The following is a 288,358-nucleotide window of genomic DNA, read 5'->3' as shown; positions in this document are numbered from 1 at the left end:
GTTTCACTACTTTCCATCTGTAAGTGGAAGTTCATTTCTACACAGCTAAAAGGCCAGGGCCTTCTCACTGGCCACTGGTTCCTGGTGGTTGGGATTTAGCGCTCTTACCGCCATGGCCTGACTTCAATCTCTGGCCGGGAACTGAAGCCCTGCTTCAAGCCACCACAGGCCAAGGCCACCTGAGATTAGTTATAGGTGCTGACGTGTCAAAATATGGATGATTTTGGAAGAAGGAAAACATTAAAATTATATCACCAGTCATTCACATCTGATTATGTGTTTTGTTTTATGATATGGCTACACAAATAGTCTTGTTGAACTAAAGACCAGAAGCCAACTAAATGGCTCATCAGTCAAGGAAGGTTTGATGGAAAAGTTTCCAGTTATTTCCTGCTGCCTAACAAACTACACCAAAACTTAGTTTTGAAACAATTGTCTTATTATAGCATATAATTTTGTGTATCAGGAATTTAGAAAAAGCTCGCATGAGATGGATAATTCATCCTATTCATCTGGCATTGATGAAGGTCATTGGTGTTATTCAATTGGCAGAGTGTCTGAGGCCACATCCCTAAGAAATCTGATTTCTTGGCAAGGATGGCTGGAAGACTTTTTATTAGGGTATCATTAGAACTTTATGAATTAAAAAGGTTAAAATACAAATTATACTTGTATTTGTTTTTAGTCAAACATGAATGCTTGGGGCTCCAGCAGCAAGTGTTCTCTAAAACAATATGGGAAACCACTTAATTTTGTAATCTAACCTCAGAAGACACAAAAATTTCTTCTGCAACCACCTGTTGGTTGAACCCACCTAAATTTAAGGTGAGAGTATACAGACACCCTCTCTATTAGAAAAATATCAAGGAATTTTTGGCTGTTTTCAAATGGTAACATGGGAACTTAAAGAAATATCTAGCATATTTAGGACAACATAGGGCAGAATATAGGAGAAGGCAATGGCACCCCACTCCAGTACTCTTGCCTGGAAAATCCCATGGACAGAGGAGCCTGGTGAGCTACAGTCCATGGGGTTGCTAAGAGTTGGACATGACTGAGCGACTTCACTTTCACTTTCCACTTTCATGCATTGGCGAAGGAAATGGCAACCCACTCCAGTGTTCTTGCCTGGAGAATCCCAGGGACAGGGAAGCCTGGTGGGCTGCCGTCCATGGGGTCACACAGAGTTGCACATGACTGAAGCGACTTAGCAGCAGCAGCAGCAGGGCAGTATATATGAGTGGAGTGTCCCTTGCCAGGAAAGAAGAAACATAGGGAATGTTGTTTGCTAAGAAGATATGAATCTAGGAGATAAAAATGTATGATTGACAAATTGCCCAAACTTTGGCTAGGCAGAAAACTTACACCCAACAGAAATGTCTATGAATATTAACAAAACCAAAGCCAAATTCAGAACTACATAAATTGGTATGGAGTTTTTTTTTTTTAAGTGGTAAGAAAATGATTCAAATAACTGCATATTTTATTAACTTCCTCATCTTAAAAGGCAGATTAAAATGTGTTAAGCTGCTTATATTGAGATTTTTATAGTTACCTCTCCTCAAATTCATGTGCCTTATCAAATATAACTTAAACTGGAGCACCAAAGGTCTCTTAATGAATCTAGATGTTTGTAGATTAATGCAAGGCCTTTTGCAATCATTTGCTATTTTTCTACAATGAACACACTTTTATTTATGGTAATGACAATTGTTGAGTAGGCAAAGTATAACTTATGGCTTTTTATAAAGAGACCAAGACTATATTTTTAACATTGCAAGTGAGTTTCAAGAACAATGAAGGACAAGGACAGATCCCAAACCAGGAGGGATAATACCCTATGGAACTGTCAATTTATCCACAATTTAATTAAATAGTTTCAGTGATCCCACAGCTAATAAGACCCACAACAGTAATATAATTTGCAAACTCTCAAACATTTTTAAGTCTTTAATGTTAAGAAATAATAAAAACATAAAATGATTAGGGAAAAAAATCACATTGGAATTTTGAATACCCAGTTAATCCAAGTTAATTTACATTATGGATAATAACATAGATGTATATAAGCACATAATTATATACATATAAAATGGAATATTTGTAATATAATTTGATTGCATAAATTTGTAATTTATATTTGTATGATTCATATTTAACCTCACTAAAATCTAATGCTCATAAAAACTGGGATTTCTTCTTTTTCTACTGGATTCTGGTGATTAACACAGTATCTAGCATATGCTAGGACTTGATATGCATCTATTCAGTTAAATCTGATTCCCTCACTGTATCAAATTCAGGTCATTAACATTGTCCTGCCCTGTAGGAAATTCATCATTTTGATCGACGTGTGTTTGTGTGTACGTATCCACAAAACTGGGATTCCCTGTTGGCTCAAATGGTAAAGAATCTGCCTGCAATGCAGGAGACACAGGTTCAATCCTTGAGTCCCCTGGAGAAGGGAATGACTTCAGTATTCCTGCCCAGAAAATTCCACGGACATAAGAGTCTAGAGTCTCTGGGGTCACAAAACTCAGACATGACTGAGTGACTAACACATTCAAAAATGTTCATCCACAAAGCTCTAACTTTTCCCTAGCCACATACCTCCCTTTCATGTGCTGTTCTTTCTTCTTTTATTAGTTTCCAATAATATTAAATAAGATTAATTATCCTGCATTTTTATTTCAGCAGTACTTGAAGCTATACTCAACTGTTTTCAATTTTTATTTAGAAAATTGACCAAATCAATTAAATTTACCAGTTTATACTATTGTATAAATATGGAACATATGCACTTTTCTAGGTCAATAAAGAAGAACCAACTTCACTTTGCAAGACATTTTGGGGATGAGGATAGAGTTCCTCAGAGGAAGAAACAGGCTAAAAGGCTCTTACATCACCTAAAACCACTCAGTCATAAGCTTGAATATTCCAAGGCCATTTTATACATCTGACGAGGCAAGTCTTTGCTGCTCTATGTACCACTGCTTTAATCATTATGGCAAACAAAAACATATAGTACAACTTCAAAGATGACATTTTCACATACCTAATTATTAGAGAACATTGTAAGCCAATATATACAGATAAGACTGCAGGGAAGTGGGTCATATGATGCAGACTAGGAGAATCAGGAAAAATTTCAAGGAGGAACATTTGAGATCTCATCTGGGCAGAAAAGAGACAAGGAGATAATAAACTGATGCTTCATTTCAAACGTTATCACAATTATGATTCTGTTTAGCAGATTAGGATCTTACAGCTTTGATAGACGTTAAAGCAATTGTGTGTGTGTGTGTGTGTGTGCTTAGTCGCTCAGTTGTGTCCTACTCTTTGCAACCCCATGGACTGTAACCCACCAGGCTCCTCTGTCCACTGGATTTCCCAGGCAAGAATACTGGAGTGGGTTGCCATTTCCTTCTCCAGGGGATCTTCCTGACCCAGGAATCAAACCTGTGTTTCCTGCAGTGCAGACAGATTCTTTACCATCTGAGCCACCAGAGAAGCCCAAAGCAATTATATCTAAATGTTTTATTTTAAAATGATGTCGGGAAAATCCAGTTATGACCTTACGGTCACCATCCTCTGTGAACAAGCAAATGTCAAGCCTCTCTGGCTGCCCATCTTCAAACTCCTTCTAAGTGGCCTTTGGAGCCCTATTATGTTTCGTTCTACTGCTACTAATTTCTCCCAGATGGCTTCCACTGGGCCAACTGGTTGTCCATGTTTCTTGCTAAAAGACTCCCTAGCTTCCTTTACAGAACCTCCATTTACTTCTTATGCAGTCCTCAAACAGATGATTTCTAAATACCAGGCAGTCAGAGAAAATTGACCGCTACTACCCTCACTCTTACCGCCACTTACAGACCATGGAAATTTTGGAAAAAGCACCACATGGATGTTATCTAGATGTACCCCATGTACCTTCCCCCCACAATCTCATAGAGTCCACGAGAACCTTGGTCCTAAGTCTTTTTCTCTTCCAGAATTCACAATAGCATTCTATCTTTCATGCTAAAAAGATAAACTCAAAGCACCCCAACCTCCCGCTGATTTGCCTTTCATTTCTAGTTGATTGTCACTTATGTGACACACAACCACTTGCTACTGTTTTGAATCCCACATTTGATTTTCACACAGTTGCATTCCTTTATACCTAAACTTAATATATACATCTTAATAGAAATGCTTACTATGTTTCTCTTCTCCCTAAACTTGAATCAAGCTCCTATTCAAATATTAAGATAGTATGAACATTCACTGTTCTGCAAATTCTTGACTTGTCTAGAATTTGGAACTTTCTTCTCTGTAATCATATATAATTTATTATGTTGCAGAGAAACAAATTTCCTCTATCCTTCTAGATTCTACTGATTGGTCTGTTAATTAAATTGACATAAGGCAGATTAACAAGAGGGCAAAAACAAAACAAAACAAAACAAAACTCATGTTCATATAGGAGTCCTATGAACTCAACGAGAGGCTGCCAAACAGGCAATTGAAGCTTCTATGCCTTTCTGAGCCAGAAAGAAGAGGGTAGGGATCTGGGCTTCAAAGGAAAGGAAAATGATTCACAGGAAGATGGGAAGGGCGAACGTTTGGCAAACAAACTCTTTTCCTCCCAAGCAGAGACAATGGACATGAGAGGTCTCTGAACAAAGAGGCATACCAAGCCTCCCACCAGCTGACCACCCCTACCTAAATTCTTTATAGTTCTGTCCGGTGATGGCTCTCTTTCTGAACCAGGCTCTCTATCTAGATTCTTTTAGTCGGTTGAAGGAGAGGTAAAAAAGCTCCTCCTGAGTCTTTTGGTTTCCATTGTTTTTGGCTCCATGTAATCCTCATGCCAAACTGGCACATTGTAGGAAAGCTCAGCCTGAACACCTTCATGTATAATGATTTTAAATCATTTACATTTATAATCATTTTTATATGTATAATCATTTATTTACTTGAGCTGCTCCTTCTGTAGCAGGCGACCTTGACACACCACTTGGGCCTAATGTATCTTTCAATGTCTCTAATAAATAGTAGTAACTCAAAATGGTTCATAAAAGTTTGATTGTGTATTCCATATACTGAATTTTTTGTTTCTGTGTGATATTGTCACTGGTGAAGACACGGGGTTACATCAATTGCTTTTAGTTTCCAGATACTGAGTTGACATGACCTGATAATACTCATATTGTCTTGTAATGTCTGTAGATCCACTAGGTACCAATGTGGGTTTCCTTCAAAAATAAACAATGCATGAAATAAAATTCTATGCTCCCGGGTTTGATACCTTTTTAGGGAATATTGAAATAATCTCTTTCACTTAAAATACCCTACACTCCAGCTGTCAGAGGAATAGAGACCAAAAATTCCATCAATGTTATAATTAATGCATTTTGGTCTTTCTTTACTTTTCCCTTTCCACGGAGAGGAATATGCCCCTATATCCCAAACAGATGTTTTACTCAGGATCGTGGAACCATATTTCTGTAACTCCTCTCCTGGGTCCTTGTCCCTAATGTCTGAGACAAAATAGCTTTCCAGATTGCTAAGAAAAATATTAAAAGCTTGAAGATTAACAATAATTCTCATAATTATAATTTGTCTATATTTCCCCCTTCCATCACTTATCATGTTCCACTTCTAAAATTTCAAATTTTTAATAGAGGATATATAGCTAGAGATAGATACAGATATAGATATATACATACCACAGATAAAGGAACACCATAGTTTTTAATTGTAGCATGCTAAAAATTTCAAATTTCTGAATACTAGCATTTAATACTGCATAGAAAATGGGTTGAACGAATGAGCTAATGCATATTAGAACATTTTCTATCTAAGCAACTACGCAAACACTGCCTAACAATGGGATTTGACCATAGAATCTGTTGTGTCCCATTAAATCTGTGACTGTCTAAGCACCACATTTTCTCCTCCTACATCTAGTTTCTTTAATACAAAATACCAATCTATGGCTGAGATGTAATCTTTTTTCTAAACAAACAGTGAATATTTTATATTTCTTAATTTATATAACTGAAGAATCTGTATCCTGCCTACTTACTTTAATCTTATTGACTTGTCTTTATTCTGACACTTGGGGAAGTCAAGGAAATTAAATTGCCAGATTTTGTTTTTATTCCTGTTTGGTGACATTTAAACTTCCTCCAATGATACACTGTGTAGATTTTTCTATTCAGGTAGGAGTCAAGGCCTCTGCAATCAGTATTCTGTTTTATTTTTGCAGAGATCATCTGCTTATGAAGACTCATTAAAGCATGATGAGTCAGATATGTTCCAGGGTATATTTTAAGTTAATTATGTTCTGAACCCTTACCTTTGCTGCTTTGGGCATAAATTAAAAGCATCTAAAGCAGTTTTTTTTTTTTTAATTTTTTTCAAAAAATGTTTTAAAATTAATTTAAAAAGATATTTTCAGAGGAAAAATGCATCCACTTGGAGATCTGTATATAAAAGAGAAATACTACATCTTGCAAGCTCTCTATCACAACAAATAACCATGATTTTATTATGGCAAAGGGTACATTTCAAGTTCACTGCCTTGCTTTGCTTTTGAAGTTTGTTTAGCAAGTAGGAGAAAACACAAAAGATTCAAATTCTGGCTTCTTTTAAGTGACATTTGGCATAAAAGTATTTGATCAGAAAGAGAAGTACAGGCTCTACCAGGAAGACATGCAATCTGAATCTGTAATGCTTCACAACAAAACCTTCTACTGTAGTGTAAATAATATTATGTGTGCAGACTTTTCATTTTAATGTCAGAGACTATATTTTCTATTTAAGAAAGAATAAGCAGTTAAATGCCAAGTATACATTGAAATTCAAACTTATTTTTCTGTTTAGGTAACGCAAAGATTTGTTTTTCTTATAGTCTATTGAGTTCCTAACCCCAGATAGTGAAGTTCAGGAAATCTGGTGGTTTAATCTTAAATCTTATGGTTGGAAAGTCTTCTATCTCAATAATACTTTTAATTTTGTTGCACTCAGATATCATATCAAATTAAATAAATTCATTATCATTGAAATAGGGTATTTCAGCAATTCACCAACCCAAATGAGGACAGCATTCTAAACCCTTGGTAATGTCTCTCAGAAGGAGAAACTAATTAAATCAACATCATATCCTCTTCTGATACTCAGTGGCAAGAAGAGCTTTCTTTGTGGTGTGATTTTAAAAGACTACTTTAGTAAAGAATAACTTCCTTTTCTCCAACACTTGCCTCCAAACCATCATGATATTCAAACGTTCCATAGAAAACCCTTTAGGGTTTAGGAGTTTAAAGACCTCCCATGAGATGTAAATTTAGTTAATTGAATTGAGATCTGGGTTCTTGTCTGGCCACCAGGTAATCTTAGGAAAGACGCTCAGAGGCTCATTATCCCCCCTGTCTAGTATGTGGTTGGACTAATGGTACCTAAGAACATGTGAGCTGTTTAGTTTTAAAATTCTATGCTAAACCTAACAGTATCTGGGGATATTAGCTAATACATCAAGATTGCCTCAGTCATTAGCATCATGGACAAAACAGATTAGATTGGTTGAAGCTAGTTGCCTAGTGATGTAGCAAAGGAAAGCATTAATGACAGATGACATTACAGGAAATATTTAGCATCACAAAAGAAACACATGCCTGTCAGTTTGGGCTGCAAAATGATTTAGAAGACTTAGAACATTGTCATTTTATTGAGTTTTGTACCTTAGAATTCTCTCTAAATATATTTTGATGTGATAATGTGCATATTATTTATTCAGTTTTTCCTATAAGGCCTATAGATTGAACCAAAGTAAGTGTCATTTCAATGAATGTATGATGGGATCAGTCAATTAATAAGAAAACTTGGATGCACAGGGAGGCCTGAATTAGGAATCTAACAGACAAGGTTGCTGGACATTTAACTGCTCAGTCCTTGAAACCTTAAAACTTTCAAGCAAGAATCTTGTAGGAGTACAGGACAATTTCCCAAGAGATAAATAATTCAGGAAAACATCTAGTATTAGTTGTAAATTAGAGAGCAAGTAAACTTTATAATTCTCTAAAAGTGAGTGACAATAAATAATAAGAAATGAGGTAAGCCTGACAGCTAAACCAGCACTAATTAAAAGTGTGATAAACTAGGATTACACACCCACACACTCCTTTTTATACTGTCTCTTCTTTAACCTGGAATCCTCTATAATCTATAAGGTATTTCATTTCATATACACTAAAGGCCCAGCTGTCTATTAAAAAATTCATGATCTGTTTTTAATACATCTAGGGACCTGGGAACCTCTTGAAGACTTAGGAATCTTCAACCCTGGAATAGTAAGTCTCTAATTTTAGAGTCTCCAGAGAGCCCGTGGTGGAACTATTTGGCGCAATGATCTTGAAGACCACCATCATTGCACACTCGCTTGGGCTGTACTCTATTTGAGTGATGCCTGTGAATATTGGAGGCTCCTGAGTACAGCATAGCATGTATTTCTCAGTTAACACCAACAACACATAGCATATAGTAGCAACTCAACTTTCTGTTGATTCCTTTCAGCTTGCTTCTTTTCCCTGGTGGCTCAGATGGGAAAGAATCTTTCTGCAATACAGGAGAACCGGGTTCCACTCCTGGGTCAGGAAGATTCCCTGAAGAAGGAACTGTAAAGCCACTCCAGTATTTTTGCTTGGGAAATCTCATGACAGAGGAGTCTGGCAGGCTACAGTTAATGGGGTCACAGAGAGTCAGACACGACTGAGTGACTAACACACACATTTACTTCTCTAGTGCCCATGGAGCAGAGCGGCAGAGAGGTCAGTGGTTAGTGGCTGTTAAAGGACTATGTTCTTTTTCACATGTAGTTACTAACTTTGAGGCCTTATGCCATCACTTAACCTATTACTTTCTTTATTAATTATTATAAGATTCAAGTGTTTACTAACCAAGTAGTTTAAAGAAAAATAAAATGCATGTCAAAATTGTTTCACAAATATAAAGATATTATCACTGCATCTGTCTTGAGTTAAAATAAACCTTGATAATAATTACACTTTAGAAAAAAATTAAAGTCCAGAGTAGTATCATCATAGCATATTCTGTAATACTTCTTCATGGAGCTTAAACTGAAACAGAAACTGTATACTGATCACAGGAGATAAGAGACAAGACCAGGAGAATGCAAGGAAAATAAAAAGAGACAAAGTATGAGAAAAATAAAATACTGGATAAGACAGTAGGGAAAAAAAGGAAGAGAATGGATAAGGGGAAGCTGGAAATGAAGAGCATCTATATGGGCGATTGGAAGAATACTTGTCATAATAGACTTCTTCCACTAGGGATTTTAAACTTGCCTTGCATAGCCGAGGCTGGGGCCTCAGAAGATTAATAAACCATAAGGGTTAGGCAGAGGCTTCCATCATTAAACATACTGCTTAAAAGCAAAAGTCTTCTCCTTTCTTCTTTCAGAATGTAGAAATTCATTTATTTGAGTCCACAGCAACTTTACACAGAAATTGCTATAGCAATATATGGAAACAATCCAATCAGCAATTTTTTTAAGCATATATATGATTCTATAGAGAAATAGTTAAAATTTTTTTTTAAAGTTTCACCAGTTTGCCTTATAATGCTACGTAGTGTTAAAATATTTGATTAAAATGAAAATAGGAAACCAATATCAAAGATGTTTTCATTAGTATTTGTGTGCAAAAAACATCACTTGTAATATATTGAGAAATTATATTGTAGAGTGATTATAGCAAAATAGCATAGTGGTTGTAACACAATTTTGTAGCCAGATTACACAGGTTTTTGCCTGATTTGTTCACTGTGAAATTGTGGACAAATGCTAACCTCTTTTCCCCTCAGATTCTTTACTTTTAACATGAAGGTCATAAAAGCAGTATTATAAAATTTATATTAAGAGTCAATTCACACAAATTATATGTAGAACAAGTAAGTGTGAGTTTTTCTTTAAATTTATTTTTAAGTCAGACTATACAAGAGTGAGTTAGGTTGATTTTTATTTTCATACTTCAAATGTCTTTTATTTTTAAATGATGTCCTACTAAATAAAACTTAAAAGTCTAGAATATAAGCAACTAATTGGTTAGGCTGGAAGACACACCATAACAAAAAAAAAAAAAAAAAGGAAAAGCTATTTTTCCAGTACATCATAACTTCAGTAAAGAAAAATAGTAAAAGAAAAGATAATATTACTTCTTTCTTTCTTTACTAATATTTTATTCATGTGCATTTAAAGATTAAACATGTTTTTTAAGCCACATCTTTATCAGATTCATGTTTGCAGCTTCTTCCCTTACTAGTAACTTGAATTAGTACAAAGAACTATTAAACCTCTTGACTTCTTTAATTTACTTCTCATTTTGTGTTGAAGTGTAATTACCCAATTTTCTTTTTAAAATTTCAGTTTTAGTTAGCATGTCAAAGTCTTTGTCATCTCATCAGATTTCATTTTACACAGAATTTTAATATATAAATATCACACTTTAATAAAAACATACCATTAAAGAATATCTTCCAATACTCTTCTGGGTATACTAGTGGCTAAATAAATAAGAAAAATGTAAGTGCTCAGGATAAATCCTTCTGTAGACTATTTAAAAATAATCAACAGTACAAAAATTCAAAATAGGTAAAAAAAAATTTAAAACAAATGCAAAACTTTCTGTTAATGTTAGCAAAGACACAGCAAGCAAAGGAAGCTTGTTTACCATGTACATTTTCCCAATGATTAAATCACGAGGTAGCAATATTCTTATACTTTCATTAAAGATTACAAGTTAAAGAAATGGTGATTACAGATATATATGCAAAACATAATTAATTTCTGAGATGAGATTTCTTTACTGATGAAACAAAAGCTGCTGATTTCCTTCCCTTTTAAAGCATTCTTTTGATCTTGTTCTATGTAAAGGAAGAAAAATAATTTTCCCTCTATCCTTCTACATTCTAGACCAATCAATGGAAGAAAAACAAGTTTGATAACATACGTACCTACTGTCTACATGGAAGATTCCCAGGAAAACTGAATAACTCTCCCAAGTGGCTCAAGCTACCATGTTAAATACTATCTCCAGCTAAAAACAACAGAATATCTTGTGGTGGGAGGAGCCAGTCATGGAAAGTTATCAAGAAAAGCATAGTAAATGAAAGTAAGACTGTTAATGCAGATTTAAATCTTCTTCATTGACAAAGAATTTCTAGAGATTTAGAATTGCCAGGAGCCAGCGCGGGAGTTCCCACCCATGACAGGGTCATGCGGGAGAGCCCTGACGGGCAAGGCAAGTCAGGGCTCAAGGTCCCCCCAACCCCCGACTGGATCTACCTGAGCATCTACCCCAAAACCAGAATCTGTCTGTTTTACTATTTTATGACTTTTACCAACTCTTCTGACATAAACGGGGGCTATCACCGACCACCTTTCTCTGTAAGAAAATCAACTTAAAACTCTAGTTAATAAGTCTCCTGGACATAATAGGTGTGTTTCAATTCAAAGCCCTCTGATGACTTTCTAGCTTGCCTGACAGGTTTGTTTGGACTCCTGCAGCTACGCACGTGATTGTTCACAGCCTCCCAACCACGAGAGGCACGGGAAGCTTAAGATATTCTAACAATGCAGAGCTTCTCGGAGAGTTAAAATTGTTAGAATAGAACTAGTAGAGGATTTCTTTGTTGAGCTAATGCTTGCTGCCAAGTTTCCATATCCCTTACCTACTGTGTCCCTGGGAGTGTATTGATTAATATAGTTGGTGTTTAGAAACGTAAGTAGTAGCTTTAATGTTTGTAACCTTGGACCCTTGACTTAATTATTTTCTTGTTATAGCCCACCACAATTTTGCCCTATAGGAATGCAACTTTATCTAATGCTTTCGGAGGGTGGCACCTGACTTTAGAATAATCACCTTTAGAGAAAAGTAAGTTTTCTGAAGAAAGGGTCATAAAATGTTAACAGGCTTCCTGGCCAGAAGATGATGTAAATCACCTAAAGCTTTTGCATATGATAAGTTTGCAGAAAGAAAGCTTGGCCTCGATAAGGATCAAGGACTGCTGACCTTGTATGACTCTACCCACCCCCCGCCCCGCCCGCCATTATCCTCTATGCACAACTTAAGGTATAAAAACTACTTTGGAAAATAAAGTGTGGGCCATGCTCATCAAGCTTGGTCTCCCCACGTCGTTCTTTCTCTTTCCTTTTCAGGCTGATTCCCTGGAGCGCAGGGGCCCTCTGCCTTCACTTTCCTGCCTGGGCTTCTAAGACCCACTCGAGAAGGTGCCTAAGCGGGGGCACCTTCAGCTATTCGAGAGGGCTCCTGTGGCCTACGTGAACAGAGCAAGTCCCGTGCTGGGGTTTTATTGGCTTTCTGTGTAAACCAAGGATTATCAGCCTCTTTTCTCTCCTCTATTTTCTTAACTGCAAAATTCTTTCCTTATCTCTTTCTCTATTTCTCTCAGTCACTGACGCCGTCCTCCCAAGGGAATCCCTGGATCCAAGCGGGGCTGGACTCTGGCATAGAATCATGCTCTTTTCCTGGTGCAGAGACAGTCTTACAAATAGAGATTTCCCTTATAAATCTTTCTTACAAAAGAGTAACTTCTACTACCCATTTTCAGAGCTCTTCCTATGCCTGCTGTTTCTTTAAAAATAAACAATGCAAAATAGTCCTCATGCCCAAGAGGCATATTTGGAATAACATATTCTGCTCCTCGTCAGCTGCTACTGACTTTTCAATTATTCTATTGTATTGATACTACTAAATTTTAATCAAAATAAAGCTAAATAAAAGTACTTTTCAAATAAAGTCTTTAGAAAACATATCTGAAAAGTATGGAAGAGAAGCCAGGCAAAGCATTATTTAAAGGTGATTTTCTCTTTTACGCCTTCTTACTCCCTCAATGCCCAAATAAATTTGTCCAAATATCAAATTCAGATCCCACAGGATATAGCAGAAAAAGGAAAGGATACAGGGCTGTTGACCTGAAATAAATAGCCTGCCAGATATTTCTCCAGCAAAGATGGGTTTATTTGAGATCATTGGAGAATTGCTATTCAAGGTCTGCAACACTGAGCCACATCCAAGACCCACACAGCATGGGGAAGGAGAAGGCTTTTATAGAGGGAAGAGGGAGAGCTGTAGTCTATGGCTTTTCATTGGCTGAGTCTTGTGAGGAATGAAGTCTTTCTTCCTCTTGTTGGGCTCTGCTATGTTGCAGGGCATCTGAGTTCCCACTTCTGATCTCCAGACTCTCTTTAGTTAAGGTTTCTGTTATTAATTTTTACATACCTTAAAGTGAGTTTTGGGAAATATGCTTCCCTGGCAACCAGAATTAAATGCTTCAAACAGACACTGGGAATTCTCTTATCTGCTTGTGCAAAAATTAAAACTATACCAAAGTCATGAGAACACATATTCTACTGCTCTCATCCTGCTCTTGAACTTGAAACAGACTACCATAAGGATGCTTTGTTCCGTGATGGTCTCAACATAAAACAAATGTATTCTTCAGTTCAGTTCAGTCGCTCAGACATGTCCGACTCTTTGCAACCCCATGAATTGCAGCACATCAGGCTTCCATGTCCATCACCAACTCCCAGAGTTCACACAAACTCATGTCCATTGAGTCGGTGATGCCATCCAGCCATCTCATCCTCTGTCGTTCCCTTCTCCTTCTGCCCCCAATCCCTCCAAGCATCAGAGTCTTTTCCAATGAGTCAACTCTTCGCATGAGGTGGCCAAAGTATTGGAGTTTCAGCTTTAGCATCAGTCCTTCCAATGAACACCCAGGACTAATCTCCTTCAGAATGGACTGGTTGGATCTCCTTGCAGTCCAAGGGACTCTCAAGAGTCTTCTCCAACACCACAGTTAAAAGCATCAATTCTTCAGCGCCCAGCTTTCTTCACAGTCCAACACTCACATCCATACATGACTACTGGAAAAACCATAGTCTGACTAGACAGAACTTTGTTGGCAAAGTAATGTCTCTGCTTTTGAATATGCTGTCTAGGTTGGTCATAACTTTCCTTCCAAGGAGTAAGCGTCTTTTAATTTCATGGCTGCAATCACCATCTGCAGTGATTTTGGAGCCCCTGAAAATAAAGTCTGACACTGTTTCCATTGTTTCCCCATCTATTTCCCTTGAAGTGATGGGACCAAATGCCAGGATCTTAGTTTTCTGAATGTTGAGCTTTAAGCCAACATTTTCACTCTCCTCTTTCACTTTCATTAAGAAACTTTTGAGTTCTTCTTCACTTTCTGCCATAAGGGTGGTATCATCTGCATATCTGAGGTTATTGACATATCTCCCAGCAATCTTGATTCCAGCTTGTGCTACTTCAAGCCCAGCGTTTCTCATGATGTACTCTGCATATAAGTTATATAAGCAGGGTGACAATATACAGCCTTGAGGTACTCCTTTTCCTATTTGGAACCAGTCTGTTGTTCCATGTCCAGTTCTAACTGCTGCTTCCTGACCTGCATACAGGTTTTTCAAGAGGCAGGTCAGGTGGTCTGGTATTCCCATCTCTTTCAGAATTTTCCACAGTTTACTGTGATCCACACAGTCAAAGACTTTGGCATAGTCAATAAAGCAGAAATAGATGTTTTTCTGGAACTCTCTTGCTTTTTCCATGATCCAGTGGATGTTGGCAATTTGATCTCTGGTTCCTCTGCCTTTTCTAAAACCAGCTTGAACATCAGGAAGTTCACGGTTCACGTATTGCTGAAGCCTGGCTTGGAGAATTTTGGGCATTACTTCACTAGCATGTGAGATGAGTGCATATTGTTAAACATCAGAAAGTTGTCAGCTGAGCAATGATGGACAGTGTTTCTTCCATAGAACCTACAAATAAAAGTGAAAAGATTTTAAAGTTCCAAATATACAGGTTATTTCATAATCAGCTTCCAAGTGCTATACCAATACATTTTTTCAACTTTTATAAATAAAGTTACAGAGAAAATAAGAAAGCATATTGATTCAATCATATGCTTATATTTGCATCAATCTTTTCCAAGTTCTAACATTTATGAGTAAGGTTCAGGGAGTATCCTATCTAATGGTGTCTGGCTGATGGGACTGACAGCAAGAACTATAAAGTAGCTTTCATCTTCTTGGCCCAACAGGAATTCTGTGTGAACAGTGGGCTAGCTGTGCCCAGAAGGAAACCACCCTAATTTTTTTTTCCTTGATATACTCAAAAGGGGGGTGGTTTGCAGTCTCTTTAAAGGAAGGTTACTTTCCATTCTTTGTTTATCAGTACCAGGTGTGCTCTATGAGGCACTGCAAAATAGACACATAAAAAGAGTGAATTTTTCTTTTATGAGTAGTATTTAGCTTAGTGTCTAAAATACAGCTGTTAAAAGAGTAAAGAGATGATATGAATTCATTAATAAATGAAATGCCAATGACTTTATTTATTTTGGCTGTGCTGAGTCCTAGTTGCAGGATGCATGCAGGAATCTAGTTTCTCAACCAGGGGATCTGACCCAGGTGGCTTTCTGGGAGCTGCAGCTTGTGATGGTTCTTGACCCCAGCCAGGGCTGACCACCTGCATGAGAGGTCTCTTCTGTGATGGTGCCTACCCCTGCTCCCTGTAACACTAACTCTCTGTGCTTTGTGGACACCACCATCCTAACAGCAAGGGAACTTGCTCTGTGCCACCGACCTGACAGATGCTGACCCAGGGAGTTCTGCACGTGTGTGGTTCCCTCTCCCATGAGCACCCATGGGAGTCCCATGTGGATCCTGAGTGTGCCCTCATGGGCTCTCTACTTGAGCCAAGATCCCCAACTGGTGGTAAAGGAAGGGCGGGCTGCAACTGAGAAGGTTGTGACCAAGAAGGAATTAAAGGTTAATGGGCTGCCCCAGCTCCTGAATTTATTGCTGCTCCACCCACCTGAGGCGGCAGCCTGGTCTAAGGCTGCAGATACCCTCCTTGCAGGCTCACAGTCTCTGACTCAAAAAACAAAGGAATTGATAAATTATTCACCAAAAGCAGGAAGTGACATATATCTGTGAGAATCAGGACTCAAACCCTTATTCTTTTGATTCCACATGCTGTGATTTCTAATCCAATGCACCAATTTCCCCACACTTAAATAGCTATAAACTGAAAGTATGAGTACTATACTTACTGAAATAAATCTGCCTATAAATGGACCAGAAGAGTTCAAACCCTTGTTGTTCAAAACTCAACTGTATTACTGTTAATATCATGAGTAAATGAATCAAGGAATATTGAATAGAAATATTACCCTCCTATCCAGATTTCTTAACATCTGAACATTTAGCTCTGAACATCCTTGGCAGGATGATTTTTAACAGGATATAATAATTTACTCATTTTATTGAAATACTTTGTTTGGGTGTTTTTATAATTATTAAATTATTTGCAATAGTTACATAGACTGTAAATTTTTTACAGAATAATTAAGTTGTTTCTTTTTTGGCTACTAATAACTTTGCTGAAATAAACATATTTTATATATTTCTTAGTATATATGAGAAGAGGACATTCCTAACTATGAAACTGATAGCCCAGGACATACATAATATTTTATATTTCACATACTTTAATTATCCTGATAATTTTTAAAAAGTTTGCACTAGAGATTATTAATATTTTATATGTTTACACAATTATATAATGCTCTTTTGACTTGCATTAATTTAATTGCATGTGAATTTATGCATCATTATGTTAATTTGTGTGTAAACTGCTTATTCATTTCTATGCTTATTAGATTATTAATGTTTTTCAAATAAATGTATGTGTCCTTTCCCCTAATTTTGGAAATACTATAGAAAAAATAGGAAGTGTGTTGGAACTCAAAACTTTATGTAGCAACTAACAAAACAACCTGATCACTGAGATCCACCCATCTCTTTCTTCTAAGGGTTATGGACAGGACACAAGCACCCCATATACCATTTTTTAATAATTGTGTTTTTCTCTTTCCTATATGTGCTGGGAACCTCGCTCCTGGAACCCTCCTCATCTGAGCCAGGCAGCCAGCTCTCCAGGAGCCTCGACTCAGAGTGATTCCCAACCTCAGGGCTGTCCACCCGCATGAGAGGTATGTTCTGTGAACCTGCCTACCCCTGCCCCCTGTAACACACACTAGTCTCTGTGCTGTGTAGACACCGCCATCCTTACAACAGCAAAGTAGCTCACTTTGGGAGTCTGACGTGATAGACGCTGACCCGGGGAGTTCTGGGCATGCGTGGTTCCCTCTCCTGTGAGTCCTACGTGCATCTTGCACGCATCCCACACACTCTTTACCGGAGCCAAGATCCTCAACAGGTGGTATAGGAGGGGCAGGCTGCAGCTGAGAAGGCTGTGCACAAGGAGGAGTTTAGGGTGAACTGGCTGCCCCAGCTCCTGAAGTGACTGCTGCTCAACCCACCAGAGGTGCCAGCTTGGTCTCAAGGTGGCAGGTGCCCTCCGTGCTTGCCCAGCAGACCCCACTAAGGACAACAGACACCGGTGAGAATGCCACTGAAGATGGGCTATAACTCCCACAGCTCAGGCCACAGAGAGGGAGGCACAATCATTGCGTGGTCTTCAGCTGTTCTTCCGCAGACTCTAACCCAGAAAATGGAAATAAAACTGATGGGAAAAAAAACAAAAACCAGTCTCTAAAATAATTTATAAATTATACGGTGGATTCAACTACTTTAGACACAGACACCAGCTCGGGTCACCAGTTGCCAGTAAGTGTCCACTTTTCATTTGCAGATAATTCTTAAAGGCATTTGTGATAATGTCCATATCAACATTTATACAAATAATTTGCTAACTCTTATGATCTTAGCTACTTTTTAGTTTGTTTTTTTTCCCCACATTTAAATAAGGAGATATATCTCACTAGTATTTCAGATGTGATATCTTGCTGTTCTATTAAAAAAAAAAAAAAAAAAAAAAACTTTTTGTAATATAAAGACCTAAATAGCTGGAGGTATATCTCTTGTTAAGATATAAATTGTAAAAGATTTCTATTTGGGGTTTCTTTCCACGATATTTCATATAGAAATGGTAGCAAAAGAAGTTCTTTTTCCTGTGACTTTGCTTTTTCCCTTTAAAGAAATACTCTCTGAATTATTTCCTTTTTTTTTTTTCCTATTCACAGATTAATGAGGCTACCTTTTGAAGCATGGAGTCAAGGCTGTATTTTTCCTTGGGTTTTACATACTGAGCATATATCTTCTGGTAAGTTGCACCTTTTGTTCTTTTTTTATGGCTTGTATATATTGTTATTCCATTAGTACAAGGCTAGCTATTGCTACAAAGGTCCCACAGAGAGGATATTTTGGTGACTTTCTTGATGATGCTAAAAAGTCTTTGTTTAGCATTCAGTCTGCATTCAGTCTGCCTTCTAATTCTGTGCTCATGTCACTCTGTGTTCCAATTTAATTCAGGATGGGTTATTCTTATCTTTCAAACTCTAATCACTAGCTCTTCTATATTTTAATTACACAAATATGAGCACATCTTTGGTCTGGACTCACATGAGTTTGGTCTGTCACTTGAGTTTAGGTCCAAAGTAGTTTTTGATGTTCGCTACAACCATTACCTCATTGTCAGCCCTAGATAAAGTTGTCAGAAATTTGCTGCATGATTTGGTAGGGTTTTACTTAAAATGAATTTCATTTGGAATAGACTTATGTAAAAATATGCCACTAAAAATTAATTTGACAGAAAGTAGAAGTATTAAAATAAATCTGCATATAAATATAATTATATAAATGTAATGAGTATTCATTGACACACTAAGAAGAATTTTGTGAAAATATGTACTTCAAGACTTCTGTAATCCCCTAAGGTTAGTGATAATAAAAGAATATTGAACTAAACTTTCTCAAGACAAATGTGGTGCAAATAAAGATGATTTCTAAACAATTTTTCTGATTATTAATCAAACTTTGATATTGCTTTAGTCTTTTCTTGATATTACCATATTTATTTGAAATTTACCAAATGTGTTTTTTAAAAAATGCACTTTGTAAAGCCTAGAGCAATGGCAAAAAGAAAAAATATATAGTTACTAAGCTAATAGTAACAAAGAAAATACTATGCTTAAAAAATATTAAATGAATCCATGTAAAGGCAGAGAAAGAGGAAAAACTGAATTGAAGAACAAAGGTAAAAATAAGAAATAAAAATCAGATGGTATATTTAAACTCAGTCATGGTGATATTAGTATTATATATAAAAGGTTTAAACTCCATGAGCAAGGCAAACATTATCATAATGGGGGAAAAAAGGGCTGAGATGTAAATTTTCTACATAAAAAACACTTTTAAAATTAATACATTTAAATCTAAAAGGATCGAAAGATACATTTTATCACACTGATTCATAAAATGCATAAGAAGTAACACTAACACTAGACACGGTAGATTTTAGAATAAGAAAAATTACTGTGGATGAAGAGGAAAATGTTAAACAGAGGGGATGATTTATTAGGAAGATATAGCTATCTTAATTTTTATGCATATAATAGGTATTTTACATAAAGCAAAAATCAATAGAACTGATTGGGTAACTAGATAAGACTACAACAATAGATGAAGTTGTCATTACTGTTCTACACTACATTTTTATACTACTACCGGTTTTGCACTGCATTTCACCATCAAAACCTAGTATACCACTATTCATAATTTGTATAATCTTACAAGAATATACTTTAGTGATCTCCTTCTTGTCCTATGGATAATAATTATTATATAGTTTGTGTCTACTTAGGTTATACATTACACAATACTTTTAATGTAATTTTTAAATATATTTGGAAGTTCTGCATTATTCTGTGAGCTGATATTTCCTTAAATGACCAATGGAGGATGTTAGAAAACCACTCATCTGGAAAAGATCCATTCAAAATACAAGATAGACCAATGAATTTTAATGTAACAAATTACAAAAAGTACATGAATATGGTTTCAGGTTTCTTATTGAAATTAACATCTAAGAAGATACCACTTAGTAAGTTTTGACATTGTATCAAAGAAAAATATCTATAATTATCTAAAAAGGCTTTAGAAACTTCTATCTTTTCAAATTACTTGTCTGTGTTAAGATTCTCTTCATATGCTTGAGCTTAAAAAATACAATGGACTGAATATAGAAAGAAATACGAGAATCCAGTTATTTTGTATTCATAAATACAAACATTACAGAAACTTTCAAAACCTAAAATATTATTCCTATAATGATTTCATATATATAATTAACTTTAATTAAACTATTTGTTTGATTAAATATAACAATAGGCTAGATTTTATTGCTGTTTTCAAACAATTATATATGCATTAATTTTTTTTCATTTTTTATTTTGGTAAGATCACTACTTTGAGATCTAACATCTTAATGAAGTTTTATGTACACAACTCAGTGTTGTTAAGTGTTGTACAGCAGATATCTAGAACTTGTTCACGCTCGGTTCAGTTCAATCACTCAGTCGTGTCCAACTCTTTGCGACCCCATGAACCACAGCACGCCAGGCCTCCCTGCCCATCACCAACTCCTGGAGTCTGCCCAAACCCATGTCCATTGAGTTGGTGTTCATTTTATCTGGATGCAAATTTATACCTGTTGAACAACCTCTCATTTCTTCATCCTCAGTCCCTGGCAGCTACAATTCTACTGTCAGTTTCTATGAGTTTGACTATTTAACTACCTCTTATAAACCATGCCAGTGGAATTCTGTGTCTGGCTTATCTCACTTATAATGTCTTCCACTGTCGTTCACATTGTCATATAAGGCAGAGTTTCCTTCTGTTTAAAACTGTTGGGAAGATCCCATGTAGACGGGCATGGCAACCCACTCCAGTATTCTTGCCTGGAGAATCCCATGGACAGAGGAGCCTGGCCGGCTACAGTCCATGGGGTCACAAAGAGTCAGACACCACCGAGCGACTAACGCTACTACTACTACTAAAGCTGAGTAATATTTTCATTATATGTGTGCCTCACATTTTCTTTATTCATCTGTCAATGGGCATTTAAGCTGCAATGGACATGGGGCTGTGTTTCTCTCTCTGAGGTCCTGATTTCAATTCTTTTGGATATATAACCAGAAGCAGGATTGCTAGATCATACGATAGCTCTAGTTTTTAGTATTTTGAGAAACCTCTGTATTGTTTTCTGTAATGGCCGCACCAATTTACATTGCCACTATATCACTGGCTTTATCAATGGCTTAAAGTAACAAGCAGGCACCTTTCTCACATGGAACTGTTAGCCAGTTTCACCTCAGGTTACATGTTTTAGCTGCTTATAGCTTCAAATTTCTGTTGGGATTCAGATCTACTCCATATGACTCCATATTTTGTTCTTGGACATGTGACTGTCTGAGACATGCTATTTTCATAGCAGCAAGACATACTGTTTTCACAGCCAGGCATTTTAAATAAATACCTTCTCATCGTTGTTGTTCAGTCACTCAGCTGTGTCTGACTCTTTGCAACCCCATGGACTGCAGCAGACCAGTCTTCTCTGTCCTTCACCATTTCCTGGAGCTTGCTCAAACTCACGTGCACTGAGTCGGTGATGCCAGCCAACCATCTCATCTTCTGTCATCCCTTCTCCTCCTGCTTTCAATCTTTCACAGCCAGCATCAGGGTCTTTTCCAATGAGTTGGCTCTTTGTATCAGGTGACCAAAGTATTTCACTGGCTCAAACATTTAATGCTCAGTCACTCATTCATATTCAACTCTTTGTGAGCCCATGGACTGCAGCCCACCAGGCTCCTCTGTCCATGGAATTTTCCATGGACATTGGAGGATATTGGAGTGGATTGCCACTTCCTACTGCAGCAGATTTTCCCAACCCAGGATCAAACCAATGTCTTTTGCCTCTCCTGCATTGGCAGGTACATCTTTACCACTGTGCCACCTGTGCCCAAACATAAAACATGATGAATCCCAGAGTCAACTTGTAAAAAAGTACATTGTTCCTACCATGAAGTCATGGAAAAGACAGTAAAATATGATATTAAAAAAGTCTTGAGTGAAGAATTAGAGTTAATGTCTCCCAAGACATTAATGGGTCTCTGTACCATTTAGTAAAATTAAGACAGCCAGCAGGCATACAGTCTTGATATAGTATTTTTCTTCACTTAAATAATTTGCATTAGACAATTGGAAGGGGCTGGAAAGTGTTTTGCCAATGACTTCATTTGATAAATGGAGAAACTGATGTCCCAGAGTATTTAAGCACTTTTCTAAATTTGTACAGTAAGTCATTGATATCTGACAAGGAAATAACTTATCTGACATTGTACCTGAATTCACTGTTACATCGACTTTCTCTTACTATTCATGTGCACTTTCAATATCCCAATACATTTCTAGCAGACAGGATTCAGGCAGGAAACAGATGGCAATCTCAAAAGGGTTTAACAGAAAGTTAAACAAGATGAAAGAGATTTAACAAAGATCTCTTTAGCAGAGGTGATAGCAGCTGAAAAGAATCCAGAAGAAATGAAACAGAATCTGTATTTAACAACTGCAGGAGTCAGCACCACCAGGTGTGAAAAGGGGACAAGAGTTCTAGGACCTAAAAGAGATGAGATCAAGGGTGAGGAGCTTTAGCTTTACCTTTGGAAAGATGCAATCCCAGTAGAATCCCAGAATCCTTACTGTAAGAAAGGAAGTGAATAAGAAGAGTAATAGTCAGACATGATCGAAGCGACTTGGCATCACACAACAAATGTTTGTTGAAACTTTGCTGTATGTCAGATTTGTCTTCAGGCATTGACACTGCAGCATTGAACAAAACAGAAAAATTCCTTCTTGGACCTTATACTGTAGAGATGGATTCAGTTGTTAAGCAGGCAAAATCAAGTAAAATTATATTATGTTAATAGTGATAAATGTCAAGAAAAAATCAGGGAAGCAGAGTAGGAAGTTGATTCTGAGGGGCCTTGGGCAGAGTGTAAGATGATCTGACTTATATAAACAAGAAAACTCACTGCTGAGTTACAGATTAGCTTAAGATGGGCAAGGGCTGATGCAAGTGGAATTTTGTAGAACAGTAATTATATGATAGGTATACTGTAGAAATATGGCCATTTCTTATGCTTTAAAATATTTTTTATTTATTTTTTAAATTTTTATTGAAGTAGAGCTGATTTACAATGTTGCATTAATTTCTGGTATACAGCAAAGTGATTAAATTTTCCATATACATACATTATTTTTCATAACTTTTTCCATTATTGTTTAATGAAAGATATTGAATATAGTTCTCTGTGATATATAATAGAATCTTGTTGTTAATCCATTCTGTATATAATAGTTTATATCTGTTAGTCCAAAACTCTCAGTCTAACCCTCCTCTGTGCCCCTGCTGTCCTTGGCAACTGCAAGACTATGAGTCTGTTTCATAGATAAATTCATTTGTCTATGAATAAATGTCTATGAATGACCCTTTTTTTTAGGTCCCACAGATAAGTGATATCATAAAAACACTGTCTTTCTAACTTACTTTGTTTAGTATGATCATCTCTAGGTCCCTCGATTTGGCTGCAAATAGTATTATTTCATTCTTTGTTATGACTGAGTGATATTCCATTTTACATGTACCACATCTTTATCTATTTGTCTGTTGATAAATATTTAGGTTGTTTACCTGTCTTCACTATTATAAATAGCACCTCTATGAACATAGAGGTGCATGCATCCTTTTGAATTGTAATTTTATCTAGATATATACTCAGGAATAGGATTGCTGGATCATATGGAGGTTTTTTGAGGAACATTCATACTGTTTTCCATAATGGCTATACCAATTTACATTGACACCAGCAACATAGAAGGGTTCCTTTTCCTCCAGACCCCTTTTTATCCACACTTTCTCCAGATGATGGCTGGTATGAAGTGGTACCTCATTGTAGCTTTCATTTGCATTTCTCTAATCATTACTGATGTTGAGTATCTTTTCATGTCCCTACTGGTCATCTGTATGTCTTTTTTGGGGAAATATCTATTTAGAGTTTCTGTCTGTTTTTGATTAAGTTGTTTGTTTTTTTTTAACTGAGTCATATAAGCCATTTGTAATATTGGAAAATAAGCCTTTGTCAGTTACATAATTTACACATTTTTTTCTAGCGGTCCATAGGTTGTCTTTTTGTTTTGTTTATGGTATGCTTTGTTGTGCAAATCTTAAATGTTTGATTAGGTCCCATTTGTTTGTTTTTCCTTTTATTTTTTTTTTTTGACTTGTAAGACTGACCTAAGAAAATGGTGCAATTTATGTCAGAGACTGTTTGTACCTATGTTCTGAGTTTTATGGTGTCATGTCTTATATTTAAGTCTTTAGGCCATGAAACATAGTTATTTTTTGTCATCTATTTAAATAGCATGATAAAAGAGAAATAAAATGTGGCATTTTTAAAAAAATAAGTAAAATAATTATTTCATAATTTACTTATTAAGTAAGTCCAGATGTTTACATATAGATTTTCTTAAGTGTGAAGAGTTGTTGACTGACATGAGTGATGTAAGTTTATAGATAAGCCTGAGCTACTTGTGAATTTTCAAAAGAGATATTTTTAAAGCAAACTCTAGACTTGGGAAGAAAATTTTTAAATAAGAGACAGGAAGAAAAGACACATTATTTGTAACAGATGAAAGCTATAAATTATTTGGAAGATGAAATAGAGAAGTAGATGAGATTTAATAACAATATATACAGATATAGAAATAAACTTTTATCTTCCAAAGATGCTCATTTGTGTCTTAACCTATAAGCCAAAGAATTATGCAAATGCTCATAAAAATTACCTATCATTGATAATATAAAAAACATATTTATTTTATTTAGACATTTTTCCCATATGGTGACATTTCTAGCTATTAAATTTTCCAAGAAAGTTAATACGATATACTTTCTTTTAAGTATTTTACTATGTAATAAATATTTGAATATATTTCAGGAGCAAAACCAGAACTCAGTTGTTAAATATTTCACTGCAGTCTGATAAACTCCAATGTCAGGCTCTCTGGAATTATAACAAATGCAAATATTTGTTAGAAAAGAATTTACAATAGCCAATTCTATCTGTATAAGGAGAATATAACAGTGCCAACTCTAAAGGCGAGAGTTCCACTCAGTAAGCTGGCCCTATGAGACTGAATGCAGCCTTGTTTGTGCAGCAGGATGGGATGAGCTGTAGCAAATAACCACTGTGCTCAGGTTGCCTCCAGCTCCACCTGGTGCAGCCTTAATGACAATATTTCTTAGAAGCCAGAGAGAGGAATTTAACAACAGCTTCAAGCTGTATATGCTTTCAAGTTAGGGACCTCATAGTTTCACATTAAAAACTCTATCTTGAAACTCTATAAACACAGATAAGTTCTCAAAAAAACATAAGAATTTTGTGCAGCGCACTACCTGGTATAACCACTCACCTAGAGCCAGACATCCTGGAATGTGAAGTCAAGTGGGCCTTAGAAAGCATCACTATGAAAAAAGCTAGTGGAGGAGATGGAATTCCAGTTGAGCTCTTTCAAATCCTAAAAGATGATGCTGTGAAAGTGCTGCACTCAATATGCCAGCAAATCTGGAAAACTCAGCAGTGGCTGCAGGACTGAAAAAGGTCAGCTTTCATTTGAATCCCAAAGAAAGGCAATGCCAAAGAACATTCACTACTACTGCACAATTGCACTTGTCTCACATGCTAGTAAAGTAATACTCAGAATTCTCCAAGTCAGGCTCCAATAGTACGTTAACTGAGAACTTCCAGATGTTCAAGCTGGATTTAGAAAAGGCAGAGGAACCAGAGATCAAATTGCCAACATCCACTGGATCATCAAAAAAGCAAGAGAGTTCCAGAAAAACATCCACTTCTGCTTTATTGACTATGCCAAACTTTGACTGTGTGGATCACAGCAAACTGTGGAAAATTCTGAAAGAGATGGGAATACCAGTCCACCCTACCTGCCTCCTGAGAAATCTGTATGCAGGTCAAGAAGCAACAATTAGAACCAGAAATGAAACAATGGACTGGCTCAAAATTGGAAAAGGAGTATGTCAAGTTATGCTGTATATTGTCACACTTCTTATTTAACTTATATGCAGAGTACATCATGCAAAATGCCAGGCTGGATGAAGCAGAAACTGGAATCAAGATTTCTGAGAGAAATATCAATAACCTCAGATATGCAGATGACACCACCCTTATGGCAGAAAGTGAAGAGAAACTAAAGAATCTTTTGATGAAAGTGAAAGAGGAGAGTGAAAAAGTTGGCTTAAAGCTCAACATTCAAAAAGCTAAGATCGTGGCATCTGGTCCCATCACTTCATGATAATTAGATGGGGAAACAATGGAAACAGTGACAGACTTTATTTTCTTGGGTTCCAAAATCACTGCAAATGGTGACTGTGGCCATGAAATTAAAAGACACTTTCTCCTTGGAAGAAAAGCTAAGACCAACCTAGAAAGCATATTAAAAAGCAGAGACATTACTTTGCCAACAAAGGTCCATCTAGTCAAAGCTATGGTTTTTCCAGTAGCATGTAGGGATGTGAGTTTGACCATAAAGAAAGCTGAGCACCGAAGAATTGATGCTTTTGAACTGTGGTGTTGGAGAAGACTCTTGAGAGTATCTTGAACTGTAAGGAGATCAAACTGATCAATTCTAAAGGAAATCAGTTCTGAATATTCATTAGAAGGACTGAGGCTGAAGCTGAAGCTCCAATACTTTGACAACCTGATGCAAAGAACTGACTCATTAGAAAAGATCCTGGTGCTGGGAAAGTTTGAAGGCAGGAGGAGAAGTGGATAACAGAGGATGAGATGGTTGGATGGCATCACCAACTCAATGGACATAAATTTGTGTAAGCTCCAGGAGTTGGTGATGGGCAGGGAAGCTTGGCATGTTGCAGTCCATGGGGTTGAAAATATTAAAACATGACTGAGCGACTGAACTGAACTGAACCTGCTTGAGATGTCATCTTAGTCTGTTTGGACTACTATTGTTGTTTAGTTGCTAAAACCAGCTGGACTCTTTTGTGACCTCCATGGACTGTAGACTTTCAGGCTCCTCTGTCCATGGGATTTCCCAGTCAAGAATACAGGAGTGAGCTGTTGCACTACTATTACAAAGTACTATAGATTGGTCAGCTTATAAACAACACAAATTTATGTCTTACTGTTGTGGAGGCCAAAAGGTGGAGATAGGTTCACCAGCAAATTCAGGTTCTGGTGAGAGCCTTCTTCAAGTTTGCAGACTGCCAACTTCTCCCTGTATGTTTATGTGGCAGAAAAAAAGAGTTAACCAGCTCCCTGGCTTTTTAGAAAGGCACTAATCTCATTCATGAGCACTCCACTCTCATGACCTAATCACCTCCTAAAGTTCCACTTCCAAATATTATCATTGGGGTTAAGGGTTCAATAACTAAATTTTGGCAAGTGGTGAACACAAACAAATGCATTAAGTTGGATTCAGTTATATCCTTTTATGTAGTTTGTAGTAATAAAATCGCACCTTTTAAAATGTTTGAAGTTACAAAAATTCTGTATCTATGTTCATGTAGATAACTAAAATTGTATTCTATTACATTTATCTTCCCTTATTTCTTAAAATCCCTTCAAAATTTCATGTGATGACTGGAGTTCTTTGTATTTAATTTTTTAATATAACATTTCTCCAAGTGATTCACGTTATTAAAGAGAACAACTATCTTCACAAATGTGGTGCTCTTTCTTAAATTTCAAAATCTCTGGTGTAAAATATATATGGATACTTTTTGGTAATAGAGGTAAACTGTAAAGAGAAACTTACACTTCACCTGAAAGTAGTCTTTCTTGAACTTTAGGGTATCCATCTCGATCCGGGAAATATTTCACATATCAAGGATCCAGTTCAGTCTATAATAGTCATTTGGTTTCTTCACACAGTAAAGTCCATAAGGCACTCCACTGGCTTAAAAATATGGGGATAGTTCCTCCCTAAGGTTTAAGTCCTCTTTTTCCACTGACAGTGGAATACTGATTGCTTACAAATAAAATACCCCAAAAGATTTAATGCTATTCTAAAGCCCAGAGTTGGCATTTATAATAAGCAATGATATGTTACCAAACTCTGTTGGAATTAACAGTCGTTTGGGGGTTGGGAGTCTTTAGCTAAAGTTTTACCCAATTTATATTATTGAACAGAGCATATCTTTACTGGTCTGTGGCATCTAATTTAATTTTTTGTTGATATCACAGTTTTTATTTTAAAATTATTGAGTATCATTATTTACTTTATTATCAAGAGGAGATGATTCTACAAAAGCATCTATCATCATGCCTGTGGAAACCTAGAATTGCCAGGACAGGGACTGGGAAAAAAGTTCATTCAGGTTTTTCCATAAGCTCTTACAAAAAAATCAGAATGAACTTTTTGGCCAACCCAATACTAAGGATCAGGATTTCAAAAGAATAAAATGAAAATAAGTCATTCTTTATCTTGCACAGGAATCCAAGGGCACACAGATGTGTCTTGTGACATTTGAATCTCTGTGTGGCCTTATTTTCCCAAGCAGGCTAAAATTTTTCTAATTTATTCATTTCCACTGGTTCAGTAAGAGTTGTTTTTACCTACAACATAAAAGCATTCATGTTTAAGTTTCTACCAGACAAGGAAATCTCATAACTGATCAAGCCTCTGCCTGAAATTTAGACTCCTTCCCTGACAACACTCAGACTTAGTTGGCAAGGTTTTTTTGTCTATTTCTACAATACAATACCATGTGTATGATACAGTATAACTATAATATATAGAAAAAATGTAGAAAATGTTATATATAAATAACATATGGTATATATAATGTACATAGTCTTTATACATTTTTTCTATGTGTCTATATTCAGTATAAAGAAAGTATGTACTATATATATTTTTTCCTGTGTTCAAATTCACACTCCACATACATATGATTACTATATAAATAAAATATTCAATCCACAAAAGTAGAAGTTAAAAGTCCTTTAATTTTATAGATGAGAAGACTTTGCCCAGTCTCCCTACAGTAAGGAATCTGAACACCCCAAAGTAGAAATTATAGTTTAAAGTTAATACTGGGGGAAACCTAAACCTTAAGTCCAGGTTCTGGTTTAATGTTTTGACACCTCATTATTCTATTTCTTCCAAGAGATTCTGATAAGCCATTCCTGGAAATTCCAAACTTAGAAGCTTAAACTAAACAATTTTTCTATCAGCTATATTTTAAAAGCAGTCATTTGGTTGAGGTATCACTTAAAACAGATTTGTAGAAAATAATGCATGCTATAAACATTGTTTATAGGTTGTTATATTACACCAAATAAAGTATGTGTGAGAATATTAAGGTAGTTAATTGCTTTTGTGTTTTTAATCATCTTAGCTTGTTAAATATAAATGCATCACTTCAGCACCACTACAATTCTTTGCCAGGCTGTAAATATTAATATACAAATGAGTCAAAATCCTGATGATGAGAATGTACTTCAGAATACTTTCTTTTTGCAGTTAATTTTTGAATGCCTGCTCCTTTCCAGGCCCTCATAAAATGGCATAATATGACAAAATTAGTATTTCCAATATTCCCTTAAAGTTATCACTACCATAATGTTCAACTGCATTGCACTCATTCATTTGTAGAAAGTGACACTATAGCCTGCTGTTTTGCCCTCAGTGACCAGGGAGAACTAAATGTATTATCAAAAATAAGTTAAACCTTTTAAAATGCATAAAATTCTTAAGAAGTTTAAATCCAACTTTCTAAAATATGATGTATCAAAGACAATTCTGGTATTCATATATATATCATAATAATAACAAAACCATTATAAAACAGACAGCTTTTAGAAAAACACATATGAAACTCTTTTTTTAATCTTGTTTTTTAACATGGACATATTATTATATATTCATTTTACATAGAGGTAAATATCAAAATTAGAGGGAATGATATAGGAAAAAATCATATGCTTTGTAGCCTCTGTGGAGACTAGCAGAAAAATAGGCCCTTTGAAATTCTCAACAATTTTCACAGTATTGTTCATTGTAAGCCCTAAGTTTTTAATTCCTTTCTCTATAAACCTGATGTATATTTGTAGTTTTATTCCTTATAACAAACAAATCATATATTTTAGATCTCATTCAGCAATATTTGCTATTCACTAACAGAATATGATTAGCATTCTTAACATTTATTATATTCATATCTGTATAAATTAAACATTTATTCATGGGACCCTAAGTATTTTTTCACAAACTCTGACTTGATTGCTTTAAATGACTTCTAATCTAAGTCTCCTAACTTGTCATAAAAATTAGACTGATTCACTGTCCCTCTGAGAGTATGATATAAAAGCCCATCCATCACGGTGTATCTAATTAAGAAACTAAGTTAAGAGGTGTTTGAACAAGATATTTGAAAATCTCAGGGGACTAGACAATTGAATTGGTATTTCAGACATATCAAATTAGTTAATGATTTGGGAATCTTTATTCTGCAAGAGTATGTAAATTAAAAAAGAATAATGAAATTCATTAAAGCCTAGTATCAGGGAGAAGAAGGACCCTGTGCACCACTGCATGTAATTATAAGTACCTGCTCCTTTCAGATAGAAGGACAGGAGACCAGGGAAACAAAAAAAGCAATTTGAACGGATTAATTTTCATATTGGACATAGATAATTACAATTATTTTTCTTTATATATTTAGGGTATCTTTTTCATAATTGACAAATCCATATTTGGTAACCAGGCTTGCTTTCCATTTTCAATTCACCATATGAACTTGTAAGATAAATGTCTTGCCATTCAAAATGACAATAGATATTGAATTTTCTCTTGAAATTTAACAAAGTGTTTTATTTATCCTGACAGCCTATTTTTATACCAAAAGAGTCAGAAGACTAAAACTATACAGGTTTATCCAAACACTAAAAGAATGGAATATTAAATCTCATCCAACAGATGACTGGAATCTGTATTCTAAATGTAAGCACAATCTATTCTCATTCCAAAGCCACATCCTCGTGATTCTTTTAAAGCATCTAAAATAAGAATACAACCAGTGATAATATTTTATTAAACAAAATACAAAAACATCTCTTCCCTTTATATAACTTCTGGTTTGTCCATCAAAAAAAGCAGTCATTTCTGTACATATCATTTAAAAAAATTAAACTCTGATGAAATATAAAAAGTGTTTTTCAAAACTTGAACGCTTGTAGCATATCCCCTTTTTATAAAATAGTATACTTTTCCTAAAATTTTATGTATAAGAGAATTATAGGAATACAAATATCAAATGTTGGTTTGAACCTTGATATGCCATGAAACATTATACTATTCCAGGGATAGAATATCAATATATTCTTTCTCAGTGCCTCCCACCTCCACTCTCCTCACTTGCTATTCCCTCCAATTTGCTAGCCTCCATGGAACCTATTTGACTTTTATGAGATTTTTGCCTTTTTGAGTTTTCAACATCAGGGACACAGAAAATTGTAAACATTTGCAAAATGATATTTATTGTGCCCACATCATCAGATTGCTATATACCCAGTTGATATATATATATCAACATCAAAATAGGTGAGAATAGAGTGACTAAAGTATTGATTTTCCATAAAATAAATCTCATTAAGATGGAGCAACAGTAAAACAGGAAGCATATATTCCCAAAGTAGGAGCATAATTTACAAAGAAAACTCTAAAAGAAAAATAAAGAATGTGAGCAAGGTTTATGAGTAAGCTTATCCATTGCAATATTATTCTTGGTAGTGATGCAGTTGACAAAGCAATAGGGAAAATGCCTAAGTATACAGTGATGAATCCAGCCAGTGCAACATGAATTGATTAAGCAAACTTTGGAGGAATATTTAATGACAATATTAAATGCTAATAATTTAATACTATGAGTGAATAAAGCATATTTGAGATAAAATATATATCAGTTCAGTTCAGTTGGTCAGTCATGTCCGACTCTTTGCGACCCCATGAATTGCAGCACACCAGGCCTCCCTGTCCATCACCAACTCCTGGAGTTCACACAAACTCTTGTCCATCAAGTCGGTGATGCCATCCAGCCATCTCATCCTCTGTCATCCCCTTCTCCTTCTGCCCCCAATCCCTCCCAGCATCAGAGTCTTTTCCAATGAGTCAACACTTCGCATGAGGTGGCCAAAGTACTGGAGTTTCAGCTTTAGCATCAATCCTTCCAAAGAACACCCAGAACTGATCTCCTTTAGAATGGACTGGTTGGATCTCCTTGCAGTCCAAGAGACTCTCAAGAGTCTTCTCCAACACCACATTTCAAAAGCATCAATTCTTTTGCGCTCAGCTTTCTTTATTGTCCAACTCTTACATCCATACATGACCACTGGAAAAACCATAGCCTTAACTAGGGGGACCTTCGTTGGCAAAGTAATGTCTGCTTTGGAATATGCTATCTAGGTTGGTCATAACTTTCCTTCCAAGGAATAAAGTGAAAAGTGAAGTCGCTCAGTCGTGTGCGACTCTTAGCGACCCCATGGACTGTAGCCCACCAGGCTCACACATCCCTGGGGTTCTCCAGGCAAGAACATTGGAGTGGGTTGCCATTTCCCTCTCCAATGCATGAAAGTGAAAAGTGAAAGTGAAGTCGCTCAGTCATGTCTGACTCTTGGCGACCCCATGGACTACAACCAACCAGGCTCCTCTGTCCATGGGATTTTCCAGGCAAGAGTACTGGAGTGGGGTACCATTGCCTTCTCCAATGAGCGTCTTTTAATTTCCTGGCTGCAATCACAATCTGCTGTGATTTTGAAGCCCAAGAAAATAAAGTCTGACCCTGTTTCCACTATTTCCCCATCTATTTGCCATGAAGTGATGGGACCAGATGCCATGATCTTAGTTTTCTGAATGTTGAGCTTTAAGCCAACTTTTTCACTCTCCTTTTTAACTTTCATCAAGAGGCTTTTTAGTTCCTCTTCACTTTCTGCCATAAGGGTGGTGTCATCTGCATACCTGAGGTTATTGATATTTCTCCTTGCAATCTTGATTCCAGCTTGTGCTTCTTCCAGCCCAGCATTTCTCATGATGTACTCTGCATATAAGTTAAATAAGCAGGGTGACAATATGCAGCCTTAACGTACTTGTTTTCCTATTTGGAACAAGTCTGTTGTTCCATGTCCAGTTCTAACTGTTGCTTCCTGACATGCATATAGGTTTCTCAAGAGGCAGGTCAGGTGATCTGGTATTCCCATCTCTTTCAGAATTTTCCACAGTTTATTGTGATCCACACAGTCAAAGGCTTTGGCATAGTTCTGGAACTCTCTTCCTTTTTCGATGATCCAGCGGATGTTGGCAATTTGATTTCTGGTTCCTCTGCCTTTTCTAAAACCAGCTTGAAAATTTGGAAGTTCATAGTTCACATATTGCTGAAGCCTGGCTTGGAAAATTTTGAGTGTTACTTTAGTAGAGTGTGAGATGAGTGCAATTGTGCAGTAGTTCAAGCATTCTTTGGCATTGCCTTTCTTTGGGATTGGAATGAAAACTGACCTTTTCCAGTCCTGTGCCCACTGCTGAGTTTTCCAAATTTGCTGGCATATTGAGTGCAGCAATTTCACAGCATCATACTCCAGGATTTGAAATAGCTCAACTGGAATGCTGTCACCTCCACTAGCTTTGTTCGTAGTGATGCTTTCTAAGGCCCACTTGACTTCACATTCCAAGATGTCTGGCTCTAGGTGAGTGGTCACACCATTGTGATTATCTTGGTTGTGAAGATCTTTTTTTGTACCGTTCTTCTGTGTATTCTTGCCACCTCTTCTTAATATCTTCTGCTTCTGTTAGGTCCATACCATTTCTGTCCTTTATTGAGCCCATCTTAGCATGAAATGTTCCCTTGGTATCTCTGATTTTCTTGAAGAGGTGTCTAGTCTTCCCCATTCTGTTGTTTTCCTCTATTCCTTTGCATTGATTGCTGAGGAAGGCTTTCTTATCTCTCCTTACTGTTCTTTGGAACTCTACATTCAGATGTTTATATCTTTCCTTTTCTCCTTTGCTTTTCTCTTGTCTTCTTTTCACAGCTATTTGTAAGGCCTCCCCAGACAGCCATTTTGCTTTTTTTGCATTTCTTTTCCATGGGGATGGTCTTGATCCCTGTCTCCCGTACAATGTCACGAACCTCCATCCATAGTTCGTCACTCTGTCTATCAGATCTAGTCCCTTAAAAACCTTTAAATACAACCTATTTTTATTTTGCTTAAAAATGTAATTTCCTTGTAATGATATGTTCCTAATATAACTCAATGATGTGTAATATTGTTATATATTGAATTAAAATTCTCTTCATGCATAAAACCAAGTGAAGGTATATGTTTTGAATGGAATACCATGGACAGTGCCCATGCCTTTCATAGTTTCTGAAATGTAGTATGAAAGTTATTGCAATGAGTCTAACAGTGATATTAAATGTTCTTAATAAACATGTTTGCTTTTTTGAATGACTCTAACATCTTAATTCAAAATTTACTAAAATAAAACACAATTTCCAAAGAAGTATGCTATTTCAAACCTGATTATCTTACAAAGAAATCACATTAATTAAAATAGCAAAAAGAGTGTTATGATTTGAAAGATAGGACTAAATGTTATAATATAACAATGTTAAGCATTGGAGAAAATGAAGAAATAGAACAGCCATTAGGTAATTCCACCTGAGGGAAAATTCTTGGTGAAGTGGTATTGGGTGTGAGCAACTGAACTTATAAAACCCAAATGTGTGATTTTTCTTTATTTACCTGTTTAATGATAAAGTCACAGATCTGCCTAATGGATATAGTAAAATTTATTTTTAATTTTAATATGAAACTTTTTATAGTGGGAATTTCACATAAGTGTTGAATATGTCTAGGTTTTAATTTAGAAATAAATGATGTTTGCAAGATGAATAAACCAAGTAAGCATAGATTTTAGGACCTCAAATTTCTGCATAAGTTAATTATATTCCAGATAGTTTTCACTGGGGATGTGGTGATCTGAATAAGAAAGGTATAATACTGTGTAATAATTTTTAATTTATTCAAATATGTGGATTAGGGCCTGGAGGTAAGATCCAAAAGACATTAAGTGCAGCCTTGACATCTGGGAAAATGAACAGGGTTCCAACTTGCCACACCACCAGTTTCTCTCCTCACCCCCATGCCCTACCCCTGCCTGCACAGATTCTTCTGTGGGTCTAAATTCCCTGACAGCACACAGATTATTCAAATAAAACAGAATGATTGTTGACCAAGGGTCTCACCACCCTTTTTTTACTACAAAGCCTGCCTCTTGCAGTCTCTATTTCTTTACTCAGTTCTGAGTTGAAACCCGTATGTGGCCCTCCATAATGTGCAAGGTCCTACTCTCTGAGGCTGTGAGTACATGTGAAGAATAAACTGTCATCTGTCTCATCTCATCCATCGTTGACTATTTGGATTGATGATTCCTCCCACTCCCATGGGGTGAACAGTTGGCTTTCAGAACTAAAGATTCAGTCTCACAAAATATTAGCTCTCATTCAAACCATGAGGCTGCTTCCAAGACACTCTAAAAGCACCACTGCAAACACTGTTAATGTTTCTTAGAATGAATTTTATTGTCTGTGTAAATCATCACTTGGAATTTTCCAGTTTTCATGATCTTTATGCCTTCTCCCTGCATTCATACTCCACGCATTGCTAATTTAGAGTGCTGATGCTCTGATTATAAAGTTGGATAAAAAACTATGCCATTCAGTCTTAACGACAAATAAATATTCTGGTTCTGATTGGGTTGATTATTGTACACTTTACATTCAGGGAAGTGTATGCATTTGTATATTGTGTATGATAGTAGACTGATGGTATGCCAGTATCCGATGCCTGCTGCATTGCTCATGTGACCCTGCAAACATAAGAATATGTGTTTACCCTCCCAAGGTATTATTTTCTTTGCATTTCTCTGAACAGGTGATTTTTTTTTTTTTTCAAAGACAGCACTACCACCATAGGATGAGGTAATATGATAAAACTTTGTGAGGAGAATCTCTTTATTGGATAAGGTTAGCAAACTACTGCTGTCAGGGATTGTATTACACGGTCCCCTGTGTATGATTGTAGTGTGATTTTTCAGAAAAGATCATTTCAGAGAAGTAAAGAGTAAATTGCTGTATTCTCTCTCCAAAATCCTTTTCAAAATAGATTTGACAGTTGAGTGATTACATCTCTAATGGAGACCGTGATAGAATAGGGGAGATTAAAAACTCAGCAGTTTCATCCATGAGGCACTGAACAAAGGGGTCAACAGAAACACGGAACCCCCCAAATCAAACCCAGATAGCTAATCAACTTAACTCTGCCCTCAATACCTAGAGGTTAAGGTCTGTGCCTTCCACAGTCTTTGTTGTTCAGGTTTCAAAGCCCTATAGTTTTTCCTCCTACAAAGATCTTATCCATTTGTTCAAGAACTTTGAGTTTGAGATTAGTAACATCTGAATGTAGGAAGGGATATCTGTAGAAATGAAACTCTCTAATTCTCTTTAAACTTCCTAAAGAGCTGATGGAGAGACATGTGTGAAGAATATGTCTAGTTACTGTTTCATTTGGACTTTAGGATTTAAAATCTCAAAGCGGGTAAGTAAAAAGAGAAATGATGAAATATCCAATACTGATACTGTGTTCTACTGGAATTTGCACATGCATGGGCTCATTCCCACATTTAATTTATAGAATTATTTATGTTCAAAATTACAAGAAGCATATATCCCATACTGGTATCTCCTGCGTGGCAGGCAGATTCATTACTGCTTAAGTCATTAGAGAAGCCCAAAATAAGCCATAGTGGTAGTAGTGAAACTCACTCAGTCGTGTCCAACTCTTGCAACCCCATGGACTATAGCCTGCAAGGTTCCTCTGTCCATGATATTCTCCAGGGAAGAATACTGAAGTGGGTTGCCATTTCCTTCTCCAAAATAAGCCATACCATAAAGTAATTCTTCCTGGATGGCTCAGTGGGTAAAGAATTTGCCTGCAATGCAGGAGACACAGGACATGCAGGTTTGACCCCTGGGTCAGGAAGATCCCATGGAGTAGGAAATGACAACCCACTCCAGTATTCTTGTCTCAAAAATTCCATAGTCAGAGGAGACTGGCGGGCTACAGTGCATGGGATCACAGAGTCAGACACAACTGAACCCATGACACACACAATAAAGTAATTATATACTGAAAAGATAGTTCAAAGATTCAATTTCCTACCTAAAGTTTTATCTTTCAGCTAATTAGCTATCCCACAAAGAAATATTAACAAATTGAATTTAGGTAAAGAAACATAAATGTAAAACAAAACTATGTAACTCAGAATAATATAAAAAAATATTGCAATCTCTCTGTTGTAGTCAGAGTTCAGATATTTTTATGTTCATTTCGATATTTTGATTGCTACATTGAAGAAGTAGAGCTGTAATTCTTTCTATTGCTTTTATGCTCCCTCCCTACACCCAACTTCTAAACAAGGCCCCTTCTGAGGTTACAGATAGAGGCAGACACTCGTAATCTTGTCCTTCTTTGTAGTTATTAACCAAATACAGAATATCGGCTCTCTCACTCTTATTTCTACCAAAAAAAAGGTAATTTTTTTTCCTCCATGACAACAGAGCACACTTCAGAATCACATGAAATGTATATCTGTTTGTTTGTCTATAAATTAGAGCATCCAGGGCTACCCCAGACCCACCCCATCACTACCTCGGCTGGAGTGGGGCCCAGCAGGTGTATTTTTCAACAAGTCCTGGTGAAAAAATCATGCTCTAGGGAGCGGAGATAATTACATGCTCTTCTTGGCCGCTGGGGTTTTCCTGTAGCTGTCATCTCTGTTGCTTCTTGCTCTGCTGCCTGAGCATCTATTTCAATAACAGGTGTGTCAGGACCACAGCCAGCACAGGTAGAGACCAATGCCAGCATTCTGGAGCTGGGGCCTTTCCTGATGCTGTGACTCTCCTCACACCATTAATTCTGAATTGAGGCCAAAGAATCCTTCTTAAAGCTGGGTTCATTTTCTAAATCAAGGAGTATCCAACTCTCCATCATAATTTGGAGTCTTAAATCTCAGTGATTAAAACTCCACATCACACTTATTAATAACTACTTGCTTGTACTGGGTCATGAACCAGGTCTACTCAAGAGAATGGGAAAGGAGACAGACTTTCTGCAAGTGTGCAGTGAACAGTGAATGGTGAAGCCAGAGGTCATGAATGTAGTCAATACTGTGGCTTCTGTGACTCAAAGACCAAAATGGGTAAGAAGAAGTCTAATAGTAGTAGCTGGTTACTGTAATTAATACTAGTATTCATGATAGCCTCTTGAATCGTGTTTCCATAACCACAGAGATATCCATGAACCCTGTGTCTCACATATAGAAACAGGGATTTGAATTCTCAAACTCCATAGAAAATAGAAGGTGGATATGTGACTGGTATTTTGCCAATCAGACTCACACAGATTTCATTCATAACAAGTGACCAGTGGTGAGGATTTTGGGCACAACTCCAGTGTTGCTTATATAGTCTGTAACAAAGTATTGGAAGAACACTGGAAGTTGTGTGATTGATTGATTTGCTGAGGCAGAAGTGGAATTGGTACTGGGCAGTGGTTCATACAGGTGAACACCTTTCGTTTTATGCCTGACGATAGAAAGTGAAGCACCAGCACTTTGCTCAAGAGGTCAGTTCTCTTGAGACTTGAGGTTGTGTTTCTGGAGGAGGAGAATCAAGATAATTCCTGTGTATTTTCTATAATCAAGACTTTTCTTAATATTCTTTAATAAATCCAATTTTTGCCTGCATGAGTCAAAGTGAATTTTCTTGTTGCTGCTAAGTTCCTGAGCATACATAGGAGGACTATAAGTGGTTGCAGGAAACATACCTCCAACTCATGGAGAAATTGGATTTTGTTATCTGGCAGGGCAATCCCAAAGACAATAAGAATTCAGCTAGCATGAAACTTTATCACAGGGGTGTGTACTGACAAAATAAATACATGCATTTCTTGTAACTGCTTTGAATGCAGTGACTGTTGAAAGCAAACCTATGGGGGAATGAACAGATTATTCAGATACGTTGTATAAGAATAAGGGATTGGTTTCATGTTTTTAATTGTGCAGGAAGGTTTAGAGAAAAGAAATTATATACTCAAAATCCTAAATTCTCAGAACAAGGCATTGTCTAAGAACCATGGAATTTATATAACCATTCTAAAGAATAGTGGCATATGCCATCAAAACTTTAATGTAGCCAAAATGCAAACTCAACATTTGATACTCTCAAATGCTGAATTTTTACTTTTTAATTTTTTTAAAGTAAAAAAAGTATTTTATATTGGACTATAGTTGATTAATAATGTGTTAGTTTCAGATGTAGAGCAAAGTGATTCAATTATACAAATAAGTAATCTATTGTTTTTCAAAATATTTTCCCATTTAGGTTACTACAGAGTATCAAGTAGAGTTCCCTGTGCTATATAATAGGTCCTTGTTGATTATCTAGTTTATATATAGTATTGCATATATGAGAAACCTGAACTTCTATTTTATTCTCCCTTCCATGTTTTCCCTTTGGTAACCATAAGTATGTTTTCTAAGTCTATGAGTCTCTTTCTCTTTTGTAAATAAGTTCATTTGTATTGTTCTTTTATATTCCACATGCAAGTGGTAATCATATGATATTTGTCTTTGTCTGACTGACTTCATTTAGTTTTATAATCTTAAGATCCATTCATGTTGCTGCAAATGGCATTATTTTATTCCTTTTTTATGGTTTGTCTATGTGTAACACATCTTCATTCATTATCTGTTGATGGTGATTTAGCTTGCTTCCATGTCTTGGCTGTTGTAAATAATGCTGCTACAAACATTGGGGTGCATGTATCTTATTTATTTTGGTTTTCTTTGGATACATACCCTGAAGTGGAAGTGTTGGATTATATGCTATGTCTATTTTTAGTTTTTTAAGGAACCTCTATACTTTCATCTATAGTAAATATACCAATATACATTCCCACCAATAGTGTAGGATAGTTCCCTTTTCTCCCCATCTTCTCCAGCATTTATTGTTTATAGACTTACATGCTAGTAAAATAATGCTCAAAATTCTCCAAGCCAGGCTTCAGCAATATGTGAACTGTGAACTTCCTGATGTTCAAGCTGGTTTTAGAAAAGGCAGAGGAACCAGAGATCAAATTGTCAACATCCACTGGATCATGGAAAAAGCAAGAGAGTTCCAGAAAAACATCTATTTCTGCTTTATTGACTATGCCAAAGCCTTTGACTGTGTGAATCACAAGAAACTGTGGAAAGTTCTGAAAGAGATGGGAATACCAGACCACCTGATCTGCCTCTTGAGAAATATGTATGCAGGTCAGAAAGCAACAGTTAGAACTGGACATGGAACAACAGACTGGTTCCAAACAGGAAAAGGAGTGCGTCGAGGCTGTATATTGTCACCCTGCCTATTTAACTTATATGCAGAGTACATCATGAGAAATGCTGGACTGGAAGAAACACAAGCTGGAATCAAGATTGCCGGGAGAAATATCAATAACCTCAGATATGCAGATGACACCACCCTTATGGCAGAAAGTGAAGAGGAACTAAAAAGCCTCTTGATGAAAGTGAAAGTGGAGAGTGAAAAAGTTGGCTTAAAGCTCAACATTCAGAAAACGAAGATCATGGCATCCAGTCCCATCACTTCATGGGAAATAGATGGGGAAATAGTGGAAACAGTGTCAGACTTTATTTTTGGGGGCTCAAAAATCACTGCAGATGGTGACTGCAGCCATGAAATTAAAAGATGCTTACTCCTTGGAAGAAAAGTTATGACCAACCTAGATAGCATATTCAAAAGCAGAGACATTACTTTGCCAACAAAGGTTCGTCTAGTCAAGGCTATGGTTTTTCCTGTGGTCATGTATGGATGTGAGAGTTGACTGTGAGAAGGCTGAGTGCCAAAGAATTGATGCTTTTGAACTGTGGTGTTGGAGAAGACTCTTGAGAGTCCCTTAGACTGCAAGGAGATCCAACCAGTCCATTCTGAAGGAGGTCAGCCCTGGGATTTCTTTGGAGGGAATGATGCTAAAGCTGAAACTCCAGTACTTTGGCCACCTCATTTGAAGAGTTGACTCATTGGAAAATACTCTGATGCTGGGAGGGATTGGGGACAGGAGGAGGAGAAGGGGACGACAGAGGATGCGATGGTTGGATGGCATCACTGACTCCATGGACGTGAGTCTGGGTGAACTCTGGGAGTTGGTGATGGACAGGAAGGCCCGGCGAGCTGCGATTCATGGGGTTGCAAAGAGTCGGATATGACTGAGCGACTGAACTGAACTAAACTGATGCTGATTGGTGGGAGATGATACCTCGTTGTTTGCTATGCATTTTGCTAAAATTAGGGATATTGGTCTTATTTTTATGTACCTTTTGGCCATCTGTATGTCTTCTTTCGAGAAATGCCTATTTAAAAAAATGGAGCTGGAGTATTCAGGCTCTCTGACCTCAGACCATGCTATAAAGTTACAGTAATCAAAACAGTATGGTACTGGCACAAAACCAAGTATAGATCAATGGGCCAGGACAGAAAACCTAGAAATAAATTCATGCACCTACAGTTAAAAAATCTGTAACAAAGGAGGCAAGAACACATAATGGAAAAAAGATGGTCTCTTTAATAAGTGGTGCTGGGAAAACTGGACAGCTATGTGTAAAAGAAAGAAATTAAATTAGAATATCTTTAGCACCAACCCCAAAATAAACTCAAAGATGGATTAAAGATTTAAATGTAAGACTGGATATTATAAAACTCTTAGAGGAAAATATAGGCAGAACACTGTTTGACATAAATCATAGCAATATCTTTTTGGACCCACCTTCTAGAGTAATGGAAATAAAAGCAAAAATAAACAAATAGGACTTAATTAACTTAAAAGCTTTTGCACAGAAAAGAAAACAAAATGAATATAGAACCCGCTGATTTGGATGGAGAAAATATTTGTAAATGATCCAGCTGATGAGGGATTAAGATCCAAAATATACAAATAGCTCATGAAGCTTAATATCAGGAAAAAAAACCAACCAATCAAAAATGGGCAAAAGATCAATTGTTAATTAATTGTTAAGGTACAGTTTGTTTACAATATTGTGTTATTTTCAAGTGTACAGTAAAGTGATTGATATATAATACTGTGTGTGTGTGTATATATATATATATATATATATATATATATATATATACTTTATCAGATTCTTTTACATTATAGATTATTACAAAATATTGAGTGTAGTTCACTATGCTATACAGTGCTAAATAGTAGGTCCTTGTTGTTTACATATTTTATATATAGTATTATATATATTATATTTGTATATGATATATTAAATATTGTATACTGTATTTAGATATATTAAATATTCATTTTATATAAAAACAGTTATGTTTATTATATTAATAGATAGTATGGTATAATTCAATAATATATAAATGTTTATTAAATATAAAATAGTTTTATTATGAATAATTAAAATTTTATATTAAATAGCTAAATTTTATTTAAATATTTACTAAATTCCTTAAGGAAAAGTATTTTTGAGAAGAGCTATAACTCAAAGGTTTGGGGGGATGGAATAAGATATAGAGGAAGATTCAGGTGACTGGAATTTCCTTGAATCCACATGCTTCATTGGATATCCCATGCTAACCCTCCCCCACTGCATAATGAAAATATTATTGCCTTGTTTGAAGACTGAAAAAAAGCCTACTTGAGACAGTCACCTGGCAAGAGACATTCAATTCTTCTTATGTTCCACCTTCACCAACTTCCCTTCCTAGACTTATAAAGTCAAATCCCAGCATGAACTTGGTGTGACAGATGGAGCAGTTTAAACAAAATAAGAAAAGGTTTTCACAGTAATATACACAACTGAAAGATTCTTCTAACTGATTAGCTATAGATGTGTATGGCAGTAGATTCTGAGGATGCTAGACCCAAGAGGGAGAAAAACAGTTTAGGTATGATTGATCTTATCTAAATGGTTGCAACTACTGAAATTCTAGATTCAATGTATTAATACAAAGTTCAAGGTATAACTGATTGAACAGTTGCTTGGCTAAAAGCTGAATTCATTTGTGACCTTGCTAAATGAAACTAAAATGTCAGATAGTCCTTCATGTGATGTGGAGAATTAAAAGTAGAATTAGAATGAGTGCATTAAGTACAAACCTCTCTCAACAGAGAAAAGCACAGAAAACACTTTTATCCAAAACAAAAAAAAAAAATTAAAAATTAGAAATACATCAAAGAAAGAAATACCAGTTTCTCAAAATACTCTGGTGGATGTTATATTTAAGCAAGGAAGGTAGAGGAATGATGAGATTTCCACTGAAAAGATACCTTGAGAACAATTGCTAGATTTTAATTTCAGAGATAAAGTGTGGTTAGTCATAATAATAAGTAGTAGGGACCTTCAAAAGTGCCCACTTGATCAAGGGGTTTCTAGGATATAGATAAATGGTCAGATACTGAACTGTTAAGCCATCAGAAGAAAATAAATAATAAATAATGCACCTGCTCTCATAGGACTGGATTTAATCTCTGCATGTCACATAGAAAAATTGCACTGGCTATCTTATTTACATATGGTAATGTATATGTTCTAAAAGAGATGGGAATACCAGACCACCCTACCTGCCTCTTGAGAAATCTGTATGCAGGTTAGGAAGCAACAGTTAAAACTGGATATGGAGCAACAGACTAGTTCCAAATAGTAAAAGGAGTATGTCAAGGCTGTATATTGTCACCTTGCTTATTTAACTTATATGCAAAGGTACATCATGAGAAATGCTGGGCTGGATGAAGCACAAGCTGGAATCAAGATTGCTAGGAGAAATATCAATAACCTCAGATATGCAGATGACACCATCCTTATGGCAAAGTGAAGAAGAACTAAAGAGCCTCTTGATGAAAGTGGAAGAGGAGAGTGAAAAAGTTGGCTTAAAGCTCAACATTCATGAAACTAAGATCATGGCATCCAGTGCCATCACTTCATGGCAAATAGATGGGGAAACAGTGGAAACAGTGGCTGACTTTATTTTTCTGGGCTCCAAAATCACTGCAGATGGTGACTGCAGCCATGAAATTAAAAGACACTTACTGCTTGGAAGGAAAGTTATGACCAACCTAGACAGCATATTAAAAAGCAGAGACATTACTTTGCCAACAAAGGTCTGTCTAGTTAAGGCTATGGTTTTTCCAGTAGTCATGTATGGATGTGAGAGTTGGACTATAAAGAAAGCTGAGCGTGAAGGACTGATGCTTTTGAACTGTGGTGTTGGAGAAGACTCTTGAGGGTCCTTTGGACTGCAAGGAGATCCAACCAGTCCATCCTAAAGGAGATCAGTCCTGCGTGTTCATTGGAAGGACTGATGTTAAAGCTGAAACTCCAATACTTTGGCCACCTGATGTGAAGAGCTGACTCATTTGAAAAGACCCTGATACTGGGAAAGATTGAAGGTGGGAGGAGAAGGGGATGACAGAGGATGGATGGTTGGATGGCATCACCAACTCTATGGACATGAGTTTGGGTAAACTCTGAGAGTTGGTGATGGACAGGGAGGCCTGGTGTACTGCAGTCCATGGGGTCACAAAGAGTTGGACATGACTAAGCAAGTGAACTGAATGTATACGTTCAGTGCTACTCTTTGTTTGTTCTACCCTCTCCTTCTCCTGCTATGTCCACAAGTCTATTCTTTATGTCTGCATTTCCATTGCTGCCCTGCAAATAGGTTCATCAGTACCATCTTTCTAGATTCAATATATGTAAGTCAATAAGCGATATTTGTTTTTCTTTTTCTGACTAAGTTCACTCTGTATAAAAGGCTCTAGGGTCATCCACCTCATGAGAATTGACTCAAATGTATTCTTTCTTGTAGCTGAGTAATATTCCATTTTATATATGTACCACTGCTTCTTTATCTATTCTTCTGTTCATGGTTGCTTCCGTGTCTTAGCTACATAAATAGTCCTAGCTATGTAAATTGTAAATATTGCTGAGAGGTTTAAGAGGGAGAGGGCATATGTATACCTATGGATGATGTATATCAGGAACAGACACAATACTGTAAGGCAATTATCCTGATTAAAAGCCACAGATGTATAGAACAGTCTTTTGGACTCTGTTGGAGAAAGCAAGGGTGGGATGATTTGAGAGAATAGCATTGAAACAGGTATATTATCATATGTGAAACAGATTTCCAGTCCAGGCTTAATGCATGAGACAGGATGCTCAGGGCTGGCACACTGTGATGACCCAGAGGGATGGGATGGGGAGGGAAGAGGGAAGGGGGTTCAGGATGGGGAACACATGTACACCTGTGGCTGATTCATGTCAATGTATGGCAAAAACCACTAAAATATTGTAAAGTAATACTCCATTGTGTATATGTACCACAGCTTTCTTATCCATTCATCTGCTGATGGGCATCTAGGTTGCAATGGAGTATTACTCAGCCATTAAAAAGAATACATTTGAATCAGTTCTAATGAGGTGGATGAAACTGGAGCCTATTATACAGAGTGAAGTAAGCCAGAAAGAAAAACACCAATACAGTATACTAACACATATATATGGAATTTAGAAAGATGGTAACAATAACCCTGTGTACGAGACAGCAAAAGAGACACTGATGTATAGAACAGTCTTTTGGACTCTGTGGGAGAGGGAGAGGGTGGGGAGATTTGGGAGAATGGCATTGAAACATGTATAATATCATGTCTGAAATGAGTCGCCAGTCCAGGTTCGATGCACAATACTGGATGCTTGGGGCTGGTGCACTGGGACGACCTAGAGGGAGGGTATGGGGAGGGAGGAGGGAGGAGGGTTCAGGATGGGGGACACAGGTATACCTGTGGCAAATTCATTTCGATATTTGGCAAAACTAATACAATATTGTAAAGTTTAAAAATAAAATAAAAAAAAATATTGTAAAGTAATTAGCCTCCAATTAAAATAAATAAATTAAAAAATATTTTTTTAAAAAAAGAAAAAAATGAATTTAAAAACAAATTAAATGAAATCAAAAGTATGTTCCTTGAAAAACTAAGATTTATCATAATCTATCCAGGTGAAGAACAAAAAAAGAGAAGACATAAATTCCTAATATCATAAATGAAAGAAGAGGAATGATTATCACTTACCTCTTTGATATCAAAATTATAATAAAGTAAGTTTATGAGAATTCTATGCCCACAAACTTTATTTATAGGAAGCAGAGTAATTCTTTGATAGACATAAACAATCAAAATTCACAGAAAAGGAGAAATATATAATCTATATATGTCTATATTTATTAAAGAAATTGTGTCAAAAATTAATAACTTCCAAAAAATAAAACACCAGGTATAAATGGTTTTCCTAGTGAATTTTATCTAATTAAAAAAAAAAAAAAAGAGATGATAACAACGCTCTACAATTTTACCCAAAGAGTAGAAGCAAATAACCATTTCCTAACTTGTTCTATTAGGTCAGTATAGCCCTAATAATAAGATGAGATAAAAACATTTATAAGAAAGGAAAACTGTGAATACCATTCCTCAAAAAAATGTAGATACAAAAATCTTTAACAAAATCTTAATAAATCCAACTCATCAATGTATAAAAAGAATTATGTACTTTGATCAAGTGGGATTTATTCAAGGTATGCAATGCTGGTACAATATTTGAAGACCAATTAACATAATCCACCACACCATGAAGCTAAGAAAAGAAAAATAATATTATCATATAAATGGATGCCAAAAAGCCATTCTACAAAATTCAACACCCATCCATGATAAAAATTCTCAGCAAACTACACATAGAAAAAAAATCTTAATTTGATAAACGATGGCTACCAACCACCAAGGATGATGATAGCCAACATCATTCTTAATAATGAACAATTGGATGTTTCTCACTAAATTCCAGAACAAGGAAAAGATGTTTTCTCTCATCAGTCTTATTCACCATTATAAAGGGAATCTGAACTAATGCATAAGACAACAGAAAGAAAGAAGAGATATAAACATTTGGAAATGAGAAATAAAACTCTTATTTGTTCACATATGACATAATTGTCTAGGTTCAGAAATCACAAGGAACAGATAGAAAATTGAAACTTAATAAGCAAATTTAGCAAAGTCACAGAATATAACATTAATATATGAAAGTCCATTTCTTTGTCTACATATCAGAAATGAACAGTTGGAATTTGAATTTAAAGACACAATACTGTTTACATTAGCAGCAAAAAATGAAATACATTAGTATAAACTTAACAAAGGATGTTTAGGACCTACATGCAGTCAGTGGCAAAACTCTGATTAAAAAAAGAAAAAAAGAATATCTAAATAAGTAGATATTCCATGTTTATGAATTGAAAAACTAAAAAACATTGTCAAGGTATCAATTTTTCCCAAAGTTTTCAATGTATTTCATGAAGTCCAGATCAACATACCAGCACACTATTTTGAGAATTTTGACAAACTGATTCTGAAGTAAGTATGTAAAGCCAAAAGACCCAGAATACCAAGATTATATTGAAAAATAGGTTTGGAAGAACAACATTACCTCACTTTATCTGAAATCTGTTTTCATCAAGGCAGCATGTATTGATGAAATAATAGACATCAATCAATGGAATCAATCAATGGAACATTGTAGAGAGTTTGAGATAGACCAAGGCAAATCTAGTTAGCCAAATAGAGTTGCCAAGGAAGTTCAATGGATAAAGGATAGCCTTTTGAATAGATGGTAGTATAAAAGTTTGATGTGTGTATGCCAAAAACTAAAAATACAATAAGAATATAAAAATAGACCTTATACCTCTCAGAAAAGTTACTCAAAATTAATCACTGACATGAACATAAAATTCAGAACTATAAAATTTCTAGAAGACAGCATAGGCTGAAGTCTAGCGCTGCTTTGATTTGGCAATGAGATTTTAAATATACCTCTAAAACCATAATCCATGAAGAAAAACACATTGATATGTTGAATTTATTAAAATTAAAATGACTCTAGGAAAGACACTGCTGGAACCACTTTGGAAGGCAGTTTTGCCATTGTTTACAAAGCATATCATACTCTCAATATATGATCCAGTAATTGTGCTCCTTGATCTTATCCCAAATGAGTTGAAATTTTGCCAACAAACCCTATGGACAAATATTTATAGAAGCTTTACTCATAGTTGTAAAAAATGTTGGAAGTAAAATGCCTTCAGCATGTGAAGGGTTAAGCAAGCAGTATGCTGATACATTACAGTATTATTCAGAGCAGAAAAGAAATGAACTGTCTGGATGTGAAAACACATTGAAGGACCTTAAATGCATATAGACCAGCAGTAAAGAATCTGCCTTCTATGCAGGAGACATAGATTCGATACCTGGGTGGGGACGATCCCCTAGAGAAGGAAGTGACCACATACTCCAGTATTCTTGCCTGGAGAATTCCATGAACAGAGGAACCTGCGGGGTACAGTCAATGGGGTCACAAAGTGTCAGACACGACTAACACTACAATTGAAAGCACATGTTGTATGATCCCAACTATATATACTAATAACATGGTTTGAAAGGTAAAACTGCTGCTGCTGCTAAGTCGCTTCAGTCGTGTCTGACTCTGTGCGACCCCATAGACGGCAGCCCACCAGCCCCCGCCAGCCCTGGGATTCTCTAGGCAAGAACACTGGAGTGAGTTGCCATTTCCTCCTCCAATGCATGAAAGTGAAAAGTGAAAGTAAAGTCGCTCAGTCATATCCGACTCTTAGCGACCCCATAGACTGCAGCCTACCAGGCTCCTCCGTCCATGAGATTTTACTGGGGCGGTAAAAATATCAGTACTTGCCAAGGGTTTGGCATAGCAGGGGCAAGGGGAGAGGAGAAAAATAGATGAAGCACAGGGAATGTTTAGGCCAGTGAAACTATCCTGTGCAATATGGTGATGTTGGGCATTTTTGCATCTGTCAAAATCCATATAACTGATACAAAGAGAACACTAACTTTATGAAAGTGAAAGTGAAGTCGCTCAGTCATGTCCAACTCTTTGGGACCCCATGGACTGTAGCCTACCAGGCTCCTCTCTCTATGGGATTCTCCAGGCAAGAATACTGGAGTGGGTTGCCATTTCCTTCTCCAGGGGATCTTCCCAACCCAGGGATCAAACCCGAGTCTCCCACATTGCAGGTAGTCGCATTAACCTCTGAGCCACCAGGGAAGCCCTAACTTTAACTATGGACTTTGGTTAATAGCAATAGATCAATGTTGTTTCATTAATTGTAGCAATTGTACCATACTGTCTGTAAAAGTGGTATATGATAATTCTGTATTTTCTGTTCAATTTTTCTGTAAGCTTAAAACTGCTCTAAAAGTGCTCTATTAATTTAAAAACCTATCAAGCAGGAAAGGATATGGAGAAATCTTAAGTGTATGTTGATAAATATAAGACACCTATCTAAAAAGTCTACATAGTGTACGATTGTTGAAGGAGGTCATGGAGCAGATGAGACTGACAGTTGACCCTTTAGCTGGACCCAAGCAATTTGAGGTTCTCCACATACTCCGCTATCTTTGGAGAGTGTATTTAGTTCACCTTCCCTGTTCCCAGAAGTTATTTTGAGAATATAGCCTCCAGATGAAAATGTGGTTTTGAGACAATCTGGATGGCATAGGTGACTGAACTAGGTGAAGGCTTTTATATAAAGGTTTAAGATTTGGTGAGTAGGTGAGGGAATCAACTGAAGTCATGACCCCCACCCCCACCGCCCCCAGACAAGCCTTCTATGTAAGTCCCCTTCCTTATTAGATTTGCCATCTGCCAATCTGGAGTGGTCTCCCTCTTTCTTTGGTCTGCTTTGCCCTGCGTGTACAGGGTCCAGCTACAGATTATTCCCAGGAAGTTCCAAAGAGGTTGTGAAGCAACCAGTGCATTTTCTTGGCAAAACTCCATTAGTCTTTGCCCTGCTTCATTCCGTATTCCAAGGCCACATTTGCCTGTTACTCCAGGTGTTTCTTGACTTCCTACTTTTGCATTCCAGTCCCCTATAATGAAAAGGACATCTTTTTTGGGTGTGAGAGTAGGAAGTCAAGAAACACCTGGAGTAACAGGTGTCTCTTCCAACAACACAAGAGAAGACTCTATACATGGACATCAACAGATGGTAAACACCGAAATCAGATTGATTATATTCTTTGCAGCCAAAGATGGAGAAGCTGTATACAGTCAGCAAAAACAAGACCAGGAGCTGACTGTGGCTCAGACCATGAACTCCTTATTGCCAAATTCAGACTTAAATTGAAGGAAGTAGGGAAAACCACTAGACCATTCAGGTATGACCTAAATCAAATCCCTTATGATTATACAGTGGAAGTGAGAAATAGATTTAAGGGCCTAGATCTGATAGATAGAGTGCCTGATGAACTACGGAATGAGGTTCATGACATTGTAAAAGAGACAGGGATCAAGACCATTCCCATAGAAAAGAAATGCAAAAAAGCAAAATGGCTGTCTGGGGAGGCCTTATAAATAGCTGTGAAAAGAAGAAAAGCGAAAAGCAAAGGAGAAAAGGAAAGATATAAACATCTGAATGCAGAGTTCCAAAGAATAGCAAGAAGAGATAAGAAAGCCTTCTTCAGTGATCAATGCAAAGAAATAGAGGAAAACAACAGAATGGGAAAGAGTAGGGATCTCTTCAAGAAAATCAGAGATACCAAAGGACAGAAATGGTATGGACCTAACAGAAGCAGAAGATACTAAGAAGAGATGGCAAGAATACACAGAAGAACTGTACAAAAAAGATCTTCACGACCCAGATAATCACGATGGTGTGATCACTGACCTAGAGCTAGACATCCTGGAATGTGAAGTCAAGTGGGCCTTAGAAAGCATCACTACGAACAAAGCTAGTAGAGGTGATGGCATTCCAGTTGAGCTATTCCAAATCCTGAAAGATGATGCTGTGAAATTGCTGCACTCAATATGCCAGCAAGTTTGGAAAACTCACCAGTGGCCACAGGACTGGAAAATGTAGTTTCATTCCATTCCCAAAGAAAGGCAATGCCAAAGAATGCTCAAACTACCACACAATTGCACTCATCTCACACGCTAATAAAGTAATGCTCAAAATTCTCCAAGCCAGGCTTCAGCAATACATGAACCATGAACTTCCTGATGTTCAAGCTGGTTTTAGAAAAGGCAGAGGAACCAGAGATCAAATTGCCAACATCTGCTGGATCATAGAAAAAGCAAGAGAGTTCCAGAAAAGCATCTATTTCTGCTTTCTTGACTACGCTAAAGCCTTTGACTGTGTGGATCACAATCAACTGTGGAAAATTCTGAAAGAGACGGGAATACCAGACCACCTGACCTACCTCTTGAGAAGTTTGTATGCAGGTTAGGAAGCAACAGCTAGAACTGGACATGGAACAACACACTGGTTCCAAATAGGAAAAGGGGTACGTCAAGGCTGTATATTGTCACCCTGCTTACTGAACTTATATGCAGAGTACATCATAAGAAACGCTGGACTCGAAGAAACACAAGCTGGAATCAAGATTGCCAGGAGAAATATCAATAACCTCAGATATGCAGATGACACCACCCTTATGGCAGAAAGTGAAGAGGAACTCAAAAGCCTCTTGATGAAAGTGAAAGTGGAGAGTCAAAAAGTTGGCTTAAACTCAACATTCAGAAAATGAAGATCAATGCATCCGGTCCCACCACTTCATGGGAAATAGATGGGGAAACAGTGGAAACAGTGTCAGACTTTATTTTTCTGGGCTCCAAAATCACTACAGATGGTGACTGTAGCCATGAAATTCAAAGACGCTTACTCCTTGGAAGGAAAGTTATGTCCAACCTAGATAGCATATTCAAAAGCAGAGACATTTCTTTGCCAACAAAGGTTTGTCTAGTCACGGCTATGGTTTTTCCTGTGGTCATGTATAGATGTGAGAGTTGGACTGTGAAGAAGGCTGAACGCCAAAGAATTAATGTTTTTGAACTGTGGTGTTGGAGAAGACTCTTGAGAGTCCCTTGGCCTGCAAGGAGATCCAACCAGTCCATTCTGAAGGAGATCAGCCCTGGGATTTCTTTGGAAGGAATGATGCTAAAGCTGAAACTCCAGTACTTTGGCCACCTCATGCGAAGAGTTGACTCATTGGAAAAGACTCTGATGCTGGGAGGGATTGGGGGCAGGAGGAGAAGGGGACGACAGAGGATGAGATGGCTGGATGGCACTACCGACTCGATGGACATGAGTCTGAGTGAACTCCGGGAGTTGGTGATGGACAGGGAGGCCTGGTGTGTTGTGATTCATGGGGTCGCAAAGAGTTGGACACGACTGATTGACTGATCTTATCTGTCAAGCAACAGTGATTCTGGAATAATTGAAACTACAAAGATAGTAAAAAATATCAGTGGTTGCCAGGGCTTTAGAGAATGGTGGAAAAAATGAATAGTTGACACATTGGGGATTTTTAGGCCAGTGAAAGCATTCTTGCTGATATTGTAATGGTGAAATATGGCATTATGCATTTGTCAAACACAACTCTACTGCACAAAGAGTGAAACTTAATATATGCAAATTTAAAAGAATCATTTAGAAATTCAGGGACTCTCAGTGAAGAAAATAGACTTTGACAAGAGAATTTAACTTTATTACAAATGTATTAAACAACCTCACTGAAGGTGGTGGGAGAAAAGGTGCTGACCTCAGTAAGCTTAGAAATGAATTGAGTCTGTAAGTTAAAAGTAAAAGATACTGACCGTAAGCACTTTACTGTACCAGATAAAGTATTCTGAGGGCATATGGGTTAACAATTTTGATACTGCTTTGTACATATAGTTGATTTGAAAAAGTCAGGAAATTGATGACACACAATAGGAGCCTGATTTCTTACATTTAAAAAATAAAGTATTATTTGGCTCACTGGGTCTTAGTTACAGCATGTCAGGTCTACAATCTTATTTACAGCATGCAGGATCTTTAGTTGAGGCATGCGGGATCTTTAGTTGAGGTAGGCTAATTCTTACTTTTTGAATAAGGGTTAATGAATAATACTTTGGCCACCTGATGCAAAGAATAGACTCATTGGAAAAGACCCTGATCCTGGGAAAGATTGAAGGCAGGAGGAGAAGGGGACGACAGAGGATGAGATGGGGTGGATGGCATCACTGACTCAATGGACATGAGTTTGAGCAAGCTCTGGGTGTTGGTGATGGACAGGAAAGCCTGGCATGCTGCAGTCCACGGGGTCACAAAGAATCGGACACGACTGAGCGACTGAACTGAACTGAACTAATGAATAAGCAAGCGAAGGAGGCCAGAATAATCCAAAGGATAATGGGCTAAAAAGATGGAGACATCAGAATGAACTCATGTTTAGTTAATATTAACACAGACAGTTAGATTTAAATGTTTATAGATACATGCATACAGGTTAGTATACACAAATATTTTCTTGCTCAAGGAGCTGCGAAGGCCCAAAAGAATCAAAGTCAAACAGGACCCTGTGGAGCTCCAAGATACAAAGCATTTCTATCCCCATTAATGAGTTCTGGTTTTCTTGAGTACATGCCATCTGTTTTCCTTGCTTGGTCCTGCAATAAACCTTTCTCTGCTCCAAATTTTGATGTTTCATTTTGTTTGACCTCACTGTGTATTGGGCTCACAAACTTGTTTTCAGTAACAAAAAGACCCTGGTAGCAATGAGCACCCAGAGAAGGCGATGGCACCCCACTCCAGCACTCTTGCCTGGAAAATCCCGTGGACTGAGGAGCCTGGTAGGCTGCAGTCCATGGGGTCGCTGAGAGTCGGACATAACTGAGCAACTTACCTTTCACTTTTCACTTTCATCCATTGGAGAAGGAAATGGCAACCCACTCCAGTTTTCTTGCCTGAGAATCCCAGGGACGGGGAGCCTGGTGGGCTGCCATCTATGGGGTCACACAGAGTTGGACATGACTGAAGTGACTTAGCAGCAGCAATGAGCACCACTTATGATGACAATTGGCTAAACAATAGTCTTCATAAGATACTCTCTCATGTTTGTTTTTAGTTTATATTAAGATTTCAATGTTTACTGAAGTCAAATCTAGGAAATTACTCTGGAAGCTCAGCCTCTGTGCACTGGCTTAAAATCAAATCTCAGACACAGCGTTTTGGGTGAAGTAGAAAAGAGCCACTTTATTGCTTTACCAGGCAAAGATGGACACAGCAGGCTCATGCCCTGAAAAACAACGTGTCACAACCTGGAGGGATCTGGAGAGGAGTTTTATAGCAGTTGTCAAGAGTAGGGTTGTTAATAACAATCAGGATGTGTGCAGGGCCTGCACTCCTTTAAACTGGCATCACATGGTCTCTTGATGAGTTTCTCTGGTCAGCAAACTGTGACCTTCTCTGGAATGAAGAATGCTGACGTCTTCCATTTGCTGGGTGTTTTAGTTCTGTAAAAAGGCTTCCGTGCCTTGGAGCCCCACAGGGTCCTGCTTGGTTCCAGTGGTGCCTTCATCTTGGAACACCTATACACGGGTTACCCTGTGGCTTACGCTTCTCATAGCAAGATGATTGGCTATAAAGCCACACAGAGAATGATGATTCCAGGAAAGCCAGGTCAAAGTTGTAGTTATTGCCTTTTTGGGACCGATCACTCAGAGTGCTGAAACCACAAAACTCATGTATGACTGAAACCCAGCCAAAAACGGAGATTGGGACTTGATCCCACTGTCTTTTAATTGAGATCACACACTTGGTGTCAGGATTTAATGAAACTCAGGTTCTTTATGTCTCAGCACAGGAGGAATTCAGCGAGAGGTTAAGTGATCGGTAAGAAGTGGATTTATTTAGAGAGAGATATATTTTATTGATAGAATGCAGTCCATCATAGAAGGTAAGAGTGGCCCAGGGAGAAACATACTTCATGAACAGAGTCTGGGCCATCTCACGAGGCCAGAGGCTTTGAAATATGTTTTTTGTTTTTTTTTTAATGGACTGAGTAATTTCACAGGCTATTGAGTGAGGAGATTATTCCAACTAGTTTGGGAAAGGGGTGAGGATTTCCAGGAACTGGGCCACTACCCACTTTTTGGTCTAGGACAATCATGGAGCCTATAGGTGTGTTACCTAGCATGCTAAAGTATTACAGTGAGCATATAATGAGGCTCAAGGCCCACTGGAAATCCAGTCTTCTACCATTTTGGACCTCGTTGTTTAAACCAGTTCATGTCACATCCTCAACAAGTATGTCATTCTTTTAAAGAGTGTGCCCTGCCCCCTTTCTTCCTATTTCAGTCTCACTTTGTTGCATTCTTTTGGTTACAAGCAAGCCAGCTCAGACTCAAGGAGAGGGGCACAGACATCACCTCCAATTGTTGTTAGTGGTAATGTTTTCCACGATCAGCAGATAAATCAATAAAATTTCCTTTTAACCATCTTCAATTCAAATGTAAACATTTTGATACCTCTAATTAGAAAATATATCAATAAATTTATAGTAAAAACACCAATAGTTACTGTTTCTAAACTGCAGTATAAAGTAGAATTTAAGACTAGTGAAAAATGTTCCCTTTCTTTTTATGTTATTCTCTGGGAACTTTTTCAAGAGTGACCTTGCTTCATTCCTGCTCTTAAGCAACTCTCTAAACTTTGATCCAGTATTTTCTATTAACCCAAAATCTGTGGGGCCATCTCAACAGTAAGATGATCTCTGAACTGGCTTATGAATGGCCCCAATTCCTTGAACGTTAATAACCTCTCTACTTAGGATCTCCATTAATAGTCTTTCCACCAGAGACGTGCCTTTCCATTTACAGACTTGAAAAGCTCCAATAATGGCTTCAGGAGCTAAAAGTCAGGTGAGAAGAAATATATCACCAAGCAATTGCTGCCTTGAAATCGCCCAGTAGGATACAAGGTTTCTAAGAAACTGTCTGATGTTAATTGCACATTTTTATTCCTCTTACAAAGAGAGGTGGTAATACCTACAGTAAGTTAATACTTCCATTTGAGAGCTAAATAAAAGAAACATCTTTGAACTTTGCAAGACCTGGCAATTAATTTTTTCTGTGAAGATGTAAATTCACTGTACAGCTACTAGTTAGGCTTTAAAAGCAAAAAGCTAGTCATTCTTAAACCACAGTATGGTGCCTGTGAAACAACAGATAAAGTGGAATTTCTTCATTACCGGAGTTAAAATTCATGTTTATCTCCTAAATCTTATCAACACTTCAAAGTCCAATGTAGAATTTTACAATGCCTTCTGCATTAACTCCAGTTGGTTATGAATTAGCCTCTTTTACCCTCATTCTGTAATACATACATAGCATTGTCACACAATGAGATTGTGGGCATATATTGCATGTCCTCTTCAACACTTACACTATCTGTGTAGCTTTCCCAATTTTGTAAGTTTGAGTGGGAAAAATTACATATATGTTTTAAATGCATTGAAAAGGAATAGGTGTTACAGTTGGTGTAGTCTTTAAAAAAAGACAACAAGCTCAAAATAAATTAATTTACCCTCCACACCAGTAAACAAGACTTAATTGCAGTTTGACTCTTCAAAGAAATATGACATTTAAAACTATCAATCTGAAATTTCTTGATCACTGCTAGTGGGGTAAGGCTTCCCTGGTGACTCAGATGGTAAAGAATTTGTCTGCAGTGTGGGAGACATGAGTTGCATTCCTGGGTTGGGAAGATCCCCTGAAGAAGGGAATGGCATCTCGCTCCAGTATTCTTGCCTGGAGAATTCCATGGATAGAGGAGCCACAGAACTGGCTAGCCACAGTTCATAGGGTCACAAAGAGTAGGACACCACTGAGGGACAAACCCACACACACACACACGTGCACTCACGCACACACACACACATGGTGCTAGTGCTAATGAGGTAACCTGCTTGATAAAGATCCCTGCCATTCCTTTCCCTCAAGTGAAGTTGACCTGGCCTGAAATACCCCTTTCTTTTCTTTTGCTAATATACCTCCTTGATCCACACTTTTCTGCCAGTGAAGCCTTCCATTTTGAACAATCCTTTGAAATGCCTTTCTATTTACTATATGGGATGCTGGCCAATTCATGAATAATTTAATAAAGCCAATTAGGTCTTCAGATTTACTCAGTTGAATTTTAAGAACCGCAAATTAACTGTAGTTGTTAAATAATGTTGAAAGATTATAAAAAAATGTACGTAACATTATTTATTAAGTAATGTAATAAAAAATGTGGAAAACCTGTGTTTGTCCATCTCTCTCTCCCCTGCATATATCCTGGTACTTTTCATCCATACCCAATTTGCATCTACATTTTCTATGGCCTGAATGTCTGTCCCCTCCCTGAATTCATTTATTCAATCCTCAATCCCCAGTGTGATGTTATTTGGAGGTGGGGCCTTTTTAAGATATTTAGGTTATGAGAGTGGAGCCTGTCATGGTAGTCTGCGTGTGGGTTGGAAAAGAATTTCCAGATATGAAGCAGAATGAGAGGGGAATAAAGTTTCTTAGAGTGAGAGATGCTGTTGAATAGCAGGCTGGCTCAAGGGAGAGCTGAACCCTTTTGCAGGCTAGCAGCCAATTTTTATAGCCTCAAGATACAGAAAATTCCTGCTGGAATGGTGGCATTAGGTGTTTGGCTAGGATGCTGTAGCGTGGGTAATACCGTGGGTATTTTCCCTAACTTAGGGTTGGGGACTGACCAGTTTATATTGAGAGGCTCATGACCACAGTTGCTACGGGACTTGGTCAGTTCCAGAGATTTTTATCCTGGACCTTGAAACAGGACTCCATACCTGTGACCTTGGTACAAGGCTCTACAGAGCCCTCATGATAGAATTAATGACCTTCTGAAAAGAGAAGACATACGATCTCTCTCTGTGTTGTGTGAGCACACAGCAAGAAGGCAGCCATCTGCAAACAAGTGAGAGAGACCTCACTAGACATCACATCGGCCAGTGCCTTGATCTTGGTCTTTTTAGCCTCCAGAAGTGGGAGAATTAAATTGCTGTTGATAAATAAATACCATCCAGTTTATGGTATTCTATTAGAGGGGTCCACACTGACTCAGACAACATCTGTGTTGATAAACATGTATTTTACAGCTTTTCCACTTAATCTCTATAAAAATATAGAATATCATAGAAGGATTTCTATGGGCAAATAATTAAAAATGAAATTAGCTATGCCACTAATTGAGCTACTTTAAAAGATTTACATGTAATATAAATAAAGGATACCTTGTTTTGTAAGAAAGAGACTGAGGCAAAAATTTGAGGCTCTCAGAGCATTAGTGAGACATCCCAGTGAGTTCACTTAGAACATGTTGGTGATCAAGATGTGCCGGGAGCCGGTGAGGCATTCCGCTCGTGACAAAGGTCATGAGGAAGGAGGCTCGGCATACGCAAAGGCGGGATCGAGCCTCAGGAGTCCGCCCGGATATTCTCGAGCATTTTCCCCCCAAAAAACCAGAGTCTGCCTACTTTATTGCTTTGTGCTCTCACCTCTGACTTTACTGGGGGCTGTCCCCTACCACCATCTCGCTCTCTCTCTGTCAAAGAGTTAACTTACAGCTCCAATTAATAAAGTTCCTGGGCAATTAGGAGTGTTTAAATCCAAACCCCTCAGATGGCTCTCTAACTCGCCTGACAAGTTTACCCAGACTCCTGCAGCTACGTATACGATTGTTTACAGTCTCCTAGCCTCCAGAGGCACGGGAAGTTTAAGATATTCAAATAGCTTAGAGCCTCTCAGAGAGTTAGAAACTGTCAGAATAAACTAGTAAAGGATTTCATTGATGAGTCAATGCTTGTTGCCAAGTTTTCACATCCCCTGAATTGTATCCTTGAATGTGTATTAATTAATAGTTGGTATATAGAAAAAATAAGTAGTGGCCTTGGTGTTAGTAACTTTAGACCCTTAAGGTAATAAATTCTTTCCTTTGTTGTAAACCCATTACACATCCGCCCTATAGGAATGCAATTTTATCGTTGGAAGATGGCGCCAAACCTTAAAATAATTACTCTTAGAGAAAATAAGTCTTTGTTGATAAGTCCTTGTCAAGAGTCATAAAATGTTAGTAGGCCTTCTGGCCAGAAGATGATGTAAATCACCTAAACCATTTGTATACGATAAATTTGCAGGAAAGAAACCCTGGTTTTTGATAAGAATCAAAGACTGCTGACTTTGCATCCCCTATTATCCTCTATGTGTAACTTAGGGTATAAAAGCCCCTGTTAAAAATAAAGCTAGGGGTCTTGCTCACCAATGCTTGGTCTCCCCATGTCATTCTTTCCTTTAACTTCCGGCTGAAGTCTCCATCTGGAGCGAGGATATCCTCTGCGACCACTTATTTGCCTGGGCTTCTAAGACCCACTCGAGAAGGTGACTAAGGTGGGGCACCTTCCGCTATTCGAGAGGGCGCCTGTGGCCTCCGTGGTCAGAGCTAACCTGGTGTCACGGGTTATATTGATTTTCCGCGTAAACCAAGCTACTCAGCCTCTTTTCTCCACTGAATTTTCCTACTGAGCTATCCTCATTCTATTACTCTTTATATCTCTAATTACCATTTGAATAGGTCGCCGACGCCGTCTCCCCTTCGAATACCCTGGATCAGCCGGGGCTGGTCCTCGGCAAAGATGCTTCTTCCTTTTTCAGCTTGCTTTTCATATGGTAAAGCTTTACTGATATCCCCCTTAAAGATATTATGAAGCTAAGTAATTTTGAGAGAATTACTGTTCTTTTTTTTTTTTAACTTTGGAAATTCTCTGCCACCAGACTTCCTTGCAGTTTCCCAGTTTCATTTGTTGGTCTGCCCATCTTAACACTTCCTGCACTCTTATCATAGCTTCAAAGAAAAAGAAAATATCTCCCCAAATAGCTAAGTGACAATACCTTTGGTGAAAATTACTGTTGAATGTCATAGGCCCAGAGTAGGATTTCCTCAGAGGTTCTACACACATCAGATCAATGATAAAGTCTTGGAGAATTTGAAAATCCTATTTATTGATAAATGCTGTACACAATCTAAAGATCAGTAAATTCAATGCATGAAATGAACCACTACAAAATGTTGTAATATTTTGAACATGGTAAGTGATTGGAGATGGCTGGATGGCATCACTGAAGCAATAGACTTGGGAAAACTTTGGGAAATGGTAAGGGACAGGGAGGCCTGGTGTGCTGCAGTCCCTGGGGTCACAAAGAGTCAGACATGACTGGGCGACTGAACAACAACAGTAAGTAACTGGATTTATGATTAAAAATAGTTAATAATATTTTCCTATTACATGTTCATTAGCTAATCTATTCATCACATATTCTCCCATTTTTAGGATTTGGTATTAGAGAAGACAACAACCCTATGAGACAGTATATTTAAGCCTAAGTTTCCCCTTATGTATATTAGGGATAAAAATGTGTACATCAAATACTTCAAACTTATATGAATACATACAGGAATTATTTTTTAAAACTAAATGATATATGTATGTTATAAATATATCACAGTCTTACTCTTTCATTCAGTTTTTGTGTTTTAAAGAAAATATTTAAAATCATTTTTTTAATCAGTCAATTCCAACTCTAATATCAGCCCTCTAATTTGATACATTAGTTCATTGCTTAATATCTCTGACTTGGTTACTTGGTTAAAATATTAGGATAACAATATTTACCTAATTTACAATTATTCAGGTATACAATTAACGTTGGAGAAGGAAATGGCAAACCACTCAAGTGTTCCTGCATGGAGAATCCCATCGACAGAGAAGCCTGGTGGGCTACAGTCCATGGGATCGCAGAGTCAGACACGACTGAAGCAACTTAGCACACACACATGAACAGTTAATGCACACATGCACAATTAACTCACATACACACACGCACACACAACACAGATGTTCAAACATGTGTTCTCCCTCTCTCTCCAGGTCTTAAATATTAGATCATTTTCTCCTTCATCTCTCATACTAAATACAATGGATTCATGATCATTTCTGAGATACTTTAATATCCTTTACATCTTTCTTTTTGCTTATTTCTTAAGACAGTTAAGTGATCCCTCTGTTTTCCTCTCTCTCTCTATTTTTCACCTATTTAATTTTAAATTTATTTTTTCTAAAAACCCATACTATAACAGAACTCTTTATAAATCAGTTATGCCAGAGTATTTTCACTTTGTTTTTTGTATAAGGGCTTTCCAGGTGGCTCAGAGGTAAAGAATCCACCTACAGTGCAGAAGACCTGGGTTTGGTCCCTGGGTCAGGAAGATCCCCTGGAGAAGGAAATGGCAATTCACTCCAGTATTCTTGCCTAGAAAATCCCACGAACAGAGGAGCGTGGAGGGCTACAGTCCATGGGGTCACAAAGACTCCGACAAGACTTAGGGACTAAACCACCAACCACCACCACTACTTCAAGTAAATTCCATCTATAACCTTCCTTAATCTCTGTCTGTATCACATTGTTGCTTTAGTTCCTGTTTAGCTAAAGCATGAAGGAAAATAATCCTAAATTGACAAGAAAAAAGTGAGCCAGATTGAAGCATTTGTTTTCTGATTATGTATATGCTGTATGGTTTTCAATGATATGAACCAAGTCTTTCTTTTCTCTGCTTAAAACTAATTTGAGTTTCTGTGACTTGAAATTCAGTTGCTATATTTCAATTGTTGTCCCATTTATCACATTCTGAGGCTATCTTAGAGAAAAGGGGAAAAGTAGCATGAAAAATAATTCTTTCCATCCTGCTTAACTCTCAGAGTATGGTTTGTACTCTATATGGACTCACATAAAGTAGTTTTTTTTTTTTTTTTCAATTCTCTTTTTTCAGTGACTTCTATTTTAAGGACCCAAATCTATGTATCCAACGGCTAGATAGTTTATAATTCCTTATCTTTACTGACAAGGAAGTTTGGGAGCAGATTCAACATGGTATTTCATTCCTTCAGATGAGTTCACTCTTAAGTGCCCCTCACATGTACTGCAAATCTTGTTCTGTTGGGCTCTCCTCACAAATTTACACTAGATACTGAAGTATTTTTCTGGCAGACAACTCCTCAGCCTCTACACTTTGCTGCTGCTGCTAAGTCGCTTCAGTCATGTCCGACTCTGTGCGACCCCACAGATGGCAGCCCATGAGGCTCCCCCGGCCCTGGGATTCTCCAGGCAAGAACACTGGAGTGGGTTGCCATTTCCTTCTCCAATGCATGAAAGTGAAAAGTCAAAGTGAAGTTGCTCAGTCGTGTCTGACTCTTAGCGACCTCATGGACTGCAGCCTACCAGGCTCCTCTGTCCATGGGATTTTCCAGGCAAGAGTACTGGAGTGGGGTGCCATTGCCTTCTCCCTACACTTTGCTACACAGATTTAAATCTCTCTCACTCATCTAAGCTATTATTTCCATCTGTGTCCTTCCCAAAGTGTTTTCCTACATCTACAAACAGGTCTTCCATTTTCTGTACTGCTCTGTATAATAGTGATTTGAATATAAAGTACGTAAACATAAATAAAATTTAAAAGGCAGATAAAGGACAGATCCTCAGCTTTACTAGTCCCATTTCAAGTGCTGAATAACCAAATGGGTCTAGTAGCTACTCTTCTGGACAACACAGATATAAAACATTACTATCATTGTGGAAAAATCTTCCGAACAAAGACTGTGTTTCAGAACCTGGTTTTTAAAAAAGTCACATTTTAAAATGATTTAGTATAACCCATCCCACTTCAGATTCTTCCTCCTCTGAAAATAAACTGTCTGGCTGCTATTTGTTATTCAGTGATTTTTAGTGTCTCCAGGTCTCTTCTTCTAGTACTTAAGTTTGATACAATACAAAATTTAAAATCTAAAGATCATCAACTTATATTTTATTTGTCAACTCAGCCATTATTTTGTAATCTTGAGCAGATTTATATATACACACACACAAACACATGTCTGTGTGGACATGGAATGACAGACACATTCCAAATTGGAAAGGAGTACGTCAAGGCTGTATATTGTCACCCTGCTTATTTAACTTATAGGTAGAGTACATTATGTGTAATGCCGGGCTGGATGAAGCACAATCTGGAATCAAGATTGCCAGGAGAAATATCAATAACCTCAGATATGCAGATGACACCACACTTATGGCAGAAAGCAAAGAAGAACTAAAGAGCCTCTTAACGAAAGTGAAAGAGGAGAATGAAAAAGTCCGCTTAAAGCTCAACATTCAGAAAACTAAAATCATGGCCTTTGGTCCCATCACTTTATGGCAAATAGATGGGGAAACAATGGAAACAGTGAGAGACTTTATTTCCTTGGTCTCCCAGATCACTGGAGATGGTGACTGAGGTCATGAAATTAAAAGACATTTACTTCTTAGAAGAAAAGCTATGAGCAACCTAGCATATTACTTTGCCAACAAAGGTCCATCTTGTCAAAGCTATGGTTTTTCCAGTAGTCATGGATGGATGTGAGAGTTGGACTGTAAAGAGCTGAGCACTGAAGAATTGATGCTTTTGAACTGTGGTGTTGAAGAAAACTCTTGAGAGTCCCTTGGACTGCAAGGAGATCCAACCAGTCCATCCTAAAGGAAATTAGTCCTGAATATTCATTGGAAGGACTGTTGCTGAAACTGAAACTCCAGTACTTTGGCCACCTGATGCGAAGAACTGACTCATTGGAAAACATCCTGATGCTGGGAAAGACTGAAGGTGGGAGGAGATGGGGATGACAGAGGATGAGATGGTTGGCTGGCATCACTGACTCCATGGACATGAGTTTGAGCAAGCTCTGGGAGTTGGTGATGGACACGGAAGCCTGGCATGCTGCAGTCCATGGGGTTGCAAAGAGTCAGACATGACTGAGCAACTGAACTGACATATATATATATATATATATATATGTGTGTGTGTGTGTGTGTGTGTGTGTGTGTACCCACACACACAAGAGCTAGAGAGAGAGAGAGAAATTAATTTTACTCCAAAGTCTGCAAGGCAGACTGAAATGCTGGAGACCCAAGAAAGAGGGGCTATGAAAGCTCAAGTCCAAAGACAGTCAGGTGGTAGACTTCCTTCTTCTTCAGGGTACCTCAGCCTTTTCCTTTAAGATTTTCAACTGATTTGTTGAGGCCCACCCATGTTATGGAGGGTGATCTGATTTACTCAAACTCTAAGGCCATAGATTTTAATCACATCCAAAAGCTATCTCAGTCTATTCCATTTTTCTGGAGGACCCTGACTAATACAATATCCTTGGTAACTCCCTATTTATTTCATTAGCAGTGTGTGTGTGCTAAATTGCTTCAATCATTTCTGACTCTTATGTAGCCCTATGGACTGTAGCCCTCCAGGCTCCTCTGTTCATGGTATTTTCCAGTCAAGAATACCTGAGTGGATTGCCATTTCCTCCTCCAGGGGATCTCACTGACCTAGGTATTGACTCCTGTCTCCTGCATCTCCTGCATTGGCAGGCAGGTTCTTTACCACTAGCGCCACCTGGGAAGCCCTATTAGCAGTAAAATGCATAAATACTTGAAGGCAGGGATCAAATAAAACCTTAACAAATATAGAAAACAAATTCATGTAATGTGTAGCTAATGTTAGCTATCAGGCAATCACAAGAAAATTCATGACTTATTTAAACAGACCTTCACTTTTTTCTAGGAAGAATTTCTACTAGAAAAATAATCCACATACTCCTACTAAAATATGATATTTAATCTAAATGCAGCATGAATATGTCAGTAACAATGTGTATACAAAATGTATAAAGTTGGTGGAGAAAAAAAAAATCCTGTTCCTAAAAATGAAAAATGAATGCCATGAATTCATATATGTGCTACAAGCACAATTCTCCATCCTTGATCAGTTCCCTTGGATTATCTGAAGCACCTCATTGTCTGCCAGCTGTCAGACGTATTTTTAATTAGGCACTAATGAAGTAATATATGTATGTAAACCATTTAAATCTTGTTCCAGTTTGCAAGGACATCTGTGAGGTGGAAAGTGAGAAACCTTGATCTTTGCCAGACGTTACAAATTATCAAACTATAAAACATGAAGCTCAGGTACTCAGAATGACTCAATTTAAAACAGGGGAGAGTGCTATTAAGAAGGTTAAAAAGGACATTTTGCTTGACTTAGTGTAAAATAAGAGGTTTCTTCTCTTCCAGTTTTTCTCTATAGCTGTATTTTTGGGCTGCTTTATTGCTCTATATAATATACAACTAAGTGTTTCTGAGTGTCTTAATATGCCTGAAACTTAGACTTTGAATAGAATTTTCTGGAAAAAAATGATGTTTGGTTCAATTTATGTCAACAAATGTTATTATATAATTGTAAATAACATTAACACTTTGGCTCAGATAAGAAGGAAACTATCACACAAACTACTTTGCATGCAGCAGATTCCAAACAATGTCTTTTTGACTTAATTTTAACTAGATTACTCACCAGTCCTGACAAAAGCTAGCATATAGGTGTTAATTCATCCATGGTCTTTCCATCCCCTACCCCCACCCCCACCCAGGGAGTTTCAGTGTAAATGAGGTCATCGTTAAAGGTAGAAAATAAAGTGTTATTAATTTATTAATTTTTTAGAAATCACTGTCTTTTGTGACTCAATTCATGGTCCTTGACAGACACACAAATATGTGCAGCAAGTATTCGTTTATTTTTCTATTTTTATTTTAAGTAACTAATGGTAACCAATTCACTATTTCATTTCCTTTTCATTGTCTATAAAGTATCACATCCACACATGAGGCCATGTCACCAGTTGCCTGTGACTGAAGGAGACCAGCAACAGTGTGCATGGTCCATGTGATGTCAGAATATGCCAACCTCTGATGGGTTCATCTATGGGGTCCAGTCAGCCCAGGAGTCAGTTGATACTGCACCTTTAAAAAGAAGTGCAGGTTTAACTCATACTAAGCGTGAGTGAAGGTTTCCCATGTGGCACAGTGGTGAAGAATCCACTTGCCACTGCAGAGACACAAGAGACATGGGTTCAATCCCTGGGTCAGAAAGACCCTCTGGATAAGGAAATGGCAACACAATCCAGTATTCTTGCCAGGAAATTTCCATGGACAGAGGAGCCTGGAGGGCTACAGTCCATGGGGTCACTAAGAGAGTGAATGATCTTGCCAATTAAAAATCATCAATTAATGACTCAAAACTCAATGACGGTAACCTTGGCTGCACATTACAACCCCTTGGAAAGCTTTATATAGTCGAGGCTATGGTCTTTCCAGCGTCACGTACAGTTGTGAAAGCTGGACCATAAAAAAAGCAGAGCGACAAAAAATTGATGCCTTTGAACTGTAGTGCTGGAGAAGACTCTTGAGAGTCCCTTGGACAGCAAGGAGATCAACCCAGTCAATCTGAAATGAAATCAACCCTGAATATCCATTGTTGAAGCTGAAACTCCAATATTTTGGTCACCTGATGCAAATAGGCAACAACACTTTGGAAAAGTCCCTGATGCTGGGAAAGATTGAGGGCAGAAGGAGAAGAGGGTGTCAGAGGATGAGATGGCTAGATTGCATTACTGATACAATGGACATGAACTTAGGCAAACTCTGGAAGATGGGGAGGATCAGGGCATGCTGCAGTCCATGGGGTCTCAAAGAGTCAGACACAACTGGGCCACTAAACAACAACAAAGTAGCAATATCACACCCACCCCATATCACAGTGAAGATATTGAGTAATTTAGGTATTTTTCCTCAGATATCTATAATTATAGACAAGATAGAATAATATAGTGTATTTTAAGAGTTCAAGAAACAATAGAGAACAAAGGTAGGAATTAGAAATACTAAAAAGTTAAGAACAATGATTGCCATATAACATGCATTTATTGAGCACCACATACAAGGTGTCTAAGGAATACAAACATACTATGTTACACCTCTCCTTAGAGATCTGATAATTTAGCCAGGGAAACACACATGTGTGTAACTTACAATCCTAGGTCCATCTCCCCTACCTGCTATAGAAGCAGGGACAAAGATTGCTCTGGAAAAACAAGTAACATGATTGATTCCGTTTGGGGAAAACACTCCAAGTACATCTGCGTTAAGGCTCTTGATTCATCTTGTAGAGGTTGAAAACCATGGACGCAGAGATACAGGTGAGGACATTAGAGGTAAAGAGAGGTGTATGAATGAATAGTTAATGGTGATTGTGAAGTATGAAAGAGCCAGACAGGCTCACTGAAAGGCATGTGTTTTGGAGATTTGGGGATTTATGCTGGGAAAGGGACGCAGCTGAAAAAACAAATGAGTTTAGTGCTTGGTAGGTCCTGATTTTATTCTGAAATCATGGGCATGGCATGATTAGGTCTCTATTTTAGGCTGTGACTCAAAGACTGCAATATTGATATCATTTGCCTGACTGCTGCAATAGATACTACAAGATTTAATGGCCGCCTAATCCAGTGTGAGACAGACGAGAGCAATTTGTCTGGTATAATAGTCTTATATTTGGTATCATGTAAACATTTTGTAATTATTTTCTATGTTCTTATATTACATAAAAAAGATATAAAATAATTGCATTGCCTTTTAGAAACCTATGCAATATAATTAAGCCTGAAGCAAGTAGAATTTAACATTATATGTAATTACCATTTTTTCCCAGTGTAGTTAGGGGTTAACAATCTAATTCCCCACTTGGTACTCATTATGAGATAATTAGAAACATTTGGAGTTTTGATAGTAAAACATATGGTGTCAATCATGGTTGTCTAAAAATAATAGAAAAATAAATATCAAGTTAAAAACACTATAGGCCATAAGCATTGTATCTAGTTTGAGGTATGATTACTGTGTTCTGTCATTTAAGAAAAGAGCTATAGAAACTATTATTACTTGTTTTTCAAAGCAGCATCACAACATTTTGGCAAAAATAAACCATAGTACCCGTTTAATCTAAGTGACTAAAATAAGTTAACAGGCTGATACAAAAGCAAAACTAATTTGCTAATTTTCCCCATATAATTGTAGTATTCTACTAGGCTCAACATAAACTTTTGTCCTTTTTCATAAAAAAAAATGTAAGTGACAGGAATATATTCAATGCTAAATCTTACACTCTTATCAAAAGAGGTTAATTGCTTTCCACCCTCATTCCTTGTTTTTTGCCCTGATCTGATCTAAGAACCATGCTTCAGAATTTAGTAATAGGAAGAGAAGAGTACATGAGGAGATGCAAAGTGTTAAAGAGATAGGGAAGACAATCAGGTGATTGAATATTCATACATAATAAAATGTTTTATATTATGTTTGGGGCATAAAATAAGAATGGTTTATTATGTGTCATATAGATAAATATTATATCTTTCTATATATAAATTATAATAAAAACTTTTTTTAAGTTTAAGTAACATATGCATTCAGATTAAATAGAATCAATACAGTTGGGTAAAAAAATAAAAAAATTCAATAGTGAAACAGTGAAAACTTAGTATTTTCTCTGTTTTTCATTTATGTAAGGCATGTTCAAAACTAGAGTCAGTAGTGTTTGTGTGGAATTATATGATCGTATAAGAGAATCTAAAATATTCTATTGAAGAAAAAAAGAATATAAAAAATATTGTTGTTTTTTTTAATATTGCCAATTTTTCTTTTTTACCCATACCTATTATGAGAATGTTATTAATCTCCCCACACTGACTCTACTTTTCTTTACATAAATGAAGATGATTTTAAAGCAAAATAAGAATCTAATACATTGAAAGCCAACAAAGAAGCTTTTATTTAAGAAATTATTCCAAATATGTAGCTATATATTAGAACAAAAGGCAAAGTTATTTGCTTATTAAGACAGTCTTGTCTACACTGAAGAATTGCTTATGGAAGTATTTACTAAACTTTCTATTGACAAACTCATCACATTATTTAAATATCACTACAAGCAATTGTCATGTATATATACATACATACAGATTAGATAAACTACTGGCAACACCAAAGTAGTTAATTGTCTTGGTACTTGAATTAATACACAGCCAATCTGATGGACTTCAAAAGATGTAGTCCTTAAAACTCACAGTATCCCTCCCCACTGGGGTAGCTACTGCAAAGTCAATTCAGCAGTTCTATGTACACTCAGCCTGTGTCTGTTTACTTTCCATATAAAATATGACTTAATTAAAAAGCTGCATTTGAAAAAGTAATCTTCAGAGTATCTGGTGACATTTAAAGTAGAAGTTATGGCTCAAAATGGTGTTGGATGGCAGTTTCAATAATGCATGCAACATTCCTATGGTTTGTGATCATTTTTAATGCATTGTAATAGGAAAGTTCTACTTTGGTTAGCACTTATAAATAATTCTTGGGCCTGCAATTAACAAAGAGTGCAAGGCGTTTGGTGATATAATCTTAACAGTAGAATATATAATTCCAGGCAGACATTCAGATATATCTTGAAGCAAAAAAATTAAGGAAGTGACATATTTATTTATGGAAAGGAAATTTGTTACATACATGGCCCACCTTTCTCTATTCAGGTTTTATCAGACAGTTTGAGCTTAGGAAAACCTCCATCTGTCTTATTTATTTTTTACTGTTTCCATTCTTTGTACAAGGAATAAACATGTGCTAAGTGCTAAGTCACTTCAGTCGTGTCCGACTCTGTGCGACCCCATAGACAGCAGCCCACCAGGCTCCCCCGTCCCTGGGATTCTCCAGGCAGGAACACTGGACTGGGTTGCCATTTCCTTCTTCAATGCATGAAAGTGAAAAGTGAAAGTGAAGTCGTTCAGTCGTGTCCGACCCTCAGCGACCCCATGGACTGCAGCCTACCAGGCTCCTCCGTCCATGGGATTTTCCAGGCAAGAGTACTGGAGTGGGGTGCCATTGCCTTCTCCGAGGAATAAACATACTCCTAAAGTATACTGGAAAAAGGCTTACATAATGAGAAATGATTCTAGTTACTGCTTTCTTGTGAATTAGCATGAGACCTTGGGCAATCACTTCAGCTATTTATACTTTAGTTTTCGTAACTTTATTAACAAGAGATTATATTGCATAATCTATAAGGTTTTCTCAAGTTTTAATTGCTAGAAATGTAGTTTAACACTGAATTCTATGATTCTATTTGATACCCTAAACATTGGGCCAGAAAACAGATTATCAAAGACCTGTGAAGGGCAAATAGAAGAGATACTTCAAATTGAGCCTTATTTTACCTTCTAATGGAAAATTTACTGATCTGGGTTAATGGGTCCAATCATTAAAATATAGCATAACACTCTCAAATACTAATAGATAGAAGCATTTTCCATGAGTCCTTTATGATCTCAAATATCTATTGTCTAATGACCCCATCATAGCTGTGTAGCAAATACCTTAACCAACAGAGGTGGTAATTGGTGAATCAGGACTCCAGCGGAGAGGACTCAAAGGGTCTTCGATTCCTCCTGAATTTTACGGTTTAGTATTGCATTTGCCAATTGTGGGACATAAATACAGTGGATTCTGAATGGTCTTAGGCAGCACATGGGTAGGTCAGTAAAAAGACATAGGAGAAAGATACTCTTTTATCAATTCTATTAATTCTTTTCTGATGAACTCAAATATAAAAGTCTCATACAGAGCTCATGTTTTTAATATTTCTCCATGACTTGTTAATCTCCATTTTAACAGAGCTACTTGGGTTCAAAACATTTGTCAGCATTATTGTGTTGTCATTAAATTTATTTTTATTTTTATAATTACAGTTTATTTATATGAGGATATTTATTTTAGTTTATGAAAATAACATTTCATTTAAAAATAAATCCATTTAATTAAAATACTAAAATATGGTAGTAAATAGAACAAGTGTGTACAGAAATAAATGAGATAGTTCATAAGAAAAAAATTTTGGATGGGGTAATATGAAATATGTAAATTTATGAAGCACAAATTTTATGGGAAAATCACAGACTTTAAAATAAAAGTTACATCTTCCTTCTCCTTCTATTGCAGATTACAAGTTGTTGAAATTTTCTCAGCCTCAGTTTCCTCACTTATTTAAAGATAATATTATCAGTTTTTCAGAGTTGTTGTGAGGATGAAAGTAGATATAGGCAAAATATCAACTGTTTGAAGATACTGAAATACATCTACTTTCTCCCCCATATTAACCTTGCATGGATGTGCTTCCCTGTGGTTACCAAGATGACCAATACAGCATTAAACAGTTTAAATAGCAGGAGACATATATAAAGTCCAAAGAAATTCAATCATTCATTTATCCAACCTTTGACCTCTTGATTATTTAGTAGTAAATAAGAAAATGGATGGAAAAGAAAGGGTAGACATGAGAAAGAAATACATATTTAATAAGACTATATTAATAGACTTTTTGTAAACCATTTGAACAGCAGAGACAATCAAGAACATTTGTGCATAGAACTTAAATTTCACACTGACATCTTATTGTCAGGGACAAGTATAAGTGTACAGATGCCAGAGTAAAAATGAACATAACAAACACACTGCTGTAGTATAAAGTTAATATTGTAGCGAGAACCATGAAAATAATAGGTTATATAAGGCACTAGGGGATTAGGGAGTCTTGCCTGGTGGCTCAGATGGTAAAGAAACTGCCTGCAGTGCGGAAGACCTGGGTTTGATCCCTGTGTTGGGAAGATCCCCTGGAGGAGGGCATGGCAACCCACTCCAGTATTCTTGCTTGGAGAATCCCCATGGACAGAGAAGCCTGGTGGGCAACAGTACATGGGGTTACAAAGAGTCAGACATGACTGAGTGACTAAGCACAGCACAGGGCACTAGGGAAGAGAGGAAAGATTGGACATATATAGCAAAATATTAAATAAGAGAGTGTTGACTTTTGGTCAACAAATTTGAAATATTTACCAGGATTATCAAACACAGAAATCTTCCAACTTCTCAGTTTTAGGACAGTAGGTATAGATAATCTAAATTGTTCATCACCATTGACTATTACCTGCCACATTTTCCCACATACTAATATGTTAGTGGTTTCATTTGTCCTCATGGTTTCATTAAAGACAGACTAGAGAAAGTCAAGGGGACAACTTTCATGAAATTTGCAGATAACCTTTGAACTGATTTAATTCATCCCACTCAGATCAGATCAGATCAGATCAGTCGCTCAGTCATGTGTGACTCTTTGCGACCCCATGAATCGCAGCATGCCAGGCCTCCCTGTCCATCACCAACTCCTGGAGTTCACTGAGACTCACGTCCATTGAGTCAGTGATGCCATCCAACCATCTCATCCTCTGTCGTCCCCTTCTCCTCCTGCCCCCAATCCCTCCCAGCATCAGAGTCTTTTCCAATGAGTCAACTCTTCGCATGAGGTGGCCAAAGTACTGGAGTTTCAGCTTTAGCATCATTCCCTCCAAAGAAATCCCAGGGCTGATCTCCTTCAGAATGGACTGGTTGGATCTCCTTGCAGTCCAAGGGGCTCTCAAGAGTCTTCTCCAACACCACAGTTCAAAAGCATCAATTCTTCGGTGCTTAGCCTTCTTCACAGTCCAACTCTCACATCCATACATGACCACAGGAAAAACCATAGCCTTGACTAGACAAACCTTTGTTGGTAAGTAACGTCTCTGCTTTTGAATATGCTATCTAGGTTGGTCATAACTTTGTTTCCAAGGAGTAAGTGTCTTTTAATTTCATGGCTGCAGTCACCATCTGCAGTGATTTTGGAGCCCAGAAAAATAAAATCTGACACTGTTTCCACTGTTTCCCCATCTATTTCCCATGAAGTGGTAAGACCAGATGCCATGATCTTCGTTTTCTGAATGTTGAGCTTTAAGCCAACTTTTTCACTCTCCACTTTCACTTTCATCAAGAGGCTCTTTAGTTCCTCTTCACTTTCTGCCATAAGAGTGGTGTCATCTGCATATCTGAGGTTATTGATATTTCTCCCAGCAATCTTGATTCCAGCTTGTGTTTCTTCCAGTCCAGCGTTTCTCATGATGTACTCTGCATATAAGTTAAATAAACAAGGTGACAATATACAGCCTTGACATACTCCTTTTCCTATTTGGAACCAGTCTGTTGTTCCATGTCCAGTTCTAAATGTTGCTTCCTGACCTGCATACAAATTTCTCAAGAGGCAGATCTTAAACTGAAGAAAGTAAGGAAAACCACTAGACCATTCAGGTATGACCTAAATCAAATCCCTTATGATTATACAGTGGAAGTGAGAAATAGATTTAAGGGCCTAGATCTGATAGAGTACCTGATGAACTATGGAATGAGGTTCGTGACATTGTACAGGAGACAGGGATCAAGACCATCCCCATAGAAAAGAAATACAAAAAAGCAAAATGGCTGTCTGGGGAGGCCTTACAAATAGCTGTGAAAAGAAGAGAAGTGAAAAGCAAAGGAGAAAAGGAAAGATATAAACATCTGAATGCAGAGTTCCAAAGAATAGCAAAAAGAGATAAGAAAGCCTTCTTCAGTGATCAATGCAAAGAAATAGAGGAAAACAACAGAATGGGAAGGACTAGGGATCTCTTCAAGAAAATCAGAGATACCAAAGGAACATTTCATGTAAAGATGAGCTTGATAAAGGACAGAAATGGTATGGACCTAACAGAAGCAGAAGATATTAAGAAAAGATGGCAAGAATACACAGAAGAACTGTACAAAAAAGATCTTCACGACCCAGATAATCACAATGGTGTGATCACTGACCTAGAGCCAGACATTCTGGAATGTGAAGTCAAGTGGGCCTTAGAAAGCATCACTACGAACAAAGCTGGTGGAGGTGATGGAATTCCAGTTGAGCTATTCCAAATCCTGAAAGATAATGCTGTGAAAGTGCTGCACTCAATATGCCAGCAAATTTGGAAAACTCAGCAGTGGGCACAGGACTGGAAAAGGTCAGTTTTCATTCCAATCCCAAAGAAAGGCAATGCCAAAGAATGCTCAAACTGCCGCACAATTGCACTCATCTCACACGCTAGTAAAGTAATGCTCAAAATTCTCCAAGCCAGGCTTCAGCAATATGTGAACCGTGAACTTCCTGATGTTCAAGCTGGTTTTAGAAAAGGCAGAGAAACCAGAGATCAAATTTCCAACATCCGCTGGATCATAGAAAAAGCAAGAGAGTTCCAGAAAAGCATCTATTTCTGCTTTATTGACTATGCCAAAGCCTTTGACTATGTGGATCACAATAAACTGTGGAAAATTCTGAAAGAGATGGGAATACCAGAACACCTGATCTGCCTCTTGAGAAATTCATCCCACTAGCCACATGTTATTAGAGCTAACATGTTAAATATAACATGTGGGGTTGTTTTTGGGCTCTTTAGTTTGCTTCAGTGATCCTTATGTCTAGTTTTGGGGTCAATAACACACTGTTTAGATCACTGTAGCTTTGTAGTATTCTCTGTATTCTGGGAGGGTTATGCCTCCTTCTTTGTTCTTTATACTCATGATTGCTTTGAAAATTCTGAGTCCATATGAATTTTAGAGTTATTTGTCCTAGTTCTTTGAAAAATGTCATGGGTAATGTGATAGAGATCACATTAAATCTGTAATCGCTTTGGGTAATTTGAAAATGCAAAAAATAAAAATGTTAATCTCTTAGTCATGTCTGACTCTTTGTGATTCCATGTACTGTAGTCTACCAGGCTCCTCTGTCCATGGAATTCTCCAGGCTAGAATACTGGAGTGGGTAGCCATTTCCTTCTCCAGTGAAATCTTCTCTACCCAGAGATCAAACCCACATCTCTTATGTCATCTTCATTGCATGCAGTTTCTTTACCATCTGAATCACACGTATGGTCATTTAAAAATACCAATTCATCCAATCCAAGGGCATGAGGTATCTTTTCATTTCTTTGAATCAGCTTCAATTTCCTTTGTTAAAATTTTCTAGTTCTCAGCTTATAAATCTTTCATCTGCTTAGGGAGCTTTATTCCCAAGGATTTTATTTTTGTGGTTGTGATTTTCAAAGGCATTGTTTGTTTACATTCTCTTTCTGATATTTCATTGTTAGTATAAAGAAATGCAACCAATTTCTGCCTGTTAATCTTGTATCCTGTTATCATACTGAATTCATTTATTGTGGAACCAACAATTCTTGAAACCAGAGAAATAACCTACATGGAAACTACACAAACCTAAATATAACCTATACTTAATATATAATGTGCAGATGACTATTTCAAATTGATTTTTATTATTGTTTATTATTTAGAGTATATGTCTATTCAGTAAAATGATAAATGAGTAATACCATGTGAAACCTAAATCTCATTAAAATAATTAAAAAGCCTACAACATATTTCTGTGGTAGTAAAACCAAAATCCCTGTGCAATCATGTTACTTGAGTGCAATGATTTTTATTGTAAACAACTTTTCATAATGAGATTTGAATTTACCAATGTCTGGTCAGTTATAAACTAGTACTCCTATTGACAGAGAGTATCTGTGCAGATATTGGGTTATAACTTCCAAAATTCTAGTTACCTAATGAATACAATTGAAAGTTCAAATACTAGTTGTCCACAGGTAAATGAATGTTTCTGTTGTTCCATCTCCAATGCCTGTCTGTGACAGAGCCAGTTATGCATGTGGACTGGGGAAAGGAATCATGAGAGAGAGGGAGAGACAGGAGATTTTAAAAGTCTACGCCATAATTAGGAAGCCATATGTTTTCTTGCTGCCTTATTTTTTCCTGCACTTTAAAATATTCTCCTGAGTTCAATTATCTTAACCTAGGCTCACAGCAGGTTGAAATTGAAGAACATTTATAAAAAGAGAATGAACTTCATCCAAATTTCACAGCACTGAAAGGTGAAGAAATATTAGCCAAGAAATATTGATATAATTGGGGAAATATAAAACTAGAGATACAATTTTAATTAAAGAAACACATTATTTGTAAATTTTATTATTATGCAGACTCAAAGCATTATTTTTATAAGAATAAGCATGAATACATAGTCTTTCAGCACTAATTTATCCTTTAATGCTAATACCTTCATTGCATGTAAAATGTTAGAATTATGATAAATGCAGCTTGATCAAATGTGTAGGTTTTCTCCATACAAGGGAGATCATATAAAGTTAACACTATAGCAAAATCTCCAGAATACTGCTAGCAACAAAAATAACTTCACATGAAGAAAATATATTTAGAACCATTCCAAAATTGATTCCCTGGTAGCTCAGCTGGTAGAAAATCCACCTGAAATGCTGGAGACCTGGGTTCGATCCCTGGGTTGGGATGATCCCCTGGAGAAGGGAAAGGCTAATCACTCCAATATTCTGGCCTGGAGAATTCCATGGCCTGTATAGTTCATTTGGTTGCAGAGAGTCAGACAAGACCGAGTGACTTTCACTTTCAAAATTGATTTGTAATTTAAACAAACATAATAAATGCTATTCACTTTTAGAGATGATTCTTTATTTTCTCCAATACACATCTTTGCTAATTATTGTAAATTAATAACTCCAAATATCATCTTTCAGTAGAATTCCAATCCTGTGTTTCCAACTACCTAATTAATATTCCCACTCAAATGCTTGGTTGAGTCCTCAGACTTGAGACACTCAAAAGTAAAGTGATTCAGCATGTCCTTTTATCATGCAAAATGGTTATTTTCATTAATATCTGCAATTCCCAGCACTGGAAGTTTCTTCCCCTCATTCCACATATCTTGTCATGAAGTCTTATTAAATAAATATTCATTATGGCTCCTCAAAAACTCATATTTCTTCACATTTAATTACACTCATATAAACTATTATAGGGCTTCCCAGCCCTATAAAGGCGGTAAAGAATCCACCTGCCAATGCAGGAGACACAGGAGAAGTGGGTTTGATCCCTGGGTCAGGAAAATCCCCTGGAGGAGGAAATGGCAACCCACTCCAGTATCTTGCCTGGAGAATTCCATGGACAGAGGAGCCTGGCGGCTACAGTCCATGGCATGCAGAGTTGAATGCGACTGAGCACACACAAGCTATTATAATGTTTTACCTACAAGATCAGCTCCATAGTACCTTCCAGTTTCTTCAGTATTCCCCATGTTTGGGGGGATTTCTTTGTTTTCATAAATTAAAAACTGGGTTATAATTCAATTCTCTAACCCATCATTTGGTGGCGCAGAGGTTAAAGCATCTGCCTGCAATGTGGGAGACCTGGGTTCGATCCCTGGGTCGGGAAGATCCGCTGGAGAAGGAAATGGCAACCCGCTCCAGTATTCATGCCTGGAGAATCCCATGGACGGAGGAGCTTTGTGGGGTACAGTCCACGGGTCGCAAACAGTCGGACACGACTTTCACTTTCTTTCATAATGTACCTACATGCTAGCATAAAATATTTTTTCTCATTTTTTCATATGCATCTTATACCTGAGCAAGTACTTTTCTTCACCTTCCCTCTTCTCCCTCCCAGGCTTAAGAGCACCTTTGTCCCATTTCCTTCACCCTCCTTTCAGTCTACCCTTATCCCCATCATCATGAAAACTGTTGACCATGCTACCCCTCTCTCTTTTTTTTTACATTCTTCAGCTACAAAAACTGCATCCATTCTGCCAAGCCAGATCAAGAGTCCATTTCTTTTCAAAGAGTCTCCTATTTAATTCATTCACTCATGCATTCATTCATTTATGCAGTCAACACATACTAACTGAGCACCAAGTTCTGTTGACCCAGACTGACCTGCTGGTATCATGACCGTGCTGACCATTAAGGATTAAAATCTTCCCTTTGGGGACTTCCCTGATAGTTCACTGGCTAGGACTGCACACTCCCAGTGCAGGGGGCCCAGGTTCAATCCCTCGTCAGAGACCGAGATCCTGCATGCCACAACTAAAGAACCTATGTATACAACCAAGACCCAACACAGCCAAATAAAGAAATAAATATTTAGAAAGTCTTACCTTTCCAATGTCCTTTGCTGACACTTATTTTCTTCTGCTGCACACCATTGTACATATTCTATGGTGGTGATGGTTTAGTCACTAAGTCATACCCTACTCTTGTGACCCCATGGACTGTAGCCTGCCAACCTCCTCTGTCCATGGGATTCTCCAGGCAAAAATACTGGAGTGGGTTGCCATTTCTTTTTCCAGAAGATCTTCCTGATCCTGGAATCGAACCCAGGTCTGCATTGCAGGCAGATTCCTTACCGAATGAGCTAAATAGTAACCTATAGGAACATATTATATAGTTTAGGATTTGTATTTTGTTTCATTTTGTTACTGGTTTAAAGTTTTTCTATAAGCTTGGAATTTAGGTGCTGGAAGAGACCACGTGACTTACATCATTTGTGTGCACCAAATAGCCCAGAGCTCAATATACTTCTAATGTATTGCAGTGTTGCAAAGACTTCCTAATTAATTATGGGATTAGAGTGCAAAAAAATCCCACACCTTTGCCTTTATGTTTTAATGAATCATAAGGACAGCAGTCTAGTGAACATTTGATGTGTTAGTTCAAACATTAGAACCTCTACTTTTTATGAGTTTAATATATCAGAGAAAAACAATGACCATCATTTAAAAGAGCAATGCAATATAGTTATGACAGTAAAATTCCAACTCTGGCAAGGTAATTTTCTTCTCAAGTTTTTCTTAATGCCTGCTTCTTCCAGTTTTTAAATTCAAAAAGACAAAAACAGCATTAGAGTCAATTTCCTTAAGTATCAAGTAATCTGTATTTTGCAAAAATGATTATTGCAGACAAAGAAAGAAGAAAAAGAATATTTCAAGCATCAAAGCCTCTCCAGGGACAGGTTAGAGAAACTGAAGATCATAACAGATGTTTTCAGCTATCTAGTTAGCTAGGGCTATGATGCAAATAATTGTTACTGCCATTATCTTTGAAAACAGATGTCTGATGTCCCTATGAGAGACAACAAAATAATAATAATAATGGTATAGATAATTTTCAAGCTATTGCTGAGTTACAACTTAATACTGATTTTTGCCTGTATAACTGCTGACAGGCACATGAAAATGTTGAAACCAGAAACACTTTTTCTTCTAATTTTCACTAGAACATCATTTACAATTAAGATCTAATTTATTATTAGTGATGACTTCTACTGTCACAATATGCTAATCTGATTACCAAAACAGGAATAGAGAAACGAAGATCTCTCCAGAAATTCTGTCAACTCATTTGAGTTTGACAAACTCTTAATCGCATGGCAAGTTTATACAGAATTTCCTCTCTGGAGGCATCTTAGTGCCTGGCAGTATTTTGGTTACCTTGATTTTGTGGCAGGCTCAGAAAAAGAATAAGGCATTTTCACTGGGTTTCTTCCAGGACTCAGTTCATTTTGAACTTGGCATACTACAGTCTACCTAGCATGTTAACTGGACAGAATTGAACAGAGCAGTGTTACCTGCCAAAGGACAAAGGATTCCAATGGCATAACAGCGTTTGGAAATGCTTGACAGACAAAAGATTATCAAATGAAGTCAATTGGAAGATAAATCTGAATGTTAAAGTTTGCAAGCAATAGGTTGGTTTGCTCTGTATAACATACTTAATTATATCCTACATATGCTGATTAGCTCTTGTTTGTTTTAAAAGTTGATTCCATTTTAAATACAGTAACCTTTAAATGGAAAAAAATAAAGTGAAGTAATCACCAACCCCAAGAAATAAGACATTTCTGCATTGCTTTTGTTTGGTTTTACACATGCTTGTAAGCAGAGACAAATAACTTCCAAAATTATTTTTAAATTCATTAAGCATAAAGGATATATGAAAACAAAATTGTTACAATATCAAAAGTGGAATAGCAAAATGTGACTTCTGTAGGTTTTATTTGTTAAGGGAAAACTCAGATCTATATCAAGATAGAAATTTTGAATTTGAAGGAAATCTATGAATTATCTAATCATAAAATCAGATAATGTATGACTTTAAAAGGCAAAATATTGGCAAGCAATACTTCTGCCTCTACGTGAACGCATTCACTGATAGGAAACTCATTATCACCTTAGTGAAACCATTCTATCTTAGGACCACTCCAATTTTTGGAAACACTTTTTTCATATATATTATTTAATCACTTTTTTTCACATTTATGAGACATCTTCTCTACCTGAAAAATGGCAGCTGTTCTTATAGTCATTCTTTTGTACCAGTTTTCAGATTTCATTTAGCAAGTATTAAAAATAGCAGAATATGAGTATAGTAAGTCCCTGAAGGAATGCATAGATTTTAAAAAAGCTAATTAGTTTATGAAAAGTTTGAGTCTCATGCACAGCCTGGGATGGTTTAGCACGTTTTTCAGATAAGAATTGGTGCCATCAATGAGTTATTGTGCAAACAAGTAAACATCCTCCCCATGGTTACCAAGTAGTGGGAAAATCATCACCTTGGTGCTCAAGAAACTAGGCTTTTTAGTCCTATATCTGCCATTAATTCTAATGTTAGTTATTAGCTAATAATATGATTTTTGAAAAATAAGCTCATTTCTTTGAAACTTGGCTTTCTTAACTAAAAATTATTCACAACCAATAGAATTATTTTTATGGCAATGATATTACACTATTCAGAAAAAACAATGCCAAAATTTAAAGTGAGACTTTATACCAAGCTTCAGGAATACATTGGAGAAGGAAATGGCAACCCACTCCAGTATTCTTTTTTTTTTTTTTTCTTTTTTATTTTTTTAATTTTATTTTATTTTTAAACTTTACATAATTGTATTAGTTTTGCCAAATATCAAAATGAATCCGCCACAGGCATACATGTGTTCCCCATCCTGAACCTTCCTCCCTCCTCCCTCCCCACACCATCCCTCTGGGTCGTCCCAGTGCACCAGCCCCAAGCATCCAGTATCGTGCATCGAACCTGGACTGGCAACTCGTTTCTTACATGATATTCTACATGTTTCAATGTCACTCTCCCAAATCTTCCCACCCTCTCCCTCTCCCACAGAGTCCATAAGACTGTTCTATACATCAGTGTCTCTTTTGCTGTCTCGTACACCAGGTTATTGTTACCATCTTTCTAAATTCCATATATATGCGTTAGTATACTGTATTTCTGTTTTTCCTTCTGGCTTACTTCACTCTGTATAATAGGCTCCAGTTTCATCCACCTCATTAGAACTGATTCAAATGTATTCTTTTTAATGGCTGAGTAATACTCCATTGTGTATATGTACCACAGCTTTCTTATCCATTCATCTGCTGATGGACATCTAGGTTGCTTCCATGTCCTGGCTATTATAAACAGTGCTGCGATGAACATTGGGGTACACGTGTCTCTTTCCCTTCTGGTTTCCTCAGTGTGTATGCCCAGCAGTGGGATTGCTGGATCATAAGGCAGTTCTATTTCCAGTTTTTTAAGGAATCTCCACACTGTTCTCCATAGTGGCTGTACTAGTTTGCATTCCCACCAACAGTGTAAGAGGGTTCCCTTTTCTCCACACCCTCTCCAGCACTTATTATTTGTAGACTTTTGGATCGCCAGTATTCTTGCCTGGAGAATCCCATGGACGGAGGAGCCTGGCGGGCTACAGTCCACGGGGTCGCAAAGGGTCGGACACGACTGAGCGACTTCACTTTCACTTTCACGAATACATATTTTTAAAGGGGCTTCAGGCCAATATAATTAGGATGCAGTAAGAGAAGAATGTCCTCTAAATATTTTATACTTTGTTTCAGTAACTGCTTTCATAGTACAGATTCATTAAGATTGTACTTAGTCGCTTAGTCATGTCCAACACTTTTGACTGTAGGCCATCAGGCTCCTCTGTCCATGGGATTTTTCAGGCTATCATACTGGAGTGGGTTACCATTTCCTTCTCCATTACTAAGATTAAAAAGCAAATATACCTGAGTGTTAAGTACAGCTCAGTACAACTGAGCTGTCAAATGAATGAAAGTCAAAGTAAAATACATGAAAGAACACTTGGGTTCTTCCCTCAGTTCTGCTTGCTGCCAACAAAATACCTTGAGTCTATGAACGGAAGAATTAAAAATGTTGAAAGTGTTAATATTTAATTTATAACAAAGTGATACCTAACAGATTCTTCAAAGAACCCAAGGGAATTTCTTTTTATTAGATCTATCTGAGATAACCTTACTTTACGGTTTATAGTAGCAAGCACTCGATACCTGATTTTAATGTATATATAAAATATGTGTATCTGTATATATATGTATGTGCTGTGCTGAGCTGCTTCAGTTGTGTCCAACTCTTTGTGACTTTATGGACTGTAGCTCTCCAGGCTCCTCTGTCCATGGGATTCTCTAGCCAAGAATGTTGGAGTGGGTTGCCATGCCCTCCTCCAGGGGATCTTCCCAATCCAGGGATCAAACCCATGTCTCTTGTGTCTCCTGCATTGGTAGGCAGGTTCTTTACCACTAGCACCACCTGGGAACCCATTCCAGGTGCAAAATTACTCAAATGTGTGTATGTATCTCTCTCTACATATTATGTTGTTGTAATATATATGCATGTACCTTTCTCTTTCCATTATAATACATATATTCAAATCAAACTAAACAGTGACATACATAATAATGAAAATTTTACTTTACTAATACTATTTTAATGAAAATATGTGAATGATTATCATAGCTGATGAAAGTCAGGCTCGACCCAAGAAAGTCCTGGAAGGATGGTAAGTGTGAAGAATTGGTTATACACCTGGCTGGATGGTGAGGCGTCTATGTATCTAGAATGAGGTGTTAGTTGAAACTTTGTGCTCTTCTCTTGTGTTCAGTCACTCATTCATGTCCAACTCTTTGTGGCTCCATGAATTGTAGCCTGCTAGGCTCCTCTCTCCATGGGATTTCCCAGGCAAGAATACAGGAGAGGGTTGCCATTTCCTCCTCCAGGGGATCTTCCTGACTCTGGGATCAAACCAGTGTCTCCTGCATTGGCAGGTGGATTCCTCACCACTAGCACCAGCTGGGAAGCCCAGATGAGTCTGTATCTGATGCTTACTGCTCAGTCATGCTATCACTTCTCCAAAACATGAACACAATGCCTCAAGATACATAAAGTATTATGATTACCTTTCTTAAATGTATTTAAAACAAACAAAAAAAAATGTTGTGACAGATGTTGTCATGCTGATATGAAGTTTCTCAGGAGTCTTCAAGAAATTAAGTAGTTAATTCACTAAAAATCTGTTTGGAGGATATTTTAATATATTTATACATTCTAATTTAATTCCCAAACTATACACAATGAAACCCCAGTGCCTTTTCTCATAGGACATGAACATAAAAGATTTGAACAGATACAATAATGTGATAGCTTCTTCAATTAGGAAACATCTTGATTCCAATAAATGTTAGAAGAGACCAGCTTTGCCAGTTGGATATTTTCCAAACTCATTTATACTCAATTAAGAACTTTATTTTTAATCTATAGAACCATTCAAATCAGTAATTAGAAAGCATGGTTGAACAACAACAACAAAAGCCCACTTGCATATTGCTGGGAGAATAACAAGAAAAGAAGGATCCATTCCTTTTTTCCAGCTGATAGCATCTCTTTCTGCCTGCTTTAGAGCATGCTGAACAGAAATGTATCATCGGTATATGCTAATACCTATCCCATGAAAACATTTCCAACAAGAAAAAATGCTGTGGTTGTTTAGCACTTTGAAACAATAAGGAAAATGTACTATATAATGAAGGGCTTCCCAGGTGGCTCAGTGGTAAAGAACCTACCTGCCAATGCAGGAGACATAAGAGATGCAGTTTCGATCCCTCAGTTGGGAAGATACCCTGGAGGAGGGCATGGCAATCCACTTCAGTTTTCCTGGAGAATTCCATGGACAGAGGAGCCTGGCAGGCTACTGTCCATTGGGTTTCAAAGAGCCAGGCCCAAATGAGTAACAGCGTGTACACACACATCCACACACAATATACAAAGAATGTAAATTTTGCTTCTTACAAAGACTCTGTTCAAGCACGTTTTACTTCTATGGAAAAGAAACTAAATCTCATATTTAGTACCTATGTTCCTTCAAAAGAAGCCAAATCCTGCTTCCAGAGTAGGGTGAAACAATCTCTTTCAGTTTAGAATCCTCTGATTGTACACCAGAAGCTGACACAATATTGTAAAGCAACTGTACCCCAATTAAAAAAAAAAAAGTCTGACTGAATAACTCTGCTTTGTAGCAGAAATTAACACCATGTTGTCAATCAACTATACTTCGATAAAATTAAATATGTATATATATGTACACATATACATATATATAATCATCTGAAAGACATATACCAAGATAGAACTACCATAATTTTTAGAATTTTAGCTTTAATAGCATATTCTGAATTTTTATTTGAATTATCCACATTTTATTTTCCACAGGGCTCTCACTGTGAAACAGATGTGTTAGTAAGAACTTTTGGCATTTATTTTTTCAAAGCAATAAAAGAGAAGACTCAAATGATTGTAGCTGAGAATCCTCTTGTGCCAGCCCTCTGATACTTGACTTGATTTGCTAAGTTGTTAAATAGTGTCAAAAAAGAAAGTAGCGTCTTCTGCTAAACATTTATGTCCTTGTTTGGCGAAAAATCTTAAGAAAAAGAACCACACAGCAGTAGTGTGAAGATTTCATCTTCAGTTCTTATGACAACAGATTAACTTGAAGTAAAATAGACCACAAATACTCTGAAACCATGGATAGCATGATAAAGAAGTAGTTTGATCTGTATCTAGCAATGAGTTGTGAAGATAAGCCATAAGCAAAGTATTTCATTTTGCTTATGCAATGAAATAACTGATAAGAATTTTCTAGTTCAAGTCAACCTGTATTGACCAAATGCACTTCACGGTCTTAAGCTAAAAGCACAGTAAAAAATATTCAATGTGCTCTTGACTTTGGTACAAATATGCATAAATCTGTGATTGGCTAAAATACCAAAGATTAAGACTTCATTTTAAAAATAGGTGAAATCGATATGATTCTGGGTTCCTTCTGAGCACAAAAATTTTCAAATTTTCTATAGTATATAGTTCAGGTTTATCTTGCTTCTAAAACTTCATGTATAGCTCAGTACAACATAGTTAAACATTTTTAAATAGGATCACGTCCAAAGCAGATATGACCAGAAAGTCTGACTATTCTGATTTATATAATATTCTAGGCCCATCTAAACAAATCATCAAAACAAAATAAAACTTCAGAAGTTTCATCATTGTCCTATTGTCATCTCAATGTACTTCAATCTTTTGGATTAAAAATATTCTCACGTTTGACTCAAATGTGCTAATTAAATACAGTTCTTAAATATAGTTTTAAGACAGAGGGCACTGTAGTTCTAATCTTAAGGCTTTTATTTTTTTTCATATTCTCTTGATGTTTTTGAGTGTTGTATTGAAGTGATTAACTGAAGTGAACTACACATATAATTGTGTGCATTCTAATAAAAAGGATTTTGATTAAAATTTCCTGGTTCCTTCTAATACAGGGAGGGGTTATAATGACAAAAACCTTTTGAACTTGTAAAACCATTTAGCATTTAGTCAACTAAATTATTTTTAGGCTTTGTGCTCCATTACACATTCATAGAATGGATTTCTTTTTTTCCTAGCTGTCCTACATTGGTAATGACTAAAGAAACCGAGGAGTATTTTTGTTGTTGTTGTTGATTGTTTGTTTTTTACCTCTTTGATTTGGGATGATTCCATTTTCATACAGGTAAATCAAAAGTGTCATAATCTCATCTTGATAACCCAAAGGGTACTTCTTTTGGGTCTATGGAAATGATTTGTTTTCTTGTGTAAAAGTCAAATGACCTGCAAGTGGTCAGCAAATGTAAGAGTTCTATGTGGTGCCATGAATTTCCTGTTCTATAATTACAATTGTAAATATTTATCAAGTGCCCACAACGTTTAGGTACTAAGCCCTTTGGAAGTATTCTGTTGCTGAAACTCACAGCAATCCTGAGATATAAATCATAATCAAGTTTACTTTAAGAAATTTGAGCTTAGAGAGAATAAGGAAGTAGCCTCTGGTCACACAGCTAGGAGGCACAGATCAAACGTAAGCAGTCAAACCTCCGCAGCCACACTTTTAATCAACACACATGCTGCCTTCACACGGAATCTGACAGCATGTTCGGCTGAATTCGTATGTCCTCAGAGCTGAGTAAGTTAATAGTAACTGAAAAACTTAGGTTCTTTTAAATTAAAAAAAAAAAAAAAGAATAAGAATTGGACAGCAGCAAGATTACATTATGGGTGAACTGTGCATAGGTTTAGTGAATCATTAAAGCATATGTATCAGCAAACAAAACCCTGTCTTCCTTATTCTGTGTCTGCAGCATTAAAAATCTTGCGTTGGGAGAGTCCAAGTCTTGGTCTTGAATGAGGCCGTCCTTCTTTTCGGTTTCAGGCTTGTGTCATAGTGCTGTCTGCAGAAGTATTTGGCCTCCGGGGACTCCTTCCACATTTGCTTAAATTGAATCTCTGCCATGCACAACATTCTGTCCTCATCACAGATGCCAGGGTTATTCCGTTGCCTTTATATTCTCCTGTCTGTCTCTCTCTCTTTGAGTTTTCATTGTATGGATGAATTGTGAAGTCTGACTTCTGTTTAGGCAGAAACCATATGAATTTCTTTCTGTGCATTTGTATTTTACATAATGTATTGTGATCATTCGTTTGGACTCGATTTCTCTGAGTTCCCTGCCATGATATTTTTTTACTGTGCTTCCTTGAGGTATTAAATTTTATATTGGTTAGTCAAACTGGACTTAGTGGCTTCTGCTTTGCTAAGAAGAGTTCACAGATGTCTTTGATACAGTCTGTTCACATTCTGGTAGGAGGTTTGCTACAAATACTGACCCGGTATAGGGACAACATAGGGCCCTCATGCTCACCCCTGGAGTTCTGTCTTTGGGGTTCACTCAGCCTCACTGGGCTGCCTGGCTGAGACAGGCCCTGGGCTGGCATTGACCGCATCAGCCTGAGAAGGTCAGAAGGTAATACTTATGTCTTCTCTCTCACAAAGACTAAAGAGAACATACTGTTGATGTGCAATTCAATCTTTGGGGCAAGCTGGGTTTGTATTTTCACTTGCTTGAAGGTATCTAAGATTGCCTTTCTTTGATATTAGAGTAGAAAAATAAAAGCCTATAGATGGATTTAGAAGGGATAGAGTCCAAGCAGACTGTTTACTTTGCCCTGTTTAAATTTCTAAGTTTGGCTGCCCTTTCCTTGACAGAAAAATAGTCAAGTATAGCCTACTATACATCACTCACATTCTACTTTGACAATTGAGAAAAAAGTCTAATAATTAAATAATAGTGTTGTCTTTTGCTCTCCATATTCATTCCTGATATTTCTATGTTTTACCTGACCTTGCATTTTTGCCATGATTCCATATGTCATTTTATTGGTCATCTACTTGAAAACTCTTCAGCATCAAAAACTGCAACATGTATATGCTTGTTAATTTAAACTATATTAAAGTAATCAGTTGCTCTACTTAGAAATGCATCAGAAGTCTACATTCTGATCTTCCCTAAACCTCCGAATAACTGTATACTTTGGAAAATTATCATATTGAACGTCTGAAATGGGTTTCTACTGGTGAAATCTGTGTCTTCTGAACGTGATCACTATTAGACTTAAGATGTTGGTGGAACTGAGGATATTTAAATTGTAATTTGGCTAAAACACTTCACTGCATACCTGACCCTTAAGTGATCAAGGTAAGGACTGAGGAAACATTGAAACTTTTATTTTTAAAGATGTCAACTTAGCCCTCATTCCTAAGCAGTTCTGAGGCCAAGTGTATAAGATAGAATTTCTGGTTGTCAGATGCTAGCTATCAGTTCAGTTCAGTCGCTGAGTCGTGTCCGACTCTTTGTGACCCCATTAATCGCAGCACTCCAGGCCTCCCTGTCCATCACCAACTCCCGGAGTTCACTCAGACTCATGTCCATCGAGTCAGTGATGCCATTCAGCCATCTCATCCTCTGTCGTCCCCTTCTCCTCCTGCCCCCAATCCCTCCCAGCATCAGAGTCTTTTCCAATGAGTCAACTCTTCACATGAGGTGGCCAAAGTACTGGAGTTTCAGCTTCAGTATCATTCCTTCAAAAGAAATCCCAGGGCTGATCTCCTTCAGAATGGACTGGTTGGATCTCCTTGCAGTCCAAGGGACTTTCAAGAGTCTTCTCCAACACCACAGTTCAAAAGCATCAATTCTTCGGCGCTCAGCCTTCTTCACTTTTTCTGGAATACCACGGTGACAGTCTTCAGCAAACCTTACATGCAAGAAAGTGTCTAGATCATGGAAAAGGGCAGAAAGCTGAGACATCACCAAATTTATAGAACCAGCTGAATAATGTGTTTTAAATTTGCTAGGTGATATGTATTTATTTAATAAATGCTGTATGCATGGCAGAGTTTGGACTGAGACTTAGTTTCATGATAAGCTGGTAGTGAATCTGTGGAAAAATGGCTAAACCTCATTCTACTGTAAGATTTCAGAATCTATCATTATTACCAGAAAGAATCAGAGCTCTGTGTGATCAGATTGGCATGGGTCAGATAGCGGTTTTTGTGTATAGTCTCTTCTTATCCTAAGTTTGTAATCCACAAATTATTTCCCACCCTCTTATAACTTTCTACTTCTCCCTTCGCTATTTTTATTCTGATTATTTTAAAAGTATTTTCCTATGACATTAAAAGAGAATTATTTCTCCAGTTACTGAAAAGCCTGCCTTCCTTTCCTTCCCAGCAGCAATTTGTAAGATGTTTCACTTAATCTTTCCACTTCCTTATCTCCATTTCACTTTGCACCTTAAACTTCTCTGATACTTCCCGGATCAGATCGCCACATGCCTCTTTGTTAATTAAGCCAATGAGTACTTTTCACTCTTTCTCTCATTTGACCTCCCAGCAGCATTTGACACAATTGGCCTTGCTCTAGACTTCAAGGCACTCCTCTCTCCTAATTCAATCTTTTCATTCTGATGATAATTCTCAGTCTCTCATCTCAGGGCTCATTTTCTTGTGCCCAGCCCTTAAATATTTGTATCCCCGAATAAACAATAAACCAAACATTGTGTTTACTGTAACATGTTTACACTCTTGTCCAACCCTAATGAGATGCATGCCATGTGATGCTCGCCCATCTGCGGCCTTCTGTGGGCCGTGGTTCTGCAGGGGATCGTAAGGTCTATACATTTGGGGTTCTGTGACACTGCCACTTCCTCTCTGGTTCTCATTTCACTTGAAAACTGAATGGTGTTTTATTGCTCTGATTATTTCTGAAATGTTTAAAAAATAAGTACAGTGGAAGAGACGGTAGAATTCTTAGCAGTCACTGCAATCAAAGTCTATGATTCTGCTTTGAAGTTAAGGCTGAAGCTGACCTTTCTCATCAAAACAACAGCAAAATCATATAATGAAGGGCTAGGGCTAGAGAGATTGAGGGGCTTGCCTTTCGTAAAGCTGAGGGTCGCCCTGAGGAATGGGTGAAAAGAAATATGAAAGGGTTGAAAAATAGTGTAACTTCTAATCTGAAAGACCACCAAATGATTCCTGCAAACTGTGTGTCTTAGATGGAATAGTAATGACACTGAGAACGTGACTCTGAACAACAGGGACAGAGAAGGAGAAATTATAGTTTGCAAAAAATAATCAGCTGATTCTAATTTACAGGATTTCCACACTGTTTGCAAAACTGAGAAATCAAAGAGAGCATTTTGTCCAGTGACAAACTGATGATGTGTAGGTTGTGGTTTCATATTTAGAAAATGAAAACTGAGCTAACAGAGAGACAATAATAATGTTATTGGAAATTTTATAAGTTTTTTTAAATTTTTATTTATTTTTATATTTATTATTATTATTATTTTTTTACTTTACGATATTGTATTGGTTTTGCCATACATCAACATGCATGTTGAAATTTTATAACAGTTTGATCAGCAAAGGTAAAACATTTTGAGTGAGCTTTTTTCCCCTAATTATGTGATTATGTCTATATTTTGGGTAATGTGTGTAGAAGGTATTCCAAAGTATTAGATATACATTTAAATAACAACAATTTATATTGTATTAGATCTTGACTATTTAAACCAAATTTTGAAGTGTTTTATAATTTCCCATACCTATTTATATCACCATTGTTAATAGAAAAATTTCTGTACAGATACAGAAAACTCAAAAATACATCTTTCCAATCAAGTATCTCTGTACGTCAATCACCTACTAAAATTTTCCCCAAAGTTATCCTGCACAGTCATAAATCCCCATGAATGACATAAATTCATCCTTTTTCCTAACACACGGTTAAGTTGTCTGTATTCCACACTGAGGAAATGGCAACTTTCAGGGCTGAAAACTCAAGAGTCATTGGTTCTTCAGCTTCTATTTAGAAGGTTATTTTCTTAGTCTGTTCAGGCTTTCATGACACAATATCACAGACTGGGGGACTTAAGCAACAGATCAAAGTGATAGCCAATTTAGTTCCTGGTAGGAACTCTCTTCATGGTTTACACACGATGCCTTCTCGCTATATCCTCACATGGTAGAAAGAGAGCTCAGGCGTCTCTTCCTGTTCTGATAAAGGCACCAACCCTACTGGATTAAAACCCAATTTTTATGACCTCATTTAACCTTTATCATGTGTCTTCTCCTGTAGCTCAGTTGGTAAAGAATCTGCCTGCAATGCAGGAGACCCTGGTTTGATTCCTGGGTCCGGAAGATCCACTGGAGAAGGGATAGGCTACCCATTCCAGTATTCTCGGGCTTCGCTTGTGGCTCAGCTGGTAAAGAATCTGCCTGCAATGTGGAAGACTGGGTTTGATCCCTGGGTTGGGAAGATCCTCTGGAGAAGGGAAAGGCTATCCACTCTAGTATTCCTTCCTGGAGAATTCCAGGGACCATACAGTCCATGGGGTCACAAAGAGTCAGGCACAACGGGGCGACTTTCACTTTCACAGCCCCTATTTCCAACTATAGTCACACTGGGTTTAGGACGTCAACATCTGAATGTTGGCAGGGCACAAACATTCAGTCTATATCAGTTATGAGCTTTCTAAACTCTACTTATGCATTATCTCTTACATGGTCATTTCTCTATTTCAAGTTCTAATTGTTTCTTGCCTGCTTGATAACAAAAACCTACCAATTATCCTCATCTGATACATGATATCATGCCATGAATTTGTCCTTCATCAGTACATAATCTTTCTATACTGCCCTCAAATTGATGTTTCTAAAAGACAAATCTGATGTGTAATTTCCCCTTCTTGGGAAGCAGTTAATGGAATTAATAATGTGAGGTCTCTGGAATAAGAGTGTCTGATCTTGGTTCTACCGTTTATTAGCTCTGTGGCACTGATCAGTTAACTATTTAACCTATACAAGTCTTACTTCATTTGTTCATAAAATAAGAATCATCGTAGTACCTACCTCATAAAATTAATGTGAGAATTAAATCAGATAATGAATGAAAGACACTTAGTATGGTATCATTCCTATAGTAAGGTCTCAATAAGGATGGCTGTTATTATTATTACCCAATTAAAGTTCAACATTTAAGACAAACTACAATCTCATTTCTATGATATATGATTACAGTCTCAGATTATATCCTCAATTTTATTTATTTGCCTTTGTTTTTTGCCAGAAATTCTCTAAGTTTCCCTTGATACCAATCCGTTTGTGGTTCTTTACATGTCTCCATCTGACCTCTGGTGCTTCCATGATGGCTCAGTGGTAAAGAAGCTTTCTGCAATACAGGAGACACAGGGGATGTGGATTTGATCCCTGGATCAGGAACATGCCCTAGAGAAGGAAATGGCAACCCATTCCAATATTTTAGCCAGGATAATCCCAAGGACAGAGGAGCCTGGTGGACTACAATCCATGGGGTTGCAAACAGTCAGACACGACTGAGTAGGTATGCACAGCACATCTGACCTCTAGACCTCAGGACACACATAACCTTCCTCTGCATTAAGCACTCTTCCCTTCTCCATAGGTGACACCAGCCTAATCATCCTTCAAGGCTAAGGAACTTCAAGGCTGTGTCGTCCCCTTCTCACCTAGGATAGGTTATTTTCCCCTTCTGAGACTCTGATAGCAGCCATGCTTATCTCTTTCAGGACATAAATTATATTGTATGATAATTTCCTCTTCTGAAGTCTACCCTTTACCAAGATAGTGCCCATCCTACATGTTTTTTTTTTTTTTTCCTCCCTTTGGATTTCTTTTCTTAGTTTTGTCTTTAAACATTAGGACTTAGAAAAATAATAGGTACTAAGTAAATACTCCAAAAGGGTAAATTTGCCTCCCTCCTTTAAAAATATCTATATATTTTTTAATCTTCATAAACAAATAGCCACAATTGCCTATTTAGCCTCCTGTTAAATATGTGTGTGTGTATATATATGCTCAGTCATATACAACTCTTGGCAACCCCATGGTCTGTAGCCTGCCAGGCTCCTCTGCCATGGAATTTTCCAGTCAAGAATACTGGAGTGGGATGTCATGCCCTCCTCCAGGGGATCTTTCTGACACAGGGATCCAACCTGTGTCTCTCATGTCTCCTGTATTGGCAGGCAGATTCTTTACCAACTGTGCCACCACATAGCTAAACTTAATCTCTTTACCCTGCTGCTGCTGCTGCTAAGTCACTTCAGTTGTGTCTGACTCTACGTGACCCCATAGATGGCAGCCCACCGGCTCCCTCGTCCCTGGGATTCTCCAGGCAAGAACACTGGAGTGGGTTGCCATTTCCTTCTCCAATGCATGAAAGTGAAAAGTGAAAGTGAAGTTGCTCAGTAGTGTCCGACTCTTAGTGACCCAATGGACTGCAGCCTACCAGTCTCCTCCATCCATGGGACTTTCCAGGCAAGACTACTGGAGTGGGGTGCCATTGCCTTCTCCACTTTACCCTGCACTGGATCCCATAACTAATAACATTTTGAACATAAATTGGTTGTTGGTTTTGTTCCTTTCAATGCAAATCTAGGAATTGGAGGGTTTTTTTTTTTTTTTTTTTATTACTTTTAATGAGCTGATGTAGATATTCAGAATAATTCTGTTGGAGCATGAATATTCTTTCAGCCTTTCAAAATATTTTAACTCTATACTGCCTCTGCAAACTATGTTACATTTGTAATAAACTACAAATTTTAATTGGGTTTTCTGACTATTATTTTAGTATAAAGAAGACACGATTACACAAAAACAGATCTCCCATTTCTTCTACTTTTATAAGATGAGGTTCATAAAAATGATTTAAAGCTATGCAAATTTCATCAAAGAAATATGTTTCTTATGTCATCATGAACATATGGAGTTTTTACTTTCCTGTGTACTCATAGCTTTTATTCCATTGAATTGCTGACTGAGCTGCTGCTATATTTTGTTATTCAGAGGTAGATGTTAGATGAATTTATAGGTAAAATTTCTAGTCCCTGTAATGGCCAGTATAAAGTGAGTCAGCTAAAAATAACTGAGCATTCTTAGGAAGTTCAATACAGGATCAAACATACAGTGGAGAAAAGTGACCTCAAATCGAACACATCTTGCTCTGCTGTTTGTCAACAGTAAATTACATCTGATTTTAAACAAGAGAAGGAAAAACTGCTGGTGACCTGTGATTGTGTTTCATATAAGAATCAATACAAAGGAGAATAGCCTTTTTAGCTTTTTCCAAGTTCTCTGACTTCCTGGAGGAAATTGGCCGTACTTTTTGATCAGTCTCAATTAATAGCACTCTCTCTGTAAGCCTGGGAGTCTATAATACTGTGGGGTATCAGGGGGCTGGGGGCTTCCCAAATAATGAGAATGTTCCTGGCTGAAGATTGCTTTGAGTTAAAAAAAAAAAAAAGCAATTGATTTTTACCTTCTATAAATGGAATTAGGAACTCAGAACTATGTGCCAGGAAAAGGAGCCTAGGAGGATTTTATGTATTTTGTAAGTGTTATTTTGAAGTGTACAAGCCAGTGATTTCTGGAGCAATTTCATATCAAAAAGACACTAAACTTGAACTCATTTTATAAAATTGTTTAAGACATTTCATACAGATTTTTTTTTTTTTCTTTTCCATGATGGTGACAACAAACTATAATCCTACTCAATCCCTGAAAGCAGATGTTTCATTTTTATACATTTTTCAGCAAGTCTTTTGAATTACAAAGAAATACTGACACATGAATACCTTGAGCATGTCTCACCATTTGATTTAGAGAATGGCTTAAAATTAATCCTTTTCAGCTAATCCTAAAACCCTTGGCAAAACAGAACAAAAAAAAATGGATAATAGGTTCCAAATCACTCAAGTTATTACCATTCCTGCTACCAAAGCGAAACATAGATTATTGTGTTGAGAAGAGAGGAGAAGGGAAGAAGAAATCAGGAAAAAGGAAATGGGGTGGGGGCGGGAATAGAGCAGAAGAGAAAGGCAAAAAGAAAAAAAGAAAGAAATGCCTCTATTAAGAAGTAAGAATAAAGTGTGGTTAGGGAGGGTGGGCACTGGGACAGGTAGTCCTAAGTTCTGATCCAAATTATGATGACATTTATGTAAGTGATTTTAGTGTCAACTTTTGGGAATAATAATAAAGGACACAGTAGGCACTTGATAAATATTAGCTATTAATTGCAAAATATCCTTCAGAAGCCTAAATTCCAATACGTTCCTAAGCTTCTTTTTAGGTAACAGCAGTTATATCCTAGGGCTTCCATGGTAGCTCTGTAGTAAAAAGACTGCCTGCAATGAAGGAGCCACTGGGGATATGGATTGGATCCCTGAGTAGCGAAGATCCCCTGGAAAAGGGCATGGCAACCTACTCCAGTATTCTTGGTTGGAGAATGCCATGGACAGAGGAACCTGGAGGGCTACAGTCCATAGAGTTGCAAAGAGTCAGACACAACTGAAGCAACTTAGCACACATACACAAAGTTACATCCTACATACGTATACATTATGAATTTGCAAGGCGACCGTTCATAGAATAGTAACTGAGCATAATCAACTTGCAAGATTGTTGCAAACAAGTTGAGGTAGAATCGGACATAATGAATATTCCTTCTGAAGTTAGTTGTATCTTTGAATTATGATATTGTCTTCTTTAATACATTTAATGGAATTAATGTCTACACATAAACTGAACAAATATAGTGAAATAACATGCATCAAAGGAAAAAAAATGAGAAGATTTTGGAAATTCGTGCTTACATTAGTGATAGATCATTAAAGAAAACCTAGAAAATCCTAATAGAAAAGCAATATTTATTTACTTAAAAATATTAAGTCTCTGTCTCTGTTACAGGTTTTGTGTATGTCCCTATGAATAGACGGGTCTGTAAACAGACACCTTTACTATTCTCATTAACCTCATCACTTAGTGGGGGCTACAGTCAACAGTCAAGTAGATAAGCAAATATATAACTATAAAATGAATTAATACTATGTTTATAAACACACATGACAGAATAACAGGAAGCATTAGCTACTTACATGAAGCTGGTCAGGGAAGTCGCTTCTGAATTAGTAAAATATAAGCTGAAATTTGAAAGTCAAGACATAAGCAGTTATTAATAGAGGTGGGGAATAGGATGATGCAGACAGAAGACACCAAGTATAAGTGCTGAACAGCAGGGGAGAAGACACTGACTTGAGTGAGGAATTGCGATGACTGTGGCCAGAGTGTGAGAGGGAACACACAAGGAAGTTCAAAGTGGATAATGCTTGTGTTAGATTTATGTTACAAAAATAAAAAGGATTCTTAGTAGATGCCTCTCTGTTGGACTATAAGAAGTAGGAGGAAAATGGAAATTGGCTATGTCCTTTACTATCTGAAATATGTTATGTGAACCAGCAGGGTCAATGTTACCTGGCAGTCCATTAAAAATGCAGAATCCCAGAGCCCGCTCCAGGCACAGGGAAATGGACTCTGCATTGGAACAAAGTGGCCCATATATATATTATGATGGTTTGAGAATTTTCAGTCTAGGTGATTAGTGAAGGATGTGGTGAGAGATGCTTTGGATAGAAAGAATTGTTATTGATTCAAGATATATTTTGTATATTATTTAACGAGGTAAATTAATGAAGTACATTTTTTAACTCCTGTTTTAACATACGCCTGAATGACTGGGAGAAATCAATATGACCTGTGCTGCCAGGCTTGAGTTCCCTCATCCAAACTATAAAACTTAGTCTCTTGCTTTAGTAAACAAAAAAACAGCAACATGAAAGAAAATAACATGTCAATACTTTGCAGATTTTTATTTCATTACAAAATTATAGAATTAATTAAAACTATGACTAAAATGTGATATAATTAATATATAGCTTTATGTATTAATAATATTGACAATGCACCTGAATAAACAAAAAAGCACACAGATCACATCTAAAAAGTTAAAAAAGCATAGAATGTATTTAATACAATGACAAAGATTAAAAATTTGAAGGCATGGGATTTGGACATCTATTAAAAACAAATATGCCAATATCCCTTCAGTCAGCATTAAGTAAATGTTACTCCATGCTGATTGTGTGCCAGGCTATGCCCTACGAGAGGGTGAATAAGAAAAACTGTCATCTAGATGAAAAGGAAAGCTTGCTCTGGAATTGAACAATGGGATAAAAAGAAGGTAAAGGCTCTCATGTTTCCTAATTTTAATTGTCTACCTTTGAGGTGAATGCACATTCATTAAATATTTCCAAACAGATTAGTCATTCGGAATGTGATTAGCTCAAAAGCAACACTAATCTACTTGAAAATCCGGTTCTCTGGGAAATGAGGAAAGATGGAAAGGCCTTTGAAAATGGTGACATCTGACCTGTTACAAGCACAGGTGAAAAAAAGGAAATACTAAGACTGCTGCCACAAAACAAACCCATAAATGCGCAAAATGGGAGTGCACGCCATTTACCTTTACAACAGCTGCATGGTGCAGATGAATCAAACGCTGCCAGCAATAAACGGATCTGGTCAATGTCAATTTTCCCCAGGCATCTGGTATTGTCACTAGTGATTTTACCGAAGATTACCCATCAGTTAGCGCAGATTTGTTTTTTAATTGGCCCTCGCCACACCTGCCACATTTTTCTTGTTCTTGGTCCCAGAAGCTTTTGCAGAGAAGAAGAAGGTGGCTACCTGGAGAATAGATTCTTAAAGCACACTGTGAAGGGCATTCATGAGAACAATTAAGATTTTAATACCAGAGCGGGGGAAAAAGCACCCTAGTTTCATGTAAGAAAAAAAGGAATATAGGACAATCATTAGTGAATTAGGAAGAAGTAGCCAGAGTATCTGCATTATTATAATCTCCTCCTTGGAAGGTGATCATTTTCACAGTATTTTTTAAGCATTTCATAAAATTGTCAAGTATGACATGCTGGAAGTAAATTAGGAACAGGTGGGCAGGGTGTCTGGAGGGCAACACCACTCATCGGGTTGACAAAGCAGCAAGGCAGATCACAGAGTAATCAGCAGGTGGGTAGGAAACAGCAGGCAGGATGATTTGCTACATAATATTTGGCATTAATTACAATTGTTGAAATACTGGAGGCGGTTTTATTTTAAGGTAAAGAAAACAAATATGGTTTGCAATTTCATTTTACCTTAGTGATCTCTATACTTTGGAACAATTTCATATTACAATTCTATTATATCATGATCTACAGATACTGTATATCAGTATTATGTATTTCAGGCCATATTTACAAATCATTCACAAGCACCTTTTTTTACTTTCTCCTAGCTATGCATTATATGTTGCAGAAATGAATCTAGAGTTATAGGAATGAAGATATGAAAAATATCAGAATTGTTTTTACCATATTGGTTTATATGAGTAAATTAAAACCTATCACTAAGATGAAAACACTGTATAAATGCCATTGGAAGTTCAAACTTTGGGCCAACATACAATACTAAATAAGTATAATAATAATAGAAGTAGCAACAGATTCAAAGGTTAGTTTTTAGGGGAATCTGTTCACTACTGTAACAAAGAAATACATATTACTAATGAGATTAATCGGAGAAGGCGATGGCACCCCACTCCAGTACTCTTGCCTGGAAAATCCCATGGACGGAGGAGCCTGGTGGGCTGCAGTCCATGGGGTCGCTAAGAGTCAGAGACGACTGAGTGACTTCACTTTTCACTTCCATGCATTGGAGAAGGAAATGGCAACCCACTCCAGTGTTCTTGCCTGGAGAACCCCAGGGACGGGGAGCCTGGTGGGCTGCCATCTATGAGGTCGCACAGAGTGGGACACGACTGAAGCGATTTAGCAGCAGCAGCAATGAGATTAATGGAGAAGGCAATGGCACCCCACTCCAGTACTCTTGCCTGGAAAATCCCATGGATGGAGGAGACTGATAGGCTGCATGCAGTCCGTGAGGTAGCTAAGAGTCAGACACGACTGAGCGACTTGACTTTTCACTTTCATGCATTGGAGAAGGAAACGGCAACCCACTCCAGTATTCTTGCCTGGAGAACCCCAGGGACGGGGAGCCTGGTGGGCTGCCGTCTATGGGGTCGCACAGAGTCGGATACGACTGAAGAGACTTAGCAGCAGCATCAGCAATGAGATTAATCCATTTTAGGGCCTCAGTTCTTTTTCAGTTCAGTTCAGTTCATTTCAGTCACTCAGTCGTGTCTGATTCTTTGCGACTCCATGAATCGCAGCAGCCAGGCCTCCCTGTCCATCACCAACTCCCAGAGTTCACTCAAACTCACATCCATCGAGTCGGTGGTGCCATCCAGCCATCTCATCCTCTGTCGTCCCCTTCTCCTCCTGCCCCCAATCCCCCCCAGGATCAGAATCTTTTCCAATGAGTCAACTCTTCGCATGAGGTGGACAAAGTACTGGAGTTTCAGCTTCAGCATCATTCCCTCCAAAGAAATCCCAGGGCTGATCTCCTTCAGAATGGACTGATTGGAACTCCTTGCAGTCCAAGGGACTCTCAAGACTCTTCTCCAACACCACAGTTCACAAGCATCAAGTTCTTTTTAGGGTCTATTAAACTGAAAAAAAAAAAAAAAAGAACTATGAAGGAAGTTAGCTTTTAAAATTTTTATTTTTTTTAATTGGTGGAAAATTGCTTTACATTTTTCTGTTAGTTTCTTGCATGCAACAACTCAAATAAGTCATAATTATATATATCCCTTCCCTCTTGAGCCTCCTTTTGCTTTTCTTAGGGGAGAAATTCAGTCAGTAAATGATTAGGTAAGAATATTTTCCTGAAAAACATTGTAAAAGGGAAGGAAGAGAAGGATGAGAGAAATAAAATCTGAGTACTGGCTTCTATATGAATGTAGGAACAAGAGTGAGTAGAGAGACAATTTTGACAAACCTAAAAACTTTGCCCCAAAGGAATGTTGCTTTTGTTTTTTGGCTTGATAACTTAGGGAATATATTTATACATGGATACTAACTACTATCCATGTGTAGTAGTAGTAGTAGTAATAGTAGTAGTAGCCAAATATTATCTGGACTGAATGTGTCCTCCCAAAGTTCAGACTTTGAAATCTTAACTCACAGTATGATGTTAGTAGGATGCAGAGCTGTGGGGAAATAATTAGATCATGAGGGTGGAGCCCTCAAATTATGATTAGTACCAGAGATCAAAACCTGTCAATCCTGAAGGAAATCAGCTCTGAATATTCATTGGAAGGATTGATGGTGAAGCTGAAGATTCAGTACTTTGGCCCTCTGATGGGAAGAGCTGACTCATTGGCAAAGACTCTGATGCTGGGAAATATTAAGGAGAGGAGGAGAAGGGGCCAACCGAAGATGAGATGGTTGGATGGCATCACCAACTCAATGGACATGAATCTGAGCAAACTCTGGGAGATAGTGATGGACAGGGAAGCCTGGTGTGTTGCAGTCTATAAAGTCGCAAAGAGTTGGACACAACTTAACAAATGAAAAACAGCAACAACCCTTTTAAGAAGAGACATGAGATTCTCTTATCTCTCTGCTTTGCACATTTGAGGTTATCAAAATAATTTTCCATCTGCAAGCCAGGAGTCTGCTCTCATTAGACACTGGATCTGCTGCCAGCTTGATCTTGGATTTCTCAGCCTCCAGACTGTGGAAGATAAATGTTTGTTATTTAAGCTACTGTCTATGGTAGCTTGTTAAAGCAACCCAAACTTATTTTCTTTCTATATTTAAGAATTTATTTTTATGCTTTAGGCCTTATTTAAAGGAGTATCTATAACTTACACTCTTGAAAATGACTTCACTCTCCATATCCCAGGTTGCAGGTGTTTAGTGGAAGTGTCATTGTTGATGAATAAAAGAGATGAGCAACTATTTCTTTCTACAATGGCTACTTTTCAGTGCCCCAGAAGGGGCTTTTCCTATTGTACTTGAGAAGTAGATAGAATATATCCATGATTGAATGTAAGACCCCTATGTTTAGGGGACAATGGGCTTAGTTTAAAAGTTTGAGCAACTCTACTCTGATAGAGGGAAATTGACCCCATTCTCACATAGTGGTAGTTTGGAAAGTATATATCCTATATAATGATTCCATAAATGTTAAGCATTTAGAATGGAGCTAATTGTATTTCTTGTTATCACTGATTGATTTAGGCAGTAATTGAGCTTCGATGAACACCTTAAAGGTGACTAAGGTCAACAGGGATTTCTATTGTGATAGTACACAACTCTTTTTAGTAGAAAAGGTGGATTCTCACTAAATATTTACGTAGTACACTGAAAAAATACTTTCCCCAAATATATCTATGTTACTTTATATGGCCAAAAAAGAAAGGACGGGAGGAAGAGAGGGTGGGAGGGAGTAGGGAAGGAAGGAAGAAAAAAAAAGAAAAGAAAAAAGAAAAAGGTGATTATCCTGAATTAGCTAAATGCAATAACATGATAACATGTACCCTTATAAGAGAGAGACAAAGGGAGATTCTGATCACACACAGGAGATGATAAGAAACATGAGCAGAGTTGTTTGAAGAGGCTGGTCTTAATGACTGGAGTGATGTATCCTCAAGTCAAGGGAGGTTGCCAACTACCAAAATCTAGAAGAGGCAAGGAACAGACTCTCTTCTGAACACTCCAAAGGAGCCCTGCTGACACCTTGCTGTTGGCCCTGTGATACTAATTTCAGACTTTTAGCCTCAGAAAGAGTAAGGGAAGATACATCTGTCATCGTAAGCCACTAGTTCTGAGGAAATTTGCTACAGCAGCCACATTAACTAACATAATTAAGTTCAATTCATCCACCTAAAACCAAAGTTTGTACTGACCATAATATAAATCAGTATAAATCTTCCCTCCCCACAAGTTCCTGTTTTAAATCACTAGATATAGTTACTATCAGGAAAAGTGCAGGTCCTTTGAGATCCCTGGATTTGGAAGATTCCCTGGAGGAGGAGGACAAGGCAACCCACTCCAGGAGTCTTGCCTGGAGAATCTCATGGACAAAGGAGCCTGGTGAGCTGCAATCCATGGGGTCACAAAGAGTCGGACACAAATGAACACAGCACATGTGTACATACACGCACACGAATTCACTTGTGTGAGATGGCTGATATATCAGTTTAGAAATACTGGTGCATCTAAACACAGATTCTACTTTTAAGCTTGTACCCCGAGTGACTGGGATCTGCAAATTTGCAGCTGGCTTTCCCTTGAGTGGGAAATAGAAACTAATATGTATTGTTGCATCCCTACCATATTCTAGGCAGAGTCACAAATCTTCATAGGTACCATCCTCACTCTCCAGGTGACTCTTTCATATCACAGAAGATGAAGGTCTAAGTTCAAAGGCATGTTAGGAGATTTCAGTTCAGTTCAGTCGCTCAGTCGTGTCCTACTCTTTGCCAACCCATGGACTGCAGCATGCCAGGCTTCTCTGTCCATCACCAACTCCCAGAGTCTACTCAAACTCACGTCCATTGAGTTGGTGATGCCATCCAACCATTTCATCCTCTGTCACCCCCTTCTCCTCCTGCCTTCAAATTTTCCCAACATCAGGGTCTTTTCTAATGAGTCAGTTCTTTGCATCAGGAGGTTATCCATACCTATATCTACGCAGACTCCTGGTAGATTATATGGGAGATGTGTGTTGTCTTAATTTTAGGAATTAAGAGGAAAGAAGAGATTTACTGTAGAATAACTAAGATCATGGCATCTGTTCCCATCACTTCATGACAAATAGATGGAGAAACATTGGAAACAGTAACAGACTTTATTTTTGGGGCTTCAAAATCACTGCAGATGGAGCCTGCAGCCTTGATATTAAAAGACACTTGCTCCTTGGAAGAAAAGTTATAACCAAACTAGAGAGCATATTAAAAAGCAGAGACATTACTTTGCCAACAAAGGTCCATCTAGTCAAATCTATGGTTTTTCCAGTAGTCATGTATGTATGTGAGAGTTGGATTATAAAGAAATCTGAGTGCCGAAGAATTGATGCTTTTGAACTGCAGTGTTGGAGAAGACTCTTGAGAGTCACTTGGACTACAAGGAGATCCAACCAGTCCATCCAAAAGGAAATCAATCCTGAATATTCGTTGGAAGGACTGATGCTGAAGCTGAAACTACAATACTTTGGCCACCTGATGGGAAGAACTGACTCATTTGAAAAGACCCTGATGCTGGGAAAAGATTAAAAGCAGGAGGAGAAGGGAACAACAGAAGGTGAGGTGGTTGGATGGCATCACCGATTCAATGGACATGAGTTTGAGTAAGCTCCAGGTGTTGGTGACAGGGAAACCTGGTGTGCTGCAGTCCATGGGGTCACAAAAAGTTGGACATGACTGAGCGACTGAACTGAACTGAATCCCATGAGTTAAAACTCTTGTATTAATGTTAAACACCCTAATTGTGTTTGTTTTGAAAAGATTTATCATTCACCTAAACAGCTGAACTGAAACAGTATTAGAATATGTACATTTCCCAGTTATTTCTATGATCTCTGCATTTGGGGACTTGGCAAATGGACCAGAGGGAAATATAGCACAGGTCACAAGAGAGTGTGCACTTGTGAAAAAATATGAGGGGAACTTCCTTAAATGTCTGTATTCTGATGAAAGGCAACAATGAGATAGATCCTCATCTTGTAGAATAGACTTTTATTTGCTACTAGAAAAGTGCTACACGTGTGAAAAAGTGGAGAATGGAGAAAGTTTATTTTGTTCTAATTGCTTAGAATCCATTTTCAATGGAGATAGAATGACCTAACAGACATTGGGTGGAAAACACCAGCCTTACTTCTATGTCCAATCAGATATCACAGTTTCAAAAACTCTGTGATCCAGTCAAATTTCTAACTTTTTCTTTTGTTTTTCTGTTGATATCTTTTTTTCCTATTCTTCTATTGTTGTCCTAAGACTTAAAAGGTCATGGTGCCAGAAATGAGACCTAGGACATAATTCATTTCTGTAGAATAATAATGATAACTACAGTAATAATGTTAATAGTAATACTTCATCAGGAGTTTATTATGTGTTTTAAATACATTGAAGTGAAGCATTAGTTGTTTAGTTATTTCCAACTCTTTTCATCCCCATGGACTGTAGCCTGTCAGCCTCCTCTGTCCATGGGATTTCTTGGGCAAGAATACTGGAGTCGGGTGCTATTCCCTTCTCTAGGGGATCTTACCAGCTCAGGGGTCAAACTTGGGTCTTTTGCATTGCAGGTGGATTATTTACCATCTAAGCCACCGGAGAAGCCCTTAAATATATTATGAACACATTTTAATACACATTTGTAAAATGTGTATGAGATTAATATAGACATACACACACATGTGTGCATAAAATCACATGTGTGATACACATAGAAGCAGTGTATTGATGAGTGTTTAAGAGCCTTGGGTTTTGGAATCAGAATGCCTAGCCTGAAAAGCTGGTCTACAATTTATTAACTGTCATTTTGTTGAAGTCCCTCAACCTCTCAACAGCCCAGTGTCCTTACCTGTAATGTTGTGAGTTGAGAGCATCCTCCTCATAGCTTTGTTGGAAGAACTGATGAGTTGTACACACAAAGCATTTAGAACACTTCTTACTCATGTAAGTTTTTAATCAATTATAATTAACTCCTACCAATCTTCATTACAACCTTCCACAGTTCATCTTTTTTTTCCACTTTATATGACAGGAAACGATGGTAAGTGTTTCCATAATTTCAGTTCAGTTCAGTTGCTCAGTCGTGTCCGACTCTTTGTGACCCCGTGAACCGCAGCACACCAGGCCTCCCTGTCCATCACCAACTCCTGGTATTTACCCAAACCCATGTCCATTGAGTTGGTGATGCCATCTAACCATCTCATCCTCTGTTGTCCTCTTCTCCTCCTGCCCTCAATATTTCCCAGCATCAGGGTCTTTTCAAATTAGTCAGCTCTTCCCATCAGGTAGTCAAAGTATTAGAGTTTCAGCTTCAACACCAGTCCTTCCAATGAACCACCAGGACTGATCTCTTTTAAGATGGATTGGTTGGGTCTCCTTGCAGTCCAAGGGACTCTCAAGAGTCTTCTCCAACGCCACAGTTCAAAAGCATCAATTCTTTGGCACTCAGGTTTCTTTATAGTCCAACTCACACATCCATACATGACCACGGGAAAAACCATAGCCTTGACTAAATGGACCTTTGTTGGCAAAGTAATGTCTCTGCTTTTTAATATGCTGTCTAGGTTGGTCATAACTTTCCTTCCAAGGAGTAAATGTCTTTTAATTTCATGGCTGCAGTCACCATCTGCAATGATTTGGGAGCCCAAAAAAATAAAGTCAGCCACTCTTTCCCCATCTATTTTTCATAAAGTGATGGGACCCAATACCATGATCTTAGTTTTCTGAATGTTGAGCTTTAAGCCAAATTTTTCATTCTCCTGTTTCACTTTCTTCAAGAGGCTCTTTAGTTCTTCTTTACTTTCTGCCATAAGAATGGTGTCATCTGCATATCTGAGGGTACTGATATTTCTCCCAGCAACCTTGATTCCAGCTTGTTCTTCCTCCAGCCCAGTGTTTCTCATGATGTACTCTGCATATAAGTTAAATAAGCAGGGTGACAATATACAGCCTTGACTTACTCCTTTTCCTATTTGAAACCAGACTGTTGTTCCATGTCCACTTCTAACTGTTGCTTCCTGACATGCATACAGGTCCATAAAGTTGATAATTGGTAATTACTGACCTGCATCAGTTCAGTCAGTCAGTTCAGTTGCTCAGTCGTGTCCGACTCTTTGCAACCCATGAATCGCAGCACGCCAGGCCTCCCTATCCATGACCAACTCCTGGAGTTCACTCAGATTCATGTCCATCGAGTCAGTGATGCCATCCAGCCATCTCATCCTCTGTCGTCCCCTTCTCCTCCTGCCCCCAGTCCCTCCCAGCATCAGAGTCTTTTCCAATGAGTCAGCTCTTCTCATGAGGTGGCCAAAGTACTGGAGTTTCAGCTTCAGCATCATTCCCTCCAAAGAAATCCCAGGGCTGATCTCCTTCAGAATGGACTGGTTGGATCTCCTTGCAGTCCAAGAGACTCTCAAGAGTCTTCTCCAACACCACAGTTCAAAAGCATCAATTCTTCAGCGCTCAGCCCATAAAAAATGACCTGCTAACATTCCATAAATTTACCAAATTTATATAACTAGGTAGCACAAATGCTGGGGTGTGAGTCCAAATATCTCTGTCTCTCACTGTGTCTCTCTTTCTCTCTAGCTTGATATGCCATTACATTTCCTCACTAGTATTATATCTGGTAGTATTTATCAGATGTTACACATCTACTTCATATTTCTAATTTTAAAATATAAAATTATAACACCTCAAATTCAATAAACACTCAAGAAATATTCACTTATTATTAATTTTAGGATTGTTAAACTTATTTGCCCTCCACTGTTAAAGACCTTATCTTCCTATTCACTGTTTTCTCAGCATTGATTATCACAGTTAAATCACAAAGACCTTATATAGAATAGTTTTGAACAGAAAAACTTGTATATAGTTTATGGGGAAAATATATTCAGTTATTAAGTGGACTTTATAAACTTTTGGAACACAGTCTCCATATGGCTTGGAATGTGAATATCATTGTGTGCCTGTTTCCAAATTGCAGTAATTATCAATCGATTTTGGTTTTGAACTCTGGCCTTGGTCCCAGAACTTAATTACTATTGTTTTTTCAACCTACTCTGAATTTCTCTGTAGAGACACCTCTACTAGGTTTTGGGGACTGCTGCTATGCAGCGCAGGGGCCTTGGCATAAGAAGTATGTCTGTGTTATTTTCATGTTGTTCACAATTCTCATTTTCTTGTCTAAAAGCACTAGAGCAGTATTTTAAATTCTTTCCCACCTAACCCTCCTCCTTTTCCTTTCAGGTTACCTAATTTCTCTATGAACTTCGCCAATGGCTCAGTGGTAGAGTCTGCTGCAACGTAGGAGACACAGTTTCAACCCCTGGGTCAGGAAGATCCCCTGGAGAAGTAAATGGCAACCCACTCCAGTATTTTTGCCTAGAGAACCCCATGGACAGAGAAGCCTGGCAAGCTATCATCCATGGGGTCACAGAGTCGGACACAACTAAAGAGACTTAGCAGCAACAACTGTTTCTCTATCCTGAATAATTAACTCTTAAATTCTTCTCAATAATGAAGAATCAACTTCTCCTATACATTTCTGTTGTAGCTAATCATTTCTAGAACATCCTAAATTGCTTAAGCAACACAAGGATTTAGGAAGTTACTTAAGGAAGACTGCTCTTCAAGTCTGCTTAAAAAGAAGCCTGAGTATTTTAGACAACACTGATTTTTCTCTTAAAAACTCTGTCTTGTGTATATGTACCATAGCTTTCTTATCCATTCATCTGCTGATGGACATCTAGGTTGCTTCCGTGTCCTGGCTATTATAAACAGTGCTGCGATGAACATTACTCAGCCATTAAAAAGAATACATTTGAATCAGTCCTAATGAGGTGGATGAAACTAGAGCCTATTATACAGAGTGAAGTAAGCCAGAAGGAAAAACACCAATACAGTATACTAACACATATATATGGAATTTAGAAAGATGGTAACAATAACCCTGTGTACGAGACAGCAAAAGAGACACTGATGTATAGAACAGTCTTATGGACTCTGTGGGAGAGGAAGAGGGTGGGAAGATTTGGGAGAATGGCATTGAAACATGTAAAATATCATGTATGAAATGAGATGCCAGTCCAGGTTCGATGCACGATACTGGATGCTTGGGGCTGGTGCACTGGGACGACCCAGAGGGATGGTATGGGGAGGGAGGAGGGAGGAGGGTTCAGGATGGGGAACACATGTATACCTGTGGTGGATTCATTTTGATATTTGGCAAAACTAATACAATTATGTAAAGTTTAAAAATAAAATAAAATTTAAAAAAAAGAAAAAAATAAAAAACTCTGTCTTTACAAATCTTAACAGTCTTGTAAATATGCTCAGTTCAAGGTCAGGAACTCACACATTTGTAGCTAAAGATATAAGATAAGTACAGCTAACCCTTGAATGACCTGGTTTTAAACCACAGGTTTGCTTATATGTCAATTTTTTTTTTTTTCATTAAATAGGTATAACCACACTACAGGATCTACAGTTGGTTGAACCCATGGATGCAGCACCATGGGTAGGGATTCCTGACTATAAAGGTAAATGTAGATTTTTTACTTTGAGGAAGGTCAGTGCCCCTAAGTCCCAAGTTATTCAAGAGTCACCTGTATTCTAGCAAGCCTGGAAATCTGATGTTCGGATTGCTCTAAAATTTGTCAAAGTGTTGATGCCAATCATTTCAAGACTCATGTCAAACCTAGAAAACAATGAATTACTTTTCTGGAAATTAGATCTTTAACAACTAATACAACCATTAAAAATTATAATAACATTAATAATCATTAAAAATGTTAAGTACACAAGCTTCATATTTTGTTCTATTTTTATATAATAATTTATCTGTACAAAAAAGTATAATATGGGGCTTCCCAGTTGGCTCAGTAGTAAAGAATCCACCTCCCAGTGCAGGAAGCACAGAGGATGCAGGTTTGATGCGTGGGTCAGAAAATCCCCTGGAGGAGGGCATGGCACCTCACTCCAGTATTCTTGCCTGGAGAATCCCATGACAGAGGACCCTGGTGGGATATAGTCCATGGGGTCGCAAAAGAGTTGGACACAATTTACCAACTAAACAACAGCAAAAACAACAAAGTATAATCTGACTTTGAGAGTAGTATTAAAATGCACCATTTTGCACATACTACCGCTCATGCTGAAAAGTTAACTGTTTTGCCCAAGATTTGCATGAGCGGCATGGAGCACAGCTGAGGTTTCAACCCAGATCTGTTGCATTCCAAGATCTGTGCTTGTGAGTGTCCCTCTAGGTCCTGGGTCTCCTTGAGCTAGTGCTGCATCTTTTTCTTTCCTTTATAAGCAATCGTTTTGAAGGAATAAGACTTGCTGTCTCTACTCATCATCTGATAATCTTTCAGTGTCGTGACCAAATTCAGTCACAGCTCTCTTGGGTATGTAAAACCTGTTCAGGATACAACTCTGTCACTTGAAAGCATTTGGATAAATAAAATAGCTATAAATTCCTGTCTCACACCTCCTCCGTCTCCCCTCATGCCCACACATTCTGATCTGTGTCCATTGACTTCTTTCTTCTGGAGAACCTTTCAAGGTGTCTTTAAGAAATGGCTGACTGAAGTTGTGGTTTGGTCTGGGTCTTTAAAAATTTAATGAGCTTCTGAATAGGAAACCTATAAACTTGGCCTCATTTTGTGCCATCCATTACCGAAAAGCGTTTCTAGCCGAAATCTGACTCCAAGTATCTCACACTGTAAATAATGGAAAATGTCTAGTTCAAAAGTTCTTCCAGAAGGGTAATGGGTTGGCAGTCTCTTCTCAGATATTTAAAAGTCTGCACTTTCATATTCTGAGCAGAGTGCTAAACAAATCTGCAAAGCCCTTTTAATAATTTCTCCCTGCGGATTGCACACAGTGTTTGAATCAGGAGGTTTTGATTACATGAAACCACTGAGAATAGGATTGTTAATTCCTCAGACATATGAACAGAATGAAAAGGAAAATCTTCACTGAAAAGATGATTAAATACTTAAAGGGAAATGGATTAAAAAGTGAAAATTAAAGAAAGTAAAATGCCAAGAAGCATGTGTATTTGGATATGTTTTCATTTCCCCAAATATGCAAGTAAAATTAATATTCACTCAGTCTAATACAGCAATGGCTCAGTGACTCTGTCTAGCCAGGGAACAGGGTAATCTTGACAAACAAAGCACCTAATTAACTGATTGCCTTAGATATTATCTACTCACAGTTTTAAAAAATCCTTTAAAATATTTTGTACTTTATATTCCATTAATATGTATCACATATAAAACAGGCTTTTGTGTGTGATTCAAAATTAGTGTTTAAAAGAATGAATAATGTGCGTACAATATCCTTATATTTAAGTTATAGCCAATACATATTTCTATGTAGTATATAGTAGCGTTCTTAACACTGCCTTTTTTTTTTAATGACTAAATGAGATTTCTGAATATCAGCTTCCAAACAAGCATGTTGCTCCAAAGAATCCCTTTGATGCTCTCCAGATTGCAGCTGTATGGTTTATTCTCATCCCCACTCTCCCCAGCCCCTAGCAACCACCAATCTGTGTTTTTGTCTCTGTGGATTTAGTTATACGGAACGATTCACATAAATGGAATCATACAATAGTTGACCTTTTATGACTAGGTTCTTTAAGTTACAGTGGTTTCAAGATTGCTCTATATTGTAGCATGCGTCAGTACTTCATATATCTTTATAGCTAAATTATATTCCATTGCTTGCAGATACCACAATCTGCTTGTGCATTCGTTTGTCAATAAAATTTGGGGATATTTCTATCATGCAGATATTGTGAATAGTGTTGCTAAGAATTATATGTATTTGAGTAACAATTTTTAACTGGAGAAGGAAACGAAAACCCACTCCAGTATTCTTGCCTGGCGAATTCCAAGGATGGAGGAGCCTGGCACAAAGAGTGGGACACAATTGAGTGACTTCACGTTCACTCTTTTTCAACTATTTGGTATATACATCTAGGCATGACATTGCAGGATCATGTGATAATTCTATATTTAATGTTTTGAGCAGTCACTAAAATTGTTTTCTCCATCAGCTGAAACTTTTTGGAATCCTACTAGCAATGTACAAGGGTTCCAATTTCTCTATATCCTTGCCAACACTTAAAAAAGATGTATAGGAATCCCAGTGGGTGTGACCTGGTACTCAATATAGTGTTGATTTGTAGTTTTCTAATAATTAGTACTCCAGTACTTTGGCCACCTCATGCAAAGAGTTGACTCATTGGAAAAGACTCTGATGTTGGGAGGGATTGGGGGCAGGAGGAAAAGGGAACGACAGAGGATGAGATGGCTGGATGGCATCACTGACTCGACGGACGTGAGTTTGAGTGAACTCTGGGAGTTGGTGATGGACAGGGAGGCCTGGTGTGCTGCAATTCATGGGGTGGCAAAGAGTCAGACATGACTGAGCGACTGATCTGATCTGATCTGATCTGAATGATTAGTGATGCTAGGACTCTTTTCATGCTTATTAGTAATTTGTATACAGTATTTGAAGAAATGTCTATTCGAGTCCTTCAGTCATGTATTAACGAGATTGTTTGCCTTTGTTTTGTTGAATTGGAGAGTTTATTTTAATTGGATTATTTTTCTTTTGTTGTTAAGTTCTTTTTTGTTGTTGAGTTCTTTGTTTTTGTTTTGTAAGTCCATTATTCTATTTATTTATTTTTCTTTTTTTATTTATTAGCTTTACAATATTGTATTGGTTTTGCCATATATCAAAATGAATCCACCACAGGTGTTCCTCATCCTGAATCCTCCTCCCTCCTCCCACCCCATACCATCCCTCTGGGTTGTCCCAGTGCACCAGCCCCAAGCATCCAGTATCGTGCATCGAACCTGGACTGGCGACTGGTTTCATATATGATACTATACATGTTTCAATGCCATTCTCCCAAATCATCCCACCCTCTCCCTCTTGTTTTTGGTTTTAGTCTCTAAGTTGTGTCCAGCTCTTGTGACCCCACAGACTGTAGCCTACCAGGCTCCTCTGTCATTGGGATTTCCCAGGCAAGAATACTGGAGTGGGTTACCACTTCCTTCTCCAGGGTATCTTCCTGATCCAGGGATTTTGATCCTATTGCCTGCATTGCAGGCAGACTCTTTACAGTTGAGCCACCTGGGAAGCCCTAGTAAGAGTTCTTTACCAGTGCCTGATAAGTATCTGCCTAAATTTTTGATTCTGAATCTGAAACTATTCTAGATTCGTCTTTGCCTTTATTTTCTCTAAGATTTTAAATCAAACTTGCAACATGATTCCAGTATTTTGCCTCTTCTTTGACCCAGCTGTAACACTTTTGTGTATGTTTCTGATTTATACACTCAAGTACTGTAATATATTTCTTCAGGTTTGTGTATTTCTTCCCTAAGGCTACACTGCTCACCCTCAAAGTGGGAAGAAGATGTGCAACATTCTTATGGGTGAGACACAGTCACCCCCACCTTCAGCTATATAAAGTGAAATAAGTTATCCCTTTATCATAATCATTTTTATTATAATTTCCAAAATCACAAGAGATGCTATTTTATTTGTTTAATATATGTCAAACTCAATATTTTATTCCTGTACTTTACTTCTAGAAACAGAGAATTTTAAAAATAATTTCATATTTTCATTATTGAAAAAAAAGAAAAAAGTTGATGCCTTAAAAAAAGGTTTTCAGTTTCTGAGCTTCTCTTTATTATGTGCAGATTCATCATATATAACTATAAATGTTTCCCTATTAGAAGGTTTTCTTAGCCATACTCTTTCTGTTCCCAAATTCCCTATTTTGGAATATAATTATTACACTGACTAAGCAATATGAGATTGTGCTTTTATTAAAAGGGATCTAAGTACTTATCTTTCATGTCAACAAAATTATTTTTGCACACAGAGAAGAGCTGAAGAAACTATAGGAGCTGCTTTCAAAAATCTATCCCCTGAGAATGTGAGTGAATATTCTAATATTGGTTAATTAAATGCGAAGTGCCGGATTTTAGGAAGATGATTATTCTTCATTATTTTATTACAATGAAAGTGCGTATGATGACCACATACATTTTAATAAACTTGGCTCCTATGGATGATTCTTGGATGATTATACACAGTTTCTGCTTCCTTAATGAATAAACTTTTGAAACTGCTAGTATTTTTCCTGCTGAAGCCAAGCCTATTACCCGTGCCCATATGTCTTCACTAGGAGTGATTGGGAATATAGAAACCTTGCATCTGGAAGGAGTTAGCTTTGCTTCCTCTATAATGGTTTCCAATCATTCTTTCTAAAAAACCCAGTCTTACAGAAAAAGACTAGACTTCCATGCAAAACTCTGTTAAATTAACAGTTCATCATTTTCGAGTACACTGTAATAGAACTCTGTGTTCACTCATGTGCTCTTGTTCACACTCCTGAAATCTCATTACAAAGTCAGTCTCAGACCTATGGCTGAGTCTATAGCTACTTACTTCCTAAAAGAGGACTGAAGTTAGTCTCTCCTCACTTCATCTATCAAATATGCAAGCACAATGTGGTCTTATATGACAATTTCATTTCTCCTGTCTCCCTTTATTTCTCTCTCTCCCCATCCCTCCCTCCCTTCCTTTTTTTTTTCTTGGTAGATTTCATTTCTTCAATACACACCTGACTTCTTTCTTTCTTTATTGGACATTAGTTTTCATATCCAGGAGCTATAAAAATATAATACAACATGAAAATTTCAATAGAATTTATGTCTTTCTACTTATCTCCCAACACTCATATATATGTATTGTAAACATATAACAGCTTTGTGGAGTCTTTCAATAGTCTCATTTGTAAATGAAACAGGTTTGCTATAATACATCATATACAAATAAGATGAGGTAAACTGGATTTGAGATACTAACCCTATGAGTTTGTTTTTTATTTTTTTAAATTTAAATTTATTTATTTTAATTAGAGGCTAATTACTTTACAATATTGTATTGGTTTTGCCATACATCAACATGAATCCACCACGGGTGTACATGTGTTCCCCATCCTGAACCCGCCTCCCACCTCCCTTCCCATAACATCCCTCTGAGTCATCTCAGTGCACCAGCCCCAAGCATCCTGTATCCTGCATCGAACCTGGACTGAGTTTGTTTTTTAAACTAATATCTCCATGAAAAAAGAAATTATAACACCCACAGGCAATGATTCCATTTTACTTTTCTAGAAGATGCTGCTGAGTCATTTCAGTTGTATCTGACTCTTTGCGATCCAATGGACTGCAGCCCTCCAGGCTCCTGTGTCCTTGGGATTCTCCAGACAAGAATACTGGAGTGGGATCCTGTGCCCAGGGGGTCTTCCATACCCAGGGATGAAACCTGAGTCTTCTGTATCTCCTACACTGCAGGTGGATTCTTGACTCACTGAGCCACCAGGGAAGCCCTTCTAGAAGATAGAGTAGTTTTATTCAATTCAAAGAATTTTGATTCTAATCTGGTTTGCAATTTCAGGGAGTTTGAGGAATTTTGAGGCTGAGCAAGGAGAAAGATATGACCAAAACATGGCAGTGTATGCCCAGTCTTTACTTGGACGCCACTAGGACAAGTTTGTATCCAGGGTGGGGAGAAAGGGGAAGTCAACTGTTCTGAAATGGGATGTAGGAGATCAGGTTATTCAGCAGCAGGTTGAGAATTCTCTGGGTCAGAGAGTTCCAAAGGGCAGTAGCCACTTGAAGTCTTTATAGCTAGCAAATATTCACTTATCTTAAGGCTAGTTGATACCGGGTGCAGCTTTGCAGGTTATATGTAGTAGGCAAGTTCTGTTTGTTGTTGTTATTTGGTTGCTAAGTCATGTCCGACTTGTTGTGACCCCACTAACTGCCACACGCCAGGCTCCTCTATCCTCCACTACCTCCCAGAGTTTGCTCAAATGCATGTCCGTTGAGTCCATGACATTATCTAACTATCTCATCCTCTGCTGCCCCCTTCTCCTGTTGCCTTCAATCTTTCTCAGCATCAGAGTTTATATTCATTAAACAACTGGATATGTAAAAACATAAGTTTAACATCAGAGAGCTTTTGATCCAATGGGTGTCAGCCCATATAAAAGTAAGCAACCTAGAGGGCATTATACAAAGACCATCATCTGCTCATTTGTACTGAATATAACAATCCATCCCCTGGGGCCAAGTTGCATTAGTCTAAGTCGTATGTTGTCTCATAATGTCTTGGTTTGGATGCAAGAATAAAGCATTTTTAAGACCCAGAATCCCACAAAGGCACAAGCCAGTCTGTGCACTTGAAGGAAATAGGATGGGAGAAATTCAGGGAAATAGATCAAACAAGAAGTATATTTTTGTTTGATGTCTTTAATTAGTAGAATAATATTATATGGCCTTTGGGGCATGTCCCTGGCTATTTGTAACACTTTATTAGTACTACTCACCCACATGCAGCAAGACGTGTTAACAAGTGCACAGACTCCTCATTTCACAGTCAGAAAATAACTAGCAACATGAAATTCTCTAATACCATGACCTCTAAAGTATGGTGAGATATCAATCGTGTTATACATTGGGCTCATTTCTTTTCTGTGTATTGTTACACTGCTGTCTTGCAGAGGGATCACACTTACTCCACTACCTCTCTTCTAGGGGAAACTTTGCTAAAGTAGCCATTTGTGTTGCTTTAGCAGTCTCGGACTGGCTTCTTGGGAGGGTCCAGTGTGACTACACTAACACATTTACTCTCCCGTTGCCATTGCTACGGAAATTCTCATTATTGTTTCTATCTTCTGTAATGTGTTTTGTGTGCTTTTTATAAGGATCCCCTAGAAAAGTAACACTGGAAGGTAATTCCCCTCACATATTTCCCATACCCTTCTTAATGATGATCTTCATAGTCCTGGCCAATTTTTAATAGCCTTGGAAGATTCAATATTTATTTTATTTTATTTTATTTTTTTTTGATTTAAATATTTTAAGCATCTTTATTTAATAAATAACTTCACTAAAACAGCATTGTAAAAAGTGAACTGTTAAAATTAAAAGGCACTTAAAATAAGAAGGTGAATAGTATGAAACAAAACAGGAAACTCAAACAGTGAGAAGTTGTTAATTTGGGTGGAGATTGTCCCAATTAGATATCTCCATGGAATTTAATATTTTTCATAAGAACTAACTTTGCTGTGTTGTTTATGGTAGGCAGTCAACTTTGCAATTGTTGTAGAACTCACTTCTGCTAAGCTTTATGTAAAGTTGCCATTCGGTATTGTGAGGGAAGGGTAGGGAAGAATGCACACACTTATTGTAGTTGTGAAATTTTTCACACACCTTGGCTAAGCTAGTTACATGTTTTATACTTTGTCTTCCTTGCTTCTGTTGACTAGCAGCCAGGAAGGAAGTCCACAGCGCACCCAGATGGACAGAGTAAGAGCCAGTGTGGTAATTTTCCTCTCATCTCTTGACTCAAAATAGCTTTGCTTGAACTTTGTTTTCCAACCTAATTTTCCAAAGTTCTCAGTAGTTAGCACATTAGCCCCTGGCCAAGAGTCAGTAAGAATAAGACATCAAGAAAATGTTTTTAAAAGGACAGCCTCTATTTCCAGGAATAATTGCATGCCAATCAGCTGATTGGACACAGTCAATGCCAGTATGGAAAGTGGACTGTTTAAATCAGGGTAATAAGCACCAGCTGTGCCTTTTCTAGCTCCTGTATACCCTGTGCACACTCCCCAAGTAAAGAAATATTATCCCTTTTCTTGTTTTGAGAAGAGTGCTCTTCCTCCTTCTAGTCCCTGTTGAGCAAGAGATGCAAGCATTTCTGAAAGTTTTGTCTAGTTAACCTCGATGGCAGAGTGTGTGAGTATTTCATTTCCTCCAGTAGAGTCAAAATTAGTTCAATCATGTAGGTGCAATTTTCACTTTAATAAGGAGGCTTCTGTTGCTGATCCAATTTTAAAGGGAGCTTTTCCCATTACCCGGAGTGTAATAGAAACCTCAGTGCACAGAGCAATCAGCTCTGCCCCTGGAAATGCTTCAGTCATAAGTGTCAAGTGTGCTACCAGGAGTTGCCTCTTTTGTGTCAGTGCCTTTGGGCTGAATCTGGGGGCCGCTTATACCAAACTCTATGGGTTGGATTCCCTGTCCATCTGATCCAGGGGCTCCAGGAAAGAAGCTTGGGGGTGGCTCACACATATACTTCTAAGTCCTGCATTCCAGGCTCTGGTGGGAGAACCACAGTGAAAACCTTTTTTAGTTCATCTAGTACCTGTCTTCTCTCAGGGAGATATGGGAGACTTAGGGTGACTATAAATGGGGCCGACAAACAAGAGAGGAGGGGAATGTGTTTACACCAGGACCCAAACACGTCTACTAAATGTTATGTGTACTCAGCTGTTCAGTCATGTCCGATTCTTTGCAACCTCATGGACTGTAGCCCCCCAGGCTCCTCTGTCTGTGGAATTTTCCAGGCAAGAATACTAGAGAAGATTGCCATTTCCTCCACCAGGGGATCTTCCTGACCCAGGGATCGAACCCGCATCTCTTGTGTCGTCTGCATTGGCAGGTGGATTCTTTTACCATTGTGCCACCTGTGTCTCCTTTATTGACATAGGAGATTGGAGCTCTAAGAGATTACCTTTTGCCAGTTTGGGATGGGAGCTTTTCTGTGTCGATGGCACTCGCCACCTCCCTGTCATACTCTAAATATAAAGACAGACAGCCTCTTCATCTTTAGCTCCTGGACTGGTCCTTAAGGAGAGCCTGGGCCTTAAGACAAGACAGGGGACATAGTCCCTCCTCCCAAGGATAATCAACAGGCCTATCCTTCTTGACCATCCATCTGTATTCTCTGCCTTTATTAGTTTGTATGTGGATATTGGCAAAGCAGAATAAATTATCCTCAGTCCATGAAAAGGCACAGTCCTCTCCCCTAGGGTCCTCCCCTCTGTCTGGTCTTCCTCCAATAATTTGGGCACCTACTTCCTCACCATGCGGTGTTCTGATGGAAGCAGCTGTGAGCATCTCACGGTTTGAAGCACCTTGGCTGTTCAGTGTTCAGCCACTGAATACCCACCTTTGGACATGTTGGGTGTTCCATAGGACACCTACCATATTTGGAGTCCTGAGGAGGGCACAGATACGAATCTCCCTGCCTTTAGTCACTTGAAATGATATTCTAGCTGGCTCAGCCCAAGGCTTGGACTCTGAATATCACTCAGGAAAGGATCTAGAATGATACCAAGCACAACTTATCCCAGTGTGGCAGCTGCGGAGGTACTGCCAACTGTTTACAAAGGCATGTCCCCCAACTGCACTTAGGAGACAGGTCTTGAGGTGACATCTCCATTACTCAGTTTACTTACTTGTCATAGCGGTCCCCAAGTGCCTCTTGCAGCACAGCACCCCAAATCACTAGCCTGGCCCCAGGGACCTCCCCATGCTATAGCCAGTTCTGGGAAAATTGGGAGCCCAGCATTCGTACAGCAGCACACAGGATGTCCAACAGCTGCCTGGTCAGGGCACAGGCTTATGTGATGACTTATCTCCCTGGACAGATCAGCATCTCTGATCCCAAAAGTCAGTTCCAATGGTTCACGTGGGTACTAATACTGGTTAGCCAATTTGATGAGGCATAGGGAAGATGAGAGAAACATAGAATGTAATACAAAAGAGCAATGCAATAGCTAACTGACCATGGCTAAATGTTCCAAATTTTGAGCCCCAATCACTTAAGGCCATCCAGGATCATTTTAGCAACCAGATTGTCCCATTGATGAGATAAACCCCGTTATCTATGTCTTGATCAGCCCAAAGTCCTCTCTTTTTCCTCATTACGGCTTTTAAGAGGTTTGAGGGATTTTGAGGTTCATCAAGGAAAACGATATAGCCACAATGTGGAGTTGGAAAATATTTAAAGAGTTAATGACCATAGATTTCAAAAATTGTAGACAGACATCTAGGAGTCTACAGATTCAAGGAGTTCTACAAGTACTTAAACAAAATAAACACAGATAATCACCACACATAAACATGTGACAATGAAACTCCTGAAAACAAACAACAAAAACATTCCTAGGAGCAGCCAGAAGAGGAAGAATGACATATTACGCACATGGAAGAAAAACAAAACTAAGAAAAGGCCATTAGTTGATATCCTGTATTAGTTTCCTAGGATTGCTACAACAAAGTAATGCAACTTGATTGTTTAAGTATGAGAAATTAATTCCCTTTCAGCACATGAGGCAGGAGGTCCAAACTCAGGGTGCAGATAGGATGCTTCATAGTAGAATCCTTCCTTGCCCTTCCAGTTTCTGGTGGCTCCAGGTGTTCTTTGGCTTCAGTTCAGTTCAGTTGCTCAGTCTTATCTGACTCTTTGTGACCCCATGGAGGGAAGCATGCCAGACTTCCCTGTCCATCACTGACACCTAGAGCTTACTCAAACTCATGTCCATCAAATCGGTGGTGCCATCCAATCATCCTATCCTCTGTTGTCCCCTTCTCCTCCCGTCTTCAGTCTTTCCCAGCATCAGGATCTTTTCCAGTGAGTCAGTTCTTCATGTGAGGTAGCCAAAGTATTGGAGTTTCAGCTTCAGCATCAGTCCTTCCAATGAATATTCAGGACTGATTTCCTTTAGGATGGACTGGTTGACTCTGCTTGCAGTCCAAGGGACTCTCAAGAGTCTTCTCCAAAACCAGAGTTCAAAAGCATCAGTTCTTTGGTGCTCAGCTTTCTTTATAGTCCAACTCTCACATCCATCCATGACTACTGGAAAAACCATAGCTTTGACTAGATGGGTCTTTGTTAGCAAAGTAGTCTCTGCTTTTTAATATGCTGTCTAGGTTGGTCATAACTTTCCTTCCAAGGAGTAAGCATCTTGTAATTTCATGGCTGCAAGTCTCCATCTGGAGTGATTTTAAAGCCCCCCAAAATAAAGTCTATCACTCTTTCCATTGTTTCCCCATCTGTTTCCCATGAAGTGACAGGACCTGATGCCATGATCTTAGTTTTCTGAATGTTGAGCTTTAAGCCAACTTTTTCACTCTCCTACTTCACTTTCATCAAGAGGCTCTTCAGTTTTTCACTTTCTGCCATAAGGATGGTGTCGTCTGCATATCTGAGGTTATTGATATTTCTCCAGGCAATCTTGATTCCAGCTTGTCCTTCATCTAGCCTGGCATTTCAGATGATGTACTCTGCATATAAATTAAATAAGCAGGATGACAATATACAGCCTTGACATACTCCTTTCTGGATTTGGAACCAGTCTTTTCTTCCATGTCCAGTTCTAACTGTTGTTTCTTGAGCTGCATACAGATTTCTCAGGAGGCAGGTCAGGTGGTCTGGCATTCCCATCTCTTGAAGAATATTCCACAGTTTGTTGTGATCCACATAGTCAAAGTTTTTGGCATAGTCAATAAAGCAGAATCAGATGTTTTACTGGAATGTTCTTGCTTTTTGTTTGATCCAATAGATATTGGCAATTTGATCTTTTGTTTTCCTGCCTTTCTAAATCCAGCTTGAACATATGGACATCTGGAAGTTCATGGTTTATGTACTGTTAAAACCTGGTTTGGAGAATTTTGAGCATTACTTTGCTAGCATATGAGGTGAGTGTAATTGTGCAGTAGTTTGAACATTCTTTGGATCTGTCTTTCTTTGGAATTCGAATGAAAATTGACCTTTTCCAGTCCTGTGGCCACTGCTGAGTTTTCCAAATCTGCTGGTATATTGAGTGAAGCACTTTCCCAGCATCATCTTTTAGGATTTGAAATAGCTCAACTGGAATTCCATCACCTCCACTAGCTTTGTTCATAGTGATGCTTCCTAAGGCCCCCTTGACTTCGCATTCTAGGATGTCTGGCTCTAGGTGAGTGATCAGACCAATGTGGCTATCTGGGTCATGTAGATCTTTTTTTGTATTGTTCTTCTGTGTATTCTTGCTAGTTCTTCTTAATATTTTCTGCTTCTGTTAGGTCCATATGATTTCTATCCTTTATTGTTCCCATCTTTGGCTTATGTCAGCATAACTCCTGTGTCTGCCACCATCTTCATATGGCTGCCTTTTCCCTGTGTCTCTGTCCATTCCTCCTCTGTGAATAGATTAGATTTAGGATCATTCTTTAATCCAGGATAATTTCATTTGAGATCCTCAATTAGTTGTAACTATAAGACTCTATTTCCAAATGAAGTGACATTTTAAGATTCTAGGTAAATACGAACTTTCAGGAGACAATGTTCAATCTACTACGTTTACCTGAAGAAATGATTGGGACCATAATACAGTGGCTCTTTAAAGAATAAAAGTTCAAAAATGTAACCATTGAATTTTATAGCTAGCTAAAAGTACCTTACAATTACAAAATCAAGACAAAGATTCATCAGAATCTACGTACACTGAAGAATATAAGAAAATTAATTATGGAGGCAGAAGAAAACTGGTCTGAGATTGAAGTAAATAGACAAAAGAATGAAAAACAAGAAGGAGCACATATATGTGGGCAAATCTAAAGGAACATTACTAAACAGAATATCTCTGAGGATTTACTAAAAAGAACAATGAAGTGTTAACTTGCTTTAAAGTGTTTTTAAGTTTTTGCACATTCTCCTGAAAGTGGTAAACATAAATATTTTTATTCAAGTTAAGTAGGCTAAAATGCTTATGATAATATGAAGAGTAACTCCAAAATACTAAAACAATATGCTAACAAATGTGATAATAAAGGTAGAAATGAACTAAAGGAAACCTCTTAAGAGGAAGATACCAAAAAGAAAAAGGAGTGTAGTCTGGAAGAGACATATATAAATGTATATGTATTATAATATGCTCAGTTTAGTCTCCAATATATTGGCATTACATTATATGTATCAGTTCAGTTCAGTTGCTCAGTCGTGTCTGACTCTTTGCGACCCCATGAATTGCAGCATGCCAGGCCTCCCTGTCCATCACCAAATCTCGGAGTTCAACCAGACTCATATCCATCGAGTCGGTGATGCCATCCAGCCATCTCATCCTCTGTTATCCCCTTCTCCTCCTGCCCCCAGTCCCTCCCAGCATCAGAGTCTTTTCCAGTGAGTCAACTCTTCACATGAGGTGGCCAAAGTACTGGAGTTTCAGCTTTAGCATCATTCCTTTCAAAGAAATCCCAGGGCTGATCTCCTTCAGAATGGACTGGTTGGATCTCCTTGCAGTCCAAGGGACTCTCAAGAGTCTATTCCAACACCACAGTTGGAAAGCATGAATTATTCAGTGCTCAGCTTTCTTCACAGTCCAACTCTCATATCCATACATGACTACTGGAAAAACCATAGCCTTGACTAGACAGACTTTGGTGGCAAACTAATGTCTCTGCTTTTTAATATGCTGTCTAGGTTGGTCATAACTTTCCTTCCAAGGAGTAAGCATCTTTTAATTTCATAGCTGCAAGTCTCCATCTAGAATGATTTTAGAGCCCAAGAAAATAAAATCTATCACTCTTTCCATTGTTTCCCCATCTATTTCCCATGAAGTGATGGGACCAGATGCCATTATCTTCGTTTTCTGAATGTTGAGGTTTAGCCAACTTTTTCATTCTTCACTTTCACTTTCATCAAGAGGCTCTTCAGTTCTTCACTTTCTGCCGTAAGGGTGGTGTCATCTGCATATCTGAGCTTATTGATATTTTTCCTGGCAATCTTGGTTCCAGCTTGTGCTTCTTCCAGTCCAGAGTTTCTCATGATGTACTCTGCATATAAGTTAAATAAGCAGGGTGACAATATACAGCCTTAATGTACTCCTTTTCCTATTTGGAACCAGTCTGTTGTTCCATGTCCAGTTCTAACTGTTGCTTCCTGACCTGCATATAGGTTTCTCAAGAGGCAGGTCAGGTGGTCTGGTATTCCCATCTCTTTCAGATATTTCTACAGTTTATTGTGATCCACACAGTCAAAGGCTTTGGCATAGTCAATAAAGCAGAAATAGATGCTTTTCTGGAACTCTCTTGCTTTTTCCATGATCCAGCGGATGTTGGCAATTTGATCTCTGGTTCCTCTGCCTTTTCTAAAACCAGCTTGAACATCTGGAATTCACAGTTTGTGTATTGCTGAAGCCTGGCTTGGAGAATTTTGAGCATTACTTTACTAGCATGTGAGATGAGTGCAATTGTGTGGTAGTTTGAGCATTCTTTGGCATTGCCTTTCTTTGGGATTGGAATGAAAACTGACCTTTTCCAGTCCTGTGGCCACTGCTGAGTATTTCAAATTTGGTGGCACATTGAGTGCAGCACTTTCACAGCATCATCTTTCAGGATTTGAAATAGCTCAACTGGAATTCCATCACCTCCAGTAGCTTTGTTCATAGTGATGCTTTCTAAGGCCCACTTGACTTCACATTCCATATATTTACTGACCAAATATTCCAAATGAAAGTAAACAATTGTATTATAATAAAAGGGAAAGGACAAGTCTATACTATTTATGAGACAGAAAAGAAATGAGGGATTGCAAAGAGTTTGAAAGGAAAGAATGGGAAGATATATATAAAAATGTACTTAATAAAATAAATATTGGGTTCTATACTAATTTCAAAACACAGTGACCTTAAGAATGAAAGCTATACCAGAGTTAAAGGCAGCAATGTATCACCAAAAATTGCCTATTTCTATAGGAACAAAAAAGGAATTCTAAATTTTTATACGTGATAGTACAGCTGCACCTATATAAAGTGCAATTTGCTGACTTTATTTTTCTGGGCTCCAAAATCACTGCAGATGGTGATTGCAGCCATGAAATTAAAAGATGCTTACTCCTTGGAAGGAAAGTTATGACCAACCTAGACAGCATATTAAAAAGGAGAGACATTACTTTGCCAACAAAGGTTTGTCTAATCAAGGCTATGATTTTTCCAGTGGTCATGTATGGATGTGAGAGTTGGACTATAAAGAAAGCTGAGCACCAAAGAACTGATGCTTTTGAATTGTGGTGTTGGAGAAGACTCTTGTGAGTCCCTTGGACTGCAAGGAGATCCAACCAGTCCATCCTAAAGGAGATCAGTCCTGGGTGTTCATTGGAAGGACTGATGCCGAAGCTGAAACTCCAGTACTTTGGCCACCTGATGCAAAGAGCTGACTCATTTGAAAAGACCCTGATATTGGGTAAGATTGAGGGCAGGAGGATAATGGGACACTGACTCAAGGGACATGAGTTTAGGTAAACTCAGGGAGTTGGTAATGGACAGGGAGGCCTGGCCTGCTGCTGTTTGTGAGGTTGCAAAGAGTCGGACACAACTGAGTGAACTGAACTGATATACCTAAGTATAAAAGAGAAACCAAAAAGTCAAAACTTGTGCCTTTTGGTTGGGGGGGGGGGGTTGGTGTGTGGAAACCTAGTAAAATGTCAACACTCTGGCTAAAAGGACTACAAGAAAACATAGACAGATTTCTGTCATGAACATCAATTCAATAGTTCATGTTTCCGACTCTTTGCGATCCCATGGACTACAGCATGCCAGGCCTCCCTGTCCATCATCTTATCCTGGAACGTACTCAAACTCATGTCCATCGAGTTGGTGATGCCATCCAACCATCTCATCCTCTGTCATCCCCTTCTCCTCCTGCCTTCAATCTTTCCCAGCATCAGGGTCTTTTCCAGTGAGTCAGTTCTTCATATTTGTTGGCCAAAGTACTGGAGTTTCAGCTTCAGCGTCAGACCTTCCAATGAATATTCAGGACTGATTTCCTTTAGGATTGACTGGTTGGATCTCCTTGCAATCCAAGGAACTCTCAAGAGTCTTCTCCAAAACCACAGTTCAAAAGTGTCAATTCTTCAGCACTCAGCTTCCTTTTCAGTCTAACTCTCACATCCATATATGACTACTGGAAATACCATAGCTTTGACTAGACGTACCTTTGTTGACAAAGTAATGTCCTGAACATAGATGTATCCTAAACACAATATTATACAAACTAAATGCAGCAAGATATAAAAAGAATTCTATTTCAGAATCTAGATGGATTAATTTTAGGTATCCATCATTTGTGTAGTATTGAAAATGAATCCATGCAATTTACATGATAAGAAAGAGAAAACCCATGATTTTTTCAATATGTATAGAAAGAATATTTGATTAAGAATCAACAAAAGGGGATTTCTTAATCTGAAAGAGAGATATGAAATGCGATAACCCACTTGTATTAAAAAATATCCTCATCAAAGTAGTCAGCTCCGTAAGACAAGAAAAGGTGGGGAACGGATAAAATCTAGAAGAAAGAAAACCATTATTCACAGTTGATATGGCTGGTGCATGTTGAAAATTCAAACAAACTATTACAATTGCTAAACAAACCTATCAGGTTTAGTTGCAAAGATAACATGTATCTATTTTATATATATATATATATATATATATATATATATATATATATATATATGTATATATACCAGCACTGAAAAACATGGCTTTAACACATGTTAAAAATCCAAACATCTTGGCTTATATCTAACAGAGGATATATATAGGATCTTTACAAAATATTAAAGTAAATTATCAAAGTTCTAAATACTTGCAAGAATATATATGTATGTGAATATAAAGACATCATTATAAAAATGATAATTCTCAAATTCATCTATAATCAAAACAAGTTCAAAAATTTCAGTAGAGTTTTGTGTATACATGTATGGACATCTATGAATGTGTGTGCATATCAGTCTCTCTCTACATAGGTTGGATAGAAAGATAAATGGCTGACAAACAACTCAGAATGGAAATAGATGAAGAACTAACAGCTCAACAATGATCATGATTCATATATTTTTGTCTGTATACTATGCAATAAAATTATTTATTTAAAAAGGAAAGAAAAATATCACCACTATAAAGCAATATAGGAAAAAAAAAACGGTTTGTACTAGTATTGGGAAATATGGATCACTTTTTAAAGAAGCAGGGAATCCGAATTCTGCGTAACATCATATGTCGAGTATCACAGATGAATTAAAGGTAATCTTGAAATAAAAGATGAGAAAAGAAAGGGTATAAAACTGTTTGTGATAGAAATGCATAGAACTTTTAAACCATTTAAAGCACAAAACATAATATAAAATTAATCATTAATTCATATATTTTGGCAAACATATTTGCCAAAAGTGATGCATAAAGTTAATTGACATATGTTAAATTAAGACAATATAGTTACAATTTTCAAAGCAGACACTGATACCCATTTTTTAAAAAAAGTCTTTCAAATAGAAAAATATAGGGTCACCAATTCTTTAAATAGAATTAGAAATGCCACAAATACCCAATTTACAAAAATCTAGAAGAATAAGAAACATAAGAAGACATGGATGAATATATTAGAAATCACAATAATGGAAATTAACACAATATTTTCATTTCCTAGGGCTGTGAAACAAAGTGCCACAAACTGGGCGGCTTAACAAACAGTAATGTATTCTCTCACATTTGAGGAGAGTAGAAGTCCAAGTTCAAGTTGTGGGCACATTTGTTTCCTTTCCAAGGGCTCTGACATGACTGAGCGACTGAACTGAACTGAACTGAAGGGTTCTGAGCGAGAAAGTGTTCCCATCCCCCGTTCCCCTGGCTTCTGGTGATGGCCAGCAGCCCTTGCCTTGCAGGTCCATCACTCTGATCTCTGCCTCCACCTTCACATGACATTCTCCCAGTGACTCTGTCTTCACATGACTGTATTCCTATAAGGACATTAATCATTTTAGACTAGGGACCACATTATTCCAATATGACCTTATTGTTAAATAATTTCATGTATAACATGTCTGTTTCCAAGTAAGGTGACATTCTGAGGCACTGGAGGTTAGGACTTGAGCATACCTTTCTTGGGAACACGATTCTATCTGTCAAAGATAACAATGAGATGTCACTTTGCATCTATTTTGTTGATGAGTAGAAAATGTCAAATATTTCCATGCATATGGGTCTCTTGGAAGCCTCAGGACTGGCTCTGAAATTTTCATTTGGTATACCTATTGCAGAGGACAAGCTGGTGCTGTATAATGCAGAATTTATCATCTTGGGTATCTCTTCAAAAGACGTAAGTCCAAAAAGAACATATATGAAGATGCTGCATTATTTATAACATCTAGATATGGGACACAGTCCAATCCCAAAAGAAGTATGTGAAATGGTGTGAATAGTCAACATGGGACATCACAGAGCTCTTAGAAGAGAGTACCTGTGCAAATGGAAATATAAATATCTTTCAAAAATAATAGAGAAAAAAGTAAAATACAGGACAAAATTATTCTTAACTCATTATCTTTACATACATTACAATAAAGTCCAATAAAATTATAAAACAAGATTCATTCTAACACATACAGGCAGTAGTGTATGACTTAATATAGTAAACTGGAGATAAAAGGGCATGAGAATCAGAGATTAATTAGAAGAAATTGGGGGAGGCATTGAATGAGCAAACAATATGCCAAACTGTGTTACCCTAAGAAGTGTGCTTAATTAATTTTTTAATATAAAAAGATGTACTTTTATTTATTTTTATTTTCTTTTGGTCTCACCATGAGGCATGTGCCATCTTCGTTCTGTGACCAGGAATCGAATAAGTCCCCCTGCAGTGAAAGCAAGAATCTTAATCACTGGGCTGCCAGTGAAGTCCAAAAGCATGGTTAATTTAGTGCCTTACTCCTAGGGTGTGGTGGGCAGAATTCAAATGACCCTCAATGACCGATATTATATCATCTTGTCCCTTGAATGTAGGCAGGTTTTTAAAATATGACTAGAGGTCAGTCTTTTGATTATGCCCTGTTATATGACAAAAGGAATTTTGCAGATGCAATTAAAAGAAAATTAGGTTAGCCTCACCTTATCAGATAATCCCTCTTCAGAGGGACTGGGCCCTCCATGAAATCATGGAGATCATACCCTTGATCAAGTAAACTCTCCTGTTGTGAGAGGCTCTATGGAGGACATGACATGGAAAAAAACCTCAGTTCAGCCTCCAGGAGGTAAAGTAGTCGTCAGCTTATAGCTTTCAAGAAAACAGAACTTTAAACTTAACAACCACAGATAATTGGATTGTGCCAACTTCCATGGGAACCTGGAAGAGGATCCAGGGCTCCAGGAATGAACAAACACAGTCCAGCTGACATCACTCATTGCTGCCTTGTGAGACCCTGAGCAGAGAACTCACTGAGGCTGTACCCAGACACCTAACCTCTGGAAACTGAGCTGATAAATGCTGCTGTTTCTGGCCTCTGAATTTGTGACAGTTAGTTACATCTATAGATAACTAATACAGAAAAATACTTTTACTTTTGAGGTCAAAAGCAAAAATAAAAATGAAAGAGAGAAGGAAAGTAAAGCTCTCATGCTTTATTGGTGTTATGTATTTATTTATTTTAGCAGTCTGTTAAGCTTCCTCAAGCAGTAGATTAACTCGTTTTGCTTTCTTTTATGTCAAACCATCATCCTTTCTTGGTTTTTCACGCAGATTTTAACCAGCTGTTGCACTAGGTGCATTAGATACTAAAACAAATAAATGAACAAAACCCAAGGAGGGAAAATGATATGGTTACTACCCCGAAAACATTCAAACCTAGACAGTGTACTGAAAAGCAGAGACATCATTTTGCCAACAAAGATCCATGTAGTCAAAACTATGATTTTTCCAGTAGTCATATATGGATGTGAAGCTGTACATAAAGAAGGCTGAGCACCAAAGAACTGGTGCTTTCAAATTGTGGTGCTGGAGAAGACTCTTGAGAGTCCTTTGGACTGCAAAGAGATCAAACAAGTCACTCCTAAAGAAAATTCACCACCAATATCCATTGGAAGGACTGAAGCTGAAGCTCCAATAGTTTGTCCACTTGATGGGAAGAGGCAAGTCATTGGAAAAGGCCCTGATGCTGGGAAAGATTGAAGGCAAAAGGAGAAGCGGGCAGCAGAGGATGAGATGGTTGGATGGCAACATTGACCCAATGCACATGAATCTGAGCTAACTCCTGGAAATGGTGAAGGACAGGGAAGCCTGGGGCGCTGCAGTCCATGGAGTCACAGAGTCGGACATGACTGAGCGACTGAACAATACCCTGAAAAAGCATATCATATTGGGGAAAACAGGAAGTTACAACAAATCTTGATCTGTGTAATATAAGTGCCTGACATTGACTGCAGAGGTGATCATTTTAAAAGACACACACTTTGAATAAACTTATTGGCAGCTGAATGACAGTTACTACCAAAGCAGCCAGGTAAGGAATTGACTGCCTCCATGCAAGAAGGTCCCTCTCTTAGAAAGCCCTGCATAACTTAGATAACTCACAATTTGAGTGAGTGCTTCTCCCCTCCTATGTCCTAATTCCTGTTTTTATGCTTTAAATTAGCCGACAAAGAGTAAATACACAAAACTCTAGGCACCCAACCCTTAACCCTAATAAAGGCAGAGACCCAGATATACTTTCTTGTTTCCCCCTCCCCTGAACCCCTAACCTCACTGTATGGCTCCCAAGCTTGCTCTGTACCATCCAGGATTTATGTAAATCTTTTTCCTCAAAATTTCCTGATGGTGTTTACTGAAGGGCTTCTTGCAGTCATCGTAAGAACCACAAAGGCTGGTCCAGATACAGCACTGGCCCTACTGGGACAGTTCTGTGGGGGTTTGAAAAAAGTGAGGCAAGCCCAGGTGAGTGCCTCAGGCATCCCTGGCCCATAGCATCTCTCTGAGTAGGCTGGAACCAACACTGTCTCATGTTTATAGCAGGCAAAAGTTTAGTAGGATTAACAAGCTATGGTGTCCTTTGAATCCTGTGTTTATACTGGAATCACCTTCCTGATAGTACTTTCAGATCTCTCTCTCTTTTCTAACTATGTTAGTCTATTTTCATCTTTAAAAAGCTGAAAATTATCAACGCTTTAGCAAATGAATTTAATTTTTTAGATCTTCTGGAATGCAAAAAAGACTTACTTAAATCCTCTCCTCTGGTGAGATTGTACAGGGTGAATTTACAGCGCTGAGATCATCAACCTCATTAGGAACCAAAAGCTAAACCCTTTTAAAGATTAATTAGAACACATTTCCTAGAGGTTATGTTTCATAATGGAGGGTGAATCACAGTTCTTTATGACTACTTCTGAAAGGTTTCTTATATACCTTTTTTGTTTTGACAAATCCTGGGATAGTTTGTACTAAAGCATATGAAAAGCTAGGCTAATGAAATAATATAATTTATTAAATAAATGTATTTATTCTATAAATGCCAGAATAAAATATAATTCGATTTGTAATTAGTATTTGAATAATAACATGTATTAATTGCATTTTTGCTTTTCTAATTTATTGCTCATACATAATTACCAATTTTCTATTTATCAATTTTAAAGCATAATGTAGTCACTATTAAAAGGAAAATGTTTTGTTGAAACCTAATTTTGACAACAGCAAAGCTTTGTATAAGAATATATTTCATTATTTTTTTCTCTGGACTCTCAGGAAGAATTTTATTTCCTGAGACCCTTGCAATCGGGTTGTAGGACTGATTTTTGGCCGTAATATAGGTAAAAATGATACACATGCATTCCATACACAAGTATAAATCCATTGGGAAGAACTTCCACTTTATTTATTCTCCTTTTGAGATGACCAAAGAAGTTGTGTCTTGAAGCTGGTAGCATCAAAATATGGAAGAAGCTAGAATATTTAAATGAAGGCATTTAACAGAGCTCTCACTGAGCACATTAGAGAGTAGCACAAGAAGCAATAAAATGTTATTTCATTAAGCCACTGCTATTTGTTTTATGCAGCATAGCTTATCCCGCTCTAATACAATAATCAATGTAGTTTTATTTGCCTTCTAAAGTAGCATTTGCAAATTTGATGTGGGTTGTATTATGTTTGGTCAGCAGAATTTTTAAAAACAGACTCTCTATGCTTTTAGGTGCAGAATATACTATTCCATCACTATTGCCTGTTATTATATCCCTTCTTCACTAAGTTATTTACATGACAGGCCTTGGAATCCATTTGGGTTTGCAGACCAGGGCTATACATGGGTCTTATTTAATGGTATCAAGGCTGAGCAAACACTAACTTTCATGTACTTTTCTGTCTGTATGAGTTATTGGATGCTTCTCAAAGACATGAGTAACAGTAACAGTTGGATAAATTTTAAAATCTGACATTTTCAGAAGATACTGCACATGATTCAAGAAAAAAAATAAATAGATAACCTGAAATATGGGACTATTCCACCTATGATAAACAGATAAACCCACACCATCTTGCAATATTTATAACTATGAAATTAAGGCTTCTCAGAATCAAAACTATATGCCTAGGTATATAAATTTCATGGGGTTTAATTACAGTGGGCTATGGTTCCAGGTAGGAACATACTGCTAGATTCAAACTCTTTCTGAGGGTATGTAAATATTTCACTTGCTCAAGCAGTGCTAAAAGTTCACCACAAAACCATTTTAAAGTAGTCATAATTTTATTTTCCTATCAATATATAAATTTTATAAATTGGGAATAGATCAAAAACAGGATACTATATTCCACTAGCCCTAGCAGATAAATTCTAGATATCTTTTCTAAACAACAGATCAATATTCTTTCTCATTGACTTTCTAGAATTGCTTCAAAGAATATACTTTACATCACTTTACTGACTAGTCCTTTGCCAGGCATGACTGAAGCAACTTAGCAGCAGCAGCAGCCTTTTATTTTAAGGACTTCAATAGTAACTGTTGGTAGAGAGACAAGTTATCTAACATTAACACTGGATAAGTGAAAAAAAATCTTTCAGAATCATTGTCTCAGATCAATAATATTGACACTTTTTGTAAACAGTGCTAGAGAAACTAGTCCTAGGGAAACAGTCCTAGAGAAACATATTGTTGAGATCATATTAAATAAAATGTAAGCATACAATTTCCTAAAGGAAATCAGTCCTGAATATTCCTTGGAAGGACTGACACTGAAGCTGAAACTCCAATACTTTGACCACCTCATGAGAAGAACTGACTCATTGGAAAAGACCCTGATGCTGGGAAAGATTGAAAGCAAAAGGAGAAGGGGATGACGAAGGATAAGATGGTAGATGGCATCATCGACTCGATGGACATGAGTTTGAGTAAGCTCTGGGAGTTGGTGATGGACAGGGAAGCTTGGTGTGCTGCAGTCCATAGGGTTGCAAAGAGTCAGACACGACTGAGCAACTGATCTGAACTGAAGTATACAATGCTACCGGCTTCCCTGGTGGCTCAGTCAGTAAAGAATCTACCTGCAATGCAGAGAGACCTGGGTTCAGTCCCTGGGTTGGGAAGAGCCCCTGGAGAAGGGAATGGCAACTCACTCCAGTATTCTTGTCTGGGAAATCCCATGGACAGGGGAACATGGTGGGCTATAGTCCATGGGGTTGAAGACTTTGAGACTACGCCACCACAACCACATACAATGCTGCATTTCAATAGATTCAAATTCCCTAACATGCTTCCTTAGATATGTTTCACATGAACACAGTTTACACCACAAATTTTTTTGTCAGCCTGTCTGTCCTTCCCCTATCAAGAGCTTTCTTCTATATACAGTACAAATCATTCCCTGGAGTGCTTCTGGCTTTCCTACACTAATTGTTTGCATGGTTTATTACTCATTTTTAGTTTCTACCTCTTTTTTTTTTTTTTTTTTACATAGCATCAATGTAAGTAAGAGGTGAGAGCATAAGGTCTTCAAGTCTTTCTTGATCATACTCACAACAGTATGCAGGGGAGCAGCCCTCTAGCTTCCCAGAAAATGTTGGTGCTCTTCAAATCCCCTGTAGATACGTCATCCATCATCTTCTCTGATAAGCTCTTGGTTAGTCGATTATTTGCTTTATTCATTAACTCACACAGCTACAGTGCTGAAATATTGGCATAGAAATGTTTTCTAAAACTTTCTGTGGTTAGAGACTTTCAGCACAGAGTATAGGTCAAGCAAAGATAAGACACTTGAGTGGGGTCTTCCAGGGAACCACAAAACAGGTTGAATACTGACAATTTATTGGCCACAACAGTTTGAGAGAACTCCAGCTTCATTCTGCTCCTTTAGTCTGATCCCAGGAATGTGGACTATTGTTTTTCCAAGACTACTGCTTTAACTGAGGTATAGGAAAGTCATTAAGGCACATAAAGCTGCCACAAACACACTGTTCCTGCAGATATTCAACCATTTCTTGAGCACTCTCCAAATTGCTACAAGCCTTGGCTAATTTTCAGAGTTCTTAAAATGGTGATTCTTCCTATTTTTCCATTCTTTTCCATTGCTTTCACGGGCAGGTGAATGTTTGGAAGTATTTACTCTGTTGTGTGTGTGCTTAGTCGTTCAGCCGTGTCCGACTGTGACCCCATGCACTGTAGCCCACCAGGCTCCTCTGTCCATAGGGATTCTCCAGGCTAGAATACTGGAGTGGGTTGCCATGCCCTCCCCCAGGGGATCTTCCCAACCCAGGGATTGAACCCAGGTTTCCCACATTTCAGGCAGATTCTTTACCATCTGAGCCACCAGGGAAGCCCAAGAATACTGGAGTACACATGTAGCCTATTCCTTCTCCAGGGGAACTTCCCAACCCAGGAATCAAACTAGGGTCTCCTGCATTGCAGGCAGATTCTTTAGCAGCTGAGCCACCTGGGAAGCTCATTTACTCGGCTAATATCACTGCTTTCACCAAATTATACCTTAAAATGTTAGTTCTATGACAATATTTGCTTTTTTTCTTCAGGAATTCCTGTTACACATGTGTTCAATATTCTTTGAAAGTCTTCTATATTTATTCCCTTCTCTTATCTCTTCATTTAAAAAAAAATTATCTTATCCTCTCTTTACCTACTCATTTTTTACTTGTGTCTCTTCTTTCTTTTTTTTTTTTTATGGAGAACAGTTAACAGTTTTATTCAACTAAAAACAGAAGTACTGTATGATCCTGCAATCCCAGTTCTGGGCATTTACCCAGGCAAGACTATAATCCGAAAAGATACATGCACCCTGGTGCTCGCAGCAGCACTATTTACCACAGCCAAGACATGGAAGCAACCCAAACATCCATCGACAAGTGACTGGACAAAGAAAGTGTGGTGTATATTAATATATACAATGGAATATTACTCAGCTGTAAAAAATGAAATAATGCCATTTGCAGCAGTATGGGTGTACCTAGAGATCATACTAATTGAAGTAAGCCAGACAAATAGCATATATCGCTTATATGTGTAATCTAAGAGCTGACTCATTGGAGAAGACTCTGATGCTGGGAGGGATTGGGGGCAAGAGGAGAAGGGGACGACAGAGGATGAGATGGCTGGATGGCATCACTGACTCGACGGACGTGAGTCTCAGTGAACTCCGGGAGTTGGTGATGGACAGGGAGGCCCGGCGTGCTGCGATTCATGGGGTCGCAAAGAGTCGGACACGACTGAGCGACTGATCTGATCTGATCCAGTCCTCGAGTTGGTTATGGTGCCGGCAGGAGCTGAGATGAGATAGGACTACCCAATACAGCACCTCGGGATGCACTGCCTTTGGAACACAGACTGGTATTTGGGGTCAGCAATGTGCCTAGCTGGAGATGTAATTAATTTTTGCCTAGGTTCTATAGGAGAGTGCTCAGGAGAAAGTTCCAATTCTTCTTTCTTAAAATACAATTTGTTCTTTATTCTTTATACTTTTAAACTGATTTGAGATAATTTTAATTTTCTTTCTTTTTTTTTGGTTTTATAGATGAGTTTTATTTTTATTTTTTTAAATTTTATTTTATTTTTAAACTTTACATTAATTTTCTTCTTCAACTTCTTTCCTGAGTCTCTGAGTCCTCATTTCATATCTTCATGCTGTTTGTGCATTCTCATTCTGAATATGTGAATTGTAATTTATGAACTGAAAATATTTATTTCAGGTATTGTGTTATCAATGTCCTCAAATTTTTGTCTGTAGCATTTCAGCATGTTCTTGAATGTTGAAAGGTCTATATTAAGTTTTGTTATAATTTCTTTCTAGGGGTGCTTTTGCTTTTTCCTTATATTATTGTTTATATGCATTTTAGTTTTCCAGAAAAAGTGGTCTCAGGAGGTCATAAAAATTGTGATGAGCATAGGTACAAAAGATTTCAGGTAGCTTTTATGGTTTCTGTGTGTAAGCAGCCACCTCTCTACACATATCATCTCTTGTTATTCCCAGCCTTGCTCACTATGTTCTAGCCAGTTGAATATGCCAAATATGATCCTGTCTCAATAGCTTTCTCTCCAGATATATGCATTGCTTGCTCTCACATCTCTTTCATTTCTGTATGTCTCAGCTCATGTCAAGGTTTGTGCTCGACAACTTTCTGAATAGGTGAGTCCATAGGCCCCATTTTATAGAAGAGGAAACAAAGCCCAGGGTAGTGAGCTTACTTCCTCAGTTAGAGAGACCAGTTATAAGATTACTCAGGCAATCTGTAATCCAGAGATGATGATCCAGCCTACAATGCTTCTCTCTCATCAATCTGTGACACAGTATATCTCTCAGTCAGTATCAATGTATCACAAAACCAGTGCTATCAATTACTTCAGTGTCTATTTTTATAATTATTTTAGATATGTTAAAGTTAAACAGCTTCCAAAATAAATATTAGCAGTACCAGGCTAGTATATTTAAGCTAGAAAATTATCTATAGTCAATACTTAAGTTTAAGAGTTAGAATAAGGAACAGTCATTGAATATTTAACCGATAATATATCATTTCTTTACATACCTTACATAAACATTTATAATATAATAAAAGGAAAATGATTTAATATAAAGAGTAAATAGAGTAATGGCATATAATTCATAGACCAAACTGTCTACTAGGTGTATATATGATCTCTAAAAATTATCACTAACAAAGTGTCAAAATTAGGGTTGTGACAATCACATATAGGAACTGAAGCTAAATACTATCATTCAAAATGTGTTTTATTTTGTAGGCTAATTATTGATAAATATCATGACATACTTATTAGACCACCTTACCTGCCTCCTGAGTAACCTGTTTTCAGGTCAAGTAGCAACAGTTAGAACAAGATATGGAAAAACAGACTGGTTTAAAATTGGGAAAGGAGTGTCAAGGCTATATTTTGTCACCCTGATTATTTATCTTATATGCAGAGTACATCATACAAAATGCCATGCTGGATGAATCAAAAGCTGGAATCAAGATTTCAAGGAGAAATATCAAAATCCTCAGATATGCAGATGATAATACTCTAAAGGCAGAAAGCAAAGAGGAACTAAAGAGCCTCTTGATGAAGGTCAAAAAGGGAGAGTGAATAAGCTGGCTTAAAATTCAATATTCAAAAAACTAAGATCATGGCACCTGGTCCCATCACTTCATGGCAAATAGATAGGAGGAAAAAATTGAAAAACTGGCAGACTTTAATTTCTTGGGCTCCAAAATCACTGCAGATGGTGATTGCAGCCATGAAATTAAAAGGTGCTTACTCCTTGGGAAAAAAAGCTATGTCCAACCTAGATAGCATATTAAAAAGCAGAGATACTACTTTGCCAACAAAAGTTCACATAGTCAAAGCTGTGGTTTTTCCATCAGTCAAGAATAGATGCGGGAGTTGGACCATAAAGAAGGCTGAGTGCTGAAGAATTGATGCTTTGAACTGTGGTGCTGGAGAAGACTCTTGAGAGTTCCTTGGGCAACAAGAAGATTGATCAACCCAGTCAATCCTAAATGAAATCAATTCTGAATATTCACTGGAAGGACTGATGCTGAAGCTGAAGCTCTAATACTTTGGCCACCTGATGTGAAGAACTGACTCATTGGAAAAGACCTTGAGGCTGGGAAAGATTGTGGGCAGGAGAAGGGGTGACAGAGGATGAGATGGTTGGATGATATCACCAACTCAATGGACATGAATGTGAGTAAACTCTGGGGGATAGTGAAGGATAGGGAAGCTTGGTGTGCTGCAGTCCATGGGGTCTCAAAGAGTTGGACGTGACTTAGGGACTGAACAAAAATGACAACATCATATTTAAAAATATTGCTTGAACAATTTTGTGAGAGTGAAATTGTAAAGACATTAACACTCTATAGATATAAAAATAAATTATTAAAAATTGGGAAGAGAAAAGATCTAAGGAATTACTAGTCTAATTATATCATCTAATAATCAAAGACAAATAAGATTGATTGTTTAGCATATATAGTTTGGTATAACCAAATAAAACATGATCAATGGAGTTCATAAAAACAATGATGAACTATATTGAAAGGGGTGCTATATTTATAATTTTTAAGTAGGCTTAAATTTTGCTTCTTGTGGAAAAGAAGTGCCTCATAAAGCACCAAGAATGAAATTTTTTTGCGCCAGTGACCCACTGAACCTCCTTGTCCATATAACTTTTATCCATTCTTTATTCAATCCATCATCCATAATGCAGGCCAAGTGATTTTTAAAAAATGCCAATCCTTGATATCTCCCTCTGGCTTTCACAGCAATATCCAGACTGCCTGGCTCATGTGATGAGTACAACATTTCCTAACATATGTAATCTACAGGGCTCAGGTTTGTACATATCAGCTCTATTTTTATATACCAATCTGGTATTTTACTCTGAATTTCCTCTGGGGCTAATTCAGTCCATTCTACATTTTACTTGTTCATCTGACAGTCTTTCTGACCAACAAGGAATTGAAATCTCAGTCAGACCCAATTGCAGCTTTATTTTAGGCTCACCTTCCTCTACCTTCTATTTGACTGTTAGAATATCTTTTGTCCAGGCTCTCATGCCTATGGAATTTTCCTCTCGAATCTGTAAGGAAAACATAGACCTTTCTGGGAAGTTGGCTCTCTACTGGCCTTTGTTGTTTACTTTGTCTCACATCATTGTGTGCATGTGTGCGTGTGTGCGTATGTGCATGTGTGCATGTGTGTGTGTGTGTGTATAAAGGGAAGAGAGGAGTGACTTCCTCAATATCTGAACTGGTCCTCTCAGCACAATAAAGTCTGTTTCAGCTCAAATAGGAAAAGACTTTCAACCCTATTGGCAGAGATAAATGCCCCAAAGAACTCTTTTTATAGACAATTCTAGTCTTCTAAAGATTCAGTCAACCCTCAGCCTTAACTCCTATGTAGTCATCACTTGGAGTTGGTCTTGACCAACCATTTGGCCCCTTGGGGACAAACAGAGACTCACTTTCCTATTAAATTATGTGCTGTGCTCTGAGATTAAAGAATACTTAGGGATCTCAGTCATGCTATTTTCAGATCCACAGAACCTGGGCCCTTCCTTTGGGACACAAGGAATTTCTTATCTTTGTTCCTCTTATTTATTTATTTATTATCCTTACCTCCCATCTCCTCACAGACTGAAGACCTTCTAAAAGAGTACCCATGAAGCATGGAGAGAAACAATCCTGCCAGCCACATCTTCAAAATCTCCTCTGTAGGATCCTAGTCCTCCATGTCTCACCAGTGAAGTCCTAAAGCTGTCCAATTTTGTCACCACTGAACATTCCCTGCCCACTTTTTCTTTCTGGAAATGAATACTTCTTGTCTCACGTTCTCCATGTCAATAGTGTTTATTTGTCTAAAGGGAAGACTGAATGTAGTAAGCTGTTTGATGCCTAAAGTTCATAATCTGCCATAAATTAATATTTAATCTTAATATTGCATTTTTAAGAGATGGCTTCACCAGGAATCACAGATACTATTTTCAAATCCATAAGGCAATGCACAAAAAACAATGCAACTCGTCAAAGTTCCTCTCTGTTCTCTCGCTCATCCTCCCAATTTGTCCTTTGTGTGTGTGTTAAGTTGCTCAGTTATATCCTACTCTTTGCAACCCTACGGACCATGGCCTGTCAGGCTCCTCTGTCTGTGGGATTCTCCAGGCAAGAATACTGGAGTGGGATACCATGCCCTCCTGCAGGGGATCTTCCTGACCCAAGGATTGAACTCAAGTCTCTTACATCTCCTGCATTGGTTCAGTTCAGTTCAGTTGTTCAGTCGTGTTCAACTTTTTGTGACTCCATGAACCGCAGCACACCAGGCCTCCCTGTCCATCACCAGCTGTCAGAGTCTACCCCAACCCATGTCCATTGAGTTGGTGATGCCATCCAACCATCTCATCCTCTGTCGTTCCCTTCTCCTCCTGCCCTCAGTCTTTCCCAGCATTAAGGTCTTTTCCAATGAGTCAGCTCTTTGCATCAGATGGTCAAAGTATTGGAGTTTCAGCTTCAACATCAGTCCTTCCAGTGAACACCCAGGACTGATCTCCTTTAGAATGGACTGGTTAAATCTCCTTGCAGTCCAAGGGACTCTCAAGAGTCTTCTCCAACACCACAGTTCAAAAGCATCAATTCTTTGGCGCTCAGCTTTCTTTATAGTCCAACTCTCACATCCATACATGACTACTGGAAAAACCATAGCCTTGACTAGACTGACCTTTGTTGGCAAAGTAATGTCTCTGTTTTTTAATATGCTGTCTAGGTTGGTAATAACTTTCTCACAGGGAATAAGCATCTTTTCATTTCATGGCTGCAATCACTATCTACAGTGATTTTGGAGCCCCCCCCAAAATAAAATCAGACACTGTTTCCCAATCTATTTGCCATGAAGTGATGGGATTGGATGCCATGATCTTAGTTTTCTGAATGTTGAGATAGGAGGGCTCTTTATTAGCCGAGCCATCGGAGACGACCAATTTCCCCTTTAACCATGTCAAATACTCACGATTCCCTAAAGGACTGAGATACGGTCACTTTTTTTTTTTTTTTTTAACTTAGATATATTCCTCCCTTTGCCTGGAGTGTTCTTGTATTTCTTTAGTGCTAAGTTAATTTACTCTTCTTCAGATTCTGTCTAGACTCACTAGCCTAGAGAGGCTTTCCTAAACCTTATCTCTCCATCACTGGGTTACTTGCACTATATTTCAGCAGTCTGTTTGCTTGTCTGTCTCACTCATTAGGGCCATCATATAGTGATATTTTATGCTTCTTTATACCCCAAAGGCTGGCAGTTTCATAGGCAGTGTATATCCCTTGAGCAAGGTCCCAAAATGAATAAGATATGTAATGATCTTCAGTGGGCATGCTGAATGAATGAAAATAAAATCTTTGTTGTTAAAAGCTGTGTGTGTGTGTGTCTGCTAAGTTGTGTCAGTTGTGTCTGACTCTGCGACCCTATGGACCATAGCCCACCAGGCTCCTCTGTCTATGGGGTTCTCCAGGCAAGAACACTGGAGTGGGTTGCCATGCCCTCCTCCAAGGGATGTTTCCAACTCAAAGATCAAGCCTGTGTGTCCTGTGACTCTTGCAGTGCAGGTGGATTCTTTACTACTGAGCCACCAGCAAGCCCTGTTAAAAGCTATTTACATTTTAAAATTGGTTGTTGCTACAATGTATCTTAGCCTAGGATGACTGATGCAACAATAAAAACTCTGAATTATTTGACTCACTTGGAAAGAAATTTAAGAATGTATCTTTAGTTAGATAAAATTCTGTGTCATATCCAAATATGTTAAAATGATTATATAATGATTTTCCATGTTATCTAAAAATTATGTAACTCAAGCTCCATACTTTAGACTAAAGAGACAGAGACAGTAGAGAAACAGAGAGAGAGAGAAGAGGGAGAAAGAGAGAAACAGAGAGAGAGAGAAGAGGGAGAAAGAGAGAAACTGAGAGAGAGCAAACTGGAGAAGACTAAGGCAATTTCTAGGAAAAATGCACTAATTAAAACCAAAATTATAACCTGTGACAGCTAACAGGCACTAGAAAACAGAATGACTAACTGTAATAAAGGTTTTTGGAGGGTATACTGAAACAGAAAAGTAATATTAGGTAAAAATTATGGAAATATGAATAAATAAATTGGAATAAACTGTTGAACATAGATAATGTAATCATAGTTGTTCGTTAGTTGTGAAAAATATATGATGCTATTATAATATGTTAATAATAGGGGAAAATGGATGTCAGATACATGGAGACTATCTTCACAATTTTTCTGTAATTTTAAATCTGTTTTAAAATTTAAAATATGTTTTAAAAACTGAGGCACTAAGTAAAGACTAAGGATTATAGGAGAAGAGTTAAATATTTTATATAATTAATATTTTTATAAATTATATAATAATATAGTATAGCTAAACGTGTTTGGAAAATACTTTTTAATATGTAAATTTAATATTTTTAAAATCTATTCTTACAAAAGTTCTTTTCAGGCATTACCTAAAATATGAACTCATGGAAAAATATTTTCAAAGTGAAAATAACTCATGAAAATATCCTGTAGGAAAAGTAAGGGAGAATATTTAATGTTATATTTATATTTTTGAATAATTAATACATAAATTTTCTACTGGGAAAATATTTTACTAACTTTTCTTTAACAATTCCAATTAGTGTAATAGTCAGTATTTTTAAAACATGAGGGCACTAATCACTTTCATGTTTTGAAACTTTACATTTGCACTGATAATATTTTAGCACACAATATCCCCAAAAGACTAATTAAATGCAAAGTCTAAAAACATTTTCTCTAATATATTCAAAAAAATATATAAATATTTCAGGTAAAGAAAACCCTTTTATAACAACTTGAGCTTTCAAATGAGTTAATTATTCTTTTAAGTATAATTTTTATGCTTTATAATGATAATTGGTTATTTGAATTATCTTGAGTCTGGAATGTAAAACATATTACTATAGAATATATCTTCGTTAGTTGCTTTTTCTTTTTTTCCTTTGTTAATTGTATCCTTTTAGATGAATCAATATATTTCACTCTAAAAAGCTCTTTGTGATTCTGTGCTAAGTTGCCTTAGTCGCGTCTGATTCTTTGTCACCCAGTGGAACATAACTCACCAGGATCCTCTGTCCATGGGATTCTCCAAGCAAGAATACTGGAGTGGGTTGCCACACCTTCCTCCAGGGGATTTTCCTGATCCAGGATTCAAACTTGAATCTCTTTTGTCTCTTGCAATTGCAGGTGGGTTCTTTACCTCTAGTGCCACCTGAGATGCCCAATGGAGCCAAAATTTTTCCATATACAATGATTTATACATAGCCAAACACCATTTTCAAAAGTTCTTTATTTTAAATATTTAACTTTTCTATTTGCTTTTCTCTTTATACCACCACAGCATGTTGAAAATAGCTACAAATATATCAATCCATAAATACAGTTACATAATAAAATACGCAATGTCTTTGTAGGTACTTATGGTTTAAATGACTATTAAAGAACCTAACCTCTGCAGGGAAAACTACAGTATTTTAGGAAATGGAGTCACCTGATGCGGGTGTAGTAAAATGAAAGGCATGCAGCAAGCTTCTTAGTAAAACTGTTTTTACCACTTGAAAGTAAAAGGACCATATTATACTTTCTAAACTGAAATATATTTTTATTTTTGATAATATTTTTACATAACCCAGTATAAAGTAGAATTTGTGAGCTTTGTATGGAATAAAGTGAATATGGTTCTGAATATCAAGTATATGTCTACTCCTCACCCTAGTGCTATATTACCAACCATTACTAAGTTACATTTTCACAGCATCTTTTTCCACCATAAAATTAATATATGGACATATATATATAAATCATAAGTTATCTATAATGCTATGAAAATTAATATACCTTTTATTTTCCATTATCAACTCTGTTTAAATTATTTTCCATTAGAAATTATATTTTTATTACTAAGTAAATATTTTATGAAATATCAAAAAAGTTACTCATTTACTTTTTCAAGGATAACTTTTTGAATATTGGTTAGCATCTGTGCTTTGTTCTGGATCAGGGGATAACAACAACAAAAAAAAGAGATAAAAATCCCTGAACTGAAAATTTATCTCTGTTATTTGATATACACACCTATTAGTGTAGTTGTTTTGTATTATTTGACATTCACATGCACTTGTATTATTGTTAGTGTGCTTAGTCACTCAATCATGTCCAAGTCTCTTACTCTCTGTGACCCCATGGACTGTAGCTTGCCAGACTCCTCTTTCCATGGGATTTCCCAGGCATGAACACTGGAGCAGGTTGATATTACTATTCCAGGGGATATTCCCAACCCAGGGGTCGAACCTGCACGCCTTGGTTTCCTGCATTGGCAGGCAGGCAGATTCTTCACCACTAGCACCATCTGGGAAGAACTTTAGTCTTCTGTGTAAAGATACATATATATATTCCATACTTCTATATGTTTATATAAACACATGTACTTTAGTGTGACTATATATGTTCAGTTCAGTTCAGTAGCTCAGTCATGTCCCATTCATTGTGACCCCATGAATCACAGCATGCCAGGCCTCCCTGTCCATCACCAACTCCCTGAGTTCACTCAAAGTCACGTCCATAGAGTCGGTGATGCCATCCAGCCATCTCATCCTCTGTCGTCCCCTTCTCCTCCTGCCCCCAATCCCTCCCAGCATCAGAGTCTTTTCCAATGAGTCAACTCTTCACATGGGGTTGCCAAAGTACTGGAGTTTCAGCTTTAGCATCATTCCTGCCAAAGAACACCCAGGACTGATCTCCTTTAGAATGGACTGGTTGGATCTCCTTGCAGTCCAAGGGACTCTCAAGAGTCTTCTCCAACACCACAGTTCAAAAGCATCAATTCTTCAGCGCCCAGCTTTCTTCACAGTCCAACTCTCACATCCATACATGACTACTGGAAAAACCATAGTCTGACTAGGCAGAACTTTGTTGGCAAAGTAATGTCTCTGCTTTTTAATATGCTGTCTAGGTTGGTCATAACTTTCCTTCCAAGGAGTAATAATCTTTTAATTTCATGGCTGCAATCACCAGGTGCAGTGATTTTGGAGCCCAGAAAAATGAAGTCTGACACTGTTTCCATTGTTTCCCCATCTATCTGCCATGAAGTGATGGGACCAGATGCCATGTTCTTAGTTTTCTGAATGTTGAGCTTTAAGCCAACTTTTTCACTCTCCACTTTCACTTTCATCAAGAGGCTTTTTAGTTCCTCTTCACTTTCTGCCATAAGGGTGGTGTCATCTGCATATCTGAGGTTATTGATATTCCTCCCTGCAATCTTGATTCCAGCCTGTGCTTCCTGCAGCCCAGCGTTTCTCATGATGTACTTTGCATAGAAGTTAAATAATCAGGGTAACAATATACAGCCTTGACGTACTCCTTTTCCTATTTGGAACCAGTCTTTTGTTCCATGTCCAGTTCTAACTGTTGCTTCCTGACCTGCATATAGGTTTCTCAAGAGGAGGGTCAGGTGGTCTGGTATTCCCATCTCTTTCAGAATTTTCCACACTGGGAGGAGCTACCCCACGTCCGAGGTCAGTGGCGGTGGTCCAGATGAGCAACCCCACGTCCAAGGAGCAGTGGCTGCGTGGGTGCAGGAGGCCTGAGAGGAGCCACTCCACGTTCAGGGTCAGGAGGGTCGGCAGTGAGGAGATACCCCTTGTCCAAGGTAAGGAGCAGTGGCTCTGTTTTAGTGGAGCAGCCGTGAAGAGATACCCCACTCGAAGGTAAGAGAAACCCAAGTAAGACGGTAAGTGTTGCGAGAGAGCATCAGAGGGCAGACACACTGAAACCATACTCACAGAAAACTAGTCAATCTAATCACACGGACCACAGCCTGGTCTAACTCAATGAAACTAAGCCATGCCTGTGGGGCCACCCAAGATGGGTAGGTCATGGTGGAGAGGTCTGACAGAATGTGGTCCACTGGAGAAGGGAATGGCAAACCACTTCAGTATTCTTGCCTTGAGAACTCCATGAACAGTATGAAAAGGTAAATGATAGGATACTGAAAGAGGAACTCCCCTGGTCAGTAGGTGCCCAATATGCTACTGGAGATCAGTGGAGAAATAACTCCAGAAGAAATAACTCCAGAAAGAATGAAGGGATGGAGTCAAAGCAAAAACAATACCCAGCTGTGGATGTGACAGGTGGTAGAAGCAAGGTCCGATGCTATAAAAAGCAATATTGCATAGGAACCTGGAATGTTAGGTCCATGAATCAAGGCAAATTGATAGTGGTCAAACAGGAGATGGCAAGAGTGAATGTCGGCATTCTAGGAATCAGTGAACTAAAGTGGACTGGAATGGGTGAATTTAACTCAGATGACCATTATATCTACTACTGCAGGCAGGAATCCCTTAGAAGAAATGGAGTAGCCATCATGGTCAACAAAAGATTATATATGTATATCGTATTAATTACTGTGTATGTATATATTAGTGTGCACATATGTTATTTACAAGTGTATTTCAAGATACACTAAAAATAGACTGTTCTTTAAATTTGTTCTTTGACATCACTTCTATTCTAGTAGAAATATATAAATATTATAAACATTTGCTAAGTAACACAATTTATAAATCTAAACTGTCATCCTATAACATTGTAATATATAAGAACTTGTTTTAATTACCTTGCCTGAGGAGGTGTGGCCTGATGATTTCCTCTTTGGTCCAGCCTGGTGATGTCAAGCACCCTGGGTAGAGCTGAGGGTGGGTGAGGTATGGACCCTGCCCTGTTAGCGACATCAGTGATAGCAGAATGGGAGCTCTGTGTTATGCCTCACAGCTGTTGATGGAGCTACACAGTTGTTTAATAGTGACACTTAAACTGAAGTGAAGTGAAAGGAGTTTCCCACCTCCGCAAAACCAGTTGACAGAATCTACCATCTACATTCAGATGAGTTAAAAAAATATATTTTCTAAGAAATATAAAGTTTAGTTCCTCAATTGGTGGTTTATTTTAACTCAGTGTTTTATAAGTCAAGCTATTGCCTGGCTCAGGTCAACCCTCCTATATTTTCAAATCTGTTACATATATGTTAGTGCCTAATAGTGGGATTTAATCACTATGTATAGAAATTTATCCTATCATCTACAAAATTATTTTTCAGAAGACTATCCAAGTTCCTATTCATTTATTTTAGTTTTTGATACAGATACAGCTTAATCTTTTAGGCAATCTTTCAAATATTTATTATTTACTATTTTCCAGGCATAGTAATAGGCACTGGGAACTCAAAGTTAAACCAGTAGAGATGGCCCTTTGGTTCTGGAGTTTACAATGTAATGTGCAAGAAATAATATAGTAATGAATGAATGGGTAAATAAATAATATGATGTCTTGGTGGCTCAGCTGGTAAAGAATCCACCTGCAATGTGGGAGACCTGGGTTCGATACCTGGGTTGGGAAGACCCCCTGGAGAAAGGACAGGCTATCCACTCCAGTATTCTGGCCTAGAGAATTCCATGGACTGCAGAGTCCATGGGGTCACAAAGAGTGAGACCCGACTGACCAACTTTCACTTTCTAAACCCTCAAGACCTATAGTCCTAGTTTGTTTATAAGAAAAATAGTTTAAGAAGTTAAGCAACTTGTTTTGGATCAAGAAGTCAGAATGAAGGAGAGATAGGATTAAACTGAAATATGGTTTACACCAGAGTAGCAACCATGACAAAAAGAATCTTACACTTCAAATAGCTGAAGTGCCTCATGACTATAGTGACTGTCCTATATCTCTGAGCAGTAATGCTTAAAAAGTCACTGTTTTATCTTTTCCTTCTCATGGCCTCAATGCTAATTGCATGAACAGCATGTTTAATTGTAAACATCCAAGGAAAGAGTGGAATGAGCATAAACAGTAGGTAGTGGAATATATATATACACACACATACATACTGTATAAATAAGAAGCAGAATGAAAGATGGATGTAATGAAAATGCCACAAGTGCATGTTTTTTGTTTTTCCAATCGAGCAATTCTAATCCACTCCTCTCCTTATTAAAACCTGACTGTGATGGCAATACAGTTTATTTTGACACAAGGTCTTAATTGGGGCCAGGCTATCAGCAATGACAGATGTTAGTGTGCTGGTCAAGAGAGAGGATGGCCATGGTGATTTAAGTAACAAAACGACTATGACAGTGTCACCTTGTGAAGAGAGTGAAGCTGGTGACAATTAGGGGGAAAACACCTATCTGACAGTGAGAGCAGTGAAAATGAACACCCAGCAGGAAGAAATAACATGAAATGAATTAAAAGCAGGGTAAGAGAGAGCTAGTAAAGTGTGGTTTTGGAATCGTTTCCAGGAGGAATAAGCCAAAATTGTATCTAAAATCAGCATTGATCTGTCTAATTGACCAAATGGATTCCACTAACAATGCCATTTTAAAGGATGAAAAAGTAGCCCATCGCTACAGTTAAACACATAATCATGACGTTAATTTTTAGAATCTGGTGTCTGATGGTTTTATCTTTCAATCATATCAGAAGACATTCACACTCTGTGTGATACTTTTCAATTGTTCAGATTTCTGTACAAGGTTACGACACACAGGCGGTATTTTTCTCTATGGCGTTCGTCGACCACAGAATGTCAGTGCCGACGCTGCATTTTCGTTCGTGCCATTGCTTTTCATTTGTAAGTGTCAGCTGAAAAATGCATTTCATGTTTTCGCTAAATGGTAATCCCATTTTTATATCTCTTTTATTTTCTTTGCTTCAATTTATTCCTCATACTCTCTCATGCAGGCCTAACGGATTTGGGTGACAAATACAGTTAGAGGCAAAACTAGAAGGAAACATAAAACTGTGTATTTGTAGAGCTATTTTCAATTACCATCACTCCTTGATATTCATATGAAACCATGAAAAACTGATGATAGGTATTATTATCCCTATTTTTTAAATAAAGACACAAGTGCTAAAAAAAAACCTGATATAGCCTATGCAAGGTCATACTGTTACACTTTTGCTACATTTAAATACAAAAATTTAATGGGATACCTAAATGTTTCAGCCTAAATTTTACCAAAGCTCAGTCAAGGAACTTCATTGTCCTTCATCCTAATTATGACCTTTTTGCTTTTCAGGTGTTCGTGTGGCAAGCCCAGGATTCCCTTTACATTCCCTATCAGAAAGTGCATTGATTTATTTCTTTTAGGTGGCTCAGTGGTAAAGAATTCCCCATGCCAATGCAGGAGACACAGGAGATGAGAGTTTGATCTGTGGGTTGGGAAGATCCCCTGGAGAAGGAAATGGCAGCCCACTCCAGTATTCTTGCCTGGGAGACCGCATGGGCATAGGAGCCTGGCAGGCGATAGTCCATGGGCTCACAAAGAGTCAGACATGACTTAGCCATTAAACTGCAACAGTAGCAACATAGTTGATTTACAATGTCGTGTTAGTTTCAGGTGTACAGCAGAGTATCTGATACAGACATATACATACATCTATTCTGTTTCAAATTCTCTTCCCATATAGGTTATTACGGAATATTGAGTAGAGTTCCTGTCCTTGTTGGCTATCCATTTGAATACAGTAGTGTGTGTATGTTAATACGGACAACCAGGTGAAGTGAATACTCAGTGTTATGGACACTATTTTACCTGATAGAAGACGAAATTGTTAACTCAAAACCAAGTGTTAATTTACACACACCCTTATGTTATAAATAAACAAATATATATTTTAATACACCCCCACATATATATATAAAATACTTGTTGCTGGATTAAAAAACAACGTGCTTGCAGATTGAACTTTAACACTTTACCTCATTAATACAAGATAGTTTATCTTCCAACTCTCACTCTTTTTCTCATTCTCATTCTCTCTCTCTGTCCTCTGGTATCTAAGCCTAGGCAAAATTTAATTGTGGGAAATTTCCCTGATAATTTATGATTTATTAAAATTCATCCAAAATACAATTCCTACACATTAACATTGTCAGGATTCTTGAATTAAGGCTGAATTGGAGAAGTCATTTCTAATATGCCGAAGGAAATATGTTTCCTTGGAGAATTTGAAAAGGCCATGGTAAAATTTGGAGAGAAATATAATAAATGAAATTTTCATCATACTATTTATATTTTTCTTTCTGTAAAATGTCATTTTTAGAAGTAATAGATCTATTCCAGTTACATGATAAAATCCCTAACACCCATTGCTGGACTAAATCAAAGCCAATGACCATATGGTTAAATTATTCACCATGGAATACTGCTTCTTAAAATTCTTTTGCACTTTAGCTATAGAAGTCCCCAGCCAATCCTGATGCATTAAGAATGTCTGACACATTAGCATATTTTATAATTGAGCTGAGGAATGATGTTACTATTAATTTATTTTTGAAATATTAACTTGCTTTTAAAGAAAGTATAATGCATAAATGTCAGAAATATTTATGACAACACATTGTTATATCAGGTATGCCCTTGAAATTCCCAGCTATATTAACATGAAGATTACTGTGCCTTTGCAGAAAGTTCTCACTGTATCAAGGGAAACTTGGTGTGAATCATGAATCAAACTATGGAGCAATCCAGTATGACTAAACTAAAGAGTGACACAGTCTCAAAATAATTAACTACTATTACAACAGTAAGAATGATTCAGAGGAATAATGACATTTATACTTGTACTAATTTTCTATGAAACCATGTTATACTTCTTTTTTAATTATATAATTTTAACTGGAGGATAATTTATTTACAATATTGTGTCCTTTTCTGCCATATATCAAAATGAATCATCCATAAGTATACGTATGTCCCTCCCTCTACACTTCTATTTTATATGGTGCTCAGCATTCAGTTATGCATTGTAACATCTGTGCTCTCCTAATTTCACATAGATCTTGTTTTCCTCCAAAATATCAAGTTATTCATGGTAAGAAAATAAACCACTTTCTACACATCCCTAATAACATCTGTGTTTATTCAATGTTTAAACATAATTATCTTTTATATCACTTAAATAAGTTTTGAGATGACATATAATAATATCCGTTGATTATCTGAGTACAGCTACAAAAAATTTACATCTTGGACATGTTTGATACTGATAAATAACTGGTCAATTAATGTAAGGTTTTATATTTTTGATAGGCAAGACTGTGTACTTAACATACAGTGGTCATATTTGATTTATTGGACTAAATATGTGAAATGTATGGCAAATAGTATTTGAGATAACAAAATATTTCTTGAGACTTGCTTGACTCCTAGTATACAGTTGAGAACTTAATATGTATTTTTACACACATACATACACACTTATTTACAAATTCTTGGTAATGTAAGTTAGAGGAATACTAAGTAAAACAATAATTAAGAAAAAAGCTTATTTAAAATATGAATTTCACATTTGCATTGTGAATACAGGAAGGAGAACTAGGATGAGGGAAGTGTAGGGGAAAGACAAAATTTCTCGTAGTCTCTGACTTTACTACTTTTTTCAAGAAGATATATTATTATTTTTAAAAGATTTATTTATATGGCTGCATCGGGTCTTGGTTGTGGCATGTGGGATCTTTGTTGCATCATGTAGGATTGTTCATTGCAGCACAGGACTCTCTAATTATGGTGCTTGGGCTCAGTAGCTGTGGCTCGCGGGCTCCACAGTGTATGGGCTTCAGTAGCTGTGGTGCGTGGGCTTAGATGCTCCCTGCATGTGAGACCTTCGTTCCCTGACCAGGAATCAAATCTGAACCCCCTGCACTGCAAGGCGATTCTTAGTCACTGGACCAGCAGGGAAGTCCCCAACTTTACTAATTTTTAAGAGCTATAGGACTAATGTTTCCCTAGGGCATATTTTAGGAAATGATGACCTAGAGAACTTATAATGCTTCTCTGTCATTTGGAAAAAACAAAGCAAAACATACTCTACTTCTCTTCTCCTTTAATGACATATTTAATACTTATCACAAAAATAGGAAGGAGCTTATTACTTTACAACTCAGAATGACCATCAGATAGATAAATAAGTAGATAGAGAGATAGACAGACAGATAGATAGGCCCTGGAAAACTTATATGTCAACCAGAAGTTCTTGCCTGGTTTTAGCTATAGTACTTTTTATACTTTTTAATTTTTTCCACTCCACTCATCAGAGATTATTCTAATGACCTTTCAAATGATTAAAGAAAAAAAGATAATTCACTGCCATGTTTGATTACAAGTGCAATATATTCACTTTATTTCACTTTGCTTTTTCAATCACACAAACATGATTTGTGGCCCAGACTTTTTTGCTTCTCTTCAGAGACTGCCAACACTTTTAGAGAGCACTGAATTTCCCATCAGCACTTAGGAGCATTTCTGAGCTGCTGCTGGGGATCTTAGTTTGGGTTATTGGGGAAGCAGACCCTGAGATAAGAATTTCAGTGAAAACATTTTAGATGGGAGCTCCAAAAACAGCAGAAGGGAACTGAAAATTCAGAACAAAGAAGGGAAGTAATCATTCAAAGATGTTTTATTTAGTTAGCAACCACTGGAGAAGGCAATTGCACCCCACTCCAGTATTCTTACCTGGAAAATCCCATGGACGGAGGAGCTTGAAAGGCTGCAGTCCATGGGGTTGCTGAGGGTCGGACACGACTGAGCGACTTCACTTTCACTTTTCACTTTCATGCACTGGAGAAGGAAATGGCAATCCACTCCAGTGTTCTTGCCTGGAGAATCCCAGGGACAGGGGAGCCTGGTGGGCTGCCGTCTATGGGGTCGCACAGAGTCAGACACGACTGAAGCAACGTAGTAGTAGCAGTGGGTGACTGGAACTCTAACCGGCAAGGACACTTTAGGAAACAGTACAAATCATAGTCTCAGAATTACCCCACTGGATGGGTAAAGGTAGAGGAACTCTTATACATCAAGCACTTCCAGACAATAGTGAAGGAATGATCCCAGGGCTGCTCATTTCTGAGCTGACAGTGACCTTCTGACATTGACAATAGGCCTCTGGCACAGAGACAAAGATACTGGCAGGGGAAATCAGTGGAGGCCCATTGAAAACACTGAGGGACTTGAGTGTGACACTGTCAGCTCCTGGACGGGGTCTCCTTCTCATTTCTCAGTTCCGTTTGTGCTCCATCCTGTTATCACTCCTTCAAGGTGATGACCAGTCACAATTTCTAAGAAAGATATTTATAACAAAAAAATGAATGGGCAAAAGCCACACTCTTCTCTGATGCAATGATTTGCGAAGTCACCGTTGACGCTCAGGATTTCCCTCTTCTACTACTCATGGTTGAGCCCCTTTACCTTCAAATAGTGATGGTCCTGGCCAAAGTGTCTTGTCAGTGGGGTACCCTCAGTGATGTGCTGGTAATTGCTTAACTACTGGCTCTCTAAGTACACTTTCAACATGAATCTTCATTTATATGTTTTTTTTCATAGTGTACAAACAAATTTGGACTTCACAGGTGGCGCACTGGTAAAGAATCCGCCTGCCAATGCAGGATAGGCGAGAGACTCAGGTTCGATCTCTGGGTCGGGAAGATACTCTGAAATAGGAAATGGCAACCCATTCCAGTATTCTAACCTGGAGAATCCCCATGGACAGAGGAGCCTGGCGGGTGACAGTCCTTGGAGTCACAAAGAGTAGGACACAACTGAGCAACTGAGAGCGTGCACGCATGCGTGCGCATGCACGTGCGTGCACACGAGCAAAATGAAACTGCCAAGACCTTTGTCAAAACTGCACTATCGTTCTTTCGCATAATCAAATTATGATGTCAAGTAATAGTTTTTGAAGCTATTTCCTTCATTTTGTGTGCTATAGACCTTACATACTCTGAAGTTTCATCTCCCCTATTAACATCTCTATCACTTTGTAAAATCTAGATCAGCATTTTTTTTTTTTCTGTAAAGGAAGATAAACATTTTAAGTCTTGTGGCCATGTACAATTCCTCTTACATATTTTTTCTCTTTTGTTTGTTTTTAATAACTGTTTAAAATATAAACAACAGTCTTAGCTTGTAGTCTTTAGAAGAAAAAGGCCACAAGACATATTATGCCTGTAGGCTATAGACTGTTGGCTGCTGTTCTGGACAGTCAACAAAAAAATAAACCAATCCTTGATTTGTAGCGTTTCCAGATTTCCATGGTATAAAATTCTCATCATGGCCAATTTCAAGCTCTCCTTGTATGGTTAGAGATTGAGTTGGAGAGAGATGTACAGTAGCATACCATTACATATGACTTCCAAATAAATAAATAGTAGATCTCAGAAATATAAATGATAACCAAAAAAGTAAATAGGATGGTATGAGTTTTGAATATTTATTACCTTTGGTCTTCATGTAACTTGTTTAATTACAAATTTAAATAATTTAACTTTTAACTATGGCTATATTTAACAACCAGCTCACAAATTTCTGGGCTTCCTAGATGGCTCTAGTGGTAGAAAATTTCCCTGCCAATCCAGGAAACATAAGAGCCACAGGTTCGATCCCTGGGTCAAGAAGATCCAGAGAAAGGCATGGCAACCCTCTTCAGTGTCAACTACCTAACATAAGCTGGTCTTAGAAGCTCCAACACACTCCTGGAGAAGCCAGACCTTCATCTCAAGGAATCTGAGCCCCTGGTTTTGTAGCTAAAAATTATCATTTATGTTTATCTGCTGATAGGAAGCACCAATCACTTTCCCCCATAAATCTGTTTCCCTGCTCCTATCATGTAATATCAACCTATGTCCTTATCATAACCCACATCAATTACCTTTCCAGTAGCGTAACACCTTCCTTTCCCTATTGGTGTATCAATATGAGAACCCTGGCACTGCTAGGCAGCAGCTATAATTTAATTTGTAATTAAATTTTTTTTCTTAATTTTATTTTTAGTTTTTATTTATTTATTTGACTGCTTTGGGTCGTGTTGCAGCACACGGGAACTTTATCTGTGGCATGTGAACTCTTAAATTATTTTCAGCATGTGGGATCTGATTCCCTGACCAGGGATTGAACTCAGGACCCCTGGATTGGGACCATAGAGCCCAGTTTTAGGCCACTGAACAACCAGGGAAGTCCCAGCAGCTATAATTTTAGATTTAGTAGAATCCTTACTGTACCCACTGAAGATTTTTGCAATTCCTAATTGCAAATAGGAATTCTAGACCAGTTTATGATTAAAGTTAAGGGGACAGAAATAATTAATTCCCCAGGTGAGTCACTGGGCTTAATGGCAATACAAGTCACTTCAACACCACTTCTTGTTCTCAGACATGTGTGTTCTATGGTTCAGATGTATATTGTATCTTGTAGGATAGCATATCGACCCCACAGGAGGTTAAATTTTATCCTTAGGAAGATGTTTTAGTCTGCTCAGGGTGCTATAAAAAATACCATAGGCAGGGTAGCCTAAATATAAGACATTTATATCTCAAATTTGGGAGGCTGAGAAGTTCAAGCTTTTGAGACAGGATCCAAAAATGATAAATTACACACTTAAGTGAACACTATGATACTTTTTGAGGTATTATAAGCAAGAGAGATGCATTTATGCTTAGATTACATTTCAATTCCAGTACATATGTATACCTTCAACCTGTTTGGTGGAAGGGCTGTGACCAAATGAACCTGTTATCCCTCTGTAGGCTGGTACAATATCATAGGTTCAGTCTCTAAATGTGTCCCACAACTCAGGCATTCAGTAGCACTTGTAGCTAGACATGCTTCTGTTAGAGGAAATTCAATGTTGCTGGAGCCATGAATAGCCTCTTTCCCACAACTATGGCTAAACAACCCATATGCCATTGTGCCATCATTGGGGTATTAGTGTTAGCTGAGGCCACGTATCCAAAAGTCATGGAAATAGCTGGGAATTTTGTTTCCGTCAGTGAACGATTCTCTGACAGATGGCTATAGGTTCCTGTGGGTGAAGGGTGGGAAATCTCTGCTCTTCTTGTGGTAGCACATGGTCTTTCTTCTAGAGGACCTTGGCTCCACTTAGTTTCAAGAATTCAAGGACTGAAACCGGTTTAACTCAGGAAACTGGCGAAGGTGAAACTAATTTATTTTCTGGTTGAAGATTATGTACGTCAATCAATATCCTTGTTGACTGTCCATGACTTTTGACCTTAGGGACAGCATGGTGTATTAGCCACAGCCACAAATTCCTGGTAGTCAATACTCCTTGGATTCCAGTCTGCTTCTTACAGTCATATGTCTACTTTCCTTCTAAAAGTAAAATGTAACAACCTGGCCTCTGCTATTGCAGAATCCTATTAACTGCATTAATTCTAGTGAGGTATGCCAAGGGACTATTTCATGCAAAGATATAGTACGTGAGAAGAGGTGGCAAGAATATACAGAAGAACTGTACAAAAAGATCTTCACAACCCAGATAATCACGATGGTGTGATCACTCACCTAGAGCCAGACATCCTGAAATGTGAAGTCAAGTGGGCTTTAGGAAGAATCACTATGAAAAAAGCTAATGGAGGTAATGGAATTCCAATTGAGCTATTTCAAATCCTAAAAGATGATGCTGTTAAAGTGCTGCACTCAATAGGCCAGCAAATTTGGAAAGCTCAGCAGTGGCCACAGGACTGGAAAAGGTCAGTTTTCATTCCAATACCAAAGAAAGTCAATGGCAAAGAATGCTCAAACTACTGCACAATTGCACACATCTCAGACACTAGCAAAGTAATGCTCAAAATTCTCCAAGCCAGGCTTCAACAGTATGTGAACCGTGAACTTCCAGATGTTCACTCTGGCTTTAGAAAAGGCAGAGGAACCAGATGATCAAACATCGATTGGATCATTGAAAAAGCAAGAGAGCTCCAGAAAACATCTATTTCTGCTTTATTGACTATGCCAAAGCCTTTGACTGTGTGGATCACAAAAAATGGTGGAAAATTCTGAAAGAGATGGGAATACCAGACCACCTGACCTGCCTCTTGAGAAATCTGTATGCAAGTCAGGAAGCAACAGTTAGAACTGGACATGGAACAACAGACTGGTTCCAAATAGGAAAAGGAGTACATCAAGGCTGTATATTGTCACCCTGATTATTTAACTTCTATGCAGAGTACATCATGAGAAACGCTGGGCTGGATGAAGCACAAGCTGGAATCAAGATTGCCAGAAGAAATATCAATAGCCTCATATATGCAGATGACACCACCCTTATGGCAAAAAGTAAAGAAGAACTAAAGAGCCTCTTGATGAAATTGAAAGTGGAGAGTGAAAATGCTGGCTTAAAACTCAACATCCAAAAATGAAGAGTATAGCATCTATCCCATCACATCTTGGCAAATAGATGGGGAAACAATGGAAACAGTGATGGACTTTATTTTCTTGCTCTCCAAAATCTCTCTAGATGATGACTGCAGCCATGTGATTAAAAAGATGCTTGTTCCTTGGAAGCAAAGTTATGGCCAACCTAGACAGCATATTAAAAAGCAGAGGCATTACTTCACTGACAAAGGTCCATCTAGTCAAAGCTATGGTTTTTCCAGTAGTCATGTATGCATGTGAGAGTTGGACTATAAAGCAAGCTGAGCATTGAAGAACTGATGCTTTTGAACTGTGGTGTTGAAGAAGACTCTTGGAAGGAACTATGCTGAAGCTAAACTCCAATACTGATGTGAAGAGCTGACTCATTTGAAAAGACCCTGATGTTGGGAAAGATTGAAGGCAGGAGGAGAAGGGGCTGACAGAGGATGAGACGGTTGGAGGGCATCACCACCTCAATGGACATGAGTTTGAAAAACTCCGGGAGTTGGTAATGGACATGGAGACCTGGCGTGCAGCAGTCCATGGGGTTGCAAAGAGTCGGACACGACACAGTGACTCAACTGAACTGAACTGAACTGAAGTGCTATAACAACTCCCTTCCATCGATGCTGGCTTGTCAGTGATGCCCATGCCCCTATAAGAGAACCATTACTCTTGGTTTTATTGAAGAACATGTCTCTAGTGCTTCCTGGAAAACTTTATTGTTGTTCTGTTGCTAGGTTGTGTCTGATTCTTTGAGACCCCATGGACTGCATCATGCCAGGCTTCCCTGTTCTTCAATATCTCCCGGAGTTCGCTCAAACACAGTTATCTGTTCTCTGGTCTTGTGTGATTTATTAATATTGACATCCTCATCTTGTTGAGTTTTTTGTTGTGTGTGTGTGTTTTTTAACCTATTTTCAGTACTCTGTCATCTCAATATTATCATTATTTCATGAATTGTAAGCCATTGATTTTTCTATGCTTCAAGTAGAAACTCCAGCTGTGTAATGATACTGGCTCCAGGTATATTTATCATGTGTAAAAAATCCTGAGTCACTTGAGAATATGTTCCATGAAGAACTTCTCTAACCTTTGCTTTTGTTAGAGGCTTAGATAAGTAAACACTGGAGGGTCTTGTGAGCACTTTCAAATATCCAATCTTCTATAACTGATTCAAAAGAATACAATTTAAGTGAGAACACACCTTTCATAAGGAAAAAATAATTGTAATGCATACACCCAACAAGACTCATATTCCGAATTTATAAATCAAAAAGGGAAATAAAAAAGCTGACCCTTAAATAGAAAAATGGGCAAAGGATTTTTAAACTCTGCTTTGTTGATTTCACAACGACTTATCACAATGCATAAAAAGGCGATCAAGGCTTGAGAAAGAATAACAACAAAAAAAGCAATACCTAGACATTTGTAGTTTCAAAAATTTCCAAGATATTTGATATGCATCTGGATTTTAAAAAGTGATTACAGGTTTTCCTATTAAATAGTAGTAAGCCTTTATCAAGAATAGTAGAAAAACTTTTGTGTATACATATATATATATATAGTAATGTATAATATATATATTTTAGAAAGCCTATGAATTTTTGCATAGCTAAAAACAATTATGACATTTTTATTCTACTTGTTTGACTTAGTATAAATGGAATGGTAGATTTCTAATTTATATTCACTCAAAACTTTGATATAATTCTGTGTATTTTGAAATCTAATATTACTGTTAAAAGTCCAGTTAGTTTATTACCTTAGTGATTTAAAAAAATTTTTTGAATGAGGTTTGAAACTTTTAATCCAATTCTGAGAATAAACAGAAATACTGTTGTTAAAGAAAAAAGAAATTAGTATATGATACAGTATTATTAACTAAAGTACAGATTTTGTTCCAATTTCACAAAATTGTATGCTAATGTCCATTATTTGTTTTCATATTCAGGATTCCAGACGGTATTTGTTTGCATTGAACAGCTTCAGCTACATGCAATACATTCTGGTAAATTCTCTTTTTCATTTTTATTCTGTTACAAATATTTTCTAATATTCCCCGTCATGGCTTCTTAGATAAATCCACCATTTAAAAACACACATTTAATTTCCAAATACAAGTTTTTAAAAGTTTTTTTAAAAGTATTTTTGATATTAATTTCTCATTTAACACTTTCTTCTCTGCAATTACCCTCTGTGTTTTTTCAGTCTTCTAACTTTATTGAGGCTTTCGATGACTAAGACAAAAATCTCTATTGGTAAATGTCACATTGCACTTGAAATTTGTGGGTTATTTTCAAATATCTTTTGATATTGATTTCTAACATAACTACACAATGATAAGAAAACAGACTCTATATGATTTCAACACCTTTCAGTTCAGTTCAGGTCAGTTGCTCAGTCATGTCCGACTCTCTGCGATCCCATGAATCGCAGCACACCAGGCATCCCTGCCCATCACCATCTCCCCGAGTTCACTCAAACTCACATCCATCGAGTCAGTGATGCCATCCAGCCATCTCATCCTCTGTCGTCCCCTTCTCCTCCTGCCCCGAATCCCTCCCAGCATAAGAGTCTTTTCCAATGAGTCAACTCTTTGCATGAGGTAGCCAAAGTACTGGAGTTTCAGCTTCAGCACCATTCCCTCCAAAGAAATCCCAGGGCTGATCTCCTTCAGAATGGACTGGTTGGACCTCCTTGCAGTCCAAGGGACTCTCAAGGGTCTTCTCCAACACCACAGTTCAAAAGCATCAATTCTTCGGCGCTCAGCTTTCTTCACAGTCCAACTCTCACATCCATACATGACCACAGGAAAAACCACAGCTTTGACTAGATGGACATTTGTTGACAAAGTAATGTCTCTTCTTTTGAATATGATATCTACTTTGGTCATAACTTTCCTTCCAAGGGGTAAGCATCTTTTAATTTCATGGCTGCAGTCACTATCTGCAGTGATTTTGGAGCCCCCCAAAATAAAGTCTGACAGTGTTTCCACTGTTTCCCCATCTATTTCCCATGAGGGGATGGGACCAGATTCCATGATCTTCATTTTCTGAATGTTGACTTTTTTTTTTTTTTTTTGAGTTCTCACTCTTCTTTTTTTTTTTTTTTAATTCTTCCAATTTTATTTTATTTTTAAACTTTACATAATTGTATGTTGACTTTTAAGCCAACTTTTTCACTCTCCTCTTTCACTTTTATCAAGAGGCTTTTTAGTTCCTCTTCACTTTCTGCTATAAGGGTGGTGTCATCTGCATCTGATGTTATTGATATTTCTCCCGGCAATCTTGATTCCAGCTTGTGCTTCTTCCAGCCCAGCGTTTCTCATGACATACTCTGCAAAGAAGTTAAATAAGCAGGGTGACAGTATACAGCCTTGACGTACCCCTTTTCCTATTTGGAACCAGTCTGTTGTTCCATGTCCAGTTCTAACTGTTGCTTCCTGACCTGCATACAAATTTCTCAAGAGGCAGATCAGGTGGTCAGGTATTCCCATCTCTTTCAGAATTTTCCACAGTTTATTGTGATCCACACAGTCAAAGGCATTGGCATAGTCAATAAAGCAGAAATAGATGTTTTTCTGGAACTCTTCCTTGTTCGATGATCCAGCGGATGTTGGCAATTTGATCTCTGGTTCTACACATGGACATCACCAGATGGTCAACACTGATATCAGATTGATTATATTCTTTGCAGCCAAAGATGGAGAAGCTCTATACAGTCAGCAAAAACAAGACCAGTAGCTGACTACGGCTCAGATCATGAGCTCCTTATTGCTATATTCAGACTTAAATTTAAGAAAATAGGGAAAACCACTAGACCATTCAGGTATGACCTAAGTCAAATCCCTTATGATTATACAGTGGAAGTGAGAAATAGATTTAAGGGACTAGATCTGATAAACAGAGTGCCTGATGAACTATGGACGGAGGTTTGTGACATTGTACAGGAGACAGGGATCAAGACCGTCCTCATGGAAAAGAAAAGCAAAAAAGCAAAATGGTTGTCTGGGGAGGCCTTACAGATAGCTGTGAAAAGAAGAGAAGCGAAAAGCAAATGAGGAAAGGAAAGATATAAGCATCTGAATGCAGAGTTCCAAAGAATAGCAAGAAGAGAAAAGAAAGCCTTCCTCAGCAATCAATGCAAAGAAATAGAGGAAAACAACAGAATGGGAAAGACTAGAGATCTCTTCAAGAAAATTAGAGATAGCAAGGGAAAATTTCATGCAAAGATGGGCTCGATAAAGGACAGAAATGGTATGGACCTAACAGAAGCAGAAGATATTAAGAAGAGGTGGCAAGAATACACAAAAGACCTGTATAAAAAAGATCTTCGTGACCAAGATAATCACGATGGTGTGATCACTCACCTAGAGCCATATTTCCTGGAATGGGAAGTCAAGTGGGCCTTAGAAAGCATCACTACGAACAAAGCTAGTGGAGGTGATGGCATTCCAATTGAGCTACTTCAAATCCTGAAAGATGATGCTGTGAAAGCGCTGCACTCAATATGCCAGCAAATTTGGAAAACCCAGCAGTGGCCACAGGACTGGAAAAGGTCAGTTTTCATTTCAATCCCAAAGAAAGGCAATACCAAAGAACGCTCAAACTACTGCACAATTGCACTCATCTCACACATTAGTAAAGTAATGCTCAAAATTCTCTAAGCCAGGTTTCAATACCTTTAGACCATGAAATTTTCCCATCTCTTTTTATTCCCCTGGATATGTTCCAGTGTCTCCTAGTTTATAGTCTATGGGAACATGAATAGAGCTTGTATCCTACTGTTGCATGAAAAGTATATAAATTTTATTTATGTTGAATTGGTTTATGTTGCTTTTCAAGTCTACTATTATCCTTCTACCTTTCTAGATATTCATTCTATTACTTTTTGAGAGTTTGATATTGAAACTCCAACTAAAAATCTTAATTTTGTCTATTTAAAAAATAATTGTAATATTTAGTGAAACTATGTGTAACTTTGTTATTATTTTCCAAATCCTTTAAATGTTGTATCATACTTTCATAATTTAAAAATAAAAAGAAAGAAAAAAATGATGATCAAATTCATTAGCCATTAGAAGAAATTAAAAAGAAAATCAAAATACAAGGCTATATTCTACCCACCAAAATGCTTAAATGAAAGCTTCAGAGAAGACCAAGTATAAATCAAAGATGTGGGGCACCCCAAATGTCATGCACCACTGATGGAAATAACATTGATTAAAATTAAAATCTCCTTATCTGTCATTGCATCCTTCCTCTCATCTAGATCCCTCAAAACCCATCCCTCAGCATGTTCTGTTGGTTCAGGAAACTTGCCAGAGGTGTGAATTGAACATTCTCTTCTATTCTCATAATCAGTTATGGAACTAGTTTTTGGGACAATCTGCCTTTCAATTTGGAGAAGGCGATGGCACCCCATCCAGTACTCTTGCCTTGAAAATCCCATGGATGGAGGAGCCTGGTAGGCTGCAGTCCATGGTGTCGCTAAGAGTCAGACACGACTGACTGACTTCACTTTCACTTTTCACTTTCATGCATTGGAGAAGGTAATGGCAACCCACTCCAGTGTTCTTGCCTGGAGAATCTCAGGGACAGGGGAGCCTGGTGGGCTGCCGTCTATGGGGTCGCACAGAGTCAGACACGACTGAAGCGACTTAGCAGCAGCAGCAGCAGCAGCCTTTCAATTGCACTTTTAAGTCTTATTATATTATCATCAAGGCTGTACGACATTCACACAATGCCCTGAGATGATGATCACTGGGTGATTTAGACCTATAGTTTCTTTTTTTTTTTTTCATTGCATTAATAATACTTAACTATAACAATCCAAAAACTACATGTTCTTATCATTACCACTGCCAGCTTACCCCTTAAATGCTAGATATTCCCCATATCTTTTACATCTAATAATAAAATATTGTTTAACTTTTCACCGTATCATCATATTGCACAATATTGGAGATTCTTATCAACTGTGAAGTTATAGAGATTCTGTGATCATAGGATATTTATCAACAATATTGTCCTTTTTTTGTCAGTAGGCTGGTAAATTATTCAACCTTACGCAAGGATATGTGTAAGCAATTTATTTGGCATGTGCAAGAAACATAAGTTGTGCAATGGGGAATTGATAAAGGAATTTAAATATCCAATTAGAGCCATTCAAGTTTTCATTATTAAGCCAGCTGACTATAAGTGACTGAATTTATTCCTGTAGGAGGCACTGGGAAACAGTGTAAAGCATGTGATTCTGAAATATCTATCTATCTATCTATCTATCTTTTGGTTGAGGGCTGCTCCTCAGGGGTTGTTATTACTTTAAGCTTTAAGCTTGCCGTACTGACAAAAGCAATGTGACTTTCCACAGTATGGAGAATAACACAGGCACAGAGGTGCAGTTTCTGACAATCGAATGCTGTTATATCAAATTCTAAATAAATTTGTGTGACTATGTCCACTGCTACTTATAAATAGACTTGTATGGAAACATATTTTTATTTATAAAAGGTGTCATGTAAGATAGATTTTCTTTTAAAATATCTATCCTTAAAAATTGTTTCTTCATGAAAATGTCATAGATAAATAGATGAATAGATAGATTTATCTGTCTCATGGCTTTCATAAGGAATATATACATGTCTAACCTCAGAAAACAATGTTAATTTGAACAGCCATTTTTATAAAGGTATATGTATATTTACATATAAAATTATAGAGTCATTGCACTTAAAATAATGAAATATTATTGAATATAATATGATGTATGAGATTTACTTTATAAAGTTTTAGAATACGTATACATAAATTCACATGTATTCAGGGATATTTTGCTCTAATTTTATTTTTTAGTGTGGTGAAGTAAAATTAGAATAAAATTATTCTCATTAAAAAAATCAGATACATAAAGAAAGAAACCTTTGTCATAGGTAAGCATACAATTAATTTTCTCAAGATTTCTCAGAACTAACTGAAAAGAAAGAAATAATTAAAACTTTTCTAACCCTACAAACTCTAATCCCCATCAGGGATTCCACTGATGGCAAAAGAACCCACCTGCGCATGCAGGAGATGTGAGTTTGATCCCTGGGCTGGGAAGATTCCCTAGTGTAGGAAATGGCAATCATTCCAGGATTCTTCCCTGGGAAATCCCATGGACAGAGGAACCTCGGGGGCCACATGCATGGGATTGCAAAAGAGTCGGACCCAACTTTAGTGACTCAACAACAGCAACAACTACTTTTTACACAATGGGACCATCCTTTAGGGATTTTATCCTAAAATGCCTTCTTTATTGACATCTTCAAGCATTTCTGTTCTTACAAAGTTTAGATTGTTATTTTAAAAAATGAATCAATGCTGTTTGGTGACCTTAAAATTATTCAACTATTATAATGGAAAAGTATCATGTGTAGAAGCTTTCGTACTTTTTAAAGGCAAAAGTGACCTTGGATCAAATCTTACAAATGTTCACATCTCTGAACTGTTCATGTTTATCTACAGGGAATGTTATATTTCAAGTAACACATACAAAAAGTAGTAAATGAGATATGTTCTTTTGATATCTTCTACTATAGAGGATTTTCACTGCAATGGAATACAGAAAAATAATTTATTTGATTCCATTCTGTATATTGCTTATCATTATATATTTCAGTCTTTCCTAAAGATGCATGCATGTTTCCTGACAACACAGTTGTTGGCTTTCTTGAAACTTCAGAATAGTGGAAAATACAAAGTTAAATGAAAATGAAACAAATATACAAGTTATTATTGTTAAAACAGAGATTTCAATAGAAAAGAAACATTTTGAATCTATAAAGGGAGCACACTCTTTGTTTACATTCTAGAAATCAATTAATATTGGAGAATTTGTTAAGATTTTCCTGACATAATGATTCAAAGTTTTGTGTTTTGCTCTTTCATTTGATAATAGTTATATATATATTATATATACATATATACACATCAGACCACTGTTATCACCTTATAAAGATACTGATTCACTAATCAGATGTCTCTGCCTAACCTATGTCCTTTATGATATCTAACATGAAGGATCTGATTAGAAAACATCCACACGAGGTTAGAAAGCAGAAGGAAGAGAAATCCTACTGGCTGTGGTCAGTTCCAGAGGTGTCAATGGTGTTGACCCCAGAATCTCTTTTTTATAAGGCTGTAGCAATCTTCCCAACAGTAGCAGTGGCTCAAACAGCAGTAATTATTATTATTACTTTGACTAAACTGGGTCTTCAGAGGGTTGTGCAGGCTTTCTCTACTTGCAGCGTGCTGACTTAGTTGGTCTGCATGCGGGACCATGAAGGTCCCCATCCAGGGATCAAAACCATGCCCCCTGCACTGAAAAGCAGATTCTTAAACCACTGAACCACTATTGAAGTTCCCACAACAGCAGTAATTTTAATTTCATATGCAATCAAATTTCCCTCTTTTTCTTTGACACTGACTGATATAGGGAGGTTGAGGAATTTTTTTGTTTGATTAAACAAAAAAAGTTCTCCTTCTTTCCTTTCTTTCTTCTATCCTCCCTTCTTTCCAAATCTGCTGAGGATCATGTGTGTATTTATACATGTGTACCCCTCTGCTTGACTGTTAAAGTGCCTTTGTTCAGAACCCTGTTCACCTGTAGATGGCAGGAAGAAATTAGCACATCCCCTGCCTGAGACTTGCCATTTTGAGAGAGGTTTTCAAGATTTATTGCTGTTCAGTTGCTCAATGATGTATGACTCTTTGCTACCTCATGGACTGCAGCACACCAGGCTTCCTTGTCCTTCACCATCTCCCGGAGTCTGCTCAAATTCATGTTCACTGAGGTGGTGATGCCATCCACCCATCTCATCCTCTGTCATTCACTTCTCCTCCTGCCTTTAATCCTTCCCAGCATCAGGGTATTTTCCAGTGAGTCAGCTTTTGGCATCAGGTGGCCAAACTATTGGAACTTCAACCTAAGCATCAGTCCCTCCAATGAATATTCAGAACAGATTTTTTTCAGGATTGAATAATTGATTGCATCTCCTTGCAGTCCAGTTCAGTTCAGTTCGGTCGCTCAGTCATGTACAACTTTTTGCAACCCCATGGATTGCAGCACGACAGGCCTCCCTGTCCATCACAAACTCCTGGAGTTTACTCAAACTCATGTCCATTGAGTTGGTGGTGCCATCCAGTCATCTCACCTTCTGTCATCTCTAACTGTTTCCAATCTTTCCCCATCTATTTGCCATGAAGTGATGGGACCGTATTTCATCATTTTAGTTTTCTGAATGCTGATCTTTAAGCCAACTTTTTCACTCTTCTCTTTCACTTTCATCAAGAGGCTCTTTAGTTCTTCATTTTCTGCCATAGGGGTGGTATCATCTGCATATCTGAGGTTACTGATATTTCACCTGGCAATCTTGATTCCAGTTTGTGCTTAATACAGCCCGGAGTTTCTCATGATGTATTCTGCATGTAAGTTAAATAAGCAGGGTGACAATATACAGCCTTGACATACTCCTTTTCCTATTTGGAACTAGTCTGTTGTTCCATGTCCATTTCTAACTGTTGCTTCCTGACCTGCATACAGATTTTTCAAGAGGCAAGTCAGGTGGTCTGGTACTCCCATCTCTTTCAGAGTTTTCCACCATTTTTTTTTGTGATCCACATAGTCAAGGGCTTAAGCATAGTCAATAAAGCAGAAATAAGTGTTTTTCTGGAACTCTCTTGCTTTTTCAATGACCCAACGGATGTTAGCAATTTGATCTTTGATTCCTTTGTCTTTTCTAAATCCAGCTTGAACATCTGGAGGTTCATGGTTCATATATTGTTGAAGCCTGGCTTGGAGAATTTTGAGCATTACTTTACTAATGTGTGAGATGAGTGCAATTGTGTCATAGTTTGAGCATTCTTTGCCATTGCCTTTCTTTGGGATTGGAATGAAAACTGACCTTTTCCAGTCCTGTGGCCACTGCTGAGTTTTCCAAATTTGCTGGCATATTGAATGTAGCACTTTCCCAGCATCATCTTGGAATTCCATCACTTCCACTAGCTTTGTTCATAGTGATGTTTCCTAAGACCCACTTGACTTCACATTCCAGGATATCTGGCTCTAGGTCAGTGATCACACCATCATGATTATCTGGGTCATGAAGATCTTTTTTGTATACTTCTTCTGTGTGTTCTTGCCACCTCTTCTTAATATCTTCTGCTTCTGTTAGGACCATACTATTTCTGTCCTTTATTGACCCCATCTTTGCATGAAATGTTCCCTTGGTATCTCTAATTTTCCTAAAGAGATCTCTAGTCTTTTCCATTCTCTTGCTTTCCTCTATTTCTTTGCACTGATCACTGAGGAAGGTTTTCTTATCTCTCCTTGCTATTCTTTGGAACTCTGCTTTCAAATGAGTATGTCTTTCTTTTTCTCCTTTGCTTTTCGCTTCTCTTGTTTTCACAGCTATTTGTAAGGCCTCCTCACACAGTTATTTTGCCTCTTTGCATTTCTTCTTCTTGGGAATGGTCTTGATCCCTGTCTCCTGTACAATGTCATGAACCTCCATCCATAGTTCATCAGGCACTCTATCAGATCTAGTCCCTTAAATCTATTTCTCACTCCACTGTATAATCAAAGGGATTTTATTTAGATCATACCTGAATGGTCTAGTGGTTTTTCCTACTTTCTTCATTTTAAATGTGGATTTGGCTATAAGGACGTCATGATTTGAGCCACAGTCAGCCCCCAACCACTAATGCTGAAGAAGCTGAAGTTAAATGGTTGTATGAAAACCTACAAGACCTTCTAGAACTAACACCCAAAAAAGATGTCCTTGTCATTATAGGGAGCTAGAATACAAAGTAGGAAGTCAAGAAAGACCTGGAGTAACAGACAAATTTGGCCTTGGATGAATGAAGCAGGGCAAAGTCTAATAGAGTTTTGCCAAGAGAATGCACAGTTTACAGCAAAACCCCTCTTCCAACAACACAAGAGAAGACTCTACAGATGGACATCACCAGATGGCTAACACCCAAATCAGACTGATATATTCTTTGCAGTTAAAGGTGGAGAAGCTCTATACAGTCAGCAAAAACAAGACCAGGAGCTGACTGTGGCTTGCACGCCAAGGGACTCTCAAGAGTCTTTTCCAACATCACAGTTCAAAAGCATCAATTCTTTAGCTGTCCACCTTCTTTATGTTCCAACTCTCATATCCATACATGACCACTGAGAAAACAATAGCTTTGACCATACGGAAGTTTGTCCATTTTACTTTACTTCCCTACCTCCCCTGACCTCTGATCTATAAAGGAAACACATCCAGACCCTGATAAGATGGTTATTTTGATGTGCTAGCCTGCCATCTTGTTGGTCAGCTGGATTACCTATTAAAGTCTCTTCCTTGCCTCAGCCCCTCACATCTCGGATTCATTGACCTATTGTGCATCCGCAAAGTGAGCTTGGACTTGTTAACACTACTTTACACAGAAGAAAACTTTATGGTTTCTTCTAACATATTCAGTTCAGTTCAGTTCAGTCGCTCAGTCGTGTCTGACTCTTTGCAACCCCATGAACTGCAGCATGCCAGGCCTCCCTGTCCATCACCAACTCCCGGAGTTCACCTAAACCCATGTCCGTCGAGTCAGGGATGCCATCCAGCCATCTCATCCTCTGTTATCCCCTTCTCCTCCTGCCCCCAATCCCTCCCAGAATCAGGGTCTTTTCCAATGAGTCAGCTCTTCGCATGAGGTGGCCCAAGTACTGGAGTTTCAGCTTTAGCATCATTCCTTCTAATGAACACCCAGGACTGATCTCCTTTAGAATGGACTGTTTGGATCTCCTTGCAGTCCAAGGGACTCTCAAGAGTCTTCTCCAACACCACAGCTCAAAAGCATCAATTCTTTGGCGCTCAGCTTTCTTCATAGTCCAACTTTCACATCCATACACGACCACTGGGAAAACCACAGCCTTGACTAGACAGACCTTTGTTAGCAAAGTAATGTCTCTGCTTTTGAATATGCTATCTAGGTTGGTCATAACTTTCCTTCCAACGAGTAAGTGTCTTTTAATTTCATGGCTGCAGTCACCATCTGCAGTGATTTTGGAGCCCCCAAAATAAAGTCTGACTGTTTCCACTGTTTCCCCATCTATTTCCCATGAAGTGATGGGACCAGATTCCATGATCTTCATTTTCTGAATGTTGAGCTTTAAGCCAACTTTTTCACTCTCCTCTTTCACTTTCATCAAGAAGCTTTCTAGTTCCTTTTTACTTTCTGCCATAAGGGTGGTGTCATCTGCATATCTGAGGTTATTGATATTTCTCCTGGCAATCTTGATTCCAACTTGTGCTTCTTCCAGCTAGCATTTCTAATGATATACTCTGCATATAAGTTAAATAGGCTATCTAAAATATTCATTTTAGACAAAAAATTTTTAAAAAAAATCTTTCATCTTAGTTTCTTTTTCTATAAAATAATCATTAGATCAGGTTTCATTAGAAAAACAAGCAAAAAATACAGAATTTAGGTAAGGAAGAATGTTCTATACTAAATTTTGACCTTCATATTGGCCCAAATCCATTGGGTTATTGTTGTTTTTTAGTATACTGTACAATTTAGAGCAAAGTTGCTCAGCCTTGGTAGTGCTGGCTTTTGAATAGGATAGTTCTTTGTAGCAGGAAGTTGTCCCGCATTGTAGAATGTTTAATAGCATTTCTGACCTCCACCAACCAGATCCAAGTAGGGTACCAGCCCAGCAAGAACAAAATACGTCTTCAGACATTGTCAAATATTCCTTGGGAAGCAAAACCATCCCTGGTTGAGAAAAACTGATCTGGAAAATTGCAGCAATTCTCAACAATTTTTAGTGAATTCTAAAATTATGGATTGGGCTTCCCTAGTGGATCTGTGTCAGAGACTCCTCCTGCAGTACAGGAGATAGGAAGATGGAAGTTTGATCCCTGGGTCAGTAAGACCCTCTGAAGAAGGAAATGGCAACCCACTCCAGTTTTCTTGCCTGGGAAATACCATGGACAAAGGTGTCTGGAAAGCTTTAGTTAATGGGGTTGGAAAGAGTCTGACATGAATGAGGCACTAAACAACAAAACTATAGATCATATTCCAAGAAACTTTGTTTTAAAGAAATATAAATACATACATGATTACAAACATATTACCCTCAAATAAATTATTAGTAGTACAAATTATATTTACCTTATAAACAAAGTAGTTTGTCTTTAAATAATATGCTGTTGCTTCTAGAAAATGTTCATTCTATTGTTTGTGTTTCAAATCATTTTAAATTCATTAAGATATTCTTTCAGAATAAAAATAAAATGTTTGGGATCTCTTATTTAACATCCAAAATTATTTTTAAGTGTTTGTCTCTAATTGGAATTTATAAACCTCAAGCTGTTTTAATAACTGATTGATAAACTCACATACAGTTAAAATACACATTAAATTCTAATGATTCTCTGACTTTATCTAATTTGGTCAACCAAAATTAGATAACAAGCAATTTAACAAGGCTTCCAGTAAGATAATCTTGCTTGCTTTGCTTTCTCAAATCTTTTTTTTTTACTGGATCTAGCATTTCAGCAGCAGTAAACCTCCTCCTGTTACAAGCACCTATATGTCAATGAATAAATAGACCAAAAAAATTTTTTTTAAATCACTGTATACCGAGTCCGAATTTTTATGACCCTATGGACTGTAGCTCAGCAGAGTCCTCTATTCATAGGATTCTCCAGTCAAGAATACTGGAGTGGGTTGCCATGCCCTCCTCCAGGGGATCTTCCAAACTGAGGGATGGAACCCATGTCTCTTATGTCTCTTGCATTGGAGGACAAGCTCTTCACCACTAGTGCCATTTGGGAAGCCCTTAAAATCATTAGGCATGTAAATAATTAATTTTTTTAATTAAAGGATTAAAACAAATGGACATAGATTCAGTTCAGTCACTCTGTCGTGTCCAACTCTGAGATCTTGTTGACTGCAGCACACCAGGCTTCCCTGTCCATCACCAACTCCTGGAGCCTACTCAAACTCATGTCCATCAATTCAGTGATGTCATCCAACCATTTCATCCTCTGTCATCCCTTTCTCCTCCTGCCTTTAATCTTTCCCAGCATCAGAGTCTTTTCCAATGAGTCAGTTCTTCATATCAGGTGGCCAAAGTATTATAGCCTCAGCTTCAGCATCAGTCCTTCCAATGAATATTCAGGACTGATTTCCTTTAAGATTGACTGATTGGATCTCCTTGCAGTCCAAGGGACTCTCAAGAGTCTTCTCCAACACCATAGTTCAAAAGCATCAATTCTTTGGTGCTCAGCTTTCATTATGGTCCAACTCTCACATCCATACAGGACTACTGGAAAAACCAAAGCTTTGACTAGACAGACCTTTGTTGGCAAAGTAATGTCTCTGCTTTTTAAGAAGGGTTAAGAATTCTACACCTTTAAACTTAGACAACCATTCCTACAGTTGCTACCAGAGAAAATTCTAGAAGAAATGTGTGTATACACACACACACACACATATACACAAAGAAAAAGGCTAAGCAAGCATACTGGTAAATGAACCTCAATTGTATTCTCTAACTTGAGTATTGAACTCTAACTCTAACAGGCAGGGCTTAATGAATGAAAAACCTCTGCCTCAGCTTGAGTTTAACCTAATGGCTGGAACCACAATAAACTCCACCAGTGCCCATTCTTGCTTCTCGGTTGTTTTTGTTTGTTATTCCATCATCCAGAATGACCAGGAAAAAAAAAAAAAAAAGTTTCAGCCAAAGTTAAGTGACAATATATAAAAATTCAAGATTGATTTTAAACTGCCTTCCCAACACGTTAAAAAATTACTCCTTAAGAAATATATAATTTTCATTGTAATATGTTCCCGATTATGTCTCTGACAATTTGTTTTCATTTTTTTAAATTTAAAGTCCATCTAGTCTTACATTTTCCCTGATGGCTCACTGGATAAAGAATCCACTGCAGTACAGGAGAAGTAGGTTCGATCCCTACTTCGGGATTTGGGTTGGGAAGATCCCTTGGAGGGGGCAATGGAAACACACTCCAGTATTCTTGCCTCGAGAATCCCATGGACAGAAGCACCTGGAGGGCTACAGTCCAAAGGACTGCAAAGTCGGAATCAACTGAGCAACTAAACATGTGTGCATTAGTCTTGTATTAGTGTAGTCATTGAAGGTTTCTTATGCTTGCTACCTGGAAGATAAATTCTTTTCCATCCTGGTAAAATAAAATTTGCTTGATTAAATTTTTGCTAAGGAGTTCAAGAAAAATTTTAAAAGACAGAGATGTGAATATGAGAAAATAATAATGCCCTTAGGGATCTACAGCAGATTAAGCTGCAAAAAAGATGCTGGAGATTTCAGGTAAGAGGATTACTTTAGAGAGCAAAGATATATTAGAGAACAAAGTTTTTTTTTTTGTTCAGAAAGATAGAAGGTGGTTGCTCAATCAGGCACAAGTGTAGTCATCTAGGTTACTTAAGTTCCAGAAATCTACATGATGTGATATGACCAAGAAGAGGCCACTGTGATCTGTTGACTCATGTTTCCTGTTTGAAGGACAGTTCATACACTGGGGAGAGACACAAGAATTGCCAGTGTGTGTTTGGCAGAGGATGGCCAAGACAAAGGCAGCTCTTTTACCACCAGTGCAGAACCGAGACTGGGCAATCAGCTTCCGTGGGGGAGGAAAAGGACATCAGAGGTAATGCATTTTCTTGCCTTTAGATTCACAGTTCAGGCTCATGTTGTAGACTCCCTGGAGAAGCTGCTGTGGTTTCCTGCTCTCAGGGTTTCCACTTGGCTGGTGCTGTTTATATGGCTGCATCTGATCAGTTTCTTGAGTATGGCACCCCACTCCAGTACTCTTGCCTGGAAAATCCCATGGATGGAGGAGCCTAGTAGGCTGCAGTCCATGGGGTTGCTAAGAGACAGACATGACTGAGCAATTTCACTTTCACTTTTCACTTTCATGCACTGGAGAAGGAAATGGTAACCCACTCCGGCGTTCTTGCCTGGAGAGTCCCAGGGACGGGGAAGCCTGGTGAGCTGCCGTCTCTGGGGTCGCAGAGTTGGACACGACTGAGGTGATGTAGCAGTAGCAGCAGTAGGCAGCTCTGTCATTTCTCTTCTTCTGTCCTTTCTCTGAGTACTGTTCTTGAAAACAGCACTACTGGCATTGACTGGCAGGGGATCTCTGCTCATCCATCTCCAGTGTTCACAAGTAGATGGCTTTGGTCCAAGTTGCAGGGCTGTAGATGGGACCTGCTGAACTTGCCACCCAGTGTGGCAAGATTAAGGGCTCTAGGGGTCAATGGAAAGTCCTAATGAAGCAACTTTTGCATTAAAATTTTAATAATGCTTGTTATTTCTACTTATAAGCTAATTGAATTTTTTTTTTAACTGACGATAAAAAACTTTCCCTCTGAGGGTTTCAAAGGAAAGCGCTGCTAAAAATAGTCCCTGTAGGGGACATGTTTTCTAGTTAGGGTCTTACCTCTTCTCATCTACCTCCCAGGGCCACTTTAGCATCCCTAAGTGAGTAATTAGCACTCTCCCTGCTGACTTGGAATAATGGAAATTTCAACTAAAGAAGATAAAAATTTGAGAACAGATCGTATTAGTTCTAGCCTTTCATTTGAAAAGCCTCAGTTTTTAATTTGCACTAGCCTATGAAGAAATTAATCACTCTCATTTTCAGGGTGCATGCACCAATACTCAATAGGACCAAGAGAAAATTAAATTCATAATTATTTTTCTTTGAATAGGTGGCATTTGTTGCACAGTTCAGTACACTCTAGAACTGTTATGCTTTAACTTAAATAATTAAATACATGTCGTACTTGCTTCTCTCATTATATAAAATCTATATCAAGTTTTCATTTCAAAGTATCTTAACATACACTTGAAAACATTACGTCTACTATATATGTGCTCAGTGGCTCAGTTGTGTCCGACTCTTTATGGCCCCGTGGCCTGCAGCCTGCCAGGTTTCTCTGTCCATGGAGTTTTCCAGGCAAGAGTACTGGAGTGAGTTGCCACCTCCTACTTCAGGTGATCTCCCCGACCCAGGGATCAAATGTACGTCTCCTGCATTGGCAAGCAGATTCTTTACTACTAGGGCCATCTATGAAGCTCACTTCTGTTTTATATATTTCATATAAATCCAGAAAAATATAAAATTGCCTTATATTATAAAACCAAAAATGACTCCCTGTTTTCAAAAGCTGTTTACATGAAATGTTGCTATACTTTCACCAACTAAACAGAACAGTACTGAGCATATCATTTACTCTTTCAATTGCAATTTTTTTTCCAAGTACTGATCTTGTACAGAAATATATGCTGTGAGAATAACAAAATTGATCATTTGATTTTCAGCCAGGATTGTTAGCATCTTTTACTGAAATGTCATAGAACATGTTTGTATAGCTGTTTATTTTTCTAACATTTATTTAATCATGAGAAATGCTGGACTGGAAGAAACACAGGCGGGAATCAAGATTGCCGGGAGGAATATCAATAACCTCAGATATGCAGATGACACTACCCTTATGGGAGAAAGTTAAGAGGAACTAAAAAGCCTCTTGATGAAAGTGAAAGTGGAAAGTGAAAAAGTTGGCTTAAAGCTTAATATTCAGAAAACGAAGATCATGGCATCTGGTCCCATCACTTCATGGCAAATATATGGGGAAACAGTGGAAATAGTGTCAGACTTTATTTTTTGGGCTCCAAAATCATTGCAGATGGTGACTGCAGCCATGAAATTAAAAGATGCTTACTCCTTGGAAAGAAAGTTATGACTAACTTAGACAGCTAATTGAAAAGCAGAGACATTAGTTTGCCAACAAAGGTCTGTCTAGTCAAGGCTATGGTTTTTCCAGTGGTCATGTATGGATGTGAGAGTTGGACTGTGAAGAAGGCTGAGCACTGAAGAATAGATGCTTTTGAACTGTGGTGTTGGAGAAGACTCTTGAGAGTCCCTTGGACTGCAAGGAGATCCAAACAGTCCATTCTGAAGAAGATCAGCCCTGGGATTTCTTTGGAAGGAATGATGCTAAAGCTGACACTCCAGTACTTTGGCCACCTCATGCGAAGATTTGACCTACTGGAAAAGACTCTGATGCTGGGAGTGATTGGGGGCAGGAGGATAAGGGGACGACAGAGGATGAGATGGCTGGATGGCATCACTGATTCGATGGACGTGAGTCTGAGTGAACTCCGGGAGTTGGTGATGGACAGGGAGGCCTGGCGTGCTGCGATTCATGGGGTCACAAAGAGTCAGACACGACTGAGTGACTGAACTGAACTGAACTGAATTTAATCATTACTTTTTACTCACTTATTTATTGCAATATAACATACACTTAAAGTTTTTAGAAAATACATACCCAAATATATGTTAGGATTTTGATTGCTGTGACATGTAATGATGCAGTCTTTCTTGTTTAGAGTCTTTTCCTCAGCCAGCCTAAGTGCTAATTTTGTTTCAGTTAAAACCTTAAAGCATGTGGCCTTTATAACAAATAATGAAGCACATATTATTATTATCCTTATCTTACAGATGTGGAAATTGATACACCAATGAATACAAATGCAAAAACACTGATCAAAACATTAGCAAACTTAATTCAACAATTCATTAAAAAAGATCATACACTAGTTCATGTGAGATTGATTGTAAGAATTCAATGATGGCTTAACATTCACAAATCAATAAATCAAATGATATGCCATATTAACAAAATGGAAAATAAAAGACGTATGATCAGCATAACAGAAAAAGGAAAGGCATTTGACAAAATACATTGATGTGTGATAAAAATTCTCCATAAAACGGGTATAGAAGACACATACCTCAACACAATAGAGGCCATATATGACAAGCTCACAACTAACATAATGCTCAACAGTAAGAAGCTGAAGCTTTTTTTCTAAGATCAGAAACGAGAGTAGGATGATCACTCACAGCACTTTAACATAGTATTGGAAGTCCAAGCCATAGCAATTAGTTGATAAAAAGCAATAAAAAACAAATTGAAAAGAAGTAAGACTATCACTATTTGCAGATGACATGATATTGTATATCAGTCAGTTCAGTTCAGTTGCTCAGCTATGTCTGACTCTTTGCAACCCCGTGGACTGCAGCATGCCAGGCCAACTCCCGGAGTTTACTCAAACTCATTTCCACTGAGTCGGTGATGCCATCCAACTATTTCATCCTCTTCTCCTTCCACTTTCAATCTTTCCCAGCACCAGGGTCTTTTCGAATGAGGAAGCTCTTTGCATCAGGTGGCCAAAGCATTGGCGTTTCAGCCTCAGCATCAGTCCTTCCAATGAATATTCAGGACTGATTTCCTTTAAGATGGACTGATTGGATCTCCTTGCTGTCCAAAGGACTTGCAAGAGTCTTCTCCAACACCACAGTTCAAAAGCATCAATTCTTTAGCACTCAGCTTTCTTTAAAGTCCAACTCTCACATGCATACATGCCTACTGGAAATACCATAGCTTTGACTAGATGGACCTTTGTTGGCAAACTAATGTCTCTGCTTTTCAATTAGCTGTCTAGTTTGGTCATAGCTTTTCTTCCAAGGAGCAAGTGTCTTTTAATTTCATGGCTGCAGTCACCATCTGCAGTGATTTTGGAGTCCCAAAATAAAGTCTGTCACTATTTCTACTGTTTCCTCATCTATTGGCCATGAAGTGATGGGATCAGATGCCATCATCTTAGTTTTCTGAATGTTGAGCTTTAAGCCAACTTTTTCATTCTCCTCTTTCATTTTCATCAAGAGGCTCTTTAGTTCCTCTTCACTTTCTGCCGTAAGGGTGGTGTCATCTGCGTATCTGAGGGTATTGGTATTTCTCCCAGCAATCTTGATTCCAGCTTGTGCCTCATGCAGTCCAGCACTTCCCATGATGTGCTCTGCATAGAAGTTAAGTAAGCAGGGTAAGAATACGCAGCCTTGATGTGCTCCTTTCCCAATTTGGAACCAGTCAGTCTGTTGTTCCATGTGCAGTTAGAAGGCCCTAAAGACTCCACTAAAACACTATTAGAACTCATAAATATTCAGTAAAGTTGCAAAAGTCAAAATTAATAGGAATCTGTTGTGTTTCTATACACTGAGAACAAACTATCAGAAACAGAAATTAAGAAAATAACACCATTAACAATTGCATCAAAAAGAAGAAAGTACCTAGAAATAATTCTAACCAAGTGAGTAAAATACCCATACTCTAAAAAGTAGAAGAAAACTGACAAAAGAAATTGAAGATGACACCAATTTATTGATAGGTATATTATGCTCATAAATTGGAAAAAATAATACTTTTAAAATATAATACTACCCAAACCAGTCTACAGATGTAATGGAATTACTATCACAATACTCATGTTGTTTTATACCACAAAGGCACTGCATAACCAAAGTAATCTAGAAAAACAACAAAGCTGGAGGTATCATGCTCACTGATTTTAAGCTATCCTAAGGGCTCTAGTGGGTTTCCCTTGTGGCTCAGCTGGCAAAGAATCTGCCTGCAGTGTGCAAGACCTGGATTTGATCCCTGGGTTGGGAAGATCCCCTGGAGAAGGGAAATGTTACACACTCCAGTATTCTGGTCTGGAGAATTCCATGGACTGTATAGTCCGTGGGGTCTCAGAGTCGGACATGACTAAGTGACTTTCTGTTTCACTAAGAGCTATAGTGTTGGATATACTGTGATACTGGCACAAACATAGATACATAAATCAATGGATCAGAATGGAAAGCCCAGAAATAAATCCATGCTGATAGCTCAATTAATTTATGACAAAGGAGGCAAGAATATCCAATGGAAAAAGTCTCTTCAATAAAAAGTGTTAGGAAAACTGGAGAGCTATTAGTACACGCAAAAAATTACTCTGGGCTACAAAAACTGCATAAAGATAGATTAAAAATTTGAATGTAAGACCTGACTTTGTAAAACTCCTAACTAAAAAAATAAAACCACAGAGGATGATTTCCTTTATATCAGCATCAACAATATGTTTAGGATATAATTCTACAGGCCAATGCAAAGTAAGCAAAATAAATAAATGGGTCTACATCAAACTAAATGCTCTGCAAGAAGAACAAAATAATCAACAAAATGAACAGACAACCGATTGAATGGGATATTTCAAATCATATAATGGAAGGTTAATATCCAGAATATCTGGTTTATCATAGTTTTCCTTCCAAGGAGCAAGCATCTTTTCATTTCGTGGTTGCAGTCACCATCCACAGTGATTTCAGAACCCAAGAAAATAAAAGCTGTCACTGCTTCCACTTTTTCCCTGTTTATTTGCTATGGAGGATGGGACTAGATGCCATGATCAATTAAAAAAAAAAGCACAACAAAAAATTATAACTTAAGATGTAAACAAATGTTTCAGTTTGAAAGAAATAAACAAGGAAAGTAATGACTGTAGGCAACACTCTTTTAGATAAAATAAAAAGCAAAGCAAAAACCTGAATGTGAAAAAATCACTATTCCTCAAGTATACTTAATAAATAATGTGAGAATTACTTTATGCCATATTCAGACATATGGATCTTGTCACCTACTTTAAGATGATTTGATTTTAGCCTCACAAGTGAAGGAGGTTAAAGGGAAGAGACATTTTCTGCTGTCTGGAAATAGGAAAGGACATATAACAATTACATTTAATTAAAAACAAACTATGTGAAAGGGGAATCTTAGGTAAATGTATTGCTTGCTCCTTGGAAAAAAAGCTATGACCAACCTAGAGATCATATTAAAAAGCAGAGATACTGTTTTGCCAACAAAGTTCCATCTAGTCAAAGCTGTGGTTTTTCCAGTACTCATTTATGGATGTGAGAGTTGGACTATAAAGAAAACTGAGCATCGAAGAATTGATGCTTTTGAACTGTGGTGTTGGAGAAGACTCTTGAGAGTCACTTTGACTGCAAGGAGGTCCAACCAGTTCATCCTAAAGGAAATCAGTCCTGAGTATTCTTTGGAAGGACTGATGTTGGAGCTGAAACTCCAATACTTTGGTCACCTGATGCAAAGAACTGACTCATTGTGACAGCTTGTGGTGAATGGTGTAGGATTTGTGATCTCTGAAGAAGATTTAACTTCGAGACCAGGGACCAGGCTTGATCACTTGAGAGCTTGTGTATAGAAGTATTATTAAAGTGAGAAAGGAAAGAGCAAGCTTCTGACATAGACATCAGAAGGGGGATGGAGAGTGCTCCCCTAGCTAGTCTTTAGTGAGGGAATTATATACTTTTTAAATTAGTTATTACAATAAATCAAAAGAATGTCTCAAGGTTGTAAAAATTTTACCATACCCACTCCCACAGTTTACATTTTAAGATAACAGGATTAGAATTTAATAATAGAAAGATCTTATCAGACCCACTCCCATAATATACATTCTAAAATATCAGGATTAGTCAGAAGGTTTTCAGGAAAGAGAAACTGCCCTCAAGCAGGATACATTGTTGTTATATAATCCCTAGTACAGAGTTTAAACTTAGTTGTTTGTTGTGTAATCATCAGTTTTGGGCTTAAAGGAAAAAACATTTTATGTGACTAAGGAAATGTTGAGAGAGAAAGAAAAAAAAAAAATTGTTTTTTCCTCTTTCTTGAGAATTCCAGACCCCTATCTCCTTCTTGAGAAACTTAGGCCCCTTTCTCCTCCTCAGGGACCCCAGACTTCTTATCAGCTTGCCTAGGAATTGACTCTCTCAATTGAAAAAGACCCTGATGCTGGGAAAGACTGAAGGCAGGAGGAGTAGGGTACCACAGAGGATGAGATGGTTGGATGGCATCACGGACTCAATGGACATGAGTCTGAGTAAGCTCCTGGAGTTGGTGTTGGACAGGGAAGCCTGGAGTGCTGCAGTCTGTGGGGTTGCAAAGTGTTGGACACGACTGAATGACTGAACTGAACTGATCCAGGTGTGAGAAGATGGTGAATTTGATCATTTAAATTGCAGTAGAAAAAAGGGAGGAAGTAAATGGATGCACCATATATTGATAAGATGAAATTTAAGGATTGATGATGATAGGTTGGATGGAGGCAGTAAAGTGAATTTGGTAGTGAAAAGAAAAAGCAGGAGGAAAGAAATTGTGCTAGTTAGGGAAATAGTCTATTAAATCATTTAACTTTATGTTGAACTTCAGATATCTGTATTTAACTGAAGAGGTTGGGTATTAGCTTCATGTTGGAGTGTCTCCCTGCATCCATATGTACTACAGGTAAGGTATTTTATGTATAGGCTATTTTATGTGAATTATTTGTATGGTTAAACTTTCAGTAGACACTAAGAACTCAATCTTTAATTCACATAGACCTGAGTTCTAGTCACAATAAGTTACTTTGGCAAGTTATGAAAATTATCATCTATATGAAGTTGTTAGGCTACACACTACTTGATGGTATAAAAGTGAGAATTGATGCTCTATGTAAAGGGCTTACAGGATCTGGTATGTATTTTACAGTGAATGATAGTGATAGTAATGAGGTTCTAGGACAGTAATCACCCCACTCCAATACTTTTGCCTAGAAAATCGCATGGACGGAGGAGCCTGGTAGGCTGCAATCCATGGGGTCGCTAGAGTCGGACACGACTGAGCGACTTCACTTTCACTTTTCACTTTCATGCATTAGAGAAGGAAATGGCAACCCACTCCAGTGTTCTTGCCTGGAGAATCCCAGGGACGAGGGCGCCGCGTGGGCTGCCGTCTATGGGATTGCACAGAGTTGGACATGACTAAAGCGACTTAGCAGCAGCAGCAGCAGCAGGACAGTAACTTGAAGAAAACCAGAACTTGGGAGATGAGAATTGAAAAATAAAAACAAAATAAATTATTGTGTATCCAGATATGCATAAAGAAATCCAGAATGTTCACTGAAGAGAGATGAGAGTATTTCATGAGAAAGGAAGTCATCAGTGTCAAAGATAACTGAGATGATGAGAAAGATAAGATTTGAAAAATTCCCATTGGGTTTAAGCATGGATGCTGATAATTTGGGGACGATATTAAAAGAAATGTAAAAATAGATACAAAATGCTCTCTGAATAATGATACTATACTCAAAAGCAATGTTATCTATTATTTCAGAGATCAGGGTTTTCGTCAAGGAGACAATCTTTAATTACAATGGAGAGTCAGCACTTGTAACAGGATTGCATCCACGTCCAAGAGCAAGTGCAACAACAATTTTATTCACAAAAGCATTAAAATGCTAATGTTTCATCCATATTATAAAGCTTCTTAATGAAAACCTGAAAATGAAATAATAAGACTTCATTCCAATGATAATGACTGAATCTAGAATGAGACACGGTGATAACACATTTCCAATTCATGTTTCTACAAATTAATATCACACTTCTGCAGCTTTCTGCAAGGATTGAGTGCCTTAACTTAATAGACCTCATTGCAACGCGTGGTACATATTCAGAACTTCAGGTAACCATTTCACTGCATTCAAACACTATTGTCAAAATACAGAATATCGGTAGAAAGTCGATTTATTAAATTAATTTTCCAATGCGTCTATAAGGTGAGAGATTGGCATTCTTGGAGATAGAGATTATAATTTACTGACTACATGTTTACAATTTTGTTCGTCTTGGTAGGTTTCTCTTTGTTGCCTCCTCAAAGTATATTTGCTCCTTATCCAAAGCTATTATCTCTAGCAGAATATCATGGATTCTTCCCCGCTAGAAATTTAAATTCTAGATGAAAATCTGCCCCTGTTTTACAGTCTTCTGGCCAACTACGTTTCAGATTTTTCTGTGGATCAGAGTCTGGGACTTTCCTTGTGAGGACTGTGCAGTATAAAGTTTTTCAAAAGCTACTTGCTTTGTCCATTGATTCAGTGGTGTGGTCGAAAATCCTTAAAGACAAAGAAAATAAATCGTAACCGGCTATATATTAAAAAAAAATCTTGTTCCTATATAACTTTACAACAATTGTTGTTTTTCAGTTGCTAAGTCATGTCTGACTCTTTGTAACCCCATGGACTGTAGCATGAGAAACTCCTCTGTCCTTCCCTACCTCCCAGAGTCTGCTCAAATTCACGTCCACTGAGTTGGTGATGCTAGAAAGCCCAGAGATAAATCCACACACCTATGGACACCTTATCTTTGATAAAGGAGGCAAGAACATACAATGGAAAAAAGACGATCTCTTTAACAAGTGATGCTGGGGAAACTGGTCAACCACTTGTAAAAGAATGAAACTAGAACACTATCTAACACCATACACAAAAATAAACTCAAAATGGATTAAAGATCTAAATGTAAGAAAAAAACTATAAAACTCCTAGAGGAGAACATAGGCAAAACACTCTCTGACATAAATCATAGCAGGATCCTCTATGACCCACCTCCCAGAATATTGGAAATAAAAGCAAAAATAAACAAATGGGACCTAATTAAAATTAAAAGCTTCTGCGCAACAAAGGAAACTATAAGCAAGGTGAAAAGACAGCCTTCAGAATGGGAGAAAATAATAGCAAATGACGCAACTGACAAAGAATTAATCTCAAAAATATACAAGCAACTCCTGCAGCTCAATTCCAGAAAAATAAATGACCCAATCAAAAAAATGGGCCAAAGAACTAAACAGACATTTCTCCAAAGAAGACATACAGATTGCTAACAAACACATGAAAAGATGCTCAACATCACTCATTATCAGAGAAATGCAAATCAAAACCACTATGAGGTACCATTTCACACCAGTCAGAACGACTGCTATCTAAAAGTCTACAAGCAATAAATGCTGGAGAGGGTGTGGAGAAAAGGGAACCCTCTTACACTGTTGGTGGGAGTGCAAACTAGTACAGCCACTATGGAGAACAGTGTGGAGATTCCTTAAGAATCTGGAAATAGAACTGCCTTATGATCCAGCAATCCCACTGCTGGGCATACACACTGAGTAAACCAGAATTGAAAGAGACACGTGTACCCCAATGTTCATTGCAGCACTGTTTATAATAGCCAGGACATGGAAGCAACCTAGATGTCCATCAGCAGACAAATGGATAAGAAACCTGTGGAACATATACACAATGGAATATTACTCAGCCATTAAAAAGAATACATTTGAATCAGTTCTAATGAGGTGGATGAAACTGGAGCCTATTATACAGAGTGAAGTAAGTCAGAATGAAAAACACCAATACAGTATACTAATACATATATATGGAATTTAGAAAGATGGTAATGATGACCCTATATGTGAGACAGGAAAAGAGACACAGATGTATAGAACAGTCTATTGTGTGGGAGAAGGTGAGGGTAGAATGATTTGAGAAAATAGCATTGAAACATGTATATTATCATACGTGAAACAGATCACCAGTCCAGGTTCAATGCATGAGACAAGGTGCTCAGGGCTGGTGCACTGGGATGACCCTCAGGGATGGGATGGGGAGAGAGGTGGGAGGGGGTTCAGTATGGGGAACACATGTATACCCAGGGCTGATTCATGTCAATGTATGGCAAAACCCACTACAATATGGTAAGGCAATTAGCCTCCAATTAAAATAAATAAATTTTTAAAAAATAGTAAAAAAAAAAAGCATCAATTCTTCACCGCTCAGCTTTATTTATAGTTCAACTCTCACATCCATACATGACTACTGGAAAAACCATAACCTTGACTAGACTGAACTTTGTTGACAAAGTAATGTCTCTGGTTTTTAACATGTTGTCTTGGTTGGTCATAACTCTCCTTCCAAGGAGTAAATGTCTTTTAATTTCATGGCTGCAGTCACCATTTGCAGTGATTTTGGAGCCCCCCAAAATAGTCTGCAACTGTTTCCACTTTTTCCCCATCTATTTCCCATGAAGTGATGGGACCAGATGCCATGATTTTAGTTTTCTGAATGTTGAGCTTAAAGCCAACTTTTTCACTCTCCTCTTTCACTTTCATCAAGAGGCTCTTTAGTTCTTTATTTTCTACCATAAGGTTGGTGTCATCTGCATATCTGAGGTTATTTCTATTTCTTCCAGCAATCTTGATTCCAGCTTGTTCTTCATCCAGCCCAGCATTTCTCATGATGTACTCTGCATATAAGTTAAACAAGCAGGGTGACAATATACAGCCTTGATGTACTCATTTTCTTATTTGGAACCAGTCTGTGTTTCTATGTCCAGTTCTAACTGTTGCTTCCTGATCTACATACATGTTTCTCAAGGGGCAGGTCGTGGTCTGGTATTCCCATCTCTTTCAGAAGATTACACCATTAATATATGTAGACGATTTACATACATTAAATGGGTCCTTGCTTAAAGAGTAAAAAAATGAAAAAAAAATCTTTTGCAATACCTTGGGGAATTGTGTTAATGTCATAAAAAATGAGACAATTAAGCATGCTGAACATGTAGGAAAAACATTTTTGTCTAAGTGTCATAAAAATATTTTTACTTCTGTTCTAATTGAGAAACTATGACGTATTGTGCTATTTGTATGTTTATAAATGAGACCTACCAGAGTTGAGGCTGTTCAATCTTAAGAGACGAAAAGTGCTGGAAAAGGAAAATTATTTAAATTGCATTTAACCTTGGATTTGCATGTGCAATACTGTAGTTATGCAATAAAATATCTTCATATTTTCTCCCACATTTTACAGAAATAAAACTTAAATGGTGGTAAGATTTCCTCTTAACAAAAACAAATAATTAGGTATCTTTTATATTTATACTCTCTCACATATTTATGTTTTAATTTAACACTGAAAAATGTTAGTGTATACTGTAGAACAAAATAAGAAACGTTCAAGAATAGAGGCATTACACAATGATAAAGGGATAAATACTGCAAGAAGACTTCACAATCTAATGGTGTATGGTGCCCAAAAGCAGAGGGTCTATATAGTAGGGCAAAAAGTGACAGAACTAAAAAAAAGAATTAAAAAAATCTATTACTAGGATTAGAGACTTCAACATATCTCTTATTAACTTTATATTGGGCAGAAGAAAGTCAGTGAAGATATAGTTTACCTGAATACACTATCAATCTATATGTTATGAGCTTCCCAGTTGGCGCTAGTGGTAAAGAATCCAGCTGCCAATGAAGGAGACAAAAGAGGTACAGGTTTAATCCCTGGGTCTGGAAGATTCCCTGGAGGAGGGCATGGCAACCCACTCCAGTATTTTTGCCTGGAGAATCCCATGGAGAGAGGAGCCTGGCAGGCTATGGACTATAAGGTTGTAAAGAGTCAGACATGACTGAAGCAACTTATTATGAATTCAATGTGATATACTTGGACACTTAACAGAATTTTTTTTTCTTCTACAACAGCAAAATATGCATCCCTCTTAAGTGTAGTATATATCAATATAGACAACATGAGGGGTCATCAGACACACTAACTGAGATTTCCTGGTGGTCCAGTGGGTAAGACTCCATGCTCCCTATGCACGGGGTGTGGGTTTGATCCCTAGATGGAGAACTAAGTTCCTGCTTGCTGCATGATACAGACAAAAAAAAAAAAAAAAAGTAACTGTTTAAAAAAAAAAAACACACTGTAAGAGGTCTAAAACATGATAATCATATTTTCATCAGTTAAAAACTGAATCAAACTGGAACTCGGTGACAGAAATATAGGTGAAAAAATCCCTCATATATTTAGAAATTAAATAACACATTTCATAATAACATATGAGTCTTAGTTGAAGTCTCAAGAGAATTAAGAAATATTTTAAACAAAATGAAAATAAATCCACAGCTTGCCAAAATGTGTGGGATTCAGTGAAAGCAAATTTATAGCATTAAATAAATATGTTAGAAAGGAAGAAATATATAAAATGAATAACCTGAGTTTCTTTCTTAGGAAACTAGGGGAAAAGTGTAATTTAGTCCTACTATAAGGAAAAGAAAGGAAGTTATAATAAACAAATTAAAATAGCATATATAATTACATTAATGTATAAAACATGTATAAAATAAATTTAAAAACAAGAAACAACTGGAAAAACATTAAAATTTTTAAAAAATGCTTCTTTGAAAAGAGGAATATGATTGATAAACAGAGAAACAGAGAGAGAGAAAACATCAATTTAAACATATCAGAAGAGGAGTCACCACTACTGATTCCATGGACATTACAAATAAAATAAAGGAATACCATGAAAAATATGTGTGCACACACAATAACATACCAAAGAAATCAATTCCTTGAAAGTAATGTAAACTTCCAAACCCAACACAGGGAGAAATAAATAACATGAATAGCCACATGCTTATTGAAAGTGAAAGTCATTCAGTCATGTCTGATTCTGTGACCCCATGGGCTATAGTCCATGGAATTCTCCAGGCCAGAATACTGGAGTGGGTAGCCTTTCCCTTCTCCAGGGGATCTTCACAACCCAGGGATGGAACTCAGCCCTCCAGCATTGCTGGCAGATTCTTTACCATGCTTATTAAATGTGTTTAATAAAAAATTAAGAGATTTCATAAAAGAAAGCACCAGGCCCCAACAGGTTTCATCAAACATTTAAGAAAGAAATGGTACAAATTCTATATACTTTCTGCCAGAGCAGACAAGGAGAACACTTACCTACTCATATGAGGCTAGCATTGCACTGCTGCTGCTGCTGCTGCTGCTAAGTTGCTTCCATCGTCTCTGACTCCGTGCGACCCCATACATGGCAGCCCACCAGGCTCCTTTGTCCACGGGATTCTCTAGGCAAAAATACTGGAGTGGGTTGCCATTTCCTTCTCCATAGCATTACACAAGTGACTTTAAATACATAAAACACATAGACACTTTTTAAGAAAAGGAAAACAAGACCAATATCACCCATGACTATAAATGCAAAAATCTGAAATAAAGTATTACAGATGTGTTATTATGTATGATGGTTAGTGTGTATAGATCTATATCCCTACTTAGCTGAGATGATCTAGAGCCAGTGCGATCTGGTGACAATGATCACAACTGGCAGTATGCTCTAATGTTATTCTTCATTAAAAGAGAGCAAGGGTCCTCTGTTAAATAACTGATTCTAGGATAACTTGGAAGATAAGAGTGGGTGCAAAATAAGCCTGAAGCATCCACAAATTAAGAAAATGTAAACACACACACACACAGATTGGAGTAGATCAAAGAGACAGTTGAGAGAGGAGCCAACACAAAGAGGTCTCAGTGGCCAAGACTGGGACAGCATTAACAACAAAATAAAATGATATTAGATCATAACCCAAATAATGAAACAAATATCGTGAGTCATAGTGATTTAAATAAATAAATAAACGTAAGAGAATAGACAAATCTCTTGAGAAAAAGAATTCCAAATACTTTATATTGATACTTCTCGCTCAAGGAGCTTCTCTGATGGCTTAGAAGGTAAAGAAACTGCCTGCAGTGCAGGAGACCAAGTTTGATCTCTGAGTTGAGAAGATCCCCTGCAGAAAGAAATGGCAACCCACTCTAGTATTCCTGCCTGGAGAACTCCACGGACAGAGGAGTATGGCAGGCTTCATACCATGGGGTCGCAAAGCGTCGGACATGATTGAGTGACTATCAGACACACAATGAATTTGCAGAAATCTTATAAACACTATTTTAGTAAAGTAATGAAGATTAAAATCAACAGCAATAAGTCATGTTAATATTTTGTATCATTAATATGTTATGATACAAGGTCACCTTACCTCTGTTCTCTTCCCAAAACACATAACTCTGTTCTAAAGAGAAGGATCATGAGATGTAACTCTTAAATGCAGTTGTAGTATCTTGGATATCATTCTGAAACCGAATAATGTATTAGGTAAAAAGGAAAGGAACCTAAATAAAATAAGGACTTCAGTTTAAAAATAAAGTATCAATATTCATTCTTTAATCATGCCAAGTAAAACTTCAGGAGTTAGGGAAGGACAGGAAAGACTAGCGTGCTACAGTCCATGGGGTTGCAAACAGCAGGACATGACCTAGTGACTCAACAACATACTCTGTTAATGTAGCATGTTAATAACTGGGGAAACTGTAGGATATATGGAATGTCTCTGTACTATCTTGACAATTTTATCATAAATCTAAAACTTCTCAAATAAAATGTATATTTTAAATGAATTTTAAATGCCATCACTTATATTCACAGTTCTTTAACTTTGAACATGAACTTTCTTGACATTCTAGCTTTTAGATATTTAAGTTATTATATTTCTATTGAAACTTTTCATTTTGCCAAAGCAAAATTACACTGAAAATTTATTCTTATGCTAATTTAATCTTTTAGTGGGGTTTATTTTAAATAAAATTGACGATAGTGTTGGTGAACCTTCACTACTAAGCAGTTTAAACATATTCTGTACATAATGAAAATGTAAATCGATGAGTATTTTAGAACTACAGTCTGTTGACTAATGCTCAATTTTTTCACCATTTAGAAATTAATAAGATGCCACAAATTACAAGACTGTTGAATCAGCATTTCTAATTTTATTCAGTTCAATATCTATTATGAAGTTCCTTTAATTGTTACACTACAGCACATTTCAAACTGCAATAAGATGAAAGGGTATTTTATGTGCGCTAGACTAAAACAGAACTCTCCTGAAATAAATGAAAACATTTCAATCTGACTTTAAAACATATGCACAGAAAACTATCCACATTTTAAAGTTATGCTTATTGAGGTTTCTGTTTATATTTTTGTTTCTTTTTAGCATATGCTGTTAGAGCATTCAGAAAAGCAATTTACATGGAAAATAAACAACTTGTTTACTGAAAGTTGTAGGGCTCAAATCAAATGGCAAACACTCTTTGACTCACAATTCTAGTTTTGTCGTTTATTTAATTGGAAACTGTACAATATAATAAGTACTATAATTTATTATTTTCTGTGGTTGCTTTTATATGCTACCATACATATACACAATTTGCATAATGCAAGCATTTGAACTTTGATGTTCGTGACAAATAAGGCTTTATTATTTTGCTATTTCCAAGCTGTTTTTGAACACATTTGACTGTGTCTAATGCAGGACATTTAAAAACAATCAGATCTTTCCAATTACATAGTTTTTCCCAATAGTATTTAGTTAGTTAAACATTACATAATTTTTAATATGATTTCCTATTTGACACATGGGTTAATTGTGTTTTGAAGCTTGTAATTATGAAAATTTCCTAGTTATGGCTTTATTAATTGCATTATTATCACATAAACTACTATATATGATCTTTTCCCATAAAGCTTTAACTGCCTACAAGATCTCAATAAATGTTTCATGACAGCCTAATAAACATAAGGTCTTTTATTGTCTAAGAAGAGAAAAAATAAATTTAGAATTATTGTGCTGTAATCTTCATTTGTTTATATCAATAACCTTGTGAGTAAACATTACTAGCTACTCTTGTTGTTGTTTAGTCACTCAGTCGTGTCTGACTCTTTTGTGACCTCATAGACTGTAGTCCACCAGACTTCTCTGTCCATGGGATTTCCCAGGCAAGAAAACTGGAGTGAGTTGACATTTCCTTCTCCAGGGGATCTTCCCAACTCAGGGATTTAACTGGCATTTACTGCATTGCAGGTGGATTCTTTCCTGCTGAGCCATCAGGGAAGTACTGATATCTAGTCCCGTGCATGTTAACAAGAAAAAGAGGACATGGGAAGAAGTTCCATATTTATAGGTGTCTATTTCTGAGCTTTTCTGTTCTGTTTTTATAGTGTCTTTGTGTTGCTATGGTATCAGGGTAATGTTGGCCTCAACAAATGAGTTAGGAAATATTCCCTTTGCTTCCATCTTTCAAAAGATGTTGCATATTTTTGGTGTAATTTCTTTCCTAAATGTCTGATGTAGTTTATCTGTGACCCAATCTGGGCCTGGTGCTCACTGCTTTGGAAGGTTACTAGTCATTGATTTAATTTAAAAATAGATAAAGGTCTATCATACTGTCTATTTCTTCTTGAATGATTCCTCACAGATTGCATACTTCAAGGAACTGATCTATTTCATCTAGGTTATAAAATCTGTGAGGACAAAGTTGTTCATAATATTTCTTTATTATCCTTCTTATTTCATAAGATCTGTAGTGATGGTTTCCTTTTATCTACCAGTAGTTTGTATTCTCTTTTTTCCCTAGATAACCTGGCTGAAAGGTTATCAATTTCACTGATTTTTCAAAGAATCAACTTTCGGATTTCCTATATTGACTAACTGTTTTCAATTCCACAGATTTCTGCTCCCCCCCCCCCACCCTTTCTACTGCTTACTTTGGATGTAATTTATTCTTTTTTCTTGGTTCCTAATATGAAACCTTAAATTGTTATGAGATTTATTTTTTTTTTAATATTTGATGCTACAAATTTCCCTTTAAGCTTTTGCTTCATTAAAACAAAATTTAAGTTGTGTTTTCTTTTTCATTTAATACAGGATTTTTAAAATTTATGTTCATGTTTCTATTTTGAGCCAAGTTTTACATAGAAGTGTATTGTTTAATCTCCACTTAACTGGGGATTTTCCAGTTGTCAATCCATTTAAGGTCTAGTTTAATTCCATTGTGATTTGTAGGCAGCCATTGGATGACTTCTATTCTTTTAGATTTGTTCAGGTGTATTTTATGGCCTAGATTGTGATCTCAGTGAAATATCAATGTGAGCTTGAGAAAAATGTGTATATGCTCTTGTTAGATGAAGTGTGTGTGTGTGCTCAGTCATGTCTGACTCTTTGCAGCCCCATGGACTATAGTCTGCCAGGCTCCACTGCCCATGGAATTTCCAGGTGGGAAAAATGAAGTGGGTTGCCATTTCCTCTTCCAAGGGATCTTCCTGACCCGTGGACTGAACTTGTGTCTCTTGCATCTCCTGCATTGGCAGGCAGATTCTTTACCACTAAGCCACCTGGGAAGTGAGGGAGTTTATATATGTTAATTACATCCACTGATTGATGATGTTGTTGAGTTCAACCATGTCCTTTCTGATTTCCAGCCTCTTGGATCTGTCTGTTTCTGGTCAAGAGGTGCTGAAGTCTCCAACTACCAGAGTAGTTGGATTTATCTGTTTTCCTTGCAATTTCATCAGTTTTTGCCTCATGTTATTGCCACTTAGGTGCATACACATTAACACTTGTTATATATTCTTGGAGAACTGACCCCTTCACCATCATGTAAGTCCCTTCCTATTTCTGATAAGGAAATTTAACTCTCCTTACTTTGAAGTCTGCTCAATCTGAAATTAATATAGCTATTCCTGTTTTCCTTTGATTTATGTTACTATGGTATATTTTTCTCCATCAATGTAGCTTCAATTTATATGTTTCTCCATATTTATAGTGAATTTCTTCTAGACAACATACAGTTGAGCTGTGGATTTTGACCTACTGTGACAATCCTTGTCTTTAATTGATGCACTATACCACTGGCATTCAAAATGATTATTGATGAAGTTAGACATATAATTACCATATTTATCACTGTTTTTTACTTATTTCTCTTGTTTTTTTTTGTTCCTATTTTTGTCTTCCATTCATTTTCTGCCATTTGTATGTTAAATTGAATATTTTATATGATTCCATTCTCTCTTCTTAGCATATTAATTATGCTTTTTACCACCTTCTTTCCGTGAAAAACATTTGCATTGTACATTTTAAAATGGTCAAAGTTCAATTTCAAATAGCACTAAACCACTTAACTGGCAATGAGTACCTTATAGTAACTAAATATTCTTAAATATTTCCACTTATACCTTCTATCATGTTTTTCTCATTCATTGCCCTTATATATAGGCATACATAAGAGATATCCACAAGCATATAAAATGCAATATATTGTTGCAATACATTTAATATGAAAAAGTCCTGTTGCTTGTCCAATCAATTAAGAATATGATAAAACTTTTAATTTCATCTTCACTTATTTCTCCTTCAGTGCTCTTCCATTCTTCATGTAGATTGTATGTTTGACCTATCTTCTCACTGAAGAACTCCTTTTAGCATTTCCTTCAAGGTAGGTCTATGGGCAACACATTCACTAAATTTTTGTTTGAGAAAAGTATTTCTCCTTCACTTCTAAAGGATATACACATACATTTGAGAGAAAAAAAATCTATCCAATATATTTAAAAATCTATTCTAATTAATAAGAAAAAAATGTTAGACAATCTAACAGGAAAGTGGAAAAATATTTAACAAGTATGCCATGAAATAGGATCTATAAATAAATAAGAAAGTCAATGTTATTAGTAATCAGGGACATGAAATTTTAAAATGCAATATAATACCAATCCATGAACTCTAAACAACCAAAAAATTTATAGAGGCTGTGGAGCAATTGAAACACCCTTAAAATGTTGATAAGAGTGTGAATAAATACGGTCATATACTCAAACTGAAAATACACCTTTTCTTTTTTACTATTTAGCAGTTGTACTTTTAAGTATATACTCAAAAGTGTTCATCAAGACACATGTAGTAGAATTATGTAACTCCAGTATTCATAACAGCCCTAAAATGGAAACCCAATATAAATTATTGCACAGTGAATTGGAACAGAAAATGAATTATATACACACAGACTAAAAATCTATACAGTAATAAAAATAAACTGACGTTCAAGCAACTGGCAATACTGTAAATAAATCTCACAAATATATTGATGAGTGAACGAAGCCAAGCATAGGATAATACACGTAGCATGATGCCACATATATAAAGTTCAAAAATGGGCAAAGTTATTCTAAGGCATAAATTAAAATAGTATTTGTATTAGGTTTTTCTAGAAATACAGTGTGTGTGTTAGAGAGAGAGGGACAGAGAGAGAGATTTATTATATAGAATCAGCTCACATGATTATAAAAGCTGGGAATTTCCAAGATATTCAGGGTTAGCTGGCAAGCTGCAGGCCCAGGAGAGTTGATGGTTTAGCTTCAGTCCTAGGGCCTATAGGCTCAAGATACAGGAAAAGCCAAAGTTTCGGTTTGAGTTTTAAGGAGAGGAAAGACCAAGTTCAGACAGGAAGAATTCTCACTCAGGGAAGGGTCAACCTTTTAGTTCTATTCAGGATTTCAATGGAGAAGGCAATGGCACCCCACTCCAGTGCTCTTGCCTGGAAAATCCCATGGATGGAGGAGCCTGGTAGGCTGCAGTCCATGGGGTCGCTAAGAGTTGGACACGACTGAGCGACTTCTCTTTCACTTTTCATTTTCATGCATTGGAGAAGGAAATGGCAACCCACTACAGTGTTCTTGCCTGGAGAATCCCAGGGACGGGGAGCCTGGTGGGCTGCCATCTATGGGGTCGCACAGAGTCGGACACGACTGAAGCGACTTAGCAGCAGCAGCAGCAGCAGCAGCAGCAGCAGCAGGATTTCAACAGATGGGATGAGGTACCCATCCCAGCAGGAGGGCAATCTGCTTAATTCTTAATCTATTGATTTAAATGTTAACCTCATCTAAAAGCACCTCACAGGAACACACAGAATAATGTTTGAGCAAATATCTGGGGACCTTGTGGCCTAGTCAAATTGACAGGTAAGATTAACTATTACAAGACTTAGATTGGACAGTATGGTAGAGGCACACAGTGGGGCCACTGGTAATGCTCTGTTTCCTGAGCCTTGGTCACACATAGGTGGCTACTTTGTGAAAGCTTATCAAACTGCATATTTACGATCTGTGCAACTTCCTATACACACGCATGTGTTGGTAAAATGCTTACTGAAAATAAACTGTATTCAATGGAGATTTGAATTATTTACATATATGTAACTAGTCACCTAATATAGCTTATAAAATATGTCTCTAAATAAATCCACAAGGCATTCTTCATTTTATAATTTCAACTGAAGATGATTTTTGATCTAATTAATTTTATATACATATGACATAATTGCAAAAATTTAATGAAATTGACTTGCAGTACCTATCAAATATGTATAGTTAATGTATAAATTTAATAAAGAGGCTGTTTTTTACTATTTCTAGAAAATACTTTATGTATTTTCCTCCCCATGAGAATGGCAGTCTTGTGTCAAATGACTAGTGCTAATTTTTTTTAATTGTTATTACCTAAGAAATGATTAATTAATCCCCTAGTATATGCTAATGATGGGACACTGTATTCAGTGTTGAAAACATATTTTCCTATACTCCAAGTGTTGAAAGTAAGACACATTGGCCAATTATTATTTTGCACACTTTACATATATATATATATATATATATACATACTCAATATATCTCTAGTTTCAGAACATGCTCACTATTTATAGTGTCCACACATTTCCTGTGTTTATTGCTTATTCTTTGTAAAATGGCAGACATTATTTCTTCCTTCTGACAAGTGTGATTCACAAGAATCATATACTATTTTTATTGTTTTTTTTTTTTATATTTTTTGGCTCTTGAAGCAACCATGGTTATTTTGAATAATTTTAAACATTAGTGTTTTAAGTAAGACTTTCAAATTGTGATGTCATCAGTATTGTTAGTTTCTGAACCAAATTATTGGAAATATTGGGAGATGAATATTTTTTGTATTAAATTCACATAAAATAAAACTAAACAAAACTCATATTTACCTATGTGGCATGACATTGAATTACACATTTTATTTTCTTTTAAAATCATTTTCTATGTCATTATTTAGTAATACTCATTTCAAAGTTCTTTCTCCAAAATGAGTTATCAGAAACTCTCCCAATTACTATGAGTGACTAAGATGAATAGTATTGAGTTTTGTTTTCATGTGAGGAAATTTAAAATTTGCAGTTAAGTAACAAAACTGATATTAGAAATTATATATCTTTACTCTTAATCAGGATCTTTTTCAGTTCAGTTCAGTTCAGTCGCTCAGTCCTGTCCGGCTCTGCGACCCCATGAATCGCAGCACGCCAGGCCTCCCTATGCATCACCAGCTCCTGTAGTTCACCCAGACTCACGTCCATCGAGTCAGCGATGCCATCCAGCCATCTCATCCTCTGTCGTCCCCTTCTCCTCCTGCCCTCAGTCCCTCCCAGCATCAGAGTCTTTTCCAATGAGTCAACTCTTCGCATGAGGTGGCCAAAGTACTGGAGCTTCAGCTTTAGCATCATTCCTTTCAAAGAAATCCCAGGGATGATCTCCTTCAGAATGGACTGTTTGGATCTCCTTGCAGTCCAAGGGACTCTCAAGAGTTTTCTCCAACATCACAGTTCAAAAGCATCAATTCTTCGGTGCTCAGCCTTCTTCACAGTCCAATTCTCACATCCATACATGACCACTGGAAAAACTATAGCCTTGACTAGACAGACCAGGATCTTTTTACACAATAGTAAATGACAGCCATGTATGAAACTTTCTATTGAAACAGTTTAGAACTTTCAATTTATGTTACATTTAAGTGATTAGAAAACTCGTTTGTCACTATTTCTTGATTCAGTCATGGCAATAAGCTAAATTTAGTGTCAACTGGTAATTCTTTATCCAATCCCTAAAAGATACCCGAGAAGTGACTTGATATTGCAGAGTAATATGGAATGCAAAATTCATAAACAACAAGAGTAGTGGGATGATTTTGGCCTTCATAGGTTAGTAAAATAGAAAGATTTACTCTTTTAAAATTACAATCTTTCAAATTATCAAGGAAAACCAAACTAAGACTGTCTTCAAGATGCTGAAGAAAAATTGATATGCATATATAATTTTTATTTTTATAAGATTTACTATGTACTTATGTATTCTTAAGCACAATGAAGACATGATTCGTTCATTCAATCAAGGTTTATTGAGATCTTCTATGTGTAATTTCATGGTTTGTGTCACTAGTGTTTACAATCAAGACGCATAGTTGTGCATGCATGTGACTAAATATATATATATACAAATTTTTTCCAAGACAAGATTAACATGAATGAAAGACTTCTATAAGTCAGAAAAAAAAACCCTACTGGGAAAATTCTGAAATCCAGCTGATAAACAGTAGAAGTCAGAAGTGTGTTAACAAAATAAAGGTGTACAGCCAGCTCAGTCAGCCAGCATCCCATCAGCAAATAGAAAATAAAAGCAAAATAAATACTGCATCAACTATTCCTAAGTAAGTTAGCAAAAAATGGTATATGAAAAAATAAATAATTAAGAATGAAAATTTTGCTTTTAGAATATGATGCAACCATTAAAATTCTATGCAACCTGCTGGCATAAAACTTTGTCTACAACAAGTAGGTAAAGAGAGATGGATAAAAAGGAGATAGAAATCAAGGAGAAATTTCACTATCTAAATATATAAAATATACATAAATATTTATATATATATTAAATATACATACATATAAATGAAAGTAAGAGACACAGAAAGGCAGGGCAGTTGGCTCTCCCTATCTGTGAGTTCCCCATATGCCATCCACAAGCTCAACCAAATGGGGAACAAAGATTTTTAAATTCCAGAATTTCCAAAAAGCAAAACTTGAATTTGCTACAAAGACAATTATTTACATTCACATTGTGTTTACTACTATTTACATAGCATTTATATTACATTAGGTATCATAAGTAACCTAGAGATTATTTTAAAGGTGTTTGGGAGGATGTTATAAGTGATATAAAATACTACGGCATTTTATATAAGGGACTTAAGCATCTGCAGATTTCAGTGTCCTTGGAGGTCTTGGAACCAACGCCCCAGAGATACTGAGGGATGACTGTACACACATATAAAAGGTCAAAATTAAGGAATTCCTCATAGTTCAAGTGATATTTGTGTATATGAATATATATAGGTTGTTGCCTCATAAAAAGATCCACAATCTTCACAATCTACTGTTTTCAAAAGCTATTACTAGAATGAAGTTAAAAATTATGTATCAACCATATGAAACAGTTGATTTTTTCCCACTTGTTTATGATATATCAGACATGGTTCTATTTGCTAAATGGACTGGAAAAGAAAGGGTATTATGCAAATATGCAAGAAGACAGAGTTGTGACTGATGGTTCTGCATGTAAAATGTGTCTAGAATACAGAATATAAAGTAAAACCTACAGTTGTGTCTGTATTTAAACTTTTGATAGTCTTCAGAATGCTGAAGTTTGAGTCAGTACAATAGATATGCAAATAGTCCTTAACAACGTATTTTCTATTACCAGAAGCATTCTACATATTACAATATTTTGAATTATTTGCTATATAAGTGATCTATAGAAACTGAACCCAATTCTTAACTCACAAAACATGTCCAGTTTTAACACAAAAATACAATACATTTTCATTTACACTGAAATAAAAAAGGGGAAAAAATTGTTATTTCATTTTTTTGCAAATTTCAGTATTTGCAAGCTATATAACTTTCTAGGACTTCCAAGGTGGTGATAGTTGTAAAGAATCCACCTGCCAATACAGGAGATGCAAGAGACCTGGGTTTAATCCCTAGGTCTGGAAGATCCCCTGGAGTAGGAAATGGTAGCCTGATTCAGTATTTGCAAGCTGTATTACTTTCTAGGCCTATGTCTAATTATCACTTTGAAAATACTTTAAGATAACCAATTTGCTTGACACTTACACAACCTTTCCCATTATCTCTACTAGGAATAAAAGTATTCCTTTGGCTTCTGTTATTTTATTATTTTAAGAGAGGAAAGTCACAAATCCAACTGATTAAAAACAGGCTACCTGCAGATCATGCATGTTGACTTCAAGGAATTTGGAGAATTTTAATTGATGGATTTGTCACCAGTGACTGGCTCTTTTCCATGGCAAGATTATGGTCCTTCTTTTCCTACTGAATCAGTCTTTTCTTAGCTGTTCCAGATCATTGCTTTAATCCTAAATTCTAATTTGTGCAAGTAATCGAGTTATTCAAGCTTTTCTCTTTTATAGGGAGACACATTTATTTTTCAGCATATGTCCTCAGATAAAGAATTTTCACACTATCTTATCTAGTTTATTTATACCCATAATGATTTCCGCTACTTTTATTCGTGCACATAATTTTTGTTGTTGTTGTTAAGAAAAACTTTCCAACATGCAACTGGAGCCTGTATTCTGCAGGAATATCTTTTGTACATTGTTATGACCCCAAAAGAAGCAGAAGATGCATTTTTAATACCAGCTTGCTGAATTATTGTACAGGACATTCAACAACCCTGAAAAATATCTGAGAACATAGTCTGGATGTTAGTATAGGGACAATGACATATTTATGACTTACACATTAAGTAAAGGATGTCTCACCTGAGTTGTTGGCTGTGATGAAATTCTTGGAAAAAATAAACACAATTTATCCTCTAAATCTATAACCATATTTAGCTATTTATTATGCTACCAAGTTATTGATAAGTTTTAAAATTGCTTTGATAAGGGTATGACTCTTTCTCATGGAAGAAAAATACCTGCTAGTACTTAAAATATAAAAGGTAACATCTCCTGTAATAACCTTTGTTAACTGGAACTGTCCAGGCAGTCATAAAAATGACCCTAGATTCATGGGATATAAGTCATGTCTAAAACACTCAATCAGCATAAAAGTACAGCTCGCCTCCCCAGCATCTAAAAGCACAACATCAGTCTCTACGTGTTTCCCCAGAGTACACTAAGCTGGCTGTGGACCATTTCACATACATCATAAGGTCACTGTCACCCCATTACTCTCTTTGGGATAAAGAACATTCAAGAACAAAGCTCATTTTTGAGGCTAGGAATAAAGTGCAGTCAGAGGCAGTAGAGGAACTATCAAAACACTGAGGAAAGTGCCTTTCCTCTGTTGGTTTGTCAAGTCACTTATTGCCGGTCCAGTCAGTGAAGCAGCCCTATTAATTAAGTGCATGGCCCTTGCCCACTTGGTCCAAGAAACTATTTGGATAGGATCTAAATATGAATACATCTATGTGTGTGTGTTCCTGCTCAGTCAATCAGTTGTGTCTGATCCTTTGCAACCACATGTACTGTAGCCCTCTGGGCTCCTCTGTGCATGGAATTTCGCAGGCAAGAATACAGGAATGGGTTGCCATTTCCTTCTCCAAGGGATCTCCCTGATCCAGGGATCAAAATCTTGTCTCCTGAATTGGAAGTTGGGTTCTTTACCACTGAGCCACCACCAAAGCCCAAATATGTAAAGAATAAATTGTGGTTTTCTTGGTCACTTCTCTCAACTTTCATCCTTGAATTCCATCTTTTCTGTATCTTGAACCAAAGCCTAAACTGAAGCTTTTTATAAAAATACAATCACTGCCAGTTGGCTAAGATAAAATCCTAAATCTGATCTGGCAGTGATGACCTAGGAAGTAAAAACCTCCTGCTGCTTCCTCTTCTGTGTGTTTTACTTGTAATGAACTGTTTGCTATGGTCTCGGAGTAGGCAGGCCCCTGACTGAAATGTTGATTTGCTTCCAACTTGAGATAATCAAGAAACTAATAAGTTAGAGGTAAAATACAATGCTAGATTTTTCAGGTAGCCAGATTTTCACAGATTTTAAGTTGAATCAAAGGAAATTACCATTTTTGAGGGTCAAGATGGTCGAATACTGGCAATTTCATATTGTTCAACTTATAGAACATATACATAAACATTTGAATATTGAAATCATTTTCATATACACAAAATATGGTTACTCTTTTTTTTTTCCAGTTTTGAGAACAAGACTATATATAATTTTAGAAATAAGGTAGCATCATTTTTTTTCACATTTTCCATAAGCACTAAAATATATGTAGTTGCACAGCTCTGGTATCATTATGTAAAGGCAGAATTTATGTTATGCTGCCTACTTAAGTCCTTTGCAAGATATTTTGCAGCACTGATCTATTGAAGCAGCCTGGCCAGCTTCTAAATAACCACATTTTTATCTCAACACATGAACCGTATAGTCAGTAACCAAAATCCATCTTTGAATATGAAATCAGGTTGCTGAAGATTTGCTATGATCTATAATCTAAAATGTGCTAGTGGCTCTAAGTACTGATTTGTTAGACCTAATTTAAACACATACAACAGCTGGTCTAACCAGATCCTGGCTGGAATAATTTCTAAAAGAAACAAAAGTAATTGCTTTCTAGTTACATGTCTATGCCTACAATAAAAATAACATGCCAGTTTTCTGTATCAGGAGGAAAAAGAAAAGCAGCAATAGATATAAAATGCCTTGTATAAAGCAGTTCTTAAGTGTATTTCACAAATATAAATTTTATGGATCAAATTATCATCCATAAAATGTGGTATCACTTAATAGCCATTTAAATCTCTGTATTCTTGTGGCCATATAATCAGGCCATATTGTTGAGAGCAAGAAAAATATTCCATAGAATAGTGAGGGCTATACTGAAGCCAAATCTTTTGATATACCTTAAAACTAAATCCACATAAATGGGAATACATTTATAACAGAATTTTCTGAAATCCTAATATAATTAAAGGCACGAGTAGAAATAGCCAGGCTTGATTTTGTGATACACTCGAAGTATACCAGTGTAAAATATTATTTGTTTATTAGAAGAAATAATAATATATAAAATTTTCAACTGTTCAAGGTCCTATTAAAATCAGTGTTGGGAAATAAATAACATTACACAAATCTGAGCTTACAATAGGTGCAGTGATGTAGTGTTAAAGATATCACTGATGTATGCTTCCTGGGTGGAGAAGGAAATGGCAACCCACTCCAGTGTTTTTGCCTGGAGAATCCCAGGGACGGGGAGCCTGTTGGGCTGCCGTCTATGGGGTCGCACAGAGTTGGACACTACTGAAGCGACTTAGCAGCAGCATTAGCATGCTTCCTGGGAAAGCTATGGGGTAGCAAAAGGGTCACAGAAATTAGCCCCTGAATTAGATATGCACCAGGATATTTCTAGGTATTTTATTTGGAGCCCTCAGGAAAGTTAAGGTTTATTCAAAATGAGAAGACCTAGTGGAGAAGAGGATGTTTTAGTCCAGGAACTTTTGTATGTGGCTGGCTTACTCATCCATCATTGACAGCACAGGAAAAACAAATAAATAAATAAAAGTCGGCTACAGACAAATACTTCTATCTTATTACATTTCACTTGCTTTCTTGTTTTCTGTTCATAGTGTCTGAGCTTCCTGGTTTTCTTTCAAGTTCTGTTTCTCAAGATCTGCCCCAATCCATCCCAATCTCCTTATTTAGGAGACTTATGGTATGTGAGGGCTTCTCTGGTGGCTCAGTGGTAAAGAATTTGCATGCAATGCAGGAGATTCAGGTTTGATCCCTGAGTCGGGACGATCCCCTGGAGAAGGACATGGCAACCCACCCCAGTATTCTTGCCTGGGAAATTCAATGTACAGAGGCGCCAGGCAGGCTACAGTCTACAGGGTCACAAAAGAGTCGGACACGACTGAAACACCAACAACATGGTATGTGAAATACCTATTAGCTAGAAATTCTATGTACAGAATGATGAATTATAATCATTTTGGGAATGAGGTGAGAGACTGGCATTAGAAACTTTTAGAAATTTTATATAAAGTATATCACAGAATCCTCACAACTATACTGTGATGTAGCCATTATATTTACAGATGAGGAAGCTACAGCTCAGAAAAGATACTTGCATGATATATATCAAATCTGTCATCATATTTTCTCTGTTCTGTGGTTAGCATGTATCTAGAACCAGAACACTTCCCTATCACCTCCCCCCCTTGGTCAAAGCCACCTCCCGTGCTTACCTGGGACTTTCCGGTATTCTGCTGCTTCTGCCCCTGCCCCATATTGACTAGTAGAAATGTAGCAGGATATTTTACAATAAAGTCAGAAATGTCACCAATCAGTTCAAAATCCTCAAATGGCTTTCCCTTTCATTTCAAGAAAAACCCAAGAACCTTATGATCATTTACCAGGCTGCCTATGATTCTGACCCTCAGCCTATCCCTAGATCATTCTGATCCAGTTTCACTTTCCTATTTCCAGTTTCTCAAACAAACCTCCTTAAGGCCTGACCTTTGCAAGTGCTTTCCCTTCTGTTGGAAGGTCTTCAGCTCTCCCCATGGCAAAACACTTCGTCTTACAAGACTCTGATCAAAGGTCACCCGGCCAATCAGGCCTTGCCTAGCTCTCCTATATGAATTAGAACCCCTACCACCATCCTCTTTCAGTACCCCCCTTAACACTTTTTTTCTCAGTATTTTGTTTATTATCAGCTGTATGTTCTTTGTATTTACATTCACTGCATGTCCTTATGACTCAGATGTAAACTTCATGAGGGCTGAGAATATTTCATTCATTGCTACATCCCTGGTGCTTGGCATATGCTCACACATAGCAGACACACAATAAACAGTTGTTGAATTTATGGTGCAGTCCTTGCCAGGTGTTCAGTCTAAGGTATTCATGGCAATGAAATGTCTGAGGAAAGGAGTGTTTCAGGAATGGTTCTGTGACATCAGTATAGCCAACGCTGTCTACAAGGGGGTCTCTGAGAGACTCTGAACAATTTTTCGTATTCCTCAGATAACAAGACCTCAGAAGAGACTACCTCTATGCCTTTTCTCTTTCTTTGTAAAAACTGAGGTCTGGAAGTTCTGTGGTCATCATGTTAAGTCCATACATGTTGTGAATACTGCAGATATCAGAGAGGAGAGGTAAAAAGGATCTGAAAGAAGTTCAATGTCATTCTTGAGCTCCCAAATCAGTTATCATGGAGTGATACTATCTCTGGGCTTCTTGATGCATCAGATATATATTATATTCCCTCACTGTTGAAGCTTGAGTTAGAGCTCCCCTATTTGTGGCCAAAGCATTGTCCCCCTGTCATAAAGGATGGATGTAGCCCTTGGATAAGAGCCATGTGACTTGTTTTAGCTTATGAGACATCAGATTGTGACCAAAGCAGGAATTTACAAAGCACTGAAGAATTGGGGCTTTTGTGCTTGCTACTTTTGGAACCCTGTAACACTCAGTATGTGAACAAACCCAGACCAACCTATTCAATGATCAGATATAGGGTGATGAGAGACACACAATCAGTACCGCTGAATCATGTGACAGCCACCTGCCAAACAGGTAAGTAAAGCATGGAGTGCTAGCTGACTGCCAATTCATGAATGAGTCACGTCAAGCCCAGCAGATGCACTGCTTAGACAAATTGCTGACTCATACAATAGTGAGCTAAACAAGTGGATGTTATTTATATCACTAAATATTGGGGTGTGTGTGTGTATCTATATAATGCATAATATCTGATATATACAGTGACAAAATAGAGTTTGTTTGCTTACACAAACTATTCTTTCCAACATAGTAATTATCAGTATTCATGGTGTCAATGCTATCATGTTCCAAGCCTAGATATCTAGAAAAAAGTGAAGCTAAAAAAGAGTGGAAGGGGGTATGGAAAAGATTGAAGCAATCACGTACTTGGTGTTAAGTACACACTGGTTGTAATAACACAGAGAGAATTCTCTATCATAAATGCCACAAGTAATGGTACGATGAAAACTTAGAAATAACAGAACTTACAAATAACAGTTCTATTCCCAATTTCCCTCTCTAAGGTGGCTTTTTTTCATTAGATACATTTCTTATGTCACATTACATCCTAGGACTGCCTCTGCCATCCATGCCCTGATATCCTCTCTGGCTTGCTCTAAGCAAACTGGTATTCCAATTTGACTAAACATGGGTGACTTTACTTTATAATTGCTTTGCTCAGATTAAATTCCTGTCCTTAAGATGTGTTATAACTCTTCTCTCTTTTGTTCAAATTCAGGATATGTAATCTAGAATATCTGACTTGGCTCAGAGCCTATCCAGAGCCATATGAATATCTAAAGATATTCATTTTGGAGAAATTTGAATAAATTTAATTAAACATCCTCTTTTCTGGCCTTTCTAATAATAAGTGTGTCATAACAACAGGTTCTCTAGGGATTAATGGGAAATATTTGAGTTAAATTAATATAACATGTTTGGAGTGAATAGATTTATTAATATAGCAAAAATGGGATCACTGACCTCAGTTTTAGTTCCTGATAATGTTGTAGATTTAAAAAAAAATTATGGAAATTATTTTAATTCTTTGAGCCTTAATTGTCTTGTCTATAAAATGGGCATAAAACCAGGTATGAGAATCCTCATCCAAATGCTGTGAGTGATGGCTAGGCAATGAATGTGCTCCAAGGAAAAGAAGAAATTCCCACTTTGAGGCCTCACTCTTGCACTTTTGGCAGAGAGAGCGGGATAAGGAATCATTCATTCAAGCCATATATTCTTTCTCTGAAAAAATTCTAACTGGGAAAATAAATTTTAGAATAAAAGTTATTTTGCTTCTGAGAATCAGAGATAAACAAATGATCAAGATGGATATACACACATACACCCATATAAATAGCCCACAAGCATCTCCACAATTGCTTCTTACTTGCAATGACTAAAAACAATATAGATGTAAGCAATGTAAAATTTATGAGGAAATAGAGTGGGGCCACATGAAAAAGAAACTGGAAGGCATATTTAAAAAACTAATGAAATAGAAATTAGGCAAAAATAAATAATGAAACAAAAATTAGGCATAATTAGGTAAGAAGTTGAATTAACACTACATTCAAAAAATAAACAAAAAATCATGAAATAAAGGGAATAAAATTTACAAAACAGAACAAAGGACCTCTAATTCTAGGTTCTGTTATAAAGAAATAAGGAGGTAGGAACTGCAAAATTAAAATGTTGTGAAGAAATTATTGGACTACATGGTTAAAGAGAGAATCCCACAGTATCCTTGACAATGAATCAAGGCATCAAACACAAGAAAACAATACAAACACACATCAAGCAAAATAAAATGAAACTCGTATGCCTACCATCAAGTTTCTCTTCTAAAATCCTATGTACCAAGAGACAGTGGGGAACAGCCACGGAGTTTTATAAGAAAATAACTATAACCTTGGAATATGTCAACTTGTCTCCATGTATTAGAATATCTAAAGTGAAGTCACTCAGTCGTGTCCAACTCTTTGCGACCCCATGGCCTGTAACCTACAGCAGACTCCTCTGTCCATTTGCAAATATATAGACATAACTCAAGTCCATGTGCCAAGAGCCAAACCTACCCACCGGCATTCTTCTCTACACACAGTTCTTTGATTTACTGTTTTTGTATTATGTGTAAATCTTTGTCCCAACCCCACTGCCAGGTGCACCCTCAACATTCTAACTTGCTTAAAATAGAATGAGCATTTTCTGAGTTTATCTTTCCTCTAGTATTCCCTCTATTTTCTTCTAAGTTCCTCTATTTTTGTGCCTCTGTGTTCCTCTGTCTTTCCTCTATGTTTGCCAACCATAGCCAATAAATCTTAACACACTATGGATTCATTAAGTTCACCAACTGCCTTATATACACTCACTGCTACCACTGCTGCTAAGTTGCTTCAGTCGTGTCCGACTCTGTGCGACCCCATAGATGGCAGCCCGCCAGGCTCTGCCGTCCCTGGGATTCTCCAGGCAAGAACCCTGAAGTGGGTTGCCATTTCCTTATCCAATGCATGAAAGTGAAAAGTGAAAGTGAAGTCGCTCAGTCATGTCCGACTCTTAGCGACCTCAGGGACTGCAGCCTACTAGGCTCCTCCATCTATGGGATTTTCCAGGCAAGAGTACTGGAGTGGGGTGCCATTGCCTTCTCTGATATACACTCACAGGTCATCATTTTTACCAAACTTTACAACTAATATAAATAAACTTCCTTCACTCCTGCAATTTCTTCACCACCTCACTGCTTAAAACCTAGACCATCTCTCCATTTATTTTATGTTTGTGTTAAGACCACACTCCCAACTTCTTGTTTGTCAATTTCTGTGTTATTCAGAGGGGGCTCAGGGCCATGTTATGGTTTCCATGGTTTCTATGGTTCCAGTACATTTGCAGGGTCTTCTTTCAGAAAAGCACTATTCATTATATTTTGTGACTACATGGATATAAACATGAATATAATCCAGACATGATTGCATTAATTGTTCTTCTGATCTTATTTAAAGAAATTAAAACATTTTTCCAGGTCCCTTAGGCATTGTGGCTACCATGCTTAATGGGTGAGTCAACAGTTGAAAAACTTAAGATCATGGCATTCTGTCCTATTAGTTCATGGCAAACAGATGGGGAAAAGTGAAAAAAGTGACAGATTTTATTTTCTTGGGCTTCAAAATCACTGCAGATGGTGACTGCAGCCATGAAATTAAAAGACACTTGCTCCTTGGAAGAAAATCTATGACAAACTGAGATAGAGTATTAAAAAGCAGAGACATCACTTTGCTAACAAAGGTCTGTATAGTTGAAAACTATGGTTTTTCCAGTAGTCATGTATGGATGTGAGAGCTGGACCATAAAGAAGGCTGAGTGCTGAAGAATTGATGCTTTCAAACTGCGGTGTTGGAGCCTCTTGATAGTCCCTTGGACAGCAAGGAGATCAAACCAGTCAACACTGGAAATCAACACTGAGTATTCATTGGAAGGACTGATGGTGAAGCTGAAGCTTAAGCTCCAATACTTTGACCACCTGATGCAGCGATCCAACTCATTGGAAAAGACCCTGATGCTGGTAAAGACTGAGGGCAGGAGAAGTGGTCAACAGAGGATGAGATGGTTGGATGACATCACCGACTCAATGGACGTGAGTTTGAGCAAACTCTGGGAGACAGTGAAGGACAGGGAAATCTGGTGTGCTGCAGTCAATGGCGTCTCAAAGAATTGGACATGACTTAGTGACTGAACAACAACAGCTTTGAATGTACTAGATTATAATATAATAGCAAAAGAAAGCCTAGTTTTCCAGGGTCTTAAAACAAGAAAAGTGTCCTTCTTGCAAGTGTTACACGTCTATGTGCAGTGGGATGGGTCTGGACATGTGCCATGCTCACTGTGGGGTTGCCCTTTTGTAAAATATCACTTGTCACTGTGGCAGAAAGAGAATGAAACCAGAAGGAAGTGGGTGTTGGACCTGCAGTTTCTAGGGGAGGAAGCAGGCTGAGGACCTCACTATAGAAGCCATTTATTTATATCAAGACTCATCATCTCATCTCTTGCCCGTTTCTCTGTCTTCCGAAATGATCTTCCATTGGTGTCACTGAAATTACTTGGTATCCCTTAGAGGCAGTCCCAATGGAGCTCATCTTTATTTTCCTGGATTACCTTTGAAGCATGAGTTTTCTATACCCAAATAAGCTTAAACTAATTGCCATTTGGTTCATTTGAGGCTAAAATCAAACGCTAAAATCATAACACCATTGCCATCCATTTTGTAATGAGGAATACTCTCTAATTTCCAAAATGTCTTAAACTTTGTGTCTTTTTTAAGCAAGTGAGGATTTTCTTTATTCTATGATTAAGCATAATTTCCTTCCTTAATGTTCTCTTCTCTATCTGCATACATTAACTTTTCTTATTTTTATACTTCTGTCATTATTATAACTTCTTTTATAGGTAATTTATGGGCAGTGAAACAAATGCTCTGCTCTATTGTGTTTACTTGTTTCTTGTTTGTCGCTCTTACTAAACTGTGAGGGATTACGATTTACTAATTAATATTCCTAGTTTCTACTGTAACATTAAAATATACTGTTTTGAATAAATTTGAACAAGACATCGAAAATTATCTTTTATTTAAAAGGTTCTCTTCATATTGATACATACTGTGGCAAGTCACATTACACTGGGTTCAATTTAAAATGAAAAAACTGAATACCTGGCTGCTAGTCCTTTCTAGACCTAAGTTATGTAATTTATACTTCCTTACCTTTCTGAATTCATCTCATGCTCTCATCCCCTCTTTTAACCCCTACACCATCATGCAACACAGCTCACTGCTCTGAGAACACACTGTTGTTTTACACATGGCTGGTCCGTCTAGTCAAGGCTATGGTTTTTCCAGTAGTCATGTATGGATATAAGAGTTGGACTGTGAAGAAAGCTGAATGCCGAAAAATTGATGCTTTTGAACTGTGGTGTTGGAGAAGACTGTTGAGAGTCCCTTGGACTGCAAGGAGATCCAACCAGTCCACTCTAAAGGAGATCAGTCCTGGGTGTTCTTTGGAAGGAATGATGCTAAAGCTGAAACTCCAGTACTTTGGCCACCTCATGTGAAGAGTTGACTCACTGGAAAAGACTCTGATGCTGGGAGGGATTGGGGGCAAGAGGAGAAGGGGATGACAGAGGATCAGATGGCTGGATGGCATCACCGACTTGATGGACATGAGTTTGAGCAAACTCCAGGAGTTGGTGATGGACAGGGAGGCCTGGCGTGCTGCAATTCATGGGGTTGCAAAGAGTCGGACTCGACTGAGTGAGTGACTGAACTGAACTGAACTGTGCCTTTAACATAAGTTGTTATTGTCCCTGGATTGGATTATTTTCATCTCATATTCCTGATGAGGTTTAATGTCACTTTCAAATATTATCTCAATATGAAGACTTTTCGGCAAGTTGTCTGCATCCCTGTATAGCTTTATACATATTTCCCTTATATAATTTATTAAATTGCTATTAGTTTATGTGCTTTTGTGCTTCACATGAGGGTCACAGATAAAACAAGATGCTGAATGCGGATATTTCATTTTTGTACTCTAAGTAGTGCGCTCAGTGCATTTCAAATTATAGGGGGACATGATGCCGTCAGTCTATACAGGTATAGATGACACTATGGAAGGATAGGACATGGCAAAGAAGAATTGTGTGTGTGTGTGTGTGAGAATTCTGAATATCTGGGAATATTCCTCTTCTATACTGCCTTGTTTAAAAACCTCATCTGAATACATCACAGTCGCAACAGAAGAAGGTCACACCACACCCACAACACATCACACCCACAACACACCCACAACAGAAGGCACTTTACTTCAATTGGTGAAGTGTCACCAACTGAAGAAAGAGTAGGTATCAGAGGAAAGAAACAATCAATAAGAAAATCAGATTTTCAAAACTGGGGCCAATAGTGTCATCTGCATCAGCCCCTCCTAAGTCACGTCTAGTAACAACTCTCCTCTCATCCCTTCTTCCTCACCCCAACAAGGGTAACCATTATATTCACTTATAAAACTATAGATCAGTTTTGCCTGTTTTTGAACTTTTATAAATGGACTCATACAGAGTTCATTTATCTTGCTCAGTGCCTAAAGAAAATTCATCTTCATGGTTGTTTTATTTTTCTAATTTTTGATTAATCTTCTATAGTATTCTGTTATCGTAATATAGTACAGTGTATCTATCCTGTAACTGATATATTTTGGGGTCATTACCAGATTGGGCCACTAGTTTTTAAATATGCTTTATGTGAACGTAAGTATACATTCTATCAAGTAAAGTTGCTAGTCTAAGGGCAGAATCATAGAATTCTCTTGCATATAGCAGCTGTGCCTAAGGCCCAGGCATCTTATAAGGCTTATTTCTAAAAGTACCACTTGGCAAGGATATTTTTTATGATAACAAAATAGTAATTGCTTTCCTGAGTCCTATGAGAGAGAGAGAGAGAGGAGTTTTCTTTTCTGTACCTTAAGATTTTCTTTCAGTAGTTATTCAATTTTCAGGGCCAAAAGTTGAAATTTCATTCATGACCACTTGGGATAAAAAGTTGATCTAAGAAGCTCAACATTTATGGTATAAAATGAAGAGGGACAAAATGGGATGACTATATGGATATACAGTATAGAAATGTATTGATTAGAAACCATACTGGGATCATACTGCAAAATGATCAATGTTAAATGGGCACCATTATTTAGGTATGAATAAGAAACAAATAGACAAACAAACAAAAACATGAAGAAAGTCTTACCCTAGGCTAGTTACATGCAGGATAAATTAAAGGGGAGAGATAGAAGCAGTTCGAAGGCTTCTAAATCATTTAAAATTAATGATTACTCATACGAGAACTGAAGAAAGGGTATGGAGTGTGTGTGTATGTGTGTGTGTGTGTGCACGCGTGTGTGTGAGTCCTTACATGTGTATGGTGGACAACCAGGGCTAACACAGTAGAGAATGTAGGGGAAGAACTGACAAGATATAACAACTAACTGTATGTTGCAATGAAGAAGAGCACAGCAGAAATTATGTTTGATCCTGGGTAATGGCAAAGCCCACAAAGTGGACATTCAGAAGGGGCATTCCATTTCCGAGAAGAGTGAATTTGTTGCAGACATGCTGAATTTTGTCTGATCCTGACATCTCAAAGTGAAACGGATTAACAACCAAAAGAGAATTGTGGCCTTGACATGCAGACTGAGATGGCAATAGGAATAAATAACAAGAGAATAAATGGGGACTCTCAAGGCACCTCTATGCAATTTTAAATAAAATTTAAAATGATTGAAAAATAATTTCACAGATGTTCAAGGAATGTTCTTCCCTTGAGACTGATTTGTAGACTCACTGGTTTAATCACATTACACGTTGAACTAGTTAATATATAAACAGCATTCCAGAAAGATTTCAAAGCTCTCTTGCTTGAACTTCTTGTGAATAATTGCCAGAATGCAATTAGAGCTTACACATGTCAACTTTTGAAGTCTAAAGCCAGAAATGTGTAAATGTGCTAGTTTAAATTAGCTATAGGATGTCAATACTGGGCGGGTGATTGAATTCTATCTAAACTAGCTTAATGCTGCATTCATTTTTCTATATCCTATGCCTATGCCAAAGGCCAATTTTACATAAACATGTATAAAATGGAACATTTTTATGTTTTAACCTTTCATTATCCCAAACTTTATAACAGTTCACATATCTTTCTATAGGCTTGAATAATATAGTTAGAATTAAAATTTCATTTTCATATGAATTATTAATATTAATGTTTTGTGTATATGAAATAGATATTGCATGCTATGATCTTAAAATAATCATTGCTTTTTCTAAATACAATAAATAAAATTATAATTTTATAATTATTTTTTAAAAAATAAAAACAATAAAAATAAAATAATTTTTTCTTAAGCATTAATATAAATATCTTATATTTTGACAAATATGAACTTTATATTCAGACAAGAGGGCTTGCCTGGTGGCTCAGTGGTAGAGAATCTACCTGCCAATGCAGGTGATGTGAGTTCCATCCCTGGGTCGGGAAGATCCCCTAGAGGAGGGCATGGCAACCCACTCCAGTATACTTGCCTGGGAAATCCCATGGACTGAGGAGCCTGGTGGGCTTCAGTCCTGGGGGTCGCAAAAGAGTTGGACATGACCTAGCAACTAAATAACAATATTCAGACAAGAAGAGAAAAATCAAGTCTATTTAGTTCAGTTCACTTCAGTTCAGTCCCTCAGTCATGTCCGACTCTTTGCGACCCCATGGACTGCAGCACGTCAGGCTTCCCTCTCCATCACCAACTCCCAGAGCCTGCTCAAACTCATGTCCATTGAATCGGTGATGCCATCCAACCATCTCATCCTCTGTCAGCCCTTTCTCCTCCCATCTACAGTCCTTCCCAGCATCAGAGTCTTTTCCAGAGAATCAGTAATTTGCATCAGGTGGCCAAAGTATTGGAGTTTCAGCTTCAGCATCAGTCCTTCCAATGAATATTCAGGGCCGATTTCCTTTAGGATGGACTGGTTGAATCTCCTTGCTGTCCAAGGGATTCTCAAGAGTCTTCTCCAACACCACAGTTCAAAAGCATCAATTCTTCAGTGCTCAGCTTTCTTTATAGTCCAACTCTAACATCTATACATGACTACTGGAAAAACCATAGCTTTGACTAGACAGACCTTTGTTGGCAAAGTAATGTCTCTGCTTTTTAATATGCTGTCTAGGTTGGTCATAACTTTTCTTCCAAGGAGCAAGTGTCTTTTAACTTTATGGCTACAGTCACCATCTGCAGTGATTGTGGAGATCAAACATGGTTGTTCCCTCGTGCTGCTGACCTCAGTTTCCAGACCTTCCAGAGAGTAAACAAATACTGCATGACCCAAAGCCCCTACCATAAATCACACTGTAAGACTATGTGTTGTAGCCCAGGGTCCCACTATAAAGAAAGACACCCTTATTAGGCACTCTCATTATGATATTCAAAGGTCTTATAGGTAACTTCCCATGAGCCAAGTGTTCAAGTCAGGCTTTTTGTTGAGTAAAGCTAATTCTTAACTTGTTGTTTTTAGCCTTAAGTTGTATCTGACTGACTCATAGATCACCAGGCTCCTCTGTATATGGGATTTCCCAGGCAAGAATGCCATTTCCTCCTCCAGATCTTTTCAACCCAGGGCTGGAACCCACATCTCCTCCATTTGTAGACATATTCTTTACCACTGAGTCACTAGGGAAGCCCAGATTCCTGACTATTTCATTGTAAAACAACTTTAAAATGTCTAAATGTTGAAGGAAGTAGTATACATACAGGATAATCTACAAACTTGTCTATTACTGACTTGAAATTGGTTTCAATCATTTACAATCTGTTATTTCTAATGGATTGACCAAAATGTTTGGTCAAGGTTTTCCATAAGATGTATGGGAAAACAACTTACCAAACATTTGGCCAATCCAATATTTCATTTAACTTTTATAGATCAGAGTTGTAGTATTTTGGGGGCTTCCCAGGTGGGTGCTGATGGTAAAGAACCCACCAGCCAATGCAGGAGATGTAAGAGACACAGGTTCAATCCCTGGGTTGGGAAGATCCCTTGGAGGATGGCATGGCAAACCACTCCAGTATTCTTGCCTGGAGAATCCCAAGGACAGAGGAGCCTGATGGTCTATGGTCCATAGGGCTGCAAAGAGTTGGACACAACTATAACATCTTAGCCTAAATGCAGTATTTTGGACAAATTTTTAAAAAGAGTAGTTAGAGGAAAGAGTATGTGGCAAGAGATTAAGAAATAATTTTGCAGAGAAAGGCAAGTAAAAGATTATGAGGGCTTTATAAATCATGATGTAGAATGCTAATTTATCTTTGGAGTACTAAAGAGACACAAAAGAGTGTTAAGCAGGGCAGTCATTCTGGCTTCCATGTGGGGAATTGGTAGAGTCATTATATGTGAACACAAGCCATGTGAAAATAAGAACGATGCAACAAAGTTATTTTAGTCAGGGGGTGGGAGAAACATTGATAAACTTCAGATATGTATATTTGGTAAAGTCTATTAAGAGAGTCATAGAAGCAGAGGATGAGGAAGTAGGAGGAATCATGAATAAGAGCAAGATTCTGGTGCTGGCACTGGGTCTTGTGGAAATAGGGAATTGAAGCAGATGTTGTTAATTGATTGCAAACTATTTTTGATTTTCCATCCTTTTGTTTTAGAGGGGTAAATAAAATATTAATTTACATACTTCATTGTACACTATATATAGTTTTACACTTTATGCATATGCCAGATTGAGATAAACCAATATTTTAATAGATTCATGATCTATGTTTAATAACAATTGGTTTAAATGTATAGGTTACACACAGACTTATAGAAACAATTCAGTAAATTCACATGAAGAAAAGAGAGGTAAAAAAATGAACCTAGTTCACTGATCTTCAGTTTTGAGAGGATTATTTGATCTTTAATGGCTCAAACTGTTTGTAGGGATTATGATTGTGAGAAGTCTTGAATGAAATATTGTGATGGTAAAAGGGAATTTCCAAATATCTTAATAGAAAAGTAATATGTTGAGGAAATGATCTTTGGTCTTTAGAAAGAAAAATAAGTATATATTTTCTAACTTTTTATGAATAATACTTACATATTAACTATTGCAGTATTTTAAATGGCTTATATTTACTGAGGGCTTACTATATGTAAGAACTTAGCATTGTTGCCATGTTACTTTTTAAAAAATTATTTGAATCCTTTGAAGCAAGAATATATTAAACATACCATCAGTTCAGTTGCTCAGTCGTGTCTGACTCTTTGCGACCCAATGAATCGCAGCACGCCAGGCCTCCCTGTCCATCACCAACTCCTGGAGTTCACTCAGATTCACGTCCATCGAATCAGTGATGCCATCCAGCCATCTAATCCTCTGTCATCCCCTTCTCCTCCTGCCCCCAATCCCTCCCAGCATCAGTCTTTTCCAGTGAGTCAACTCTTCACATAAGGTGGCCAAAGTACTGGAGTTTCAGCTTTAGCATCATTCCTTCCAAAGAACACCCAGGGCTGATCTCCTTAAGAGTGGACTGGTTGGATCTCCCTGCAGTCCAAGGGACTCTCAAGAGTCTTCTCCAACACCATAGTTCAAAAGCATCAATTCTTCAGTGCTCAGCTTCCTTTACAGTCCAACTCTCACATCCATACATGACCACTGGAAAAACCATACCCTTGACTAGATGGACCTTTGATGGCAAAATGATGCCTCTGCTTTTGACTATGCTATCTAGGTTGTTCATAACTTTCCTTCCAAGGAGTAAGTGTCTTTTAATTTCATGGCTGCAGTCACCATCTGCAGTGATTTGGGAACCCAAAAAAATAAAGACTGACACTGTTTCCGCTGTTTCCCCATCTATTTCCCATAAAGTGATGGAACCAGATGCCATGATCTTCGTTTTCTGAATGTTGAGCTTTAAGCCAACTTTTTCACTCTCCTCTTTCACTTTTATCAAGAGGCTTTTTAGTTCCTCTTCACTTTCTGCCATCTGAGGTTATAGATATTTCTCCTAGCAATCTTGATTCCAGCCTGTGATTCTTCCAGCCCAGCATTTCTCATGATGTACTCTGCATATAAGTTACATAAGCAGGGTGACAATATACATCCTTGACGTACTTCTTTTCCTATTTGGAACCAGTCTGTTGTTCCATGTCCAGTTCTAACTGTTGCTTCCTGACCTGCATATAGGTTTCTCAAGAGGCAGGTCAGGTGGTCTGCTATTCTCATCTCTTTCAGAATTTTCCACAGTTTATTGTGATCCACACAGTCAAAGGATTTGGCACAGTCAATAAAGCAGAAATAGGTGTTTTTCTGGAACTCTTTTGCTTTTTTGATGATCCAGCTGATGTTGGCAATTTGATCTCTGGTTCCCCTGCCTTTTCTAAAACCAGCTTGAACATCTAGAAGTTCATGGTTCATGTATTGCTGAAGGCTGGTTTGGAGAATTTTGAGCATTACTTTACTAGCGTGTAAGATGAGTGCAATTGTGTGGTAGTTTGAACATTCTTTGGCATTGCCTTTCTTTGGGATTGGAATGAAAACTGACCTTTTCCAGTCCTGTGGCCACTGCTGAGTTTTCCAAATTTGCTGGCATAGTGAGTGCAGCACTTTCACAGCATCATCTTTCAGGATTTGAAATAGCTCAACTGGAATTCCATCACCTCCACTCACTTTGTTTGTAGTGATGCTTTCTAAGGCCCACTTGACTTCACATTCCAGGATATCTGGCTCTAGGTGAGTGATCACACCACCGTGATTATCTTGGTCATGAATATCTTTTTTGTACAGTTCTTCTGTGTATTCTTGCCACCTCTTCTTAATATCTTCTGCTTCTGTTAGGTCCATACCATTTCTGTCCTTTATCGAGCCCATCTTTGCATGAAATTTTCCCTTGGTATCTCCAATTTTCTTGAAGAGATCTCTAGTCTTTTCCATTCTGTTGTTTTGCTCTATTTTTTTGCATTGATTGCTGAGGAAGGCTTTCTTACCTCTCCTTGCTATTCTTTGGACGCTGCATTCAGATTCTTATATCTTTCCTTTCCTCCTTTGTTTTTTGCTTCTCTTCTTTTCACAGCTATTTGTAAGGCCTCCCCAGAGAGCCATTTTGCTTTTTTGCATTTCTTTTCCATGGGGATGGTCTCAATCTCTGCCTCCTGTACAATGTCACAAACCTCAGTCCACAGTTCATCAGGCACTCTATCTATCAGATCTAGTCCCTTAAATCTATTTCTCACTTCCACTATAATAATCATAAATAATTTTATTTAGGTCACACCTGAATGATCTAGTGATTTTCCCTACTTTCTTCAATTTCAGTCTGAATTTGGCAATAAGGAGTTCATGATCTGAGCCACAGTCAGCTCCCAGTCTTGTTTTTGCTGACTGTATAGAGCTTTTCCATCTTTGGCTGCAAAGAATATAATTAATCTGATTTCGGTGTTGACCATCTGGTGATGTCCGTGTGTAGAGTCTTCTCTTGTGTTGTCGGAAGAGGGTGTTTGCTATGACCAGTGCATTCTGTTGACAAAACTCTATTAACTTTTGCCCCGCTTTATTCCGTATTCCAAGACCAAATTTGCCTGTTACATTTGAAAAAAATAATTACACTCAACAAAGGTCACTTGAAAGCAGTTCTTATATAAGAACCTAAGTCTCTCTGACTCTAAAGCTGCATTCTCAACTTCCAGTTGTCACTGCTGACCAAGCTGTCACATGTTTCCTGAATAGGTAGATCTGCCAGATTTAATAAATAAAAGTATAGGACATTAAATGAAATTGGAACTTCTGATAAACAATGAATAATTTATAGTGGAAGTGTGTCCCATGTAATATTTAGCATGTTTATACACTTCCCCCAAAAGTTGTTTACCTGAAATACAGTTTAACTGGGTCTCTTGCCGTATCTCACTATGTGCACGGTTCACTGAACCAATGGTAGGCAAAGCATGATCTAAGAGTCTGGAAGAAAACTGCAAGGAGCCATAGTAACTGCAGACACTTTTATTCTCACCTGGCTGGCACAGGAGCCGTAGCAGCAGATTTGACATGACATGACGTGATGTGACATGACATGACATAACACAACACACCCCAATATGACACAGCCTCAAAGGGCTTTCCAGGTGCAGCTTATAGATCATTACAGAACAAAAGCAGCCCATGGTCAAGTGAGTACCTGTGACGGGCATGTGCAGAGCTATATGTGAGCTCAGCTGTTACATAACCATGCATTTACAAAACATGGGGCGAAAGTGAGAAGACGTGTGGCAAGAGAGCCTGACCATTGCTGTCTTGGCTAATTTGCTCTTTCCCTACACTGGGCTGCCTGTATTTTTCTGACAACCCTACAGATAGGCTGTCTTATTTTGTACACAAGTCCTGGAGATCTGATCAGGAGTGCTAGCACTTTAGAGTTCAGAGAAACTAGAGTGAGTGGGATATAAGGAAATCATTCCTTAGCAAGGAGAATTTTGAATGACTTGACCATTTACTATGTCATAGATAAGAAAATGCTACAAAAAGGAATGACTAGAAGAGAACATGTTTCTGTGCTACTGGCCTGGGAAATCCCATGGGCGGAGGAGCCTTGTAGGCTGCAGTCCATGGAGTCACGAAAAGTCAGACACGACTGAACGACTTCACTTTGACTTTTCACTTTCATGCATTGGAGAAGGAAATGGCAACCCACTCCAGTGTTCTTGAATAGAATCCCAGGGACAGGCGAGCCTGGTGGGCTGCCGTTTATGGGGTCGCACAGAGTTGGACACGACTGAAGCGACTTAGCAGCAGCAGCAGCAGCAGCAGCAGCAGACTGTTTCTATCACAGTCCAGCATTTGGGGACGATGGTTGTGGCCTAGTGTGTAGATGTTTGTTTAATTTATGGGAATCTTCTGCTTGCCTGTGTTGAGTAATTCTTTTCAGTGCTAACTTTTTAACCTCAGGGTGCTAGTCTTTTACTTTAAAAGATTTAGTCTTCTTTATTAAAGATATGAGAGTCAAGTCAAATTATATATCTATTTAATTAATTTCTCAATGACATTATTTTCATAATGTTAATGCTTCCAAATAATTTTCATGGTTTTCTCCATTTAGTGAATAAATGAATTGTATCCATTTTCTCTGTGAAAGATTATGCTCTTATATATGTCTAAGAATCGTGGAGGGCGGATACTGGTTAATATGCTAGATTGCTTTCTCCTTTGCTTTGACTCTCTTGAGACTTTTTAATCTACTTTAATATACCTACACACCAACTTCATACTCTACCAATTAACCATTCATTACCTAATTATCTCCTCCAGCTGAGCACTCTACTTCTTTAGAATAATTTCCCCCTCGTTATGATTCTTGTAACAGTATTATTTGCACTCTTTAGTAAGTTATTTGTAGTAATTTGAACTGCATTCATATAATTCAGCTAATTTATATCAGGCATTTTTCAGTTTGCCTTAGATCTTTTTGCTGTAGAAAGAGATATGCTGTAATTTTTAAGGCCACTTCAGAATTATAACTCTCCCTTAGAATCTTACAAAATGTACAAAGCTCTCTTTTCAATGCAAAATTATCAAAAAATTTCTAAGATACTAAACGTATGGTGGAATATTTTATTATAACAAAAGATGCATAGAATGAATACTCAGGATAAGTGATATTACTTTGTGATCCTGAACATTCAGAGAAATGAAAGAAATATATTCCCATTGCAGTGTTTTTTTTTTTTTTAATCTATATCAGATAGCCTTAATGGAGTGATTGGTGCCCAGAGTAGCCATTCCACTGTAATGATAAGAGAAGACAGCTGTTTTTAGGCAATGTGCAACAGAAAGCACATAGCTGTGATCCTTACATAAAGGGAAACTCAAAAGTTTAGCTCCGTAAAGTCCCATCTTCACATCTATGGACAATTTCCCAAGAACCACAGCTCAGAGTTGAGTTCCCAAAAGAGCGCACACAATCCTACAAAGCTAAGGAGACAGTGACTAGAGTGAAGTGGCTGGAGACTGTCCACACAGGGAAGCATCAGAAAGGTCTGTCCTATGCGGAGGGGGCAAAACAGGTCAAGGTGAGACACCTGCCAGGGCACAAGGGCTGGGATACATGTGAAGAACATGAGACTGCTGCTGCTGCTGCTAAACTGCTTCAGTCACGTCCGACTCTGTGCGATGCCATAGACGACAGCCTACCAGGCTCTTCCATCTATGGGATTTTCCAGGCAAGAGTACTGGAGTGGGGTGCTATTGCCTTCTCCTAATGATATCCTAAGAAAGCCCAAATCCAAGTATGAAAAAAAAAATCCTTAGGGAAGATGAAACATGGAATTTGAATATCACTAACTTATTGAGGCTCGGGAACACCTTGAGACTTCCTTGAGTCTACGACGACAAAGTGTAAAATAAGTCCAGATTAATTTAAGGGAATCCAGGAGTAACTAAACTTCCAGCTAAAATTAAAAATTTCAATAAGAAATTTTGTATTTTTACAGTGTAGTATCCTAAATGTCTAATATTTAATGAAATTAAAAGATGAGTTTCCTTGGAAGAAAAGCTATGACAAACCTAGACAGTATATTAAAAAACAAAGATATCACTTTGCTGACAAAGGCCTATCTAGTCAAAGCTATGGTTTTTCCAATAGTCACGTATGGATGTGAGAGTTGGACCATAAAGACGGGTTAGTGCCGAAGAACTGATGCTTTTGAACTGTGGTGCTGCTAGAGAAGACTCTTGAGAGTCCCTTGGACTGCAAGGTCATCAAACCAGTAAATCCTAAAGGAAATCAACCCTGGATAATCATTGGAAGTACTGATGCTGAAGCTGAAACACCAATACTTTGGCCACCTGATGCAAAGAGCTGACTCATTGTAAAATACCGTATGCTGGGAAAGATTGAGGGCAAGAGGAGGAGGGGGTAATAGAGGATGAGATGGTTAGATGGTATCACCGGCTCAATGGACATGAATTGGAGCAAAATCCAGGAGATAGTGAAGGACAGGGAAGCCTGGCATGCTTACATGGGGTTACAAAGAGTTGGACATGACTTATCAACAGAACAACAAATGAACAACAACAAAACAAAAACTATCACCAACAAATGTGCCAAGATGATTTGGTGAGGTAAGGATTGTCTTTTCTGCAAATAGTGGTGAGACAACTGGATAATTACACGTGAAAGAACAAAGTTAGACTCCTACCTCACATCAAATACAAAAATCAATTCAAAGTGCATCAAAGGTCTAAATGTATGTTAAAAAATACATAACACTTGAGAGAAAACAGGTTAAGCATTCATGACCTTGTAGTAGGCAATGATTTCTTAGATATGACACCAGAAGCACAAGAATAAAGAGAAAAAAAAAATAGATCTATTGGATTAAAAAAAAAATTAAACATCTCTATGCCTCATGACATCCCATCAAGAAAGTGCAAAGACAATCCACTGAATGGAAGAAAATACTAAAATTCATATTTCTGATGGGAAACGTCTATCCAGAATATATAAAGAACTCTTGCAACTTAATGAAAAGGCAAAACTCTCAGTTAAACAGAAGCAGACATTCTGAATAAATATTCAGAAAAATACAAATGGCCAATATGCATATGAGAAGATCCTCAACATCTTTAGCTATCAGGGAAATGCAAATCAAAACTATAATGAGATACAACTTCACCCCCAATAACATGGCTGTGATCAAAAAGTAAGACAGCAAGTGAAGAGATGGAGAAATTAAAACTTTCATACATGGCTGTTGGGAATGCAGAATAACACAGTCTCTCCAAAAAACAGCCTGGCAATTCTTCAAAACACAAATGAACAAAAAAGGAGAGTTACTATATAACTTAGCAATACCATTCCTAGGTGTCTACCCATGAGAAATAAAAACATGTTCATAGACGATCTTGCTAAAATTTATGTCAGAGAGTGTTTTGCCTATGTTTTCCTCTAGGAGTTTTATAGTTTTTGGTCTTACATTTAGGTCTTTAATCCATTTGGGGTTTATTTTTGTGTATGGTGTTAGACAGTGTTTAAAAACTGAAAATAGAACTGCCATACAACCCAGCAATCCCACTGCTGGGCATACACACTGAAGAAACCAGAATTGAAAGAGACGTGTACTTCAATGTTCATTGCAGCACTGTTTACAATAGCTAGGATATTGAAGCAACCTAGATGTCCATCAGCAGACAAATGGATAAGAAAGTTGTGGTACAATGCACAATGGACTACTACTCAGCAATTAAAAAAAAAAAAACACATTTGAATCAGTTCTAATGAGGTGGATGAAACTGGAGCCTATTATACCGAGTGCAGTAAGTCAGAAAGAAAACATCAATAAAATATATTAACGCATATATATATATATATATATATATATATATGGAATTTAGAAAGATGGTAATGGCGGCCCTATATATGAGACAGCAAAAGAGACACAGATATAACGAACAGACTTTTGGACTCTGTGGAACAAGGCGAGGGTGGGATGATTTGAGAGAATAGCATTGAAACGTGTATATCACCATATGTGAAACAGATCACCAGTCCAACTTCTATGCATGAAACGGGGCACTCAAAGCCGGTGCACTGGGACAACCCAGGGGGATGGGATGGGGAGGGAGGTGGGAGGGAGTTTCTGAACGGGTGGACACATGTCCACCCGTGGCTGATTCGTGTCAATGTATGGCAAAACCCACCATAATATTGTAAAGTAATTAGCCTCCAATTAAAACAAATTAATTAATTAAAAAAAGAACATGTTCATATAAACTTACACATGGACGATCATTACATTCATAATAGTCATGAAGTGGAAACAATGCAAATGACCATAAACCCAAGAAGAAAGTGCAAAGGCGTATTAATTTGTTCCTTAAAAAAAAAAAAAAAAAAAAAACAGGAGACTGGGGCCAATGCACCTGTGCAAATCTGGCCTCAACTCACCAGATCACTGGGGATCTCAGGCTGCCTGAGGACTTGTCTGGTTGACTGACTCAGTTGTCCCTAAGGAAAGCACCACAACGCCACCGAGGGCAGATGTTTAGGCCTGATATCACTCGGAACTCTAAGAAGATCAGAAAAAGGAGGTGTGACGGCACGATGATGGGAGGAAAGGGGGTGCAGCTCTGAAAAAGAAGTCAGATCTTTGATGGAGCTTGCATAGGTGGTGAGTGCCCTTTCCTAGTGTTTCTGCTTCAAAACTGCCCGGAATTCAGCCCCTCCTTTCAGGCTGTAAGGCTGCACGTTTCTCTTTGGACCTTTGCTGGAGTCCCTACCTTGAATTTGCCTGGCTAAGTCTGGGTGGGGCTGACCTGATGAGGCTCAGTGTTGCTTCTCTGCTGAAAAGCCCAGCTGCATAGGCTGGTACAATCCTCATAGGTACAATCCTCCCTCCTTTGCATAGAACTTACGTGCAGCTGCCTGGGCTCCAATTCAGCTTTGAGAAGTCTTACCCTGGCTGGCATACGCTTCCTAGGTATCACCTGTTTTGGGAAGCCTGACCCCATAATATGGTGAAACTAATAATTTTTTACCCACATAACCCATGACTTCTCTATAGCACATCATCTTTGAATTTCTTTTTTGTAGTCCCAGCTTAGTTCACTGCCTGGAATTTAAAAACAAAAAAAAGAAAAGTGAAGCAGTGGAGTAATAGATAAATCATCTGGTCCAACTTTTCTTTTACAGGTGAGACAGGATCCCCACACTTTTGAACAGCCATGGGATTTTCCCATGTCACCTAAGTTTCTATTAAAGAAGTGCAATATTGCCTTTGTTGAGGTATATATACCCTGTCTGCTGAAGGTAGGGGACAAAAGTAAGTCAATGAAATTTTTTTAATGACCCACAGTAAGAAAGAAATGCTGTTTTTCCTGTGGCTAAATTTAATCAACATATCACAGTCCTTCATTAGAGTTTATGTTTTTCCTTTTTTTTTAATTTACTTTTAATTTTTATTTTATATTGGAGTATAGTCAATTAATAACTTTGTCACAGTTTCAGATGGAGAGCAAGGGCCTCAGCCATACGTATCCATCCATCCATTCTCCCCAAACTCCCCTGCAATCCAGACTGCCACACAACATTGAGCAGAGTTCCCTGTGCTATACAGTAGGGCCTTGTTGGTTATCTTCTCCCTTTTTTGTGTGTGTTAAAATGTCTCTACAAAATTAAGAAGTACAAAGTGACAAAGACTTTGGGGCATTTTAAATGACTTTATTTGATAAAATTAATATTAATAATGTCTCCTGTTTTAAGTGCTACAAAACATATAGTGCTGACACGTGCTACAACATGGATGGACGCTGAACACATCGTGCCAAGTGAAAAAAATGGTTGTGAAAGACCACATATCATATGATCTCCTTTATATTAAGTGTCTGCTGCTGCTGCTGCTAAGGCGCTTCAGTCGTGTCCGACTCTGTGCGACCCCAGAGACGGCCGCCCACCAGGCTCTCCCGTCCCTGGGATTCTCCAGGCAAGAACACTGGAGTGGGTTGCCATTTCCTTCTCCAATGCATGAAAGTGAAAAGTGAAAGTGAAGTCGCTCAGTCGTGTCCGACTCTTAGCGACCTCAGGGACTGCAGCCTACCAGGCTCCTCCGTCCATGGGATTTTCCAGGCAAGAGTACTGGAGTGGGGTGCCATTGCCTTCTCCGATATTAAGTGTCTAGAATAAGCAAATCTGTAGAGGATAAGAGTAAATTAGTGGAGGAAAATGAGGAGCTCGACTGCAAAAGGGTATATGGTTTCTTTTAGGGGTGATGAAAATGTTCTTAAATTGAGTACAGTGATGGCACAAGTCTGTGAATATAGTAAGAAGCATTGTGTTGTTTAAATAAATGGTTGAATTATATGATATGTTAAGTTTATCACAGTAAAGCTGTTGTTCACTCCTAAATCAATGACCATACAAAGACATCATTATAAATATAAAGCTATGTAATTATATACGTGTATGAAATGACTTATTACAAATAATCATGAAAAACCAGTTAGCAGAAAACAAACCTGAAATGGCACAAAGGTTAGACTAAGCAAATACAAATTTAAAGCATCTATTATAAATATCTTTGAATAGTTAAACTAAAAAGTGGTCCAAATTGATCATAATTGCTAATCTTATCATGTAAGTGGAGATAGTAATAAGTAAAAGAAATTCTAGAACTAACAAAAATTTTAGAAAACTGAGTGTTTTAGCAGATTGCAGGGGACAGAATAAAAAGTCAATAAATTTAGAGCAGATATGTGGAAATTATTAATCTGAAGAACAGAGGAACAAAGATTGAAGAAGAATAAGCCAAGTTTCAGGGCCCTGGGTGGAACAATATCAAACAATAAAGTAACTGGGACAGAAAAATAATTAAAGAAAAATGCTAAAATCTTTAAAATTATATGAAAATTACATTTAGATTTCATAGCTCAGACAAAACAAACAGCATAAATATAATCAGCAGGCACATTAAAGAAAGTTAATCAAATTGTAGAAAACTAAGGGAATCAACTTTGCATGCTTTTTGGAAGGACTGATGCTGAAGCTTCAATATTTTGCCCACCTGATGTGAAGAGCCAACTCATTGGAAAAGACTGGTGCTGGGAAAGATTGAGGGCAAGAGGAGTAGCAGGTGACAGAGGATGAGATGGTTTGATGGTATTAGCAATTCAGTGGACATAAAATTGCGTAAACTCTGGGAGATTGTAAGAGACAGGGAAGCCTACTGTGCTGCAGTTCATGGGGATGTGAAGAGTCGGAGATGACTTGGCAACAGAACAACAAGATAAAGAGAAGCTCTTGAAAACAACCAGAAGGAAAAAATATATATATATATACATATGGACAATAGTAAGACTTTTTTTCTGATTTCTTCGGAACATCTCCTGGAGTAGGAAATGACACCCCATTCTAGCCTTCTTGCCAGGAAAATTCCATGGACAGAGGCACCTGATGGGGTATACAGTCCATGGGGTCACAAAGAGCTGGATGTGACTGAGCACATATATAGATAAATCAATAATGGTATAAGTCCAGAAGAACACAATAATATGTCCAGTGCTGATGGATTTGTAACTTATGAAAAAGTGAAAGATAGGAAAACAATCATCAAAGGACGTGAGATGCTGACTGGAGTTATACTGTTCAAGGAAGTGGAAATTTAGACGTGAGACTGTGGAATGAGAAAGAAGATATAAATTAAACTATTTCCATGAAGATGATGAAATTCTTGCTGTTATGGCAGACACTGTGTAACGAAGTGAGGGCTACACTTGTGAACAAGACAAACTTGTCCCTATTTTAAGTAGGGACAAAATAAAGGGCCATAGTGAGTCTTGGAAGGAAGACAATTGAATTATATCAATGTTTATTTGACTAAGTTTGTAAATAAGTAATAAGGCACCATAGAACTTGATGATGTGGATGTGAAGAGTTGTTTGTGATAGTGATAAAATAGGAAGTGGGTATTGTATAACATTCAGCAGATTTTTCCATAATGAAGTTTATATATTTTATTCCCAATTAGTGGTGACCTTTTTTGAGGCTATTGATCTGTAATTACACTTAGCCCTGTGTCTGACACAGCACAGACTATCCCTTCAAGATCATGAAATGTTCCAAATGAAAAATAAATTGCACAATAAAATAATTGCTATACAGACTCTTGCCTAATATCAACTCTTAAAAAAATTAAATAATAGGTAGTGGGTTGAGAATGACATCCAGGTATATTTTCAAGATACCTAGGTTGAAGGTAAAACTTCTAAACAAGACAGAGTTTCTGGAGTCCAGGTTCTTAGAATGCCTGTTTCTATAAGTATTAGGAGAAATTTGGTCTCCTCATATTAAGGAAACTTTCTAGTATTGCTTTTGGTGTGATTTTGGGAGCCCAGTTTACACCTGTTTCTGTGAATTGTCCCGATTTTAATCAGTCAGTGATATTAAACAAACTTTCAATTTAGAAGTGACAACTACATGCCTGATAATGTACTTTATGAAACATACAACCAGAAAAAATCTAACTTCTTATATTAATTGAATTTATTATATTTTGTTTACTCTGTACAGTATAGAGACTAACATAAACTATGTGTTATCATATTAACTTTAATTACACATTTATTAATTTCCATGATTTTATAAAATAGTTTTCTCCTCTTTGGTCATTTGAAACTACTTTAAAAATAAATTGTTAAAAAACTGTTTTTACAAGGAATACTGAATTTTTATCTCAGAGTTTTCCTTTTTCAAGTAATTGGCTATTTCCTCAGGATAGAGTAAAATGTCAATATATTCTTTAGTTCCAATAATTCATTTTAACTCTCACATGATCATTGTTTATTTTACTATGTTAATACAGGTAATTTTTTTTTGCAAGTGGTAGATGGAAGAAGATTTCTTCAGATTAAAAAAAAGTTTCAATTAAATTTGTTGACATGACTAGTGGGCATATGGTAAATTAACTTACATTCCAGTAAAATGGCTTCATTTCAGATCTTAGTAATCTCACATAGGTTTCAGATACATAGTGTAAAATGACTATAATACATTGGACTGAAGAGTCAATGGAAGGCTGATGGTATCTTTATTATAATACCAAACTTTTCACATCTAGATTATTTAAATATATACCAACTAGGTTAGTACTTTTAATTACTAATCCATAGCTGATTGTTTCTAGCACATAACCATTAATTTATCCAAAGGTAGTTGTTGAGTCTTTATGACCATGCTAGATAGTGCCAGTTCAAATATAAATAAAACATAATCATTGTTATAACAGTTTTCAATTTAGTCATCTAGGAAATTCAGTTTTAAAGAAACTGCTTCAATAAAATATAAATGTCAAAAAATGTTTGGGTGGTTATAGCCCTAAGTATATGTTGCTTCCTAAATTATTATATTTATAATAATATTAATTTGGAAAGCTTACACTTTGAAAATGGTTGAGAGATTTAAAGATGGCATTAGCACATTAGCATATTGACATAGAAACTGTCAAAGGAAGTTTACAAGCATCTGTCAATGCATAATTATAAGGAACCTATATTTGTAGGTATATATCAGTCTGAATGTACAGCAACATAAATCACAAATGAAAAATAATATTCCAAATTAGCTATGAAAAAAGTCTTAGAACACTCTATTCTAGAAAGCATCCCATGATCACAGCTTCTGCAGTAACATTATGTCAAGAAGAAGTTGTTGATGTTCAGTCACTCAGTTGTGTCCAACTCTTTGCAACCTCATGGACTGCAACATGCCAGGCTTCCCTGTCCTTCACTATCTCCTGGAGCTTGCTCAAACTCATGTTCATTGAGTCAGTGATGCCATCCAACAATCTTGTCCTCTCTTGTTCCAATGAGTTGGCTCCTCGCATCAGGTGCCAAAGTATTGAGGCTTCAGCATCAGTGCTTCCAAAAAATATTCAGGGTTTATTTCTTGTGGGATTAACTGGTGTGATTTCCTTGTAGTTCAAGGGACTCTCAAGAGTCTTCTCCAACAAAACAGTTGGAAAGCATCAATTCTTTGGCTCTCAGCCTTTGTGGCCCAGCTCTCGCATCCACACATGACTACTGGAAAGACCATAGCTTTGACTATATGGACCTTTGTCAGCAAAGTAATGTCTCTACTTTTTAACATGCTGCCTAGGTTTGTCAGAGCTTTTCTTCCAAGGAGCAAACATCTTTTAATTTTATGGCTGCAGTTGTCATCTGGAGTGATTTTGGAACTCAAGAAAATAAAGTCTGTCAACGTTTCCATTGTTTTCCCACCTATTTGCCATGAAGTGATGGGACCAGATGCCATGATCTTCATTTTCTGAATGTTGAGCTTTAAGCCAACTTTTTCACTCTTTCACTTTCATCAAGAGGCTCTTTAGTTCCTCTTTGCTTTCTGCCATAAGGGTAGTGTCATCTGTATATCTGAGATTATTGAAGTTTCTCCCAGAAATCATGATTCCAGCTTATGTTTCATCCAGCCCAGCATTTCTCATGATGTAATCTGCATAGAAGTTAAATAAGCAAGGTGATAATATACAGCTTTGATATCCTTCTTGCCCAATTTTGGCAGTCTATTGTTCCACGTCCGGTTCTAACTATTGCTTCTTGACCTCCGTGCAGGTTTATCAGGAGCCAGGTAAAGTGGTCTGGTAGTCCCATTTCTTTCAGAATTTTCCACAGTTTGTTGTGATGCACACAGTAAAAGGCTTTAGCATAGTCAATGAGGCAGAGGTAGATGGTTTTTCTGTAATACTCTTGCTTTTTCTATGATCCAATGGATGTTGGCAATTTGATCTCTGGTTCCTCTGCTTTTTCTAAATCCAGCTGGTACATCTGAAAGTTTTCAGTCCACCTACTGTTGAAGCCTAGCTGGAAAGATTTTGAGCATTACTAACTAGCATGTGAAATGAGTGCAATGTTGCTATAGTTTGAACATTCTTTAGCATTGCCCTTCTTTGAGATTGGAATGAAAACTGACCTTTTCCAGTCCTGTGGCCACTGCTGAGTTTTCCAAATTTGCTGGCACTTTAACAAGAACATCTTTTAGGATTTAGCTAAAAGCTAATAGCTCAGCTGGAATTCCATCACCTCCACTAGCTTTGTTCATAGTGATGCTTCCTAAGGCCCACTTGACTTTGCATTCCAGTATGTCTGGCTCTAGGTGAGTGATCACACCATCATGATTATCTGGGTCATGAAGATCTTTTTTGTATCATTATTCTGTGTACTCTTGCCACCTCTTCTTATCTTCTGCTTCTGTTAGGTCCATACTGTGTCTGTCCTTTATAGTGTCCATCTTTACATGAAATGTCCCCTTCTAATTTTCTTAAAGAGATCTCTAGTCTTTCCCATTCTATTGTTTTCCTCTATTTCTTTGCATTTTTCACTCAAGAAGGCTTTATTATCTCTCTTTGCTATTCTTTGGAACTCTACATTCAGATGGATATATCTTTCCTTTTCTCCCTTTACCTTTAGCTTCTCCTCTTTTCTCAGTTGCTTGTAAAGCTTCCTCAGACAACTATTTTGCCTTTTGAATTTCTTTTTCTTGGGAATTATTTTGATCACCACCTGTTGTACAGTTTTACTGTCTATAGTTCTTCAGGTACTCTGTCTATCAGATCTAGTCCCTTGAATCTATTTGTTACTTCCTCTGCATAATCATAAAGGATTTGATTTAGGTCATACTTGAATGGCCTAGTGGTCTTCCCTGCTTTCTTCAGTTTAGTCTTAAATTTTGTTCCATGATAAATTCACTTTTTAAAAATGTATCCATAACATTAACAAAGGTTACGTTTTTTCAGTAGAGCAATTGTCAAAATAAAGTTGTGCCTGTATGCATTATGATATCTAGGAGAGGCCTGGACTACCTTAAAATATATCTTATATTTATTTCCTACTAAATTCTCTTTTGTAGAAGTGTTTATAACTCAGTTGTATCTGACTCTTTGTGACCACATGGACAGTACCCCTCCAGACTCCTTTGTGCATGGAGTTCTCCAGGAAAGAATACTGGAGTGGGTAGTCATTCCATTTTCCAGGGGACCTTAATCTCAGATATGCAGATGATAGAACACTAATGACAGAAGATGAAGAGGAACTAAAGAACCTCTTGATGAGGGCGAAAGAGAAGAGTGAAAAAGTTAGTTTAAAACACAGTATTCAAAGAACTGAGATAACTAAGACCATGGCAACCTGTGCCATCAATTTATATCAAACAGATAGGAGAAAATGTATAAATATTAACAGATTTTATTTTCTTGGGCTCTAAAATCACTGTGGACAGTGACTTCAGCCATGAAATTAAAAGATGCTTGTTCCTTGGAAGAAAAGCTGTGATAAACCTAGACAGTGTATTTAAAAAGCAGAGACATCACTTTTCTGACAAAGGTCCATAGTAGTCGTGTATGGATGTGAAGAGTTGGATCATAAAGAAGGCTGAGCATTGAAGAATTGATGCTTTTGAACTGTGTTTCATTGGAAAAGACTCTTGAGAGTCCCTTAGGCAGCAAGGAGATAACACTAGTCAATCCTAAAGGAAATAAACCATGAGAATTTTTTGGAAGGACTGATGCTGAAGCTGAAGCCTTGATACATTGGACATCTGATGAAAAAAGCCAACTTACTGCAAAAGACCCTGATAATGGGAAAGATTGAAGGCGGGAGGAGAAGGGTTGACAGAGGGTAAGATAGTTGGATGGCATCACTGACTCAATGAACATGAGTTTGGGCAAATTCTGGGAGATAGTGTAGGACTGTGAACTCTGGTGTGCTGCAGTCCATGGGGTTGCAAGGAGATGGACACAACTTAGCAACTGAACAACATCAAAACTCTGTTTTACCAAATCGTCTATATTGAAAAAACAGCAGAGATGATGTGTATGAATAGTTTTGGGCTGCCTATTTCTGCCTTTTAGTTTACAAACCCATTGATTCATTTATATTCACTCATAAATAATAATTTGAAGTGCATCTACAAAAGAGTTATTATTCTCACATTATATGTGCACAAAGGCATGACTGACCAAGACACACAAAAATCATTATTTTACTTTAAATTATGTCAACAATGAAGAAAATTAAACTGGTATTCGGTTTTGAGGAATAGAGTATTACACCATCTTTTTTGTATTGAAAAATAAAATGAACAAATTCTTAATGTTTCAGACTTAGAAATTTGACTTTTGTGTATATAACAGGAAAAGAAACTCCCACACAGGTACATATGGGGACAAGAATCAGCTTATTTATTGAAGGTAAATAGTTGGAGAATAAATGAAAAAGTGTTTATTAGAAGTTTCTTTTTGAGAACCATTTCCATTTTAAATGAAGTAGGACTAGTAGAGCAAGCAAACGAAGAACGTTTGAGTACTGTTCGGCTGCATTTTGACATTATTTTGTGACAAAAGAAAAAGTTGAATAGGATGAGGAAAGCTATGTGTGCATGAACTGCATTGTGTTCAAGCAAGAAGCTCCATGGTTCTCTGTTCTGCTATAATTAAGAGAGATGTTAATACAATCAGTGTGCAAGGAGGGATATGGACTTTATTTTGACAGATGGAATATATGAATAAAAGAGTTAAAGGATCATGGAAGAAAACAGAAATCTAAAGGGTTAAGATCTGAGAACAAGTGCCTGTTGGAGAACGAAATTTTTTACGTTTTCTATGCCCCCAGAGAAACCTGTCAATTCTTTTGGTATGGTACTTTATTGTTGTCATTATTTGTGTACTCTGGTCTTCTCAACTTCATTGAAGAATCCTCTAGGGCAGAAACCATATTTCTGGATGGTTATCCATGGTTTCCTAGTATAGTAGCTGATGCTAGGTTGGCTTTCAATAAATCTTGGTTGAGTAGACATATTACCTAATGACAGAAGAGGTAACAGACTTAATCCATGTTTCCTCTCTTATGGTAAAGGCTCTTGGTTCCCCTAGCAGATATTTAGCAGCCTTCCCTCTGCCCATTGTCCAGTTTCAGCGCTTGTGTGTTAATAGTTGACACCTTTGCCCTTCTCTGGGGATTTGCCCTGAGCTTGACAGTTGTTCCTCAGATGATATTAGGTATCATCCTGGATGTGAATTCACCTCAACCATTCAACAGTTGAGGTAACAGTGATTAACTTATAATGTTGACAGGATAATTCAAATTAAGTTTATAGATTCACATGAATGCCCAATGTACTTGTGCATAAGAAATTTTGTAAAAATATGTACAGCATACCCTAAATAAGTGATGCATATTATTTCCAGAGGAAAAAATATTCCCAAATTAATGTTGCCTTATTAATGAGTCACATATTTAATGAGAAAAATCTTGTTTTCTTTTTCTAAAATTGATTCTCTACTAAAGCAAATCTCTAAGTCTTGAAAATATAGGAATTACATGGACTTCCTAATCTGTTTTATTAGAGAAGGAATATTTCATTGCTACCCACAGTTATGTGAACAGTTAATACTTGAAGTGTTGGGAAAGTAACATGTCAACCTGCAGTTTCTTTACTGCTCCTCAGTCAAAGCAATTTATGCATTCAAATAGGTTGGAAACAACTTTCCGTTATCAGTTGAAATATTTCATCATGTCACCTACCTATCGTAATAGTTCAGAACACTGAGGCTTATTTGAATATCACTCTGGATTAGTAAGAGTTCAATTAATTATTTTATTCGGCTGTCAGTATGGAACTAATATTTCAAATTTTTAAATAGACCAAAAAAAAAAAAAAAAAAGCTGTGAATGAGACAGCTTATAGGATGTGGCAATGACATTTCTGACTTCCAGGTCACTGGTTAATTTCAGGAGGGAAAAAGGGTAATTACAAAATCTTTTTTTTGTTTGTTTGTTTAATTTAGAAGCCAGGAAATGGAAGCTAACATTTTCAGAAGTAGAAAATTGTTGTTGGGACACCTGGGCCGCTGCAATGGTCAGCACTTTGGGCCATCAAAATCCCCTTGTTGTTACAAGTGTTTGTTTCATTTTCTTTTACTTTTGGTGAGTAATTCTTAATAAAGAGGAAACTCTGCAGAAAGAACAAGTTGAAAAGTTTGGATCCACTGAAGTTGTCAGATTCAGTTTACTGTTAAGTAATATTTTCTTATATTGAAGATGACATTAAAGGGCACACTCAGTGTTGATTTAGCAGTGTAAAAATCATCAAAAATTAAAATTGAGCATATCCATTTTAAAATAAATGAATTTACCTTTCAGTTATAAAATCAGGAATCTTTCTATAACACTATTTTAAAATTACAATATTTAACCAAATTATGTTATGGGGAAAAATAACTGAAATTCAGTTTAAGATGCTACATCCTGAGACAGAAAAATGCTGTAAAATATTGAAGACACTGTGGCTCAGATGGTAAAGAGTCTGCATACAATTAAGGAGACCCAGGTTCAATCCCTGGTTGGGAAGATCCCCTGGAGAAGGGAATGGAAACCCACTCCAGTATTCCTGCCTGGAGAATTCCATGGACAGAAGAGCCTGGTGGGCTACAGTCCATGGGGTCGCAAAGAGTCAGACATGACTGAGTGACTAACACACACACATTCGGAGATTGCTGGAGATACACATAGACGAAGAAAAGTGTTCAACTGTTCCCTTTAATCCATGATATCTCTTTCCCAGTAATTAGGTCTTATAAATATAGAATCTTTCACTTTTAATAAATAGTCATTTCCAAGGAAAATGCAAAAGGTTGGGTTTAAAACCTGGAGAGCAACTTAATGTGATAAGAGGACATGAACACTTTGCTGTTAACCAAGTCAGACAGGTTATACTGCTCAGGTGTTGACACCTTCATTTAAAATCTGCAGAGCCAGTTCCAACAGAGCCACTAGAATGATTCAGAAGTTAATTCCTTTATGTAGTCAAAGTGGAGTTTGGTGATATCTAGAAAAATTCTTATGTTTCTCAGACATACTGCTGTCTCTATTTTGAGGAAAAATGCCTGACAAAGTTTATCTGTGAAGTTATTGTGAAATTTGGTTAGACCTGCTTTGTGTTCACTTGTTTCTTATTTAAAAATAGTTGCTCCCAAAATTTTAACTATATTGCTATTCCATTTTTAAAAATTACTTTTAAGAGATAAGAACATGTAATTCACATAAAATACTGAGCAATCATAGATGCATGTAAGTTTATTCTCTAGATAAGAAATAAACCTACAATTTGAGAGCAGCAAAAATATTAAGTAATTTTTTTTCAGGAAGATTACATTCTGTGTCACCAAACATACTGTTCTATAGTTTTGATGAAAAATGTTTCATCTTTTACTTTCCTATTAGTATATACACAATTCAAGATGATTTTATATTAGAATACATATTTATAGAGTATACTTGCAGATTGGACAGTCTGTATTATCACTATCTTTTTCTTATGATCAGTCAGAGAATTCAGAAATAAAAATTATTATGGACAGAAACCTTAGGAGGAAGTAACATAATCTAAGAAAATTTAGTCCCATTGCATAATGTATGATTATGAAAATATATGTGTGAAAGTTTAAAAATGGCTACAGATATTTTGAAATTCCTGCCATCAAGGCAGGTTGCTGGTTATTTGAGCGTTTTTTGTTTTGTTTTGTTTGTTTTGCATTTCAGTTGTAGGATTTACTTATATAGTTTGAATATTTACCCCTTATCAGATATACGGTTTGTAAATATTTTCTCCCATTTCACTCTGTTATTTTCTTTGCTGTGTAAAAGCTTTAGTGTGAAATAGCTCCACTTCCTAATTTTTATTTTTGTTGCTTGTGTTTTTTGTGTTATATTTAAGATAATGTTGCCAAAACCACTGTCATAAAGCTTTTCCCTGTGTTTTGTTCTGGAAGATTTACAGGTCCAAGTGTTATGCTTAAACATTAAGCCATATGAGAGTTCATTTTTGTGTGTGGTGTAAGATAAGTGCACACAATAAATGCCAGCTTCATTCCTTCACATGTGCATATCTAGTTCTCACAAAATCATGTGTTTAAGATACCATCTTTTTCTTTTGCGTATTCTTTGAGCCTTGTTGAAGATCAGTTGGCTGTATGTGAATGAGCATATATTTGGGCTTTCTATTCTATTCTGTGTTTTTATTCAAGCAGCACACTGTTTTAATTATTGTATCTTTGTAATATATTTTGAAATCAGGAAGTATGACGCCTCTAGCTTTGTTCTTTCTCAAGATTACTTTGCAATGGGCAAATGGCTTGAATAGACATTCATCCAAAGAAAGCATACAAATGGCTAAAAGGTATATGAAAAAATATTCAAGATCCCTAGTTGTCAGGGAAATGCAAGTCAAAAATTACAATGATATATAACTTCATACGTTTTAGAATGCCTACCAAAAATGAGATAATAAGTGTTGGCAAGGATGTGGAGAAATTGGGCCTGCTGGCCATGTGAAATTGTCCAGCCTTATGGAAAGCAAGCTAGAGATTTTCAAAAACATTAAAAATGCAACCATCATATGGTCTAACAACCCACTTCTAAGTGTTTATCCAAAGTAATTGGAATCAAAATGAATGTATATCCACGCTCCCATGTGCATTGCAGGATTATTTATAATAGCCAAGATATGGAAACCAATGGATGAACAGATAAAGAAGAGGTGGTATAGACACACAATGGAATATTCTTTAGTCTTATAAAAAGAAGAGAATTCTGCTATATGTGACAACATGGACAGACCTGGAGAACATCATGCTCTGTGAAGTAAACCATCCAAAGAACAGCGAATACTACTTGAGTCCACTTATATGAAGAGACTAAAATAGCCAAACTCATAGAGCAGGAAGTAGGATAATGGTTTCCAAGGGCTGAAGGGAGGGGGAAATGGGGAGTTTCTGTTCAAATGGTATAAACTTTCAGAGATGAACAATTGGTAGAGATCTGCTGTAGAGCATTGTGTCTGTACTTAGCAATTCTGTAGTGTGTACTTAAAAATTTCTTAGGAGGGTTAAACTATGTTAAATGCCCTTACCATAAAAAGAGGATGTTTATGTCCCCAACTTTCAGAATTGGGCAAGCTTGTGACTGCTTTAAACAACAGAAGATGGCACAAGTGGTGTGTTGTGACTTTTGAAATTAGGTCGTAAAAGGCCATGCATTTTTCATTTGGATCTTTTGAAGTGCTGATTTTGGAGGTACACTTTCAGGGCTCAGTCTTGGAAACAAACCATATGATTGGGTGAGCCGAAGCTACAATCAGAAGCCCATAGAATCACCTCCATCATGGCACCAGATGTGTGAGTGAAGAAGTCTCCTGATGGTTCTAGCTTCCAGCCTTTCTAGTCACCCCTGCTGATAATGGAGTGAAAACAAGTTATCCCTTCTCTGCCCTGTAAATTCCATCACACACCCTTGAACACAATAAAAACATTGTTATTTTATGGCATAAGCTTGAAAGTGAAGTGAAAGTGGAATGGTTTATAATGGCATTAATAGGAACAGTATATGTATTTCAATGCATTTTAAACTTAAAATTACTGTAATCTTATAATACTGTAATCTTATATTACTGTAATCTTATAATAAAATTTGAAACTCAATGTAATTAAAAAAAAATCTTTTGATGACTTTTTTTTTTCCCTGAAAGTAGAAGTAAACTTCCATTGGGTTGGGTATAATTCTAAGCCAGGGCACATTTTGGAATGAAACACTTATGGAGCAGATTGGTTATAAATAATTTGAAATCTGTGTCTAGGAAGAGGGCAAAAAAAAAAAAAAAGCAAAATCTCACAGCCCCAAAGTGGAGAACCAAACCATTGCTTTAGAAAATTTATGTTAAAATGTAAGTTTATTGGAGGTTTTTTGATAAATGAAAGATATTCCATTTAAGTATGATCAAAGTAGAAATACTAAATTGTGAATTTTAGTGTTAGTCATGTATCCAGCTTTCAGTAAAAATATATAAACAATCCTTGCAGATAGAGCCTGAAATAACAAGTTGAGCATTTTTTGTGTGTATACATTCAAGGAGACAATTATTTTACTAACAAACAAAAATAAGAAAGTGGAAAATATAACTATATGTAAAATATGCACTGTAATTCAGTTTATTACATGAATGTGAGAGTTGGACTATAAAGAAAGCTGAGAGCTGAAAATTGATGCTTTTGAACTGTAGTGTTGGAGAAGACTCTTGAGAGTCCCTTGGACTGCAAGGAGATCCAACTAGTCTATCCTAAAGGAAATCAGTCCTGAGTATTCATTAGAAGGACTGATGCTGAAGCTGAAACTCCAATAGTTTGACCACCTGATGTGAAAAACTGACTCATTGGAAAAGACCCTGACACTGGGAAAAATTGAAGGTGCGAGGAGAAGGGGACAACAGAGGATGAGAAGGTTGGATGGCATCACCGACTTGATGGACATGAGTTTGAATAAGCTCCAGGAAGTGGTGATGGGCAGGGAGGCCTGGCGTGCTGCAGTCCATGGAGTCGCACAGAGTTGGACATTACTGAGCAACTGAACTGAACTGAATTCATTTTATAAACTAATTGAATGTGTAATCTGTTAAATAATTCATGTGGACTTGTACAGTTTAAATAGTGTAAATGACTGTGACCTCTTTAGGTATGTAATGTTTAATCTGAGACCTAAAATATGGAACAGAACATATTAAGCAAAATTCTTAGAGAAGATAGCTTTAGGCAGAGGCACCATGAAGCCCTAATATCTTCTACAAGAAGAGGGAGCTATGATCTGATTGGAGGGGGATTGAATAATAGCTTAATGAGCAGTGATGTGATAATGCATTTCACATACTTTACACATTATCTACACATTCTTACCTCAAAACTAAGTATATGTCTTGGTTTTAGTAAAGATAAGTTCTTCAAATTTGCTGAGCTATGTTTATAATTTTGATAATATTTACAGAAAATCCATTCTAGTCATTTTAGATATTGATTGGGGATTTTGTGTACTAGCTGATTTTTCACTCTAAATATAATATGCACAAAGATTGAAAAAATGAGACATTTTTAATATCAATGTATTTTTCTACAACTTACTTAATAGAAAACAAATATCTTCAAAAAGATAGGACACATGGTAACAGATTTGTGGAGATCATGATGGCTGTTCCCTGGGACACTTTTTAATTAACAATAATTGAGAAGGATTTGACTGCTGAGAGAAGTCTTTTACATGAAAAAAAGCAGTCAACTCTAGATATTATTTCTTATTCACAAGAAAGAGAGCAGTAAATGTGCCAAACCTAAACTTTTTCTTTAAAGACACTTATTTTCTAAATGTCTTTTTATAGTTTAATCAATGACATTAAATGAAATCAATAAATTCAGAGATAGTAAAATGTAATCAGTAAATTTGAGAATGACCATAGGTAGGGTATTTAGGACTTCCCTAGTGCTCAGATGGTAAAGAATCTGCCTCTAATGTGGGAGACCCAGGTTCAATTTCTGGATCAGGACCTGGAGAAAAGAATGGCAACCCACTCCGGTATTCTTGCCTGAAGAATGCCATGGACAGAGGAACCTGGCGGGCTACAGTTCTTGGGGTCAGAAAAAGTCAGATGTGACTGAACATGCATGCACACAGACAAGTTAACTACTAACTGCTAACTTCATTTGCCCCACGGTGAACTGATCACTAAGTTAAATTGATTCCTCTCTCTCTCTGTTCTTCAGTGCCTCTTTTGTTTCACACCATAGTCAACATTCATTTCCCCAAATCCTATGTCTTAACCATATTTTCTGCTATTCCTGCCTCCAGCCTTTTCTTTACTAATTGTTCTTGTCAAATAAGTCTTCATAAAATCACTTTCTTGTAGGCATTCTCTTGTTCAATAAACCCAAACTACACTATTTCTATTGAATCGAGTCTCACCTAAGACATCTGGCAACTGACAGACATCTGGCAACTTTGTAATATATTCTAAATAAACTTCTATGTTCCAATATGAATTCTACTTTAAAGAGAAAGTGTCTTATTTTTTGCTCCTTATTTGACAATATGTGTGCTAAGGAAAGAATAGGAAGTGGATTTTTATCTCTCTTTCTAGAGAAAGATTTCAGTCCTTCTTACTAGTTTCTCATTTCTCTTGCATGCATAGAAAATGTCTTCCAAATGTACAAAATGAACTTTCTATTTGCATGCATTTGATGCTTTTCCTCATTAAATACTGTGTTAACTGAATGTGAAAAAAACTATCTAGGTACTAAAACACAAAAAGAAAACTATTTCTACTATAAGGATGGTCTCTGTTCCATGGGATATATGAAGTTCCTTGTAATTTAACCAAGTCAACTGTAGGAAACACGACCTACTTAGAAAATTAAAAAAAAAAAAAGGTATTCTCATATAATTATTCATTAATTTTCCCACCCTATACTTTTGTGTTAACCAGCTCTGAAATCTAATCTAGTTTTACTGATCTGCTGTGCTCTCTCCTGGATTTTCAGATGTTAATATCTCTGTTGAATGTTTGAGTTCAGTTCAGTTCACTCACTCAGTCATGTCAGACTCCTTGTGATCCCATGGATTGTAGCACGCCAGGCTTCCCTGTTCATCATCCACTCATGGAGCTTACTTAAACTCATGTCCATTGAGTCGGTGATGCCATCCAACCATCTCATCCTCTGTCATCCCCTTCCTTCTCTTGCCTTCTGTCTTTCCAAGCATCAAGGTCTTTTCCAGTGAATCAGTTCTTTGAATCAGGTGGCCAAAGTTTCCGCTTAAGCATCAGTCTTTCCAATGAATATTCAGGACTTATTTCCTTTAGGATGGACTGGTTGGATCTCCTTGCTGTCCAAGGGACTCTCCAGAGTCTTCTCCAACACTACAGTTCAAAAGCATCAATTCTTCAGCACTCAGCTTTCTTTACAGTCTAACTCTCACATCCATACATGACTAATAGAAAAAAAAAAAACAACCATAGCTTTGACTAGACGGACCTTTGTTGGCAAAGTAATGTCTCTGCTTTTTAATATGCTGTCTAGGTTGGTCATGGAAAAGGAAATGGCAACCCACTCCAGTCTTCTTGCCTAGAGAATCCTGTGGACAGAAGAGCCTGGTGGGCTGCTGTCCATAATGTCACACAGAGTTGGACGTGACTAAAGTGACTTAGCATGCATGCATGTATTGGAGAAGGAAATGACAACCCCCTCCAGTATTCTTGCCTGGAGAATCCCAGGGATGGAGGAGCCTGGTGGGCTGCTGTCTATGGGTTTGCACAGAGTCGGACACGACTGAAGCAACTTAGCAGCAGCAGCAGTGGGTTGGTCATAATTTTTCTTCCGAGGAGAAAATGTTTTAATTTCATGGCTGCAGTGACCATCTGCAGTGATTTTGGAGCCCAAAAAAAATAAAGTCTCTCACTGTTTCCTTTGTTTCCCCATCTATTTGCCATAAAGTGATGGGACTGGAATCCATGATCTTAGTTTTCTGGATGTTGAGTTTTAAGTCAACTTTTTCACTCTCCTCTTATACTGAGTGTTGAGTGTTTAGTGTTATCTATTGTTTGATCTTGATGTTGGTTATTTCCTTGGATGATGCATCACTTAAGCTACAGGACCATAACCAACCAACTCCTCAAGGTTTTATATTTGTTATAGAATTTATATTTCTCACCATCCATACAAGCCTCCCTGGGTATATCTGTTACCAACTCTTCTTCTCTAGCAAAGCTGAGGTGTTAGTTTCTGGGGCAAATATATGAAAACATTAATATAAATTAAGATGGAATTAATATAAGAAAAATCCATTTATTTACTCAAAATATTAATTGTATCCTTGCTGTGTGTATAGCAGGGCTTCTAGTGCTCAGGATGCAATTGTAAATGAAACAGACAAATTGTTTCCTTCTCTGTAAGTTGCAATTCTATAGGATAAAGGCATTCACACAAAAAAATATGAACAATATAGACTATATATATTAGGGACAAGGGATAAAGATTCAGAAAGCATGAAAGAGTGATTATACAAGTTAGGGATCTGTGTGGAATTCTTGATAGAGTGACTGTGAAAGACCAAATTGAGAAGGTGAATTTTTGAGGAAAGACTTGTAATAAAAAGGCCCTTAAGTTGGTGGCATACCTGGTGTGATCCTGGAGCATTGAGGAGGAAGCCAGGATGGCCAAGGTAGAAAGAGCAAATAATAGGAGACAAGATTGATGTGGTGATAGCAAGCCAGGTCATACAGGGTCTCTATAAATACTTTAGCACAATGAGGGATATATAAAGCCATGAGAGTGTTTTTTTTTTTTTTTTTTTAAATGATCCCATTCCTGAGTTATATGATGGAATTCTGGCATCTGTGTTGAGAAGCATCAGGGAACTGGGACCAAAGACTGGATAAACAGTCACTGCAATAATGTCACTGCAGCAACAGGAGACTGGTTTCTTAGACCATAGTGAGCACAGTGTGCAGAGTGAAAGTGGTCAACTCCAGACATATCTTTTTAGGATATCATCATCTGACTTTACTGTTCACTAGATCTAGGAGTGAAAGAGGTAAAGGAATCAAAGATGATACAAGTATTTTCACCTAAACAACTGGAGTAATGTAGTTGGTATTGACTGAGATGCAATGTCTCTTGTGGAGCTGGATTGAGACTTTCGATAGCAAGAGATCAATTTTGTTTGTGATGAGTGTTGGGTATTGAAGTAGGCAATTAAAAATAATATGTGGAATTTAGGGGAAAGATCTGGCTTAAGGTGTACATGTGCAAATTATTAGCTCTTGAATTGTACTAAACCATAATGCTGGATAAGATGATCTAAGGATTAATTTCTGGGTCAGTTGACATCCAGAAAGTGGGTTAATGAGAAAAATCTGATAATGCAGTGAGACGTTTCCAAAGTGAAAGGAGGAAAGTCAGTCAATGTGGCATGTTGGATGCCATGGGGAAAAGCATCTTAAAAAGCAAAAAGTAATTCCCTGTGACAATCAAGTAGGATAAAATTGTGAATTTAGCATTGTAGGGGTCATTGGCAACTTTGCATGTGTGCTAAGTCGCTTCAGTCATGTGCAACTCTTTGTGACCCTATGAACTATAGTCTGCCAGGCTCCTCTGTTCATGGGGTTCTCCAGGCCAGAACAGGACTGGATTGCCATTCCCTGCTCCAGGGAATCTTCCTGACCCAGGGACTGAACCCAGGTCTTTTATGTCTCCTGCATTGGCAGGTGGGTTCTTTACCACTAGTGTCACCAACTTTGGCAACAGAATTTGAGGAGTAGTGGTAGGAGGAAATTTGACTGGAGTAAGAGAGAAGTGGGGGAGAGGAATTAAAGATAACTAGGAATAACCAGAGAAGGCAATGGCAACCCACTCCAGTGTTCTTGCCTGGAAGATGGGGGAGCCTGGTGGGCTCCAGTCTGTGGCATCGCACAGAATCAGACACGACTGAAGCGACTTAGCAGCAGCAGCAGGAATAACCCGGAAATGGTGTGAAATGTGTTAGTTCCTCAGTTGTGCGCAACTCTTTGTGACCACAGCCTGCCAGGCTCCTCTGTCCACGGAATTCTCCAGGCAAGAATGCTGGAGTTGGTTGCCATTCCCTTCTCCAGGGGATTTCCCCAACCGAGGGTTTGAACCCAAATCTCCCGCATTGCAATTGGATTCTTTACTGTCTAAGCCACCTTTTTTTTTTTTTTCTTTTTTTTTTAAGTTGCTCAGTCGTGTTCGACTCTTTGTGACCCCATGAACTTGTATAGTCCGTGGAATTCTTTAGGCCAGAATACTGGAGTGGGTATCTTTTTCCTTCTCCAGGGGATCTTCCTAATCCAAGTATCAAACCCAGGTCTCCTGCACTGCAGACGGATTCTTTACCAGCTGAGCCACAAGGGAAGCCCAAGAATACTGGAGGGGGTAGCCTATCCCTTCTTGAGTGGATTTTTCCCAACCCAGGAATCAAACCCAGGTCTCCTGCATTGCAGGCAGATTCTTTACCAATTGAGCTATCAGGGAAGCAGGGCCCCATAACACAGAAAGAATTTTCTTATCTTGTCTGGAAGAGGAATTGGGCGATCTGATGCTTGTTGTTTGTTTTGGTTTGATTTTTCTTTGGTTTACTTTGTTTTGTTTGTAAAATAGAAAAATGAAATAACATCTCTATGCATGCTATGTTGCTTCAGTGATGTCTGACTCTTTGCAGCCCTATGGAGCCAGTCAGGGAACACTGGAGTGGGTTGCTATGCCCTCTTCCAGGGCATCTTACAGATGGAGAGATTGAACCTGTGTCTCTTATATCTAGTGCATTGGCAGGCAGTTTTTTTTTTTTTTTTTAAACTCTATATTGATGTATATGATCCAGTGCAGTGGAAAAAAAGGGATGATGGAAGGGAGGGAGGAAGAATGCAGTTTGTAGGAGCAAAGCCCTGGAAAAAGCAAGAGGAGATGAAGTCTCCTGCCAAAAGTAAAGTTTAAATAGTAAGTTCACAGTAACTGGAAAGAAAATGGATAAAAGCTGCTGATGGCCCAGAGCACTGTTACAGTAAAAGCTTGTGAAACATTTTTTCTCATTGCTTCCATTTTCAGGGCAAAGGGAGAACCTAGCTCTTTAGATGAGAATAAAGATCAGGGAGGAGGTTATGAAAGTTACAAGAGATAAAATAATACAAAAATTGTCTTGGAGAAGAGGAATGAAAATGAAGCATGGAAAAGTAATATGATATTAGATGTAATTACAAGACTACTCTGGTTTCTGGTCATGAATTTGAAGCAACACAGGTCAGAATGGGTTTGAGTTTTCAACCTCATGGGTTAAAGATGATTGCAGCAAGCGCCATGGAGAGCATTTGCTAAAAACATACAATATGGTAGTCAGAGTGTGGTGTTTGGTATTGAAATTTTTAAATGCTAATTGTTACTTGTTAGGATGAGACTAATTGCATGACCATATAAGTCAGTCATAGGATTAAAGCCAAGTCAGACCCTCAGTAAATATTGAATAATTGCTTTGTTCAGAGTATTTATAATGGCAAAATTGGGAAATATATATGACTTGTCAATAGAAAATTGTTAAGAAAAATTCTAATATAAATGTTCTTTTGAATATTACTGGAGCAATATAAATAATGATGCAGGAAAGTATCTGTTGATATGGAAATGACCAGGGCAAATTTGATAAATAGTTTACAATACAGAATGTATAATAGCTTTTTAGAAGATTAATCACATAAATGTGTATGTGTTTGTTGATTTAGGTGAATATATAAAGAATAGTGAACATTCAAAAATGCTAGAATTTTCAAAACTGAGTCATCAGTGGTTATAGCTTTAGTATTTATGAGCACATATATTTTGACAAAACTAAATATTTTTGAGAATGTTTGATATTCAGATGGACACTAAACACACTTTTAAAATCAGAATTTTAAAATTAGTTCAGATTTATTTGTTTTCTCTAGATAGAAGGAAATTCTCTTTATGTAGAAGTTGTTCATTATTCAAGTTCTTTGTAATATTACTAAATATATAATGATGATTTCTACTTGAATGTAGGTGGCTTTGCTTCAGTGCACCTCTCTAATTTAATCTTTTATCTTCAAAATGCAGATTTTGATACTTAAATATCTCATTTTGAAATATAGTTTCATCATATCATCCCACTGTTTTGTGGACTATGAAAAATAATATAATAGTGATGTCAGTCACTAATGATGGACATTGGAATTTTTCTTTATTCCCCTGAGCTGCTGGAGCTGACCATTTTTCTCACTCCTTTGAACACAGCTTTGTTTTATTTTTGCATTTATTCAAAAGATAAAATTCAGTTGCATAACTTTATTACAGTGTAAATGTAAATGTATGCTTGGGGCTAAACTGATCTGAAGCTTAGTGACAAAACTTTAAATAAAAGCATATAATTAAAGTAAGGCCAAAATATGAAAAGTGTATATTTGTATATCTCCACACGTGTGATTAAATGCTATTGCTTAATCACAATTAATAAGCATATGATGGAGCAGGAAAATGTAATTTTTTCCCTCAGCTCATAACTGAGAGAGTTAGCTCCTAGAAGCAGGATTTATTGATGATTCATGGAAATTAATTTCTTTAAAAGGTGTGTTAAAGACATGAACAAGCATTGTGGTTACCAGGGGCAGAATTAAGCATAAAAACATATTGCCTCTGAGGCAGAACAAAATTGTTTCTTGCAGGGAACAATACTGCAGAGTCACAGCATGAGCCTTGAATTCTATTTCAGGGAAGAGACTAAGGGACGAGAAAAACCCATTAATAATAAGCTTCTGTCCATGATCACAGAAATCTAAATTTCCTGGCTTGGATGTGTGCTGAGGTAAGAAAACTACACCTGCTCTGTGATATTTGAACATTAATTGGTATTATGTTTCCATCCCAAAGTTACCTCTTACGCATTCATTGTACTTAAAAATAAATTGGTTATTCGGATTAGGTGCTTGGATGATTTTCTCATCTCCCTTTGTTAAGTTGGCAAGGAAGAAATTCTGTTTTGCTTTTTATAAGTAAGAGGAAACAGAAACATTTACTTGTGTTTTCATAATGTTATTTGGAGTAGCTGATGTTTTCATGGCACAATATCATAACATGTTTTTATGATATCAGGGAATTCTTAGCTGTTCCTTTTGCCTTGAACGCATATGCCTCTCATACCTTGCTGAATCTGTATAACTTTTACTCAGAACCTCAGGATTTGGGTCAGTAGTTTCTCTGAAGTCAGGCAGAAATGATATCATATGGCTGAACTGGTGTGTGGGCAGTGTAGACGGCACGTCAGCTGCTGCAGTGTACCACCCTGGAGTATTTAGTCATCCAACAACGTAATCAGCCCTAGGTCTGGAGACCAGCCTGATTTCCAACATGGGATTTTTACTCTGCTGCACTTTTCATTATGGTGTCACCTGGATTGCTATTTTTTTCCACTAGTTCCTTAAAACCAGCCTTTCTAGTTCTCAGATAATGAAAAAAGCAAAGGAATGGCAATATCCAGAAAAAACAGCTGAATTCACATAATCATCATGAAACTTCACACTGTGATATATTATCTCTGAAGCAGTAGAGCAGATGTACTATATTTAGTTTTAATATCTTGGAAACAGCATGGATTCAAAATTGTGCATTCGTCAGTCCCCATAGGAAACTACTTCATTTTCCATAATTTTCTCTTTGCATGGCTACCCAGGCTGCTGTAGTCTCTTTGTATTTCACATATTCCTTTCTGCTGTGATTTTTCTGTGGGTGTTGGAAAGTTTCCAGTGTAACCTTTCTGAAATTTTGGACTCATCTATAATCTGGGCTCATCTTTCTTTTCATAAAATTATTTAAAACTTTTAAATGCTGTTTTGCTTCAAAATGATGTTATGTATTTAAAGACAAGGAAATCTGGATGAAGTTTTATTTGGGAATTCTCCTAGGGAATTACCATTCACATATTAAGCTACCCTCACTCACACTGGGTTTTTTGATTAACTAGTTAAGTAATTCCACTTAATACCCCTGAAGATTTCTATGCTTATTAAGATTAGCTGTCTCAGCACTAACTTTTTAGGATAACTGATCCTCTGCATTTCCCCTGATGGCGGGCTTATTTAGAAAACCACAAGGGGAGACCCTAGCAGATGCTTGGAATTTTTTGGATCACTGTGGGCCTATCTCTTTTTATTCATGAATAAAACAAGCACCTAAACTGAGTACTGTTTACAGTGCCTCTGTAAAATATTATTTTCTCCCCCTGATAGTAAGGATTTCTTTGGGAGGAATGATGCTTAAGCTGAAACTCCAGTACTTTGGCCACCTCATGCGAAGAGTTGACTCATTGGAAAAGACTGCTGGGAGGGATTGGGGGCAGGAGGAGAAGGGGACGACAGAGGATGAGATGGTTGGATGGCATCACTGACTCGATGGACGTGAGTCTGAGTGAACTCCCGGAGTTGGTGATGGACAGGAAGGCCTGGCGTGCTGCGATTCATGGGGTCACAAAGAGTCAGACACGACTGAGCGACTGAACTGAACTGAATAGTAAGGACATATTACCAGATATGCAAATAAGGTTGGTAGTGTATTTCCAAAACTTTCAGAGTGTCCATAGCAGTCAGTCACAATCATTGTCATTAAAAGACATGAATGAAGATGAAGTTACTTTAATAGTAACTAACTTAATTCTGAATAGCTTTGATTTTGGAACCAACCCTAAAATTCCTATACTGACAGTGGACAAAATTAAAGCATAAATTTCATCATGCAATATGTGATATTTCAGTACTGGGCTAAACTATAATTTGAGTTCTAAACTGTCCATGCCTCAGAAGACTTGTTGAAACCATGGAAAACACAAGGAAATGTGCAAACAGAACTATTATTGGAAAGAAAATAGTTGCACATTTTCTTATAAAATTAAACTTACCATATGACCAAGCAGGCCTATTACTTGGTATTTACAAAAGAGAAACAAGGCTCACACACAAAAGTTCACAGCAGATTTATTCATAGTAACCAAAATGTGATAATAGCTCAAATATCCATCAATGGGTAAAGCAACAAACCAATGGAGGTAATCACTAAATGGCATATACTCAGTAATAAAGACTAGTTAGTAGCTTCTGTATTCAATAGCATGGGGACTATCAAAAGCATGCTGAGTGCAAGAATCAAAATATAAAAGAGTATATGATGAATAATTCCATTTATAAGAAATTCTAGAAAAGATAAGACTAAGCCATAGTGATTGACTACCTGGGGCTGGAGGTGAAGAATTTCATGGTATGTACTCAAGGAACTTTTGGAGATGATGGAATGTTTCATATTTTAATGTAGTGATGGTTACAGAGGTGTATGAATTTGTCAAAACTTGAGATGTACGTTTAAAATGAATGTAATTTAAGTGATGTAAAATGTACTTCAAATTGTTCTAAAATAAATAGCCAAAACTAGCAGTTAGTTTTGGTTTTCAGCTTTGACCACACGTAGTATATTTTGACTTTGCTTTCAGTTCAGTTCAATTCAGTCGTGTCCATTTCTTTGCGACCCCATAGACTGCAGCACGCCAGGCTTCCCTGTCCATGACCAACTCCTGAAGCTTACTCAAACTCATGTCCATTGAGTTGGTGATGTCATCCACCCATCTCATCCTCTGGCATCCCTTTCTCCTCCCGCCTTCAATCTTTCCAGCATCAAGGTCTTTTCCAATGAGTCAGTTCTTCTCATCAGGTGGCCAAAGTATTGGAGTTTCAGTTTCAGTCCTTCCAATGAATATTCAGAACTGATTTCCTTTGGGATGGACTGGTTGGATCTCCTTGCAGTCCAAGGGACTCTCAAGAGTCTTCTCCAACACCACAGTCCAAAAGCATCAATTCTTTGGTGCTCAGCTTTCTTTATAGTCCAATTCTCACATCCACACATGACTTCTGGAAAACCAAAGCTTTGACTGGATGGACCTTCGTTGGCAAAGTGATGTCTCTACTTTCTAATATGCTGTCTAGGTTGGCTATAACTTTTCTTCCAAGGAGCAAGTGTCTTTTCATGGCTGCAGTCACCATCTGCAGTAATTTTGGAGCCACAAAAAATGAAGTCTGTCAGTGTTGACTTTGCTTAAGTCAGATTAAAGTATATCATTATTTTATCTTCACAGTGTTTTACATTTGAAAAAATTCAGGATTCTTGTTATTGGCCATAAGTAATTATTTTGGATAGCATTATAATAATTTTTTTTTCACTTATAAAGGGGATCAATAATTTCTGCAACCTACTATTCAGGTCAAAACATTCTTTTTTCTTTAATTTCATTTTTTTAGGTTTTATTCTATAGTATGTTATATAGCTTTTAATTTGACAGTTTTTTGTTCTATCTCTGTAGTTCCAGAATTTGTCACTGAAGATTGCTGTTTTTTAGGGGGGGTGGGGGTGGGCTCTGCTCCCCCCTGCCCCACCGGAAACTCAGACAGTAAAGAATCTGCCTGCAATGCAAGAGACTCAAGTTCGATCCTGGGTCAGGAAGATCCCCTGGAGAAGGAAAGGGCAATCCACTCCAGTATTCTTGCCTGGAAGTTGTCTGGGGCTTCCCTGGTGGCTCAGTGGTAAAGTATCCACTTGCCAATGTGGGAGATGCAGGACGCATGGCTTCAATCTCTGGGTCAGGAAGATCACCTGAAGGAGTAAATGGCAACCCACTCTAGGATTGCCTGGAAAATCCCATTGACAGAAGAGCCTGGTGGGCTATGGTTCATAGGGTCACAAAGACTTGGGCATGACTGAGCAACTGAGTACACACACACACACACCTCATTTTACTAGGTGTAATAATTTTATGTATGATAGGTTTTTTTAATGCTGTCTTCAAAAAACTTTTCTTTGATGAGATCAGTTTTGAAGCTCAGGGTAGAACTAGTTAGTTCTTCTTGAACATCTGATTAAGTCCACATACCAAGCACTTCCCTTATCAGGCAGCTTTTAGACTCCAGAGCCACTATGCAACTACCCTAATTTCCCCAGGTTGGGCACTAGATAAGGAAAAACAGCAGAGGTATCACTTTGTTGACAAAGGTTCAAATAGTCAAAGGTATGTTTTTCCAGTGTCATGTATGGGTGGTGAGAGTTGGACCATAGGGAAGTCTGAACACCAAAGCAGTGATGTTTTTGTTGAACTGTGGTGCTGGAGAAGACTTGAGAGTCCCTTGGACAGAAATGAGATCAAACCAGTCAGTCTTCAAGGAAATCAACCCTGAATACTCACTGGAAGGACTGATGCTGAAACAGGAGCTCCAATATTTTGGCCACCTGTTGCAAAAAGCCGACTCACTGAAAAAGTCCCTAATGCTGGGGAAGGTTGAGGGCAGGAGGAGAAGGAGGCGACAGAGGATCACATGGTTGGATGGCATCATTGGCTCAATGGACATGAGTTTGAGCATACTCCAGAGATAGTGAAGGACAGGGAAGACCGGTGAGCTACAGTCCATGGGATCTCAAAGAGTTGGACACAACTTAGCAACTGAACCACAAGAAGAATATTTTGCATCTGGCAAATCATTCAAAGCAGCCAGTCCACAGGGAGCCTGTGAAATCTAACTAACCCCACCCTCCTGACTATATGTCACATATAAGCTGCCCTTTATAACTCTAGCTACTGTCACCCCATTCCTGGGTGCAACCTATCTGACAACCTTCTCTTGTTTGTAAGTAATAGACGATTTTTATCTATCCAAGTGCCCCTGTGTTGTATACCATCATGAAAAGAATTTTAAATCTTATAAAACCTATGGAATATATGTTTCTAGATGAATCTAGAATTCAGTTCAGTTCAATTCAGTCACTCAGTCATGTCCGACTCTTTGTGACCCCATGAATCGCAGCACGCCAGGCCTCCCTGTCCATCACCAACTCCCAGAGTTCACCCAGACTCATGTCCATCGAGTCAGTGATGCCATCCAGCCATCTCATCCTCTGTCTTCCCCTTCTCCTCCTGCCCCCAATCCCTCCCAGCATCAGAGTCTTTTCCAATGAGTCAACTCTTCGCATGAGGTGGCCAAAGTACTGGAGTTTCAGCTTTAGCATCATTCCTTCCAAAGAAATCCCAGGGCTGATCTCCTTCAGAATCGACTGGTTAGACCTTCTTGCAGTCCAAGGGACTCTCAAGAGTCTTCTCCAACACCACAGTTCAAAAGCATCAATTCTTTGGTGCTCAGCTTTCTTCACAGTCCAACTCTCACATCCATACATGACCACTGGAAAAACCATAGCCTTGACTAGATGAACCTTTGTTGGCAAAGTAATGTCTCTGCTTTTGAATATGCTATCTAGGTTGAACATAACTTTCCTTCCAAGAAGTAAGTGTCTTTTAATTTCATGGCTGCATTCACCATCTGCAGTGATTTTGGAGCCCAAAAAATAAAGTCTGACACTATTTCCACTGTTTCCCCATCTATTTCCCATGAAGTGATGGGACAAGATGCCATGATCTTCGTTTTCTGAATGTTGAGCTCTAAGCCAACTTTTTCACTCTCCACTTTCACTTTCATCAAGAGGCTTTTTAGTTCCTCTTCACTTTCTGCCATAAGAGTGGTGTGATCTGCATATCTGAGGTGATTGATATTTGTCCCGGCAATCTTGATTTCAGCTTGTGTTTCTTCCAGTCCAGCGTTTCTCATGATGTACTCTGCATATAAGTTAAATAAGCAGGGTGACAATATACAGCCTTGACGTACTCCTTTTCCTATTTGGAACCAGTCTGTTGTTCCATGTCCAGTTCTAACTGTTGCTTCCTGACCTGCATACAGATTTATCAAGAGGAAGGTCAGGTGGTTTGGTATTCCCATCTCTTTCAGAATTTTCCACAGTTTATTGTGATCCACACAGTCACAGGCTTTGGCATAGTCATTAAAGCAGAAATAGATGTTTTTCTGGAATTCTCTTGCTTTTTCCATGATCCAGCGGATGTTGGCAATTTGATCTCTGGTTCCTCTGCCTTTTCACACTTTAACACAGGACTTTGAAACACTAAAGCAGTAGGTTTTTATACTTATATTTAGCAATAACTAAAAAGCAGAGAAAATCTTGATGCTTTTTTTTCCTAGAAAAAAAAAATCACTCAGTGTGATTCTTTCTGGACACAGTATTATACTGTTCATTATTATTCAGTTGTTAAGTTGTGTCTGACTGTGACCTCATGGACTACAGAACTCCTGGCTTCCTTGTCCTTCACTCTGTCCGAGTTTGCTCATACTCCTTTGCATTGAGTCGGTGATGCCATCCAACCATCTCATTCTGTCAGCCCATTCTCCTCCTGCCCTCAGCCTTTCCCAGCATCAGGGTCTTTTCCAATGAGTTGGCTCTTTGCATCAGGTGGCCAAATATTAGAGCTCCAGCTTCAACATCAGTCTTTCCAATAAATATTCAGGTTTGATTTCTTTTAGGATTGACTAGTTTGTTCTCCTTGCTGTCTAAGGGACTCTCAATAGTTGTCTCTAGCACCACAGTTCAAAAGCCTCCGTTCTTGGGAGCTCAGTCTTCTTTATGGCCCAATTCTCATATCTGTACATGACTATTAGAAAAATTCATAGTTTTGACCCTACAGACCTTTTTCAGCAAATTGATGTCTCTACTGTTTAATATGCTGTCTAGGTTTATCATAGTTCTCCTTTCAAGGAGCAAGCACCTTTTAGTTTCATGGCTGCAGTCACCATCCACAGTGATTCTGGAGCCTAAGAAAATAAAATCTGTCACTGCTTTGACTTTTTCCCCTTTTATTTACTATGACGTGATGAGATCTGATGCCATGTTCTTAATTTTTTTAATGCTGAGTTACAAGCCAGAACTTTTTCACTCTTCTCTTTCACCTTCATCATCTTAGTTTCTCTTCACTTTCTGCCACTTGAGCGGTTTCATCTGCATATCTGAGATTGTTGATATTTCTCCTGGTAATCTTGATTCCTGTTTGTGATTCATCTTACCTTGCATTTTGCATGATGTACTCTGCATATAAATTAAATAAACAGGGTGACAATATACAGCCTTGACATACTCCTTTCCCAATTTGGAACCAGTCTGTTTTTCCATGTCCGGTTCTAACTGTTGCTTTTTGACCTGCATTCAGATTTCTCAGGAGACAGGTAATATGATCTCTTTAAGATATTTCCACAGTTTATTGTGATCCACACAGTCAAAAGTTTTAGTGTAGTAAATAAAGCAGAAGTAGCTATTTTTCTTGATTTCTGTTGATTTTTCTGTGATGCAACAGATGTTGTCAATTTGGTCTCTGGTTCCTCTGCCTCTTTGAAACCCAACTTGTACATTTGTAAGTTAGAGCCTAGTTTGAAGGATTTTGAGCATAACCTTGCTAGCATGTGAAATGAATGTTACAGAGTTTACATTAATTTAAAACTTTAACTAGTCATGTATTTTAATAATGTTTGTGTTCTAGTTTATTTCAACATGTTTTCATTCTATGCAAGTAGATTAAATTAAAAAGTAGATACATATTTGTAGTTTATTTTGAAGATTATATCTAATGTGCTCAATATATTTTTGAGTCAAATAGTAAACAACATGCTATTTTTTCATTTATGTTCAAAAATGTTCTATATAGTTCCACAATTGAGAAATTTTTAGACTACATATAAATTATATAGGTAAAAATTTATTGCCATTTTAGTTTCATTTTATTTAGGAAGACTGTTGACAAATGGAAAGACTTGGAATAGAAGGTAGGATGATGAGGGATTGTGAAATGAATGGTTGTAGAATCCAGCTAAAACACTTCCACTTTTGTGGCAAATTCCTCCAGTTACTCAGTCTTCCCCTAATAGCTGTGATTCTGAAGGGTTTGTTTGCTTGGCTGAAAAGTAGATTCAAGACAAAGTTTGCAAAATGTAGAGATCCATACATGTATTCATATGCATCTCCCACCTCCAATTATTTTAATTAAAATTACGTTTTTTCTTTAGCAGCCTTTCAGGTCTATTTTGCCTGATCTACAGCAAATTTCTAGTTACTCTATTCAAATTCACATTTGAATTTGAGAATTGTATAAGCCTTCCTCTTAAACTGTAGCCCTTTTATGAGTTATTATCACCTTCATGGTGATTAAGACAAGACAAATAACTTGTTGAGCACTGAATATTTGTTGTTTATTTTGCCAAACACAATCCCCCATGGTCTCTCATTTAATCCTTACAGCTACCCCCAAAACAAATATTTTTACTCCATTTCTCAAGTTCCCAATAGTTAAAAAAAAGCTGGAGGCTTAAAAAAATGGTGTTAAAGCCTAAGGCTTCTAAAAGGGAACTCCGTAATCCCTAGACTCAGGTTCTGTTGTTGACTCTTAAGTCTAAGTCTGATGTGTGGTTTTAAACAGGTCATGTTGCAAAGGCGTTACTTCGGGTTTTCACTGGTAGCATTGATGGTGTTGGAGTGGAAAACTCCAAAATTTTTTCCTGCTCAAAAATCTGATCTTGTGCCTTTTATTAATAATTACACTTTAAATAAAGACATTGGATTTTTAAGAAAAAAATTTTTTCTCATAGTATTTATTTTTCTTTCATTCAGTGGAGGCAAACCTCCACTATCCTGGAAAAAGATTTCTAAAGTTCCATGGATTTCTCTCTCCTTTTTTTTCCATTGTTAACAGACAGTACAGTGGTAACTTTAAGTCAAAATTGAATTGAAGTTTAGTAGTTAGAGTGTCTGCTGCTGCTACTGCTGCTGCCGCTAAGTCACACCAGTCATGCCCGACTCTGTGCGACCCCATAGACGGCAGCCCACCAGGCTCCCTGTCCCCGGGATTCTCCAGGCAAGAACACTGGAGTGGGTTGCCATTTCCAGTGTCTAGTTCTCTTTAATGTTAAAAAATACTGGAAAAAAAAAACACTGAAATTGACTCAACATAAAATATGGTATTATTTTTCAGCCTGCTAATATTATTGTAACAATATATTTGGGTCAATTCTAATGAGGTGGATGAACCTGGAACCTATTATACAGAGTTAAGTAAGTCAGAAAGAGAGACAAATACTGTATATTTTAACACATATATATGGAATTTAGAAAGATAGTACTGATAATCCAACATGCAGGTCAGCAAAGGAGAAACAGACATAAAGAACAGACTTTTGAACTCAGTGGGAGAAGAGAGGGTGGGATGATTTGAGAGAATAGTATTGAAACATATGCATTACCATATGTAAAATAGATGACCAGTGTGAGTTCAATACATGAAGGAGGGCACCCAAAGCCATGCTCTGGAACAACCTAGAGGGATAGGGTGGGGAGAGAGGTGGGAGTGGGGTTCAGTTTCGGGGTACATAGGTATACCTATGGCCGATTCATGTTGATGAATGCCAAAATCATCACAATATTGTAAAGTAATTGTCCTTCAATTAAACAAATTAAATAAATACTCATGAATAGCCTAGGGCCCCTTTGTATTTAGTATCAGTTAAATATCTAGCTATTATATTGCAAATAGATATTTCAAAAATTTGTGAAGAGTGCATAACATATGTTTTGCTGTCTGCCACCGAGGTTTGGGCTCAATAAATGTTTTGTGTGTTCATAACTTATTTTATTGAGTTTTCAGTATATTTAGAATTTGATGAACAGAATAGAAAATAAATAAGAGAAAAATAAGTTGAATATGTATTTTAATTTGAATAGTTACAAAGCCTGGTTTTCAAAGTTATGCTTCCTGTTTAGTGCTTGTGTAACTTTTGCACAAGCATCTTTAAAAGGTTGTTTTATCTCTTTGTCATTCAGGTAACTATTTCACATCTGTGGATTAAGAACAGGCCAAAATTAGATTATTCACCTTGCATCAAAGAAGAGTGACATATTTTCATTAGTGGTATAGAAATAAACATGAATAGGGAGGCTATTTTGATGATTTTTGATGACTATGTGAACTTCTGGCCTCCCAAACAGTTTTTAACCACTAATTACCTGCTTTACCTATCTATAACCAGAATTATCAGTCATCTTTAATCCCTTCTACCCCTGCTCCCTCTCTTAATGTATCAGAGATTCAATTATCTGAGGCTTTGCCTCTCATATCTATGTTCCCAAAACCATCACTGATTACTTCATACCTCCTTATCCCTGCACTACAGAAACATTTTCAGGCCATAGTAAAGGTATTCTTTCTGATTAAATTATTCAAGTCAAAATTATTCATTTTGACTATAGTTTTAAAAATCTGTGACATTATAGGCATTCAACATACAACATTTCAAGGTGAAAGAAATCTCATCCTATGTGAATATACTAAGGAAAAGGACCAGAGTGTGATATATTCCAGTTGGAAGCATTTTGGTAAGCTCTTCCTCCTATTGAATCTTATAAAATTAGTGTTAGCCATTTAGAATTGCTTAATGTGGATCAGCAGGAAAATGGCCTCTTTTAATAGACTAATATTTTCTTTTGATACATCTCACACTGTATCAGTTCAGTTCCGTTCAGTCGCTCAGTCATGTCCAACTCTGCGTGACGCCATGAATTGCAGCACGCCAGGCCTCCCTGTCCATCACCAACTCCCGGAGTTCACTCATGTCCACTGAGTCAGTGATTCCATCCAGACATCTCATCCTCTGTCATCCCTTTCTCCTCCTGCCCCCGATCCCTCCAGCATCAGAGTCTTTTCCAATGAGTCAACTCTTCACATGAGGTGGCCAAAGTACTGGAACTTCAGCTTTAGCATCAGTCCTTCCAAAGAACACCCAGGACTGATCTCCTTTAGAATGGACTGGATGGATCTCCTTGCAGTCCAAGGGATTCTTAAGAGTCTTCTCCAACAACACAGTTCAAAAGTATCAATTCTTTGGCACTCAGCTTTCTTCACAGTCCAACTCTCACATCCATACATGACCACAGGAAAAACCATAGCCTTGACTAGATGGACCTTTGTTGGCAAAGTAATGTCTCTGCTTTTGAATATGCTATCTAGGTTAATTATAACTTTCCTTCCAAGGAGTAAGTATCTTTTAATTTCATGGCTGCAATCACCATCTTCAGTATAGATAACATAATTATAAGCAGACTATTGACTTTCTTAACCTACAGTACATTTAAGGGAGTATTTTAGTTTCATAAGTAATACATCGGACTAAATGATATACAGATCCTAAATTTGATTCTTTTTAAACATCAGACAGGCAAAATTAAAAATTCCTTAAGAATAGTCATTGAAAATGCAAATGAAAAATAGATTTGCTTCATATATCAGAAATGTTTGCAACTTGTCCTCATGAATTATACATATAAATGGCTAATCACAGCCATTATATTTTACAAGTCTCTTTAAATAGCATCATCATAACTGATGGTATGGGAACTAAAATAGCAGAGTGCTGAATTGGGATTCAGTGAACCCTCTCCTGTTGTACCTACATTTAGTTTTAAACATCAGCTTTTTAATTATCATACTTAGGGAAAAGGTAGTTCTGTGGGAGCTATTTCTTAGTCAAGACACATGTCTTACTGGTGCCTATATTAATATGTTAATAGCATGAAATTTAATTGAAGAGATAGAATCTTTATTCCATATTATAGCATTCAATATGATACTCATTGTGTGAGTTAAAAATATAGTAAAATAGCTATCTTAGTTATTTTCTTAAAAGAGGAAAAAAAACATTATCAAATTATTATATTTTGATTCTGATGACAGAACTAGATACATTTGTTAGTATGGACTGTATTCCAAACATTTTGTGGTAAAGGGATAGGAAAAATCACACCAGTTCTCCGCCTTTCCCTGTATCCATGGTGTTAAAAAATGAATTTGTGTCTTCTGCCAGCCAAGGTCGTGCCTTAAGAGGCCTTACAGAGTCTGCTCTCTCCTAGACTTCTATTGCTGTCACAGAATAAGTGGACACAAATTTTCTGAATTGTGAGACATTTGGAGGAAAAAAACACTTCATTCCCAAACAAGATCATCTTATGCATATCGTCTTCCAGAAACCAGAAAAAACATCAAGCCACACCTAACCAAGATCACTTAACAACCTAGTTGACCTGTGGATTTATAGAAATAATAAATGGACATTGTTTTAAGCCCCAAGTATTGGGTTTATTATATAATATATTATGATATTAAATAACAGATGGTATTTAAAATTCAAAACTGTTATTCAGGGAATTCCCTGGTGGTCCAGTGGTTAGGATTCCACACTTTGACTGCAGAGGGCCCGGATTCAATCCCCTGTAAGAGAACTAAGAGACTGCCAGCCATACAAGGCATGGCCAAAAATAAATAAATAAAAACTTAACTTTATGTTATTTTTTCCAGCATCACTTAAATATTCTAAGAATACGAATGTTTGTTATCTTTAATCCCCCTAAAAAATAACCACTGTAACAACTAATATCATAATTTCTAAAATTTTGGAAGAGGAGGGGTAGTATAAGTAATATACACCTCACATTTCATGAAAGTGAAAGTGTAGTCACTCAGTCATGTCCGACTCTTTGAGACCCCATGGACTGTAGCACACCAGGCTCCTCTGTCCATGGAATTCTCCAGGCAAGAATACTGGAGTGGATAGCCATTCTCTGTCTCCCGCATTGCAGGCAGATTTTTTACCATCTGCATCACCAGGGAAGCCCTCACATTTCATAGGGACAACTAATAAATAAAGTCTCAAAATAATAAATCATGTCATGGTTTCATATTTCCTACAATAAGCAGTTTAGTGCTGAAAGAAATGAAAAAAAAAATTGCCAAACAAAAGTGTTTAGGAAATGAAAAAGAGAAATGAGGAGGAAGAAATTTTTCATTTGTATAAGTCCTTATGTAGTATTTAATAATTTTACATGACCATGTGACTATAGTACTTAACTGTTAACCTAGAAAGATCATTAATGCCACAGTTCTGGATGTTATGTTGTAAACATTAATATTATAATGATATAAGAAGGTATGTATATTATGTGTAAAACCAGTTTAAAACCATATTCAAGTTTCATAAATGATATACATGATTTAATATAGCCAATGATATAACATGAAGAATTATAGTTAAGATCATATAAGTTACTATGAGTTATTAATGGTACTCACCAAATCCTTACTTAATGATGTGTCCTGCTTAAAACAAGAACATGAAATTAAAAAGTTAAAAAGATATATAATTTGATATAATTTTTTTCTCCTAGATTTGAGTTATAATTGACAAATAACACTGCAATGATTTGAAAGCATACAACATGATGATCTGATATGGGTATATATTGTGAAATGATCCCTCTTTGGTTAAATTTCTTCTTAAATATTTTATACATTTTTATATTATAAATGTAATGTTCTTAATTTCTCTTTGATTTTAATATAGAGACACATAACTGATTTTTATATACTGATTTTATATTCTGCAACTTTACTGAGTACATTAATTAGTTCTGAGAGACTGAGCACAAACATCAATATTTCAGGGGAGTCTAGGTTTTTCTATGTATGACATCCATCATATGAAAACATTTGATTTGGATGCCCTCTATTTTGTTTTCTCATCTGATTGCTCTGGAAATTGGCACTTCCATTTTTTTTGTTGAATTAAATTGATGAGAGTGAGCATCCTTGTCTTGTTCCTGATGTTAAAGGATGAACTTTCACCTCTTCACTTTTGTAAATGAGTTTAACTGTGGGCTGGTCATTTTATTTTGCTGTGATACATTCTATCTGTACCTATTTGTTGATTTTTTTTCACTAGGAAAGGATATTGAATTTTGTCAAATGCTGATTCTGCATCTATTGAGATAATATTATTTTTATCCTTAATTTTGTTAATGTAGCATATCACATTTATTGGTTTGCATATGTTGAACCATTCTGTATCTCAGATACAAATCTCACTTGATCACAGTGTATGATTCTTTAATGTACAGTTGACTTCAGTCTGCTTATATTTCAGTAAAGATTTTTGCATCTATGTTCATTTGGAATATTGGCCTGTAACTTTCTTTTCCTATAGTGCCTTTATCTGGTTTTGTATTTGGGCAATCTTGCCTCATAAAATGAGTTTGGAAGTATTTCCTCCTCTCTAAGAGCTTAAGAGGGACTGGTATTCTTCTTTCAATGTTTGATAGAATTCACCAGTGAAGCCATCAGATCCTGTGTATTTTTTGTAGTTGTGAGATTTCAATGACTAACTCTACATCCTTATTAATTATTGGAATTACTTCAAATTTACTATTTTTTTCATGATTCAGGTTTTATCAGTTGTGTGTTTCTAAGAATTTGTCTGTTTATTATAGTTCAGCTGGGAAAGGATGCAGTCAAAAGTGTTCCAAGGAGAAACTGGGCAATGAGCCTGTGGCCTGTTCCTTCTGTACTGAGCCCAGCAGCGAGGCGATAACTGTGGGGAGCACTCACGTGCTTGTTGAAAACTTCCCTCTTTGTTTAATGTGGTCCCAGGACTCCTCAATATCCCCCATCAACTCAGCCCTCTGGTGGCAACCATAAAAGCTGGGGCACTGGATGTGTGGTCCAAACACTTCACTCCTCAAGGAGAAGCTGGAGGTAGGAGGTTCCTCCCTGATTATACCACACTGTCCTGGAGGTGGGATGGGGCACTGGATTTATGGTAAAGCACGAACTTGGATTTATTGTTGGAGTGAGTCAGGGCGAGAAAGTGACAGGGGGGTGTTTTCAATTAGTGCCCAGACGCCCAATCCGGGGATATCAGTTGAGAAAATACACAGTCACATCCCTTCCAAGGGGAAACTGGGCACAGGATGTCTCTGCCTGATAGCTCTGTGCCAAGCCCTGGAAGAATTGAAGGAGGTATTCAGTGCCCTTTTAAAAACTGCATCATTGCTTACTGCGGTCCCGAGGGACTCCTGAATGCTAAAACCCTTCGGCTCTCCAAGGTGGGAGATTTGGGAGCCAGGGCCTCAGGTGACAGCCGTAAAAGCTGGATAACTGAATGTGTGGTCCAAACTCTTCACTCCTTAGGGAAAATCTGGGGGTAGGAAGTTCCCTCCTGATTATACAGTGCTGTCCTGGAGGTGGGGTTTATGGTGAATATATCTCAACCTTTCCTACCTGTTTCAGTGTAAGAATTTTCTCATTTTTCTAATCTGTAGGAGCCATTCTACTACTTTCTCTCTCTCTCTCTCTCTTTTTTTTTTTTTTCAGAAGGAATTGTATGACTCTAGCAGGCAGAGTGGAGAAGGCAATGGCACCCCACTCCAGTACTCCTACCTGGAAAATCCCATGGACGGAGGAGCCTGGTAGGCTGTAGTCCATGGGGTCGTTAAGAGTCGGATACAATTGCTCGACTTCACTTTCATTTTTCACTTTCACGCATTGGAGAAGGAAATGGCAACCCACTCCAGGGTTCTTGCCTGGAGAATCACAGGGATGGGTGGGCTGCCATCTCTGGGGTTGCACAGAGTCGGACACGACTGAAGCGACTTAGCAGCAGCAGGCAGAGAGAATATAGGAACCTCTTATTCTTCCATCTGGCTTGGGTGTAAAGTTTTAAATAAATATATTTTTTCTTAGCTTTTGATATCTTGAAATGCCTTTTTCCATAGCCCCTGAACTTGCAATTCATTTTGCCCTCTGTTTTCAAAACCTTTTTAATCTAACATAGTATAATTATAGCAACGTGGGGTAAAAATTCTGAAGATAACTTGGTCATGATTTCCATATTATATACTAAGTACAAGAGGCATTGCCATAAGTAGAAAAAGAGTATCACAATCTGGTGGTTAATGTCTGTGGCATTATGCTGTTTTATCAGTAAGACTGCTGATTTCTTTCATCCATTTAAAATATCTCTTTCTGAATCCCCAGCAGTCACAAAATGTGTGATAGTTTTATCACTCACAATACTAGATATGCATTTAGAATGTAATCCCAGAAGAATTAACATGTCAATGTGACTTTTATACAAAGATATTTTAACTCTTGATATCATTCATGAATTCAGTTCAGTTTAATATTCTCTATTTCTTTATAGCAGGTACTTTTTAGTATCTGACCTACTACTATATGTACATTTATTATTGCTTGTCCTTCCCAGCAGAATAAATGCTAGATGAAGGCAAGGACTTTTTATCTTTTATTCCTTGTCTTCTCTACAATATGTGGACATATGACTTGCAACTACAGTAAATAACTGTTGAAAGAATGTATGAAATCAATTCAGTGAAAGCTAGACCATTTTCAGATACTAATAGAAAAAGATATTGTGTCTACTCTCAAGGATGTAAATTTGATTTAAAAATCAAGTGTTAGAGGAAGTGTTTAATAAAACAGCTAAACTGTAATGTGCTAAATATAAGGAATATATAAATAAAGAATTTTAGAAAGAAATAATAAATTTTTAATGAAAAGTAATTAAAGTTTGGGCTACCATGGTGGCTCAGATGGTAAAGAATCTGCCTGTAATGCAGGAGACTTGGGCTCCATCCCTGGGTAGGGAAGATCCCCTCAAGAAAGGTTGGCAACTCACTACAGTATTCTTGCCCAGAGAATTCCATGGACAGAGGAGCCTGGTGTGCTACAGTCCATGGGGTCACAAAGAGTTGTACATGACTGAACAACTAACACACTACACTACTAATTAAATTTTGAGACCCATTCTGAAGGATATAGTGACATGTGAAATAGCACTAAAGACTGAAATAATAGTAAAATAAATGTGTTTTTTAAGACAGCATGGCATGCTAAAAAATGGCAATTTTTAACATATAGTAAAGATATTTAATAGCATTAACACTGGACAGAATGACTGAGGCCAAATTAAATCAAAATTTGAATGTTTTCCTGAGATTCTTCATACTTTATCATGAGAGAAGAAATGCTATTGGAGCCCCTCTCTGAACAGTAGTATATCTTGGTCAATGCTGTTTGAGCAAATAAATTCTGTTGGCAATACAATGCATGGATTTGAAGCTGAGGAAGTTACCAACAGGGATACTGGTCTGGAAATGATTGCCTAGTGTAAGGGAAAGATAATGAGAACTGAAATTAGAATAGGGACAGGTGGAATGGAAATAAAGAAACACTTTGGAAGTGATATCAAGAAGAGAATATAGGCTAATTTGATATATTTGGTAAGAGAGAAGGAGGACTGACAAATACCTCCAGAGCCCTCGACAGCAGTAGAGATGGTAAAGCGGTAAATTCAGATTATGAACCTAGGGAAAGCAAATCTAAGCATGCTGAAATTATTCTTCCCGTGCATTCATAGGAAGAGGATATATAGTTTCCCTCTTTCCAAAATCTTAAGTAAGAAGCCCCTGGTTTTCCACTCAAACCCTTTTAATTCAAATCAATTTTCAGTGTCGTTTTCACTAATCTGCTATTACACTTTTGTTTATATTCATTCTTGCCCTATTAACTTTCCTAAGTGTGAAAGGCATTCCAGCATTTGCAGTCTTTTGCAGTCTATCATAAAATAACTTTGTATTCCTATCAAATAAACTTTTTGATTAAACACACATTCAGTCACCGAACACTTCCTGATCAGGAACTGCATGCAAGTAACAGCGCTACATCCTTGGGGTAAAAGGATGAATAAGGCAAAGAAGAGTCAGATTTCAAAGAGGAGTTCATGGCCTCTTCCAAGAACTAAGGGAGGAAATTTATTTTAATAATGAAGCTTACCAACTGTGGTGGTCACAGATGTGCTCTGCATTTTTGCTTCTACCTATCAAACTAACGACATAATGCCTAAGACCTAATGTCTTCTTTATCCCTTCTCTAATTACTCTGTCTCACAGTGGTTTCTCTCAGGTCTGAACATAAACATTATTATCTATCATTCTATTAGACACTGTAATTTGCAATTATTATTGAGATAATTGTAGATTCACATGTAGCTGCAAGTCTTATGGACTCTGTGGGAGAGGGAGAGGGTGGGAAGATTTGGGAGAATGGCAATGAAACATGTAAAATATCATGTAGGAAATGAGTTGCCAGTCCAGGTTCAATGCACGATGCTGGATGCTTGGGGCTGGTGCACTGGGACGGCCCAGAGGGATGGTATGGGGAGGGAGGTGGGAGGAGGGTTCGGGGTGGGGAACACATGTATACCTGTGGCGGATTCATTTTGATATTTGGCAAAACTAATACAATTATGTAAAGTTTAAAAATAAAATAAAATTAGAAAAAAAAAAGAAACAATACAGAAAGACTCCTTGTACATTTTGTATCCCACAAAGAGAGCACTATGCAAAACTATAGTATAATTTCTCAACAAGGGTATTGGAATTGATGCAATTTACCAATTGTATTCAGAATTCCCCAGATTTACTTACACTCATTTTTTTTCCCTCTGTGTGTAGTAAGTTCTATACAATTTCATCACTTGAGTGGGTTTATGTAGCCCATGCCAGCCAAGATACTGAACAAACCCAATGTGACGACAATCCCTGTTTTGCCTTTTTAGAACCATCCCTACCAGTCTAACACCTCCTTGACTACGGTCCCCAACCACCAGCAACCACTAAATGCTCCTCCATTTCCGAAATGTTTTCATTTTGAAAATGCTGCATGAATGGAATCACACAGTATGTAACCTTTGGGGGTTGACTTTTTTCACTCGATATCAGCCCCTGGAGATTCATCTAAGTGGTTATAGGTAACAATAGTTCATTCCATTTTATTGCTGACAGCATTCCATAGTTCGGATGCACCAGTTTGTTTTCCATCCACCTGCTGAACTGGTAAACAAATAAAGTTGCTGCAGGTTCTGGTATAGGTTTCTTTTTGAACATAAGTTTTCATTTCTCTGGATGAATGCTCAGAAACCCATTTGCTGGATAAGATGATGATTGCATGTTCAGTTTTATAAGAAAATACCAAACTGCTTTCCAGCATGGCCATACCATTTTACATTCCCACAAGCAATATATGAGTGATTCCATTTTTCTCCATACTTCCTATAATTTGGTGGTGTCACTGTAATATAGCCACACCCAAATCTTTATATCACATTTCTTGCATAGGTGCAGTAACTTCAAATAATTTCACTAGTTAATCTGATTTTGGTGGATGTTGTAATGTGTCACACAGATCCTATAAAAATAAGACCATGTGTTGGGGAAGTATGGGTGGCAGCTTGGGCAGTCTCGTCACCCTTAGGGGTCCTCAGTAGCAGAGTCTGCACAAGGACAGACCACATCTAATGACTGACTGATAAAGGATTTGAATAATTTTGCCATCAAGCCCCCTTGGGACAACACTGAAAGATCATGGTAGTTCCAAATCTCCATTTCCACTTTTATGTCTCTCATGTACAAAAACAGTGCCTGATCAGTGAAGGGAAATATGTATCTACTGAATGATGCAATCAATTTCTCATATATTTTTTCAAGTCATTACTGCACTTATGGAGAAGGACATGGCAACCCACTCAGTATTCTTGCCTGGAAAATCCCAGGGACGGAGGAGCCTGGTGGGCTGCCATCTCTGGGGCTACACAGAGTCGGACACAGCTGATGCGACTTAGCAGCAGCAGCAGCATTGAACTCATATATCTTGAGAAGTGAGATTCTTTGTTTTATTAATCATAGAATTTAAAGTGTAAAACATTCAGTGCTATTTTAGATTCCTTATTTTTACAGACATTTTCAGTCCAGATTTGAACTTCAAGTTGACAGTAGAATGAGAAAGTGAAGCAAAACTATTCTTTAGAAACATTATGCAATTTGTTTTCTTATTTCTGTTACATAACATAAATACTCTCCAAAATAAAACTCTTAATTTGTAAAATGAAAAACTAAGATAATAGTAGACTGCATGTGCTATTGCTTCAGTTATTTTTCAAATAACTGAATTTGTTAGTTTTCCTTAAACTCAAAATGGATTAAAGATTTAAACATAAGACCAGAAACTATAAAACTCCGAGAGGAGAACATAGGCAAAACCTCTCCGACATACATCACAGCAGGATCCTCTATAACCCACCTCTCAGAATACTGGAAATAAAAGCAAAAATAAACAAATGGGACCTAATTAAAATTAAAAGCTTCTGCACAACAAAGGAAACTATAAGCAAGGTGAAAAGACAGCCTTCAGAATGGGAGAAAATAATAGCAAACGAAACAACTGACAAACAACTAACCTCAAAAATATACAAGCAACTCCTGCAGCTCAATTCCAGAAAAATAAATGACCCAATCAAAAAATGGGCCAAAGAACTAAATAGACATTTCTCCAAAGAAGACATACAGATGGCTAACAAACACATGAAAAGATGCTCAACATCACTCATTATCAGAGAAATGCAAATCAAAACCACTATGAGGTACCATTTCAAGCCAGTCAGAATGGCTGCGATCCAAGAGTTTACAAGCAATAAATTCTGGAGAGGGTGTGGAGAAAAGGGAACCCTCTTACACTGTTGGTGGGAATGCAAACTAGTCCAGCCACTATGGAGAACAGTGTGGAGATTCCTTAAAAAACTGGAAATAGAAGTGCCTTTTGACCCAGCAATCCCACTGCTGGGCATACACACTGAGGAAACCAGAATTGAAAGAGACACATGTACCCCAATGTTCATCGCAGCACTATTTATAATAGACAGGACATGGAAGCAACCTAGATGTCCGTCAGCAGACAAATGGATAAGAAAGCTGTGGTACATATACACAATGGAGTATTACTCAGCCATTAAAAAGAATACATTTGAATCAGTTCTAATGAGGTGGATGCAACTGGAGCCTATTATACAGAGTGAAGTAAGCCAGAAAGAAAAACACCAATACAGTATGCTATGCTATGCTATGCTAAGTCACTTCAGTCATGTCCGACTCTGTGTGACCCCATAGACGGCAGCCCACCAGGCTCCCCCATCCCTGGGATTCTCCAGGCAAGAACACTGGAGTGGGTTGCCACTTCCTTCTCCAGTGCATGAAAGTGAAAAGTGAAAGTGAAGTCGCTCAGTCGTGTCTGACTCTTAGCAACCCCATGGATTGCAGCCTAACAGGCTCCTCCGTCCATGGGATTTTCCAAGCAAGAGTACTGGAGTGGGGTGCCATTGCCTTCTCCGCCAATACAGTATACTAACGCATATATATGGAATTTAGAAAGAGGGTAATGATAACCCTGTATGCGAGACAGCAAAAGAGACACAGATGTATAGAACAGTCTTTTGGACTCTGTGGGAGAGGGAGAGGGTGGGATGATTTGGGAGAATAGCATTGAAACATGTATAATATCATATAAGAAATGAATCGCCAGTCCAAGTTTGATGCAGGATACAGGATGCTTGGGGCTGGTGCACTGGGATGACCCAGAGGGATGGTATGGGGAGGGAGGTGGGAGAGGGGTTCAGGATGGGGAACACGTGTACACCCCTGGTGGATTCATGCTGATGTATGGCAAAACCAATACAATATTGTAAAGTAATTAGCCTTCAATTAAAATAAATAAATTTAAATTAAAAAAATAAAATAAATAAAATCATAGAAATTAAAAAAAAAAAGTACCTGCTGAGCAGCAACTGCAAATGCTTATAACATTTAGTCTCTCTGTTTTATAAGAACTATCCAAAGACCATCACATATTTGTAGATAAACAGAGATTTAGAGAATTTTAGCCAACTTAATAAATGAATAAATTTTGTAAATTTTAGTATAAGTATTGACATTTATTACTGACCACTTTTTATTAACTTTGGAAGGATGGAAGTTTTAATTTGCCAAATCATTATGGCTAATTTCACTATGGCTTTAATCTTGAGAACAAATTAAACTCTCTAATGAAGAAAAATTTAGGAAATGTTTTGTACATTTCTGTTTTCAGAAAGTTTATTTCTATAATTGGTCCTTTGAGAGTTCACTGCAATTTTTTGTATAAATGGGTTAAGTGTTTAAGTGTTAGTCACTCAGTCGTGTCAGACTCTTTGTGACCCCTTGGACTGTAGCCCGCCAGGGTCCTCTGTCCATGGGATTCTCCAGGCAAGAATACTGGAATGGGTTGCCATTTCCCTCTACAGGGTATCTTCCTGACCCAAGTCTCCTGCATTGCAGGCAGATTCGTTAACCTCTGAGCCACCAGGGAAGCCCAATGAGTGGTTTAGGGTGAAAGAAGTATGCATTTTCTCTTTGTTCTATATTATTTAATTCAAAATATAGATGCTTTTCAATTCTATTTAATTTTCTTAGTGTGTTAGTAGGTTATGCATGGAAACATATCAGTTTTGAAGAAACTGAAATTCAGTATCTTACTAAATTGCAGTTTGATAATTTCATTTATTTGAAGTGCTCACAGTGGGAAGATAAGTAAGTATTATAAAAGCTGAGAATCAGGTACTTTGGTACTAAGAATCATCCTAAGGACATTTTGATAAGCTGTAAAACCTCTTGCTAACAAGGGGCCAGAGGCAGTCATAGGTGTGAAGGCAGCTCAAAGGAGCCTTGAAACTGAGCGAACCCATGCAGAGTTTTTCATATATGTGCATTTATTCCAGGTGAATTTAATCTCCAGATTTGATTTTAAATCTTTGGAATATTTAAAAATCATTTGAATTTCACCTTTTATTCTAAGATCAATTTTTGTATATTCATAATATAAAGTTAATTTTCAGAAATAGATTTCCATTAGTAGTGCACAAGAAAAATAGAACTGAGTTGTTAGTTTCCAAGAAATAGCTTCCATGTTGTCAACACATATCTGGCATGCCAGATTTCTAGCAAAATTTTAAGACTAAAGAAGGAAATTCAAGTACATTTTGTCATTCATGTATTGATAGTGATCATAATGTGTTTTTAGAGGAAAGTGTTATTTTACTCATGTAAATCAAGGAGAAAAATATAGGTTGAAACCAATACTTTATATATGAATGCAAAGTTCTTAAAGAAAAATTTAAAACAAGTATCATGAGCAATTGAACAAATGTTACATGCTCATGAGTTCTAATATTTTCATCATGCAATAAAATAAAATACTATCTGAATGTAAATATAGGTAATCAAAGTGAGTACGCTGGTATCCTTGTAGCAGTACCTCACTGCTTTTGACTGTGTATTAAATTAGTGACACATTTCAAATTATAATAATAGAGAGACTTCATGAGTTCTGTGAACCACAAACAGGATATTTGTGTAAAGTTGCTAGTAGCATGCAGATGTTATTTAAGTGTTGAGGTAGTTGGTATTAGGAAATCCTAAGATCTATTTGACTATCTAGAAATATTTGTCATACACTGCTTTTCAGAACAAGTCAGGAATTTTACTTATTTTTTAATTAGTTGTTTCTGATTTTTTCATTTACTTTTGTTCTTTTGATACCTATTATTTTTATATAGCTCAAATTTAAAAGATATGCTAAAATATGTGATGAAAAAACAATTCTGTCTCCTTTTCTGTTAGATTTTTTTCATTTCTACCCTTCCTTTCTATTTCCTAGTTTTAGTACAGCTTAGTATTGTTAATATATTGCTATTTAATTTATGCATTTAGATAATATATTTTTTACTCCAGCTAGTAAAATTTTGGAAATCAGCACACTTAAAATATCTCATGTATCTCTTCTGTATTTCTTCATTATTTGTTCTCATAAAAGTCACATTATGTTCTGTAAGCATAACATATCCTTTTCTTTTAGTCCTATTCATTGAAACAGTTAAATAGATTTAATATCCCTTGGCTGTTCATTTGCCATTTTTTTTCTTGGTAGATGATATGTGTGCTCTGAGAATTTCTTCAAAATGAACTTAGAGTTCAAATGAACTTACTAGGATCTCTGGTTTCTTGTAAGTTAAAAAATATAGCTCCCTTGTCCCTGTTTCATTCATGTTTGAATAGTGGTTTGGCTAGCTCTAAAATTATTAGGTCACACTTTCTTTCCTTGAAGATCGTACAGGTGAATTTTTATGATCATTATAACATCGAGTATTGCTATGGAGAAGCTGAAGGTCAGCCTATTGTTTCACCTTATAGATGAATTAAATCTTTTTTCCTGTCTTCCCAAAGTATTCATATCTATATAAAATTGGAAATTCAGTTAACTTAAAGGGTTTATTTTACAGTGGATACTGTTAGGTCAGCTTCTCCTAAGATATAGTATTCTCTTTAATGAAGTAAATTCATATGTTCTTTGACATCTGTAGTTTTTCTTACATTGAATTTATAAATATTTTTCCCTTGTTCCATTATCTTATTTGGACCCTTTGGAGGGAGGTGCTGGTTGAGTGTATTAGATGATGTTTGAAAAACTACTGCTTGTTTTAATTTCTCTGCATTTTGTTTATTTGCACTTTATTTTGTTCACTTTTTTAAGTCGTGCTCTGCTTTTTCTTACTGTGATTTCAGCAACAATACATTTTCGCTTCTTCCAATTTAGCCTTTATTTTTATGAGACTTTTAAATTTTCAGTTCTTTCTTGAGTTTTAACAAGTTCTGTTTTATTTCCTCATCACCATTTCATCTCTGAAGAAATGTTTAATGCTCTTTCATTATTAACATGACTGTTTCAGTAGTGTTATAATTAATTGTGATTTTTTGTGTGTGTGATGATTTAAATCTGACCTACAGCAACATTTTTATGGTATTTTTCTGATGTTAAGTTCTCTCTCCTTTGTTTCTTCATTCCTTGTCCTATTCATGTTAATTACTTTTTATAGGTCTGTTCTTGTTTCCTTTGAATTATTTCTCTTCTCTGAACCAGACAACTCTTTGTTGGGGTTCGGGGGTGGGAATTCAGACTCATGTTCCCAGGTTTCCCAGAATTTCCCTTTTAGGATTATTTGTATGTGAGTGAGGTCTCCCCAAGCAGTCAAGAGTGACATCATAGGGCTCCTCTTGGCCCTGAGTAGACCTCCCTCTCTGCTGCCAGAGTTTGTTCCTGTCCAGACAGGTAAACAGCCCATTTTCACTCCTGTCTATCAAGCTACCAACCCATCAAAATCTCACAGCCAGGAATTTGCACTTTATTTTGATAGCTTGCTTTCCATTTCAGGGTGTCCTACTTACTTGTTGAGGTGTGCTTTGTAAGCTTTTTCAAAATCTGCGATAATGGATGCGATAATCTACATTTTTCTGAACTTACTTGACCTTCAGGAGGTGTTGGAAATAACCACTCCTTCTCTTTTGGGATTCTGAGTTTTAGGTATCTACTGATTTCTTCAAAGTTGACAATTTTGTTTCTCACTTTTTTGTTTTCTTTCCAGTGATATCCAAGAGAAGAAGAAAACAATTTTAAAATGGATGTGTACACATTGATATATTTAAAATAAAATGCCTTTGCATTAAACAAAATTAGCAGGAGTATAATATATTATGTAATTAGGAATATCAACAACAACAGAAATAAATAGATAGGATACTTTCCCAGCTATTTAGGAGCAAGAAAGTAGTTTTATTGGTTGCTATAGTCTTTGTCAGAATTTTATCAGGCACAAGAACTGACATCAAAATTGTTGCTTTTCTTCAGTTGTCCAGTCTTCTCTGACTCTGTGACCCCATGGACTGTAGCATGCCAGGCTTCCCTGTCCCTCACCATCTCCCAAAGTTTGCCCAAGTTCATCAGAATTATGTATTTGTAAATCTAGAATTGACCTAAATTATATAGATTTTATCACAATGAAGCTCAGCTGTTTCTTCTCTTTATTTCTCCTATTCTAAGTCATTTTAGGTAATGTATCTTTGTTATCATTTAATTCTTCCAGCTCTTCCAACCGACATAATGACAAAAAACAGTTCAGTAACCTAGAATCAAACTTTGGTACTTCTTTAATTTATAGCTGAACACACACATGTCAACTGAAGAATAACCCACAATCTAAAAGTTGTGAGTTATGTTTTACCCCGGGATCTTACTGAGGACTGTAGCACAGGTGGCAGCCTTTTGGATCACTCTGAAAAACTGGGGGCGGGGAGGGTCAGCCAGGATATAGGACATTTTTGCTGGGAACACCACAAAGCGAACACCACAAAGCAACTGCTAATCACAAAGAACAAACACTTCGCTTTAGTGTTTTCAGTGCTTTTCTGCACATGAGAAGATGTAGAGATCTGGGTTCACTGAAATGGTCCCTTTGATACGCATCTTCACTATCCTAGCCAGTATCCAAAGCACAGACTATTTCCTGTTTTTTTCCATCTTGTCAGGGTGCACTGTCCCGGGCAGCTACAGAGGCTGATGGCTTGATCATTATAGAACTGAGATGGTGGGCAACATTTTTCATCTACAGGAAGGGCAGGCAACATTCCCTATCCACACACATGTGCCACACTTACATAAAATTCACATTTTCTCCCGGTGACAACAGCCTCTTATTTATTTCCCCCCACCCAGGTTCCACTGGGCACATACCTTTTCCACCAATCTCCTTCCTTCCTCCATTTAATCCAACTATGCTTTAGATCAGTGTCAAATCTAGGTGTTTTACCTGCAAAAATAAAACGAGAATCCAATATAAAGATATGGATGAATTTGTTAAATTTATTTTACTTGCTGCAGAATCTTCTTTCAATGGTTGCCCAAATGAGATTTTATTATATCACTTGGGCAACAGTATGATTTGTTATAACATTTCAGACTTTCTTTTAATTTACTGATTTGGAATTCTCATTTTGTTGCTTTTTTGTTAGTTTTGATTCTTGGGAGAATGATGATTCTTTAGAAAAAATGAATTGGTAAATGGTTATGAATTCATCAGTGAATCCAAGCTGTGCTATTGTTTTTATATTACACTGGAAAAAAATGAAAGTTCAACCCCACATTCCTTTCATGGATCTGTTACCTTGGGTGTCACTCTATGGGTTTCCAGAAAAATATATATTTACATTTGAGAAAAAGTTCTTTTTCAAAATATAGAATATTTGAGAATGGCTTTGATATTAGTTTTAAGGTCCTGGCATTTCACAAAACGGGCCTGGCAAAGCAAGGGACAAGACTTGAAGATTTCTAACTTTAAAGAATGTTTCCAGCTTTCTTTTAGGAAAAATATAAAGAACTATTGCAGTGCTGAATCTGAATCACATATGCTCAAGATAAAGTTACATACATCTAAGACATAAGCATAAAGAATGTGACCAGAGTGAAATGTATGAACATGGAGTAATTGGAAGAAAAATCTATTTGGAAAGGATAACCTGACTAAACATTATTTCTGAACTAAAAGAGAAAAAAAATCACAATCAAAAAATAAAATAATAGGGCAAAAACTTATGGAAAAAATTAGCACCTATGAAGTAAATGAAAAGAAATCAAACTTGAAGATTAAACAAATATATTCCATTCTTTTTGTGAAAAATACTGCAGCAAATTGTTCAGGCCATTTAAAGCTGTTGGCATATTAATAGAATGTGAGTACGGTTTTATATTATGGATTTATCAAAATTAGTCTTGAACATATGAGCTTTTAGCAGTTAGAATTTAATTCCAAAGACATAAAAACTTTAAGTAGATAACTTTCATATTTGAATGAAAAATGCTTGTATTTTCTCAGTTAAGACATTGGGCTAACATAAGAGTGTGTTAGCAAGGGTAGGCTGTTGTGATGAAACAAAGAGAGTCAAAATAGATAATGATTCCCACACAATTGTTATTTTTTTGCTCATATACCAGTTCAGGTCAGTGTCCTACAGGTCAGATTTTGATATTGTAAGAAGAATATCAGTTGTCACCCTGCTGAGCCTGCAGAGGATAGGCATTCTGAAGGGAACCTATCAGAATAATTGTGACTCAGAAGATATAAAACACAATTAAACCTTTCTACAAAAAGAAACAGAGGACAGTCATCCTTGACTCCATGCTGACTGAAGTCCTGTCATAAAGCAGATGCATGAGTTATCTTGGAAACGGGGTATAAAAGGGCATGTTAAGCGCAATGATTATGTGAGAGGAAAGAGTTTTTAAATGTCTTAACAATCCGGGGCTTATAATGAATGTATAATCTATTTTTATTTTAAAAATTAGGTTCTTTAAACAGAGCATTTGAACACCTCTTTTTGAGTTGTGGAATTTTAACAAGATGTTTTCAAAAGAGGAGTCATTTCTCTCCATTAATCCTTGCTTCTACTGGAATGAAGCTTACAAAGGTCAGAAGCAGATGGAGCCTACATACCCCTCCTTTTGCTGCTATACCTATGGAGCAGCAGGGTCCTCCAAACGAAAGGGCAGGAGTGATGTTCCCTATAATGAATAGTGCTATTTTGTTACATGACCTTCAAGACAGCCTGAAAATTTCAAGTCAGAGATCAGTGTGGAAAAGCAAATTGATGAGCAGGAACACTGTAATCTTAGCTGATAACTCTTTAAAAGGTAACCAAAGCTATTTCTTTGCTCCCTAGATAACGGTAAACTTTTCAAAGAACTTTAAAAAAAAACTCTGGTGGAACATGAGGGAAGTGAATATTTTGAATGGCCTTTTCAAAACCATGAGTTATGTTTAGAATATTGAGGCCACCTTTCTTCAAAATAGTTATTCAAAATGCTGACTATACCCCAAATTAGAAATGGCAGGAAATATATAACTTTTGGTAAATAAAAGCTTTGAGAACTTGGAGGAACTTCCAAGAAACATTTGCAAAGAAAAAAAATATCATAAAGGGTGAAAGAATAACAAAACCATGTAAGGAAACACCTAAATTAAATCTTAGTAGAATTTGGAGTGGGGTTATAGGGCACATCATCAGATATAAATATGAGAAAAACACAAACTTGTAAGAAAAAAAGCAAAGAAACTGCAAGCATCTTTCTGAAATTTTGGAAAATGTAAGAATCAGAATTAGAAGTTCCTTTAAATGTACTAGCAAAATGTTTTATTTTCATATTTCCTACTGACCTAAATTCCTTAAATTGTGTATGTATGTGGAAATATGAAAACAGATGAAAATGGGATATCTCTAACATGGAAAAAGACAATCATTATGCATAACTTTCTGTAGCACTTTAAAATTTACTCCAAAATTATGATAGTTATATTCATATATATCATAAAAGTGAAAATACTAAACCAAGTGTTTATATAGAGAGTAACGACAGTTTTATACCAATAAAAATAATTGTTTTCATTTAGTCCCTTCTATTTTCTCTGTAATTCAAATCAGCTCCTGGATGACTGGGGAAAGAAGGAATGACACTGTTGAAGATGGAAACTGTGTTAGTCCATATGGTGTTTTCCCAGCACACTTATGTTTCCTGCTCTCGAGTAAAACAGCTAAAGATACAGAACACTAAACCAGCCAGCCTCAGCAAGCCCTGTGACAACTCAATGCCGGTTTCATCTCAGGGTCTTCCTTTTGCCTTAGTTTGGTCACAGGTTCTGTCCATGCAGTGCTGATTGCACTGTTCTCCTTGGTATTTGCACATCTCATCCTTGTTTTCATAAATTGGTAACTCCATCTCTTATATACCATTTAGACAAGCTACTTCCACTTTTCTTAAAAATCGAAGAATAGCTGATTGTATAATGTTAATAGTTTCGGGTATACAGCATAGTAATTCAGTTTTTTTTTTTTTTTTTTTGCAGATTATATTCCATTATAAGTTATTGCAAGATATTGGGTATAATTCCCTGTGCTATATAGTAAATCCTTGTTACTTACCTCCCTTATATATAGTCGTTTGTATCTATTAATCCTGTAACCCTAATTCAACCCTATCCCCCTCCCATCTCCCCTTTGGTAAACTATAAGCTCTGAAGAATTGATGCTTTTGAACTGTGGTGTTGGAGAAGACTCTTGGGAGTCCCTTGGACAGCAAGGGGATCCAACCAGTCCATCCTAAAGGAAATCAGTCCTGAATATTCATTGGAAGGACTGATGCTGAAGCAGAAACTCCAATACTTTGGCCACCTGGTGTGAAGAACTCATTTAAAAAGATCCTGATGCTGGGAAAGATTGAAGGCAGGAGGAGAAGGGGATGACAGAGGATGAGATGTTTGGATGGCATCACTGACTCAATGGACGTGAGTTTGAGTAAACTCCAGGAGTTGGTGATGGACAGGAAGGCCTGGTGTGCTGCAGTCCATGGGATCACAAAGAGTCAGACACGACTGAGTGACTGAACTGAACTGAACTGAAGCTTGTTTTCCATGTGTCCATTTATATTTTGTATATATATTCATTTGTACTATTTTTCAGATTCCACATGTGAGTGGTATAGTAACTTGGTTTCTCTCTTTGTCTTAGTTCACTAAGCACAATACTCTCTAGGTCCATCCATTGCATCCTGCAAGTGGCAGTGTTTCATTGTTTTTAAGGTGCACCAATTTACACACCCACCTAAAGTATATGAGGTTTGTGTTTTCTTCTCATCCTCACTATTCATTTGTTATTTGTAGACTTTTTGATGATAGCCATTCTGACAGGTATGAAGTGATACTTCACTGTGATTTTGATTTTCAATTCTCCAATAATTAGTGAGGTTGAGCATTTTTTTGATGTGCCTCTTAGCCATCTCTGTGGTTTCTTTAGAAAAATGACTCTTCAAGACTTCTGCTGATTTTTTGATTGGATTATTTATTTTCTTAATATTGAGTTGTATGAGCTGTTTGTCAGAGAAGGCAATGGCACCCCACTCCAGTACTCTTGCCTGGAAAACCCCATGGATGGAGGAGCCTGGTGGGCTGCAGTCCATGGGGTTGCTAGGAGTCGGACACTGAGCGACTTCACTTTGACTTTTCACTTTCATGCATTGGAGAAGGAAATGGCAACCCACTCCAGTGTTCTTGCCTGGAGAATCCCAGGGACGGGGGAGCCTGGTGGGCTGCCGTCTCTGGGGTCGCACAGAGTTGGACACGACTGAAGCGACTTAGCAGCAGCAGAGCTGTTTGTATATTTTTGTGATTAATCCCTAGTTTGCTGCATCATTTTCAAATGTTTTCTTCCATTTTGTCAGCTATCTTTTCATTTTGTGGATTGTTTTCTTCACTGTAGTTCCAACTTTTTAAAATAGTAAAGCTGTGTATTAAGTCTGATATTTTGTTATATTTTAGGAATTCAACATATTATTACTGCATTAGTTCTTTTATTATTTTTTTCAGGATAATTAAAGCATTAATGTTCTTGTTGCAAAGTTTCTTAGGACTTTAGTTGGCCAGCCTCAAATCTGTTTCTCCAAATCTGTTTCTTTTGTTTTGATTTGCATGTTTACATCATGCTATTTTATTCAAAAATACATATATGGCATTATGGAAGCAATTAGGACTCAAAATGGGTAATTGATGCATAATACAAATCGTTGATTATAGCTGTTATTATATTTGGTAACATATGAAAAAGTACATCAAACATCATTAGAAGAAAACATATAAAATATGAAACTAAGGACTATTTCTTTTCTATTATCTTTTTATGATTGTGTTTAATATAACTCTTAATGTTCAAGTTCTGGTTTATACATGGACCAGAAAGTTTGTAACATGGAAGCCTACTCAGGTTAAAAATTATTGTTTCAAACTATAGTTATATAGCGGATTTGACTCAAAACACACACAAGTCTAATTTTATGCTGCAGTCAATCCTCCAAAATATTGCATGGATGCTTTCATTGTATTTACAAGTATATTACCCTTGGCCTTTATTTAAACTGTGAGATGCCAGCACTAAGAGAGCATAGGCAGAGAGGAAAATTGCAGTTATTAAGTCCAACAGAATAAATATCCATAAATAGTGTCTTGTTATGCTGACCTGGAATTAATAGAAAATGATTCTAAAGGAGGGAAAACTAACAGGGAACTGAACAGTTTGGAAATTCTTTTTGTCTGTCACAACCTAAGGGCAACATTTAAATGACAGAACTGGGCAAGCGTAGTCTCTCTAACAAGCCTGAGAGTTAGTGGTAGAGCTGAAAATGAACATTCAGTCATTTTTTAAAATAGTAATTCTGACAGAAATGATCTGAGCTCAATTTATTTCTTACCTCAAAAAAACTTTTAAAAGCTGAAAAAGAATGATACCAATTTTACAGGAATTCTGCAGCTACAGAAATCTCTTGCCAACACAGGGCTTACCTTCCTCTACTGACCAAAAAATAAATGGTCTAATAATCTTTCTCTTACACAGTCAGTTGTTTAAAACTTGCTCTTAGAACTCTTGGATTCTTTTTTCTTCCCCTAGTTTATGTGTTTAAAATTTTGATTCGGAAATGGGGTGATTAGATATCTATTCTAGTGATACACTGGGTTCTGGGAATATAGAGCTGGTGGTTAAAAGACATAATTATCACACTTTTACTTTTATTCACTGTGATAAATCATGTGGAAAATTTAATCAAATTTAAAATAAAATTTAATCAAATCTCATTAGAAATTTAGAAGATTTATCATGGAAGCTGCAATAATTTAGAGCTCACATTATTAAAACTATTTTCATTTGATATGATTTCTAACTTATAATGCATGTGTATAAATAAAAATTCTATTGTTGTCTGCAGTTTTGCCATTAAATGTAAATATCTATTTTCGTATAAAATGAATATTTTTAAAGTATCATTTAAAACTGATTTTTCAATAATTTTTGACAGAAATGTCTTTGTTTATTTGAAATTTTCTTTTCTTTTTTTTTTAAAACACTGATGAGGGCCCGAACTTCAACTTCTGGATGTTAGAAATTTTTTCCAACTTAATGAGGAACTAACAATTGTGCTGTCACTGTTTTCCAAGTTAACAGTTAAAATAAATCCTATTAAAATCTCATAAACCTGCACTTTCATTTAGGACATTGATTCTCTCTCTATTTCTATCCCAGGAATCCTTAGATTGACATCTTTGGTTATAGTTGAACTTGAAAAGTATCCCAGGAAATATTTTCAAGCTCCTATAGACTGTTAATAGAAACATTAATTGAGTGAAAGAATGGGAAATAAGTGGATCGTCTCCACTATTTTTAGAAAAATAATAGCATTCTAATGGGTTCAAAGCATCAATGGTGGAGAGGATTTCTCAGACAGCCAAGAGTTTTTACTTTATTTTGTAACACAGCACTACATGCAAACTCGACCTCAATAATACATGATTTGATTAATTATGTGAACATGTAGCTAGCATTACATCAAAGGTATTTCCACTGCTTTATTAACTTAAAAGAAGAACACAGTATTTTGCATGCACACCCTAGAGAAGAGTACTCTGTGGAGGGATATTTGACAACTAGAAACAAACATCTATTAAGCATCTCTGGTTCACTCTCAAAACACAGACTTGGTTGTTGTCAGGATCTTTTACCAATCAGCTACGGGAACACCAGACCACCTGACCTGTCTCCTAAGAAATCTGAATGCAGGTCAAGAAGCAACAGTTAGAATTGGACATGGAACAACAGACTGGTTCCAAATAGGAAAAGGAGTACGTCAAGGCTGTATATTGTCATCCTGCTTATTTAACTTATATGCAAAGTATACGATGCAAAATGCTGGGCTGGATGAAGCACAAGCTGGAATCAAAATTGTCAGGACAAATATCAATAATCTCAGATACACAGATGACACCAACCTTATGGCAGAAAGTGAAGAAACTAAAGAGCCTCTTGATGAAAGTGAAAGAGGAGAGTGAAAAAGTTGGCTTAAACCTCAACATTCAGAAAACTAAGATCATGGCATCTGGCCCCATCACTTAATGGCAAATAGATGGGAAAACAATGGAAAACAGTGAAAGACTTTATTTATTTATTTTGGTTCTAAAATCACTTCAGATGGTGACTGCAGCCATGAAATTAAAAGATGCTTACTCCTTGGAAGTAAAGTTATGACTAACCTAGAAAACATATTAAAAATCAGAGACATTACTTTGCCAGCAAAGGTCTGTCTAGTCAAAGCTATGGTTTTTCCAGTAGTATATATATGAATGTGAGAGTTGGACTATAAAAAAAAGCTGAGCACCTTTTGAACTGCGGTGTTGGAGAAGACTCTTGAGAGTTCCTTGGACTGTAAGGAGGTCCAACCAGTCCATCCTAAAGGAAATCAGTCCTGAATATGCATTGGAAGGACTGGTGCTGAAGTTGAAATGCAAATACTTGGCCACCTGATGCGAAGAACTGACTCACTTGAAAAGATCCTGATGCTGGGAAAGATTGAAGACCGGAGGAGAAGGGGACAACAGAGGATGAAATGATCGGATGGCATCACTGACTTGATGGACTTGAGTTTGAGTAAACTCCGGGAGTTGGGATGGACAGGGAAGCCTGGTGTGCTGCAGTCTATGGGGTCACAGAGTTGGATGTGATTGAACTGAACAAATAGATAAAAAACTAAGACCAAAAGACATTGAAAGCAGCCCAAGTTCACACTGTTACTTAGTGGTAAAGCTGGCATTTAAGTGGTTATTGTTGTTTTTCAGTTGCTTAGTTGTGTCCGACTCTTTGAAACCCTATGGACAGTAGCATGCCAGGCTTCCCTGTCCATCACTATCTTCTCGAGCTTTTTCAAACTCATGTCCATTGAGTCAGTGATGCCATCCAAGCATCTCATGTTCTGTTCTGTCATCCTCTTCTCCTCCTGCCTTCAGTCTTGTCCAGAATTTAAGTGGTAGTGCTGGCAAAAATTCACTGAGTTGGAAAGACTGATAATAGTGCAAGTCTTAGTGCCAGAGGAAAATTAAAGCAACACATGCTGGGAGTTAAGATGTTAAGTTTTACCCTAACTTGGATTTCTCAGGAACTGATAAAGTAATATCAGTTCTCATCATCGAGGGCTTTTCTGGTGGCTCAGATGGAAAATAATCTGCCTGCCATGCGGGAGACATGGGTTCAATCCCTGGGTCAGGAAGATCCCCTGGAGAATAGAATGGCAACCCCCTCCAGTATTCTGGCCTGGAGAATTCCATGGACAGAGGAAACTTGTGGACTGCAGTCAGACATGATTGAGCGACTAACACTAACAGATCATCAAGCAACTAGAGATTGGTGGAGGTTTCTTTTTGAAATTTTGAAAGTTTATAAACACTGTTAAAGTCTCTGAGGAACAGACAACATCAAGAATGATGTGTGGATCAGTGATTGAGGGAATCTGGTTAGCTGGCATCTTTACCAGCTCTTACTATTCTTCTATTTACTAATAGGATAACATATATATATTTTTTCTTTTAAATTTTCTAGTGGTAATGACTCAGGCTGGGGCATTTTATATTATTAGTATGTACTTTAACTTAGAGTTAATAAATAAAATATTTAATAAATATTTTAATAAATAATAAATTATAGTTAATAATATAGTTAATAAATAAATTATAGTTAATAAATAAAATAAAATAAATAATAGAGTTAATAAATAAATTTATTTGAGTTTAAATGTTGCTGTGATTCCTAGCAACATATTTACTGCTAGGAAAGGACATTTACTTGAGCTTTTGAATGAGTCCTAGCAAATTTAAAGATTAAGGCAAAATTTGAAAACAAAATTTCCATGTATCTTTCCAAGCAGGGGAACACAATCTATCATTTTATAAAAATTATAATAACTAAAGGAAAGTCAAATTCCATAGAGAATATTTAAACATAAAGACATATATAGAGAGTAAAATACATTGTAAAGATTGTGCAGAACTTATTTTACATTAATAGATGGGTGTATGCCCACATATTGCTCAAGTATAGCAGGGAACTTATTCTATCTTATGCATGATGAAACAAATTTTTTTAGTTATTCATATACCACAACATTCAATAAAAAAATTAATGTTTATCATCTCAATTTAAATGTTTTATCATTTAATTTTGAGTATTAATTCTTTATTGCAGTAATATGACACTTTGCTAGTGATTTAACATATGTTTTCTAAATATTTTTCTGCTGTGAAATTTGAAAGAAACACAATGTTTTAGTATGTACATTTAATAGAAACCTTGATTTTTGTTTCTAGGCTGATTCACAATAGAAAACTATATAGCAAATGATAAACTAGACTGGAAGGAATACTGACAAACTACTGTTTAATTAACTCACAGTTTTGAATGGAAATTAAACGATTAAACAGTAACTTAAGTCTCTAAGAGTAGGACTTATGAATCAAATTCTGCTAAATACATTACCACACTCAGAAAATTACATCAATGTTATTTACACAAAATGATGGCCCATTTTGAAATTAACTTTGAACTTCCATGATTTTTTCAGGAGTAATTTTATAAGGACTTGGGGTTGTTTTCATGCATTGCTATTAGCTACATGTTTGCCTGTGTAACCTGATGATTTTGAAAGTTCTGAATTGAATCTGTCACTACAGAAGCATTTGTTTTTCATTTACAGATAAGATCTTTGAATTTCTAACCAGGAAGTGTATTTTTGATTGACAAAATTCATTATGGAATAGAAAATTGAACACAATTTTATCTTAATTCACTACAGTTCCCATCTGAAATTGAGTTCTTTCATAGCCAAACAGCTTTATTTGTTGCCTACACCTATGTACATACTGTTCTTTCTGTAAAAATGTTCTTTTTTCCTAACTCAAAAGAATACTTGTACTCACATTCAGTATTTAGATCAAATGATCTTCTCTCAAGTAGTGTTTCTTCATCTCCCTCTGCAGATGTAAACACTCATTACTCATAATTTTATGCACTTACTTAAATTCTACTTAGTAGCTTTGATTATTTACACACATGTGTTCTTATTTCCACTAACCTATGAGTCTGAAAGGTAGATACTTTTTTACACTTTTACCACATAGAAACAATGCCTGGTACATAACAGACATTAAATAGTAATCAATAATATTAAATTGATTTAGTAGACATTAAATCAATGTGCTTTATCTAGATTATGATGAAGAGGGCAAATAAACATCATCATTTCTTTCACGTAACTTAAATCTTCCTTTTGTTCTTCAGATTTCAGTGAAAAATCTGCAGAATCCCTTATGCTTTTCTTCCCACAGTATCCATTTCTTGTCTTCATTAAAAAGTGCAAAGCGGAGGGGTTTATTAATAACTCTGGCAAAATTACAGTGGTCATGTTTAACTGTACCAACAGTTTCCATTGCCAAATAACATTTTAATCTCCAAACCAAGCCACCTCTTGTCTTGTTTCCAATAACCAAGGAACTGTTTCCCTGGCTAAGGCTCTCATAAACAGACTTCCTGTTCAGATTAAATCTGTACAATTTCAATTATCTGTGATTTCAGTCTGGATAAATTATAATATACACCTGAACGATTTTAGTAATGAAACATCCCTCCCCCAGCCCAATGGTAATTACTGTTGAAAGGGAGATTATTCTATCTGATTGCATAAATCATCAGTTCAGTTCAGTCACTCAGTCATGTCCGACTCTTAGCGACCCCCATGAATCGCAGCACGCCAGGCCTCCCTGTCCATCACCAATTCCCGGAGTTCACTCAAACTCATGTCCATCGAGTCAGTGATGCCATCCAGCCATCTCATCCTCTGCCGTCCCTTCTCCTCCTGCCTCCAGTCCCTCCAAGTATCAGAGTCTTTTCCAATGAGTCAACTCTTCGCATGAGCCAAAGTACTGGAGTTTCAGCTTCAGCATCATTCCCTCCAAAGAAATCCCGGGGTTGATCTCTTTCAGAATGGACTGGTTGGATCTCCTTGCAGTCCAATGGACTCTCAAGAGTCTTCTCCAACACCACAGTTCAAAAGCATCAATTCTTTGGTGCTCAGCCTTCTTCATAGTCCAACTCTCACATCCATACATGACCACAGGAAAAACCATAGCCTTGTCTAGAAGGACCTTTGTTGGCAAAGTAATGTCTCTACTTTTGAATATGCTATCTAGGTTGGTCATAACTTTCCTTCCAAGGAGTAAGCATCTTTGAATTTCATGGCCGCAGTCACCATCTGCAGTGATTTTGGAACCCAAAAGAATAAAGTCTGACACTGTTTCCACTGTTTCCCCATCTATTTCCCATGAAGTGATGGGACCGGAAGCCAGGATCTTCATTTTCTGAATGTTGAGCTTTAAGCCAACTCTTTCACTCTCCTCTTTCACTTTCATCAAGAGGCTTTTTAGTTCCTCTTCACTTTCTGCCATAAGGGTGATGTCATCTGCATATCTGAGGTTATTGGTATTTCTCCTGGCAATCTTGATCCCAGCTTGTGCTTTTTCCAGTCCAGCGTTTCTCATGATGTACTGTGCATAGAAGTTAAATAAGCAGGGTGACAATATACAGCCTTGACGTTCTCCTTTTCCTATTTGGAACCAGTCTGTTGTTCCTGTCCAGTTCTAACTGTTGCTTCCTGATCTGCATATAGGTTTCTCAAGAGGCAGGTCAGGTGGTCTGGTATTCCCATTTCTTTCAGAATTTTCCACAGTTAATTGTGATCCAGACAGTCAAAGGCTTTGGCATAGTCAATAAAGCATAAATAGATGTTTTTTCTGGAACTCTCTTGCTTTTTCCATATCCAGCAGATGTTGGAAATTTGATCTCTGGTTCCTTTGCCTTTTCTAAAACCAGCTTGAACATCAGGAAGTTCACAGTTCACGTATTGCTGAAGCCTGGCTTGGAGAATTTTGAGCATTACTTTACTAACATTACTTTACTAGTAAGCACGGACGAGAGGAGCTACCCCAAGTTCGAGGTCAGGGGCAGTAGCCAGGAGGACCCCATGCCCAAAGGGCGGCGGCCAAGAGGAGTTACCCCACGTCTGAGGTCAGGGGCAGCAGCCGAGAGTGCCAGGCTGAGATGGCAGGAATGCCCGAGAACAGCTACCCAACTCCGAGGTCAGGGGTGGCAGCCGAGAGGAGATACCCCGTGAACGAGGTCAGGGGCGGTGGCAGGCAGGAGCTACCCCACCCCCCATGCCGGAGGCCAGGGCTGGCGGCCGGGAGGACCAATCCCACATCCAAGGAGCAGTGGCTGCTCGGGCTCAGGAGGGCCTAGAGGAGCTATCCCACGTTGAAGGTCAGGAAGGGTGGTGGTGAGGAGATACCCCTTGTCCAAGGTAAGGAGCAGCAGTTTCCTTTTGCTGGAGCAGCCGTGAAGACATATCCCACACCCAAGGTAAGAGAAACCCAAGTAAGATGGTTGGTGTTGCAAGAGGGCATCAGAGGGCAGACACACTAAAACCATACTCACGGAAAACCAGTCAATCTAATCACACTAGGACCACAGCTTTGTCTAACTCAATGATACTAAGCCATGCCTGTGGGGCAACCCAAGATGGGCGGGTCATGGTGGAGAGATCTGACAGAATGTGGTCCACTGGAGAAGGGAATGGCAAACCACTTCAGTATTCTTGCCTTGAGAACCCCATGAACTGTATGAAAAGGCAAAATGATAGGATACTGAAAGAGGAACTCCCCAGGTCAGTAGGTACCCAACATGCTACTGGAGATCAGTGGAGAAATAACTCCAGAAAGAATGAAGGAATGGAGCCAAAGCAAAAACAATACCCAGCTGTGGATATGACTGGTGATAGAAACAAGGTCCGATGCTGTAAAGAGCAATATTGCATAGGAACCTGGAATGTCAGGTCCATGAATCAAGGCAAATTGGAAATGGTCAAACAAGAGATGGCAAGAGTGAATGTCAATATTCTAGGAATCAGCGAACTAAAATGGACTGGAATGGGTCAATTTAACTCAGAGGACCATTATATCTACTACTGCGGGCAGGAATCCCACAAAAGAAATGGAATAGCCATCATGGTCAACAAAAGAGTCCAAAATGTAGTACTTGGATGCAATCTCAAAAACGACAGAATGATCTCTGTTCATTTCCAAGGCAAAGCATTCAATATCACAGTAATCCAAGTCTATGCCCCAACCAGTAATGCTGAAGAAGCTGAAGTTGAACGGTTCTATGAAGACCTACAAGACCTTTTAGAACTAACACCCAAAAAAGATGTCCTTTTCATTATAGGGGACTGGAATGCAAAAGTAGGATGTCAAGAAACACCTGGAGTAACAGGCAAATTTGGCCTTGGAATATGGAATGAAGCAGGGCAAAGGCGAATCGAGTTTTGCCAAGAGAAGGCACTAGTCATAGCAAACACCCTCTTCCAACAACACAAGAGAAGACTCTACACATGGACATCACCAGATGGTCAACACCGAAATCAGATTGATTATATTACTTCCAGCCAAACATGGAGACGCTCTATACAGTCAACAAAAACAAGACCGGGAGCTGACTGTGGCTCAGACCATGAACTCCTTATTACCAAATTCAGACTTAAATTGAAGAAAGTAGGGGAAAGCGCTAGACCATTCAGGTATGACGTAAATCAAATCCCTTATGATTATACAGTGGAAGTGAGAAATAGATTTAAGGGCCTAGATCTGATAGATAGAGTGCCTGATGAACTATGGAATGAGGTTCGTGACATTGTACAGGAGACAGGGATCAAGACCATCCCCATGGAAAAGAAATGCAAAAAGCAAAATGGCTGTCTGTGGAAGCCTTACAAATAGCTGTGAAAAGAAGAGAAGCGAAAAGCAAAGGAGAAAAAGAAAGATATAAACATCTGAATAGAGAGTTCCAAAGAATAGAAAGAAGAGATAAGAAAGCCTTCTTCAGCGATCAATGCAAAGAAATAGAGGGAAACAACAGAATGGGAAAGACTAGAGATCTCTTCAAGAAAATTACAGATACCGAGGGGATATTTCATGCAAAGATGGGCTCGATAAAGGACCGAAATGGTATGGACCTAACAGAAGCAGAAAATATTAAGAAGAGGTGGCAAGAATACACAGAAGAACTGTACAAAAAATATCTTCACAACCCAGATAATCACGATGGTGTGATCACTGACCTAGGGCCAGACATTCTGGAATATGAAGTCAAGTGGGCCTTGGAAAGCATCACTATGAACAAAGCTAGTGGAGGTGATGGAATTCCAGTTGAGCTATTTCAAATCCTGAAAGATGATGCTGTGAAAGTGCTGCACTCCATATGCCAGCAAATTTGCAAAACTCAGCAGTGGCCCCAGGACTGGAACAGGTCAGTTTTCATTCCGATCCCAAAGAAAGGCAATGCCAAAGAATACATAAATCATAGTCAGGACAAAAATTCCCTTGAGGAGTAATTTGTCAACATAAAGCAAGGAAATGTAACTACCAGTAGTTCAACTAATTTGACTATAAAATAATTTGCATTTGTATGCAGTGACACAATATGGAAGAGAATGTAACTAAAAAATTTGGAGATCTTGATCCTAATCATATTTCTTCCCTTGTTATGACCAAAGCAAATCCCCTTTACTTCCTTTGGTCATGTTGGCCTAATAGTAAGATAGATAGATGAATTTCAGTAGATTCCCTTCTAATGCTAAAATATCATTTTATAAATTAATAAACTTGGGTAACAAAACTTGCTTGTTACGTTCCCACTTTTAAAACATGTAGGTGCTGGGAGATATAACCACAATTAGCTTTTTCTAAGTATCTACAGAAATTGAGTAGTTTTAGGCATAATATATTACGTGATATGTGGGTACTAAATTATTTTTGCAGTAATGATTAAAAGACATTAAAGTCTCAAAATTTCTTATTGGAGCCTGTGTTTATAGCATTATTTAATATGAACCCTCACCAAAAATATGTCAGTATAGGCATTATTGTCCATATCTTATTAATTAAGGAAACTGAGATCAAACTTGTTCAAAGGCTTCTAACTATTAACCTGCATTTTAATCACAGTTACAAGCATAAAAATATGTTACTACTTTAAACTACTTTGTTTCTTATTTTTTAATCCAACTATCAGTTCCCAAAAGTAATATTGATAATATCAATAATAAACCTAAATAGAGTTATTTTACTATTTTTCTCAGTGTGCTAATAATATATTTGTTTGAACATGTGTTGAACGTAAGATGATTCATGTTAAAAGCTGAAAATTCAAATTCTTTTCTTTCCTTTAATGGGGCTTTGGAGTTTTGTCAAAGCTGAAAACTCTCTGTTTTTTGTTTCATTTTTGCTTTATCTGTTTTCATTTCCACTATCCAAGAAACATTTATGTACAGTAAGAACAGAATTATGCTTTCTCTGTGTATGTTTTTAAATCAAATTTAGATCGAATGATGAATATCACCAAAACCTACAGGAAAGTTGTAGGTCAAACACCAGGCATTTTCTAACTGCTATTTGCTTTGGGCAGACTACTTGGGAAAATTCTGATTTACTTTTGTATATGTGACCATGGACCTGCCAATCACAAAACAGTGATAGCACAAAAATAAATGAACTGTAAATACACTGTTACAGGCATTCCGATAGCCAGCTGAATAAATTCAGTCACATTTCAGTAGACAGGCTGAGTCAATATATCACAACACATGGATGCACAATGGTGATCATGGGGATGATTTAAGAACAAAAGACTCAATATAATTGGAATTATTTTGTAGTAAGTTTCAGAGCACAAGCAAAAAAGCACATATATAAAAGCTGGTTCTTGAGCAAACACTATGTAAAAACCACTGAAAGTGTTCATGCTTCAGCTGTGGAATCAGATCAGATCAGATCAGTCACTCAGTCGTGTCCGACTCTTTGCGACCCCATGAATTCCAGCACGCCAAGCCTCCCTGTCCCTCACCAACTCCCAGAGTTCACTCAGACTCACGTCCATCGAGTCAGTGATGCCATCCAGCCATCTCATCCTCTGCCGTCCCCTTCTCCTCCTGCCCCCAATCCCTCCCAGCATCAGAGTCTTTTCCAATGAGTCAACTCTTCGCATGAGGTGGCCAAAGTACTGGAGTTTCAGCTTTAGCATCATTCCTTCCAGGTATCTGCAAATATAAACAGTGTTTCACCATTCAAATCAAAGAGGATTTCTAAGGCATAATGTAGTATATAATGGATTTTTTCACAGGTTGCAGTGGACAAATAATTCAGTTCAGTTGGTACTAATACAAAAATTGACAAGTATGAACAGTAAAATGATACACAATTATATGTTAAGTAATTGTTGAGACTTGCAAGGAGTTCAAACCAGTCAATTCTAAATGAAATCAGTCCTGAATATTCACTGGAAGGACTGATGCTGAAGCTGAAACTCCAATACTTTGACTACCTGATGGGAAGAACTGACTTACTGGAAAAGACCCTGTTGTTGGGAAAGATTGAAGGCAGGAGGAGAAGGGGATGACAGAGAATAAGATGGTTGGATGGCATCACTGAGTCGATGGACAAGAGTTTGAGCAAGCTCTGGGAGTTGGTGATGGACAGGGAAGCCTGGCGTGCTGCAGCCCATGGGGTTGCAAAAAGTCAGACACGGCTGAGCGACTGAACTGAACTGAGCTGTTGAGACTACTCAAGTTTTCTACTATACAATGATTAAATATCACTATTTTTAAAAATGGACATTAGATAGTTCAGTCATGCTAGAAGTTAATACATTAATCAAGTTCAAAAACTGTTCATTAACCTTTTCTAATTATAATTATATACATTCATTTAGACTTTAAAGAAAAAGACAGCCTTCAGAATGGGAGAAAATAATAGCAAATGAAGCAACTGACAAACAAATAATCTCAAAAATAAGTGACCCAATCAAAAAATGGGCCAAAGAACTAAACAGACATTTCTCCAAAGAAGACATACAGATGGCTAACAAACACATGAAAAGATGCTCAACATCACTCATTATCAGAGAAATGCAAATCAAAACCACTATGAGGTACCATTTCATGCCAGTCAGAATGGCTGCGATCCAAAAGTCTACAAGCAATAAATGCTGGAGAGGATGTGGAGAAAAGGGAACCTTCTTACACTGTTGGTGGGAATGCAAACTAGTACAGCCACTATGGAGAACAGTGTGGAGATTCCTTAAAAAACTGGAAATAGAACTGCCATACAACCCAGCAATCCCACTGCTGGGCATACACACCAAGGACACCAGAATTGAAAGAGACATTTGTACCCCAATGTTCATCGCAGCACTGTTTATAATAGCCAGGACATGGAAGCAACCTAGATGTCCATCAGCAGATGAATGGATAAGAAAGCTGTGGTACATATACACAATGGAGTATTACTCAGCCATTAAAAAGAATACAATTGAATCAGTTCTAATGAGGTGGATGCAACTGGAGCCTATTATACAGAGTGAAGTAAGCCAGAAAGAAAAACACCAATACAGTATACTAACGCATATATATGGAATTTAGAAAGAGGGTAACGACAACCCTGTATGTGAGACAGCAAAAGAGACACAGATGTATAGAACAGTCTTTTGGACTCTGTGGGAGTGGGGGGATGATTTGGGAGAATGGCATAAAAACATGTATAATATCATATAAAAAAGGCAATCATCATAAAAAAGACCCTTGGATTTTGATGTAGGTCAGTCTGACATGATTTTAATAAGTGGCCCCATTGCTTTAATAATCTATTTCCTTCTTCAATATTAAATTTATAAGAAAAATGAAGATCTTTAAAAGAAGCCTTGAAGATTTAATTTTCATTTTCCAGATTTTCTTTAGGGGAAAAATATTTGTTTTTACAATATATTGCTTCACAAAATAGTTTTTGATAACATCTAAACTGTTTAAATTACTTTGGGACACACTTTATGTCTTTTAAAAAACAATAACAACAGCTGAACCATGTATTACAGTAATTTTGTGACCCCCTGATTCTGTGTGCTGTGGGTTTACAAATGGTTTCTTTCACATTGCCACTGTGAAATTCTTTCTAACAAATCTTGTGAAACATAATGAATATATTTCCTGTGGTCATGTATGGGTGTGAGAGTTGGACTGTGAAGAAGGCTGAGCGCTGAAGAATTCATGCTTTTGAACTGTGGTGTTGGAGAAGACTCTTGAGAGTCCCTTGGACTGCAAGGAGATCCAACCAGTCCATTCTGAAGGAGATCAACCCTGGGATTTCTTTGGAAGGAATGATGCTAAAGCTGAAACTCCAGTACTTTGGCCACCTGATGCGAAGAGTTGACTCACTGGAAAAGACTCTGATGCTGGGAGGGATTGGGGACAGGAGGAGGAGAAGGGGATGACAGAGGATGAGATGGCTGGATGGTATCACTGACTCGATGGACGTGAGTCTGAGTGAACTCCGGGAGTTGGTGATGGACAGGGAGGCCTGGCGTGCTGCAATTCATGGGATTGCAAAGAGTTGGACACAACTGAGCGACTGATGTGATCTGATCTGTATATGGGAAGTAAGGGGCCAGGTCAACCTCCAAGTTTCATTATGTGATCAATTATTATTTCTTAAATATTTATTTAACATTCACAGTGAAAATATGCATGACTATGTGGCATGAAAGACCACCAGCTTAAGACAGGACCATCTACTGGATCGAGATAAATAAGCAAAACCAATGTTCCATGTCTGTAGCCTTATAAGACTACTTACTGGAGCTTCATTTCTGCTTCTTCTCACCTCTTGTTTCCCAGCGCTTTTGGCTCTCAGCAAAACTCCTAGATGACTCCAGAAATCTCTCTCCACTGGCCAGGGCACCACCTTATACCACAGCTGCTGTCTCTCCCAGACCCTGCTACTCCCACTGGTCTGCAGTCCTGGGCAGGAGAAGCAGCAGAAGTCAGTGAGGCATCCCCATCCCCAAAATGGGTTGTACTTTTAGCAGAAAGGTGGATACTCCAGGAGCACCTACGTGCAATTGCACGTGTCTCTTATATTTCTTTTTCCTAGGATGAGGCATATCAGAAGTCTGTAAAGAGAAAAGAACTTTCCACTGTTTATCAAAGCTAAGAAATAACTGATCACATAATAAGTGGGAAAAGATTGAAGAAGAAATAGAAAAAAAAAGTTTTTTTCTTTAAGCTGAGGACATGGATAAGCTATAAGTGTTACAGTGGTTGATCTGCTAATTCCTTATTGCTCTGTCTATTCTAGATGAAAATATTAGTAATACTAGAAACTAGAGTGAAGTTCAAATGCCTAGGAGTTTGGATATTTTTTACTGTAAATAATTTTAGGAAAAATCCACCTCTGGTATGCAATGAGCTGGAGATATTTTTCATGAAAAACAAAATAAGAATACCCTTTATTAAAAAAAATAAAAGAATAAGTGCTATTGATTCATCTACAAAAATGTATATT

The sequence above is a fragment of the Bos javanicus genome, chromosome 16 (genome assembly GCF_032452875.1).
Source record: "Bos javanicus breed banteng chromosome 16, ARS-OSU_banteng_1.0, whole genome shotgun sequence".
NCBI lineage: Eukaryota > Metazoa > Chordata > Mammalia > Artiodactyla > Bovidae > Bos > Bos javanicus.
The sequence above is the reverse complement of the archived record's forward strand: the minus strand, read 5'-3'. Positions refer to the sequence as shown.